At 40.1% G+C, this 256,256-nt stretch overlaps 10 protein-coding genes and 1 long non-coding RNA gene across 21 annotated transcripts; 2 read left to right on the top strand and 9 right to left on the bottom strand.

The window, feature by feature from the left end:
- Nucleotides 1-20,624: 20,624 nt before the first annotated feature.
- On the top strand, nt 20,625-40,520 carry LOC134215812 (uncharacterized). The gene is made up of 4 exons (XM_062694922.1): nt 20,625-20,778; nt 22,536-22,823; nt 38,491-38,624; nt 39,194-40,520. The coding sequence occupies exons 2-4, from the start codon at nt 22,579-22,581 to the stop codon at nt 39,451-39,453; spliced, it is 639 nt and encodes a 212-aa protein (XP_062550906.1). The 5' UTR covers nt 20,625-20,778; nt 22,536-22,578; the 3' UTR covers nt 39,454-40,520.
- A 10,558-nt stretch (nt 40,521-51,078) lies between these two features.
- On the bottom strand, nt 51,079-146,039 carry LOC134211553 (uncharacterized protein F09G8.5). 6 transcript variants are annotated; one of them, XM_062688525.1, is made up of 10 exons: nt 145,225-146,039; nt 134,577-134,642; nt 76,893-77,001; nt 76,568-76,837; nt 76,186-76,263; nt 68,348-68,446; nt 61,624-61,713; nt 60,144-60,463; nt 52,982-53,075; nt 51,079-52,530 (listed from the first exon to the last, which is right to left on the bottom strand). In XM_062688525.1, the coding sequence occupies exons 1-10, from the start codon at nt 145,302-145,304 to the stop codon at nt 52,420-52,422; spliced, it is 1,317 nt and encodes a 438-aa protein (XP_062544509.1). In that variant the 5' UTR covers nt 145,305-146,039; the 3' UTR covers nt 51,079-52,419. The 6 variants fall into 6 exon arrangements, with proteins under 6 accessions (XP_062544509.1, XP_062544508.1, XP_062544512.1 ...); XM_062688524.1 differs by having other exon boundaries at nt 76,186-76,317; nt 145,225-146,037; XM_062688528.1 differs by lacking the exon at nt 68,348-68,446 and having other exon boundaries at nt 145,225-146,038.
- On the bottom strand, nt 113,666-114,650 carry LOC134215811 (uncharacterized). The gene is made up of 2 exons (XR_009980318.1): nt 114,313-114,650; nt 113,666-114,248 (listed from the first exon to the last, which is right to left on the bottom strand). It is a non-coding gene; the product is annotated as an uncharacterized LOC134215811 (long non-coding RNA).
- Nucleotides 146,040-153,477: 7,438 nt separating the features above from the next.
- On the bottom strand, nt 153,478-168,444 carry LOC134211552 (lebercilin). 6 transcript variants are annotated; one of them, XM_062688521.1, is made up of 7 exons: nt 168,310-168,444; nt 168,103-168,225; nt 163,527-163,731; nt 163,198-163,454; nt 162,916-163,135; nt 154,566-154,688; nt 153,478-154,507 (listed from the first exon to the last, which is right to left on the bottom strand). In XM_062688521.1, exons 2-7 carry the CDS (start codon nt 168,123-168,125, stop codon nt 153,602-153,604), a joined length of 1,734 nt encoding a protein of 577 aa, XP_062544505.1. In that variant the 5' UTR covers nt 168,126-168,225; nt 168,310-168,444; the 3' UTR covers nt 153,478-153,601. The 6 variants fall into 6 exon arrangements, with proteins under 6 accessions (XP_062544505.1, XP_062544502.1, XP_062544507.1 ...); XM_062688518.1 differs by having other exon boundaries at nt 168,103-168,256; nt 168,310-168,435; XM_062688523.1 differs by adding an exon at nt 167,972-168,037 and having other exon boundaries at nt 168,103-168,382.
- Nucleotides 168,445-175,713: 7,269 nt separating this feature from the next.
- LOC134209521 (uncharacterized) lies at nt 175,714-178,306 on the bottom strand. The gene is made up of 5 exons (XM_062685501.1): nt 178,275-178,306; nt 177,643-178,060; nt 176,612-177,585; nt 175,893-176,149; nt 175,714-175,736 (listed from the first exon to the last, which is right to left on the bottom strand). Exons 1-5 carry the CDS (start codon nt 178,304-178,306, stop codon nt 175,714-175,716), a joined length of 1,704 nt encoding a protein of 567 aa, XP_062541485.1.
- Nucleotides 178,307-178,310: 4 nt separating this feature from the next.
- Nucleotides 178,311-180,443, bottom strand: LOC134209520 (uncharacterized). The gene has a single exon (XM_062685500.1). The coding sequence runs from the start codon at nt 180,441-180,443 to the stop codon at nt 178,311-178,313; it is 2,133 nt and encodes a 710-aa protein (XP_062541484.1).
- A 63-nt stretch (nt 180,444-180,506) lies between these two features.
- LOC134209518 (uncharacterized) lies at nt 180,507-181,655 on the bottom strand. Its single transcript, XM_062685499.1, has one exon. It carries the CDS (start codon nt 181,653-181,655, stop codon nt 180,507-180,509), a length of 1,149 nt encoding a protein of 382 aa, XP_062541483.1.
- Nucleotides 181,656-192,496: 10,841 nt separating this feature from the next.
- On the bottom strand, nt 192,497-197,040 carry LOC134211548 (ribosome biogenesis protein BMS1 homolog). The gene is made up of 5 exons (XM_062688514.1): nt 196,864-197,040; nt 196,240-196,799; nt 195,432-196,031; nt 192,867-194,891; nt 192,497-192,803 (listed from the first exon to the last, which is right to left on the bottom strand). Exons 1-5 carry the CDS (start codon nt 196,919-196,921, stop codon nt 192,576-192,578), a joined length of 3,471 nt encoding a protein of 1,156 aa, XP_062544498.1. The 5' UTR covers nt 196,922-197,040; the 3' UTR covers nt 192,497-192,575.
- Nucleotides 197,041-197,398: 358 nt separating this feature from the next.
- On the bottom strand, nt 197,399-198,689 carry LOC134215810 (uncharacterized). The gene has a single exon (XM_062694920.1). The coding sequence runs from the start codon at nt 198,665-198,667 to the stop codon at nt 197,399-197,401; it is 1,269 nt and encodes a 422-aa protein (XP_062550904.1). The 5' UTR covers nt 198,668-198,689.
- A 12,013-nt stretch (nt 198,690-210,702) lies between these two features.
- LOC134215809 (DNA-directed RNA polymerases I, II, and III subunit RPABC2) lies at nt 210,703-211,619 on the top strand. The gene is made up of 2 exons (XM_062694919.1): nt 210,703-210,892; nt 210,961-211,619. The coding sequence occupies exons 1-2, from the start codon at nt 210,864-210,866 to the stop codon at nt 211,325-211,327; spliced, it is 396 nt and encodes a 131-aa protein (XP_062550903.1). The 5' UTR covers nt 210,703-210,863; the 3' UTR covers nt 211,328-211,619.
- A 10,637-nt stretch (nt 211,620-222,256) lies between these two features.
- Nucleotides 222,257-225,123, bottom strand: LOC134215808 (protein downstream neighbor of son homolog). The gene is made up of 3 exons (XM_062694918.1): nt 224,769-225,123; nt 223,133-223,958; nt 222,257-222,985 (listed from the first exon to the last, which is right to left on the bottom strand). Exons 1-3 carry the CDS (start codon nt 224,939-224,941, stop codon nt 222,302-222,304), a joined length of 1,683 nt encoding a protein of 560 aa, XP_062550902.1. The 5' UTR covers nt 224,942-225,123; the 3' UTR covers nt 222,257-222,301.
- Nucleotides 225,124-256,256: the final 31,133 nt, after the last annotated feature.

The following is a 256,256-nucleotide window of genomic DNA, read 5'->3' as shown; positions in this document are numbered from 1 at the left end:
GTGGTAATGAGGCATCGTTCTAACTCTTACAGCAGACAAGACATGGATGTTGTCTTTAATCAGATAAAAGGTATAGTTTGATTATTTAAAAACTGCTTTACAAAATATTTTAATTATTTACAAATTCGGTGATTTACTAGGAAGACAATTACTTCCATCCTGAGCTACTGACACACTGAATAGTCTTATACATAGTTATGCCTTACAGGCTAATGTAATATTTTCAGGGATGCTCGATATAAAAGCTAGGGTTCAAATTTAAAATACGCTACAAAGCGTAACACTTCGTAAATTGCGTCACGATTGTGTACTGCTTTTCTTCTTTGGTCATTAATGCTCCCATATCATTAGTACCTATGGAAAAGTAGACCTTTTTATCGCTCAAACACGAACTGTAAAACCAAACCGGAATAGCAAAAAAAATCTGAACACGGTATGATCATGATGATCCTGGAGGAATCAATCTTGCTTAACGAGCAGGAAATGATTGTGATTAAATTCTTAAATATTTTATCAAAGTTTAAATTGAGCCATCGATATTGTTACAACTCAAAAAAAAATCGCTACCTAAAATCAAATAAAAGCTTTGCGGCAATATGTTTATAAAGTTTGTATGTCTATATATATATAAAAATGAGTTGACATTTCCTTTGAGGCAATATAACTCAAGAACCGATGGACCGATTTGCAAGATTTCGTCACTAATCGATCCGCCTTAAGATAAGCTGTGTTTATATATACAAAAAGTCGGTGAGTTTGACTGAGAAAGTTGAAAAATTGTCAAAATACAACATTTTTATCAGTTCTCAAGAAAGCCATCTTCTCGAATTATAATCAATCTAGAGTGCCACGTTGCAATCAAACAAACAATTGACAATACAATATGACAAATATGACAATATGGCAATACAATATGAAAAAAAACCCAGCGAGATCGGGCCGGTTCGCCTAGCCGTTTAAAAATGTAAAAATTCACAAAAAACAAAAAACGAAGCTCGTTGTTTGAGATCCAGTTGTGAGGCTACCAGGCACAAATTATGTACCGCAGGTTTCTGTTGATGAACACCTGCAGCCGTTAAGTGTTCTACACTGATACACACCATGTTTCGCTAGCGTATAACAGCACAGATTTCACGTTAGAGTTGAAAATTCGTATTTTGGTGCGTTCACTTATCTGCCTGTTTTTCCAGATATTTCTTAAACTCGCAAAGGCAGCCCTTGCTTTCTTGATCCGTGCGCTTATGTCAATCTTGGTACCACAATTTGGCTACCAAGATATTGGAAGCTTCCAACATTCTCCACTGATTGCTCGGCTACTGTGAAACTGGAAGGGGTCGTCGTGTTTACATTCAACGATTTGGTTTTGTTGACTTTGACTTTGATGCCGATGAAGAGCGCTCGGCATATCAAAGCGCCATTGAGCGAGCAGTGCGATGTCATCAGCCAATTCGAAGTCGTTTAGGTGCTACATGGTTATAGGCAGCCATAGCAGCCCGCGGTTCGGTTCATCGATTATCGCACGTACCAGAATCTGGTCGATTACGATAAAGAACTGCAGCAGTGATAGAATACATTCTTGCCACACACCAGCTACGACCCGGATAGGGTCGAACAAGACCCCATTGTGCAGCACTCTACACGAGCAGTCCTCGTACTGCGTCTCTATGAGGCCGATGATTTTCTTGCGTCTTAGGGCGCTGCACATACTCTTGTGATTGAGTTGATCAAAAGCTTATTCGTAGTCAATGAATACCAAGTGAAGTGACTCTTGGAATTCGTTTTCCTGCTCCAGAATGAGGCGGAGTGTGACAATATGGTTCAACAGGATCTTCCAGCAAGGAATACGGCCTACCGCCTACCGCCGGAGGATCGCATCGATCTTCTAATGAATTATGAAATAAACGATGTAGTAGTTGAACGGATGTCGTGGGGTCAGCTTTGAGAATCTCGGCTAATATGCGATCGACTCCTGCGGCTTTGTTCGAATTCATGCTCTAGATGGCTGTTTGAATCTCTAGCAGTGATGGAGCATCAGTATTGACGCGTGTTATACGTCGGATCCTAAGCAGATCATGTCGTGGAGGTGTTGGCCTGGCTGGCACTTGGAAAAGTTGTTCGAAGTGCTCGAGCCAGCGTTTCAGCTGATCAGTTGGATCGTATCGGGATTGCCATTGGATCATTAGTGTCTCTTACAGGCATCATTGCATTCATCATCGCCACGCTTTAGCATCGTGTAATATCGTAGAGGAGGCGAATGTCCATGGTTGCTGCGGCTGTTTCTCATTTATCGGCCAGAGAGTTTCACTCCCTTCTCCAAAGACGAGTAGAGTAACGGTACCAATAGTGGAGGTATTAGTAGATCCACAAAAGAATTTATTTTTAAATTGGTAATTATGGGAAAATTACAGTTTTAATATCTTAAATTAATGATTTTGTGTGTGTTACTTCTACGTGAAGTTAAACGATTTACAATGATATGGAAATGCTAATATCATCTTCCAAACTTAGACGCACATGTTCATGATAGAATTAGAGGCGAAAGTATAGAATTGATAGTTCCGTTAGGATACGGCAGGCATGAAGAATGTTTTTATAGAAGTCGATTTGAAAGCGAGCGGAGGGCAATATTTGTGATGGCACATATCACATGATCTTCCTTCTGCCAAGCTCCCGTATGAAGGCTTCAGGCTTCTATCATGAACATGTGCGTCTAAGTCTGGAAGATGATATTAGCATTTCCATATCATTTTTAATATCTTAGCCAATAGATAAACTAATAAAATTGCTAATAAAAATAAGATTGATGTCATTTAACATCAACAACGACTAAATAATGATTGCACCACTAATGGGTACACTGTTCCTTTAGTGGCAGTACAAATTAATTTTGGTTCCCATAGTGGTGCTATCCATTGATTTCTTATGGGATTCGCCACGATTGGTACAGTTGCACCACTATAGGTGCAAGGGAGTCAATTTCATTAAGGAAAATCATTGTTTTCAACAGTTTTTCAAGCGAAATTTTAGGATAAGTTGCATGTAACAGGATATTTAAAGTACGACGCATCAACTGGAACCATCGTAAATGGTATATTAATGATAAATCTCATTTAAACCCCACTACCTCCACTATTGGTGCTGCCTCCACTAAGGGTACGGTTACCCTATTGTTGATGGAATAAGGCTTTGGCTTCTCTGTGTTTTGCTCGCTCTATCGCGGTTTGGCTTCTCTTCGCTCTTCTATCTTTCTTCAGGCCTAATCGGATGTCGCCCAGATTATTCTCGCTATTGGCGATGAAGGTGGTCCATTGGTCTTCTAGGTTGTCTTCTGGAATATCCGCAGCACGTATCTCCAGTTCTTCATCCGTTTCACAGTGGCACTTCTTCCAGTTGGCGAGTGTTGAACCGTCGTTTATGTCCCTCCTCCAGCCGACGCATCCGCCCAATGCGCAGGCGTATTTCGCCAAATCACGGTGGCTAAAATTGTGTTTTTAGCGCGTTTATTTAATATTACCTATATTATGTGATTTAGCGTAAAAGCGTCTTCGAAATATTTTATCAGTAAGTCAATGTGCTTCTTTGGAGGTATTCAGTCCACTGATCAATCCCCCTAAAAGTGTGATGAATATTTTTTCTACTTTACAACATGCAAGGTATAAGTTTTCGCGAGAGTAGTAGCAAAAGTTATCCTGAAAAACTTTGTCAAAGACACCAAGTTTGTAATTTCATTACTTTCGGAGATTTATTGCTTTTTATACCAATAAGCTTTGAACATGTTCGACGTATAAGCATACAATCATATGGAAACGCATGGTGCATTGGTTCATCAACTCCTTCGGATGGAAGATTGATTTCTGTTTTGCAGAGTAGGAAATGGTTTTTGATGAAACATTTCTTACATTCGCTTACAACTCTACGGTTCGGGTATAATTTTAAAGTTTATTACTTGTACTTTTTTATGCATATGAGATTGACTGCCACAACTTGCAGTTGCAGTTAAATCAAATATGACTAAAAAATCCAATTAAACTGTTATAACTTTTTTATTTTTCAATTTTTTATGTCGCAATAGCCGCCAAAAGCCGTCCGCTAGACAGGTGCTTTCCATACTAAGCTTAATTGATGTAGCTTAGTAGGGAAAGCTGCTGTTTAGCGTACTAGTTTATGAGATCAAACCTGACCGAAGGAAGTGGTTACTCTCCAATACAATTTTTGAACTAAATCTTTCACATGTTGTGTATATGCATGAATCGAGTTCAGACATAGTAATTAAGGCCAGTTGATTATTCAACCATCAATATTTATCTTACACTAAAAACTGACCCGAACATGTAGAAAATAGTTCTATTTTAATAACAAATACCTGACATGGATACACCGAGATACAAATAAAACCACTTGTAATAGAAAGCTTTGAAGCTTACCTTTTAAATGTACATTAATTTGGCTGCCACTTTTTGCAACCTTGCGAGATAGTTTGGTGTGAAAATGTGTAATTTTGTTCGTAAATCTCGAATTTCCATCTATGTATAAATTGAAATTATTGTTATGATTTTGTAGTTGAATGCTATATTTTTATTTGCGGAATAAGTTTCTAGGACATTGCTGACCTCGAACATTCGACTATGCAAAGTTATTCATTATACATATACCAGTATAGGGTTAAATGACCTATTATCTAAAATTGAGTCATATTTTGTTTGTTTGAATAGATAGACCTGTAGTGTGTTAGAAAAAGTTTCCTGTACAAGAAGAGCGATCTCCCGATCACTATGTCGTTATTATTACAGAATTCTGCGAACAGTTCTCCGTTTTCGCTCATTTCTCCGAGACCATGGCGTCCCACTATGCGCTTATTGTTTGAGCTGTCGGATCCGATCTTCGCATTAAAGTCGCCATCCATACAGATCTTGATAATCACCCTTCGAAATTCTATCTACGACGACATTGAGTTTTCTTTATTTTGCAGACCGGTAGCATCGGTTGGCGCAAAACATTGGATTATAGTGAGGTTTCGGACCCATGTTCTAAATCTGGCAACGATTATTTTTCACTTATAGGTTCCACTTCATAAGCGTAGAGTGTTCCCATGCGCTTAGTAGGAAGCCAACTCCGCCATGCCGGAGAGCGTGTTCACCTCGTAAACCAGAGTATAGCAGAAGTTGTCCCGACGGCATTCTGTGTTTTCCAATGGACTTCACAGAGTCCCAGGAACAAAAGCTTCATGCGACGTGCTTCATTGGCAAGTTGCTGCTGGGCTAGGGCTAAAACGTTTCATGTTCCTATTCGTGTCCGTTTGTTTCGCGCTAAGAGTCGTTGTCGTAAAATCAGTCCATATTCTTTTATTGTCGGATTCTCGAACAAATTGATGTTTCGGGAACAGTAGTGAGTTGGCCCAAGCCCCAAGGAATAGGGCTGCTATCTCAGGCTTCTGGGGAATTGCATTTCATATTCAGTCGCTGGATGCCAGAACAGACGCTGTTGGAGCCGCACCTTCTTGATGACCAGGCGCTTGATCTGTCGGGTCAAATTTGTTTAAAATCCTACCCTAATACCAACATCCAGCGACTGAGTATGAAACGCTATTCCCCGGTGGATAGGAAACCTTGGGCCAACAACCTACTGTTTCCGAAACATCAATTTGTTCGAGAATCCGATAATGAAAGAATACGGACTGATTTTAGGGCGACGACTCTTAGCGCGAAACAACGGACACGAATAGGAACATGGAACGTTTTAACCCGAGCCCAGCAGGGTAAATTGGCACAACTTGTCAATGAGGCACGCCGCATGAAGCTTGAGATCCTGGGACTGAGTGAAGTCCGTTGGCCAAACTTTGGAGAACACAGAACGCCGTCGGGACAAGTTCTGCTATACTCTGGTTTACGAGGTAAACACGCTCCGCGGCATCGCGGAGTTGGCTTCCTACTGAGCACTCAGGCACACTCTGCGCTTATGAAGTGGGGACCTATAAGTGAAAGGATAATCGTTGCCAGATTTAGAACACGGGTCCGAAACTTTACTATAATCCAATGTTATGCGCCAACCAATGCTGCCGATCTGCAAGACAAAGAGAACTTCTACAGTCAACTCAATGCCGTCGTAGATAGAATCCAGAAGGGTGATATCAAGATCTGTTTGGGCGACTTCAATGCGAAGATCGGATCCGACAGCTCGAGCCATGAGCGCATTATGGGACGCCACGGTCTCGGAGAAATGAGCGAAAACGGAGAGCTGTTCGCAGATTTTTGTGGTAATAACGCCATGGTGATCGGGGGATCGCTCTTCCCTCATCGACCGGTTCACAAGGTCACGTGGGTTTCCCGTGACAGCTTTACAGAAAATCAAATCGACCACATCTGCATCAGCCGAAATGGAAACGGAGCCTTCTTGATGTACGGAATAAACGTAGTGCGCGTCACCTCCTCATCGGCGAAATACGCTTGCGCATTGCGCCTCTTCGAAGCACAGTACGAGGCCTTTTCGTGTAGAGTGCTGCACAATGGGGTCCTGTCCGACCCTATCCGGGTCGTAGCTGGTGTGAAGCAAGGATGTATTCTATCACCGTTACTGTTCCTCATCGTAATCGACGAGATTCTGGTAGATGCGATTTACCGTGAACCAAACCGCGGGCTGTTATGGCAGCCTATAATCATGGAGCACCTAAACGACTTCGAATTGGCTGATTTCGTTGCACTTCTCGCGCAACGGCGCTCTGATATGCAGAGTAAGCTCAACGACCTTGCCGAGCGCTCCTCTTCGGCAGGTTTAGTCATCAACGTCAACAAAACCAAATCGTTGGATGTAAACACGGTGACTCCTTCCAGTTTCACAGTAGACGGGCAACCAGTGGAGAATGTTGAAAGCTTCCAATATCTTGGAAGCCAAATGGCGTCAGACGGCGGTACCAAGATCGACATAGGCGCACGGATCAAGAAAGCAAGGGCTGCCTTTGCGAGCTTAAGAAATATCTGCAAAACTGGTGGTGTGTTACGGTGTAAGATCAGCCACGGTCACATTGTCAGCTACAGGCAAATCGTGACCCAACGAATATCTTCCCCAATATCCAACTCCGTGGTACTTATGAGGGTGTCGCTGAGTCGGGGGCCTCTCGTTAGGTAAGTACTACACCAACACTTACTTCCCCTTTCAAGTTACGGTGAAGATGGGCGTGGCCAGGAGTAGTAATCCTCATGCTTTTGTGATTTTTATCCTAGATTTAAATCAAGGACCACACCCACCTTGATTTCTGATAGCAATCTGAATAAGGATTTCAAAGAAAAAACATGAGTATCACTAGTGTCCAATCTACGAAGTATACCGTAACTATGCTATGCTATGCTATGCTTAAGCAATATCTGGAAAACTGGCAGATAAGTGAACGCATCAAAATACGAATTTTCAACTCTAACGTGAAATCTGTGCTGTTATACGCTAGCGAAACATGGTGTGTATCAGTGGAGAACACTCAACGGCTGTAGGTGTTCATTAACAGATGCCTGCGGTATACAATTTGGGCCTGGTGGCCTTACAACTGGATCTCAAACAACGAGCTCTATCGTCGTTGTCACCAGAGGCCGATAGCAACAGAAATTCGGGATCGAAAGTGGGGCTGGGTCGAAATCTGTAAACAAGCATTAGAACTGGAGGCTCATAACGGCGAAGCCTATATAAAGAAATAAAAGAAGTCGACCGAAATCTAACCTGGCAACAGGTTAAAGCAGCCGGGCAACGCTCAGGATGGAGATCTTTCAAGTCGGCCCTTTGCACCACCGGAGGTGTACAGGATCCATAAGTAAGTAAATAAAGCGCATTGGCGAATGGCGAAATGCTTCCACAAAGTACCTACTTGATAAAAACCAGAATTCCAAATTTTGGGTGTTACTTATCGTTTGCCGAAAGATATAAACAGTTTGAACCCAGCCAAGCACAGATCAATAGTCGGTTCAAAGTGCTGGAACGTGCAGGCGCAATGTTTTATTTCCATATTCTTTCTTGAATATTCTGCATTCTAAGAAATTGGCCTTATCGTTTACATATCTATTCATATTTTGTTGCGAAATAATGCTTTCCGACTGATACCATAGTAAATGGTGAAATCCTCTGGAATCTATATATATAGATTACTGCCATTGCTGGAAACATGGTAGGGTATTTTTTAAACCGTGTACCAAGCGAACCAACATCACACTTGCACAAGTTCGAATACGCTTCAATGCAAGACTTTCATCCGTAATAGTAATAGACAGAAAGAAGCAATATTTTGCGATTACATCTATAAAACTGTTGAGTTATCTGATGAAGCTGAAAGCAAGCCGAACGAACATCAAATGAATAAAACTTTTCGAATATAATTTTATGTCAACGCCACAGAATCCTGCTTTTGAAGTATCATATGTATTCTTTAACTTCATGTTGCAAAAAAAAAAAACATTTCGAAACACATTAAACATTGGGTTTACCACCACCACTCATGTATTGTAACCATGTGACGCAAATTGTTCTTCGTTAGCTCTATTGCACTGAAAAAATGGTATATAAAGGTTGAACTGGTTCCAATCAACCGCGCGATGAGCAAGATTTCATGCTTACCACTGCTATGTGGCTCTTGTCAGGAGCCTGAGGTGCGGAACTTTGTTAGATGGTGAGGTGAAATGGTTCCGCACGAGTACGTGAATAAATAGAATGAAAGTTAAACTAGTCACGAAATTTTCTCAATTCAATGCATATTTTAAAAAATCGTGAAGTACCCTTCTTAGGCCATATCACGTTATAATTATCTTTTCAATAACAGTGACGAAATGTCTAATAATGCTGACACGAAAATTTAAATTAAGTAATCAAGGAAACTTTTTACATATAATGTCATATCAACACCGCAAGAAAACATCCGAATAATGTCCCTCAGTATTCCTGTATGTTATTAAGCTGCACATTTTAAATAAAAAAACATTCTCAAACGCCACGCAACATAAGCAAAAAATGCTGCCACCACGTCTATACAGCAAACATGTGACGCAAATATTTCTGGAGCTATTCTGGTAGCTGCTGCTTTCGAGCAAATTTATGTTCATGCCACTATGTAAACAGTATATAAAGGTCGGTTGAAATGGTTCGGGACCCACCCACGCGTTGGGGCAACTTTCATGCCAATCATTCCTGCGGCACTTCTCGGAAACGTGGAGTACGGGCCTTGGTTTTCTGCAAATGAATACATAAACATTGTAACACCAAAATCGATTTTTATCTATTTAGAAACATTTTAAGACGTAGCTTCGAAGCAAAGCATTTTAAATGAACAGCTTGATTAAGAACTGGAATGTGAATGAAATGAATGCAACATTTCAAGTTAAACACTTTGTAGGTGTAAGGTACACTGGGGGAAATGGAAAAGGAAAAATCGATAGTTCATGTTTGAATTATTGTAAAACCAGTTTATATGATTCAAATGCTTATGGGGTAATCAAAAACAGTCAATTTTGTACCAACTGTGTGATAATTCATTCCATTTTGGTCACTTGAAATTTTTTATTTATTTTATTTATTTATTTTTTATTTTATTTATTTATTAAACGGTAATTGCTCTGAGTATCTTTTATTTGCATTAACGGAATAGGTCCAAGGAATCCTTGTAATAGCGCGGGGAGGGCTGGTTTTGCCTTCTCGAACACTGAGTGTACTGAAAGTCTATATGTTTGCCCCGAAGGTGAAACTGGAACGAATAGAACTTACTGTGTTTTAAACTCATTGTCTTAGTTCAACAAATTAAGATGTTGCCTGTGAGTGCGTGTTTGTATGTATGTGTGTGCGCAAAACACGTACAAAATAATCAACTGTTTTTGAGCACATGTCCTCAACAGATTTGTTCGCAAAAAAATGCATTCAACGGCAATACGAATATAAATGAATGTTTATTATGGAATGTATTCACCTATCAGTGGTATTTTTACCTTTCTTATACGTTTAAAAAAACATGTAAAACACCTAAACACCGATAGGTGGATGATTTAGGCGTTTTCTTATTTATATTAGTTCAATCACCACTGAAATCACAATGATAACAAATAAGGGACCTATTAAGATTCACAGTTATCGAAATAAACCCTGAAGGGAAGGAAAACTGTGCATGATCAGAACATTATCCACTTTTCCCGCAGTATTTGACACCAGGGGTAAGTGTAATTTTTTATATTATTTGCTTTCATGGTACAAACCACTACAAATTGAATCTGATTAGTATTATAATGGTCACCTGTGAATCAAATTCACTGCAATAAGTGCCAATTTGTGCAAATAAGAATTGATTTTATTAATGCAAAAATTAACTTTTCTCGAACCTTAAATGACAGCTGCAACATTAACCGTGTTAGTGTATTTGTTACACAGATTTTAACTTAGTATTAGTGTGAACATTAAAGAATATTTTTGCATAATGTTATGGTGTGGTAAAAACTGTAAAGTATGTACAAATCTAATTTTTTGAAGTCGATTTTTACACTTACCCTCTTTTTCCACTTCCCCCAGTGTACCTTACTTGAAATATGTATTCTCTCAAACGCTTAAAGAACAGTATGTCTCAAATTCATTTATTCAGACTAAGGCCGAAGTGGCCTGTGCGTTATGAGTTATGAGAGTCTTCTCCATTCGGCTCGGTCCATGGCTACACATCGCCAACCACGCAGTCTGCGGAGGGTCCGCAAGTCATCTTCCACCTGATCGATCCACCTTGCCCGCTGCGCACCTCGCCTTCTTGTGCCCGTCGGATCGTTGTCGAGAAGCATTTTCACCGGGTTACTGTCCGACATTCTGGCTACGTGCCCGGCCCATCGCAGTCGTCCGATTTTCGCGGTGTGAACGATGGATGGTTCTCCCAGCAGCTGATGCAACTCGTGGTTCATTCGCCTCCTCCACGTACCGTCCGCCATCTGCACCCCACCATAGATGGTACGCAGCACTTTCCTTTCGAAAACTCCCAATGCGCGTTGGTCCTCCACGAGCATCGTCCAGGTCTCGTGTCCGTTGAGGACTACCGGTCTAATGAGCGTTTTGTAGATTGTCAGTTTGGTACGGCGGCGAACTCTATTCGATCGGAGTGTCTTGCGGAGTCCAAAGTATGTACGATTTCCAGCCACTATGTGTCTCCGAATTTCTCTGCTGGTATCATTTTCGACAGTCACCAGTGAGCCCAAGTACACAAATTCTTCTACCACCTCGATTTCGTCACCACCGATGCAAACTCGCGGTGGGTGGCTCACATTGTCTTCTCTTGAACCTCTTCCTATCACGTACTTCGTCTTCGACGTGTTGATGACTAGTCCGATCCGCTTAGCTTCCCTCTTCAGTCTGATGTAGGCTTCCTCCATCTTCTCAAAGTTACGTGCCATAATATCTATGTCGTCGGCGAAGTCAAATAGCTGGACGGACTTATTGAAAATTGTACCACTCGTGTTAATCCCTGCTCTGAGTATTACCCCTACCAAAGCGATGTTGAATAGCAGACACGAAAGACCATCACCTTGCCGTAACCCTCTGCGAGTTTCGAAGGGACGAGAATGCCCCTGAAACTCGAACTACGCACATCACCCGATCCATCGTCGTTTTGATCAACCGTGTCAGTTTATCCGGAAATCCGTGTTCGTACATTAGCTGCCATAGCTGGTCCCGATCGATTGTATCATATGCGGCTTTGAAGTCGATGAATAGATGATATGTGGGTACGTTGTATTCGCGGCATTTCTGCAGTATATGGCGAATGGCAAACACCTGGTCTGTGGTGGAGCGTTCGCCCATAAAACTCGCCTGGTACTGCTCAACGAACTCCCTTGCAATTGGTGCTAGTCGACGGCATAAAATTTGGGAGAGTACCTTGTAGGCGGCGTTCAGCAATGTGATTGCACGGTAGTTGCTACAATCCAGCTTATCGCTTTTTTTGTAGATGGGACACACGACACCTTTCATCCACTCCTGCGGCAAAACTTCCTCCTCCCAAATCTTGGTAATGACCCAGTGCAGCGCTCTAGCCAGTGCCTCACCACCGTGTTTAAATAGCTCTCCTGGTAGTTGGTCAACCCCAGGGGCTTTGTTGTTCTTCAGCCGGCCAATCTCCTCCTGGATTTCTTGGAGATCCGGAGCCAGTAGAATTATGTCCTGTACCCGTTCCTCCAGATCCATCAGCCATCTTCGTCTGCCACATCGCCATTCAGGTGCTCTTCGTAGTGCTATCGCCACCTTTGGATCACCTCACGCTCGTTCATAAGAAGGTTTCTGTTGCGATTGCGGAAGGTGCCGATGAATTCCGATTCTTTCAGCAGACAGGAAGACTCATTTGTTCCTGAGGGTCAGCTACAAAGCTTTAAAAATATATTTATTATACAAACAATCTACAGAAATTGTGCTGGATTTCTCAAAAGTGGACTGTATAGGTGGTTCTCGGATGGTGTGGATTGTGGAAGCAGATCTTTGGATAGGGATTGTTGCTCGCATCTCGCAGTGACGGAGCCGGGTGGGAGCAGGAGTGCTAGATGACTCCTTCCCTGGATGGCCCTCAGGCTGTGAAGTCCCTGTGACTTCACCTCGATGGTGGATGACTGGACCAGTCTCGCTCGACTGGCAGCACCTCAATTTCACTCAAACACTAAACACTTTACGGAAGGGAAATGCTCATCCTAGAGCACCACGGTACTATGTGGGCGGACTTCAGGCTTTGAAACGAAACACCGGATAAATTCACTTTACACTTGTTTTATTGGCATTTTCTCTTTCACTAATTACACTTCATTAGACCGTTTGCCGGGTCTAATAATACTTAAACTCACTTGCCTTTCGCTAGGCTAAACTTCAACACTTATAATTATACTTCACTTGCCTTTCGCCAGGCTTCATAATAATTATACTGACTCTACTGCGCGACGAGCGCACATATTTATATCCCTTTGACGCGCGTTCCAGAAACATCACGCAGCACGTGAAGTATTCCAGGCGTACCGCGTACGTTATCGATGATCGACAATGATGATTGATGATGACGATTGCCCTTGCGCGCCACTGCACGGTGACACATCTCTCGCTTTCAGTGGTACTCACTGCGGCGTCGCGTCGATGATATGCTGACACTCACTCTCTCGCGTCGTCGGCGACGGGTGCTGCTTCGCTAGATGGATAGACGTCGTGTCGGTGCTGCTGTTGTTGTTTATGTTCCCATCGTCGTTCTGAGCGTCGAGTGCATCAATCGATAGCTTGGAGGCGCGTGCTGTTAGTGGTTAAGAATTTCATCTTTCAGTACGCCATGCGGACTGAACAGAAATAAAACACTACTCACTAATTCGGTGACAGAATATAATGAATTATCATTTTCTTCAATGCACGCACCTCCTCACTATCGCAAATCAGTTTTCGTTCTGTCTGGATAATGTGCGATATCATAAAGCAGTATTTTAGTTTGCTTAGGGATGCTAAAGTTACAAAATAATTTATCATTAAATTGATGTTCAAATTGACGCGCATGCTTATGCGCAACAGTTTCCGTTTATGCCCCTAAACATATCATGCTGTGACACGTGGCCCTTACGTTAACGGTTTAACTTCTCATAGAACTTGAATGTTATTAGCGCGGTACAGTTGCTCCGTCTCATCACGATCTCGATCTTCCTGCTGACGCTTTTTCCTCCGGATAATCGAGTTTTGTCTGTTCCGCGCCTGTTTATATCGTGCCTCGTTCGCCCTCGTGTGGTGTTGCAGCAATCTCTCCCATGCTGCATTCTCTTTTCTACTAACTGCTCACATTCGCCGTCATACCAGTCGTTTCTCTGATCCGGGGCCACCGTGCCAAGTGCAGCTGTAGCGGTGCTACCAATGGCGGATCGAATATCTCTTCAGCCATCTTCAAGAGACGCTGCGCCTAGCTGCTCTTCCGTTGGGAGTGCCACTTCCAGCTGCTGCGCGTATTCTTGGGCTAGTCTACCGTCTTGTAGCCGCCCAATGTTAAGCCGCGGCGTCCGACTTCGACGCGTGTTGTACACCGTCGAGAGTTTTGAGCGCAGGCATACTGCAACGAGGTTGTGGTCGGAATCAATATTCGCACTGCGGTAAGTGCGGACGTTCGTGATGTCGGAGAAGAATTTACCGTCGATTAGAACGTGGTCGATTTGGTTTTCCGTTTCTTGGTTAGGTGATCTCCATGTGGCCTTGTGGATATTTTTGCGGGGAAAGAAGGTGCTTCGGACTACCATTCCGCGGGAGGCTGTGAAGTTTATGCATCGTTGGCCGTTGTCATTCGATACGGTGTGCAGACTATCCGGTCCGATGACCGGTCTATACATTTCCTCCTTTCCTACCTGTGCGTTCATGTCACCGATGACGATTTTGACGTCACGCAGTGGGCATCCATCGTATGTCTGCTCCAGCTGTGCGTAGAGCGCTTCTTTCTCGTCGTCGGGTCTTCCTTCGTGTGGGCACGTTGATGATGCTATAGTTGAAGAAACGGCCTTTAATCCTCAGCTTGCACATTCTTGCGTTGATTGGCTGCCACCCAATCACGCGTTGGTGCATCTTACCCAGCACTATGAAGCCGGTTCCCAGCTCGTTGGTGGTGCCACAGCTTTGGTAGAAGATAGCCGCTCTATGCCCGCTTTTCCACACTTTCTATCCTGTCCAGCAAATTTCCTGCAGCGCCACGACGTCGAAGTTGCGGGGATGTAATTCATCTTAGATCATCCTGTCGCAACCTGCGAAACCTAGCGACTTGCAGTTCCATGTTCCAAGCTTCCAATCGTGATCCTTTATTCGTCGCCTAGGTCTTTTCCGATTATTTCGAGTCACGTTATCTCTTATATTGTTCGTAATTATTGGTTTTCCAGGCGGCTTATTGGACCTGCGCAAACCTCCTGTCTCGTCGGAGGGCCATCGTGTCAGGGATGTTTAGCGTCCCACCTAACACCAGGACTTGGGCTTGTGCGCTTTGAGCGGCACACGGTCGCTTTGGTGGGGCCTACTTGCGGATATATGCAGCTTTTTATAGGAATTTAACAGGGCCCACTGTCAAACCCCACCACATCCTAGGCAAGCCCCACAACTCTCAGAAGGCCTGAGGAGGGATCGTCAAGCCCTTGGACATAGTCCCTGCTGCCCGCAAATGTGTCAAAGTTGTCTCAAAGTTGGATCCCATTACCCGTAACGCTGGGTAGACACCTTTATGTGGTGTGTTACGGGGTAAGATCTACCACGGTTACATTGCCAACTACAGGCAAATCCGAACCCAACCTTCCTCATTATCCAACTCCGAGGTGTTGCTAAGTCGGTGGCCTCTCGTTCAGTAAACCACACCAACACTTCTTTTCTCACCCAAGTTATGGTAAAGATGGGCGTGGCCAGGAGTAGTAATCCTCATGCTTTTATCATTTTTGTCTAAGACCGGAATCAAGGACAACTCCCCTACTTGATTTCTGATAGCATTAGTTAAATATGAGTATCACCAGTGTCCAATTTACGAATTACACCGTGTGTGTGCTAATGCTAATGCTTATGTCTCAAAGTTGGAACATAGTTCGAAACCTTTTTGGAAATTAACGAAAATTCTCAAAAAATCTCAAAAGCCAATTCAAGCGCTTAAAGAGGGAAATAAAATTTTAATAACAAATGGCGGAAAGGCTCAAAAACTTGCTCAGCAGTCAAAAGTTAAATATGAGTATCATTAGTGCCCAATTTACGAATTACACCGTAACAATGCTAATGCTAATGCTTATGTCTCAAAGTTGGAACATAGTTGGAAACCTTTTTGGAAATTAACGAAAATTCTCAAAAAATCTAAAAAGCCAATTCAAGCGCTTAAAGAGGGAAATAAAATTTTAATAACAAATGGCGGAAAGGCTCAAAAACTTGCTCAGCAGTCAAAAGTTAAATATGAGTATCATTAGTGCCCAATTTATGAATTACACCGTAACAATGCTAATGCTAATGCTTATGTCTCAAAGTTGGAACATAGTTCGAAACCTTTTTGGAAATTAACGAAAATTCTCAAAAAATCTAAAAAGCCAATTCAAGCGCTTAAAGAGGGAAATAAAATTTTAATAACAAATGGCGGAAAGGCTCAAAAACTTGCTCAGCAGTTTGAGAGTGTCCACAACCCTCCTTCATACCTCAAAAATTTCTTTGAGTATGTTCGATCCTCACGAGTATCAGCACTTATCGTTCAGAGATGTAACTTAAATGATCCTTCCACCACCGAGCTGTAAAACTTTGGAACGATTTACACAGAAATTGCAGGAGTGAATGAGATCTTATTTCCTTTAAGAGAAAAACTGGATGCGTTTTGAATTAGTAGTGTATAGTAGTTAGTTGTACATAAGAGCATATACTCTGAAAACCATTAGGCGGTTATTCATGTAATTATGCTGTATTAAAATTAATAAATAAATAAATGAAAAATCTAGTCCTATTGAGGATCAGGTCACGCGGAGCTTCGAAGACATTCTCAATCAAGAGAATATGTTTGACCCTTCGGTAGGAACTCATTTGGATTAAGTGATATCTATTACTAGAAAAATTAAAAATATGAAAGCCCCGAATGATGATGGTATTTTCTACATAATTATCAAAAAAACTTCCTGAGAGCTCTCTATCCTTTTTGTTTATTTTATCTAACAAATGTTTTTCATTGGCATACTTTCTAGATAAATGGAAAAACGCCACAGTTGTTCCAATTTTGAAGCCGGACAAAAATCCAGCTGAGGCTTCTAGTTACTGCCCAATCAGTTTGCTTTCTTCAATAAGCAAACTGTTTGAAAAGATTATTTTAAATAGAATGATGGTTCCTATTAAAGACAATTCTATTTTTGCTGATGAGCAATTTGGGTTGTTGATTGGGTTATTGAGAGTTACGAATTTAATTCGACTCAACAAATCTGAAAAATATTCGACTGAAGTTGCTCTTCTTGATATAGAGAAAGCTTTTTACAGTTAATTGCATATTATTCGGCAACTCGGCCGTACAAAAACCATTTTTTTTGTTAAATATCTTGGCTGTGCATATGCACAGCACATGTTTCGAAATGGACAAATTTATATGAAATTTGCGAAAACGAATCCACGTGTCGTGGAGGGACTCGAACCCTCAACCTCCTACTCTCTAGATAGGCGTGATAACCCCTCCTCAACAAGACAACTTAAAGGTCACGTTTGCGGAAAAGCCATCAGAATCCGAGTACCAACCTCCACCGCGGTTAGCTCTTTTTTTGCAAATTGAATATCTTTCGGATGCTTGATTTGACAGTGTTTGGCATGAATATTTGACCGTCTAAGACGAATTAAGTACTGTCCATTTAATTCCACCAGTTAATTTTCGTTATCTTTGCAGATACGTATTTCGACCACAACTGTGTGGTCGTCTTCAGTGTCTTGTACTTGACTCGACGACGGACGGAAGTCATCAGGATTCAAAATCTGATAGATTACCTGTAAGAGCTGGTGTTTCCTAAGGCAGCATACTGGGGCCCATATTGTATAACATTTGTTTGCAGATGACATCCCGCCAAAAGACGAAGCCTTCTTGTCATTTGTAGAAGATTGCGAAAAAGTTTGAATATTTTCTCCACTTACTTGCAAAAAAGGGAAAATTTCCCCGGATGCCTCCAAAACTCAACTAATAGTTTTCCCACATAAGCCGATAACTAATTATTTGAAACCTTCTAGCAGACACATTGTTACTTTAAATGGGGTTCCAATTATTTGATCTAGCGAAGCTAAATATTTAGAATTTCTGCTAGATCAAAAATTATTTTTTTGAAATTACATTGTAGGCACTCAAGCCAAATAGAGAAACTGTTCCGTTTTCCATCTCACTGAACATATATTCATTTCAGCGCAAAACAAAGAAAAACAGCACCAAACTCGTCGCTTCTTTTTGCTAACATGCGTGCTCACTGCTGAAAAAAATCACGAAAATAAGAAACAAACCAAATTCCTTCTTGTTGCTTTGTTTTCAATGGGATTAATATAGGAGCTATGGGATGAAGTACCGAACCGTTCCCCTATAACAAATATATTGAGTGTCTATGTCCACTTATAAACAGAAAATCAAAACTTTGTCTTAGTCAAATTTTTTTGATTTACGAACAAATTGTTGGACCAGCCATGTTTGTATATGCTGTGTCAATATGTGCTTGTTGCTGCAATACCAGAAAGAAGGCACTTCAGAGGATTCAAAATAAAATTTGGAAAATGATTCTGAGGTTGCCTCCGTGGTATATTGGTATTTCAAAAATTTCTAATATTGAGACATTGCAACAAATGTCAAATAAAATAATTTCCAATTTTAGACAAAAACCGTTGCAATCTTTTATTGTAAGGTACAAGGACCCTTAGTATAAATTAGGTTGAGTTTAGTGTAAGTCAAAAACAAGTTCACCTGAAGTTCTTTCTGCTTCATAAAGATGCCTAATGATTTTCAAACCGGTTTCTTGTGGCTAAATAATTTTATGGCAGTGTAACCGTGTAAATCTCAAAAACTGTGGGAAAAATTATATTTTTTTAACGAATGCCACTAAAATCAGTTTTTTTTTAAATTCTGGACATTTTCACCTTAAGAAGATTAGAACGTAACGATTAAACGTAGTTAGGTGACCTCCACGTGGATTTGTGAATGTTTTTGCGGAAAGGACGTGCTTTGGACTGCAAAGTTTAAGCATAATTGACCGTTCCATACAGCGTGTAGCCTTTTCGGTCCAAGACAGGTTTGTGCATGCTTAGGGCTAAAAACCTCATGAATAAAAATTATAATAAGGTTTGTGCATTTCTCGCTTAACTTTTCAAAAGGACCTAAGTAACATTTTTTCATGAATCAGTTTGAGTACTGTAATCAAATGAATTTATGTTGGTCTGTTGATTGCCATATTCAAATCAATTCATGAAAAAATGTTACTTAAGTCCTTTTGATAAGTTAAGCGGGATTTCCTCTCTTACTACCTGAGATATAGACGAAAATGATTTATGAAAGGTTATGAGAACAGAAAAAAAGATTAATCCACTTAGCGGTGACGATGCCTTTCTCTATTGAATCGTTTGGTTTCGCCTTAATGTGAAACACGTCATGAATAATTGCCTACATTACGGCTCATGCAAACACTGTATAGCGAATCAACCAACCAAGCTTATATCTCGCGCTTAGTTTCATAGGGGCGTAACTGTATAGATCAATTTCTCTTCGTTGATCCTTTCTTTTGATTATTGTACCGAAATGCGCTAGTTTGTCGATGATGTAATGGTTTGGTGTGATAAGGGATGATTGTATCTTGCACCAGAGTCAATAATCACGGTTGTAGCTTTTGAAACAATTGAGTTATTAACAAAATATAAAATCGATTAAGAAAAATCGATCAATACAGTTACGCTCCTATGAAACTAAGCGCGAGATATGGTTCAACACACCATTTTCTTCATAACTTTTAAACGTAATGATCGATCGTGATTATATTCAATAGTGATCAACAAGGCTATGTTCCCCGTTGAATGCAACTTGTTACGAGAAAATAGAGAAACGCACACAGACTGACAGACATTTGTTCAGTTCGACAAGCTGAGTCGATTGATATATAACATCATGGGTCTTCGAGACTTCTATAAAAGTTCGATTTTGGAGTAAAATGATAGTCTTTCGATACGAGTAAGGCAAAAACATGAAATAGAAAATAACAGCAATTTTAGTAGAAAGGTCCCCACCCCATTCCTATTCACATTCATTTACATTTTCAATACAGTTATTTGATCATTTGGATGCAATAATCGATCTAGCTAGATCTAAATTTCAATTGGACCCGAAACATATATAAACACATACATATATGAGACAGATAACACTACAATTCATTGAGTTTATTCGATTGGTACATACAATTATGAATCCCTGAATCTTTTATGGATAGTTCGGGTTTGGATTGATCCTGAAGCTATTAAGTACACTTAGTTTATGAGAAAGGCCAAAAGACACCAACATACACAGTTGTATTGATCAGATTCTTCATAGCAACTTCCAATCCTTTCATACTTCTGCAACCATTGGATATCGGATACTTCATCAAAGTTTGTATGCTTATAAGCATCGTATTACTTCGTAGCTATGATGTCATACATCATCAGTTTGAATCGATAAATTTGCCTTTTTACACGCAAATCAAAACAAAGCACTTGCTAACGGAACATATGGTGCCTTGATTAAGGGCCGTATACTTACCTACCTGGTATAAATGCTGATTATATCAAACTGCTGATTTTATTACTGCTTCTTTTGTACCTCAAACCATAGCAACTGCAAGCTTTCTAAGACAATTTATTATATATACATTTGTGTACCACATGGTACATCAAATACTTTTAACCCTCTGGAAATCGAGGAAGAATCAAACCCAGTCACCTTCAAAATTGCTTGCTTTTTAGTCGCGCATCTTACCGCAGAGTCATAGACGGTCGCTCTGATTTTACTACGCGTGCCGATTTATCGCACTGGTTTACATATATTGAACCAACTGCTCACTATATCGGTGTAATCCAGTGAGCTTCAGCTTCGAGAGTGCTTGCATTATCGAAACATGTCGCGTTTAACTGGTCGTCCCGACAAGATATGGGCTACTCGTATATCTGCATTTATTGGGCGAAAAATATTACCACTTTTATCTGTTCGGAAAGAGGGAACAAAATCATACCGGTAAAAGGTGCTTTTACTTAGTTCACTTTTATTCGAGGTCGGTTCGAGATCGATTTCTGGCGTTGTACTGAATAAATAAGTTTCAGGTAAGTGGAGAATTGGCAGTGTTCATGAAAAGTTGCAACTAATTATTGTAACAAGTATCCGTATATTCCTACATTTTTCTTATTTGCTGGAATCTGAATGAAACCCAAGACCAATCTGAGATGCTCATTTCAATATGATATTTTTTTTACAATATTGAAAAAATAAATATATTTGTATGATATATATTACTACTTATATTTTTTTGGGAATATTTTAAGAAAGGCATGTGAAAATCATACCCAGTCACCATATTATATATGGAGTTACTTTTTGAATCTAAATTGTATATATATAAATATACACTTCAACAGTAATTCGTTCGGAATTCGTTCTAAGCTATGCGTAGACCATAAGTTTCAATAGTTTTATAACTGAATGAATATTTTTTCGGATTTATTCACTTGACGATGATGGTGCTTTTCTTGGGAAGAAGAATAATAGGACATTATGTTTACCCTTTTTTTGCCTGCAAGGAAGTTGGTCAAAAGCAATATTTTTGGGAAAGCAATTTTATGCTTACATTGAAACATTGTTTGCTAAAATTAAAATTGCGCTGCATATTATCTTGAAATTGAGTTTGCCCCAAGCTTGGTTTCGAATAGATGAATTTTATTCTCCTTATAGTTTGTTAAGGTTTGACAACACCCAGATTTTCATCTTCAGGAGTTCCTTCTAGAACACCTCCAGGATTTACATCAAGAATTATATTCTGGGACACCCTCAGAAGTAAAACATGAGATGCCTTAAGGTGTTCTTTCAGCAAAATAACTCCAAGTAAAATATCAGAACTCCTGGTGGAGTGGATTGATTTTCAGACATTTTCTTTTTACTGGACAGTTATTAGAATTTTCACCGGGAGTTTTTTCTTTAATTTTCACTGGAAATTCCTTTGAATCTCAGTCGGAAATTTCTATAAAAAAATTATTGGCGTTCGTAGTGACCATGGTGATTAGCTAAGTATCGAGAGGGCAGTCACTGTCTATATTTGAATACAAATTGTAACCGCCATGTTTTACAAATTGAACATTTTCAATAAAAGAGAACTGCATTGAAAGTGAACTCGCCACCTCCGGATTGGCAATCCTACACCTTTCCTCACAAGGCTAACTGGGGACGGATCAATATTCTGTGAAAGAAATATGTGTAAGAATTCAATGAACAGCTTCCATTTTTTTAAAGCAATTGAAGAGGCCAATTTCTCTAGAATATTTGGTTTATAAAAAAATATCAATGAACAAAAGGTTTATAACAATTCTCAGGCTTTCGGATTATCTTTGATAAAAGCTCCTGCTAATTTGCTGTTTTCGAATGGGATGTATTCTGTCGCTGCAAGCATAACTACTGTCTCATATTTGCTATGTTTTTATGAACAGTCTTGGAAATGATGAAAGGGGTCAAATTTTCTCACTGGATGGGGTACAATCAACGTGCAGATTTTTTGCAAAAAATGAATGACAACACGAACGCTGATTTCTTATAGAACACGTGACATCATTTTATATTGCTGATGATTGATTAAATAAGTGACCATTCTATTTTCAGTTTTAATGACATCAATTTCTAATGCAAAACAAAAAATCGATACGATTTCAAACTTGATTTAAAATTCAACACTTTACCTTTTCGTTCAAAAACCATGTTTATCTCAATCAATTCCCTTCTCGTTGACTTTCTAACGGAAAGTCACCACCACTGCCAGCGTTTCACATAATATGTTTTAATTAAATTGAATTATCCACGCCTTCTCATTTCCCAGGGTTATTTACCTCAGCGATATTCAGCTGTCAGCACACGTACATATGTTTCGCAGGTTATCCCCATCCCCCCGAACGCCGACCATGCTGTGGAAGGTCCTTTCGCTGTTGATTGCGCATGTCCTGTCGTCGGAGGCTGCCTTCGCGAGCCTGACACCAACACAGGAAAGCCCAGCATCATCGCCGTCTCAATCATCGATAGGAGCGGTGGCCCCGACCGGTAAAAGTGATGATTCGCCTGGAAAAAGCGTAGTCGTGAACTGGAAGCTGACCTGCCAACATCTGTGCGGGTAAGTTCAAACTATTGCTTGGTAGGAGTCCGATTGGGATATATTAGAGTGAAAAATGTTGTGGGGGACTTTGCATACATTGCTGGAATCTAGAACGGTGTCCGCTCCAGACGTGGGTGATTGTGGCCGCCTGAAAATGATTAATGACTCGCCATCAACTAAGTGATATCTAAATAGGAAAAGTTGGCTTCCGAAAAGTGTTCTACCCATTTAGTGGTAAAGTGTTTTTTATGTGCGTGATAATGACATCAAGATGGGTCTGAACCTGATAAATTATAGTTTCTGATTCGTTCTTTTAGGCTTGTGACATTTTGGATTTTTTTCATTCAAAGTTGTACGGAAAGGCCATCGTTTTCCATAACTATGGTTTTCATAGAATATCCGGTGACCCATAGTGTAATATACCAATAAACCCGATATATGTCTGTGTGTCCGTATCCATGGGTGTGTGCATATGTATGTATCCACTGATGATACATACAGGGTCCAATAGTGCCCCTTTAACCAGCAAATGTAAAACTACACCATTCCCAATGACAGCATTGTCCTCTCATGTAAATATCGGAGCAAAGTCAACTCACAACAAGCGTTTGTCCCAAACTGCAACAGAATAGGACTATCATCGCCTATGGCGTATTTAGAAAAGTAGTCGGATTTCAATGATGTTTTTGGTTAAAAAGTATCAGTTATTAATGATTAGACATAAATATGGCCATCTATTGACATGATTTGTGTTTTACTTCTGAAATATACAAATTATCGCAGTTCTAAAGGTTCACAACAATTATCTAATCATATTTATGCCTTTCTCGTACAACAAAGTTGTACCGAAAAACTATATGATTGCCCCAAAAAAGCTCTTTTGACAGAAGGCCCGGAGACCCATAGTGTTATATACCGTTCGACTCAGCTAGTCGAACTGAGGTGATGTCTGTATGTGTGTGTGTACAAATCTTGTTGATACACTTTTTGGAATATAGCATTATCCGATTTACTCGCAACAAGTTGCATTCGACCATTGTTTGCTATTGAAAATTGGCCCGATCGGATATTGCATTTCGAAGTTATTTAAAAATTGTTGTTTTTCCCAAAGGACCTTCAAAGCCGATTTTTCTTTTCAAAAATGGCGGCAATGCATTTTAATCAATGTCTAAACATGCAAAATAATCGAAAAAAGTGATCTATTCCCCTAAAGATCTTTTTTGACTTTTCTAATGTTATTTTTTCAGTATATTTTTATAATGCACGAGAAAGGCATCTCCACTGCTAGGTGGACTAATCTGAGTTTTGTAGATAAAATGGAACGCAACATTATCTTTATCCTTTACAGATGAGGACAAATATTAATCGCTATTCTCTTTCGTTGCTTGTATTTTTGGATTTTTATGCGATAATTACACTCTTTGACCTTAACCAATAGTGATCTCTCTCTAGATTATTATATTGAAGCGAAATATGTGCGAACATGTTTTTTCCTATTATAGACACCAGGGGGTTTACTATTGGACAAATTCAGTCAGCTGAAGTCCGACGTCAGACTTTGAAATGTTGATTTCTACCAATGAAACGTGCAGGGTGACATAGAACTTATTATTAGATACTACACCCAGGTTTTTTTACACGGTTTGGTTTTAGTCGTTTAAGACCTTCAGCATCAATGAAACAATGAGTTAACCCCACGAAAAAAATTACAAAAAATCAAAGAAAATTCAGGGGGTATTTAAAAAGCTGTGAAAAATCAGGTTACCCGAGAAATTAATGAATTCCAACCTGGGTGTACTTTGAAAAATTTCTCACCTTATAGCAGTAAGCGCAAAAATCCACCATTTCACTATTAGTGTCATTTTACCTTGGTATTTCTTGAAATTGACTTTCATCTTTCGTTCAAATGTAATGAAGAAAATTATGCACCAAACTACAAAGGCTGGTGTCTTAGTTAATTATGAGAAATACATATCACTACTAGATGAATAATTATTACGTTTTTGCCTTTCTCGTACCAATTGAAGTGATGTCTCTGTGTTTATTTCTGTACGCAAAATACTTGAATCTCAGAAATTAAAACTCGCAACAGGTTGCATTCGACGGGGAATCCTGTCGTATTGTTTCCTATTGAAATTGTTCAGATCGGACTATGGGATCAAAAGTTATGGTTGTTTAAGCAAAATTATGGATCGTTTGAGGGGGTTATAAGCAGAGGGGTGTAAGTGACATTTCGGCCAGAATTGAGCAGACTACAGCAAAAAAAATTTTTGATTCTTCTGCTTTGCGGCAATATGTTTATATAGTTTGTATAATGTTTATAAAAAATGTGAAAATTCACAGACAATTTGTATTTTTTGAACTTTCATATGATTTGTATGAAGCAATTATCGAAATCTAATGTTTATAAAAAATGTGAAAATTCACAGACAATTTGTTTTTTTTGAACTTTTATATGATTTGTATGAAGCAATTATCGAAAAACTTTGCACTCATCTCATCAAAACTAACTTTTTGTCACTTACACCCCTTTGCGTTTGACCCTCTCATTTGGAAATATTGCTATCTGTTGGCTTTTCCCTGCTCCAAATAAAGAAATAAAGAAATAAAGAAATTCTCGAGTTATGATGAAATTGGTGTTCCATTCGTATGGGAGCCCCCCTCTCCAAAGAGGGGAGGGATCTCGAACCATCTTAAGAACCATCCCCGGTCCCAAAACCTCTGCATACAACCTCTAAACCTCTCACACCGATGTGTTCAGTAGTTTCCGAGTCTATAAGGTTCAGACAGACAGAAATTCATTTTTATGTATATAGATTAACAGAAGCGTAAATAAACAATAAATCAAAGAAATAGTTTCCAAAGTTTTCAATATTTTTTTCCAAAAAAATGCCCATCTTTATAAAAATCACCACACAAATTTCTAGTAATTAAAGCCATAAGCCACTGAAGCCATAACATATGATGCCAATATCGTTGCACTCTATTTACACTGAAATTGGAATAGGACTTATACACCGCCGAGCCATTGGTTGATCTTTTCGGCGTACATTTGTTAAAATTTAAATATTTCTCGCATTATTCTCACTACCTTAGATAAACAACTCTAATAAAAAAAACTCTTATGCCTCGTTTTGACAGGGCAAGTGAATTAAATTAAGGTGTTTACACGTTTAGTTCAAGCGACTTGCTCAATTCACTTGCCTTGTCTAAACGTAGCATTAGTGAAAATTAGTTAAACATTTTTGTCATCTAAAAATCCCTATTTGTTACACATTCACATCTAGGTATGACATTCCAATTCTACAAGCAACGCCTCGCCCGAGCAAAGCTTGAAATTGAATCGATAACTTTTTTGAAGTTGAATAATAGCCAAATTTGATTACTCAGGTTGATATTTTTTTGGTCGTTTTATCGATTAAAACCAATAGTAGAAAAAAAAAATACTATGTGTATTTGTGTATGTTCAATCTAATCCCCACTGTCCCGCAGTGGTATTATGGAAGAAAGCTATCAGTACTACAGTTAGCATTAGATCCGTATTTACCCTTTTAGGAATGCATAACAAAATTAGAACTCAAATAAAACTCAAAAGGCTATAGGACTACTCCAAAAAACAACTTTTGATAGAAGGCCCGGAGACCCATAGTGTTTTATACCGATCGACTGGTGATGGCTGGACTGGACTGGTGAGGTGATGTCTGTATGTGCGTATTTTTTGTTTCTTCCTAAGCAATGGAGGGGGAATCTGCTCAACAGACATCTTGGGTTGTCCAGGAAGGGCGGGGTTAGGGACCACCTCCAACAGCAAACGAGGGAGGCAGGACTACAACCCCGACCCGCTAAACCGTTTACATTGCCGCCAAGCCCATAGTCTCTTCGGTACAACCAGAAAGTAATGTTTCAAAGGGTGCCAGTGCACAACGCACCCTCGAGGTTAGCTGCGTGTCCTTGCAGCACCGAACATCGTGACTCGCTTTTTTAGAACAACACCATGGTATCGTGCCAGCGCATTGCCGGCTTTCCAGATGGCCTTTCCAGACGCCCTATGTCCTCGGAAGGTGGGAAGGGTCGACTTTGTGCCTGCTTCCCTCTGCACGACTGGTATCAAGAATGATGATGCCGCGTGCACCCCAAATTGACCTCTCTGCGACAAGGTCTATTCGCCAACACACAGAGGGACTTGTCGACGCGGTGAACTAGCCATCCTTGAGTCCACGCGCCACTTTCTGTATAGCTTCGAGACGATTTGGGCGATAGCCGATGAAACGACGTAACAGCCAACTTCATCTTTACACATCCTCCGAACTAAGTTGTCCGGGGTAGTGTCCAGACCACATGTGGCAAGCATGTGGTCACGCATTGCGCGAAAACGTGAGCACACGAACAACACGTGTTCCACCGTTTCCTCTAAACCTGCGCACACCAAACACTCGGGCGAGGCCGAGCAAGCCAGCTGCATTACCTGCACTGTGATTTTGCAGCACGCTTAAACGCCGGGAACATCGAACTCCCCATGGGGTGCTTGCTGTTCACAGCTTTTCTGGAACAAATCAAACAATTGGGAGGGTTCGTGCAGCATTGTGCCTTATGTCCCTCTAATCCGCAGCGTCGGCAGAGATTGCTTCTGTCAGGGCCTTTGCAGTCCCATTGCTTGTGCCCCGGTTCCAAGCACTTGAAGCAAACTTAGGGTTGCTCGTATATGCCCACAGGGCATACCGACCATCCCACCTTGACGCTCCCTAACTTGACTACCTTGGAGGCGTCCACTGCAGATAGCAGAACCAATGCTACCTGCGTCCCTGCCGGACCTTTCCGTAGCCGAACGGCTGCGGTGGGCGTCTTCACTTCACACTGTCGCCGCAGTGCCGTGATGAGCTCTTCGACTTCGGTGATCTCGTCCAGGTCAGCTTGACCGTCTCGCCTAGGACTTCCTCCGCCAACTTCTTGTAGGCGGCGCCCTTTTACGAGACGCCCCGCTTCAGTTCGAGGATCATCTCACCCATCCGGGTACGTCTTATTAGACGTACGTCGGCGCCGAGTTCACCGAGCTTGACGTCACTCCTCATCGCCTTCAAAACGTCCGAGTACTTAGCCTCGTCCGTTTTGATGAATAGGGCATCGCCCCTGGAGCGATTGGCGCCTACTCTAGACTTCTTGCTACCCTCATTCGCCTGGGCCTTCTTTTCGGCCCTTGACGTCTTCGGTTTCCTCTTGTTCTTGACCAGGGTCCAGGAGGTGTCATCCCCCTCTATTTCCCTGGTCTGGGGCGGCTAAGAGCTCTCAGCCTGCCGTAACCCCTTACCACCGTCTTTCCTGGGTGGACGGACCTTTCCAGTTCCTCCCTCCCCTCCGGTTTTGGAGGTACCTGGCCGGGGTTCAGCTTCCCAGCCCCACTACCCTTGTTCGGGGCAGTAACACTCCGCGTTTTGGAGCGGCCCTCAGGGAGCTGATCCCCTGGAGACTGTCTCCCCCGTTTTTGTGTCTGCTCCGTTGGAGCAGTCACCCTCGACGTGCTCGCGAATACTTGAGCCTCAGTCTGGGTAGACTTTGGAACCACCGTCTTCGCTGGCACGCCCTCGGTCGATTCGACCTTCCCCAATTCCGCGAATTCTTGGGCCTCAGTCTGGGTAGACTTCGACTCCACAGATTTCACGGGTTCGCACTTGACCGTCCCGACCGTTTTCAGCTTGGCGTCCAACATCGACTTTCGAAGTTTCAGCAAGCTCCTCTTGAGATCCTTGCTGATATTATGCTTCGATGACGCAAAGTCGATGATGGCGTCCAGCGGTTCCGTCGCCACTTCGAAGGCCGAAAGCCCATCGCTTTTGCGGTTCATCGCTTCACAAGCCATGGGCCGTCTATAACCTCTACCGGCGAAGCCTGGGAGGTGGTTAAGTGACCCACGCTGGCGCTGCGCACTGAGCTGCCGACTATTGCCTCTGGCCTCCTAGGCGGAGACCTGAACAACCCACCTCTTGCGAAGGGGTTGTCGCCTGCACTACTACCACTAGTTGAAGAATTGACTTGGTTTTCCATTTTGGTCCCACGAGTTGCTCGGGAAAAGTGGTCCACCACGCCAGAGCCCAGCATGACGCGGTAAGGGACAATTACTGTGGAGGGTGCCCAGGTACCCCACAGGCTCCGTTGAAGGCCTAGCTTATTATTTCACCCCCTGGCCATGCATCCTCTCGGTACGGGTCGCTTAACGCCTTGGGATTAGGGGTTAGGGACGATGGTCCCGTTATAGGGATGGTCCCGGATAGGGTCGGACAAGCCCCATTGTGCAGCACTCTACACGAAAAGGCCTCGTACTGTGCCTCGATGAGGCCGATGATTTTCTCAGGAACCCCCTTGCGTATCATGGCGCCCCACATATTCTCGTAATTGAGACGGTCGAAAGCTTTTTCGCAGTCATCTTCTTCTTCTTCTTATTGGCATTACATCCCCACACTGGGACAGAGCCGTCTCGCAGCTTAGTGTTCATTAAGCACTTCCACAGTTATTAACTGCAAGGTTTCTAAGCCATGTTACCATTTTTGCATTCGTATATTATGAGGCTAACACGATGATACTTTTATGCCCAGAGAAGTCGAGACAATTTCCAATCCGAAAATTGCCTAGACCGGCACCGGGAATCGAACCCAGCCACCCTCAGCATGGTCTTGCTTTGTAACCGCGCGTCTTACCGCACGGCTAAGGAGGGCCCCATAATGAATACCAAAGTCAATGAATACCAAATAAAGGGACTTTTGGAATTCGTTGACCTGCTCCAGAATGATACGGAGCGTGACAATATGGTCCACACACTTAATCTTATTCACCGAGGCCGGCAAAATAAATTGCCGAGAATCCAACAGCTGAGATTTCGGTAAAAATCTCGGTAAAAGATCAAAATGCCGAATGGTCGTAAAATGTGAGATACCACTCAGCTGTCAAAATTTACCGTACCGTTCGGTAGTACATTGCCGGAATGATCGGTAAAGTGCTTTGCAGAGATTCAGTAAATGGTTATTGGTTTTATTTGTTTTCAGTTAATTCAAAATAAAAATGAGATTGTCAATCAACATGAATTTAGAATATATTTAAGTGATTTATTAGCAATTGTACATTAGATAATACATACGAAAGAAAAACTTATGGAGTTCGTGGTAACACCAAACAGTCAATACGATCTTCACACTCCGGAAGCCATGTTCTGCGATTTCTTATATTTATCTGTTCTCATATATGATTTTGCAAAAAAAAATATATAGATTGGCCACAGGGAAGGCGATTTCCGTCGACATTACTGCGTCTGTAACGTGGTGTGAAAATTGAATCGCTCCATTTGTATACGCTATAGCGAATCCGCTGAAATTAATTACGTATAGAAATTTGAATATATGTTCAATGATCTTCAAGTCAACGTAAAATTGAATTAAAAAAGATTAGTATAAGTAAAAAATTAAATCAGAATAAATGCTCACCGATAAAAAATAAAGATAATGATTTTTTTCCATTTTTAGTTAACGCGTGTTTTCTTTTTCAATTGCGAGGTTAAACGTTTGACAAACGAGTTTGCCGAAACTCGGGTAAATTTCAAATCACCGATTATTGTGGCAAACTTGATTGCCGGGTTTCAGTAACTTTTGTAAACGTCATACCTTTTAACGAGATATCAGTTAAAATTAACTTTAACGATCATTCTCGTCAATATGTTTTACCGAGAAGAAAATTGACGATTAAGTGTGCACACATGATCTTCCGGCACGGAATCCGTCCTGCTGCCGCCGGAGAGTCATATCGGTCTTCTCCTGAATCCGGGCTAGGATAACTTTGCGTAGAACTTTTAGAACGGTACACAACAACATAATGCCTCGCCAGTTATTGCATACAGTCACGTAACCCTTTTGGATACCTTCACTAAGATACTTTGCATCCAGTCGACCGGGAGAGTTGCGGCGACCCAGATATTACGAAATAAACGATGCAGTAGTTGAGCGGATGTCATGGGGTCAGCTTTGAACATCTTGGGTGATATACGATCGACCCCTGGTGATTTATTCGATTTCATGCTTTGGATGGCTGTTTGAATCTCTAGCAGTGATGGAGCTCCGGTATTAACGCGTGTTATACGTCGGATCCTAGGCAGATCATGCCGAGGTGGTGATGGCCTGGCTGGCACTTGAAACAAGTAATCGATTTCAAGAAACGAAACGAAACAAAATACAGATTTACTTCTGTGACTTCGAAACGAAACGAAATCAAGGCTCATTTGATACGAAATTTCGATTTTTTTCGCCGAATTTTTATTGAATTATTTTAATTTTTATTTGTCATAAGACGAGTTTGTACAATCCCATTTAGTTCCACCACTTAATTGTACCTTGACAGATACGTATTTCGATCTCAACAGTAAGGTCGTCTTCAGTGTCTCATACATGACTCGAGACACTGAAGACGACCTTACTGTTGAGGTCGAAATACGTATCGTTCAAGGTACAATTAAGTGGTGGAATTAAATGGGATTGTACAAACTCGTCTTATGACAAGTGAAAACATTCAACTAAAATGCTCAAAATTATTTTCGTAATTTTCATGTTCACAATTGCAATTCAATATTTGTAAAGTAAAAAATTGTTTGTGACCAACGGTATTTTAGTATTTAAAGAAGCAGGCCATAACGAAACGATGCGATTTTTGTATAAGGTACACTGGGGGAAGTGGAAAAGGAAAAATCGATAGTGCATGTTTGAATTAGTGTAAAACCAGTTTAAATGATTTAAATGCGTTCAATCAAAATGGGCTATCAAAAACAGTCAATTTTGCACCAACTGTGCGGTAATTCATATAATTTTGGTAGCTTGAAATTTATGGAAATAGATTTTAAAATTAAGAGATGTTTTTCCACTTACCCTAGTGGGATGGGCTAAGTGGAAAACCCATGTTGCCTTGACCTCCAATAGTGATGAGTAGTTATATATAACTAAAATCAATACGATAATTGATCTGAGTATCTTTTGTGGAATAATTTCATTACCTTAACGGAATAGATCCTCAGGGAATTCTCGTAATAGCTAGGGGAGGGCTGGTTTTGCCTTCTCGGACACTAAGTGTACGTAAAGTATACATGTTCGCCCCAAAGATGAACATTTTGAAGGAAAAATGGGACTTACAGGGTTATAAACTAATCAACTTAGTTTAACGAATTGAGATGATGTCTGTATGTGCGTATTTGTATGTATGTGTATGCGCAAAGCACGTACAAAATTATCAGCTATTCTTAAGCACTTGTCCTTAACCAATTTGTTCGCAAAAAAATTGCATTCAACGGCAAAACTTGTTAGGAATAAAAATTAATATGAATTATACAATATATTAACCTATAAGTGCTATTTTTAACTTTCTTATATATTTTTTTCATATGTAAAACATGTGAAAGGCATTAGTAACGATAGGTGGATTAATCAGGCATTTTCTCATTTATATGAGTACAATCACTACTGGAATCACAATGATAACAAAGAAGGAACATATTAAGATTCACAGCTATCGAAATAAACTCTGGAGGGAAGAAAAAAATTGCGTAATTAGAACATTATCCACTTCCACCGCAGTGTTTGATACCTGGGGTGAGTGTAAAATCTTTGAATTATTTGCTTTCTTGGTACAAACCACTACCAATTGAATGGGATTAGTTTAATTGTATTATAATGGTCACCTGTGATATAAATTCACTTGAAAAAAGAACAATTGGTGCAAATAAGAATTAATTTTATGAATGCAAATATCAATTTTTCGCGAAACCTAAAATTACAGTTCAAGCGTTAACCGTGTTAGTGTATGTGTTATACAAATTTCAACATAGTATTAGTGTGAGCATCAAAGTATAACATTGCATAATGCAATGATGTGGTAAAAACTGTAAAGTATGTACAATTCCAATTTTTCGAGTCGATTTTTACACTTACCCCCTTTTCCACTTACCCCAGTGTACCTTACCTTTAGGGATAATACAATTTCCTTTGAACATTGATAAAAATCTTATTTCATTTAATAAATGATATGTCTAAAGAATAATACAGTTCACTATTGCAAAGAAAAACAGGCGAACTCAAAAACAGCGCTCGAACGCATGGCGGTCGAATTACATATAAACACAGGCAATAAGTGAAGACGCATGGTTGCTTCCTAAAAGTTATGGAAATGAAATGCAAAGATTTAAACTGTTTGATTTCAATTACATGTGTATTTAACTTCCTGACTGCACACACTTTACACTTTTTTTCAGTGTGAACGTTGACACGTACCAAATTATCGCAAAATTAGCGTTTTGTAGTAACAAACATAATATTTTGTCTTATTTTGTAGAAGAGCTATGTATATAGTCCTAATAGCTAATGCACCCGTCCAGAAAAGATTATCGATATCCTTAAAGTTTGAAAGTGTCATTTGATACGATAAGATTTGACTTCAATTGCCATATCCATAGGGGTAATTTGTAAACCACGTAGACCATTTTTCGGTGATACACCCGCCAGTCCCCCCTCGTAGACCTAAGTAGATCTTGCAAGAACCTCCCACCTTCAGAAGTCTACGTAGACCATCGAAAATATTAAATAGTATAGTAATCAATATGGTACATCAATAATATCCTTTAAATAATGTTGCCAACAAGCCCAACCAAAATTTTAGAAACAATTTTTGATTTTTCATAACCATGCATTCTGAAAAAAAAAAAAAACAATTTAACCACCTTCAGCATGATCTTCCTTTTTCTCCTATCTTACCGCTGCAAGACTCCTAGAATAATATTCTTCTTCTTATTGGCATTACATCCCCACACTGGGACAGAGCCACCTCGCAGCTTAGGTTTGTGAGGTTTCTAAGCCAAGTTACCATTTTTGCATTCGTATATCATGAGGCTAGCACGATGATACTTTTATGACCAAGAAAGTCGAGACAATTTCCAATCCGAAAATTGCCTAGACCGGCACCGAGAATCGAACCCAGCCACCCTCAGCATGGTCTTGCTTTGTAGCCGCGCGTCTTACCGCACGGCTAAGGAGGGCCCCAGAATAATATTAGTAACCACAAATAAAGTAGGACAATCGCTAATAGCCCCTTATGGAAGCAGTGTCATCAATGTCAATGGTATGATTTCAAATTCACCTTGTTTTATGGTTCTTCATCCCAACTGGAACTTGGCCTGCTTTTCAACTTAGTATTCTACTACTGGGGCCTCTAGTAGCCTTGCGAGCAAAGGCATAGGATTGCCCTGGAAATGGCGGGTTGGAAACATTCTCGACTCTTTGCCACACAAGATACATACCTACTAAGGCAATGGCCGGCACAGAAAAGCTTTCAATTGATTACTGAGGAAATGCTAATAGAATAATAAGTTGAAAAGCAGGCCAAGTTCCAGTTGAAATGTAGAGCCATTGAAGAAGAAGATTTTATAGCAAGTCATAGCGGAAAAGCTACGAACAAATGAATTTGTGATCTCAACATTTTTAATTTTTTTTGTTCCCTGCGCTTACCTTTAGAACAATTGCTATGGAAATATTCACACAACAAAGTAGTGTAAGCTATATTATTGGGTTATTTTCTCCCAAGTACATTAAAGACCATTCTCAGTTGTGTGTGTGTGTGTTTGTCATCCTCTATCCCTCACTCACCTGGGAGTGTTGGTCAAATAGTACTACGAATAATTTGATCAGATCTCATGCTCCGTTATTAGGTTCTGCAGCATGACGTCACGAATGAATTCGGTCCTCGTCGAATGAACTTTTTTGACAGTTCAGTAGTACTTTCCACTGACTCCGACAAGGGTCGAGTTCGTGATTGGTTGGCTGACTCTGACTCCAACAAGAAGTACTACTAATCTGTCACCAGATTGAGGTTACGTACAGACGCTGCAGAACCTAATGGTGCCCTTTTTGTTATGAAGACTAGTACTGCAAAAAGGATTCACTTCTGAAGCAAGAAAAGTTCCTTCAAAGAGTGTAGGGAATGGGATGTACTAGTTGTTCATAACAGGTACAGCAAAACTTCACAAGGACACCCTTATTCGTACTAACTATTCAGGGAATAGAAGGTCGAGAAGAGCCACCGTTGCTAACTAAAGCGTGAACCGGATACCTGGGACTCCCACAATATCCGCGGCAATAGCAGCAAACGATGCCCTGTACGTATTTAGTGGTATTTTTTTTAAGAATCTATTTGTTTTTATAAACAATGCAATAAACATTGAAAGTAAAGAATTGGAACGTGCTCACCGGTTTAGTTTTCCTCTTCTATCGAAATAGCTTCTGTTTTGAACTGCACCACGAATCTTCAACGTAAGTTTCATGCATTTCGCATTTCTCATCCTACTTTGCTCCCATCGGAATTGTGGCTGCAATGCTCAACTGCGGACGATTCGGCGACTGCGAAGGTGCTCGTCAGTTTTGAAGCTGTAGAAGTTCCGTTGCCTTTTAATGCCCAGGGTATTGCTGTCGCTGCTAAATTCGAACTGGTTCAGCTCAGCAAATTTAGCAGCTGAATAACGCTTTCTACAAGAGAATGAAAATGGAGTATCAGTGTTTTTAAATCATATATGAATGATCATGTTACTATCTAAGTCGATTGGTATTTAACACAATGGGCCTCCGAGACCTATATAAAAAGTTCGTATTCGGAGTGAAATGATATAGCCTTTCGGTACAACTTTGTTGTACGAGAATGGCAAAAATGTGTTTGTTCATATTTTAGTTGCTAATAAGCATTTGGGCAGCAAAGGCAAAATCAATCAAAAAACTAAAATGTACACGTTCATGGACTCCATCACGATTATGGTGGGGAGCAGGGAATGTTTATACGATTTCGTTGTAACTAGAACCCAAAAATACGATGCATATAACGAAATCGGATTAATACGTATTAAAAATATAGAAAAAATCATTAAGTATTCAAATAAATGGACCCATTATTCGCATCAATTTCTCAATGGATTGAGATAACTACTGCAGAATATTCTCAGCGACATTAGCTCTGTTTTCTAAACGGACAAAAAAGTGGAAAAGTATACTGCCAGCTATCCTATATTGAAATGGATTTCATATAATAAAGCTAGACTTGACTACAAAATTTGTCAAATATTAGAGAATATGTAGTTTATTTGACAATGCTAATAAATTCTGTATGATACATACCAATTAGTTTGGATCACCTCGTTTCATAACAAACATACTGCTCATAATCACATGTTTGTTCCTATTGAATAGGAAATTCAGCAAAGATGGGGCTATTATGTGTTTACAGGGGCTGTATGCTTTAATAAAATCACAACATTTTTTGGGGGAACAAAATACAACATTTATATAAATTTGTAAATCAAATTTTGCTTTGCGTACAAAGATGGAATATTTAAAGATTTTCCAATAACTGTATACCTTTAATTAATTTCTCGAAAGCAAAAGCAACGTCAAGAATCTATATACCCACTCAGAACGTTTATTTTTTAGGATTCGAATTCACCCTTATTCGTTAGAGTCGAGCTAAAATACCGCCTACCCCATATCAAAATTAACCAATCTTTCAATCAATTAAAATTATTTGTGAGCATTCCGATTTCGGGAGCCTGTTTCAGTTTGAAATAATTATAAAGCCACGCCACTTGTATAACGCTCTAGAAATAAGTGCTGGAAGAAGTGTACACTTATTGCATTAGAAAAATCCGAATCTCGATTGTGTATTTTAAAAAACACACCAGCACCACTTTTAAATGTAGAACCTATTGGATGGCATAGTACATTCTATTAAAACTTCGCTTTTGAGTTTACAAAATAATTACGCTATTAACTAATAATTTACGGTCGCTAGTTTTACCGACTGCTCGTATCTGAAAACAAGAGCAGTCAGGCATCGTTGCTTAACAGATTAATTTTCTCCTTTCAGAATGAATAGGTGTATAGGATATTAATACATTTTCATTTACAATAACAAGGCGCCATAATCTCACGCAGAAACTCCACAAAAATCGTACAAATCCAGGTACAAACAAAACTGTAAAATTCCTACTTCTTCGTCAGCAAATAGAATTATTAGATTTGTATACAGTACTTGTAAAGAATCATGAAACCCTCAATGCTAAAATTATAAATTTCTTTAAAAATCATTCGAATGAAGCTTAAAACAAAAGATCTGTTGAACCAGTACATGTCAAGAGCTTATCTGCGAAAAAGGTGTAATCATTGATGCAATTATGTCAATGTGTTATGTTTTGTCAGTTTTAAAAGGTTATCGAAAGTTTTCATTATCTATAATTGTAAAAATATAATAAAAGCAGTAAGTTGTAAATTTAGAGTTTGAGCACTGGTACTGAGTGGATGAAGAAGCGTAAATGAATGCACGTAAAGTATACTTATTGGATTCCCATATGAAAGTATTTCCAACGTTAATCAGCAAAAATCCATAGCTCGTTGTACAAGCAGCCGTCACAAGAAATCTGGGAGTAGTTTCATTTGCCAATTCCAACGATCTCAGAAATCTTCACCCATCATTTAAACAAAAACACCACATTAAAGACCATTCTCAGTTACAAGAAAAATATTTGTGTTGGTAGGGCCCTTAACAACCACGAAGATTGATACGTATATTTGTATCATTGGAAAAAAATATGTATGGCCACATTGCTCAGAACCGGTTTCATGGACTTCGCGAAAATAGCCATAAATAGTGGAAAATAAAAATGCCCAAAAATAGCATTTTTGGCATGTTTCCAACTAATCCGGATTGCTTCGGTATTCGATGCATTTGAACTAGTTTTCAAAAACTAGATAAATGTTTCCATCGAATGCTGGCAGAAAGAAATCGGTTGATATTTTACGGAGTAATTGTAATTTTGACACAATTTTGCCTATCCCAATCATTTTAGCCAATCCACATATCTTATAATCATGAATATTACCTTTACGATTCGATTCAGCTGTGTAGTAGAATTTTTTCAAAAGAAAATTATGTTTAGTATGAGTTGAAATTTCTTTCGAATTTCCGCGGAATTCCTTTTCACTTTGTTAAAAGCTTGGTTTTGCTGTCGAAATTTTTAGAGTTTAACGAAATGAAATTTAAAAAAAATATTAGATTGCGCCATGCTGAAATTTCGCGGAATTCCACGAAACTTCATTTCGAATCACTTGTAACGATATCGCATAAGCTTACTAGGAGGTAAGCAATGGTAATCACATTCACCCCATCTATATACTGCTTATGATCGCATATCAGTCACATTTTTGCTGGATTTTCGAACATCAAGAATATTTTTTGTTGAAACTCAACCAGAAATGGTTTGGTTGGCAACTAATGAATGATTTCGAAATCATTATGATAGAGAAGACACGGAAGTTAGAGTCAATTCTCAGTTCCCACCTGAATGCATAACTACAATAAACTCTCTCTTATTCGATATCCAAAAGACCATCGAGTAGGGGGAAGATATCCATTTGGAAAGGTCAAGTATAATAAAAAAATAAGGGTGAGTTTACTGTATAAAAATATAGAAAAAAAAATCTCTCAACATTTATTTTCATAATTTTTGTTATTATTATTGTCTTTATTAACGAGCCCGGCCCTTGGCTGGCTTATCTAGTATTTTTCTAATTTTAAATTTCTACGGTTCTACACACGTACAATAATACAAATTTTCTCTTATATTATTTTATAGTGAAGGGTACGGTGGACCCACCTGTGGGTTCTCCTGCCTGCACCAGCAGAGCCCTACCGATGAGTCGAAGAAAATCAAACTAAGCAGCAGAGAACACACTGAAGTATGTCCAACACTCTGCAAGAATGGCTTAGGTGAGTTGAATGTAGGGGAGAACGGTCCAAAATGCACCCCTGGGGCAAAATGGCCTCGCTCATAAAATCACTCATATAATCTGTTGTAGTACATTTATGAACGAATATTACCATAACAATGCATAATTAGTTATCCATCATTGAGCTCCATTGGAAAAATTTAGCAAAATCCATTCATATTCACTCAAATTCAACGATTTGCTATTCTTCCACAACATCCGTAAGATTGTAGTTCAATCCATCAAGAAAAACAAACAACCATGCGTTCACCATCATTTTACATGCAATTGAGTCATTTTAGACCAACATTCGGGCGTTTTGCCCCAGGCTTGTTTTTCAAACATTTTTTAAATGCGTTAGAAAGTCATGAAAACCTTATTGTTTTGAATAGAAGATCATTGTAAATGTAGTAGCTGGGTTTGTAAATTTTGCACCTATACGTTGAAATGGTTGGATATTTTTGTTTATATGGGCGAAAACATCGAAAAAGCTTAAGGGGTGCATTTTGGACCGTTCTCCCCTAATACGTTGTCTCTAATACTGTTAACTATACAACAATTTCGTTACAGGTGCTGTTAAATGCCACTGCAAGCCAGTGACATTCTCGAGCTTTGGACAAGATCATGATGATGTGTGTAGTGCTTTCTGCGCGGCAGCTGACATCCAGCTAGAGGGTTGCAGCTCTTGTAAGGGCGAAGCTTTCTCCGGTCCCATGAGCGCATTTGATATGCAAAGCACAACGCCAAACTGGGACGAACTTTGTACTTTATGGTGTAGAATGGGCGAAGGCGGGACACTATGCAATTGCGATTTACCACCATTTGTTTGAAAAGTTGTGGATTCAAAGTTATTGTTTTCATATGCTTCGGTTGGCGTTATTTTCCATAAGTAAATAAATTCTTGTATGAAAAAGTAATCCAGGAGTAAATAGTAGATCATAACATATCGAAGGAAATTATGTAATGATTTCCTCAAACTTGAGATTTTTTTTAGTTTGATTTGTGTTAAAATTGAAGTGAACAAATTAAACAAAAAATAACGTAAAAATCAAAGGGCTTCCAAACAAATATCGCTTCTGAGGAATATCTGATATAGTTGTGTACATCTAAATAAATTTCCTCAATGATCGAACCTCATACAGCTAGGTGGATTAGTTGTATCTAATAGAATTTATTATTTATTGCTTAAACAGCGTCCTTTGCCATTTCATTCTGATGGCGAAGGAGTATGAACTCCATTCCGATAGAGTCATCTCTATCGAACGTCAATTTTTAAGTATAAATTTTTATGATGGAAATCGTTTCAGTTTCCCTATCATGCGTCATCTGTCGCTTTTTTTCATTTGCACACCACATAAAAACTCGCTATCTGTACAATAGGAACGAAATAATAACAGCTAACATCAGCTATATTGACTAATAATCCTAAGCGTTTCAAAACGAATTCTGCTGTGGAGGACAATAAATACTATAAGATCAAGGACTAGAAGCATGATGTAGAGAAAAGTGGAAAACTGTAGCTTACTTATTGAATTAATGTCGTAATTAAAACTGCAATTTGAATAAATTTGAAACCCAAACGACAGCATACGCAACCAAGACCGAAGAAAGTATTTCGCGATAATTTCGATTGTTCTCATCAGACGAATATTAATAACATTAATAAAAACGCGAGTATTCATGTAATGAAGCAGATTGCCGTTGAAAAAGAAAACCTATAACCTAATGCTACTCTAACTGTTCAATTTTAAGATAAAAACAAACAAATGTACACTGTGAGCACAACGCTAAAAATGCAATGACATTGAGACAATAAAATCTGATGTGTAATCGTACTATCATCTTAATTGGAAATAAATATAGCATTACATGTTCTAAGTCACATACCAGGTGACAACATATGTTTTATTAGTTTCTGACAGCAGTCCGTGGCGCCTTCGCATGTGTTAGACATGTTTTTGAAAGCAGTTCCTACATTTCAGGAAATTCATTTTAATTGCCAACGTTTCGATCCGGAAGGTTGGATTATCATCAGGGTTGAATATTTTCGAGCCCTGATGATGATCCAAACTTCCGGATCGAAACGTTGGTAATGATTTAAAATTATCAACATTTTCATGTGACTGAAAGCCGAAAATTCTGATTATAAGTAAAATGACATTACTTTTTCTTTATTTGCTTTCCGCGCGTTGAAATCAGCGCCATATAAGTTGCAGGGTACACAACAGAAAAAAGGAGGTATTTTTTGCCAAAATTATGCATCCTGCAGTAAATGGTGGTATTCATTATAAAAACATAGATAGAAAAGAAAACTATTTTCTTTGAGGCTTTAATGGGGTATGAGACCAATTTTCAGCAAAGTATCGAGTTTTGACATATTCTACAAAACCAACAGAATTTCGTCACTCTTTGGCTTGCGATAAGACTGTTTGATGCTGGATAAAATAAGAATTACAGTATATTCAAGTCACAGACAAATTGACGCAACGCAAATTTTCTAAAATGATCAAAAAAGCACTATTAGCTTCTGGTGTTGAAAATTCACTGAGCAGAACTTCTTCAACTAACAAGGAAAATTAATAGATTCAATAAGCGTCATATTGTGTCATCAACAAAATATCATTTATTTTATAATTCTCTACAATTTCTTTTATAATTATAAAAGGTATTGTGACTAGGAGTTACACCCAATTTTTTTACTAATTTCTTGGATAACCTGAACTTCCACAGCTTTCCACCACAACAAATTTTCTTTGATTTTTTGTGATTTTTTTCGTTTTTCATTGAAGCTGAAGGTCATAATCGATTAAGCCCAACCGTGTAAAAAAAAGAACTGGGTGTATTCAACACACTATTCATCCAACACGTTATGTTTAAATCTATAATTCGCTTCTATTATGTAGTAATGTTAGGGGCCCTCCTTAGCCGTGCGGTAAGACGCGCGGCTACAAAGCAAGACCATGCTGAGGGTGGCTGGGTTCGATTCCCGGTGCCGGTCTAGGCAATTTTCGGCTTGGAAATTGTCTCGACATCCCTGGGCATACAAGTATCATCGTGTTAGCCTCATGATATACGAATGCAAAAATGGTAACTTGGCTTAGAAACCTCGCAGTTAATAACTGTGGAAGTGCTTAATGAACACTAAGCTGCGAGGCGGCTCTGTCCCAGTGTGGGGATGTAATGCCAATAAGAAGAAGAAGAAGAAGATGTAGTAATGTCGAAATTGTAAATTTTGGACCTCTTCCCTTCTCACTGCGTAACGCTTTTTGAATGATAGATATTTTTCCTTGAATTAGGCGAACGTTAAGACATAACCCTCCCCCTCAAAATGTTACTGTGTTCGTCGCCAAATTCAATTTAAGTGGCATTATATTGCGGTTTCTGAACGTCCCATTATTCTTGAATTACTCAGATGAAATTTGAAAAAAAAGTTTACCAAAAAACCTGATTAATCCCTCTAGCGGTAATGTTATCTTTCTCGTGCATTATAAGAAAATGTATTTTGAACGTAACTTTTGAGCCCATGGCCCGATCCAGTCCTTTTTTAATAGGAAACAATGGAACAATATTCTCTGGCGAATGAAACTTGTTGCGAGTAAATCGACTTGGGGAAGTGCCTAAAAAGAGTTAAGATCATTTCTAATTACACACATACAGACATTCACACACACACGTACACACAAAGTCACGGCAACTGCACGGTCACCTCTGAACGCTCCATCAAATTCTTGAGGGTAATGATCAACGATAAGCTCACCTTTGGTAGCCACGTCAATTACGCCTGCAAGCGTGCCTCCACAGCTATAGTGGCATTGTCCCGGATGATGTCCAATAGCTCTGTGGTTTACGCCAGCAAGCGCAAGCTTCTGGCTAGCGTTGCTCTGTCCATACTGAGGTATGGGGGGCCTGCTTGGGGCACGGCCCTGCGTATTAACTGCTACAGAACGAAGTTAGAAAGTACGTATAGGCTCATGTGCCTAAGAGTTGCGAGCGTGTACCGTACCGTGTCATCACCGGTATGATGCCTATTAGACTGGCCCAGCTTAGTATGGGGAGAAAAAAAAGTTGTCGAATTCCACGGGGCACCCCCCAGGATTGTGTGTTTGGGTGAGAAAATCAATCTCTCAAAATTTCAGCTCAATCGCTTGTTGCATAAGCTGGCGCAATTGATTTGAAGTTTGTATGGGAATTTCAGTCAAAATGTATAGGAAAATATACTTCCGTCACTAGCGGGCAGCAGGGACTATGTCCAAGGGCTTGACGATCCCTCCCCAGGCCATCTGCGAGTTGTGGGGCTTGCCTAGGATGTGATGGGGTTTGACAGTGGGCCCTGTTAAACCTCTATAAAAAGCTGCATGTATCCGCAAGTAGGCTCCACCAAAGCGACCGTGTGCCGCTCAAAGCGCACAAGCCCAAGTCCTGGTGTTAGGTGGGACGCTAAACAGCCCTGACACGACGGCCCTCCGACGAGACAGGAGGTTTATTTATTTATTATTTATTCAGACTAAGGCCGAAGTGGCCTGTGCGGTATATAAGAGTCTTCTCCATTCGGCTCGGTCCATGGCTACACGTCGCCAACCACGCAGTCTACGGAGGGTCCGCAAGTCATCTTCCACCTGATCGATCCACCTTGCCCGCTGCGCACCTCGCCTTCTTGTGCCCGTCGGATCGTTGTCGAGAACCATTTTCACCGGGTTACTGTCCGACATTCTGGCTACGTGGCCGGCCCATCGCAGTCGTCCGATTTTCGCGGTGTGAACGATGGATGGTTCTCCCAACAGCTGATGCAATTCGTGGTTCATTCGCCTCCTCCACGTACTGTCCGCCATCTGCACCCCACCATAGATGGTACGCAGCACTTTCCTTTCGAAAACTCCAAGTGCGCGTTGGTCCTCCACGAGCATCGTCCAGGTCTCGTGTCCGTAGAGGACTACCGGTCTAATTAGCGTTTTGTAGATTGTCAGTTTGGTACGGCGGCGAACTCTATTCGATCGGAGCGTCTTGCGGAGTCCAAAGTACGTACGATTTCCAGCCACTATGCGTCTCCGAATTTCTCTGCTGGTGTCATTTTCGGCAGTCACCAGTGAGCCCAAGTACACAAATTCTTCTACCACCTCGATTTCGTCACCACCGATGCAAACTCGCGGTGGGTGGCTCACATTGTCTTCTCTTGAACCTCTTCCTATCATGTACTTCGTCTTCGACGTGTTGATGACTAGTCCGATCCGCTTAGCTTCCCTCTTCAGTCTGATGTAGGCTTCCTCCATCTTCTCAAAGTTACGTGCCATAATATCTATGTCGTCGGCGAAACCAAATAGCTGGACGGACTTATTGAAAATTGTACCACTCGTGTTAATCCCTGCTCTTCGTATTACACCTTCCAAAGCGACGTTGAATAGCAAACACGAAAGACCATCACCTTGCCGTAACCCTCTGCGGGTTTCGAAGGGACTCGAGAATGCCCCTGAAACTCGAACTACGCACATCACCCGATCCATCGTCGCTTTGATCAACCGTGTCTGTTTATCCGGAAAACCGTGTTCGTGCATTAGCTGCCATAGCTGGTCCCGATCGATTGTATCATATGCGGCTTTGAAGTCGATGAATAGATGATGTGTGGGCACGTTGTATTCGCGGCATTTCTGCAGTATTTGGCGAATGGCAAACACCTGGTCCGTGGTGGAGCGTTCGCCCATAAAACCCGCCTGGTACTGCCCCACGAACTCCCTTGCAGTTGGTGCTAGTCGACGGCATAAAATTTGGGAGAGTACCTTGTAGGCGGCGTTCAGCAATGTGATTGCGCGGTAGTTGCTACAATCCAGCTTATCGCCCTTTTTGTAGATGGGACACGACACCTTCCATCCACTCCTGCGGCAAAACTTCCTCCTCCCAAATCTTGGTAATGACCCAGTGCAGCGCTCTAGCCAGTGCCTCACCACCGTGTTTAAATAGCTCTCCTGGTAGTTGGTCAACCCCAGGGCTTTGTTGTTCTTGAGCCGGCCAATCTCCTCCTGGATTTCCTGGAGATCCGGAGCCGGTAGAATTATGTCCTGCGCGCGTTCTCCCAGGTCCATCACCATACCGCCATCTTCGTCTGCCACATCGCCATTCAGGTGTTCTTCGTAGTGCTGCCGCCACCTTTGGATCACCTCACGCTCGTTCGTAAGAAGGTTCCCGTTTATGTCCTTACACATATCGGGCTGTGGCACGTGGCCCTTACGTGAACGGTTTAACTTCTCATAGAACTTTCGTGTGTTATTAGCGCGGTACAGTTGCTCCGTTTCTTCACGGTCTCGATCTTCCTGCTGGCGCTTTTTCCTCCGGAAAATCGAGTTTTGTCTGTTCCGCGCCTGTTTATATCGTGCCTCGTTCGCCCTCGTGCGGTGTTGCAGCAATCTCGCCCATGCTGCATTCTTCTCTTCCACTAACTGCTCACATTCGCCGTCATACCAGTCGTTTCTCTGATCCGGGGGCACCGTGCCAAGTGCAGCGGTTGCGGTGCTACCAATGGCGGATCGAATATCTCTCCAGCCATCTTCAAGAGACGCTGCGCCTAGCTGCTCTTCCGTTGGAAGTGCCACTTCCAGCTGCTGCGCGTATTCTTGGGCTAGTCTACCGTCTTGTAGCCGCCCAATGTTAAGCCGCGGCGTCCGACTTCGGCGCGTGTTGTACACCGTCGAGAGTTTTGAGCGCAGGCATACTGCAACGAGGTAGTGGTCGGATTCAATATTCGCACTGCGGTAAGTGCGGACGTTCGTGATGTCGGAGAAGAATTTACCGTCGATTAGAACGTGGTCGATTTGGTTTTCCGTTTCTTGGTTAGGTGATCTCCATGTGGCCTTGTGGATATTTTTGCGGGGAAAGAAGGTGCTTCGGACTACCATTCCGCGGGAGGCTGCGAAGTTTATGCATCGTTGGCCGTTGTCATTCGATACGGTGTGCAGACTATCCGGTCCGATGACCGGTCTATACATTTCCTCCTTCCTACCTGTGCGTTCATGTCACCGATGACGATTTTAACGTCCCGCAGTGGGCATCCATCGTATGTCTGCTCCAGCTGTGCGTAGAACGCTTCTTTCTCGTCGTCAGGTCTCCCTTCGTGTGGGCAGTGCACGTTGATGATGCTATAGTTGAAGAAACGGCCTTTAATCCTCAGCTTGCACATCCTTGCGTTGATTGGCTGCCACCCAATCACGCGTTGGCGCATCTTACCCAGCACTATGAAGCCGGTTCCCAGCTCGTTGGTGGTGCCACAGCTTTGGTAGAAGGTAGCCGCTCGATGCCCGCTTTTCCACACTTTCTGTCCTGTCCAGCAAATCTCCTGCAGCGCCACGACGTCGAAGTTGCGGGGATGTAATTCATCGTAGATCATCCTGTCGCAACCTGCGAAACCTAGCGACTTGCAATTTCATGTTCCAAGCTTCCAATCGTGATCCTGTATTCGTCGCCTAGGTCTTTGCCGATTATATCGAGTCGCATTATCTCTTATATTGTTCGTAATGATTGGTTTTTAGGCAACTTATTGGGCCTGCGCAAACCTCCTGTCTCGTCGGAGGGCCGTCGTGTCAGGGCTGTTTAACGTCCCACCTAACACCAGGACTTGGGCTTGTGCGCTTTGAGCGGCACACGGTCGCTTTGGTGGAGCCTACTTGCGGATACATGCAGCTTTTTATAGAGGTTTAACAGGGCCCACTGTCAAACCCCACCACATCCTAGGCAAGCCCCACAACTCGCAGATGGCCTGGGGAGGGATCGTCAAGCCCTTGGACATAGTCCCTGCTGCCCACAAGACAGGAGGTTTGCGCAGGCCCAATAAGCCGCCTAGAAAACCAATCATTACGAACAATATAAGAGATAATGCGACTCGACTAGGCGACGAATACAGGATCACGATTGGAAGCTTGGAACATGGAATTGCAAGTCGCTAGGTTTCGCAGGTTGCGATAGGATGATCTACGATGAATTACATCCCCGCAACTTCGACGTCGTGGCGCTGCAGGAGATTTGCTGGACAGGACAGAAAGTGTGGAAAAGCGGGCATCGAGCGGCTACCTTCTACCAAAGCTGTGGCACCACCAACGAGCTGGGAACCGGCTTCATAGTGCTGGGTAAGATGCGCCAACGCGTGATTGGGTGGCAGGGTGAGGATTAAAGGCCGTTTCTTCAACTATAGCATCATCAACGTGCACTGCCCACACGAAGGGAGACCCGACGACGAGAAAGAAGCGTTCTACGCACAGCTGGAGCAGACATACGATGGATGCCCACTGCGGGACGTTAAAATCGTCATCGGTGACATGAACGCACAGGTAGGAAGGGAGGAAATGTATAGACCGGTCATCGGACCGGATAGTCTGCACACCGTATAGAATGACAACGGCCAACGATGCATAAACTTCGCAGCCTCCCGCGGAATGGTAGTCCGAAGCACCTTCTTTCCCCGCAAAAATATCCACAAGGCCACATGGAGATCACCTAACCAAGAAACGGAAAACCAAATCGACCACGTTCTAATCGACGGTAAATTTTTCTCCGACATCACGAACGTCCGCACTTACCGCAGTGCGAATATTGAATCCGACCACTACCTCGTTGCAGTATGCCTGCGCTCAAAACTCTCGACGGTGTACAACACGCGTCGAAGTCGGACGCCGCGGCTTAACATTGGGCGGCTACAAGACGGTAGACTAGCCCAAGAATACGCGCAGCAGCTGGAAGTGGCACTTCCAACGGAAGAGCAGCTAGGCGCAGCATCTCTTGAAGATGGCTGGAGAGATATTCGATCCGCCATTGGTAGCACCGCAACCGCTGCACTTGGCACGGTGCCCCGGATCAGAGAAACGACCCGGTATGACGGCGAATGTGAGCAGTTAGTAGAAGAGAAGAATGCAGCATGGGCAAGATTGCTACAATACCGCACGAGGGCGAACGAGGCACTATATGAGCGCGGGACAGACAAACTCGATTTTCCGGAGGAAAAAGCGCCAGCAGGAAGATCGAGACCGTGAAGAAACGGAGCAACTGTACCGCGCTAATAACACACGAAAGTTCTATGAGAAGTTAAACCGTTCACGTAAGGGCCACGTGCCACAGCCCGATATGTGTAAGGACATAAACGGGAACCTTCTTACGAACGAGCGTGAGGTGATCCAAAGGTGGCGGCAGCACTACGAAGAACACCTGAATGGCGATGTGGCAGACGAAGATGGCGGTATGGTGATGGACCTGGGAGAACGCGCGCAGGACATAATTCTACCGGCTCCGGATCTCCAGGAAATCCAGGAGGAGATTGGCCGGCTCAAGAACAACAAAGCCCTGGGGTTGACCAACTACCAGGAGAGCTATTTAAACACGGTGGTGAGGCACTGGCTAGAGCACTGCACTGGGTCATTACCAAGATTTGGGAGGAGGAAGTTTTGCCGCAGGAGTGGATGGAAGGTGTCGTGTGTCCCATCTACAAAAAGGGCGATAAGCTGGATTGTAGCAACTACCGCGCAATCACATTGCTGAACGCCGCCTACAAGGTACTCTCCCAAATTTTATGCCGTCGACTAGCACCAACTGCAAGGGAGTTCGTGGGGCAGTACCAGGCGGGTTTTATGGGCGAACGCTCCACCACGGACCAGCCGCAAACTATATAAAAGTTAATTTAATCATCATACAATGTTCTGTGAAGTTGTTCTGTAGCATACCAACTGCCGTTTTTGCAATTCTGAGCTCAATCGAGCAATCAGAACCAATTTCCAGATCGAATGAGTGACGGAGGTGTATATTCCTATATATTTTGACTGAAATCCCCATACAAACTTCAAATCAATTGCGCCAGCTTATGCAACAAGCGATTGAGCTGAAAGTTTGAGAGATTGATTTTCTCACCCAAAGACACAATCCTGGGAGGTGCCCCATGGAATTCGACAACTTTTTGTTTCCTGGGCCAGTCTAATGCCTATTGACATCGTTATCGGTGAAGACATAGAGCGCTTCGAAATGCGCGGCACGAGAGGCATCCGTAGGACTGTCAGGTTGGCCTCAATGGTCAAATGGCAGCGTGCGTGGGACAGTTCCACTAAGGCTAGATGGACACATAGGTTGATACCGGGGATAGGTACGTGGGTCAAGAGACGTCATGGGGAAATCACTTTCCACCTGACCCAGGTCCTTACAGGCCATGGTTGCTTCAGACAGTATCTATACCGGTTCGGACACTCGGCCTCGCCCGAGTGTCCGGTGTGCGCAGGTTTAGAGGAAACGGCGGAACACGTGTTGTTCGTGTGCCCGCGTTTTCGCACAATGCGTGACCACATGCTTGCCACATGTGGTCTGGACACTACCCCGGACAACCTTGTCCGGAGGATGTGTAAAGATGAAGTTGACTGGAACGCCGTTTTATCGGCTATCGTCCAAATAGTCTCGGAGCTACACAGAAGGTGGCGCGTGGACTCGAGGAATGGCTAGTTCAGGCGCAAATAAGAGGTGGTCCAAGGGTTTGTAGTCGGCTTCATGGGTCATACCGGTGGTCATGCTCTGTGGTCGAACTCGATCCTTTTATCGAACAAGTGGCCGCGCGAAGAACAACATGGTATCGTCGTTTTCGTGGCGTCGGTCAACCGGGCGGGTTCCGAGCCCAAGGACGGAAAGGGGTCCTTGTCAAGGCTGGGGCAGGCGTAGGCACCGCGTCGGCATGTACCTCTGTGTGCTAGCGAATAGGCCCTATCGCAGAGAGGTCAATTTGGGGTGCACGCGGCATCATCATTCTTGTTACCAGTCGTGCAGAGGGAAACATGCGCGAAGTCGACCCTTCCCACCTTCCGGGGGCGTGGTAAGGCCACCTGGAAAGCCGGCAATGCGCTGGTACGATACCATGGTGTTCTTCTAAAAAGGCGAGTCACGATGTTCGATGCTGCAAGGACACGTAGCTAACCTCGAGGGTGCGTTTTGCACTGGCCCCCCTTTGAAGCATTACTTTCTGGTTGTACCGAAGGGACGATGGGCTTGGCGGCAATGGAAACGGTTTAGCGTCCTGCCTCCCTTGTTGGAGGTGGTCCCTAACCCCGCACTTCCTGGATAACCCAGGATGTCTGTTGAGCAGATTACCCCTCCATTGCTTAGAAAAAAAAACACACATAGACATCACCTCAATTCGTCGAGCTGAGTCGATCGGTATATAACACTATGGGTCTCCGGGCCTTCTATAAAAAGTTTGTTTTTGGAGCGATCATATAGCCTTTACGTATACTTAGTATACGAGAAAGGCAAAAAGGTGAATCTAGCAAAAAAAATTGTGTCTTGGCTGTAGCCATATTAAAATCACTTGAAAAGCGGAATTTTTATTAGGCAAATTAATCGGGATAGTTGCGAAAGATAATTGCAATTATACTTTGACCAGACATCCATAAAAAATGTATTTCGTTACCGTTTTATAACATTTTACAAATTTTTTTCGGAGTAATTTTCTCTCCTTTCCGAAGCATAGAAATCGTACACTTAAGAACTGCTGAAGTGCTTCTTAATGAATACTACGTGGAGCTAATGTTTCATAGGTGGGATGCGAGCCTTCAAAGAATAAAATACATCCTAATATTCATTAGTCTAAATTTGAAGACTAAGGACAACTCTTTATATAAGATACAGGGGTTAGACAAAAAGGTTGAGATAGGTAAAATTATGTCAAAATTCAAATTTGATAAAACCAGAACCATCAGAAGCGGACACTCTTCTAGTATACTGTCCTTTTACAAAACCTGAAATTGGTGTTCTTGGCCACCGGAGATGTTCCGGGTTTTCCCAGGGTATGTTCAAATTGCATGTTTTCCACTGCTTGTCATTTTATGTGACATTTACTTTTATACTGTTTAATGCTTTCTCCAAAAACTATAACTAATATGCCGACCAACGATGGCTGTAGATCGAGAATCCATCAAAACTACGCATAGATATGGTCATTTCCGTAAAAACGGTTCCCGGAACATGATGAAATGATAACAGATTGGAATAATGCAAATATGAGTATCTAACTTCATGGCTTTGCGAGACAATGATTACAGAAACATTTACAGAATGATAGAGTCCACTGTCACCCTTATAGCAGGTTCAAAAATGCATTTAAAATGCATTTTTGACATACCCTCGGAAAACCCGTAACATCTCCGGTGGCCAATTGCCAATCTGAAGTTTTGCATGAGGACAGTATACTAGAAGAGTTTCTACGCAAAGTTATGCTGATTTGAACTTCGACAAAATTTTGCCTACCTTAACCTTTTTATCTAACCCCAGTACATCAGATTGAACTATACTTCTTTGTAGTTTGTTCCCGTACCATTCTTTTCATTCCAATTTTTTAGTTGCCACCCGTTACTTTAGGGTTTTAAAATATGGTTGAATAATACTAATATGTTTTTGTAAAATTCTTTTGATTGATTCGAAACAATGAATGTGATATCGAAGAAAAATGTAAATTTGTTAGTAGTTATTTATTAAATTTCATTTTTTTACATAGCTTTCGCATCTGCAATGCGGATCTACATCATTAGTTAACGTTTAAAACATCCTTATTGCTAGGGAAATTCCGCAATTAAGGATTATTAATATAATTATCATTTGGGAAAAAAAATGGACGAACTGCAAAGGACTGATTTCATTCGAGGAACATATGTCGTTTAAAGCGTTTCAAAGGCTTACCGAAACAAATTTGAACACAAGCCTTCGACATCCCGTAACTATTTCCGCTAAGACCTTAACGACGCATGTTAAAACATTCTTACTATTTGGATGACCCCTTCCGGTCAGTTTATTCGTCGGACACATGTGTGACTAACATATTCCTTTCTATTGTTTTATGATTTTCTCATCTTTGTATTTGTACTGATTATTGGACTGCTTTCTTGCAAAAAATATTTTGCTAAATAAATCGCTAATTTTATTTCACTGCTTATAGAAACTAGTAGACATTCAAAAGTAATCCGAATGGCCGCTCCATAGTTATAGTATATCCAGACTTCGACCTAAATCACTTGATGCAGAGTAACGTGATGTCAAAGATCACACATCTAGGCTGCCGTGAATCGCATATTTGTCCCATATGAATAGGAAACCCAGCAAAGATGGGACAGATATGCGATTCACGGCAGTATAATAGTGTTTACTAGAAACAATGTCTATGGCGTTTCGCATCAAGATATTCTACGCATATCAAGCTACTTAGCTCGTTGTCTGAATACTCTATTATACGCAACGTGAGAAACGCTGTATTAAAATTAATCATACATAATCAACTGTGAGTTTGCGTTTTAACCATGTAATAGAAATAACATCAATGGTTAGTATGTTGGGACAGCTAGCACTATTTCTAAGTTCTATTACAAAGTTGGCAGATTATTGTGTTTCTATCCATTGCTGTTTTCTCTAATGAATAGAATTATCTTGTTTTGTCATCGTTCAACTATTATTTTACCCTTGTTCATACTCATTTATGCTGGCATGTGGTTAAGTCTTTTCTCAATTAATATAAATCACAAATCATTTAAGTTACTCTTTCACTGTCTGAAAACTGTTAATTGCTTCACAAGGCCAGGTTTTATTTCAATTTGATCGCCCTTCCATAACTTTATCATATGAAGTAGTCATATAACATCAGGATCTGAAGTAATGCAATTTAAATAAGCTTGTAGAACAAATGGACAAGTGTTAGAATGCAGTAAGGAGACGTTTTTATATTGTTTTTGAGCTGACATAAGATGAAAGGCGGGAACGATTAGAAGGCTAGCAAGGTAAAACCATATCAACTAATTATAATAGAACTATTCGGCCAACTCATCAATGCGACATCGAACGGCATGCTCGACAACCTCCAAACTCGGATAATCCAGTTCTTTAACCAAGCACAAGGTGGCAGATAACAGATTGGAGTTCTGAAAAAAAAAGTTTATGATTATGAATATGATTCGAGAACCAATCAATGGAATAGAAACAATATCATACTTTGATTGTGTTTGTGATGTTTTATAAAATGGCTAGGTCATAGAGAGAAAAATAGTTTCGACTTGCGAAATTGTATGTTGCAACTCGGGAGCAGCAACTGTCATAGCTGCCTTTAACATATTTTTGGAAGTCGGAAAAATGGTTAGCAAGCTAACGACGCATTGATTTGTCAACGTATACCAAAAATTATATAATTATATAATATTATGCATAACTGAAATAAAAACGGTTTTATGATTCCTCATAATGGCTACATATCCTTCTCTAGATTACTTATTACTGAAAAATATTTCGTTCTGTCGTGGAATCTTACTTCATTTCCTATGCATAACTATTATGAATTAAAGCAAACATGTACCTGTCCATCGCAATATTGCTTACCCTATTGACAGGCCTTCGATGAACACCAGCAAAATGGTTAAGAACTGCATTCGATATCACACTTGCATTGTCGTTGAACCTTGAATCTGATCGCCTAGAATGAAAAAAGTAAGAATTTTAGCATAACGATCACATGAATGTACAATCTTATCAATTCATACTGTCATTACTGCTGTTTTTAGCATATCCCATATTTATAAGCATAAGAATCTTGGCAAATAGGGACAAGTATTAAATGTATAACATGCAGACTCACATATTGTTATGAAGATTGTATTGCCAAGTCCAGATATCGTTAGAATTTATTTGAATGTACATGAATACGCACAACAAGTCGGAAAATCTACGTGTTCTGAAGGAAAAATAGTCGCCGCCGCCGACACTTATTGATGTACGGCCTGGTAGCTGCCATACGCCGGTTAGCTTAGAATTTTGAATTTCACGCCGGTGATTGGCCAACACAAAAATCACAGTAGTGCGTTTGCATCTGCCGAAACAAGGTAACCTATCAGGCATTAATTGAATAGCTATTATACCTTTAGCAGATTCGTTTGCTTTTATCTCTGTCCCTGCACCTAATTGTGTCGCAAATTGTGTTTTCTTTGGTACGCTTTTTAGTTGGGCGTTCGCTAATTGCGGCGATACCCAATTAAAAAGCAGCTAAACGTCAAAATGTGATGTCGCGTCGACATTTAGTTTCCATGTTTGGCGGGATCGATATATCTTGGCAAAAGATATGTTAGTTACTAGATAAAGATTGTCGCTTCGGTTCCCTTTGTTCTGCTGTCCGAAACATGTGTGGTATCAAACTGTCAAATCGTATGTATTTTTCCTTTATTGACATTTAGATCTCCTATCCTCGCCAGCAAAAGATGTTCCAGACAGCGACAATCTTTATCTAGTAACTAAAATATCTTTTATCTTGGCAGAAGAGTCCTTACAGGCCACTTGAACGTCATGGGGTAGGATAAGGATAGGTTGAAGTTAAGTTCGGATTTGGAATCGACTCGACATCAATGCAAAATGTAAGTGAATGCGAAGTAGTCAATGATCAATAATTAAAATAATAATTTAAAATTTCTATTACAACGTTTTAATAAATTTCAATAACTGTTGCAATGTCTTCTTCTTTTGACTCGGATAAAGCTATTTCGATGTATGCAGTTTGAAAAATCATATTAAATTCTACAAGTCACTACAAGTCTACAAGTTATTTAGATTGTCAGCGTTATATGACCAAGTTTAGAAATGTAAAAGCTTATTGCGTATCAGTGTTATATTTTATAACTTTTATTTGTGCGATCCAAGTATGACGCTTCTGAATGGATCGAGAATAATTTACTGCCGTCAAAATTTTCGCTATTTTTCCTAAACGTGAAAAAAGAGCTTCCCGCCTCGAAGGAAATGTGATATGGAAATGTTTTGACGAGATTGTGGAAGTTCTGGATGGTGTTCACATATGTATTAAGGCGTATTGCAGTTTTCGGAAGAAGTGTAACGCAAGAGATGTTTCCAGGTGAGAACTTCAGAGAAAATTCAGTTCTTAGTGGGAGTGTGTGAGAGTCAATTTGAAACAAATAGGGGAAAGGGGCATTTAATATATTTTCTTTCTCGATTCAGAGAGCGATCAATGGCGCTTAAACCTTGGCTAATTAGCCAGGGCAAGTTTAGTATGTTCGCCCCATCACATGGAAATCACAAATGTAGTGACATAAATTTCTTAGCAATGTCACTTTTTTTTAAACTATTGTATTTATTTGGCAGGCTCAGGCGTGTATAACACTTAACGGAGCCGAGACTCTTAATTTTTTTTTTATTTTTTTTATTTCTTTATTATAGAGGTTTGCAGCCCATCGAGACTCTTAATAATATTTACAATCGATATCATCTTATTATCAACTATTAGTAAAAGGGAAAGGGGAAGGGACAAAGACCAAGATACTCGTGGCGACTCAAGGTTAGATTGCGTAATTTGGTGATGGACGGGGTTGGGATTTAGGTTTGAGGTATTTCAGCTGCTCATCCGGGTATTTGACGTCATGTCTGGTTTGGCGTAGCGTCGTGCTCGGATTTTGGTTCTTCAGAGAGCTTCTTCCGGATGGCCAGAGCTTCATGGTACACGAAACAATGAGACAGAGACAAGAAAAAAAAACTGAGAAAGAAAAAATTGAAGTATTAAACTTTGATGTCAGACGAGCAAAGAAAGGCATAGATGGCCTGCAAATACACCACATCGCGATCTCCCAAAACACCTCTTAGTTCCCGGAAGGGTTGTTTACCTCGGGCCACAAGGGTATCCAATAGATGCTCTCTTGAGGCGCCATTTTCCGTGCAATATCAAACTACGTGATCGATGTCATCGTAACCGGCTCCACACCTACAAAGATTCCTATCGACCAGGTTAATTCTATAGAGATGTGCGTTTAGTGAATAGTGATTGGACATAAGCCTCGACATCGTGCGAATGAAGCCTCGGCTTAAGTCCTCACCTCTGAACCACGCTCGCGCAGAAACTTTAGGAACTATGGAAAATAGCCACCGTCCAAGTTCATTGTGTGACCAATTCATTTGCCAATTTTGAAGAGTACTCTGACGGACTAATGGGAAAAACTCGTTGTTCGAGATTTGCCTATCATAAACTTCACCTTCCTGTGCGCCTACCTTTGCTAGCGAGTCCGCCTTCTTATTGCCATAGATTAGGCAATGGGACGGGACCCATACAAAGGTAATCTTGAATGATCTTTCGACCAAATCACGCATCTGCTCTCTTATGATTGTAAGAAAGTAAGATGCGTGCTTAACAGGTTTCATCGACCGGAGTGCCTCGATAGAACTAAGACTATCCGAGAAGATGAAATAATGGTCTACGGGCTGATCGGAAATTATCCCCAAAGCGAAGTTAATTGCTGCCAGGTCAGCAACATAAACCGAACACGGTTCCTGAAGTTTTCGGAAGGTGGTTGAATTTTCATTGAAAACACCGAAGCCAGTGGATCCGTTAATGCGAGAACCATCAGTAAAATATCTGTTGTTGCAATTGACATGTCCATATTTTTCGGAAAAAATAGGGGGAATGGATATGTGTCGACGGTGATCTCGTATTCCTTGAATAGCATGTTTCATGGACAGATCGTATTCAATTGAGGAACTGTCGCTGATGAAGTGGTCTCGGGGTGGATTATAACATGGAAGACAAAGATCTGACGATATGTAGGTGAGGTAGACCCTCAGGAATCTTGACTGAGGAATCAGTTCAAGCATATTATCGAAATTTTCTAAGACAAGTGTGTTAGTTGTTCCACATTTGATCAGTATTCTAAGTGAGAGTTCCCAGAAACGGTGCTTTAAAGGAGTAACTCCAGCAAGTACATCCAGGCTCATGTTATGCGTTGAATGCATACAGCCAAGGGCATACGCAAACAACGATACTGAATTCGTTCCAATTTGATTAAATGGCACTCAGCTGCTGAGAGGAAGCAGAAAGAGCCGTACTCCAAAACAGAGAGAATAGTCGTTCTATAAAGTTTGATGAGATCTTCCGGGTGAGCACCCCGAGCAGCACAAGTCAGACAATAAGGGTTGCAGCAACTTGATTGTGACTAAATCCGGTCGCATATTAGTTGCATTAACCTTAGTGGAACATGTGTGCTACTAGAGACCCCACCATGTTCCGGAGATAGAGCGTAGAAAATGGATCCTTTTCCGGCATTTCTCTATCAAATAATCAATATGGGGTTTCCAGGTACATTTGGAATCAAACCAGACTCCAAGGTATTTAGAAGATAAAGATTGATTGATGTCATCATTCAACAGCTTTAGTTTCAGTTGAGCAGGGTACCGCGTCCTAGTAAACACAACCAACTGTACTGATTACCAACTGATTTTCCGACAGTACTTCTATGGAAACAGAATCAAAAGCGCCCTTAATATCCAAGAATACTGAAGCCAATTGCTCCTTGTGCGCAAAGGCCAGTTGTATATCTGAAGAAAGCAACGCTAGACAATCGTTTGTTCCCTTCCCTTTACGAAATCCAAACTGAGTATTTGAAAGCAATGCATTTTCTTCGACCCAATGGTCTTATCAATGTCACTCCTAACGTATTTTCACAAATTTGATGGTGTCGGTGAGTCGCTGGCCTCTCGTTAAGTAGATGACATATCATATCATCATTTTCTTCCCTTCCCTAGTAACGAAGAAGATGGGCGTGGACCAGGGTAGAAATATTTCACAGTCAATGCAGTGAAAAACATGGATCTCAGTATAATCTGCAGTCGCCTTCATCGCCGCCGTGGTGAGTGCGACTGGATGCAGCCGAAAAATCATTTTCGAAGTAAGGTACACCGGGGCAAGTTGAAATGCGGGGTAAGTTGAAACAGAAGCTGCAATTTGGATCGATTACGAATTTGGATTTTTTACATCAAACTACTCCCCTGAACACACCTTCTGACTGCCATTCCCGGAAGATTGCAGCTACAAAAACGCAATTCCTGCCTATGTTTATTTTTCGCCCTTCGCAAAATTTTAACCAACTTTTAAACGTGCCAATAAAACAGGTCTCAAATGATGTTTGGAAGAGTGTTTTCATCAAATTTTCACGGTAGGTAATCAATAATCATTCAATGTTGAACAAGCCTGATGATTATGAAAAATCGATGGGAGATCCGTTTTGATTTTTGTATTTAGGTCGTTTGAAGTTGCTCCGCAATTCAAACCCATCGGGGCAAATAGAAATGTGTGGTGCGGGGCAAGTTGAAACAACGATTCAAAACGTCTCCCTCGCAATTATTTTTTAAATAAATAAATAAATAAAAATATTTATAATAAGGTCCAAACTGCTGAAAAAAAAATTTAACAAATTTCAGCCCATCCTGTCATGAATGCAACCTACAATCTCGACTAAAAAATTAAAAAAATAAATTTAAAGGGGTTATGTTTAAACCGCATGGTCTAGTTTTGAGATTCTTGATCTACTTTTTCTCGTAGTCAGCACTGGCTCTCAAAAATATTAAACAAAGAGCATGTAAACATTTCACTTATTCAGCCCCCTAATTCTCCAATCGAAGAGTTTATGAGAGATACGCTGGTTAACTAATGTGAAATGTACAGTCAGTCTAAGCTAAGCTAAGATAAGATACGCTGGTTAACTAATGTGAATTTATTAAAAATGAACCATCCTGAAAAGTAATCCGAGTGGTCACCAGTAGGAGGTAATCAATCTGATAAATTTCCAGCGTAGTGCGTTCTCTAGAATTTGGTCCCTGAAAATTACTCTTGTGACTTTGTTGTATACTGCCCTTATTCGCAGAAGAGTCCCATGTCAGTTTTTTCCGACTGGAGTAATTCGCCATTGAATTTTTCAAACATGTTTTGCATGAATAAATACAAAAAAAATCTAAGAAATTGAAAAAAAATGCAATCTTGCCATAAATTTTACATAATATTCATTATTTGTATATTTTGATATGAGACAATGGAATCGATCATATTTAAGTTTATTTTTTGAGTAAAAGAGTATCAATATCTGGAATGTGACTTTTATGCGAGGCAACATAAGGCAACACAATTTAGGATTTGGTTTTCAAATTTTTAGAACAAAGCCTATTATGTTATCAGTTTTTCTTAAACAGGAGACAATTTTAAGCTAATTTCTAGAAAGAAAATCAAAATCGTCAAAAAATTACATGGGACTCTTATGCGAATTTAGTCACCTTTAAAATCTCGTGCATCTTGAATCTCACTGAGTACATATATTGTGATTTTAATATGGAAAAAATAGCTTATGTACGTATGTAGCGCAGTGTTTCAACTTGCCCCGATATGCGGGGCAAGTTGAAACGATGCACATAAAAAGTAATTTCAGTATACAAAATATTTATAAAAAAGTTTGGTGAGGTTGGTTATTTTTTATGTATAATCTTTGGCCCAAACTAGCAAACATCGCAAACCGATTCAAAATTTATCAAAGAGCGATTTTTTTGTAGCACGTCAAAGTTCAACTTTGAAAAAACCGTTTCAACTTGCCCCAGTGTACCTTAAGACATAACAAAACAAGTGTTGGCCACACTCCTAGTTTTGAAAAAAACTTCTACTCGGTGAATCCAGTAATCGACTCCCTACGAATGTCTTGAACACATTGTTTATCAATAATTACCTAGCTAGCTAGTTGTAAGCGCGGTTACGGCTCATCATCTCTGGAAACGTAAAAGAACAGTTTGCAGTCATGCAGAGCTCACACATCATTATCACTGAGGAAAGAGTCCTACCAGATTGCACTACTATTCAAGGCTCCAACAAAAGGACATCCGTTAAATTACATCCGTGAAACCAGTACGTCAATGCCCGATTATATGTGACGCGGCGTCAAACAAAAATAATCAAGATGTGATACCACAACGACAGGATATGTCTTAGGTTGCTAATGGCGTAAACCCATTCATCGCATTAGGATCACATAGCCGACGGCAGGGGAAATGCAATGGTTTGGTATGTTGTGGAGATAACAATCATGCTCTCACTGAAGTCGATCTAGAGTGTGGCGCTGCAATGAGCTAAACTATTGACAGTTTAAACGCAATATCTCTCACGATCCGGTTGATCTATTTGCAAGAGTTTCTCAAAACAAATAAATATGAAAAGTAAAAGTTCCGAACCCGAGCAACGTACGTTCTTCTAGTCACCAATGCAGCGTGACGATGTTGTACGGATCAACTTCATATCTGCACCAGGCAGCATAGTTACGCTGTACTTCGTAGATTGGAAACTAGTGATATTCATTTTTTTCTTTTGAAATCCTTATTCAGATTGCTATCAGAAGCAAAGGTGGGTAAGGTCCTTGATTCCAATCTAGGATAAAAACACAAAAGCATGAGGATTACTATTCCTGGCCACGCCCATCATCATCGTAACTTGGAAGGGGAAGGAAGTGTTGTACTTACTTAATGAGAGGCCCCGACTCAGCGACACCCTCATAAGTACCACGGAGTTGGGCATTGGGGAAGATATTGGTTGGGTAAGGATTTGTCTGTAGCTGACAATGTGACCGTGGTAGATCTTACACCGTAACACACCACGCAAAGTTGTCTACCCAGCGTTACTTAGATAGCTTCAGATCTGGATCGGGCAGACTCAAATTTCAGAATTTTCAAATTTACTTAGACTAACCTATTTTCATTCCTTCGGCGGTCCACATCTTCCCATTCGTCTCGCTGGTCTGGTCCTTTGCTATTTCCATTACGGTACTGATACAGATCTCTTTCACTGTTGGCCCCAATACTTCTTCGATACGATTGGGTATATGGTTGCTGTTGTTGTTGCTGCTGCGGCTGCTGCTGCTGGTTACTGAGGTGATTTGAGGAGTGGCCGTTGTTGTTATTGATTTGATGTGCATTTTGACTACTTTCGTCCCATTCCGTTAGATCCAACTGGCTGTGCCGATAATGCGCGGGTGGATGCTGTCGTTGGTAGTCCGATTGGTAGTATTCCTACAATTAGAAGGGAATATGGCATTAGCTGGAAATGACTAAAATTTCAAGCATAGCTAAGAATGACCCTCAATTTCTCTTTTACAACAATCTGTCCATGTACCATTATTGTTGAATAAGCTTTTATAATTTTAATAATTTCCTACTGTTTTGCTGTTTTTCTTTTTTTTAGTCAAGTCAAGTACGAGACACTGAAGACGGCCTTACTGTTGAGGTCGAAATACGTATCTGTCAACAAGATACAATTAAGTGGTGGAATTCAATGGGATTGTACAAACTCGTCTTATGACAAGTGTTTTTCTGATTGTTGAAATTCATTTCTTCGCTAGGATCAGATAGAAGTTGGGAAAATAGCGTATACTGAACTATAATATCGAACAATATGCATTATGATTACCGTATTCTACTCGTATTGGTCATTTGGCCTCGATGGTTTTCCGGCTTTGGCCTTGAGTTCAAAGGCATCATTTTACATACTACATATATTTGATCCTAAAAAGCATTATCAAACTTTGCACCTTTCAAGTTTCATCGAACTGTTTCAATAACTAAAAGCAATATTCGGAACTTCTTTATAGTTTTATTAGACTTATATAATCAATTTTCTGTTGACTGTTTTAATGTAACTTGTTCGTTTAATGTAGAGTATGCCAAATAACTTTTGTTCTAGAATTTTTATCAAAGGGAAATCTTTCCTGTTGACATGTTTGAAAAAAAATAGTGAAAAGAAAAGGGTTGAAATTGAACAGACTTTACAAACCTATAAGATTCCACAAAAGATTTGACTTAAAGCGTACTTTTTTCCGATTCATTCAAATGTCAAAACATAGTGACTTTATATCTATAATTGTTTGCTCTCGCGTGCTTCTTTTTTGATTATCAAAACTCTCAGGTGAGCGATCTAACCATTACTGATAAGTGGTATAAAACAGATTTGTGATGTTGGGAAAAATCACATTAAACCTTCAGTAAAGCATATTTTAGACTGATCCCCATGCATAATTGAAGCAACGAAAAAACATAAAAACGAAACACATTTGTATCTTCCACTCGATTGTATAAACTTCATAAGTATATGGGGAAATAGTGGGTTTTCAATGAACACAAGCCGTCTGGGTATACTTATATGTTCAATCAATTGAAATAACTTTTTAACTCACCTTCATAGAATGTGTTGACATGCTAGGGGCTATCGGCACACGTTCCCTATAGCCAGACACCGGACTGTCATGGTCTGAACCTGGTGATCTCTGTTTAAAGTATAATGTTTAATAATATTAATTCCATTAACTGCATTTATATTCAAAAGTTAAAATCAAAGTATTTAATGAAACTGAAATAGAACGACTGAAATGAATTGATCCGATCCTATCGAGTTTGTGATACGGCAATTGCCACTAACTACTTTTAAACTATATCAATGGACGAGATCGTCCCCCTTGCTTGGGCCGAGAACAATAGCAATAGTGTATACAAAATTGGAATAAAATGTCACGCAAAAAAGGCGAAAGTACTATTATTGATGAAAGATGGTAATTCTAAAAAATAACATATTTTCTATCATCAAATATTCAACAAGCCAGAAAGTAGAATAAATCAGCCAAAGTTGATAGTCAAATACATAAGCCAGTTCTATATCAAAATAAGAGCGTTTATCAAGCGTGTTTATTAGACTGGCCCAGGAAACAAAAAGTTGTTGAATTCCACGGGGCACCCCCCAGGATTGTGTCTTTTGGTTAGAAAATCTATCTCTCAAAATTTCAGATTGTGTGAAGATTTTAGCCCAAATATATAGAAAACTACACCTCCGGCACTCATTCAATTTGGAAATTGGTTCTGATTGCTCGATTTTTACAGAACAATTTCACAGAACATTATACGATGAATAAATGAACTTTTATATAGTTTTCGGCTGATTCGATTAAATCAATAAATAAAAAATTAGGCGATCCAGCTATCAATAAATCAACCGAAAGCTAAGTAAAAGTTTATTTCAACATCATACAATGTTCTGTGAAATTGTTCTGTAACATACCAGCTGCCCTTTTTGCAATTCTGAGCTCAATCGAGCAATCAGAACCAATTTCCAGATTGAATGAGTGACGGAGGTGTATTTTCCTATGCATTTTGGCTAAAATCCCCATACAAACTTCAAATCAAATGCGCCAGCTTATGCAACAAGCGATTGCACAGTGGTTGAAATCCCGAAAAACGTGATCGTCAGCTTTTTAGGCATGAAATCGTGTTTTAAATGGCATAGTATGTTAAGCAAGTATGCTGCATACATCAAGGGGTATCATTTGAGAAAATTTTATTTTTGATTAATTCACCTAAAAGTGAGATAGGAATTTTATTTTTTTCAAAATTTGTTGAAACAAAATGGCGTCTTTGGGAAAGTTGTCAGAAATAATGTACAGAAAAACTTTGTCAAAGACACTATGGGTCTATCTATTGAAACTAGCAAAATGTGACTCAGTTTTAGATAATAGGTCATTTAACCCTATAAAAACTGTTATACAATGAATAACTTTGCATGGTCGAATTTTTGAGGTTAACAATGTTCTAGAAACTTATTCAGCACATAAAAATACAGCATTCAACTACTAAATCATAACAATATTATCAATTGTTAGAAGGAAATTCGAGATTTACAAACAAAATTACAAATTTTTCAAATCAAAATATCTCGCAAGGTAGCAAAAAGTAGCAGCCAAATCAATGCACATTCGAAAGGTAAGCTTCAAAGCTTTCTATTACAAGTGGTTTCATTTGTATCTCATTGTATCCTCGTCAGATATTTGTTATTGAAAAATAACTATTTTTTAACATGTTCGAGTCATTCTTTGGTATAAGATAAATATTTATAATGAAAAAAATCAACTGGTCCCTATAACTATGTCTGAAACACGATTCATGCATATGCAAAACATGTGATAGATTTAGTTCGAAAATGTATTTGAGGGTAACCACTTCCTTCGGTGGGGTTCCATTCCACGAAACCAGTACGCTAGACAGGTGCTTTCCCTACTAAGCTCCAATACATATTTCGAACTAAAATCTATCACATATGCATATGCACATGCATGAATCGAGTTTCAGACTTAGTAATTAAGACCAGTTGATTTTTTTAATTATAAATATTTATCTTATACCAAATAATGACTCGAACATGTTAAAAAATAGTTATTTTTCAATAACAAATATCTGACCAGGATACAATGAGATACAAATGAAACCACTTGTAATAGAAAGCTTTGAAGCTTACCTTTCGAATGTGCATTGATTTGGCTGCTACTTTTTGCTACCTTGCAAGATATTTTGATTTGAAAAATTTGTAATTTTGTTTGTAAATCTCGAATTTCCTTCTAACAATTGATAATATTGTTATGATTTAGTAATTGGATGCTGTATTTTTATGTGCTGAATAAGTTTCTAGAACATTGTTAACCTCAAAAATTCGACCATGCAAAGTTATTCATTCATCACCAGTTTTTATAGGGTTAACTGACCTATTATCTAAAATTGAGTCACATTTTGTTAGTTTCAATAGATAGACCCATAGTGTCTTCGGCAAAGTTTTTCTGTAAATTATTTCTGACAACTTTCCCAAAGACGCCATTTTGTTTCAACAAATTTTGAAAAAAATAAAATTCTTATCTCACTTTTAGGTGAGTTAATCAAAAATAAAATTGTCTCAAATGATACCCTTGATGTATGCAACACACTTGCTGAACATACTATGACATTTAAAACACGATTTCATACCGAAAAAGCTGACGATGACGTTTTTCGAGATTTCAATCACTGTGGATTGAGCTGAAATTTTGAGAGATGGATTTTCTCACCAAAAGACACAATTCTGGCCGCCCCGTAGAATTCAACAACTTTTTTTTCTCCCCTTACTAAGCTGGGCCAGTCTAGTGTTTATGTTTGAAATGCTCGAGCGCAGGTCAGAAACAGTACCTAAGGTTGAACATGAAAATCGTGTCCCATTGCTTTCTGACGAAAATGGGCCAGATCGGACGATGGGCCCAAAAATATGATCACAATACTATTTTCTACAATGCACGAGAAAGGGAATTATCGCCAGGTGGATGAATTAGATTTTTTTTGTGTATTGTTACATCGGCTCAACAGGCTGACGAGCTCGGTGGTCTAGTGGCTACCGCTTCTGCTTTATAAGCAGGAGGTCGTGGGTCCCTTTCCTACTTTGTATTTCTATCTTAGTTCTTTCTGTGTTTCACGTTCTACCAAAACGATTCGAAGTCGTAGAGTTCTATGCATTTTTCTCAAGTAGGTCTCCAACTGACCATCCTTCCCCTTCCTCAGCATTCGCAAGGACGTGGCCAGGACAGAACTCGACTATTAGAGAGTGCATTGCTTTAATCTAAGAGATAGTGATTAGTCTCAAATCAATATCTATGGTAATATAATTCTAATTCGACACAAGATACTCCAAATTATCTATGATGACTAATTACAAAATGCAGAATGTATGTCGGCGAGTACCGACAAAAATTCAAAAAAAATCGTAAATCTGTCAAATATTTAAAATGATATTGTAGTGATACTATCTATTTAAGATTCCCGTAATACTGGGTAGAATACTTTGACGTAGTGTGTTACGGTGTAAGATCTACCAACCAGAGCCCTAGCTTAATCATTTTTTCGCGCAAGAGCAATAAGTTGTAGTAATTAAGGATTCATCGTATTTAGTTCTCGCTACCAACAGCAGTCTCGGATACTTTTCAGCAATTAGTTTTAAAAACTTCAGTGCCCATATGCTGAACTGACCGCTGCTGGAAAAAAAATAGTTAGGCGTCTTGAGAAAACAAAACAAAAACAGTCGAAACCAATACTGCATTGCTTCTCAATAGTATTAATTCGACATGCAATTATACACTTAGGTTGTGAACCGGTGGATTCGTTTAACTTCTAGTTAAAATTTGACAGTTCGATGGTTATTTTCCCATCGTGTTAAAATTTTACTCCAAAGCCGACCCATTTGAGTTTTGACATTGATGGTTATTGGGAACAAAATGGATTTGGCGCCAATTTCTCGCGAACAAAGTTTAACTATCGAACTGTCAAATCCTGTCAAATCTCACCATGCTCCGGAGCAGGGTTATTTTTAACCACGGCGAAATGACCATCGAACTGTCAAATTTTAACTAAATTTAAACGAATCGGTGGGAACCATTCCAGCCTAAGGAAACAAGTAACGCTACAATAGATACAATAACTGGTCGCAGTCAGTGGCACATCCGAACAGAGAAAAAAATATAGGGGAACTGTTCCATTTTCCATCTCACTGAACATATATTCATCTCATCGCAAAACAAAGAAATACAGTACCAATCTCTTCGCTTTTTTTGCTAACAAGCGTGCTCACGTGAAAAAAATCACAAAAATAAGAAACAAACCAAACTCCTTTTGATTGCTTTGTTTTTGATGGGATGGAAATTGGAGCTATGGGATGAAGTGCCGAATCGTTCCCCTATTTAAAATTGAAAAAGCAAATTTTTTATTCCATTCAGACAGTATATCAATTGAATTGCCAAACGTACCTGTAGTGCTCAACGAGTTGTTATTAACCCTTTATAAGGCAGTGGCAACTATATTGCCACCAACAAATAATATGTTTTTCTATTTATTAACAAGAGCTCTACTTATTATTTCACATGTAGTGACTTTATTTGCTACTAGGAAACACCCCAGATGAATTTGAGCCATAAAAAAAAATTGAAATGTCAATTGGAGAACAGTTTTTTTAAGAACAGATCGTAAGTTTCGAGTGGAAGAAGGATTTTCAGTTATAATTCGTTAAAAAACGACAAAGATATATTTTTTCCCGTTGGTATCAATTATTTTGAATCTCCTGTGATAGATTACTACGTTATTAGCGTGAAAAAAGCTTTGCCTTTCTGTAAATTTGGTTTTTGGATTTTTGACGAAATTGTGTTTTTTTTCCCAAGGGTCCCCCCTTGGGAGAAAAAACGCGAAATTTTTTTTTTCACTTGTAATGCGTTTTCTGACTAGGACTCTTCACCAAAAAATGTAACGTACCTTGATTTGACTGGTTCTACGTAAAACCAAATTTTTAAAAATCTTTTTATATTTTTGTTGTTGCCTGTTTTCCCGCTTGCCGGGCAGTGGCAACTATATTGCCACTAATGTTGTCCCGCGTCGCGGGCAGTGGCAACTATATTGCCACCAATGTTTTACCGCTTGGCGGGCAGTGGCAACTATATTGCCACCAATTTTTCAATGTTTCTGAACTGTTTAATGTATAACAAACATACATTTGAGTTTAATACCATGTCAACATTATGTCCTATTGTTGTTTTTGTTAATTTATTGCTTAGATTCGTCTGTCTTATAAAGGGTTAAAAAAAACAAAACTATTGGAAACAATTATGTGTAAGCAAATTAGGGAACATTCATAAAGTACGTATCGCTTAAAAAGGGACGGTGGTTGCTTATAGTTTGACGACCCATATACAATTTTCTGATGCTTCAGGGGCGAAAAATATGACAAATATGACGTCCACTACACAATGGTCTAATCTAGCAAGACAAAAATATTTGCGACCAAACTATTAGTTTTAGATAGTGTCTTTGGAAGTTCTCATAACGTTTTAAACTTACTCAGTCAAAATTTGTTGCGTTCAAACTTCTAAGAAATGCTCGTTTTTTCTATTACTTGATTTCCGTAACCTTTCGAGCTTTAAAGCAATTCACTGAGATTTTCACACCAAATGGAGATTCATTTTTAACGTAATAGTAATAAAAACATTTCAGTCACTTACCACCGGTCATCTTCGCTTTCTCCTACTGGCGATACCGAAATAATGTAATCAAAACAAGGTAGGCTTGTCACAAAGGTTATAATGCAAAAGTGATGAATTTTTAATGCTATATATCAAACAGAAAACCAGGCTACTACCATTAATATGCATAGTAGTCTGATTTTGTGTTTGATGTTTAGCATGGCATACACAAGTTTCAGTTTGAATTTAACATATAGCGTCACTACTATCCTGTAGCGTCACTACTATCCTGTAGCGTTAAAAAACTATACGCTATATCGGCCAGCCTACTTTGATCGACCTAACGTTTCTTTCCTTACAAAAAACTGTTTTATTTGAATATATTTTTATATATTGATTTCTGAGGTATACTTTGTATGGGTCACAAAGACACATTTTTTTGTTAAAGACCCATGGACCTATCTCGTTTATTTATAAAACTATAGTCGTTTTTCGAAAAAACATCATTTTTCAAAATCAAATTAAACGCTTCAAACGAAAAAAGCTCTTTCAGCTTTTCCACCATAAACGAAAAAAAGGGCAAGCTTTCGAATAGAATCAAAGCTCATATCTTGTGAACCATAAGTGATAGAAAAATGGTTTCTTCGGCAAAGTTTCTCAAAATTAATTGTTCTACAACTTTGTGGAACATTGCACAAACCTATAAAGAAAAATTAAAAAGTTGATATTGTGAGCTTCTGAAATATAGGAATCACCATAATTTTACTACATAGAAAAAAAAACGTCGAAAAATATGATTTTTTTCCCAAAGACACTATATATCTAAAACTAATAGTTTGGCCGCAAATATTTTGTCTTGCTAGATTCGACTCTAGGACCACTGTGCACTGCTTTTCAAGATTTCTAGACCTCCCTCCCTCCTCTGCCGCGCTTTTTTGTACACCTATTATATGGACTGTCACAAAACCTTAGACCCCCTGAAACCTGTGAAGTCAATTTTGAACGACCCCTCATACAAATAGTGTAACATAGTGCTAGAGTGGGGAGGGGTGGTGAAAATGGTTACATTTGCGTTACGTAATTAATGGATCTTCCATTACTGCTGTGCTCTTACATCGTACTGGTGATAGGAACCGCGGTGATTGCTGGAGTAGTGTGATGTGTGCTGGGTCTGTGGCGCAGGGGAATAACTATCCCGGTTGGGGGGACTTCGCTGTGGGAGGAAATGTATCATAAAATAGGGAAAAAATGATGAAAGATGATCAAACATAAATTTAGGATTACGGGAAAGTGTTATCAATATTGCATAACATTTGTTTTGCGGTTCGATTACTGCCAAAGACTGTGCCTCTAGGCAAGTGGAGCAGCACTCTGGTGAGCGGTCAAGCGGTAAGCGTGGGTTTTATTTTTCTTTATATTATGCAAGCCGGCTGGCAATGGCTGGAAAACCAAAGGTAGACAGAAAAAAAATGATTCGATTCACTACTTGTCACAGTCACCTCATTTTTCTCTGACAAAAGTTGAACAGTTGCAACAAACTGTAACAGAAACTAATTGAATAATAGTTTACGTCCTCCATGTCAATGCACTTCAAAATTATCATTTCAGGTAACTGGAAACAACATGTTGTAATTAAGTATAAATGTATAAATTATACACTAAGCGATTGTAATCTTCTTCTTCTCTTATGTAAAAATGAATTGGTTTTTGTTCGTATCCACAATCCGCATAATGCAAAAACGGCTGGATCCTGCATTCCTTCAACAATTTTGTTCATTTTATTTTCCGGCAGGTACCTATACTGCCGTGAATCGCAGGTCAGTCCCATCAGTATATGGCATCCATATACAGATGGAACTGACTTGCGATTCACGGCAGTATATAGATAAATCTGTATATATAAAAATATCCGTATCCGTATAGCTCAAAAACGACTCCATGATTTTTTTTTATTTTTCAGCAGAAAACCACAAGTAAAGTTTACTGGCCTTGTTGATTTCTTATTTCTTTGCAGCGAGAAAGAGACTGAGCAGCCCGTGCAGTGCCCTATTAGATATTGCATTGTGTGTCAGGATTATTGTAATAAAAATCATTGATATTTTTCCAATCTATATAATAAAAATGAAATGGTCTGTGTTTGTATCCGCATAACTCGAAAACGGCCGGATGGATTTTCTCCATTCCTTCAGCAAATATGATCATTATCATTTCCGACGGGTTTATATGATATTTTCTTATGCGAAAATCACGAGTAAGGTTGAGTAAATCGTGAAAAACTAAAATTAAGGATCGTATGGAAACTTCGCATGGGTAGTTCAGAACGCGCATTTTCGCCTACTTTGCAGGACAACGTTTTCCGGGTCAACTAGTCTATATAATAAAAATGAAATGGTCTGTGTTCGAATCCTCATAACTCGAAAACGGCTGGATGGATTTTCTTCATTCCTTCAGCATATTGTATTGTTATTTATTGTCAACAGGTGAAATGGTCACCCCAATGACCGTTTACTTAAAACTAAATACATTAGTATTGTCAAGATTAACATAAAACACGTCTGAAATTGCACTTATTAGTTTCTCGTGACACATTAAAATTAAACACAGAATAACATCTATTGAATAGGCGAGACATGCTTCGTATGGGCTCGTGTAGCCCATAGTTAGTTCTGGATGCAGGAAGATTGAAGAACGAGTGCGTTCGGAGGTTACGGCGGCGTGTATTGATGTCCATCCAGCATGCTAAGAAGCGTTTGGCAGTCGATGTCTGCTTGTAAAAGTCACCGATGAAGCAAGCTTTAGCCACATTACGTCTTGCCTCAAGCGAATCGAGATTGATGAGCATGCAACGGTTACTATAGCTGGGAAGGTTGACTGGATCTCTCCATCTCAAATGTCGTAGAGCAAAGCGGACAAATTTGCGTTGGATAGTTTCGATGCGCTGAATTTCGTTCTGATAATACGGGGACCAGACGACCGAGGAATATTCTAATATTGGTCGAACAGTGGCGCAAAACAATGATTTTAGGCAGTACACATCCCGGAATTTCTTAGCAAATCGGAAAAGGAAACCTAGCTGTGAAGATGCCTTCGAAACAATATATGCTACGTGGTCCTTGAATGTCATTTTCGTATCGACCAAAACACCTAGGTCTTTGACTGTTGATTCTCGTTGAAGCTTTTTATCTGTCAAAGCGTATTCATGCTGGAGAAGAGAGTGTTTGCGTCCAAAAGATATGACCGAGCATTTAGCAACATTGAGCGTCATTCGGTTGATACGGCACCATTCTGCAAAGGATTCAAACTGTTGTTGCAGAAACATTGCGTCTTGAGTTTGCTTGATACAATAATACAGTTTCAAGTCGTCGGCGTACGATAACTTTAGACATTTCAAAATAAAGTTGACGTCATTCATATAAAGCAGAAACAGAAACGGTCCAAGATGACTACCCTGTGGAACGCCGGATCGGACTACAAACGGTGAGGAAATGTGGTCTCCAATTTTCACCGCCATACTGCGACCTGATAAATAGGATTGAAGCCAGCTGAGCAGAGCGTTATTTATGCCTAATTTGTCAAATTTTGCTACGGCAATCTGGTGATTCATTTTGTCGAATGCAGCAGAAAGATCTGTATAGATTGCATCCACCTGATGGCCATTCTCTATTTGTCTTATTACAAAGGAAGTGAAGCACGCTAGGTTAGTGGTCGTTGAACGTTTGGGCATAAACCCGTGTTGGTCGTTTGAAATGTAATGGGCGTAGCTTGAAGTCAATTCGCCAAGAACAATCAACTCAAATAGCTTGGAAACGGCGCACAGCGCAGCTATTCCCCGGTAGTTTGATACGGTCCTCTTGCAGCCCTTTTTGAAAACGGCGCACAGCGCAGCTATTCCCCGGTAGTTTGATACGGTCCTCTTGCAAACCTTTTTGAAAAATACATATGACTGCTTCCAGCACACCGGAAACACCCCGGAAGTCAGCGAGAGGTTGAATACTGCAGTAAGAGGTCTGACAAGCGACTCTGCGCAACGTTTAATAACAACCGATGGGATACCGTCTGGGCCGCATCCCGTGGAGGATTTCAACTTCTTACTGGCAGCTATTATTGAATCGTTTGTGATAACCAATGGCTGTCTAGCGGCAGGAAGACTGGGAACATTCCTAGTGGCAATAACTACATCTTGCGGGTCGAGATACTCATTAGTAAATACACTACTGAATTGAGTACGGAACAAATTAGCAATGTCGTTGGTAGTTTGGGCTTCAGATGAACCGTCAGTCATCGTTGAGGGCAATCCAGATTCCTTCCGTTGTTCGTTGACGTACCGCCAAAAGCTTTTGGGATTATTCCTGAGACGACTTTGCAAACGATTTTGAAAGGCGTTATAGAGGTGATCGTTGAGTTGCTGGTATTCGGAGTTGGCCTTGATATAGCTAGCTTTTGTAGAGTCCGTACGATACTTGCAGTGTTGTCTGAGGGCCGCGCGTTTGACTCTTTTCAGATTTTTGAGATGAGCGTTAGACCAGGCTGGTTTGACCGGTTCTGGTGTGGATCTCACGGGAACAAACTGGTCGATGGCGTAAAGCAGTATGTTTGACATGGTCGAAGCAGCTAGGTTGACGTCAGAATCTCGAAGAGCCGTATCCCAGTCAACTTGAGCAAGAAAGGCATTCATCCCGTTAAAATTGGCCTTGTAAAAGTCATATGAAATGCTTTCAGACGGCTCGTGGAAGTTATGGAGCGGTTTTATCTTGAGTTGCATCTGGACGGGAGGATGATGTCTGACAATCTTGACGAGCGGTGATGGGGCCTGCATAACCGAACAGCTCCCGTGGAGTTCGTTGCTGATGAAAAGCAGCCCAGACAACCACACATCGCATAAGAATGCACGATCAAAATCGTTTACCGATCCAAGTTTCATCAGATTCGCATTGTTGTGCAAAGCTCATCAGTTTATTTATAAATTTTCCCGCACAGTAGGCTATTTTACGAGTTTCTTCCAGCTTCATTTGTTGACATCGCATATTCCTGCAATCAAACTCACATGAAATCGGATTATCTGTCAAACAGAGTTTGTTATCACAAACTACATCGCAATGCATAACGAACAAACTCGCATAAAAATCGTGCACATCGCATACACTTCCGTGCAACGTCGGATAAGAAATACACTTATATCGCCTCCACTTTTGTACGTAAAAAGTGTTTTCGCGACTGGTAAGCGATGAAATTTGTGCGCATAGGCATCGCATAACAGAAAAAAATTTTTATTGTGCATGCATTCTGGTTGTCTGGGAGGTCAAGTATTCGGTTGTTTTCATTTTCCACATCATTCATCTGGTTCAGTCCAGCTGTGCTGTACGCGTCAAGCAGCAAACGAGACGTCTGGCCGATCAGGGATCTCGATGCAATCGGGAAGAGAAATCCCGATTTATGGCGCTGCCAATTGATTGTGCTCAAGTCACCGAGGATAATCATTTTGTCCCTTGGTCCTAATTGCGAGACCACCCAGTTAAGCGAAGCGAGGTGACTGTCGATCAACTCCGCATCATTGATTCGATCGGGAGGGATGTAAAGAACGCAGATGAAGAGAGCGGCATCAGCAGTAGTTACAGCGACCCACAATTGCTCAACCGACGAGTTTCCAGGAGGACTCACTAAGCAAGATTTGAAGCAGGAGCGAACGGCTAACAGAACACCCCCTCCAGTGCTTTTGTTACTGTTAGAAGATGACCTATCTTGCCGATAAACGCAGTATGATTCGTCGAAGAGTTGATTTACGGTGGTATTATTGTTGAGCCAGGTTTCAGTTTCATATATGTTCGTTATCGTTTCCGACGGGTTTATATGATAGGGACACGGCAGGTATTTTCGTCTGTTCGTCATAGTCTCGAAAACCAATAAAAAAGACGCTTTTTTGTAAAACTTATATACGTACCAAATCGTAAGCTCAGGAGAAACGTTCTACTATAGTGGAGTTCTTGCAAATGTACGTTGCTTTCGTTGGTTTTAGCCCCTACGACGAAGGACGGAAATACCTGCCGTGTCCCTATTTCCTCATGCGAAATTCACAAGCTAGGTTGAGTAAATCGTGAAAAACTAAAATTAAGATTCGTATGGAAATTTTGCATAGGCAGCACACCGCGCGTTTTCGCCTACTATGCAGGACAACGTCTGCCGGGTCAACTAGTATTAAATAGATATCGGGCCCGATTTGCAATTATGGTGTAACTTATTTAGTAAACAAACATTGTTTTATGGATTCCGTAGAATGTTGAGTTTTTCTCCAAATCTAATTAATTTGCCTGATGGAGAAAATTCTGTCAGAGACATGCCGTGGTTTCCTCAGACAATGCTTGCTTTAACAGGAATTCGCCTTACAATATTTGTTTACATAACCATGTACGCCCAAATCAAAAATCGGTCCCGATATCTCTCTTCTTCTTCTTCTTCTTCTAGATAGAAGATAGAGTCTTTTTCTTTTTTATCTATATATAAAAATGAGTTTGCATTTTCCTTGAGGCAATATAACTCACGAACGGATGGACTGATTTGCAAAATTTTATCACTAATTGATTCGTCTTTAGCTGTGTTTATATATAATCGAAAAGATGAGACATTTTACCGGGAAAGTTAAAAAATTGTCAACATGCAACGATTTTGATAGTTTTTAAGAAAGTCATCAAATTCGAACTGAAATCAATCTGGAAAGCTGACGCTGACGCTGCAATCAACTGAAGTATTGACAATATGGTCGAAAACAAACCTCTGGGCGAGATTGGGCAGGTTCGACTTGTCTAAATACCTATAAAAATGAGTTTGCTTTCATTTAGGCATTATAACTCACGAACGGGATGACCGAGGAGCAAGATTTCCCCACCAATTGATTGGTCTTGGGCTCTTCTGTGTTTCTATATATGCAAAATAATATGAACCCGAGCAAGATCAGGTGCGTTCAACTAGTATGAAATAAAAGTTAAAGAGCACCAGCGACTTCATAAATACTATGCAGCCAAAATCGAACCTAGGGATAGTACCTTGTAGTTCAGCAAAGTGATTGTGTGATAGTGGTTACCAGGGTTTCGACTTTTCGTTTCAACGAGATCAAAGCAAGCGTTTTTCGGGAAAAGGGATACTCTTTTTTCGTTTTTTATGTTGAGGATCATATTTCACCCATCAATCTTTTCTCTAGAATTAGTCTTGGAAGATAAACGAAAATCTTGCCTATTAGATGAAAATCCTTTTTCTTTTCATCACTTTTATCTCTCACTTACTTTTCGCGAGAATTATCGCAGAACAATTACAAAATTGTATGGCCGCGCCGGGATACGAACCTAGAATAGTAACAATAATAGCCGTAGCTTACTCTAGCCACATCACCACGCTATCTGTATGAAAGCATTAAGTTATTTGTTCCACATAAGCAACTACAATTTGCATTGATGATGCCACGAAAAGACTCGAATATGAAAAAAAAGAGCAAACCAACGATTGGCGGCAATCGAAGTGAGCGAAAAATGGTTATCACTCTCCAGGCTGTTTATCTTTCCCGAAAAGCGATTTCTCCCCGAAAATTTTCGTGAGGGAGCATCCTGTGCACCTGAGATTGAGTGAGCATTACGAACCCTGGTGGTTACCAACCAGCTTGCCGCCCTTTTGTAGACATAACAACATCCATCCACTCCTGCAGTAGAACTTCTCTCTTCCAGTTCTCGGTTGAATAATTACCGAATTAGGCGCCCAGTGCCTCACCACGTTGTTTAAGTAGCTCTTCTGGTAGTTGGTCAACCCTATATGTCCTGCACGCGTGCTCCCAGGATCGTCACCAATCACTTTACCGCTATCGTTGTCTGCTATGTCTCCATTCAGATGCTCTGCATAATGATGTCGCTATCTCTGAATCACGTCATACTCACACTCGTTCGTAAGAAGGTTTCTATTTATGACCCGACGTTCTACATGTTTACATATGTCGCGTGCCCCTTACGTGAAAGGTTTAACTTCTCATGGAACTTGCGTGCACTATTAGCGCGGTACAGTTTCTTCACGGTCTCGATCTTCCTGTTGGCTTCATTCCGGAAAATGAGGTTCTGTCGATTTCACGCCCGTTTATGAAAATCCCCATACAAATTTCGAATTAAATCTGTGCTAATAATATAACTTTAATCCAAAGTATCAGCAAAGAAAATTACAAATTTATGATAAATGACAGCTTTAGTACATTAATGTTAGCCTCATGATATATGAATGCAAAAATGGGAACTTGGTTTAGACACCTCGAAGTTAATAACCGTGGATGTGCTGAACACTAAGTTGCGAGGCGGCAATGTTCCAGTAATGAAAATAAGACAGTTTTAACAGACATATTGAGCTTCATTTTGGCCTAAGTGGTCATGTTCCAGAAAGAATGTAAAAACATCTTAATGATAACCAAAAACCTATCTTTTTCTTTATTATTCGTAAGTTACAATTATTACTGAATTTTTTACACTAAAGAACTCAGAGAATAGTTAAATACACAACTTTTTGAATGGTGAGATCAGCAAACGAGATATCATGTGGGTTAATAATATTTCCCAGCAACAGCTTTCAAGCTACATAACTTATTCATCTGCAAATGCATGGCATGAACGTAAACTTCTATTTATTTAGCCGCTGCTCCACTGCCATTTAGACACCAGTAGTATTTTGAGCCAAACAAAGTGTACCTACTCGAATAGTGGAAGACGAAAGCGACATAAAACATAAAAAAGCTTCTTCATGCCAGCCAACACATAAAACGCTATGGTTTAGTGAGGGTGTATGTTCGCCCGTGCATGGGATGCTGTTTAGCTATAGATAGTAGTTGCAACTACTCGTACTAGATTCCATGGTAATATACGAGGGACAGGTGGATAGGAAGGTAATAAAAGAAGTGGACGTGACTTTTACGGTTAAGAAAAATCGAATTACCTGAAGCGGCGACGATGGTAGAGATCCACGATCAGCCGGGTCGCTGATGCACTCCGACTCCGTGTTTTCCGGGCTCATCTGTTGTGGGGGTAACATGGGCGCAGATGATGATGGAGTGGTGGATTGTGATTGCTGGATATGACCACAACGAGGAAATGTGTTTCGGGGTTGGGCATGTGTTTGTTAGTTGAGACCAGACATTGTTGTTTTAGTATCGACATTTAATTAGCAACATGGAAGTAAGTTGAAAAGACAGGAACAAACTATTACATATGTTGATAAATGAAATCGTGTTTTAGCTATCACTATGTGGTTAAACAGTATCAATCAGAAATGTAGAGAAACTTATGAGATCTGTACCAAATGACTGTATTTTACTTACTTCGATAACTGGGCTCTGATTCCGATATTGTTGTTGTTGCTGCTGATGGCTATACGTCGTAGAAGGGGGATCTTCATATACCTCGTGTTTTGGTTGATGCTGAGCGACCGGCGCCCGCATAGCCTCTGATACCTCTTCCGGAGTTACATCTACGTTGTCTAATTTTTTAAGATTTGGCAAAGCTCGGAGTACAATTTGTCGGTATCCTGGACCAGCGCTTTCAACTACAGGATTTTCTTCTAGCCATAGATATTTTAATTTTGGTAGATTCTGATAAATATTGCATTAGGAATAACTGGAAAACGATAATGAATAGTGAAAATACCTGAAGATATACCAGCTCATCGATGTCTGTAATATTATTCTTCCTGAGGTACAGCTCCTGTAGATTTAAGCAATTCTCGAAGTCTGCTAACGTACTGATTCGATTGACACTGTAGAAAGATTGAGAATTGAAAGGAAATTGCATTAAACATTTGACATTCATCATTTGTGTATTCATCGATTGTGTTTAAGCTTTAATATATTTTTATTATTACATTGTTATATATCGACGTAAGCATCACAGCCTGTACTCGTCAATGATCATTTCCAGTAAATTTTACACAAACCGCATAAATCCCTGATAAAGTGTTATTAGCAGTGAATTCGGATAGCTGGGCTGCCATAATCCTAAAGTTCTTCCGGAGTTTCTTGGATAACCAAATCATTTGTACAGGGATTTCATGGGTGTACCATTAGACTGGCCCAGGAAACAAAAAGTTGCCGAGTTCTTCCGGGAAATTGATCTTTAACATATCGGTGGAATTGATCTTTAACATATCAGCTGCCTTTGTTTAAATTCTGAGCTCAAGCGGGCATACCTAACCAATTTCCAGAACGAAAGAGTGACGGAGGTGCATTTCCCCAATTTGTTGGGTAGTCAAGTTCTTACTCCGAAGAGTTCTTGGATGACTAGAACATATGATTTGAACACTTTATAGTCAGAGCGTGTACTAGGTATATAGGATCAGATCATGTATGAGGTGAGGACCCTATGACCTTTCTCCAGTGATTTCTCGGATAGCTGGATTTTTTTATAACCTGGCATATATACTGTGAACACATTCTATTCTAAGAATCACATAAAGCATATACCATATTCGAAATTAGTCAATAGACCATTGGTTACTTCAGGTATTTCTTAGATAACCGAGGATAAAAAAATGCACGCCACATGCTTTGATACAAATCTAGTGGTCGGGATCCGCACGTCACGATCTACTCAACTGGTCCCAGCGGTGGATCTCGCCTACTCCGATTAATTGAATTTCTAATCTCTTATATAAATCTGTTACCATCTACTGGCCGGGTAACTTATTCCATTCAATCGATTTCCCATGCCCTCGAACCAATCAACTTAACCGTTGAGTCATTTAGCTCCCGCATTGATCGCGGACTACTCGAATAGCCCCCAGCGGTGGATCAATTCTACTCCGACCGGGAGTTTCCCGACGTAGGAAGCTCCTCCATATCCGACGATCCACCTCAACGGTTGACCGGACGAATGCCGAGATCGGATCAAAGATTCTACGTTAAAAGCTTCCTGTTCAACGATGCCCCTCCGACCCAAAGCCGATGCTTTTGCACGACACGATCAACTCAACTAATCCTCAGCGGTGGACTTAGCATACTCCGATTAATTGAATTCCGATGCCCTTGAGCCCTTCGGCGTCATGCCTAACCGTTAAGCCATTCAGCTTCCGCCTTGGTCGCGGACTACTTGGATAGTCCTCGGCGGTGGATCAATGCTACTTCGACGGGGAGTTCTCCGATATCGGAAGCTCCTCCATAAACGACGGACGACAGTTTCAATGTTGGTAACTGGTGCTTGCGTTTATCGACATCTACTTTTTGCGGAGGTGTACTGACGAGCTCGGTGGTCTAGTGGCTACCGCTTCTGCCTTATAAGTAGGAGGTCGTGGGTTCAATTCCAGGCTCGTCCCTTTCCTACTTTGTATTTCTATCATAGTTCTTTCTGTGTTTCACGTTCTATCAACACGATTCCTACTGTTATAACCTTCCACACTAACAATTCCAAAACCTCCCGTGGCACCTATGAGAGGTCGTAGAGTTCTCTGCATCTTTCTTAAGTAGGTGTCCGACTAACCATCCTACCCCTTCCCCAGCATTCGCAAGGACGTGGCCAGGACAGATTTGGACTATTGGAGAGTGCATTGCTTCCATCTAAGAGATAGTGATTAGTCCCAAATCAATATCTGTGGTAACGGATGAAAGTAATGCTACTCTCATACAATAATCCAGGCTTGTACCACCTACGAATTTGTGCGAATTGCTCAATGCTAATGCTAATGCTAATCTACTTTTTGCGGAGGTGTACTCTGATGCTCATGATCCGCCATCCGCAGTGACGACCTGCTGCTGCTACCCTCCACACCAAACTACTAAACTGATTTACTACTGATCTTAATAATAAAAAACGGGCTATTCAAAGTTTTGGAAATTTGTTGTTTCACGAAATCAGCATTTCACTGAAGTAGTATATTTTACATGAATGTTGAGTAGTTCCGTTTTTAATGGAAATGAGTCGGATTTTTACTAAATTTTGAGTAGTTCATTTTTAGCGTGTCGTTGTAGGGTGTCGGCTATTCTGATCATCATTCTTGCGACATCATTCCACTTTTCTACGTTTTGCACATCTTCCGATGATGTTATAGGTGGTATTCACTTAAATCATTTGTAAGCCTCTCGGCTGCTCAGAAGGAATTGAGTGTGGGAAATTGTCGAGCACTGGGTCGTTTAATTGTCGAGCACCGTTTTACCCACTGCCCCACTCTTCACTTACCTTAAGCAGGAGCGATAAAAGTTGAAAACCTTGCGGAGAAGTGTCAGCCAACCGGTTCTATCGACCAAGGTGGACCAAAATCGAGGTAACGGAGTCTTATCCAGGTGAACTACCAAGACCAAGGCTTGAATACCATTCAGGTACGGAACGGAACAATACCATGCATATGCAATGAGGAGTGCTGCTCATAAATGACCTGACTCAATACTTTGTCTTAACATTATGATTTTATTCGCCCCTTGGGCATATTATATAGAGCGAGAAAGAGAAATGGTGTACTTGCGCTTTTACGGGGGTTGTCAGGCAGCGATGGTCTCGTCGGCTAGCATTGGGTCGATGGCGATGGATGACCTCCAGCGGTATGCGAGGATTTCGTGAGCCTGATTGCTTCGGATCGTCTTGGAAGTTCGTAGATGGCTGGGCGGTGGAGAGTGTGCGACGTGGTGAGCACCGGCGGCGGGTTCTAGAGATGGCCAGACGGTTTACAGTTGGATACCCGGGTCCACTTCCCCTTCGCGTGCTGGAGGGGGGGGGGGGCTATTCGCCACTCGTTCTGTTGGCCTGTGTCCCAAATGGAGCGATGGCGATTGCTGAAGGTCGAGAGTTATTCGTCGTCGGTCGAAAGCTGATTTCCGGCGACCAGGCAGGCAAGATGGCGGTTTCTGATGGCTGTGGCCAATCGATGTCAGTCGAAAGATGATCGCTGGCGACCAGGCATGCGAGATGGCGGTTTCAGGTGGCTGCGGCCAATCGATGTCGGCTGGAAGATGCTTGCCGGCGACCAGGCAAGCGAGATGGCGGTTTCAGATGGCTGCGGCCAATCGATGTCGGTCGGAAGATGATTGCCGGCGACCAGGCAGGCGCGATGGCGACTTGAACAGAATAGCGTTCCAAAGGGGTGCAATGGCGGCTAGGACGGTGATTGATTCCGTTCCCTGATGCACTTTGCCTCACCGAAAACTGGCACAAGCCACGTCAACTAGTTTCTTCCAGCTTTTGAGATCGCGAACTAACTTCTGGATGGCATTGCGGAATAGAATGTCCTCCGGGGTCACACCCGTGGGCACAAAAGAAAAGAAAAGGCCCGGAAGCAGAATCAGGCCTGCCCTGTAGCGATTAGCACACCATATTATCACTCTCTCTAGCGCATTTAACACCACTCTCCCATATCAATTAAGCACATTGTACAATATGATTTACCTTTTCTTCTATACAAATTAACACCTATTGAAGGTGAGCTGGCTTCTAAAGAGATGCTATTATCTTTTTCACTAGTAACAAAAGATACAATTTTTACAATTAGCTTTAGAATTACACCGTACTATCACTTGTAACTAACCGTACTATTAGCTTTTAAGTCTCTCACAGGAACTTTTTAGCATCTGTTTTTTTGTTTAGCACTAATTCACTTCATATGCATGCAAGTTTTCTTAAGTTTTATCCTTTTAACAAAGTTTTAAATGATCACAGCGGCGCGCACTACAACTGCCTTCGTAGTTCGACAGAAAAGAAACCCCGACTCCCTCTCGACGGTCTATTTACCTGAGTTTTTTAATCTTTCTTTTGGTCTTATTTCGTTTTCTTCTATGCCTCTTACGAAAAACTGAAGAGTCATTCTTCACATCTTCGTAAATGTTGGCAGCACTTCCGCGCAGGGTATTGATTAGGTCAACACCGTTACGGGTGGTTGTCCAGACTCAAACCGCAGAAAGTACAGTGTGGGTGGGGATGAATGAAACAAGGACTATGCCTTTCATGATAATGCCGAATCTTTTTATTTCGGACAGCTGGGATCGCCACCAGTAAGGCTGTCCTACTACTTTCATTAGGGACGGACTGGGCGTTTGGTTCTTACTGGCGTGGGGGACGAGACATGGGGATGCTTGTGGAGGAGCCAACAAGCTACAAAATTGGGACCAACGGTTACACATTTCAAATAAATAAATTAATAAATTAGTGATGAACTTTGTCCTACTTGAAAATCACTTTAATAAAGAAAAAAAATCAAATAAATTATTAATTATTAATAATTTGGTTACGTCTGGAGAATGCGGACAGTGAGGGGAAGCCGCTTACCCGAACCTGTGCAGGTACCACCTGAAGCATCGTGGTCTACTAAGAACTGGAGCAAGCCAAAGTTTAGCTCTCCTTGTGATCTGCTAAACCAAGCAGACACACTTAGGACCTGCTTGTAGTCGAGTTGTTTCACTCCATCTGCCACTTGGCTATCATTACTGCGTTGATGTTCCTTCGGATATTACTAGTTCTCCTCAGGGGCAAGAGCTTCAACCTCAGCACACCATCATACATCACGTTCCACAGCAGTGCACCCAGAATTAATCCCTGCGTGACACCTGCCGTGGTGTGGACGTTTGTCAAGCCTTCAACTTCAGAATATTGAACAGGTCTACCAGTACTTCCGAAGCAACGAGTTCGCGATAGCCATCCAGCAGACACTGTTGGACGTATTCCGCAGGTCGAGAATTATCACTGCGCAGTCATGGATACAGCGCCGCTTGCATTCGATGCCAACTTCTGCAGTGCCAACCACCGATTTAATGGCACCCAGAGTAGACTGTCCTCTCCGAAAGTCAAAAAGCTCGCTCGAGAACCTCCCACCTCATCTACGTACGGTGACAGCCTGTTCAGGATTAACTTATCCAGTAGCTTCCCTACAGAATCTATTAGACAGATTGGTTTGCACGCTGAGGGGTCTCCTCATGACTTGCCAGGTTTCGATAACAGAGACAAACGCTGTTGTTTGCCATATATCCGGAAATGTTTGCTCGTCCAGGCACCTCTGCATGGCTGACCTGAACATGTCTGGATTTGCCATTTTGTCGTCACTTTGCCACCGTCAGTAGCTCCTCTTCCGCCAACCACCTTCACTATCTCTTCGTCGGCTGCTCCTACACTCGCTGCTAGCAGTCACCCCTCCGTAACGCTGGGTAGACACCTTTACGTAGTATGTTACGGTGTAAGATCTGCCATGGTCACATAGTCAGCTATAGACAAATCCTGACCCAACGAATACCTTCCTCAATATCCAACTCCGTGGTACTTATGAGGATGTCGCTGAGTCGGGGGCCTTTCGTTAAGTAAGTACAACACCAACACTTCCTTCCCCTCCCAAGTTACGGTGAAGATGGGCGTGGCCAGGAGTAGTAATCCTCATACTTTTGTGATTTTTTATCCTAAATTGAAATCATGGACCACACCCACCTTGACTTCTGATAGCAATCTGAATAAGGATTTCAAAAGAAAAACATGAGTATCACTAGTATCCAATCCACGAAGTACACCGTAACTATGCTATGCTATGCCTACACTCGCTGCTAGCAGTCAATGAAACGGGTCGTGGCGTGGTAGCACTTCAACTACCGTCTTCAGCCTCTGTGGAGATCATCCATCATAACCCCAAAACATGTTTTTATGCCATGACAAATGTGTTATTCGGGTACTTTGTCATTATTATAATAAGGACAAGTATCGAATTTTCAAGCGAATTTTCGTAGTGACTGCCGTTATAACACCAAATGAAAACCAGCTGATTCATAAAACTGTGAAACTTTTAAATGTTTCTATTATCTGTTGCTCTCTGTTTTACCGTTCGTTGTGTTTAAGTATGCCGTCATTCAGTTGATTGTTCCCTAACAGTAATTCCCATTAATATGCAAGAGAGCAACGATGCGAACATATGCAGTTCCCCAAGACAATAACCGACCCCTAATGGTTGGTCAAACATAAGACACTAAGCCAGATATTCTGAGCTTTTATATGGGGTATTCATATCATAGGAGTAAGGGTATGCGATAACACACTTTTTCCTAACGAAACGAAACGAAACGAAATTTAAAATGTCTATGTTGATTCGGATCGAAACGAAACGAAATATAGATTTTTTTTCAAGACTTCGAAACGATACGAAATCGAGGTTCATTTAATTCGAAATTTTTCGAAACGAAACGAAATTTTGATTTTTTTTCCGCGGAATTTTATTGAATTGGTTTTACATTACGTCAGTGTTGCATTTTGAACTGAACGCGAGCTAAGAACAGCATGTGCGTTCTTAAAAACAGAACCTGATCACAGCAATCTTAGATCATCGTTCAAAATTTCCATTTGGCTCTTGAACTCCGCGTTCTGATCTAAAATTTGAACGCGTTCAAAATTATGCCAAAGTAAAATTTCCGGATAACAAGATAGTGCAACGATGAGACTGTTCCTGAAAGGGAAAAACGGCATAAAATACTCTCAAACGTAACGCATATCAGCAAGCGAGCAAGCCAACTTGGAAAGCCGAATAAAGTGAAAAGTCTGTATTGAGATTTTCTATGTCATTTTTTGGCTGTCAGCAATACGGTTGAAGCAGTTGATCAAATAAGCGATGATGAATTGAATTCAATTATGTTCAATTTGTCAAACAAATTCCTCGAAATGTCTAGCAGCCAAAGCAGCAGCAATGAATTTCTATAACGTGGCAAATTGATTGAGGACTTCAAATTGTAGCTGTCGGTAAAATAACTATTTGAGTAGTACCTTCTCCTCTATGTATAAGTCACTAACAATTCAATCGAAAACTTAAAATAGTTTCAATCTATAGAAAACCGTGTAAAAAACGGGAATTCAAAAATGGAAATTGAGTGGCCACCCTGAACAAGATAGAGCTTTCTTTATGTTTGAGTGGAGCAAATTTGCGATTCATTTAGTATTTTGAAGCCATATCCTTTCCTTGAATATGCATCATTATTATTCGGCTTCCATGCTCAAATTGTTGATTGTTAGGGTTTAACTGCTCATAACTTGAATTTCGATCTGCAAATTTCCGCTTTTTGAACTATTCAATAAAAAACATGAATATAATTATTATGTTTACCAGATAGGTACCTATTCGAAGTCCTCGAATGAATACTCATTTATGCGGATTCAACTTAAAAAATTGAGTTTGCTTGCAAAAAGGCGGCCAGACAATACCACTCCAAGCAGGTGTTAACATTGACAAGCTGCTGAGCGAATGACAGAGTTCATACTACGTTCGTGCAAAGCCTCCTTCGAGTTCAGTTTTTCGATCTGAACGCGTGATTTTCTCATAAGCTCACAGGTTCAGTTCATTTTTTGTGAACGCAAATTGAACGCGTTCAAATGCACCACTGCATTACGTACGCAATTCTGATTTCACTTTTTCGAAGTCGAATAATTGTTTTGCGACCAAAAGAGTTATAATAACTTACGAGGCAATCTGTGATAAATCGCCACATTCTCGCTGCATATACCATCGGCGATAAGGTAATACCCCAGCATTTGTGCCGCTTTCATAAGAATTCATCGTATATAAAGTATATAAAAATAAAGAAATTGTGGGATTTTTCATATACGGATTCAAATTTCGTTTAAAACCTTAGTTCACTTAAGAATTATGTAATTATGCTGAAACATGGCTCATACATGTATTATGTACATGTACATGTATTATCTTGTCAGCGTGGTTTTACAGTGTTGACTTAGTCAAAATTTGAAAACGAATGCTTAGATTTATTTTTTTATTTAGTGGGATACTTAACTATGTATCCACATCTGTCAGGCGTATACGCAGATATAGAATTAATATTACTAGATCAACATTTGAAAAGGGTGTGTCTGCCAAAATTTATTCCTTCTTATTCCTCGTCTACATATATAGCATACATTTGATCCCTAGAAGAATCATGTGCATTTCACAGACCGATAGTCTTATATACAATCAGCTCGACAAACTGATCTATTGTGTGTGTGTGTCCTTGGCAGATGAGAACAGCTGTCGTTGTCAGTATGTGCTAAAAGCAATCATAAGTAAAGAATTTTCAGCAGTTTCAATGATCTTTCAATCCGTTCTGGATTTTTTTTTTTGCAAATTCCATGCGTAGATCTAGAAATGCCAACAAATCTGCAATGTTCCTCAGATATTGTGCAAATAGTCGAAGAAGAGCTTAATAACGTTTCTGACCTGTACACGTCGTAGTTGCTAATCATGATTGGTCGAGAAACAGCAAATATGCATAGCTCACCAATTAAATAATATTCTTGGGATACAAAAAAGTTATTCTTATTGTATACTTGCTTCGGAGTTTTCAATTCATGAACAATAACGATACTGGTCAATAACGGTGCTTATAGTCAATTTAGTATTAGGAGAGGAAAATAAGTGTAACACTCATTGTTTTAAGAGACCGAGGTATGCTCTGTATCTCCGTGAGCGCTACGGAAAAGGAATCGTTGGTTAGTTGAGAAGGTAATTCATGTGAAACCCCTTGGTAAGCGACAAAATATTTATTGTAAATGAAGTTATTTTGTAAACAAGAAGATGAAAACTGTGTCCAACGCAAGATCAATGTGCTTCGTTTAATAATCTTCTACAACAGGATCAATTCCGCACTACATAATTTCGTGCTCTTTGATGCAGACATTAGTTTTATCCATTGGCGTAACTACAGGAGGGCTAGGGGAGGGCCCAACTAGGATCCAAGTAGCCCCCCTAGAATTTTTGCTACTTCGCATAAGTATTGCACATATCTAGCTGTCTGAGCTTAACTACAGATAATGAATTTTATTCATCTTCTCTCTTTTCAAATCTGTTGAATCTGTTTTTGGTTTCAGGTTTTTGAATTTCGAATAATTCAGGACCAAAAAACATTTTTTTTTGGTTTTTGAAAACCACAGGGTTTAAATCCAAAGGAGAAAGACAAAAATTTTCACTTTTATGTATGTATACTCTCTAGATAGGTGGCATACCGTGAGAGACGTTATTCGAAATCTGTTGCGATAATGAACTGATTCGGGGGCTATGCCTCATGATAAAGGCCATATCAAAATTATATCAACATACGTTAATATGTTTTAAATTTCTTCAATAAAATTTGTTACAAATTTGATGCAGGATGTTGTTAAAAGATCTAAATTTATATAAAAAATAACACTACTTTAAACAAAAAGATTTCAAATTAAGCTACAGTTTTATCACAAAGATAACATATTCTGTTAGAAATTTATAACAGAATCAGATACATAATAAATTGTTTACTGTGTAGTTGAAAACTTTTACAGGACGTTATAGGTCTCAGGATTGTGATCAGAATCAGAATCATCAGACAGAATTTTTTGTATTTGTCTGAACATGATTATTTGTCAAGAACATGAAACTAAGCCTTTGCCAATTTGGCAATCTTTTTAAATTATTTTAACGTATGATGATCTATTTGGCTTGAAGACTTTAGCATGCTTAGATGACCGAAGAATTTCAAACAAATCCTGATTTTATCAATCAAATTTCTCAGCAAATGAGTAATATTTGAAAAATTTTCAAGTTTTCTTGAAGTTTTGTGGAAAACAATTATGATCTCATGCTTTCTAAAATAGACCTACCGTGGGGCATCGGAATCCGTACTAAGTGTACCTAAGCACCTTAGTATATGAAAAAGTCATTAGAAAATAGGAATCGAATGTAAATAAAACGTTTGCCATTGATACAGGCGAATGAAGGCTTCTACTTTTAAGTGTTTCACATTTACTCATTTAAAACTAAGAACAACATGATAAAATAATGAATTAAATCAACTGCTTCTGACTCGAAATTCGTCCACCGTGGACGGATTTCGAATCAAATGATCAAAATCCGTACAGCTTATTCTTAACTAAATATTTAAATTGAAACAGTCTGATTGACTAAACTACCACTGTAAATAGTTCGATATGCACCTTGAGAAGTGATCCCTTCGATTTGTAATCCGCTTATCTTATGTAATGATTTGCAAAAAGCAATTAAAACACAGTTACTTTTGGTGCAATTATGCTCTACCAGAAAACAAAATGGCGGCACAAACTCCGCGTTTGGTAGGTGGAGATTTGTTTTTGATTTTTGTGGTTTTAATTTCAAAGCCTTCTTTCCAATTCTATGCCCTAAAAGCTTGCTGTCAAGTATCTGAACTGGATAAGATTAATTATTCCTACATTATTTACCTTTAACGTCCTTTAATTAATTGATATCTTATGAGGTGGACGGATTTCGGTGCTGTACGGATTTCGTTCCCGCACGGTATAAGGCGCAGAATCGAAAATGTGATACAATATTTCAATACCAAATTTTCAAAATGACTTATCTGCCTTTGTAAACAAAGATTCAAACGTCGATTTGGCGATTCTGATAGCACTCCCACGCAAATCAACCCTATCAACACGTAGGCGAAGGCTCCTGCTACGCGTTGATGCTGTTGGTTTGCTTGGGAGTGCTATCAAAATCGCCAAATCGTCGTTTGAATCTTTGTTTACAAAAGCAGAATAGTCGTTTTGAAAATTTGGTATTGATTTCATATGCATCTATCCAATTCAGGCATTTCCGATTTGTCTGGTAAAGTGTTTTAGGGATTTCGTAATGCTGCTATTTCTTGAAAATTTTAAATTTTCAGTAAACAATTTAGGCTTCTTTATTTTCGACAAAGTTTTGGTAAATCTCTCAGATTTTAAAGAGAGTAATTTAAATTTTGATGAGAAAGAACTTGGAATTGTTGGATGGATTATAAAAATCCACAAATCCAATTTCCAATCCAATCCAATTTTGCTTTGCTAAGGCTCGTATGATTTTTTCACGACTTTTCTTTTTTTTATAGGCTGAGTGTCGTGGACCATAATTTGTAATGTTCATGTCGTCAATGGATGTGTTGTATGTAAATAGGTCAATGTTTGTTTGGTCGGCCAACTTGCGAACAATATATACTAGTTATTTTGAGCATTGAGCGAAAACGATTTGAGTGAAAAAGAAGAAATAATTTAAAAAAAAGTTAGACCCCCCTAGAACTTTCCATTAGTTACGCCAATGGTTTTATCACTTCGCGTTCTCCCACACTAGCTGGCGTGATCAGCATCAACACGATTGATTGTACACTGGTTAAACAAATTTCTGCTACGCGATCATTCCGCATTCATATTGTGCAAATAGTAAAAAAATATCACAAAATTTTAATCATGGAAACATTGGAGACGTTTTATAGAAGAAAACTACTTACGTATTTGTCGACTAAGAATGGGGAGTTAGCGTTAATCGAAAAATTTGTATAACCTAAAGTTTTGAAAACAACTTAACGATTTTGTTCAGCGGCGCAGCCAAAATTTTTTATGATATGAAGTATGGATTAGTTTAAATTCGTTTCGAAATTCCGCGGAATTCCGTTAAATTTCGTTAGAAGCTAGTTTTTTCTAGCGAAATTTTTGTAATTTTTCGAAACGAAACGAAATCAAGAAATCATATTTCGCCATGCTCAAATTCCGCGAAATTCCGCGGAATTTCGTTTCGATCCACCTGAAACGAAATTTTTCGAAATACCGCATATGCTTACATAGGAGGACTATGGTATTGCCAATAGTGAGAGGTAGATACGATGCTTCTTAACGAGGCAGTGAGCTGTAATTGCGTTATATATTTTAACTTCACTAAAATGTCTAGAAGATGGAAGGTCAATTTTAAACCAATTTACTTTACGTAAAATGATGCTTATTCTAGAAGTTTAAAATCCGATCCTTCAGAGGGGCAACTTTTTGTGAGGTTTTGTTTAGCGTAGCGAGTGAAAGTGAATTTTAAATGCCCCCCACCGACTGTGACATACTAGCGTAAAATTTAGAAGTACCTACCTATACAGTTATTTTTATTTGCATTTGCTTTTTTTTTGCAAAAATGCATTTACCTTTCACCTATATTTTCTACGTCCATTCACAAATCGCTCCCGTTTTTGATGGTGGTTGAATTGTTTGTAAAATGCATACACAACGCTGATTAAGTCAAACAAAGCAGGACCATGGTTAGTATGCAGGCAAAAAAACATCGAATGAAATATCTTTGACTGCCAACCGTCACCGGAACCAGTGGCCACACAACAGTCGCTTATCGCTTGTTGACATGCAACGTTATTTGATGAAGTGTAGAAACGACGCTAGCGACCGACAATAATCGCCAAACGTGGCATTTTTGAAATTCGTGTTGGCTTTACCGTTTCTTCAAGCTACTGCTTCTAAATTGCTTGTAAAGAATATGGAGGCAAAACCAAGGTCATAGATCTAAAGCGACATCAATGTCGGCTCCTAGTAGTGGGACGTGGGAATATTCATTCAAGTTTTCTAGTTTCTTTCTGACTCGTTTCCTAGTACAATCATGTCGTGGGTTGGTACTATGAAGCAGACTGGCCCACGTTTGTATTAGACAAATTTCAAAACGAATTGCAACCTGGTAGACTTCCGAGAACGGACCAGAAAAAAAGTAATTTTAAAGCATGTTAGCTCAAATTGGTAAATCGCATCTTTAAAATATAGGTAAATGCATTACTTTTTCTATAATCAAGGAACATCATATCTCTGGGAAAGTGAAAAATAGCAACAAACGTTTCTTCTTTATATCTGAGCAAAATTTTAGCTTAAAAATACTCTTCCTTAGCTTAGCGGCAAGATGTTTAAAAAGATGTGCTGCTACGATTAATGGCTGTGTATGATTCCCTGATTAGTTTAGAAGAATTGAAAAAGTACAGGGGAATCCCAAAGGAGTTCTTCTGTGAATTTCAGTAACGTTTCGAATTCCACAAGCACTTTTATGAGTATTCGTTCTGAACTTATACTTATCCTCTATCTATTTGCAAAGTATTTTAATCCTTTAATCACTTATTTGTAGTTTGAGGCAATATTTACTTAAACCTGAGATGAGCCAGCCACGAGCTGAAAATCTCAAAAATAAAGAAAATAAAAAACCTAATGAATAGGACACCGCATAACTTAATGTTCTGAAATATGTAAAGGAAAAGCGGCAAAATGAAATTTCCATTAAGAATTTGATATTTTTGCCTTTCTCGTACAACAAAGTTGTACCGAAAGGCTATCATTTCACTCCAAAATCGAACTTTTTAAAGAAGTCTCGGAGACCCATGATGTTATATACCAATCGACTCAGCTCGTCGAGCTGAACAAATGTCTGTCTGTCCGTGTGTATGTGTGTGTGTGTGTGTGCACACGAAAACCGAAAAACATTAGCCACTTTTTCATATAGTAATTCTTAATCGATTTTCTCGCAACAAGTTGCATTCGACGGGGGACAAACCCTAGTTGATCACTATTGAATTTGATAACGATCGACCATTGCGTTTAAAAGTTATTGAAAAAATGGAATAGAACTATGTAAGCGCCATATAAGGTTGGTGTCTTGGCTAAATGCGAGAAAGGCAGTGTCACCACTCGGTGAATTAAGTTGGGTTTTTTCATAAAAAAAGCATTTTCAACACCCGGGGCAGGTTTGATACCCGCAATATTCTAGTTATTTCAATCATTTTTTTATTATTATCAATGTAACGAACTCTAAAACTCTTTCATAAACAACTAATTTATAGCTAAGAGGTCATTGTTTTATTTTCCTAAAGCTTTAATTTGGCAAATAAGTTAAAACGTTTTTAAAATGATTGAAAATTATAAGTTTCACCTCCCATAAAATAATCTTTACTTTGCCTTAGATGATTTCTCAACCAGTGATCATCCCATAGCATAATTCTATTAGTTCTTGTGATTTTTACAATATTTCAAACAGCTTAAAAAAGTTCAGCTGATGGGGTGAATTGTACACCCTGTTTGGAGATAGAGCTAACACCTTCAAAGTTTGAAACATAACATCATCGAACCTGGATACAAACGCTTCCATATTTTGTCGTTTTCTTGTTATCATGGTACGGGATTCTAGATCGCTATAAAAACGCCAGAAGATAACAAAAATGCCATAGAAGCAATAGTGAACAAATAGTACAAAAAAAAGGAAGCATTTTGTTCTCTGATTAATAAAGTTGGTCGGTACGGCCCATTGGAGGGATTGGCGTTGCCAGTAAAATGGATACGATTACGTAACGCTTAAAATATAGGATCGCCGTCATCGATCACAGGTCGCACAGACTGAACACTTAACCCTCTACAACCCAAATTTTTGTTTTCGCTCAAAATCACTATTTTGCTTTATAAATTCGATCTAAACACGGTTTGGGCATTGACAACTTTTAATTCACGATTTTATAATTTCACACTCTGTTTCTTTAGAATTTTGTTTTTCAAGTTTTTTAAATATCCAATCAAATATTTTTTAAATCTATTAATCTTTTTTGATTTTTCAACACAATTAGAGTTTGAAAATTCCTATTCAATGTTGACTTATTGCAATTTTCAAATTTTCAGGGTCAATTTTTGTATTTTCCGTGTAAAGAGTTGGGCAAATATTTTAGACGTGACTCACGTAAAAGAATAACAATTATTATCAATGAGCTGTCAAATTGCACTGGTCGCGTCGCACGTCACGACGCTTGCCCAATGGACAGGACATTTACACACCAAGCAAGCCATACAACAACATGACAGGATGATGAATAATTTTCCTCCTCCTTTCTTCCTTCTTTCTTTTTTTCCCCTCCTTTTTCCTTCTTTCTTTTTTAATTTTTCCTTCTTTTTTCCCTCTTTCTTCTTTCTTTCTTCCTTCTTTATTTATTCTTTCTTCTTTTTTTCTTGCTTCTTTTTTCCTTCTTTCTTCCTTCTTTTTCTCCTCCTTTTTTCTTCCTTCCCTTCTTTCCCCTTCTTTCTTTTTTCTTCCTTCTTTCTACTTTTTTTTCTTCCTTCTTTCTTTCTCCTTTATTCCTTCTTTTTTCCTTCTTTCTTACTTCTTTCTTCCTTAGTTCTTTCTTCTTTCTTTCTACCTTCTTTCTTCCTTTTTTCTTCCATCTTTCTTCCTTTTTTCTTTCTTCTTTCTTTTTTTTCCTTCTTATTTTTCGTCTTTCTTTCTTCCCTTTTTCTTCCTTCTTTCTTATTTCTTTCTTCCTGCTTTATTCATTCTTTCTTGCTTCTTTTTTTCCTGATTCCTTCCTGCTTTCTTCCTTCTTTCTACCTTCTTTCTTACTTCTCACTTCTCACTTCTTTCTTCATTCTTCCTTTTTCCTTCTTTTTTTCCTTTCTACCTTCTTTCTTCATTTTACCTTTTTTCCTTCACTCTTTTTTCTTCCTTCTCTCTTCTTTCTTTCTTCCATCTCTTTTTCTTCTTTTCTCATCTTTCTTCCTTCTTTCTTCTCATTACTCACTTCTTACTTATTACTTCACACTTCTCACTTCTCACCTCTCACTTCTCACTTGTTACTTTTTACTTCTTACTTCTCACCTCTCACTTCTCACTTCTCACTTCTCATCTCTCACTTCTCAAGTCTCACTTTTCACTGTTCACTTTTCACTTCTCACTTCTTACTTCTTACTTTTCACTTCTCACTTCGTACTTCTCACTTCTTTTTACTTTTCATTTTTCACATCTCACTACTCCCTTCTCACGTCTCACTTGTCATTTCTCACATATTACCTCGTACTTCTAATTCGGCCTAATTACCGTTCGGTCTAATGACAATTCGACCTAATGGGCTTCGGCCTAATGACCCAGCATAAAAAATTACTACACTCTAACTTTCATCTACTCAGTGACTGAGTAAAATTGTATCCGACAATCTAAATCAGTTCATATCGATTAAAACTTTAGGATGTCCATAGTGCCCCTTGTCCTAAGTTCCCAATAAAGAAAATCAGGGTAGAAGCAATAAATAAAAATTATTTTTTTCCTACATAATACAAAATTTCCATAAAAATAAGAGAATTTTCTAAAAGCTAAAAAAGATATAAGCAATTTCAGCAAAACTTTTAATTATAAAAGAAGAGCTTTCCATAAATAAAATTAAAAAATTCCGATGAAAAAATACAAAATTTATCTAAGTAAATCAATATCAGCAATAAACAATTACAAAAATTCCCAAAAAAATATATATATTTTGTCCATAATAAATTAAAAGGTTCCACAAAAAAACAATAAAGAAGAAAAAAAAAACAAAAAAGAAATAAAAAAAGAAAAGGCAAAAAAATGAGCAAATTTTCCATGAACAATAAACGCTTTTGAAGAAGAGGTCATCTATTGAAAAAAAATGCTCCGATTATTGTTTTATTATGCGTTAGGGTCACTTGGCCGAATGTCGTTTGGCCAAATAGTTGAAATTTGTTTCCTTATTAAGTGAGTACCGAGAAATGATAAGTGAGTACTGAGTAACGAGATGAAAGCAGTATAAAGTGAGAAATGAGAAATTAAATGTTAGTAGTAATTATAGAAAAGTGAGAAATGAGACGTGAGAAGTGAGTGGTGAAGAGTGAGATATGATAAGTGGGAACCTGAAGTAAGTAGAGAGAGAAACAAAAGCAAAAGGCGAGAAGTGAGAGAAGAGAATGAAAAGCGAAAAGCGAGATATTGAAAAATGAGAAATGTGTGGTAAGATATGAGACTGAAGGAATAAGAAAGAAGGAATAAAAAGAGAGAAGCAAGTAGGAAGAAGGAAGAAGGACGAAGAAAGAAGAAAGAACACATTTTTAACACATTTCATTCTTACTTCACATTGGGTCGCATGTAAGTGCTCACCGAGACCTAGCTTGACTAGAGGATTAATTCCATTTAATTGTTTGTTAACGGCAGCCCTTACTTTGCACGGTTCAATGTGCAAAAGCGATCCATAAAAAATGAAAAACGATCCGTAAATAACATCTGAATGTACCATAAATTCATAAAATAGTAAATGCTCCACAAAAATTATATTCCGGTCCATAAAACTTCAAATTTGCGCATTTTTTATCCTGACGGTGATTCATAATTTCAGTAATATGATCCATAATTTTGTTTATATGATCCATAATGCTTGGAAAGAAGGCCAATGAAACTATGTTAATTGATCTACACATTTTTTAAAATCTATGTATCATTTAGCAAAATTTATGGATCATATCACCAAAACTATGTTATGGATCAAATGGCCAGAATTATGGATCATATGACTAAAATTATAGATCATCATCACGATAAAAAATGCGCAAATTTGAAGTTTTATGGATAAAAATATAGTTTTTATGGATCATTTTCCAAAGATTAATAGATCATTTGTCATACGTTCATGGGAAAATAGCAAGAATTGTATTGTTTTTCTTGACCATGTTAATGGAACATATTTCCCTAATTATTGCTAAATTTTAGCTTAGTTATGGATCGAAAAATTATTCTTTATGGAATCTCCTAAACTATTTTATGGATTTATTGTAGCGTTTTATGGAACATTCAGATGTTATTTATGGTTTTTCATTTTTTATGGATCCGTCTTTATGCGTCTATAGGCAAAAGCATGTTTTGCCGTTCGATAACTCCTTCAGTGCGTACAGAGTCAATCGAAACAGTTCAAAAATCAATCGCTCACTCAGCATCGTCCTGATAATTGTTTCCAACGCGCATGCTTTTTGTCAAATTGCCGTCGGTCGATTTAATTCTGCAAATTTTGTTATGGTAATAAGATATATTCGCTTAAGAGTTGTCTTCATATTTCACACATAGAAACAGGGTTTTGAATAATTGTGTATTTCGTTAAGTCATCCTAATATTTGAGTTCTAAGTAACGTCCGATGCTAAAGTTATATGAGTTAAATAAATAGTCAGTAGTTTTTTCAATATAATCTGTTGTTGGAGAACGTATCATAATACAGTCAAACCTCCATGAGTCGATGTTCCATGACTCGATATCGACTCATGAAAGCAAATTATGCCATATAAAAAAATATTTTCTGGGCTACTGTGATGGTCCCTCTAAACAGCTTCCCAAGGATTTCCTATTCCACATCTCGATATTTCCATGAGTCGATGGTCCCTTCAATATCGACTCATGGAGGTTTGACTGTATAAAAAAGCAATTTTGGGAATTGCGTCGTCGAGCCATATGAGTTCAACCTATTGTAGCAAAGCCAGGGGATACAAGTGTTAGTAGGTTCGAAAAGTTCATTTCCCAATAAGTCAAACGTTTCACACGATGTCACTTCATCTCACCCTGTTCAATTCACCCATCACCTATCTGTCTCAGTCATTTTCTGTACCTCACGTTATTCAGTTTAAGTCTATAATATTTGCAAATCATGTTGCGTCAACTGTTAGTTCACTAAACTTCCATTCTTCCCCTCTAATACGGTAGGTATTATACCAATCTCCGAAGAGTTACCTACGCTGTACCTTGCCTTCGGAAATAAAAGTCCAACTTTAACTTTTCATACACAACAGAATACATAAACACATTTTTGGCTCAATAAATAGTTCAATGATAATATAAATATAAACAATGTTATTTCAAGTTACCTAGAGTTTAAAATTTTTATTAATTTTGAAGTGTTTGTAGAATGAATTTAAAAATCTCAACGATAATACACTCTACTAAAAGAAATCGGCCTGAGATCATTACGCTAATAGAGGCAGCGAATCTACTTAGTTTTTTACTACAAGTTACTGGTAATACTAATACAGCTACTGCTATTACTACGAAAAATATATTAACTATTAAGACAACTATCACTACTCCTAAGAGCTACAGCGGATGATAGTTATAAGTTATAAGGTTAGTAAAGGTTAGTTATAAGGTTAGTAAAGACTCGTACGGGGCCCAATCCGGCTCCTCTAATCTTACGCATAGTCTGCTGACGATAAAGGATGTGCCATTGTTCAATGCGCATATTAGGGGCGTGGAGCGTCAAGTTTCAAACGATTTTGTTTAGGTAATTAAGAATTGTTAATTAGTCAGCAATTGTATGTATGATTCACAATATAAAAATATGCATGTAATTGGAAAATTTTTATGGATCTAAAAAATATTAAATAATGCGAACGCAATACAAAGAACAAAATTTATTGTGAGTGAATTTAGTTTAACTCCATTAATTCGCGTTAGGGTAAATGATATATTTTGGACATGTACATATTTTGGACAAGCCTGTGCTTCTTCGATCAATTTTGGATAATGTGTAGGAACATTTTTATCGAAAGTATGATCATTGCATACTTTTACCTCAACTCTAGCGGCTCCTGATGAGAATTCACAAATCAACTATTATTTATCTTTAAAATTATCTAAAATGTAAAGCTATCTACCAAAGTGCCTGCTGGACGCCAGTATGCAGGAGAACATGCATTATAGGACTCTTCGTAACATGCACCTGAAACACGTTTAAATTGGTTCAAACGGCAATCTTGAGGTCCTGCGGCCAAAGTTTGATTGTAATTCAGATACTAACATATTCCAATCGCTTAATATGAACTTGAGACGGATGAAAAAGGAGTGACCAAAATGAAGTTATGTTTTTATTCATCAGACATTTATTGGTCACCCCATGTACAGTACATGGATGCACCATTAATTGCCAACTTTCAGGCTGTTTTCAATGATATCGATAAGATTGCGAAACAATGTTAATTTCTGGTTTAATATATGTAAGTTAAGCAAATCAATGCATTTAAATGAATGTGGATACGTGTAGGTAAGTCATACCATTGAGATCTGTAGGTGGCCATTTTTAAATTAGAAGAAAATGACTCTGTCCAAAATATATGCATTTTCCATGTCGAAATTAAATATTTGATGTCCAAAAAGAAAATATTTCAGTTCGCAGTATATCACAGTTTACACCTAGTAAACGTAATTTACTCAAAAATTGGGCAATGGAGACACAAACCTAATCATAGGTTATGAATTTGGATGAACCTAGTGGTTTTCAATTGTTTTATACTATTCAATCTCGATATATTTTCTAATGAATGTCCTGCGCTTGTCCAAGATACATCATTTACCCTATACCGATATATTTGACGAACCACCGTCGATCCCATCATCCATGGACAGGGGTAGTCAAAACACAATATGGACTAAAAACACGGAACTACACGAAAATGGAAGATAGCAGTCTATATGTCCAAATTATTAGTGCTGTAGTAGCGTTCAATTGACAATAGAGACTTATTCGCCGACAGCACTATCTGTGGGAAACACCGTGAGTTGGTTTGGGAACCATCTCCCCTATAATTATTCCAGAAAATTAAAAAAAAAAGTTCTACTATTCAAGTCGTTTAGTGAACGTTGGGCAAAACAACCACGATTTCAATTCATGTTATTCTTCTGTACCAAGTAATAAGTAGACTTAGCTTGTTAAGGTGAAAACTATCCCCTTTTTGCGAATAATCAATAAGCTATGAATAACTATCTTCAATTGAAGACATGCTACACGGCATTCGTAAAATCATTATGAGTACCCACAATCGTTCATACACCAGTTAGAATCAACTTCCTACAGCTCACGCGATGCAATTATAGAATTATATTTAGTTTGATTTCAATTGACCCAGATACAGGTAGAATGCGATCTATTGTTGATCGAAAAATTATGATTGGTAAGAAAACAATTTGCCAGTGCTTCTAAAATTATAATTTGTAAATTCACCTTCCTACTGGAACTTGGCCTGAATTCCATCTAACAAGCGTTTTTGAAGTGGTTATTTGAAAACTTTCAATGCCTGCCGTTGAACGATTTTTAGTTCTTTGTAGCAAGTGCAAAGGTATACTATGTATGTCCTAAAAGATAATATCTTTTAAAAAAATCTGACTTTGCAAAAAATGGAAAAAATGGACAATATTTAACCATGGCATAAAAAACGTGGGAACTCACAAAAATTCAACGATTCAAGTCCTTCGATGGCGCAGTACGTTTCCCTACGAATTTAGACTATATCAATGCACAGATCACGTCAGTTGTAAATTTGCGTAAAAGAAGTTGCAAACATCGTTTTTTTTTGTTATGAAAATATCAAGTGGTGGTTGCCTCCCATTTTCTGTAACACACAGTCAAGTGTCTTTTATGTCTAGTCTCTCGTATATGTACCTAGCCTTTCAGTGTAACTTTTAATCACAAAGCATGCAAAAATGCATTTCAAATTGTAAATTCAGTTACCTGGCAAGCCCATGGTGTCCTGATATACCAACCGTTCCTGGCTGTCTGTAGAATTTCATTACACAGGTACAACGCCACCCTTCGGTATCTATCTACCCATTCGTTTTCTAAGTTATTGACCTCACGTCAATGCTACTAGCCACAATATGACAGCAACAGCAGCAGCAGCTAACTAATGGTGTGAGAACGAAGCTAGAATAAAAGTAAGCAAAGGTGTAAACACAATTATTATGCCGAAGGTCGCCGCACACGTTTGCTCTATTTAGTTTCTAAGTGAAGTCCAAAACCAACACGAAAAGGGTAACGAAGGCAGCCAGACTTAGCAGTAGCATAGCTACTATAATAATAACTGGCCCAAAGTCAAACAACCGACTGGACTGACTGATGCGATGAATGACTTCCATCGCGATTGTGGGTCAATCGTATGCTGGGCTTGGCCGTTGGTATTGAATTTTGGGTTACTTGCGATAGATTTTCCTATCGACGGTGTGATTAACGGACGGAAAAGTAGTGCAAGTTCAATCGTTGTTGCTCACACAACTGCAGTCACTGTAGGCCAATCTATATCGATCTTTTGCTTAATGAATAGTAAATAAGCTAGTAAGCCTTTTCTATTTGTGGAATATGAATGGTTGAGTTGTGAATTTTGTCAGATTAGAACATTGCAAAACTGCAATACATAACCAAACAATTCATGTAATCGTTTAATGATTTCAGCTATAATTTTCGAAAAAAAAGGTAAGCCACTATACCACTGAGTTAGAGGTGTGCGCCGCCGCCAGGCCTACTGTGCAGCGTTGTTTTAATATTTTTGTGGAAATCAATGCTTAACTTGATTCCACATTAAAACCATAGAACGTGGACATCTCGTACCAACCGCTCCGTTTACAGTATTAATGAAAATATGATAATTTGTTGCGAGTGGCTGAGAGGATTAATCCATGGATCCACGACATCTTGGGATGGGGTTCAGTTTTAGTCTAGTACCCTGGCTTGTACACTGATGGACAAAAATATTCGTATGAATTTTTATATAAATGTTGTCCTTGTAAATTCCATACAATTTCTCATTGAAATTTTGAAAAGCATTCTGTAAGAACTTCATTCAAAATTGCGAAAACAATCTGAAACCTCGAGTAAATTTTGGCGAAAATCGGAAAAATTGTCCGTGCATATTCCGGAAAATTCCCCGAGGGAAATCTAAAGAACTTCCCATAAAAGTTTAAAAAATATATTACGAACATCTTCTTGGTGACATTTTCTGTAGAAGTTCTCAGGCATTTCAATTTGAAACCAATAAGGACTGTATCGAAAATAAGTTATCCACACTATTTTATTCAAATACAATCGGATGATTTTTTAAAAATAAAATTTGTCTAGCACTATATGTTCATGATGTTTGTTAAGTTTTATAAAAAAAAATATAATATTGAATAAATATTGCAGTCTTCCAACATTTATTAAAGCATTTTTCGTGCTGGTCACAAATTGCCTCGTTTTATAACATGATTACTTTCTGGTACAAATTCTGGTAACTTGATTTTGTTTTTCTTCCTTTTTCGACAGGTTAGCGAACGTGTAGTATTCCCCAAGCTTGTTGACCATGAATTTTTACCTTTGAGGTGGATAGCGTAACGCTTGGAAAAATTATCCATCTCGATGCCCTTCTTACGGAGCCATGTGTCCGAAACTCGAATTTCAATATCACTTTCAATTTGCGATACATCGGAAAAAACAAATTTTCAACAAACAAACAAACTCTGATTTGAAACTTAACATATGAATACATTAAATGCAGGGTAAATCAAACCAATACCTTCATAACTGCCGTAATCTGAAAAAGTGACGTATACGCCATTTTCCAAAAATGGTTTTAACGAGTACTACTCATCGAGCTCTTTAACAGAAAAATGAAAAACATGCATGTTGTAAAATGGCGGTTACGTCACTTTTCCAGATTACGGCAGATAAGCTTCTGAGTAGTAACACTGTGAAAGTGGATAACTTATTTTCGATACAGTCCTTAGAATATCTCGTTGACAGTTTTAACAGATAAGAGCTGTTTGACCGAAAGACACAAAGCCGAAAGTTGTTTGGCCGAGTACATATGTCATTTAACCGATCAAACCATTAGGACGTAACCCATATGGCCAAAAGTCAATTGGTCAAAAAAGACATACACAGGGGTCGATTTTTACGCGGTTCATTTTTGGTTATTTCTGTCCTTTCGATTTATTAAAACATTGAACTGACCTCACGAAAATAATTACAAAAAATTAAGAAAAATCATGTGGAATTCGGAAGGCTGTAGATATTGAGGTAGACCAAGAAATTAAAAAAATCTACCGGGGAAAAGCGTCCCCAAATGACTTTTTCAGTCAATCTCATAAGATGATCACGCAACAATTTCAATTATGACTTCGGCGCATATGATTTCCTTCAGTTAAACTGGTTGGCATTCTCTATCGCGTTTCGCAACAACTGACGTAGCTGTATCCTCATTCTACGACAAACTGCACTCGATTTGCAACGATTTCGTGCCACGATCAAGACAAAAAAAAATGGCTCAAACTCCAACAATCCTTGGTGGACGCCTTAGCTGCAACATCTTTGCTATCCCGACATCGTTTCTTTCTAACAAAAACTGAAGGTTTCTCCTTCCCTGAGTGGAAAGTCGGTTCTCTTGTCTACATATGAAAACTACATAACCACAATACAAGCAAGTGTTAAACTTAATCCATGATGTTTCTGGGATTTTGTGAGGAAAGAAAAATCTTCTGTTCGCATTCCACACAATGTTAGCTATAAAGAGAATCAAGCTCGATCAAACGTGGAAACTGCTAACTTGTTTGCGACGTTCTTTGAAAGCGTATTCAGTATAGATAGTAGAATCTATAGATGAGCGAAAGCATGGCTGAGTCGATTTTTTTGCCCGTGCACACGCGCATATGACGTCACAGCCCTTAACGTTTCCATTGAAATCATGACGTCATGCTCGTTTGGAGACACGTTTGACAGTTCGTTTGGAGACAGTGGATTTATCTTCGCTCATCTATATATTCCACTATCTATAGTATTCAGCAATGCGTCGGCGATACCACGTACCGTGGTTAATCAAATTTCGGACACACTCAAACTTCGGACGCTTCCATTCGTATGGGAAATTTCCTGAAATATTTCATCGAAATGTTTCGTCAAGCTGGATCGGAAGGACTAATAGTTTTAGCTTGTTTTAGTATAGTAACATTATAATAAGACATGTTAAAACAATATGATGAAATGATCAAAAGACAGTCTGAGCTGTCAGTGAGAATTGTTTTCAATTTTGCTTCCCGGTACTGAGTAATCAGGTGTCCGAAGTTTGAATCTTTGTGTCCGAAATATGAATTCAACCCCGCCGGTGGCTATTCGAAAAAGCTATTCATCATCGGTTACTTGAGTCTGCCGAAAATCTCAACATCTTGCTCGAGGAACAGTTTGGTTTCCGACGCGGTCGGTCAACTGTACACCAACTGACCCGAGTTACCAAAGTCCTCAGACGGAACAAGTTTGTCTCGAAAACATCCGCCATGGCCTTACTCGATGTCGAGAAGGCATTTGACAATGTATGGCATGATGGTCTGGTGTACAAACTACAACGCTACAATCTTCCCAGCTATCTGGTGAAAATCATCAACAATTACCTGTCGGCAAGGACATTCCGGGTCTCAATCAGCGGAGCGAGTTCCAATGCGCACAACATCGTCGCAGGCGTTCCCCAGGGCAGTATCCTCGGGCCCCTGCTTTTCAATCTGTTCACCTCCGACATGCCAGAACCTCCAGAAGGCGGCATTCTGTCTCTGTTCGCAGATGACACATCCATCGTCTACAACGGTAGAGTGATCAGAGCGCCAGTGGCAAAACTCCAACGAGGCCTGGATGCCCTGACAGAGTACCTCACCAGCTGGAAGATCTGTATCAACGCGGCGAAGACCCAGGTCATCATTTTCCCCACTCCAAATCCCTAAACTTGTTCCGCCTGGGGACTGTAAAATCATCCTCAATGGCACGACTGTGGAATGGGCCAATGAGGCCGGCTACCTTGGCTTGACCCTCGACAGCAAGCTTATTTTCAGGCAACAGGTTGACAAAACGGTGACAAAGTGTAACGTCTTGTTGAAACTACTGTACCCTTTGATCAACCGCCGGTCGTCATTGTCCCTGAAAAATAAGCTTGCTGTCTACAAGCAAATCATCCTCCTGTGATCGAATATGGCATGCCGGTCTGGGAGAGCTGCGCTAAAACCCACCACCTCAAACTTCAACGGGTCCAAAACAAATTCCTGAGGATGATCCTCAACACCCCTCCCAGGACAAGAACATCCGAGGTCCACCGTCTGGCCGGAATAAAAACCTTACATGAACGCTTTGGTGAGTGTAAAGAAAAGTTTAGGGTCCGTTGCTTGCATTCGGATCAGGCTCCAATTAGGGCGCTAGTTCCAATCTAGGTTATCAAATTTTTTTATTGTAAATATTAGTGTACATAGTAGTTAGGTTATCAAATTTAAAAAAAAACACACCAGCGCCTCCTAAAGGCCGTCATTATATATCATATTAACACTTAAATAACAATGTAAACATAAAAATTTAAAATTGAAGTTGGAGGGCCAAGCCGGCCGAGCACTGTACATGTAGAAAAATAATAATTGTAGAACAGAAAATGATTAAATAAAGAAGAATTTTACTACTACTACCCCGCCTGTTAGAGAAACTTAGCTGGGGACTTTTCGTCTGCCCCTTTTCGTGACCTCAGGGTCGTTTTTCTTAAAGCTATTGGGAGAAATTGGAGGGGTGATGGCGGAAATGCTTCCCTAAACAAGCCGAAGTGAATGAAACGATAGCAAGTAGAAAGGAATAGTCTATATAAAATAAATTTAATCACTAGGATAGTTAGTTTTTCAAAGATTCATTTTAATTCGGATTAGCTTCCGTTGTAGGTTTTTATATAATTTTAGTGTTGGATAAGGAGATTTAAATTTGCACTTTACCGTAACATTGCTGACAGGTGGTATCCGTGCGACGGGTCAGCGGCCAACGATAGGTAACGTCGGAGACCAGCTGATCGATGGTCAGATCCTCTAGACGGAACAGCAGGTGGTCGTTTCCCTTAACTTTTCGCTTTCTCCGACAAGCGGGCCGGCGTTCATGCTGGAGCTCGGGGTCTCCATCGCTGTGTACCGCATGGTTGATGGGCCAGCCGCCGAATGTCGTTTTCCCTCTGAGATGTCGGTAGTGGAAAAAGGCGTACCGCCGGGGTCTAACTAATTTCGGCTGGCTTCACGAACGTCCTCGGAAAGCTGGTGCTTGGTATTAACCGGATCAAAAGCCACACGATTTTCTTCGAAGGTTTCACTTCCGCGGCAAAATGGCGTACGAGCCGGGAGACAGCTGGATCTCGATGACTTGTCACACGTCCTCGTGGAAACTAATGATCGGTATTAACCGATAGCGTCACACAATTCACCACAAAGTTACAGGGTTTTACAGACGGGGACTTTCCGGAACTCACAGAACTTGCCACCGGCACAATGGCCACCCGAGAAAATCCGCGCACTGGGGAAGAAATCTACTTTTAGCGGTTAGCTAATAACACGTCAGGTGCTGTTGGCTTTCACCTTGCAAAAGATTGATCTTCCTCCTCTCCGTTGGTTTTTTTTCGTCTTCTTTCGACCCTTCGCAGCTACAGAGCGAGCGTGTTGACAGCTGTCAGCTGTCAGGTGCGGTTGATGGTGGTAGTGCGTTACAGTGCGTTACGAAAGGAGTGGGTAAAACGGGACTAGGGTTGTTTATTGTTTGGACAGGATAAGTTTTCGATATGTTTATTTTTCAGTTCTTTTCTGTTCCATCAAATTCATTAGTGTTCTAAATTCAGATTCATTGAACTATCCTTAAAAAATAGAAGAAATATGAATCAAATATGTACAAACTATTTACAACGAAATGAAACCTTTTTAGCAGGTTACATTCATCCCCCACTTCGGATAAAAAAAAAACTTGTTTTTTTTTTTTTGGAAGCAAGAGGTGGTTCTGTTCCGATGGCTCTCTTTTGATTGAGTGGTGAAATGATTTTGCGGAATGATTTGTCCGTTCTAATGAGAGGAGCTCTTTTCCGCGAAATCACCTACCACTTATTCATAGAGTCTGGCCACCCAACCAGAAAGGACGTACTTGGACATGGTAGCTCTCTTTTTACTGAATGGTAAATAGATTTGGCGGAATGATTTGTCCGTTCTTATGAGAGGAACTCTTTTCCGCGAAATCACAAACCATTCAGCAATAGGGTTTCACCACCAGAATGGATTACGTAGTCGGGAGGCGGTAACTCTCTTTTACCGAAGGGGGATCAGATTTCGCGGAATGATTTGTCCGTTCTTATGAGAGGAACTCTTTTCCGCGAAATTCCACACCATTCCGTAATAGAGTCTGGCCACCCAACCAGAAAGGACGTACTTGGACATGGTAGCTCTCTTTTTACTGAATGGTAAATAGATTTGGCGGAATGATTTGTCCGTTCTTATGAGAGGAACTCTTTCCGCGAAATCACAAACCATTCAGCAATAGGGTTTCACCACCAGAATGGATTACGTAGTCGGGAGGCGGTAACTCTCTTTACCGAAGGGGATCAGATTTCGCGGAATGATTTGTCCGTTCTTCTGAGAGGAACTCTTTTCCGCGAAATTCCACACCATTCCGTAATAGAGTCTAGTTACCTGGCTGGAAGGGATATTGGTTCTACGAAAAGAATAGCTCTCTTTTAATTTAGCGGTGGACTGATTTGGTGCAATGATTTGTCCGTTCTGATGAGAGGAGCTCTGTTACACCAAACCACAAACCGTTTAATTATAGAGTCTGGCTACGAAAGGAATAGGTCTTGGTCAGGAGTTCTCGCTATTGCAGCTCTCTTTTGGTTACGAGTCGACTAGATCTGGTGGAATGATTTGTCCGTTCTAATGAGAGGAACTCTTTTCCACCAGATCACTTAACTCTCAACCATAGAGTCTGGCTACTCAGCTAGTGAACGAAATGAATCAAAATAATATGCATCACCGGGGATCATGGCCTTCCGGTATAAGGGTTCGTCAGAAAAAAGCAGGTCCAACCTCTCGAAATCAAATCTTTAGAAATATTAAGCTTTTATGTACCTAATTGATACTTTTATTGTAAATTTAACTTAAGCTAGGAAGAGAAAAATAAGTATTCTAGAAACCTCTTCATTATATTTAATCATCACCGAAGTGAAATTCGGGATTTAAAAAAAAACTCTCACACTTTCATTCATTCCCCCACCTTTCAGACAATTTTCATTCACACCTTCCATTCACATGGTTGTCTGGCTAAAAACTATCCTACCAAGAACAACACATTCGCACCCACCAGTTATCGACTATTGTATTAATTCTATTGCCCTTATAATAAATTTAAGAAGGTCTAGCGTTCTCGCTAGACTCATTCGATCGTAGGTATCATTCGATCGACGAAATTTACCACCTGGGAGGCGTTACTATTTTAGTAAACAATCGCCTTAAATGTGACACTGGCAACGCCAGCGGTTGTCACTAAAGAAGAAAACGAGATGAATGAGAGGAAGAGGCATCATATGATGTGTATCAGGAGGAAACAACCATTGAAACTCTGACGACGACGAGAACCGAGAAGCATGAATGACGTACATTTTTTTTTTAATTTGTTTTATTTGTTTTTCTCCGGTGAGAGGCAATTTACCGAATTTTCAATAGTCCTTCTAGGGGAATTGAGTTGGGAAGAGAAAGGAAACAGATGTTCCTACCGGCAGATTCTACACTACCCTGGTTTCAGGTGAACGGCTGGCCAGATTCCTAAGTTTTTCCCGCTTAGGTCCTCCAGCTCATAGGAGGATGAGCCGATTTTAGCTTTCACCCGGCAGGGTAGATATTGCCGGCCAAGTTTGGCATTGTAATTTTCGACGGCCGAAGACTGCTTCATGTTCTTCCGGTAGACTAACTGTCCTACCGCAAAGGACTTGGCGAACGTACGGTTACGCAGATTGTAACGGCTTCGGGAAACGTCGTGAGATTTTTCGAGATTTTTCCGAACGATCTCGTGAATGTTCGTGAACATCTGTTTGCGTCTTTCCACTTTCTCTTCCGCGGATAATTCGTCTCCGTGACGAGATAGACGGTGGTCGGACCCCTGCTCCGATAGCTCTTGTCCGTGGGTAATGAAATATGGAGTGAACCCGGTCGAGGCGTGGATACTGGTGTTGAGCATAAGCTCAATTTCGGGCACTTTCGTATCCCATACACGCTGGTCTTCCTGGACATAAGTGCGTATGGCCGCGTTTATTGTCCGGTTGACGCGCTCGACCGGATTCGATTGTGAATGGTAGCGGGAGTTCAGCCAGTGTGTGATTTTGAAGTGGTCTAATAATTCTTTGAAGTCCTTTGAAGTGAAAGTACTGCCATTGTCGGTGATAATGGTTTCAGGGACAGAATTCCGGTAGAACCACTGATTCTTCGAAACCACACAAGGCTGAACTATCCAGCTTTTTCATCGGGTGAATCATTACCCACTTCGAGAAATAGTCACAAATCACTAAAATGTGCTGATTTCCCTTCCGGCTCCGTGGCAACGGACCAACAAAATCCATCGAAATGATTTGCCACGGCCGGGACGCACAGCGCATTTTCCCCATTTCCGGGGTTGTTTGGACGTAAGACGGCTTGACCTCCTTGCAGGTGGAACAAGCGTGAATATATGCCCTGACGTCCTTGGCCATCTTGGGCCAATAATAGCGCTGTTGGACACGAGCTATTGTTTTGTCAAACCCAGGATGGAAGTGCTCATCGTGAGCTTGCCTCAAAACCTCGGCGACATCATCGGCTGGAACTACTTGCTTCCATTCGAATCGCGAGTCGAAAGGTACATTCCGGGCAGTGACGAACTTGTACAGCCTGCCGTCTTCGACCTTGAAGTCGACGAAGTCGTCAGGGCGGCTGCTGACCTTATCCATCAAGGAGGCGTACCACGGGGAAGTCGGTGAATCTTGGACTAACGCTATGCTTCTCGACAATGCATCCGGGACGACATTTTCCTTGCCTTTCCGGTGCACTACGGTCATGTCGAACTGCTGAAAGTCCAAGCTCCACCGACTACACCGGGACCCAACCTTCCACTTCGTCTTTAGGATGTGGGTCAACGCCGACGAATCCGTCACTAAGGTGAAGTGGTAACCTTCAATGTACCCCCGAAACGCTTCGATGGAGAGCAAGGCGGCTAGAGCTTCCTTCTCGGCAGCGTGGTAGTTCTTTTGAGGAGTGGTGAGCTTCCTAGAAAAATAGGAAATTACCCGCTCACCCTCCTCCTGCTGCTGGGTAAGCACTCCCGCAACAGCGACATCGCTGGCATCCGTCTGGATGACGAACTCCCGAGAGAAGTCGGGACTTCCCAGAATCGGAGCGGCGATCAGCTGCTCTTTCATCTGGCAGAAAGCTCTCTCCGCGGCTGGATTCCAGCCGATGACCTTGGATTTGGACTTGAGGAGGTCCGACAGGGGCCCGCAAGTCTCACTGAAGTTCGGGATGAACCGGCGGTAGTAATTTGCCATTCCTAGGAATCTCCTGAGCTTGGTGATCGTGGTCGGTCTCTCGTACTCGACGATTGGACGGATCTTGTCCGGATTTCCACGCAGACCTTCCGAGCTCAAGAGATATCCTAGGAAGGAAATCTCCGGCACCTGAACTGAGACTTCTCAAGTTAATCATAAGGTTGGCTCTGTTCAGTCGACGCGCAATTTCACGAAGCAACTGAACGTGATGCTCAAATGTCTCCGTTACCACGACGATATCGTCGAGGTAGACGAAGATAGGGTTCCAGCACACCGTGGCCCAAAACTCGGTCCATCAGTCTTGCCAGCGTAGCAGGACTGTTGACAAGACCAAAGGGCATCCGGGTGTACTGGAACAACCCCTTACCTTGCACACTGAAGGCCGTATACTTCCTCGAGGACTTCTCCAGCGGAACTTGCAGGAAGGCCTCCGACAAGTCTATGGTGGATAGGTATTTCGCCCTCGGAAGTTGGCCTAGGATTCGACAGGGGTGCGGCAAGTGGTAAGCATCACGAACAGTACGTTCGTTAATCTTACGCGCGTCCAAACAGAGCCGAACCTTATGAGGCTTGACGACTGGTACGCAGTTCAGCGACCAATCAGAGTTGCTGGGTTCAATTATGCCAGCGTCCAACAATCTCTGTAGTTCTACAGCCACCAGACCTTGTGTCTTGGGGGACATGACGTATGGGAACTGTCGAACGGGCGGTTTTCTCCGCCACTCTTCACTGAGTTCGATTTTGTGTTCCGCCAACGGAGTGGTTGACAATCGTCCGGGGCGGGCTGCTATAAACAGCGTTTTGGTCTGCTCTATGGTCTGCTGCTCGGTAGCAGTCAGAACAGTCGGAGACGGTGGTGACTCGCGGCTCATTTCTTCCTCTGAGTTCTCCAGCATGGCGCAATCAGTGATTGTGGGCTGGATACTGAAGGTCTTCCAGAAATCCATGCCACAGATGCAGCTGATGGCCAGGTTAGGAACTACCAGAGTTGGAACAACCTTGACCGTACCGTTCCATGAAAAAGGTAAATAAATTCGTCCGCGGACATTGAGCGCTTCTCCGCTTGCTGTGCGTAGGCGGACGGGATCCCGAAGTGGAAATAACCGCTTCGGTTTGAGTGAATTGAAGACGCTATCATTGATCAGGGTAAGATTACTACCGCTGTCAAGAAGAGCGCGAAAGTTTACACCGTAAACTTGTACAGAAGTGTATGGACGATTATCGTTGGGGAATGGATATGAAATGGTGAACGAAGCCGGAGATACCTGGTACAGATCATCCGAAGCCGGCTCGAAACAAGCGGGAGGTTTTACGCCTAGAAGTTTTGGTTCAGCGGCCGGCGGTTTTGGCTCGCTGCGATGGCGTTTTTTACGCAGTACGGACAATTGTTGGACGGATAGCCTCGGAATCCACAGTTCTCGCACAGTACTCCTTTCGGAAGTCGGCATTGGTCCATCCGATGCCCAAACTTGCCGCAATTGAAGCAGTGGCGACTGGAGAGAGGCTGATGGGACTCGATCATGTCTTCGAGTGTCGCGTGCGACCGAGTTGGCCCACGGGGACCAGCGGTTCCACCTTGGGAACCCTTTTGTTGCTGGTTCGATTGCGAAAAGGAGTGGCCGGATTGGGACGCCGGCTGAGACGAGCGTTGCTTGCTCGCTTGCTTCTCCTTTTTCGGTTTAGGGCTCTCAGAATATTCTACCGCATTCACCGACTTCTCCGGTCCAAAGACCTTATTGTACACGGAGAAGTTAACAGCGTCTATCTTCTGACCGGCAGACACCAATGTCTGAAGGTCGGCGATAGGAAGGAAATTCAGCTGTTTTTTATAATCGATCCGGACATTCTGCATCAGAATTTGAATCTTTTCATGTTCCGGAATGGGAACACTCATAGTTCCGAACAGTTCCTCCATACTGTGGTAGTACTGGAGAAACGTCTCGTTCCGCAACTGGTGACGCTGATAAACCTTCATTTTTATCATGGTATCTAGATCGGGGTGCATGAATGTCCTCCTGAGCTCTAGAACCAGGTGCTGCCAATTCAACAGGCGACCGGCAGCCCGCATGGTCATATACCACTGCAAGGCCGGTCCCTTGAAAAGGTGAATCGCTGAATCGAATAGCTCGACTTCTGAGGCATGCTCAGATACGGCCATGGCATGGACCATTCCAAGGAACTGGTTCAACTTCAACCCTTGATCCTCGCCATCGTATTTGGAAATTGTCCACTTGGACACAGGTAAGCTGTGACGCCCCTGATTACCCGACAGCCTTGCACTGTAGGGAGTGAAAGATGGGTTGGCGTAAGGAAATGAAGTTGAGGGAGCAGTTCCCGTCCATGGATTGGTCGATTGAGTATTTCTCAAAGTCGGATTCTGAGACCACGAAGGGTTCGTACAGGCACTGCTCAGTGCCGGATTTCCGAGCCAGGATTGAAACTCGGCGTGCTATTCACAGCCGAATGGACTGACCACGGCATTGAAACCGACGCCGCACCTATGGCTGGATTTCCGAGCCACGAACTAGTAGCGGAGGAGCTACTGAAAGGCTGAATACTCGAAGCCTTCTGAAGGTGGTCCTGCCACGAGGTAGAACACTGAGGCAGTGCTGACGAATAGCTCTGAGGAAGCGAGAATGTGACACTAGTACCCGGTCTTGAGTGAGAAGCCACCGTATGGGCTTGTGGAATTCGTAGAATAGGCGGAACTGTAAGCATAATGCTCGGTAGATGGCACCGATTTACCGGAACGCGAAACGTTGGTATTGTTCAAGTCCTCAGAGACTTGAAGATGAGCTGAATAGGGAGTGAACGGAGGTTTAATCATCGGAATACTAGGTACCTGGCTGTACCTTCGATATATTCGGCTGGGTTCCAGTCGGAACGCCGGATATATACAATACAGAACTCTCATCCCGTTGCTTATCTCGTCTATCCAGCTCTGCTTCAAGCTCTTTAATCCTCGCCATCAACGAGTTCACACATACGGCACGTTCAAGTTGGGAACTCGCAGAATTACTTTCTGCCGGCACGGTTCCCTTAGGAATAGCCCCGGTACCAGTCACTGGAGTGGGTAAAACAGGAGGTGCAGCATAGCCCTCTGCACTGAACAGATCCACCAAAGAATGGTCCTCCGGATCCTCTCTGTTTTCCCCTCTTGGTTCCTCAGAACCCCCATAAAAGTTATTCAATAAAAGTTTCACCACGTCTATCAACATTGCTTTTAAAAAGTTTTCCGCTTCTCCCAATTCCCTAGCATTGTTAACTAGAAGGACAATTCGGTGGCCAAAATGCAGCAACCTTGCTTGCCCTCTCACCTTGAGAATCTTATCATTCTCCTTCAGACCTTCTACGATCTCGTCAAAATTCCGTCGGCAAAACTGAATTGTTTCCTCCCAATCCACATCAAGTGCTACCTCGATCGTTTTCTGATTTTCTTTCTCGTTTTTTAAATGATCTCGAAGGCTTCTCCGCCTTCGAGAATAGGTGGGATCGTCGCGGATCACTATCGATCGAATATTGAGCTCAAATTCGAGCTCATAGGGCATTAAATGGTCCACCCTTAAGGAGTGGTACCATTCTAGAATTTTGTCGACTGCCTGGGAATAATCCATCAGTGCTTCGGCCATTTTCGAAACCGAAAATGCTTTAAAAATATATTAAATGCGTAAAATATATACAATAAATTCTACCAAATAATCTAAACCTACAAAATTTACCCCTAATTAGCGATTATTCTCAAAAAATGTGAGAAAAAGAAGCTAAAATAAAAAAGAAGGCTAAATTCAAGCCTATGCTGTCGCATAAATTATGCGACCAAGGAGAAATTAGCATAAACCTATGCTATTTCCCTAAGCTAAACCCTATACGAAATTATAGAAATAGAAATTTACCAATTTTGAAGCACTGTGTAATGAAAATTAGTAGCTAAGAATCACTTATTATAAGCTTAATTATTTACAATGTATCAATGTATAATAGATTAAATTTCTAAAGTCGATTGAAAGGCGACAATTATAAAGATTTCTCATCATCCGAACCCATACCAGAAAATGAACATTTGATGAATGCAATAATTATAATGAATACAAACCTTTTCACTTTATAAGAACAATTGGAATAAAGGATTCCAATTCCTCCCGGAGCTTACTTGAAAAGGGTTCCACTTTAGGGTTAAAGTGGAAACCTTTTCTTTTAATTTTCTTTTGCGTTGAGCGCCAATTGTTAGAGAAACTTAGCTGGGGACTTTTCGTCTGCCCCTTTTCGTGACCTCAGGGTCGTTTTTCTTAAAGCTATTGGGAGAAATTGGAGGGGTGATGGCGGAAATGCTTCCCTAAACAAGCCGAAGTGAATGAAACGATAGCAAGTAGAAAGGAATAGTCTATATAAAATAAATTTAATCACTAGGATAGTTAGTTTTTCAAAGATTCATTTTAATTCGGATTAGCTTCCGTTGTAGGTTTTTATATAATTTTAGTGTTGGATAAGGAGATTTAAATTTGCACTTTACTGTAAGATTGCTGACAGGTGGTATCCGTGCGACGGGGCAGCGGCCAATGATAGGTATCGTCGGAGACCAGCTGATCGATGGTTAGATCCTCTAGACGGAACAGCAGGTGGTCGTTTCTTAACTTTTCGCTTTCTCCGACAAGCGTGCCGGCGTTCTTGCTGTTGCTCGGGGTCGCCATCGCGGTGTACCGCATGGTTGATGGGCCAGCCGCCGAATGTCGTTTTCCCTCTGAGATGTCGGTAGTGGAAAAGGCGTACCGCCGGGGTCTAACTAATTTCGGCTGGCTTCACGAACGTCCTCGGAAAGCTGGTGCTTGGTATTAACCGGATCAAAAGCCACACGATTTTCTTCGAAGGTTTCACTTCCGCGGCAAAATGGCGTACGAGCCGGGAGACAGCTGGATCTCGATGACTTGTCACACGTCCTCGTGGAAACTAATGATCGGTATTAACCGATAGCGTCACACAATTCACCACAAAGTTACAGGGTTTTACAGACGGGGATTTTCCGGAACTCACTGAACTTGCCACCGGCACAATGGCCACCCGAGAAAATCCGCGCACTGGGGAAGAAAAATACTTTTAGCGGTTAGCTAAAAAACACGTCAGGTGCTGTTGGCTGTCACCTTGCAAGAGATCGATCTTCCTCCTGTCTGTTGGTTTTTTTCGTCTTCTTTCGACCCTTCGCAGCTACAGAGCGAGCGTGCTGACAGCTGTCAGCTGTCAGGTGCGGTTGATGGTGGTAGTGCGTTACAATGCGTTACGAAAGGAGTGGGTAAAACGGGACTAGGGTTGTTTATTGTTTGGACAGGATAAGTTTTCGATATGTTTATTTTTCAGTTCTTTTCTGTTCCATCAAATTCATTAGTGTTCTAAATTCAGATTCATTGAACTATCCTTAAAAAATAGAAGAAATATGAATCAAATATGTACAAACTATTTACAACGAAATGAAACCTTTTTAGCAGGTTACATTCGCCCCACGTTGGGCGCCAATTGTTAGAGAAACTTAGCTGGGGACTTTTCGTCTGCCCCTTTTCGTGACCTCAGGGTCGTTTTTCTTAAAGCTATTGGGAGAAATTGGAGGGGTGATGGCGGAAATGCTTCCCTAAACAAGCCGAAGTGAATGAAACGATAGCAAGTAGAAAGGAATAGTCTATATAAAATAAATTTAATCACTAGGATAGTTAGTTTTTCAAAGATTCATTTTAATTCGGATTAGCTTCCGTTGTAGGTTTTTATATAATTTTAGTGTTGGATAAGGAGATTTAAATTTGCACTTTACCGTAACATTGCTGACAGGTGGTATCCGTGCGACGGGTCAGCGGCCAACGATAGGTAACGTCGGAGACCAGCTGATCGATGGTCAGATCCTCTAGACGGAACAGCAGGTGGTCGTTTCCCTTAACTTTTCGCTTTCTCCGACAAGCGGGCCGGCGTTCATGCTGGAGCTCGGGGTCTCCATCGCTGTGTACCGCATGGTTGATGGGCCAGCCGCCGAATGTCGTTTTCCCTCTGAGATGTCGGTAGTGGAAAAAGGCGTACCGCCGGGGTCTAACTAATTTCGGCTGGCTTCACGAACGTCCTCGGAAAGCTGGTGCTTGGTATTAACCGGATCAAAAGCCACACGATTTTCTTCGAAGGTTTCACTTCCGCGGCAAAATGGCGTACGAGCCGGGAGACAGCTGGATCTCGATGACTTGTCACACGTCCTCGTGGAAACTAATGATCGGTATTAACCGATAGCGTCACACAATTCACCACAAAGTTACAGGGTTTTACAGACGGGGACTTTCCGGAACTCACAGAACTTGCCACCGGCACAATGGCCACCCGAGAAAATCCGCGCACTGGGGAAGAAAAGTACTTTTTGCGGTTAACTAAAAAAACACGTCAGGTGCTGTTGGCTGTCACCTTGCAAGAGATCGATCTTCCTCCCGTCCGTTGGTTTTTTTTTCGTCTTCTTTCGACCCTTCGCAGCTACAGAGCGAGTGTGTTGACAGCTGTCAGCTGTCAGGTGCGGTTAATGGTGGTAGTGCGTTACAGTGCGTTACGAAAGGAGTGGGTAAAACGGGACTAGGGTTGTTTATTGTTTGGACAGGATAAGTTTTCGATATGTTTATTTTTCAGTTCTTTTCTGTTCCATCAAATTCATTAGTGTTCTAAATTCAGATTCATTGAACTATCCTTAAAAAATAGAAGAAATATGAATCAAATATGTACAAACTATTTACAACGAAATGAAACCTTTTTAGCAGGTTACACGCCGGTGTCCGAGGTTTGAATCGAACACAAGCCGGACATTTTCATAAAATGCAAACATTCTTCGCAATATCTTGCACATATTAAATACATAATTCAAAGATGCGTTCTATACTTAGTGATTGCAATGGTGATTTGAACGTTGTAAATTGAAATGTGAGTAAACAGGATGATTGTATATCAGAAAGTGCTTAAGCGTCCGAAGTTTGAGTTTGCACGGTACACACTAAGTTTTTCTTTTTCGAGCTCGGCAAAATCGCGAACCGCTGTAACTCAGCAAATTTTGAAACTGAATTTCGGCAGAAATTTTCGTTTATTACTGATTCTCAGTTAAATGTTTACTGTATCTCAGTAGTCATTTCCACTGAAATCTCGGCAAGAATCATGTTTGCTGAAACTCGGCGGTACCCATCTCGGGAAAATAAACAAAAAGTGCTGAGATCTCGGCAGAAAAAAAATAAGTGTGTAGCGAGCTTCATCGAACACGTTGGAATAACATGGACATGCTTCAAAATTCATGATGTAATTGAAGGAACTAACCCTGCCTTACTCAAACAGGTTCTTTTGAATACCCCCCCTCGGAGGCTTAGAAATTCATAACTACTAGTTATTACATATCATCGGACGGATTACAACTATAACAATCCGCTGGACGTTTGCCTCAGATCATTCAACGTCATAAGCAATTAATTTAATTTCAACGAATCCAAAGATGCCTTTAAAAACCAAATCAGTAAAATGGAGTAAATAAGAAATAATATTATAGTTAAGTTCAGCCTGTATGATTTGGTCTTTCAAAGACAATGTAAACAAATAAATAAATAAGCTGTTAAATGATCTTTTGGTGAAAACTACTTTATCGACCAAATTACCAGTATGTCCTTTTTGGTCGTATGTCGCTTTCAGTCAAATAACATTTCCAACAACTATTTTTGACCTGTTAATCGGGGTCCGCCTTAGCCATGCGGTGAGATGCGCGGCTACAAAGCAAAACCATGCTGCCGGTGGCTGGGTTCGACTATCGATCCGGTCTAGGGCATTTTCGAGTTGTAAATTTTCTCGACTTCTCTGGGCATAACAGTATCATCGTGTTAGCCTAATGATATACAAATGCAAAAATGGTAACTTGGCTTAGAAACCTCGCAGTTAATAACCGTAAAGATACTTAATAAACACCAAGTTGCGAGGTGGCAATGTCCTAGTGGGGGATGTAATGCCAATGAAGAAGATGACGAAGAAGAAGCGTTTCGGTTGAATCAAATTCAGCTAGATGATTTTCAGCTTATCGTGTTCAAGTGGCTCTCGTACAAATAGCTTTCCACCAAAAGACTGTCGGCCAAACGGCGGGAAGAGCCGCTTGGCCGAAATCCATTTGTTAGAATATGTAATTTGGCCGAACAACACTTTAGGCCAAAACCCATCTGGCTGAAAATATCATTTGATGATGATGATGATACTACCATCTATTGTAGCAAGGCACCTGCCGATAGCACTGGCCATATCTGACAAACGATTCGATCATGATTATACTACTGTTTGTATTTCATCAGACTCCTGTATGAAGGGCCAAAAATGGGTGGGGTGGTTCCATAAGCAGAGACACTTATGCGAATCCACGGGATGAATAGAGAATCTCCTTCCAGAAGAAAGTTCGTACATACAATATTATAATCTAGCCCTCGTTTCCCAGATTGACCCAATAGATGGGGAGAAGAGCCCGCCCTTTATCCACGAGATGTTAACAGTAGGAAGTTGGCGATTCCACTCTTCCTACCCAAATCGCTTCAATCGGGTGCCCTGATGGTTTTTTTATGGCATATAATCATATAGTTTCAACAAAATTTGGTAAATATATATAATGGAATTCTCTCACCAAGTTTCAATTCCATGTCTGGCTGAAAATATCATTTGGCCGAAAAAGTCGCTTGGCAGAATTGATTATTTGGTAAAAACGATCAATTGCCTGAAAATATCATTTGGTTAAAATCGACATACGAACAAAAATGTCGTTTTGACAAACCGGGTTTTTGGCCGAAAAAGTAATTTAGTCGGATAGGTCATTTGGTCGAAATGGTCGTTTGGCAGAGAGTGACATGTGGCCGAAAATGTCATGACCCGTTTGGCCAAAACACATTATCAGTAAAACGGCCTTTTCTGCCAAATCAAACTGTTCGACCATTTAGGTCAAACGACCTTTTAACGCTATTTCAGCCAAATTACCAGGTCGGGTCCATGTCGCTTTCGCTCAAACATTTTCTGTCAAATCGCTTTCGACCTAATAGTCATTCCAGCCAAGGTTAAATTAGGCCAGCTGACTTTCGGTTAAACGTGTTGTCAAGTAGTATTTGATAAATGGCTTCCGCCAAATGACTTTCGGTCAAACGACTCTTTTTGAGATAATTTCTCATGGAATTTTTCGTAGATATCCAAATAAATTCTTTCAAAATTCCCAAAAGTTTCCAGTTTAAATTCCGTACACTAAACATTGAACTATACCCCGCGGAACTTCGGAAAAACTTCGTGTGGAATTCCCATAGAATTTTTCTATGAAATTCCAACGAATATCCTTTGCCCCTTGGAAAGTCCGACGAATTTCTCGTTGAAATTCCAGAGTTTTAGTGAACACAATGGAAATTCCGTAGATTGATTTGTGATTTCAAACATTTTAATTGGAATTTCTGAACAATTTTCTTTGCGAATTCCAAAGAGCTTCCCTTGCAAATTCTTAAGAATTTCCCGTAAAACCTTCAGAGTTTCTCCGGAAATAGAAAAAATTAAATGAATATTTTGAGAAAAAATGTAAACATTTGCTGTCAGGCGGAATTCAGGATGATATGGAAATGCTAATATCATCTTCCAAACATAGACGTACATGTAGAGGCGAAAGTATAGATTTGATACGGCAGACATGAATAATGTTTTATAGAATTCTATTTTTGAAAGCGAGCAGAGGGCAATATTTGTGATGGTATAAATCGCACGACCTTCCTTCTGCCAAACTCCCGTATGAAGACGGAGGGAAGAATATCAGTGTGAAAGCTGATATATCTTCGCTCTTTTCTAATTCGAACAGTTACCTGCTAGAACTAATCAAGTCTATCTATCTAGGTGTATGATAGAAGATTGTAAAGGTATGAAATCAAATTTCCAGTTCTAGCGATTGGTAGAACATGAGAAATATTTGGAAAAATACACGACCTTCTGCATATGAGGCAGAAGTAGTAACCAAATGTGGTCATTTCGTTTAACGTTTCCGTTTAACAAGTCCGTTTAACTGAAGCCAACAGAAATTCAACATTACAAAATAGCAAAGACGAAATATGAAAGCAAGCACTGGACTGGAATCCGGCAGAATATCGCAGCAGAGGAAGACCCACGGCTCGTGGTGACGAAGACACAACAGGAAGTCAATTGGAATCTCTCATGAGCCCAGGTCAAGGCTATAGCGAGCAGCCGCCTAGATGTTATGTAGCCTTTTTCGGATGTTATCGATATACGGACATTCAGAGATCCGAACAATGACACTGAAAACTATCTCGTTGTCAGTAAAATTCTACATACATAATGTGACCAGACGTCTGACGCTGAATTTTTCAACTTCGTTTTACACATTTATTTTAATTTTTACAGCCTTACAAATATTTTTATAATTTTTTATGAGCCAAAATCTATGCAAAATGTACTTTTGGAAGATTCATTTTCCAGCCAGTGACGCAATCGAGATAGGCGTCCCGCGTTTCGCAGGACGCTTGCTGGTCACATTATACATACAACATACGCACTGAGACAAATCATTGATGAACACCGGGAGTACAACTTGTAGACACATTTATTGGTTTCAAATCAGCAGCAGTGAATCGGAACGAATTATGGCAGATTATGCTAGAACATGGTTTTCCGGAGAAACTAATTCGGTTGATTTGTGAAATGTTGGACAGATTGAAATCAAATGTAAGGGTTACGGATGTGATTTCGATATCATTTGGAACTTCAGATGGATTGAAGGTAGAGGATGTATTGTCGAATTTACTGTTCAATATAGCGTTCGAGGGAGCGATTTGGAGAGCTGTTGTGCAAAGAAGTGGTTCAATACCATAATATCGTTTATGTCCATGGGCTTTGCGAACAAGAGGCTTCTGTGCCTTTTAAGAGGGAGACAGATAGTAAGGTGACTTTACCCAAGATGTGTAGAACTATTACACAGATGACATGACAAGTTCAGTTTGTAAACAAATGTACTTAACCCTCCAGCCTGTTTTATCAATAAATAAAGTACCGCCATCGGAGGTGACAATGGGTCTGCAGGTCGTAGAGCAAAATCGTTCAAAAAGGTCTCTTATATTTTAGTCTTCTTGCCTTCAGATACGACGGTAGTTTTATTCTGGCTTTTTTTTATTAAGCTTCTAAACAAAAAATCTTTACGCCTTGACTTATTTTTTGGTTCGTCAAACGTATGAAATTTACAGAGCAGCTCGTATGTTTTAAGTAGTGTTGTCCTACACTCAGTGCGAAAAATTCTGCACTTTGATTTTACTCCATCTAAACGATTTTACAGTCCTAACTAAGTAAGTGCAACTAATAGAGGGATATTTGAATTTTCTAAATGTCATGTCAAACTATTGAAAAAATGCACACCAGAGCCACAGGAACGCGTGCGCTGAAAATACACTCCAGTGAAAACACTGGTTTTAAGTCCTCTGAAAACATTTTTAGTGGTTATGAAACACCTGAGTGAATTTTCGTAGCTTTAATCAAATACAATAATTTTCCCATAGCACACAAATGTAAAATGTTACCATGGATTTCTAGATATAGGAGGATTTAAAAAAACCCAGATTAATCCACCTAGCGGTAATGGTGCCTTTCTCGTGCATTAAATGTGCATAAAAATAGTATTTTGACCATTACTCTTGAGCCCATAGTCCGATCTGGCCAATTTTCAATAGGAAACAATGGTAGAGTATCCTGCATCGAATGCAACTTATTGCGAGTAAATCGGTTAAGGATATGTGCCTGAAAAATGAGTGACATTTTTTTTACTCAATTTTTCTATAAAAAAGTGGTATTTTGGCCATGGCTTCCAAGCCCATAGTCCGATCTGACCAATTTTCAATAGGAAACAATGGCAGAGTATCCTGCGTCGAATGCAACTTGTTGCGAGTAAATCGGTTAAGGATAAGTGCATGAAAAATGAGTGACATTTTTTTCTGTAAAAAAGTGGTATTTTGGCCATAACTTCCGAGCCCATAGTCCGATCTGACCAATTTTCAATAGGAAACAATGGCAGAGTGTCCTGCGTCGAATGCAACTTGTTGCGAGTAAATCGGTTAAGGATAAGTACCTGAAAAATGAGTGACATTTTTTTTTGGCTGGGTGCGCACAGTCACACACACATACACACACACACACACACACACACATACACACAGACATCACCTCAATTCGTCGAGCTGAGTCGATCGGTATATAACACTATGGGTCTCCGGGCCTTCTATAAAAAGTTTGTTTTTGGAGCGATCATATAGCCTTTACGTATACTTAGTATACGAGAAAGGCAAAAATACCCGGGTATAAATGAGGGAACAATTAAAAATAAACATAAATTGGTTCTCAAATGTATAATCTTTTGTAGATTTGAAAAGGTTAAAAAAAGTTATTGACTGTATATTATTCTATGACTGTATGCATTGTCGAATTTGACTACAACACACATTCATGGATATGCATAACAACTTGCTGTCAGCAAGTCTGAAAAATTTGATGTAAAAATATACCACAAATAATTGATCACCTTTTCAACATTTATCCAGAAAGTTCGTGAGAAGAAATCAATTAACCTCAAATTTTTTTAACAACTTTTTTGAAAATTCGGCTGTGCATCAATGTTAACAAAAATATACAGACTATCGCGCTATATTAAACTAAAATTCTAGATATACTGCGCAAAAATTTACAATTTATCAAGTCTTCCCTGTAACAAGTTTATTTAACATAAAATTACATCCAGCCGCAATGACATCGAAAATGATAAATGAATTTCACATGCTACAGATCCAACTGGCTATAATAAAACCCGTGGTAGTCAACTTTCGCAAATTCAACACACTGCTGCAGTGACATCATGATCCAACTTAAACAAGCAGATGAGCTCAATTTCCCACATAGGAGCAATGATTCTCCCCACAACATCGCTGAAGAAATGAACTGCGCTGAATGTCACCATAATCACTTCCTATCAGGCCTGTCGTCGAGCCAATGCAAACCTACGGAATTGAGAAGTTGCTTGAACTTTATTGCAAAACTAGACGCCCATTGTTACAGCGCAGACAGGGAGTGTACGCGTCATCAATGCAGCCAGACGACGACATGAGTTCCGTAATCATAAAGTATAAAGCCATCTTCACTGCATGATGCCAGCACTATGCAATATGGCATTGCATTCTTTGCCTTTCTCGGCATCAATCCTTTGGGAGCGAACTCTGCATGTTTCTTATTAATTCCTATTCCTTACAAGGGCAGTAATAACGATGGGAAATAAACCTCAAGAAAGCGCGATTCAACTATTAATAAGAAACCATAAATTGATGGTCGTATCTGATTATGCTAATTTTTAGGCTTTAGGAAGAACAAAATCACTGTTTCTTGAAGCACGTATTATGATCAGTGCATTTATGCACTTCGTTTTTAAGTCTATCAACTACTCATTAATATGAATTTTTCAGAATCAATTCAAATGTCGATACCTACATAATCAAACGAAAGAAAAAACAATCACTAAAAACATGTGTGTTGAAGATTTACTGCATCTTTTATGTCATTGTTGCACAAATATAGAAATTGTGCCAACAGCTGTTAAGAGGTAGGTACGCGAAAAGAAAATCGATGCAATATAATTGATCTAATAGAGTTCAAAGCCATCGGTGCAGTGAAGATATGAAACAAAATTTATAAATGTTTCATTTCGCTTATATATAATGCAGTGCAACGCACACCAAAATATCCAGCAAAAATGGTTACGGAGCCGTGATGTTTGAAATTGTTAGATGCGAAGTTACAGGGAGTAGCTTTGGTAACAATTATTGGACTAATGAATAATGTTACTAAAGCCGATGAAAATTATTTGAGGACAACAATATGTTGTATGGCATGGAAGATTGAAACTTGGAAGTAAACTGATTTCTGCACCAAGGTTGAAACAATTCTTTTTCTTTTATTTATTTATTTTCAGAAATAAATTTAAATTTCAGGTACCTTCCATAATAAACAAATTTCTCACTAGAGCAAATTTTACTCTAATAACTATTCAAAACCATTTCTTTAAGGTAATATCAGGATCAATAATCAATAATAGCCAGCCATTTATATTTGATGCACCACTTAGTGCAAGAACGCTGCTATTCTAAACAATAGCATGCATGCAACGAGTGGTGCCCCACCTCTGGCTCCACCAGTAGGGGAAAAGGCCCCAAAACGCCGCCCCCTCCTATGCAAAACGACTTCTGCGTGTTCCCTCATATTTACTCTGTTTGATATGTTCGGGACAAAACTAGACCTAAAATTATGTAGGTTACACGAAAAAAATTATTGTCGAAATAATCGATAGGAACATAGCAAAGCCGAAATTTTCCACATTTTGATGAAACATCTAACATTTTAGCGAGGAAAAATACCCTACAACACTAGACTAAAATGTACTACGCTACGCGTCTCTACACACTTTCCATACCAGACTTCTGATTCGCTTACGCGTGATGCTTTGTTCCTTAAAAGCTATCAGCTAAAAGGTGTGTTGCATCATATGTTTTTCGGCCGTAGAATATCGCCATTTTTTGTACAATTTTAGGATGACATTAGCTAATAGTTAGTTAATAGTTGTTTAACTCTTACAGAAGGCAAAAAAAACCGTCAAAATCTTTACAGATGAGACATAAAAGCAGTCTTTGCTTAGCTAGGGCATGTTGCCCCCTCTTCCCCTAGTGGGCATCACTTCAGTTCGTCGAGCTGAGTCGATTGGTATACGGTCGAGGTGCTGCAAAACCCCACCAAGCGCCTTTTTTTTAACTAATTTATGATATTGTATTTATTCTACGAAGAAAAACAGAAACTAATTGATATTAATGCAAGCGTATATTTGTTCAATATCCTATTCAAGATGGTGTTGAGGAATATTCGGTACGATTTGTAATCAATTTGCTACACAAAAACTAGGGCAAAAATAGGTATTTCTTTACAGGTGCTTGATTTGGTTTAGAAGACCTTGCGGTCTTAATTTTTGTGTGATTCTATAGTACATACTTTTAGTGCACGGGGGAGCAAAATCAAACTTATTTTCAAACCTATTATCAAAACTTAAAAACCATAATAAATCATCAATCTCGTATTGTCAAAGATAACCCAAATCAAAATTTAATGTTTCATTCTTACATAATAGCTTGAAGCGCCGTTTCATAGACCGTAATGAAAAAGCAACGTTATCATATTTAACAATTGATGGCCTGGGTGAATTGTATCGCACTGAAGCGCATCAATATCGTGAGTGAGGGCCGCAGCCAACCTGACGATGCTTTGCGATTAGATACAAATTCTTCCAAGTGAGACCAATGTCTCGGGGTACTTCGTTTACAAGTTGTTATTTGTGTTGTTTAATTATGATGCCCGCTTTAGATTGATGCCTTTCCAGTCGTGTGTAGAGCTTTACGAATTCATATGCTCAGCAAAACGCCGTAGTGCAGACAGTAGTGCTCCATGGAATAGAGTGAAAGTAAATCTTTCATTAACGCACTCTCTGCCGAATAAGTTTAGCATAATTATACTGTTTCTATAAATAACAAGCGTCAAAATCACACAATTCGCTTCCTTTTGCAAACACAATAAAAATGCCTCAATTTGGATTGCATTTTAAATTATTAGGTACGTAAATTAAATGAGCATACGGAAATTGTAAAAGGGACAAATTGCACATCTTGGAATTGAAGAATTTTCTACGTCAGCTTGACAAGATGTGCAATGCACATCCCCCCCATAACAATTATTTGCCAGCCCCTGGGTCCTCTTTTAGACTTAATCTAGCCCTAGATCTAGATCTAGCCCCAGAAAAAAAATATAGCTTATTTACTCGAATTAAAGTGTGAACATAAAAATGTTCATCAGGTTGATGGATGGAAAAAATCAATCAAGTTGACCTACACGTTAGGAAGTTAGGTAGCTGGATAAGCCAAGTTTCGTGGAATTTAGGGCTTCCCAAAATCGAAAAAATATGTAAAACTTATTTCATATTTGATAGAATTCTCAAAAATAATTTCATGTTTTGCAAGCAAAGATTGCCATGATCTTGGTTGAAAATGTTTGCTGCTGGCAATTGAGTTAGTTTCTTCCTAGTTCATGGGTATGGTAAAATTCCGATAGTCGTGGGTGTTCCTATATTTGCGATAGTGTTGATTTTACACAATCTACGTTTTAAACGCAGCAACCCATATGGTCTATCAGTTTGTTGACCTGTCATTGCACGAAATAACAGAAACCAAGTCAGGAATTGCATCAAAATCGGTAAAGTATCATTAAAATACCTTATATTTTTCTCTGCTTTGCACCAATAGTTACGGTAGTGTTCCTATAGTTGCGAGTCCCATATGAAAACAATGAAAATCGCAACTACATAAGTATTGGAACACGAATTAAAAAATACCGCGACTATTGGAACACTGCACCAATAATTGGAGGTTTCATTTTAAGTAATAGTTACAGATTCTGTTGGGATTTAATCACCTTCAGTGTGAAATATGATTGATGAGCCTTCGGATGCATACTTGAGGTAAGCGAAATGAATTACGGACTTGGTGTGAGTGAACAAATAGTGGTCGAACTTGCTTAGTTCCTTAGTTCCTTAGTTCCATATCGCTCGAAATTTTGCCTGTTTTCATTGTAATAAATTTTCTTTTCCCGGAAAAGACGAGCCAGAATCGGGGTAATAGAAGAGATATTTTTAGATATTTAAAAAAATCTTCGGACATTAATTTAGAAATTCTTTTCAAAAAAATTCCTTCAAAAATTCATTCGTAAATTCGCCTGAAATTCATTTGGAAGTTTCTTCGATAATTTCTTAGAAAAACTTTCCAGAAATTTTGGGATTTCCTCCAGGAATTCGATCCGAGAAGATTAAAAAAACGCCAGACCCTTAGGAAATTGCTTGAGTAAAATCATACAAAATTCCTTAAGAGATTCTTTACAAAATGCATGCAGAAATTATTCCGGAAATTCATTGAAGCACGAAATAGTTTGCGATGGACCGGGACAAAACTAGACCTAAAATTATGTAGGTTACACGAAAAAAATTATTGTCGAAATAATCGATAGGAACATAGCAAAGCCGAAATTTTCCACATTTTGATGAAACATCTAACATTTTAGCGAGGAAAAATACCCTACAACACTAGACTAAAATGTACTACGCTACGCGTCTCTACACACTTTCCATACCAGACTTCTGATTCGCTTACACGTGATGCTTTGTTCCTTAAAAGCTATCAGCTAAAAGGTGTGTTGCATCATATGTTTTTCGGCAGTAGAATATCGCCATTTTTTGTACAATTTTAGGATGACATTAGCTAATGGTTAGTTAATAGTTGTTTAACTCTTACAGAAGGCAAAAAAACCGTCAAAATCTTTACAGATGAGACATAAAAGCAGTCTTTGCTTAGCTAGGGCATGTTGCCCCCTCTTCCCCTAGTGGGCATCACTTCAGTTCGTCGAGCTGAGTCGATTGGTATACGGTCGAGGTGCTGCAAAACCCCACCAACCGCCTTTTTTTAAAACTAATTTATGATATTGTCCTTATTCTACGAAGAAAAACAGAAACTAATTGATATTAATGCAAATGTATATTTGTTTAATATCCTATTCAAGATGGGGTTGAGGAATATTCGGTACGATTTGTAATCAATTTGCTACACAAATGTGCTTGATTTGGTTTAGAAGACCTTGCGGTCTTAATTTTTGTGTGATTCTATAGTACATACTTTTAGTGCACGGGGGAGCAAAATCAAACTTAATTTCAAACCTATTATCAAAACTTAAAAACCATAATAAATCATCAATCTCATATTGTCAAAGATAACCCAAATCAAAATTTAATGTTTCATTCTTATATAATAGCTTGCAGCGCCGTTTCATAGACCGTAATGAAAAAGCAACGTTATCATATTTAACAATTGATGGCCTGGGTGAATTGTATCGCACTGAAGCGCATCAATATCGTGAGTGAGGGCCGCAGCCAACCTGACGATGCTTTGCGATTAGATACAAATTCTTCCAAGTGAGACCAATGTCTCGGGGTACTTCGTTTACAAGTTGTTATTTGTGTTGTTTAATTATGATGCCCGCTTTAGATTGATGCCTTTCGTGTCGTGTGTAGAGCTTTACGAATTCATATGCTCAGCAAAACGCCGTAGTGCAGACAGTAGTGCTCCATGGAATAGAGTGAAAGTAAATCTTTCATTAACGCACTCTCTGCCGAATAAGTTTAGCATAATTATACTGTTTCTATAAATAACAAGCGTCAAAATCAGACAATTTGCTTCCTTTTTGCAAACACAATAAAAATACCTCAATTTGGATTGCGTTTTAAATTATTAGGTACGTAAATTAAATGAGCATACGGAAATTGTAAAAGGGACAAATTGCACATCGTGGAATTGAAGAACTTTCTACGTCAGCTTGACAAAATGTGCAATGCACCACCCCCCCCCCATAACAATGATTTGCCAGTCCCTGGGTCCTCTTTTAGACTTAATCTAGCCCTAGATCTAGATCTGGCCCCAGAAAAAAAATATAGCTTATTTACTCGAATTAAAGTGTGAACATAAAAATGTTCATCAGGTTGATGGATGGAAAAAATAAATCAAGTTGACCTACTCGTTAGGATGTTAGGTAGCTGGATAAGCCAAGTTTCGTGGAATTTAGGGCTTCCCAAAATCGAAAAATATGTAAAACTTATTTCATATTTGATAGAATTCTCAAAAATAATTTCATGTTTTGCCAGCAAGAATGTCATGATCTTGGTTGAAAATGTTTGCTGCTGGCAATAGAGTTAGTTTCTTCCTAGTTCATGGGTATGGTAAAATTCCGATAGTTGTGGGTGTTCCTATAGTTGCGGTAGTGTTGTTTTTACACAATCTACGTATTAAACGCAGCAACCCATATGTTCTATCAGTTTGTTGACCTGTCATTACACGAAATAACAGAAAACAAGTTAGGAATTGCATCAAAATCGGTAAAGTATCACTAAAATACCTTATATTTTTCTCTGCTTTGCACCAATAGTTGCGGTAGTGTTCCTATAGTTGCGAGTCCCATATGAAAACAATGGGATTCGCAACTATAGGAACACGAATTAAAAAATACCGCGACTATTGGAACACTGCACCAATAATTGGAGGTTTCATTTTAAGTAATAGTTACAGATTCTGTTGGGATTTAATCACCTTCAGTGTGAAATATGATTGATGAGCCTTCGGATGCATACTTGAGGTAAGCGAAATGAATTACGGACTTGGTGTGAGTGAACAAATAGTGGTCGAACTTGCTTAGTTCCTTAGTTCCTTAGTTCCATATCGCTCGAAATTTTGCCTGTTTTCATTGTAATAAATTTTCTTTTCCCGGAAAAAGACGAGCCAGAATCGGGGTAATAGTAGAGATACTTTTAGATATTTAAAAAAATCTTCGGACATTAATTTAGAAATTCTTTTCAAAAAAATTCCTTCAAAAATTCATTCGTAAATTCGCCTGAAATTCATTTGGAAGTTTCTTCGATAATTTCTTAGAAAAACTTTCCAGAAATTTTGGGATTTCCTCCAGGAATTCGATCCGAGAAGATTAAAAAAACGCCAGACCCTTAGGAAATTGCTTGAGTAAAATCATACAAAATTCCTTAAGAGATTCTTTACAAAATGCATGCCGAAATTATTCCGGAAATTCATTGAAGCACGAAATAGTTTGCGATGGACCGGGCGTGACAATGAAGACACAATACTCACCTGATAATTATATAATTAAGCCTACAAAATAGGCGTAAGTGATATTAGACTTATATTAGGAAAAAGACAAGCCATGGATTCAACCCAAGACTTTTTGTAGCTCATTTATTATTTTTTACTAAAACCGCATTAATAGCGATAAAAACACAAAATATAATGTAGAATTTTGATGAATTGGTTTGACGTTCCCGAAATCGATCCGTAATGCGATGATAATCGTTAATTGTATGATATTTTCAAAAATCGACAAAGGATATAAGCGCACACTCCGTTTGTGATTGGCAAAACATACTTTTGCATATAAACAATAAAGAAGGATCCATAAAAAAATGAATAACATCTGAATGTTCAATAAAACGCTACCATAAATCCATAAAATAGTTCAGGAGATTCTATAAAGAATAATTTTTCGAACCATAACTAAACTAAAATTTAGCAATTAATAGGGAAATATGTTCCATTAACATGGCCAAGAAAAGCAATACAATTCTTGCTATTTTCCCATGAACGTATGACAAATGATACATAAAACCTATATTTTGATCCATAAAACTTCAAATTTGCGATTTTTTTTATCGTGATGATGATCCATAGTTTCACTAATATAATCCATAATTTTAGTCATTCATTTTCATTTATTCAGACTAAGGCCGAAGTGGCCTGTGCGGTATATAAGAGTCTTCTCCATTCGGCTCGGTCCATGGCTACACGTCGCCAACCACGCAGTCTACGGAGGGTCCGCAAGTCATCTTCCACCTGATCGATCCATCTTGCCCGCTGCGCACCTCGCCTTCTTGTGCCCGTCGGATCGTTGTCGAGAACCATTTTCACCGGGTTATTTTTCGACATTCTGGCTATGTGCCCGGCCCACCGCAGTCGTCCGATTTTCGCGGTGTGAACGATGGATGGTTCTCACAACAGCTGATGCAACTCGTGGTTCATTCGCCTCCTCCACGTACCGCCCGCCATCTGCACCCTACCATAGATGGTACGCAGCACTTTCCTTTCGAAAACTTCAAGTGTGCGTTGGTCCTCCACGAGCATCGTCCAGGTCTCGTGTCCGTAGAGGACTACCGGTCTAATGAGCGTTTTGTAGATTGTCAGTTTGGTACGGCGGCGAACTCTATTCGATCGGAGCGTCTTGCGGAGTTCAAAGTATGTACGATTTCCAGCCACTATGTGCCTCCGAATTTCTCTGCTAGTATCATTTTCGGCAGTCACCAGTGAGCCCAAGTACACAAATTCTTAACTACCTCGATTTCATCACCATTGATGCAAACTCGCGGTGGGTGGCTCATATTGTCTTCTCTTGAACCTCTTCCTATCATGTACTTCGTCTTCGATGTGTTGATGACTAGTCCTATCCGATTGGCTTCCTTCTTCAGTCTGATGTAGGTTTCCTCCATCTTCTCAAAGTAACGTGCCATAATATCTATGTCGTCGGCTAAGCCAAATAGCTGGACGGACATATTAAAAATTGTACCACTCGTGTTAATCCTTGATCTTCGTATTACCCCTTCCAAAGCGATGTTGAATAGCAGACACGAAAGACCATCACCTTGCCGTAACCCTCTGCGGGTTTCGAAGGGACTCGAGAATGTCCCTGAAACTCGAACTACGCACATCACCCGATCCATCGTCGCTTTGATCAACCATGTCAGTTTATCCGGAAATCCGTGTTCGTGCATTAGCTGCCATAGCTGGTCCCGATCGATTGTATCATATGCGGCTTTGAAGTCGATGAATAGATGATGTGTGGGCACGTTGTACTCGCGGCATTTCTGCAGTACTTGGGGAATGGCGAACACCTGGTCCGTGGTGGAGCTTTCGCCCATAAAACCCGCCTGGTACTGCCCCACGAACTCCCTTGCAATTGGTGCTAGTCGACGGCATAAAATTTGGGAGAGTACCTTGTAGGTGGCGTTCAGCAATGTGATTGTGCGGTAGTTGCTACAATCCAACAATCGCCCTTTTTGTAGAAGGGACACACGACACCTTCCATCCACTCCTGTGGCAAAACTTCCTCCTCCCAAATCTTGGTAATGACCCAGTGCAGCGCTCTAGCCAGTGCCTCACCACCGTGTTTAAATAGCTCTCCTGGTAGTTGGTCAACCCCAGGGCTTTGTTGTTCTTCAGCCGGCCACTCTCCTCATGGATTTCCTGGAGAACCGGAGCCGGTAGAATTATGTCCTGCGCGCGTTCCCCCAGGTCCATCACCATACCGCCATCTTCGTCTGCCACATCGCCATTCAGGAGCTCTTCGTAGTGCTGCCGCCACCTTTGGATCACCTCATAGTTTTAGTCATATGATCCATAATTCTGGCCATTTAATCCATAACTTTGTTCCAATAATTTTGCTAAATGATCCATAGATTTTAAAAAATGTGTGTATCAATTAATATAGTATCATTGGCCTTCTTTCCAAGCATTATGGATCACATTATCAGAATTATGGATCATATAAACAAAATTATGGATCATATTACTGAAATTATGGATCATCAAATTGCGCAAATTTGAAATTTTATGGATCAAGATACAGTTTTATGGATCATTTTTCTCCCGAACTATTTTATGGATTTATGGTAGCGTTTTATGGAACATTCGAATGTTATTTACGGATCGTTTTTCATTTGTTTATGGATCGTTTTTGCACATTGAACGGTGCAAAGTAAGGGCGGTTTGTGGTCGTTGTTACATCTAAACATCCCAGGCGAAAATTTAAAAAAGCCTGCTAGCATGGTACCACGGACATGATTGAAGTCTCCAACCCATCAGCCGAAACGAAAATTCAGAATACAGCGCGATTCAATGTAGTATTCAGTTTTGAATTGAATCATCACAATCACTCTTCAATCCTCGTATAGTATAATTATTATTTCACAATGATTATAAAATGGAAACGAGAATATTGACAACAATTTTTTTTACGTCTGGGGTATAAGATTTACTTTGAGTTGATCGAAAACTAAACAGTGCCCCTCCTCTTGACGCCACTCCTTCTCTTCTAATTACCCTCCCACCATCACTATACTGCCGCTAACCGCAAGTCGAGCACATCTGTATATGGGCCTCCATATACAGATGTGCTCTACTTACGGTTAGCGGCAGTATAGTTGTCTTTCCATATTTGGTTGCAATCGACCAAATGATTCAGGAGTTACACTGAGTTGCTCGAAGACTCAACATTACCCCTCCCCTCCACACCATCCCCCTTTTCCAAATACTTCTCCACCATCCCTTTATTTGCCTCTTTGGGACAACGAATATGTGTTCCAAATTCGGTACCCCCACACCCTCCCCCTTTCCAAAGATCATCCCACCGCTTCATTGTCGTCCTTAACCCTCTTCCGACCAAGACCGCATTTAGACGGGGAACTTGGATTATTTTTCGTAATTTTCAACTGTTCAGAATTCGAAATGTTTTTGATGTAGATCAATAATATCAACTTTAATTCATGTTTAAATGGCCGGGGCTCTGCCAATTTGCACCAATTTCCAATTTTTCTGCCCAATGTTTCGTTTAATAGATTTAATTAAACACAAATCGTGATTTAAACACGAGCCGGAGAAATTAAATCAATAATACTTCATTCTGTTATTGATGCCCTACTCTGTTATGAACTAGTCTTGCATAAGAGGTAAAATACTTAAACATAATACCAAAAATTAATATGCAGAATACCTCGAATTATTTTTTTTTGTATTTAACCACTTATGCAAGGCTAGTTAATACCAATTTCTGTTATTGAGGTCGTCGCTCTTTCTCGGGAACTCGGTGAACGATACACTCTAAAATATTTATCCAACCATTTACACGGAAAATGAAAAATTAACCTTGAAAATAAAAGTAAAAAATAATGTTTAAATTGCAATCAGTCAGCTTTGAATGAAAATTTTCGAACTCTAAAGAAGCTGAAAAATCAGAAAAGAGGAATAGATCTAAGTATTTATATTATTGGATGAAAACTTGAAAAAACAAAAATTTCAAAAAATCAAAATGTGAAATTGATGAAAACTCGTATTTTTATTGCCTAAAACGTATTCAAATTGATTTAAGAAAGCAAAATAGTGATATTGAGCGAAATCAAAAATTTGGGTTGTAAAAGGTTAATATAGAGAATGTGTGTTCCAAATTTGGTTGAAATCGGTAAATGGGTTCAGAAGTTATGTTGGAACATATATACATACAAACATACATACAAACAGTTAACTTGCATCAAAGGGAAACGCAAACACATTTTGATATATAGAAGAAGAAGATAAACAAAGGAGATTGTTTTGTACATCAGAGGAGATTCAAACTTCCTCAGAGGGGACCAAAAAGGACATGTTAGTATTCTAAGCAAAATAAGTATGAACTCACTGATCACAAACAATGCTGACTAGATAAGGAGAAGATACAAATTTCATCTGTCAGAAGGAAACATTAATAAATTACGTGACGCTTGGAGAGGGAGGGGGTTGCCCGAAGTGTGACGACCCATACAAAATTTGCAGATGCTTCATACAAAAAGTGTGACATATGGGGGAGGGGAGTTGGAAATGCTCAATTTTTGCATTACGTAATTAATGGATCTTCCCTAAGACGAGTTTGGTGCTATTCCATTTAATTTTACCACGTTGTAATTTTTAAAGATACGCATTTCTACCTCAACTGTACTGCCCACAATTGCATATATTTTGTCTTATACGAATAGGAAATCCAGCAAATACGGGACTGATAAGCGGTCATAGGTTTCAGTACCTCGTACTTGACATGACTTTCAACAATTCGAGTCAAGTACGAGACACTGAAGACGACCTTACAGTTGAGTTCGAAATAGGTATCTGTAAAGATTACAACGTAGTGGAATTAAATGGAATCTTGTTAAACTCGTCTTATGACAGGTGATTGCACTAACAGAGACTAATATTTTTCTCAAATCTTATCGTTGTTTTGATGTAGTTAATCATGAGCAAAGTAAATTATTTGGACAAATGATGGACCAAATCTTCGCTCATGATTAAGTACTGAACCTAGCTGATTATTCTGGAATGCTCTAAATTGTGCTTACACTTTGAAGCAACTATACGACTAAGCTCGTTTGGAAATGTGATCAAACACTCCAAACCTAATCAAACGTAACCAAGTGAACCTGTATTGGATTCCTGATCATTGTTGCATTGAAGGCGATGGACAAGTTGATATGTTGACAAGACTTGGATCATCTCGACAACGTATACCAAACCATTTTGTAGTATATCTGCGTGTTCTCTTAGAATGGAATCAGGCTTGACAGTCTAAACGTTTCGTTACACCCAACGTATTTATTATTCGCAAACTTCTAGATCTTTCAAAAAATGATATTAGCACATATCCAATATTTGTTTCGCAGCTGTTATGAAAACAAGTCCCAATGCGGCGGCAGTAGAACCATAAAGGTTCCCCCAAACACACGCGACACGACAATCACGACGCGATTCTATCGCATGGCGACTGCGATTCTGTCGCCGTTGGTATGGAAGCGTAAATGGAACATTGCCTGCAGCGACCCAACGATAGAATCGCGGCGACTAGTTGTCGCCATCGCGGCGATGAAATCGCTTAGGTTTGGGGGATCCTTAATACCGCATTAGTAAAACGTTGCTAGTCAAGGCGTTGTGTTTGCTCTATATAGTAACGATGCGTCAGCTTGAAAAAGCTACATCAAGTTGGACATATGTCAAAATAGATCTAACAAATGGTCCCAGTGATTGAAATACAACCTGACTTTTCTTTGATTTTTTATGAATTTTTCATGGGGTCAACTTAATGTTTAGTTAAATCAAAAGGCCAGAAACAAGCAAAAACCAATAGCTTAAAAAGCGACCCAGTGTACACACTACACTTGGATTATCTAATTTTCATTAATTTTTAATAAACTTCAATAATTCGGAACTAGGAACTATGGTCCTGGATCACTCATCCATTCACTGTTTTGAACGATAAGCGTACTGTTTTCGAAGCTACTTTCTACTACGGTGAGAGTATCCTAAAGATAATTCTACACTACTCTGTTGATTCAAATATAAACTGGAATTTATCAATGACCGACTGAATCAAATTTGTTAGACTTTAAAGGAAATTGTTACCGAATATTCGTTAATATTAGAAGAATAGAATATTCGTTAAAATTATTTGCTGGTGTTCTTATGTATAAGTCAAAAGCCAAATACCTTGAAATACCGTTATACCTCCCTACTCACAACGGTATTATATAATTATTAAATATAAACAACAAAAAGTGTAAGAAAACAAAACGTCGCAAAACGCTCCACTCTTATTTACAAAATCCGCTTACTCGGTCTTAAAAATTTGCTCCACACAACAGAGAATTTAAATCAGATTTTGGCGCGATGACTCAAAGATCAGCGAGACTCAATTCAACTAATGAACCAAATTAGATCCGCACTAGATTGTTGACTAAGCCTGTGTGGGCACAACTTGCTTTATTAAGTGCAGCGATTTAATCCTCTAAAGAGGCTCCGTCATCTAGGCATTTTGGCTCCAGATGATCATACGGAAATTTGCTTCAATTAGTGACAAGTGATTGGGGGAAAAATGTGGCACTTTTATTTATAAAGGCTTTAACGACTTTTTGATGACTTTGCACCTTATGGGTGCTGCGAGTCAAATCACATTTCCAACGCGTATGAATGGGGGATAAACATTGAATGGCTGACTGTACGAAATATCGGAAATTGAGGTGATTAGGGCCACTGGTGTAGTGACAAACGCTACATATTTATGATACGTTCATATATAGTGGCAAGGTTAGGTCCATAATGAAATTAGGTGACATTAGGAAACTACAATGAATGATGTATACGTTAATGAACCTTAGAACACTGACTGTGACATACCTGAATGCTAATACCTCCACGCCCCGCATGCGTCGAATGATGGAAACATCGCTTAGTTCGCTTCCCCTGTGGAGTAGAGAAAAGAGTAAAAACCTTGATTAATTCACCTAGTGGTAATGATGTCTTTCTCGTGTATTATAAAAAATGTATGTTGACCCAATTTGATCCCATAGTCCGATCCGGAAAATTTTCAAATTATGGAACAAGATTTTCCGTCGAATGCAATTTGTTGCGAGCAAATCAATCTGTAAATGCCAAAAAATGAGTTTTTTGCGCACATATATACATACGTACATACACATATACATACACACGCTCACACAGACATCCCATCAGTTCGTCAAGCTGAGTCGATTGGTGTATAACACTATTGGCATCCGGTCCATGCATCGAAAGTTTGATTTTAGAGTGATACTATAGCCATTCGGTGCAACTTTGTTGTAGGAGAAAGGCAAAAAGGATTTCAATGATTAAACTGGAATACTCTTCGTCTCATTAATAATAAAAACTTTAATTAATCTACCTGAAGCTATTACATTCTTTCTTGTTTATCGAAAAAAAAATTAAATAATAATTATAAATTCAAAGAAGGAATATGTCAATTAAACAGATTATCATCACCTATCTCTACGTAACCCAGCAGTACATCAAATGAAAAACCGAAGTCAATGAATATCAAATGTCGTGGTCATTCAGGTTTCGTGATTCCACCCAGCTTTTAGTAGCACCACCAACGTTCCAAGCCTTTCAAGTTCAAGAATGGAAACTAACTCGTGGGAGTGTTCTCACATATTTATATGCCGATACCGGTCCCCCGTGTATGAAAAAGAACACATCAAGGCTCACGTCGATGACGCTTTCCGTAGGTGATGTACTCAACAGCGATTCCAAATAAGAGCTTGCTACGTATTAATCATAACAACTCGTATACCTGCTTGTCAGGGATGGAATAATACGGTTTTGTTGATGCCAAAGAAAAAAAAACACAATAAACACTTGCCGACCACGCTTTCTAGTTTAGTTGATGTTTTTTTTCCGTAATGATGGGAGTATTTCGTCTATTTATTCTCTGGTTCTTTGAATTTGAATTCCGCTCAGGAGTTTTGCGATTTTATAATTCATGATATTAGGGTGATTTTAATTTAAGACATTAACTGAATTGTAATTTGTAACAAAAAAACATCCTTGTCAATGAAATGCAACACAACACCTTAGGACATTTTGTTTTAAACTTGCAGCAAATGATCCAAGAATTATTTCTATAACCTATCCAGAAATACACAAAGTAGGGGAAGTGGGGGTAGCACGCCCATAGGGGTTAAAACGCGCCACCCCTGAATAAGGTTAAATATCCCCATTTTGATTATTTTCAATAGTCTATACGATAGAGCAATGAAAAATATTGCCATTATATACATATATTTCATGATTTTTCTCTAGTTATACATGAAAAACTCGAAAAAACGATTTTTGCGTGTTTTGATGCAATTCTAGCTCGGTGGAATTTAGTCTTTCTGTCGCTGTTATACATTGATAAATTAATAATTGAGCCACGAGCCATGCTGCTTACTCGTGTTCTTTATGTTCCACACGAAATCGTCGTCAAAAATGGTTTTAAAACGATTTTATGGGCCTTCAAACTTCTGAGGTCGGTGTGGGGCATTACGCCCATGCTCATTTCGTATGACCGAAACAGCTGAAACATTCGGTTAATTGCCTTAATGTAGGCAATTAAAATGAAAATCAGTACGATAAGCACATGCGCGTTTTAACCCATCCACTGGCGCATCTCACCCCGCATGGTTTCAAAATCATTTTTTCGGGTGCTTTTAAAAATCAAATTTCTGTGCAATAAAATGGACAATTAGATATCTGTTATCGGTAGTCAGTCGCAGATATGCTGTTCTTCAGTATGCGCTGATGAAAACTGGCTGAAATGGTGGTTTTCATTGATAAAAATGGCATTTTCCTTAACGTGGGCGTCCTACCCCCAGTTCACCTATGTCCTTCGGTTATTTTTGTTGTAATTTCTCTAACAATTGCTGCGGAAATTGCTTCGGGAATTTCTGCAAATATTTTTTGGATAATACCTTTGTTAAATTTTCAAATTCTTGTGCTGTAATTCTTATGGTAATAATTCGGGATTTTTTTCCACGGATGTCCCAGGAGTTTATGACTGTAAGGTTGCTAGGCAAAGTTATTATTTTTGCTTGCATTTCCTATTTACTTATTGAACTACAATTGACATTTATCTCCAAAATTGAAAGGGATTAACTATAAAATCCTAACTCGTAACTATCAAGTATATTTAGAAAAGAATTTCACAAATCTCACCCTAATGGGATACGTTTACGCAAACCGGTTTCGCAAAATACCGCACCTGTAAAAAAAAGAGCTTTTGATGCGAGACATGTTTTACGTTGTAGCCGTTTGCCAAACATTTGTGCTAATGTACAAATGATAATTGGCAGCGTCCTTAAAACGTAACATATAGAAGCATTCTGCAGCTCAGTGGTTCTAATCCCGATTCAGTGTTTGCCATTTAATACATAAATTGGAAGGAAATATAAAAAGTTTTTTTTTGTTGGATCTAACGTTTTGCGTGAATTCAAGCTTATGAATGTATGCATTACATTGTTGTCTATGCGCGTCATCATAAAAGCGATGCGCCACGCAGAGAAAAATCTACATACAATATGTTGAAGTCTGTTTTGTATGCATGCATTCGGAGCTTCCACAGCAATTTGAAACAATAACACATTTCTTCATCAGTCCCATTTTCCCTGATGAGTACTGTAAAGTGCCCAACACAATGAACCACACCGCCGTCAATGCTAGGCAGGTATCTAAGCAGTGTTGCTCCGAAAAAGCGTGTTTTTATGCTGCACCGAATCGTATACCGCAAATGAACGCAATCACATGCTCACTCGGAATGGCTCTTCGTAGATAGGTTTTCTAAAATTTTGATTAGACACCATTTCAACAGTGAAACGGTACCGCTAGTTGCAGACTCCTCCCGTGAGTTCCAGTTTAGCGCACCTCTACTCGGAACGGCGCGGTAGCGTGCTTGGAAGCAAGAAAGTTGAAATCACTGTGGAAGACCGTCGTCGTCAACATTGAACAGAAAGAACACACGGTCCCGCTTACATTGAATGGCATGAGGCACTTCGTTGGGATCCCGTTTCGTTGTTCAGTTTTGTTTGTTTTCCTATATGTAGTTATCCGCACAAGTCGAGCAAGTTTAAAATCGTTTACCCGTTACTATCAACTTTCACGATCATTATGTTAGTTTATTATGATTTCAGCGTATCAAATTATCAATTCACATTTTGCTGCTACACACTGGAGTGAGTAATGATGAACAATAAAGTTATTTATTACTTAGTTCAAAGTTCGTTATTTTTTAAATTAAGATTTATCTTTTTTTTTTTAAAAAAAAAGATGTTTAATTTTGATAGTTACACATAGTTAAGTTTGCCATTTTAGGGTGTTTTTATGAGATATTGCGAAAAAAGATTCGGCTGCCGGTGGGACTTGAACCCACACTATTCCATTTAGTACACGGACGTATTACCAATTATACAACAGCTGCCCTTGCGAGAAGTTGTTCCATAACCAGCTAATAACGATGGGATATCAGTAAATTCCCCGTATCTATTGAATCTGCTTTGGCGACATTTCACACCCTGTTCTCTCTACCCAACTATGTGTATCAGTTTAGATTTATCGCTACTCTCGTATATACATATACATATGTATCAGATAGTGCCAATATGTATTTAAATAGTAGTTTATGCAACAAGTTGCAAAAGGATGATTTTTTCAGCACGAGTTGTTAATTTATCCTACGAGGCTTGCCGAGTTGGATAAATACTACGAGTGCTGATAAAATCGAGTTTTGCAACGAGTTGCACACGCTATTTTGTGCAATGACGAAAAATGGACTTAAATTTGATAGATCTGTACCAAAATTGTACTGTCTACTTTACTCCACATGATCATTCTTGCCAATAAATTATGCTGCAGAGAACAATCAGATTCCATGTTACCGTGCCAAATTACATAGGTTGATAAGCCGTGAAGTGATAGATACACTCGCCTATGGAAATTTTGGATGTCATGTCATCAAACTATTTCATTTATAACGCGACGGAGAGAATAGACTATTTGAACACTTACCCAAGCTAATTCAGTTGAATGCAGGCATGCAACATTGCTGAACGCCGCCTACAAGGTACTCTCCCAAATTTTATGCCGCCGACTAACACCAATTGCAAGAGAGTTCGTGGGGCAGTACCAGGCGGGATTTATGGGTGAACGCTGTACCACAGACCAGGTGTTCGCCATACGTCAGGTATTGCAGAAATGCCGCGAATACAACGTGCCCACACATCATCTATTTATCGACTTCAAAGCCGCATATGATACAATCGATCAGGACCAGCTATGGCAGCTAATGCATGAAAACGGATTTCCAGATAAACTGATACGGTTGATCAAGGCGACGATGGATCGGGTGATGTGCGTAGTTCGAGTTTCAGGGGCATTCTCGAGTCCCTTCGAAACGCTTAGAGGGTTCCGGCAAGGTGATGGTCTCTCGTGTCTGCTATTCAACATCGCTTTGGAGGGAGTAATACGAAGGGCAGGAATTGACACGAGTGGTACGATTTTCACGAAGTCCGTCCAGTTATTTGGTTTCGCTGACGACATTGATATCATGGCACGTAACTTTGAGAGGATGGAGGAAGCCTACATCAGACTGAAAAGCGAAGCTAAACGGATTGGACTAGTCATCAACACGTCGAAGACGAAGTACATGGTAGGAAGAGGCTCAAGAGAGGTCAATGTAAGCCACCTACCACGAGTTTCTATCGGTGGTGACGAAATCGAGGTGGTTGAAGAATTCGTGTACTTGGGCTCACTGGTGATCGCCGATAACGATACCAGCAGAGAAATTCGGAGGCGCATAGTGGCTGGAAATCGTACGTACTTTGGACTCCGTAAGACGCTTCGATCGAATAGAGTTCGCCGCCGTACCAAACTGACTATCTACAAAACGCTTATAAGACCGGTAGTTCTCTACGGACACGAGACCTGGACGATGCTCGTAGAGGACCAACGCGCACTGGGAGTTTTTGAAAGGAAAGTGTTGCGTACCATCTATGGTGGGGTGCAGATGGCGGACGGTACGTGGAGGAGGCGAATGAACCACGAGTTGCATCAGCTGTTGGGAGAACCATCCATCGTTCACACCGCGAAAATCGGAAGACTGCGGTGGGCTGGGCACGTAGCCAGAATGTCGGACAGTAATCCGGTGAAAATGGTTCTCGACAACGATCCGACGAGAACAAGAAGGCGAGGTGCACAACGGGCAAGGTGGATCGATCAGGTGGAGGACGATTTGCGGACCCTCCGCAGACTGCGTGGTTGGCGAAGTGCAGCTTTGGACCAAGCTGAATGGAGAAGACTTTTATGTGCAGCACAGGCCACTCCGGCCTTAGTCTGATAATAAATAAATAAAAAGGCATGTAACTACTGTTGTGATGTAGGTTTTTCATTATAGAACCCAAATGAGTGCTATAATGAATATTATGCAACCCATTTGAGTTGCATAATGTTCATTAAAGCACCCATTTCGTTGGTATGGAAAAGTAGGCTGTTTTACCACTCAAAGACGAACTGTAAACCAGATATTATGACCAGGAATTGCAAAAAAAAACCCTTATCTATCTATTTATTGATGCCACCTTTGTAAAAAAAAATTACAACTTTTTTGTGTTACTATCGCCTCTAATTTTTTCATGAACATGTACGTCTAAGTTTGGAAGATGATATTAGCATTTCCATATCACGACAGGAATGATTTTGCTAGTTACGTAACTTAACATGACATTGCAAAATGTTCGCTCCAATCCAATCCAATCCAATCCAATCCAATCCAATCCAATCCAATCCAATCCAATCCAATCCAATCCAATCCAATCCAATCCAATCCAATCCAATCCAATCCAATCCAATCCAATCCAATCCAATCCAATCCAATCCAATCCAATCCAATCCAATCCAATCCAATCCAATCCAATCCAATCCAATCAAATCCAATCAATCAATCCAATCCAATCAATCCAATCAATCAATCCAATCCAATCCAATCCAATCCCAATCCAATCCAATCCAATCCAATCCAATCCAATCCAATCCCAATCCAATCCAATCCAGTCCAACCAATCCAATCCAATCCAACCAATCCAGTCCAATCCAACCAGTCCAATCCAATCCAACCAATCCAATCAGTCCAATCCAATCCAATCCAACCAGTCAGTCCAGTCCAACCAATCCAATCCAACCAACCAATCCAGTCCAGTCCAGTCCAACCAGTCCAGTCCAGTCCAGTCAGTCCAACCAATCCAGTCAACCAATCCAATCCAGTCCAGTCAGTCCAATCCAACCAATCCAGTCCAATCCAGTCCAACCAACCAATCCAATCCAGTCCAGTCCAATCCAGTCAGTCCAATCCAATCCAATCCAATCCAGTCCAATCCAGTCCAACCAATCCAGTCCAATCCAATCAGTCCAGTCAGTCCAATCCAGTCCAGTCCAATCCCAATCCAGTCCAGTCAGTCCCAGTCCAGTCCAATCAGTCCAATCCAGTCCAATCCAATCCAACCAATCCAGTCAGTCCAGTCCAATCCAGTCAGTCCAGTCCAGTCCCAATCCAATCCAATCCAAGTCCAGTCCAATCCAGTCCAATCCAGTCAGTCCAACCAGTCCCAATCCAGTCAGTCCAGTCCAACCAATCAGTCCCAATCCCAATCCAGTCCAGTCCAGTCCAATCCAATCCAACCAACCAGTCCAACCAGTCAGTCCAACCAATCCAATCCAACCAATCCAACCAACCAGTCCAACCAACCAACCAACCAATCCAGTCAGTCCAATCCAACCAATCCAACCAGTCAATCCAACCAGTCCAATCCAGTCCAATCCAATCCAATCCAATCAGTCCAATCCAGTCCAGTCCAATCCAACCAACCAACCAATCCAACCAATCCAATCCAATCCAATCCAATCAATCCAGTCAGTCAGTCAATCCAATCCAATCAATCCAATCCAATCAATCAATCCAATCAATCAATCCAATCCAATCCAATCCAATCCAATCCAATCCAATCCAATCCAATCCAATCCAATCCAATCCAATCCAATCCAATCCAATCCAATCCAATCCAATCCAATCCAATCCAATCCAATCCAATCCAATCCAATCCAATCCAAATTTTTGTCAAATTATCAAATATTAAAATAATAAAAATCAAATGTCTCAGCCGTCAAAACTCCCCCTCCATCATGTGGTTTATTGAGGCTATTTCATTTTCCAAACCCATTCCGCGGAATTTAATCATGGCGTTTCATTTCGTTAAAATTCAAAAATTTTGTCAGCTTAAACTAGCTTTTAACGAAACGGAATATCAAAAAGAATTTTGATCAATACCAAGCATCAATTATTAAAAAAAAATCTCCTGCGCCGCTTAATAACCAAAATACAAATACAATTCAAGATAATATTGTGTAGTGGAATTAAAACTAACAAGAAAACAATAAATCTTATAAAAATGCTCTAATTATTAATAAAGAAGAAAAGCGGCTCGAGAACATGAAACGGACATCATAGCATTTTTTTTTCTTAATCTCCCGTTCGCTAGGTCCCACTTGCTTCAGCAAAAATGTTCATCAGGATGTTGGCTTCACAGGAAAAACATCGGAGGTTAAGTTTGACTATGCATTGAAGTCCCAGATTTTGCTTCTGAGATCATGCAGATGAATCTGGCTATGCCACACTGTTTGATAATTCTAAACACTCAACCAAGTATTGCCATCCTGATCAATTTTCAGGAATACGACTCAAGGTTCTCAAGGTTCTCCAAAACGTTCTCAAGCTTAGCTCACGGTATCTGCCAGATCAACCAAAACATTTGCAATGTTCTCGCCGTCGGTATATACCCAAACTGGTCCAATAAGCATATCTGCATCATGTAAACCCGATTTTCTTGAATACGAGATGTTTAAGGTACTCCAAAACATTCTCGAGCTCAGCTCGAGGTATGTACTAGATCAATCAAGGCTTTTGCAATGGTTTTATCTTTGGAATATACCCGATCCGGTCCAATAGGCATATGCGCATGATGTTAACTAAATGTTCTTGAATACGAGCTGTTCAAAGTACTCCAAAGCGTTCTCGAGTTCAATCCCAAATTATCTACCAGATCAATCATGACTTTTGCAATATCCTCTTCGTCAGTATGTAACGAATTTAGTTTAAAAAGCAAATGATCCTAGCTTACCTTGAACATAAAATGTCCAAGGTCCTCCAAAATGATCTTCAATTAAGATCAAGATATATAGATATATAAGGAGGTACTTGTGTCGAGCAATGTCCATTCTAATGTGGCTGCAGAGTTTTTTCTTGTTTGGGCGTCGAACCTCTGCGTCCACGGACTTAACATGATGATTACATTACAAACAACACGATGTCCAAAATATTTTAGCGAACAATAAAACCTGTGATGGCTAGTACAAGTGATGACTGAAGTCATATAAGCTCAATGGACATTCGGTGGTATTATATTTTACGTCATTTATAATTTGGATCATTGAATAGCTTATATACTTATATATTATACTGCGAAAATATGCGCAGAAAATGCTGGAGAAGCAGCACAGACTACACTCCCGAAAAAGGGAATTTCTAAACTGTTTCTGTGAAAAATCCATCCAGTTTCGAGGAAATTTATTTTCAGAAGAATTTACCGTTCAAACTGCAAAGAGTTTTACATGAGAATTCAGAAGATCTTTCCAATGATCAAAAGGCTACTTCATTTGGGAGGATCGCCAAACGCCTTCATACATGGATAGATAGACCAACTAAAGACATATCCTGTCGTGGTGATATCACATGTTGACTATTTTTATTTAATACCGCGTCACAATCTGGCACGCACTGATTTTACATCGTGTCATCGTGGACATCGTGTCTTGGAACCTTGAACGGTAGTGCAGTTAAGCTGGCCTCTTTACTCAATGATGCAATACTTTTCTGAACGTTCCCTGATAGTGATGAGTCGTAGCCACGCTTAATACTAGCTAGAATAGGTTTATTATAATTGAAACTGTGATCAAGTATATCGACATCAATAGAGAATTGTCTGTTAGATTCACTGAGTAGTAGTTTTATCAAAACTAGGAACGTTGCGCCTGTGTTATTTTATTATGTCTCACTCAAAGATTCCTAAAAGAGTCATAATTGAAAATATCACCAATTATAAAAATGGTATGCATACAATTTTTCATTCTCGATATTTTTTTTAATAGTTAGGGATTAGGCGTGATGAAGCTTTATTTTGCCACCGAGAAGTGAATCTTATAACTGACCACGACCCATACAATTATAGTTATGCTATGCCTTTAAGGCTTCAAGACGATTTAGGGACCATTTTATCATTTTCGCTCAACTCTTAAACTTGCTTACTTACGCTTACTTTAGCGAATTTTAGACAAATAAATGAACATAATGAACTGACAGCTAAACGCAACATAATCTGAAATGAGTAATAGACTTAAACTGAATAACGTAGGAAACATTAAATAACTAAGACAGACAAAGAACACTAAGAGAGACGAATTGACACTTTACAAAACATCTGACATAATTAAGACTGATGAAATGCTAATATTAACCTAGGTTCTACTACAGACGTAAAGATCGACCATAAGACTTCCCAAGCCCATTATAAAACTGAAGCTCATGTAATGTTTTGAAACTTATTTTACCTATTGAATCTTGTTTGAAGACGATTCCGATGCTGTTGAGACCATTATAGGCACATAATGATAGTGTTCGGCGTTTTCTTGAAACGAGCTTCAGAATATGTAGCGGCTTAAACTGTAAGTTAAAAATTTTTGATGACTGTTTGGTGAACGGTTTTGAACTCGCTTTGGCCTCCTGATTCAGCTTCAGATGCTTTCACTAAATAATCTTCAAAGTTTGAACTGATTGATATCTAAATTTAATGCGATATTATAGTTCAAAATACGTTTTCATTAGAGTTTTCTACTCCATCAGCAGTATAATTATATTAAGACTGACTCTTGCGAATTGACCAGTTTAATTTTTGAACGAACTTTTGGAGCTTCTTTTATTTATGGTATTGGGAATATAATTCAAACACTACTAATGGGGAAACTATAAATTAAAAAAAAAACTACTCCGGCACAAGACCTAACTACTGCACACAATGTTCAAGTGGCCATCATAGGCTAGTCCATCGTGGGTCTGTGTCCAAGTAGGGGGAACGTATGGAAGGGTTCACCCTTGCCAAACTAAGCTACCAGATAGCTACAACTGAACACCCTAAAACAAACAAAAAATAGAGAATTGTTCTAAAAACTGTACTTTGAAGTTATAATCCCCTTTTTCTTTTTTCTATATATTCTCATGTTCGAATATGTAGTATCAAAATTTTTCAATGTTTATCTATCATTTAAAAAACATCAGTCAATGATGTGACTAATCTTCATTTACAAATGCTGATATTACGTGGGAGTAACGAACCTCGGATGAATAAAAATCTCACAATTGCAAGCTTCAACTTACCAGCAATTCAGCTTTTTAATTGCTGCCAGATCGGACTGTTTGGATCTGGCAATCACCATCTCCTCCGTTAGCCGGGCCATTGTTTTGCACCGGATACGCGGCAATCGGCTGCTATATCCGGTATTCGTGAAACCAACACTCCACTTACACCACCAGTTTGGCCACAGTAGCGACCTTCAAAAAGCTCCCAAATCGCTCTACGTTTTATTCTTTACACACTCTGGTTTCGGTTTGGATAGACCGAATTTGATTATCGCAATTATACCTTTCCCTCAAAACACATACCGCACTGGCTATTTATCAAGAATTTTGGCATTTGTAATCGACTATTACACACTTGATTTTCACTTCACTAGCATTTTCTCGACAGCACCCTTTTTCTTTCTGTATGCAACCAACAATGCAGCGAACTAATAAAATATTTGTTCACTCCCATTCGGCCTGCTGCCTGTCTCACTGCTTGCTTAGTCGATAATTCGAACTCCACTTCAGAGCACTTTTACACCAAAATTGTGACTTGTTGATAGACCAGACCCAGTACGATTTTTTCGTAGAAAATTTAAGAGAAAAATTCTTTGCCTACAAAGAAAAATCTCTACTTTTCATTGCACAGGCCAGACTTTGCACTATACAAAGCGAACGTAGATAGAGAAATCTTGTCTTGAAGTAAAGTTGTTGTTCAAGTTTTTTTTGCCTTCTATCCAAACTACTGATCGAGAGCACGACGAAAACACCCGTCTACTTACACACGACCGACACGTTCGACGATGAAAAGTATAATATGTTTGTGAGATTACCTCGTAGAGTAGAGCTATGAATGAATCATATGGCAATCGCTTATAGTGTACCCAATAAGCACATATAGAAGGAGGAAAAGCGAAACTACCACCGAATGACAGGAGAACACAGCAGAGAATGCAAAGATTATAGCATTCAACTGGCACTCATGCAGGGCTGGTCAAGTTATGGAGCGCGTGCGCCTAAAAGCAAACACGTGGTTGCGTCTGGAATGGCAATGAAAACGTTTGAAGCGACTGTTATTTCTAGTTTCTTATCATACTTACATCGGACACTCTACTCTCGGACAACTTATTCTACTGTTATTTGGCAAATTGACGTAAACGCCATTTTGGCATATTAGTGTTAACAGTTGATTCATAAGTATGAGATTGCTAGTGTCGCTCCTATTCGCGTGACCAACATCTAGTTTGCATCGACCTAGCAGCCAAAGTACTGGTGCTATAAATGTCAAACCGATGTTGTTGATCAAACGAAACATTCCCTACAACATGGTGCCTCATAAACAGCTGAATTCAGCTTATTGAAGTCAAATTCGATAACACATAAAAAAATACTACAGCGCCACTAACGGCACATGGCACAAAATTATAAAAGGTGACCAAATAGGATGTGAATCCTACTCCAAATAGAGCTATGTATTTAACGACTTGGCTGTTGTAGACAAAATACAAAACGCAATGAAAACACATTTGCGGGATTTAACTGATGGACCAACACCTTTAATGAAACCTAGTCATATTTCGCAATGGTCAACACATTCGACATTTCTCTCAGGGCACACAAAAATCGTCAGTTATTTTAATTTGTTAAATGTGTTGTTAACTGTTTATTTTGTATATTTGTAAAGTTTATATTGTAATACGTTCTAGTACTTATGCTTCTACTGTGTTAACGAAGGCTACTCATCGTAATCTTTATCAGAAAATTGTAAAACCTTATTCTGTAGTACCATTCGTCACTTTTCAAGAATTAGGTGATATTAAATGTTAGGATATGTTCTCATAGTTATGTAAAGAACTTATTGTAATTATAAAAAAATTACTAAAATAGAGATTAAAAAAATATGTTCGCATATCAATTAATCATTCATATAATTAGTATTTGATTATAAACCAACTTAGGTACAAGTCCTCGAACATGACCAATAATTTTCTAAGTGAAATTGTAATTGTGTGAATGCCATTTTTCGAAAGAAATTCAGATCTCAGGCCAGAATCCTATATACGCGTCGGCGAATCAGCATTCTAGTATGGATAGTGCGTGGAGACGCGTAGTACATTGTAGGTTACTCCTTCTAGGGCATTTTGCCCCGCCGCAATATTAGACGTTTCATCAAAATGTGGAAAATTTCTGTTTTTCCAACCTTCCTATCTTTTATTATGACACTACATAATTTTTGGTCTAGTTCCGTTACGGCCATACCAAATACGGTATATATGATGAAATACCAAAAAGGCGTTTTGCCCAAGGGGGCGTTTTGGGGCCTCTTCCCCTGCAGTTCACGCCGAATCGAAGCAGCAGCCAACGGGTATAAGGCTCGAAGCCCACGTAACGTCTTTTCAACGCTGCGCGCATGTGGCGTTGAAAATTTGTAGATTTACACCGGGAAAAAGCGGTAACGCAGCAACGCATGGGCTGATCACATTGAGATGTCTCATTGCGACTCACCAATGTTAATGTGAGGTACAAAAGCTTCGTGAGACTCGCGCACGCCAAAGTTTATGTGCGATCTATGTCCAATCTCATCCTCAGAATACGATGGACCATCCCAACTCAGCAAAGGACTTCCAGTTTCACAAACAAAATGAAGTGATTAGAGAGGTGTACTTACTTTATTATTACTTACTTATCCTACTTAGCCTAGGGTTCTTTTGGTGTGGTAGTCGTGTTGGCGTGTATCCCTCGGCGTCAGCACAAGAAGAAAAGCTGTCCGGACAGCCTGGGGCCAGAAACTACCAGCGCCATGCTGGCCGACCCGCTGCTTCGCACGCCCTTGACGAAAACACCAAAACATAACCAACCAACCAGGAAGATGCACCACGGCAACACCTGCTGGTGAACAGAAAGGCCTGAAGCCAATAGGAGAAAAGGCCCCAAAACGCCCCACCGAGGCAAAACGCCTTTTGGTATTCCTTCATATTTACCGTATTTGTCATGGCCGTAGCAAAACTAAACCTAAAGGTAAGTAAATTAGGCGAAACAAGTGTCAAAATAAAAGAAAGGAAGGTTGGAAAAATCGAAATTTTCCACATTTTGGTAAAACAACTAACATTTCGGCGAGGCGAAACGTCCTAGGAGGCATAACTTACAAGGCACTATGCGTCTCCACGCAATGTCTATACCAGAATGCTGATTCGCCGACGCGTGGTGCGTTGTTCCCTAATAGGTGCTGACTAGAAGGTGTTTTGCCTCATGAGTTTTCCGGCAGCGAAATATCACCACTTTTTTTAAATGTGACTATCATCAATATGATTGAGATTTTTTCAGATTGAGATGTCATCAGTTAGCTATATTGTATAACTGTAGCATGAGCAGGGAATCAATATTCGAGCAACGCCTAACAATATACTCTTTGTCATCAACAGTGTTTGTTACTGACAAACGCACCTAGCGACAAACCTTTATCAGAACCCGAACACAATATGACAAGAATCATTTGCCTTGCATGCTCTGATATTTCCCAAAATACGATGCTGATTTTGTAATCATTGTTCGATTCTCGAATATATCTATAAAACCAGAAACTGTGATAGCATAAAACCGAAATTTGCTCTAGAAATAATGCAAAATAACGGTATGAAAAGTTAGCAACAAGATTGTCTTCTTTTTTGTTGCTGACAACAATTTTCGGATCTTTGTCATTATTATCTCCGACAAAAACAAAGCTTTGTCGTTGGTTCTCTTTTGTCGCTTGTTTCGCAAGCGCATTTCAGAAAAATTGATTCCCTGAGCATGAGGTAAAAATATCCATGAAAATCGCCATATGCCATAGCTAAGCAAACACTGCTCTATTGTCTTATTTGTAACGCTATTCATGGGTATTTTTTACATTATGCATAAGTTAAACAAGATAACCAGTTGATGCCATTCAAACATTGTCAAAAATCTCAATCATATTGATAATATTCACATTTTAAAAAAGTGGTGATATTTTGTTGCCGGAAAACTCATGAGGTAAAACGCCTTTCAGCTGGCGGCTCCTAGGGAACAAAGTACCACGCGTCGGCGAATCAGCATTCTAGTATGGATAGTCCGTGGAGACGCAAGTACTTTGTAGGTTATTGCCACTAGGGCGTTTTGCCTCCCAAAATGTTAGATGTTTCTTCAAAATGTGGAAATTTTCGGTTTTTCCGACCTTCCCATGGACTATTTTGAAACTTTCTTCGCCTATCCTACATAATGTTAGATCTAGTTTTGTTACGGACATATTAATGACGGTAAATATGAGGGAAACCACAAAAGGCGTTTTGCATCGGGGGGGGCGTTTTGGGGCCTCTTCCCCTATTGTCCCTCCTTCCCCTATCATAAATTAAATATCACTGCATTTTTTGGAATCATGTGGGATTTTATGTTCGGCTACTCTTACCGATCTCAAAGTGATGTTTTCATTCCCGTCGAGCCATTCCTATCAGGAGCGGCAGGAACGCTTAAAGGTTCCCCCAAACACACGCGATGCGACAATCGCGACGCGATTCTATCGCTTGGCGACTGCGATTCTGCCGCCGTTGGTATGGAAGCGTAAATGGAACATTGCCGGCAGCGACCCGACGATAGAATCGCGGCGACTAGTTGTCACCGTCGCGGCGATGCAATCACCTAGGTCTGGGGGAGCCTTAATTAGGGTAACAATGAAACCGAATTAAAATCACATTTCCCATCTTCGCACTGTTGTCTCTGGCCTTTCTCTATATATTGCCACTATCAGCAAACGGCTATTATTAGTCCACTTTACCGCTTGCGAATTAACGGGATGTCGAGGATTGATTCCCACGATTCGGTAACTAAACTCGCCTTCCGACGATAAGGTGGGTTTTATTGGTTGGGATCATGGCATGATGTGGATGAGTGATGTATTAGGCCACACATGTTAACGGGAGCGTCGTGGCGGTTGATCACTCGAACTCTTATCAATTATCGAGTGTGAGTGGTGATAAGGGACTTCGGCTTATCTGGTTGTAGTCTTTATGGTAAGGGTGGAGAGTGGTATGGTGAGACGGCGTGTTGAGTGACATCGGCCGAATAAAACGAACGATCTGAGAAGCAGCTTGCGCCCAGCGGAGCATGCTGTCAGGTATCCAGCGCGGTCGATCTACAACGATCAATTGGGTTTAGTGTAGTGGTTGACATGGGTTGGGTACTGCACATGACTGAAACTTCTCTATCGGTTCGCGAGGCTGTGGGCGCAAACAGATGCGAAGCACGCGAAGGCAAAGATTGCCTGTCACAGCCGCCAAGCAGAGAGAGCAGGTTATAAGGTCTTTCGGATATTTAGGGCGTTGGTGTCAGGCCCCGCAAGTTAGCTTAACAAAACCAAGCAACGAATAATGAACAAGAGAATACGGACCGAAACAATCTCTTCTCCGATTGCAGCGATGAAAAGGGACAAGCAATTCAAGCTCGGTTCGTGGAGCTGTAAATCTCCTAATTTCGTCGGGAGCACCCGCATACTCGGCGATGTGCTGAATGACCGCGATTTATGGTTTAATAAGCACTCTATCAGCTTCCAATGTTTGTTGGGTAAACGATAAAAGGTAAAATATATTGGGCAAAAATTGACCAGCTGATATTTGATATTGTACTCAAAAGTCAAGTTGAAGCAAGGGGTTAATTGCGGGGGCTTATTTTTTATTCAGCAATGGCTGCTTTTATTCGAGCATTATACTGTCTAAGGCTAGACCAGGGTTCTTATATCAGGGTTCACTCACTTCGACAGTAGATGGGAGAGACTAGCGCGGGGGTGAAAAATTCATTTTCTGTGCAAAACATAAACAAACTCGGTAGCTGCCTCATATAAAAATCCAATATAGCTGAATCATGAAATTGGCATACTGCTACACCTGTTTGTATTCACCTTGGGCTAGACGATGAAGCTCATAGCACCAACATTGTTAGTTAGGTACGTCAGGTCAAGGGACGATGGAATCCAGCCAGCCCTCGCCTTGAGGAAAATTAGGAATGCCATCCAACAGCTAAAGACCAATTAAGGGCAATCTTAAATATTTAGTTCTAAACGACATAATCACTTCAGTCACGTGAACAGTTTACTTTTATAGATGAAGCATGGAGAGACATATGTCAATCACAGTGGTCATTTACGAAATCATGCACTGAGCGGGACTATAATGCGTAGAAATCACCAAACAAGTGTAGCCCTGGGCTGCCTCACCTCTAAAACAAGTTCAGTATTAATCGGCATAACTGTCCCGCCAAACTATTTTCATGACCAATTCTATTTGTGGGTGAAAAGTTAGAATGATTTCAATAAAATAAAGTTTTTGAAATAGTAGTCTTGTGATGTAATATTCCCAAGCTTCCTACCGGTTGAATGTCAGTAATGAAAATTAGGGTTAAATTGGAAATGCCATTTTCCATGGTAGTGAATGCTTCGAAGTCAAAGTGCATGCTAGTGGGCGGCACCGAGTGCAACAGAGCCAACCTGGGAAGCAGTTTTACGATAAACGGGAATCGAAGAGATCGTCTGCCTTGGATCCTTGTTAACGGCTGATAATAAAGTTAGTCGTGAAATACGAAGGCGCATCATCTATGGAAGTCGGCTCTACTACGGGTTCCAAATAAACTGACGTCAAAAAAGGTTCACATTCGCACCAAGTGTATCATGTGCAAAAAAAACGCTAACAATACCGATATGGTGGTCCTCTATGGACTTGAGACTTGAACCATGGTTGAGAAGGACTTGCAAGCAATCGGAGTATTTGAAAGACAGGTACTTATGACCACATTTTTCCGCAAAAAGACGATGTTTGACGGTGAAGGATGAACTACGAGGTCGCTCAACTCTACGTTGAACCCAGTACCCAGAAGGTAGCTGAAGCTGGAAGGGTACGATGGGCAGACATGTTGCAAGAATGTCAGACTGCAACCCTGCAAATATGAATTTGAGAGGCTTCAGTAAGCTACCTTACCGGGGTCGTGTTACCTACATCGCTCTGCATCTACATCTACAAAACGCTTATTAGACCGGTAGTTCTCTACGGACACGAGACCTGGACGATGCTCGTGGAGGACCAATGCGCACTGGGAGTTTTCGAAAGGAAAGTGCTGCGTACCATCTATGGTGTGGTGCAGATGGCGGACGGTACGTAGAGGAGGCGAATGAACCACGAGTTGCATCAGCTCTTGGGAGAACCATCCATCGTTCACACCTCGAAAATCGGAAGACTGCGGTGGGCCTGGCACGTAGTAGCCAGAATGTCGGACAGTAATCCGGTGAAAATGGTTCTCGACAACGATCCGATGGGAACAAGAAGGCGAGGTGCACAGCAGGCAAGGTGGATCGATCAGGTGGAGGACGATTTTCGGACCCTCCGCAGACTGCGTGGTTGGCGAAGTGCAGCCATGGACTGAGCTGAATGGAGAAGACTGGCCTTAGCATGGTAATAAATAAATAAACCTTCTCCGATCGACTTTGTATGCGAATTTGTTGGATGGAGCGTTTCACCTCGGGGGAGTAATTTGTTTTTTTCTTCTAGGTAGGTATAACTTTTTGATTTTTTGACAAAATCAATCGCTGTTTTCGGGCTTCTTCGTAATAATGTAAAGATAGTAAATGTCACTAATAAGCGGGATTGAATGACAACAGCGCCTATGCTCGTATCCGTATAATTCGCAAACAGTTGGACGGATTTTCTTCATTCCTCAGGCAGATATCGCGCGCTTTTCTACCTACTATGCACGATAACGTCTGCCGGGTCCGACTAGTAGAAGAAGTTTACCGGTTTCAGCCACCTTAGTGCCTAATTTGGCCAACACTGTAATATGCATATTTTCCATAAACAATCGATAATTTTCCACAGCAAAGAAGCGTAAGCGATATACCTATCTCTTGTTACAGCTAATAAAACCATCGGAAATTGCTTTATTTTCGGAGTTATGCGAGAAACTGGCCTAATTAGGAACATGGCCAAACTGGTACATTTACCCTATTGAATAATAGTAAGGGTAATAATTTTGAAACGACATGCATGGTCCCATGTGTCATAAAAAATTAAGCAAACTTATCATTTAATCGCACGCCATTTTTAAGAGCAAGTGTGGAAGACAAACGAAAACTATTCCTATTAAATATTTTCTTATGTGCCACTTTTCGTAGATTCGAACTTTGACCAACAAATTTGAACCTTGACCGTTTTCACATCCCAAAGTGTAAAAACACAAAACGAAAAGTTGAGAAACAGCCCAAAATACAGTAGAAAATATAATTTATTTCCAGTAATTCCAGTCATAAAAAATATATACATACTACCGCATCTATTAAAAACGTGATACATTGTGATCCATAATTATCATGTGATTATTAGCACTGTTACAGTCAGGATCAAGTAGCGTAATACACAACTCATTTATCGAAACTATCACCATCAATGGCCTTCAATGCTTCAAGCAGATTCTTTTTCTTCTTTGGGTCAATCTGGGCCTTTCTGTGGAACTCCTTTGAACGACCATTGTGCAGTTTGCTCTGCCCTTCCTTCCCGTTGACTTCGTCACAAAATGTATCCAACAGACATTCTTTCTTCATGATACTCTCCCTAATTTCCCGCTTCATTGACTCAAACTCCTTGGACGACGAGTCTCTGCTCACGTTGGTGCTTGTGCTTGAATCAACGTCTGTGTCACCGGAAGAAGAATCTCTTTTGCCGTTTAGAAATGGCTTATTCCTGGTCAATCCGCCGCCATTCAACAAAGGACCGCCCATATTACGAATTTGATCTTCCAGCTCACTTATGTGCACCTTGTGCTCAAAGAGATCGTTAGTTTTTCCTCGGTGTTTTTCCGGTGAAGAGTCAGGTTCGTAATCATCTTCATATGAGACTTCTGTGGTGACAAAATGTTGTTTCTTACGGCGCAGCAGATTATCAGTGGAGCCATTAATTTCGATTTCATTTTTCAATTTGGACAGCTCGTTTTCGATGGCCTCGTCAAACTCTGCTTCAGTCTGCAAAGCGTACTGGTTGAACTCCTTACAGAAGGATTCGTCGAAGTGATGTTCTTCGTCCTTCCCGTTGTTGTCATCATCTCCGTTCTCCTGAACTTCCCGAACTCTTGGAATGGAATGTCTTTTCTTCGATTTGTTGATTTTTGCCGGGGTTACAGCCGGTGTTGGATCCTCGATTGTTCCCAGTGGTTTGAGCATTTTTGGGCTCGGGTTGAGGGATTTGTGATCACCATCACCGAACTCTTCGGGCAGCTTTTTCGGGGCGATTTCCATGATCGTTACCGGAGCAGGTTCTGCTAGATTCTGAAGCTGAATATACAAAAGTGATAAACACATAGTGTAGTGAGTAGTAGAATATTAATCTTACAGGGAAAGATGGTTTCACTGGTGAGCCGTTCGGTAGTCGTATAATGGTTCCTGAAGTTGGTTTTGGAGGTTTCATTAGATAGCTGTTTTTCAATAATGTAGAAGGAGTTCTCTTTTCATAGATCTATATTTAGAAAACGAAAATGGAAAAAATGAATTTATTTATAGATATGTGTTTATAATAGTTTTTTAGAGGTCATTGAAAATCTCTGAGTAATTACTTCCGAATCAAATAAATTTTGCAGGCCTAAACATATACAGTTTATAACAAGACATTCAAGAGAATGCTTTTTCGATCGGAAATACAAGGGTTTGGGAGAAAATGTGGAACAGGTTGTCTAATGATTACCAGTTCTGCATCACACGCAGAAGATCGCGGGTGTTTATTCTCATATACGGCTACTGCTTTTGGACTTCATCTCATAGCTCCAATATTCATTCCATGAAAAGAATGCAATGAAATAGAATTTGTTTTTATTCTTATTTTTGTGATTTTTCCAGCAGTAAGCACGCATGTTAGCGAAAACAAGCGACAGAATTTTCATTTTCATTTTGCAGCGTTTGGTGGGGCAAAGAGAGCGCAAGTCAATCCTAGGCCGATAGTAGAGAGGGTAATGGTAGAAGAGTCCTTGCAGACCAGTTGAACACCATAGGGTAGGATAAGGATGGGAAGTGCGGTTCAGATTTGGAGTCGACTCGACACTAATGCAAAATATATATAAAAATGAAATGGTCTGTGTTCGTATCCGCATAACTCGAAAACGGCTGGATGGATTTTTTTCATATCTTCAGCAGATATGTTTATTATCGTTTCCGACGGGTTTATATGATATTTCCTCATGCGAAAATTACGAATAAGGTTGAGCAAATCGTGAAATACTAAAATTAGGATTCGTATAGAAATTTCGCATGGACATTTACGCCTACTATGCAGGACAACGTCTGCCGGGTCGACTAGTGCAAAATATAAGTGAATGCAAACTAGTCAATGATCAATGGTTAAAATGATAATTTCAAAAATTCTAGTACACCGTTTTTCTAGTTTTTAAAAGCAATTTTTAAAATGCAATGTCTTCTTCTTTTGCCCTGGAAGGAGCTATTAAGTGATTTAGTTTGTAAGCTTTATTTGACCATTTTGAAAATATAAAAATTAATTAATTCTCGGGTACTTATTCAAAAGGACGTTTGTGATTTTGTAAACAAAGATTGAAACGTCGATTTGTGCAATCTGACGGCATTCTCAAGCAAACCAACAACACCAACAGGTAGCCGAAGGCTTCTTCTATATGTCTGTTGTGATGGTTTGCGTGGGAGTGCTATCAGATTTGACAAATCGACGTTTGAATCTTTGTTTACAAAATCACATACGTCCTTTTGAATAAGTACCCGAGAATTGTGTTTGTTCCGGGTGTATTGTTTGCCTAAGTCATTGATTCGAGCAATGTTCTTAAGCTGTGTCAACACTATCAAACTCAGACTAGTTTTGAAAAAACTTCTACGTCAATGCCAGATATGTGACGCGACACTAAACAAAAATAGTCAACATGTGTTTCTTTATTTCGCGATAAGATAAATTCAGTGAAATGGAAAACGGAACAGTTCCCCTATTTTTAATGTTCTAGCAATCGCTAGAAACAAGTAGAGAAGTACTTATTTTTTTCGTACCTGGCTTCTGTTTTAAGAGTTTCAAATATTAAAACTGCAGTAACAACCCCATTTCTTGAACGATTCCTTCGCTACAACTTGCATTCCATCCGGATAGATCCCAATTTGTGACACCTCAAACTTCAACATACCACAAAGCAATGCTGGGAATGATATTTTTAGAATTCTTGGGCCGCTTGGCTCCAACCCGAGCAGCACACATGTTGCACAAAAGTTTCTGTGACCCAATTGCAACCGGATTTAGTCACATTTAAGTTGTTGCAACTAAATCGGTCTGGATTGTGCTGCTAGGGAAGCTAATTTATATCGGCCACATTTCTATTTTCGTGGTTCCTTGACTAATTAACTAACTTGACTAACCGTGTTCACATTGGCCGCGATCCGGAGAAACTTAGCTTAGTTTAGCTTAGACTTAGACTGACTGTACATATCAATGGTTGCTACTCCGTGATTGATTGGTGCAAATTGCACTACGATCCAAGTGAATAGTGGTTGGGATTTACCAACTATTCTCGAAGTGCACGTTTCAGCAGCTCGAAAATGTTGATCAATAACGGCGCCGGCCAAGTCCTTACAGTCAGTTGGGAAAGGGAGGGAATGTGAGTGTGTGGTAATTGTTGCTAATAGAGACCGAGAATACCTCTGCATCTCCACAATTACCACGGGAAAGAAGTAGTGTTAGTTGGGTGGGTAATCAGTAACATAGATCGGGATTCACCATGGAAAGTGATGTGACCTATGCAACCTACACAGCAGTATTAGCATTTCCTTAACTTGTTCAATTGTTCATTCTTCGCGAGAATAAACAATCAATCGCTCAAAGTGAGCGATTGTTAATTTGAATTTTGGATTAGGCGCCCGCGTCATCATTTCTTTAACGTAAAAAGTAAAAAATAAACGGGATTAAAATTGAATATAATTGATAGTAATCGGAAAGCTAATGTCATTCAGCAACCCTTATTTTATCTCTATCAGAGGTACAATAAGAATGTAAATTTAAGTTCATTTTACATGCCGTTTATTTTGCATTACTTTCGCGCACGTGTGTGTGTGTCGCTTGCCGCGACCAGTATACCATAATCATGATCTCACTGGTGTTAATCCTGATGTGCCGGTTGGCACTCGTGTTGGGCTTGTGCGCTTTGAGCGGCACACGGTCGCTTCCCAGACTACATAAAATCGCACATGGCATGGACTGATGTCAAACGTCAAAAAATCTCCGGAAATTTTTAGGAAGTACCTCAACAAATTCGTCAGGATTTTTTTTCGCGAGTTCAATATTTCTTCGGAAGCATCTGCAAAATTTCTACCAGGAGTTCCTCCAGGATTTCGTCTTTGTGGTGACCACCCTAACGACAGCTACTGGCTGCTGGTCCAGCCAGGCCAATAAGAAGAATAAAGTTTTAGTTTATTGCTGACTGTAAACGCGCGCGTACCTCATAGTAAACTTGTATATCACACACCCGTCTATTGTGTTTAGATATGCGTGCATGTCTGTCTGGTTGTTACAACTAATGCCAGACATAACAGTCTTGAAGTGCCTCCAGGATTTCGTACGAAAGTTATTCCAAAATATCGCCAGGAAGTCGTCCGGAAGTTCATCCAGGAAGTCGTCCGGAAGTTCATCCAGGGTGTTGTTTGAAAATTTCTCCAGGATGTCGTTCATGATGTCGTACGAAAGTTCCTCCAGGATATCGTCCCGAAGTTCCTCCCGGATGTCGTCCGGAAGTCCCTCCTGGAAATGGATGTCCGGATGTCGACCGAAAGTTCCTCCAGGATTTCATCCGGAAGTTTCTCCAGGATTTCGCCCCGAAGTTCCTGCAGGATTTCGTCCGAAAGTTCCTCCAGGATTTCGTTCAGAAGTTTCTCCAGGATTTCGTTCGGAAGTTCCTCCAGGATGTCGTCCGAAAGTTCCTCCAGGATTTCATCCGGAATTTCCCTCCAGATATTGTCCCGAAGTTTCTCCAGAATTTCGTACGGAAGTTAATCCGGGATTTCGTCCGGAAGTTCCTGCAGGATTTCTCCCGAAAGTTCCTCCGGGATTTCGTTCTAAAGTTTCTCCAGGATGTCGTCCGAAAGTTCCTCCAGGATTTCATCTGGAAGTTCTTCCAGGATTTCGTTCGAAAGATCCTACAGGATTTCGTTCGGAAGTTCCTGCAGGATTTCGCCCGAAAGTTCCTCCAGGATTTCGTCCAGAAGTTTCTCCAGGATGTCGTCCGAAAGTTCCTCCAGGATTTCATCTGAAAGTTCCTCCAGGATTTCGTTCGAAAGATCCTATAGGATGTACTCCGGAAGTTCCTCCAGGATCTCGTCCGGAACTTCCTCCTGGATTTTGTCCTGAAGTTCCTCTATGACGTCATACGAAAGTTACTCCGAGATTTCAATTAATTGCATATTATTCGGCAACTCGGCCGTACGAAAACCATTTTTTGTTAAATATCTTGAATGTGCATAAGCACCGCACATGTTTCGAAATGGACAAATTGATATGAAATTTGCGAAAAAGAATCCACGTGTTTTGGAGAGACTCGAACCCTCAACCTCCTACTCTCTAGATAGGCGTGATAACCCCTACACAACAAGACCACTTAAAGGTCACGTTTGCGGAAAAGCCATCAGAATCCGAGTACCAACCTCCACCGCGGTTAGCTCTCTCTCTTAGAAATCTCTCCGAGATTTCGTTCAAAGGTTCCTCTAGGATGTCGTCCGAAAGATCCTCCAGGATTTCATTCAGAAGTTCCTCAAGGATGTCGTCCCGAAGTTTCTCCACAATGTCGTCTGGAAGTTCCTCCAGGATTTCGTCCGGTAGTTCCTCCAGAAATTCGTCCGGAAGTTCCTCCAGGATTTTATCTGGAAGTTCCTTCAGGATTTCGTCTGGAAGTTCTTCCAGGATTCCGTCCGGAAGTTATGTCGTGCGGAAGTTACTTCAGGATTTTGTACGTGAGTTCCTCCCAGATTTCACCTGGAAGTTCCTCCAGGATGTCATCCTGAAGTTTCTCCAGGGTTTAGTCCGGAAGTTCTTCCAGGATTTCGTCCGAGAGTTCCTCCAAAATGTCGTCCGGAAGTTCCTTCAGGATGTCGTCCGGAATTTCCTCAAGGATGTCGTCCGGAAGTTCCTCGAGGATTTCGACCGACAGATCCTCCAGAATGTCGTCCGGAAGTTCCTTAAGGATTTCGTTCGAGTGTTCCTAAAGGATGTTGCCGGAAGTTCCTCCAGGATTTCGTTTAGAAGTTCCTCTAGGATGTCGTCCGGAAGTACCTCCTGGATTTCGTCTGGAAATTCCTCCAGGATTTCTTCCAGAAGTTTCTCCAGGATTCCGTCCGGAAGTTCTTCCAGGATGTCGTCCGGGAGTTTCTCCAGGATTTCGTTCAGAACCCGAGCAGCACAAGTCAGACAAAACTGGTTGCATCAACTTGATTGTGAATAAATCTGGTCACATATGAGTTGCAGTAACCTGTGTGGAATTTGTGTGCTGCTAGGGAAGTGCTCCAGGATGTCCTCCCAAAGTTCCTCCAGGATTTCGTCCAGAAGTTTCTCCAGGATTCCGTCCGGAAGTTCTTCCAGGATGTCGTCCGGGAGTTTCTCCAGGATTTCGTTCAGAACCCGAGCAGCACAAGTCAGACAAAACTGGTTGCATCAACTTGATTGTGAATAAATCTGGTCACATATGAGTTGCAGTAACCTGTGTGGAATTTGTGTGCTGCTAGGGAAGTGCTCCAGGATGTCCTCCCAAAGTTCCTCCAGGATTTCGTCTGGAAGTTTCTCCAGGATGTCGTCCGGAAGTTCCTCCAGGATGTTGTTCGGAAGTTTCTATATTATTTCGTCCTAAAGTGATTTCAAGATTTCATCTGGAAGTTTCTTCAGGATTCCATCCGAAAGTTCCTCCAGAATTTCGTCCGGAAGTTCCTCCAGAAATTCGTCCGGAAGTTCCTCTAGGATTTCTTCCATGTCATCCGAAAGTTCCTCCAGGATGTCATCCGGAAGTTCTTCCAGGATTTCGTCCGTAAGTTCCTCCAGGGTTTCGTCCGCAAGTTCCTTCAGCATTTTGTTCTAAAGTTCCACCCGGATTTCATCCGGAAGTTCCTGCATGATGTCGTCCGGAAGTTTCTCCAGGATTCCGTCCGGAAGTTTCTCCAAGATTTCGTCTGAAATGGCCTCCAAGAGTTCGTCCAGAAGCTCCTCCAGTATTTCGTCCGGCAGTTGCTCCAGGATTTTATCCGAAAGTTCCTCCAGGATTCCGTCCAGAAGTTCCTCCAGGATTTTTTTCCGAAAGATCTTCTAAGATTTCTTTCTTGAATTCCTACAAAATTTCCATCAAAAGAAATCTTGTTGTGTGAGTAGTGTTATTCAGAATTTATTCAACTGTCGCTTTTAAATTTAATTTGAGTTTAATTCGGAAAATGAGCAAAATCAACAACAGTTGTGGGTAGGTCGACGTCCAATAATTTCTGCATACGTCTAAGTAAATAAATGTAAAATATGCATTGCCGAGTGGTTGATCTGGCCAGTAAAAATACACAAAATGCAACCTTGAACTGGTTGATTTAATAATCTTTCAATAGCCATCAGCGGCGGCGGCGTGAGAAAATCACCGGCGGCGGTAACTTGGTGCGGTGGCGCCCAGGTCTAGTTCTAAGCCCATTCGGGATAAACAATAAACGGGACCACTTTGCCCACAATCTGGAGAACCCACGGAATGGAAATTTGCTATTATGAGTCAGACCAAGTCTTGGAAAGTATAAAAATTTATGATATCAGCAATAACAGAAATCTCGCTTAACTTTTCAAAAGGACCTAAGTAACACTTTTTTCATGAATTAATTTGAATAACGCAATCAACAGAACAACATGAAAGCTATTGATTGCAGTATTCAAATTAATTCATGAAAAAAATGTTACTTAGGTCCTTTTGAAAAGTTAAGCGAGAAATGTGATTCAATGGTTCCTAGGGTACTTGGAATCAATCCAGTCACTCTGCATACTGACACAAATCGCTTTTTTCGTTGAACAAAATTTCTAGTACTCTTGAAATAAGTTCTAGAATTTCGATATCTGCAACAAATTATCTCATGTAAAACTAGGCCTCATTATGTTGATTATTATTTTTCCTGTATAAGTTTTGATAAAAGTGACTTAGAGGAAAACTAACTTCTACAAAGTTGTTTGTTTTAACATTTTAGACATATCCTTCAAAGACAACTAACCGCAAGTCAAGCACATCTGTATATGCGGATGGACTATAAATGCGGCAATATAGTCTATAAGCATTCTAAATGGCGCTGAACGATATTTTCTTGACAAACAGTTAAAACAGTGAAATTGTATTATTTTTTCTATTTTTACACGAGAAGAGTCAGCCATGGACTGAAAGTCTCGCAAATAAAAACATTAATAATAACAATTATATTATTTTGTTGTTTTTAATAATAGAGTATGATAATAGAGCAAATCGCAAAAGGCAGCGAACATCTTGGAAAGATATAATAGGTGTCTTCTTGAAAGACTTGCTACTCCATTATGATCAGCTGTTCTTGCACAAAGAACTAACAGATGTTTGCTTGGGACTAGCACTCATCTTCAATGTACACAAGTACTGGTGATCTCACTTGTTAGGTCATGTAGGGAAATGTAGAGAAAAGGGAGGAACTGATGATGCAATTACTCGCCCACTGCAAACCGAATATACCTCTGCACTTGCCACGAGCTCTTGCGGAATTTGTTGGAATTTTTGGGTTAAGTTCGAGAGGCAGAGGTTAGTCTTGGTTAACGAGCTGATAGATAGATAGGACAGATAGGAGAAAGCAATTGATAAAATTTCTTATTGGATAGGAAACGAGCTTTTTCGTTCATTTCTAATTCTAGCAGCTACTACTAGAATAGTCAAGTTGAAGGTATAGAATTGAAATGGAAACGGTATGGAAGTCCATTTCCAGTTCTAGCGAATGCTAGAACAATAGAAAAAATGAAAAAGATACAAAGTAGAAGAATGGAACATACCTGGGAATGAAACCATGTCCTCCTGCGTATGAGGCAGAAGCCGTATGACTACCAAGCCCGTTCAAAATTTGTTGTCCATATGCATGAAACATTTACATTTTACAGCAATTCCATAAAAAATGTGACGCTGCGTTACCTCTTTTTCCCCATGCACACTTGCGTCTATTTAAGGCCGTGTGCACGTAGAGTTGAAACCACGCCACGTGGGCATCGAGCCTTAATAGAAAAGTAGTAAAAATATATAGGAGAAATGAATGTTTATAGAAAAGAGCAATATTCTCCATTCAACAATCAGTTAAGAATTACTTATGAAAAGTAAAGACAGCCATTTACTCAATTGAAGCCGTTGAGTGTCTACGAACCTCCCATTAATAGTGAAATGAGTGAAATAATAGTACTTCGGCATATTTTGGTGTATGAGTAAGCCAAAAAATGTAGCTGACATTACATGCCGACTTACAATACTAGAAAGCTTCAGGGCACAATATGCAATCAGTGCTTCCTACACTGTGCCCTGTAATCAGCTACTGACAGACGTATCTCGCTACCATCGTTTATCATATTGCATACTGATTCTGCATACTGATTGCATTCTAATTTTACTAATAACAAAGCGCTCGGCTAGAATACATTTATGCAATTCAATCTCCATGTGATCTGTGCATCATTTGATTGGTATCAAACATACCTCAATCACTGAATTCAGCCGCTGTATTTCGTGATGCGCCCGTTCCATCTTCTGTGCGAATTCCCTCTGTTTCAACACTTCCTGTTGAAGTTGTCCCTTGAAGTTCTTTGATTCTAGCTGCAAACGTCTAACTAGCAGTTTGTTATCGTTATCCTTCTCGATAAGCCTAGCTTCCAGGTCACGGACTCTCTCGGCAAGCCTCTCGCGTTCTTCAAGATGTCTGTTGAAAGAATACAAAATAATGATTGTCGTACAATAGTGAAATCAAGCGAAAGTACTGACTTATCTTTGTTCAATTGTATCAAATGCTTATTTTGATCGCTTATCGTTAGTATGTGTGCATCTTTTTGTTTCAGTTTGTTGAGCAACTCTTTATTCTGGTTTAGAAGATTACGATACTTGGTTTGATGAGTCCGAATTTCCTCTGCATGTGAATGCAGTAATTTTGGCAATTCTGCGTTTGAGTTTTCATATTTGGATAGGGCCGAATCCTGACGTTTTTGCAATGCTCTCAGCAATCGGTTATCCTTAGTCAATTCCTGTTGGTAGCCAATAATTTTTTGTTTAAAATATTTAAAAAAAAAAGCAACGCCTAACTCCGTTCCACTCACAGCAATTTGATGATGTGCCACTTCCAACTGGTTTTGCAATTGTTTGAAGCGCAACATACGCGCTGACATCACCCGGTGCCGGACATCGCTACTGGAAGCTATCACAATCGCCGGTTGCCTGGCAGCGGCCGCTTTCCGCCGGTGGAGAGCCGAAAAGTTTGAACTCTTATTAGAGTACAAACTCTCCATACTTCGCATAGATATTCTGAAATTGAACATTATGGTATTTATTTCGTTCAATGAAATTTAAATTAATAACTAATTGTTTATAGTTCAAACTGCCCAACAAACAATTTAAGCTGTATAAGTTAGTTTTTCAGCCGAAGTAGCATATTTTCAACAGAATAAGTCTTCCAATGATTGTTGGGTGAATTTGATCATACATAATAAAATATCTAAAATCATGGCCGAATTATGAATTGTACATACCTCATTTTAGATACACTGAAGCATTAAATATTTAGTTTTCGTCAGCGAAAAGAACTAATGAGCAGCTTGAACAATAATAATTTTCTAAATTGTCAAACTGCTTGTACAATCCTTGCTAAATTATTCACGACCTATCATGCCGGTGCCTGATTGTCTTCTAACTTAGAAGGTTGAAGCAGCATATATGTTGATAGATACATACAACCTTGTGTGGTAATCGCATCGACATTCATAAATACACAATTTCCCCCTTCAGCTAATGGGCCCGTTACCACGAGGAATTTTTCGTTACTATGTAGATTGCCTAAGGGTGTGATGTTGGAAATGTATCCCTTGCATAGCGACAAACATTTATAGCATTTAAAAGGTTATTTTTAACATTCGATTAGCAGTAGCGTTTTACAGAGTCTATTATATAGAGTTGCGCAAAGAGGATCTTCTTACACTTATTCTGAATAATCTTCTTGTTATTGTGTTTGCAACTTTCATTTTTGTTCAACCCTTAGAGTGACTTCACGGGAGTGTTAACTGCTAAAGCTTTTTAATTCGATAGCCAATTCACCCACAGAGTGCAAACACGTGAGTTTCTTGTTGCTACTTTATTGGGGGGTGTATTGAAGTTTTTTGAAGCTGTTTCTAGAACAAATCTAATACATTTCAATTCATGCGTTTTCATTCGCCATAATAATCATTAGGCGATAACAATACTTCCGCCATACCAACAAGCATTTGTTTACTTTGCTCGATAGGTAGACGGTTTGACAGTTCAATAGGTAGATTTGGCTTCACTCTTTGCGTAACTCTATATATAATAGACTCTGGCGTTTTAGGCATTATTTTATAATGATACATAAGATCATATTTCTGGACAATAAAAACGATCAGTAAGCTTATAATGCCCTTGTTTTAACTTAATTGAACATTACTAATTAATAACATTGAAAACTAGATGCAAAAATTGGGGCACAATTGCAAAAAAAAAAACTATCTTTATCTACCCAGCGCCTCGAACCGTAGACCTCTTGATCTGCAGGCCCTGGCACTACCATACATAGCCCACTCTAGATCTTTACCAGTGGGTTGGGCATACTTGATGATATTGCTCATACATCATAGTCAACTTTGTTTTAGTATGCGGGAATGGTCTTGCTTGACTACCCTATTCAAATGTTCAGTATTTCATGAAAACTGCATTATTACATGCCGAAGATTATTTTTCAGAATAAAGTGGTGTATGGACGAAACTTTTGCAACACTTGAACGAAATCTACGGAAAGAATGAATTGGGCACATATTGAAAATGTATACTACCCCCAAAAGCACCTCAAATTATTTTTCTGGTTTTTAGGCGATTGGTCAGAATACTACATTTAAGAAACTCCTTCAAATTGAGGGTTGGCACTTCGAATCTGGAATACTTTTGAAAATGATGAAGAGGGTTTATATTCATGTAATTGGCGGGCATGGAAATGCCATCAATTAGGGTAACGGCTGTATTTTGGACCGGGCTCTTATTTTGGACCACCTAGCTGAATTTTGTATTTATATCACACAAAACTAAATAAAACGTGCAATATTTAAATTTTATTGCACAAAGAAACTATCCATAAAATTATTTCCTACATTTGTTTCTTATAAAATATTGCAATTATTAAGAATATTTTCACGTATTTACCCATGCCGGCTGGATTAGACCAAAAATAAGACGACATTGTAAAATTGAAGTCAACTTTCAAAAGCTGTAAGTTTATTTGTACATAGATTTAAACCACGTGAATGATGTTGTTGACTCATTAAAACCTAATTGGAGCAGTTTCATATCTCGAACGAAACATTGTAAGTTTAAAAACAGTATTCTGAGGCATGTCCAAAATAGGTTCATTTTTTATTGAACCGAACATATTTTCGACATATCTTCTTTTTAAGTTCTAGATCTCTTAAACTTTTGTTTTTAGCAACCATTTGTTTCTCTAATATCAATCCATTCATAAATTACTGTTCATACCGCATTTATAAATTACCGTTTATTGATGTAAGCCCTAGAAAAATGTCTATTAACCCAACATGTAACTGCTTTTATTATTTCCGTACGAAAATACTGCCTATGATCGCATATCAGTCCCACCTTTGCTGTAATTCCTATCCATATTTGTCCCATAATATGCGATTGTGAGCAGAATAGTTGAGAAATCTCTACGACAAGAACCAATCTTTGCTATAGCTCTCCGTCCGTGCTGTTTGCCAATGCAACAGAGTTCCGCGTTCTACGATTATGTTTCGTTTTGAAAAAGAATATGCAATGAGCAAGGAAGAACCAGGCAACCCACTACTATCAATGGCGCAAATGGAACAGATCTAACAAACTACATAAAAAATATGCAGGGTATGTATGCAGGTTTATACATCACGGCAATGGGCCACAAGTTTGTTTTGCTTTGATGATGCTGTACCGAGTGGTACTGACATTGAAATTAGTTTCAATACCCTAAGCTTGTAGATATTGTTCTAAGCTTTGAATGCCTATAAAAATGTATTGCTTCACAAGGACTTTCAGGATGAAAACGCCGAAAATGCTGGAGATCACTAATTTAATCCAATAGTAACATAACTTTGCAAGCAATACAAAATTGTTCGAGTGGTCCAAAATATGTTCAACAGGTGGTCCAAAATAAAAACAGGTGGTCCAAAATTAAATCTTACATATCTTCAGAATTTATGGTAGTTTGGTTCTTTCAGTGGGATTTACAACATTTTTACCTACAAATCCTACTTAGCATTCACCACTTTTTAGTTGCATAGGGAATTGATCAAGTATTATTACAAAATCTAACTTTTATTCGACAAAATTGTTCGGCCACCTCCTAAAGTGGTCCAAAATACCTCCCTTACCCTAATAACTGTGGAATTGCTAAATAGAATACTAAGTTGAAAAGCAGGCCAAGTTCCAGTTGGAATGTAGAGCCATTGAAGCAGAAAAAGGAGAGGAAGGATAAGGGCCGTTCACATTTAAGGAAGGTGTAGAAATCTTAACATCCGCTCAAGTCTTAACGTATTTGATCATTTGAGTAAGCACCGCTTATCAGCTAGGATAGGATGTGCCAATTAGTCATTAAAAATCGTACCGATTTTCTGTCAAAATCGTACCGGTTGCTGATTGGGTGAAAATGACAATCGATTACTTCGATCGGCGGTATCACATTTTCAAAAGGGCAGTTTGTTGTTACCTTGGCCGTGTTGCTGGATAATTAAATTGAAATTAATGACACAATTTTGAAAGTTTTTTTTTGATTTTTTGGGCAAAATGAATTTATGCTAGACTGCAAAATATGTATGCATGATTATCAAGGGTTATGCTAATTTAAAACACTTGATTTGAAGCATTATTAACCAAATTTTTACCCATTTCACTGTAAAACTCATCTAATTCCATGTGAAAACTTTTTGCTGATAGTGCGTAGCATCTTTTATTACAAAATATGGGAGAAATGAATGAGAATACAAAAATTTTATACATATATTATTCGGCGGATTTCGCATAAAAAATATTCGGAAGCACTGGACACCACCTCGTCGAAGCAATCGACTGAGGGAACAACAAGGCAGTCGCAATTCAATTGTCACATCCTATCCTAGCTTATCAGTTAAGAAAAAGTGGATAAATTGTAACAAGTTCAACAACGCAGTGAAAAACATTGTCGAACGCTTATTGTTGTAAACTCATCTTCCAAACAGCTTCAAATACGGTGTACAGTGTGTACAATGAAATAATGGTTTAAAACTAACCTTTTGTCTATGATTAATATTTATTGAACTAGTCCCTGCAGTAATCAATGATAATCGACAAATGCCCCAATTTATAGATTATTATGCCTTTCACTATTTCACTATTCACGCTAATTCGGAATTCTCCAAGGTAACGAAGCCGAGTGCATGATAAATAAACAAAACTCGCTTTCTATAAAATCTCATGTGCATCAACGATACAGGAAAATTGTGCGTCTTCTAGAAATATTTACCAAATATTATTGCTAACAAATTGCAGATCTGCACGCGTCATGATTGCTACGGAAATGTTGACTTATCTGCAACCATTGGATATTCACTCTGCTGTCGTACAATTTTGTGAAGACTCCTCATTGATACTCACGATGACCGCATACTGGATGACATTTTTGGTTCAATCGGTTCGACTTGTTAGGGCAGCAACGTTCAATCAATTTTCCGAAACATTTAGTGGCGACCATGTGCTCAATATCTCACACCGTACCTTCTATCCAACGGATACAATCAATAATCAGCAGCTGACAAAATGATTACATTGATTATTTGAAACAATTCAACTTAAAATACAAACCGATTTTTCACACCAGCTGATCAGTAAGTTATTCGTTATTTGTTTTTTGTGTATCGTTGCCACCGGTAACCAAACCCGATACCGATTCGCGTACGACTACTGTGGAAATTTATTCCTGTTTTTCATGTTGCTTGCCAGCTTTTACTACACATGTATATTGGTAGCAGCTTGGTAGCATGATTTTCCACACTACCGCTCTAGGATGCTATGAATTAGGTAATCCATAGTGGGCCCAAAGCTTTTATTAAACTGAATTAGATGGTTCTAGCGAAAAAAGTTGGTGTGAATTAGAAATAGATAGATTTCAAATGAGTAAATTTTCATAGTGATATATTCGTTGAAACATTAGTTTATTCAATTTACCATATTCAATTAATGCCTCAATATAGTTTGTTTGATCGTTTTTACAATAAATCCAAGAATAAATCAACACTAAAACATTCCGCACAAAATGAATAAATGAGTTTTTTTTTGTTCGCGATGATCCACTGCGTCCATTTCATTAAACTTTTGTAGTATACCCGCGTGTCATTTGTTTAGTGCATGTCTTTCTGCTCCATTTCTATTGAGAAGGAATTCAGATATTTCTCCAGCTTAATGTAAGGCCTCTTTAGATTAAGGTACCGCTATTTATACCCTTCGAGAAATGGCTTACACCAACTTTTAAAGGCGCGCCCCTCAATCAGTTTCGGCTCAATAATAAGTGGGATAATACTGATTTTGACCATGCATCGGTACTAAAGCTCAAACATATTTTTGCTTCTTCTTATGAGTTCCGAATTAGTTTTTGTATAGAGATCTGATTCCATTGCGTTTGGCATTTCTGAATCTGACACATTCCAGCGTGACGTTACAACGTTTTAACGTACTTTAAAGTGTTTTTTGAAGAAAACTTGCATAAAACATCAGTAAACATTTCATTCATTTTATTTTCATTTATTTAGTTTACATCAAAACAGATAACACTGAATCAACAATTTGACGCCACAATACACGGCTCTCCATCCTCGGATACGCCCCCCATACGCTCGCCAAGTCGTTTTGCACCTGGTCTGCCCATCTCGCTCGCTGCGCTCCACGCTGTCTCGTACCTGCCGGATCGGAAGCGAACACCATCTTTGCAGGGTTGCTGTCCGGCATTCTTGCAACATGTCCTGCCCATCGTACCCTTCCGGCTTTAGCTACCTTCTGGATACTGGGTTCGCCGAAGAGTTGAGCGAGCTCATGGTTCATTCTTCGCCGCCACACACCGTCTTCTTGTACACCGCCAAAGATGGTCCTACGCACCCGTCTCTCGAATACTCCGAGTGCTTGCAAGTCCTCCTCGAGCATTGTCCATATTTCATGTCCGTAGAGGACAACCGGTCTTATAAGCGTCTTGTACATGACACATTTGGTGCGGTGGCGAATTTTTTTCGACCGCTGTTTCTTCTGGAGCCCGTAGTAGGCCCGACTTCCACAGATGACGCGCCTTCGTATTTCACGACTAACGTTGTTGTCAGCCGTTAGCAAGGATCCGAGGTAGACGAATTCCTCGACCACCTCGAAGGTATCCCCGTCTATCGTAACACTGCTTCCCAGGCGGGCCCTGTCGCGCTCGGTTCCGCCCACAAGCATGTACTTTGTCTTTGACGCATTCACCACCAGTCCAACTTTTGTTGCTTCACGTTTCAGGCGAGTGTACAGTTCTGACACCTTTGCAAATGTTCGGCCGACAATGTCCATGTCATCCGCGAAACAAATAAATTGACTGGATCTGTTGAAAATCGTACCCCGGCTGTTACACCCGGCTCTCCGCATGACACCTTCTAGCGCAATGTTGAACAACCGGCGTGATTCGAACGAACTATAGAGTTCGCCCGAAATCTTCACAAAGGGTTTGCACACCATCCACCGTTGCTTTGATCAGTCTGGTAAGCTTCCCAGGAAAGCTATTTTCGTCGCTAATATTTTATAGCTCTACGCGGTCTATACTGTCGTATGCCGCCTTGAAATCAACGAACAGATGGTTCGTTGGGACCTGGTATTCACGGCATTTTTGAAGGATTTGGCGTACAGTAAAGATCTGGTCCGTTGTCGAGCGGCCGTCAATGAAGCCGGCTTGATAACTTCCCACGAACTCGTTCACTAATGGTGACAGACGACGGAAGATGATCTGGGATATCACTTTGTAGGCGGCATTAAGGATGATGATCGCTCGAAAGTTCTCACACTCCAGTTTGTCGCCTTTCTTGTAGATGGGGCATATAACCCCTTCCTTCCACTCCTCCGGTAGCTGTTCGGTTTCCCAGATTCTGACTATCAGCTTGTGCAGGCAAGTGGCCAGCTTTTCCGGGGCCATCTTGATGAGCTCAGCTCCGATACCATCCTTACCAGCTGCTTTATTGGTCTTTAGCTGATGAATGGCATCCTTAACTTCCCTCAAGGTGGGGGCTGGTTGGCTTCCATCGTCCGCTGAACTGACGTAGTCACACGGTGTAAAAAAATGGATTATTATCGAAGTTTCATGTACCTCTGATTTTTTTTCACAGAAAGTTAGGCAAGCTCGTCAGAAATGAGGTACGGGGTGTTTTAAAATATTTCATCGGCGATTTTTTGAAAAAAAGTGATTTTTATTCTATTTTCTCTAATATCCATCCATCCATCCATATATACACGTAAAAAAATTTAATGTTATTTATTATTAATATTTCTAATACTTTTTTGCCAAAGCAGGCGCTTAATGATATGTATAAGAAAAAACTTATACATCGCATTAGTCACATACATTCCGAAACTTATACTTTTCATTAACTTATGAATGTTATTAGCTTTTTGGTATGGGTTCATTCATTAGGTGGCATAATGAAAAGTATGAGTATTTTCGAATGGTTTTTTGCCATAACATATAAGGTTATTTTTTTACGTGTATAAAACTCGATGTTTGTATGTTTGTATGTATGTTTGTATGTGTGTTCCAGCATAACTTCGGAACGCATTGACCGATTTTAACCAAATTTGGAACACACATTCTTTATCTTAAGGAAACGACGATAGGGGGTTTATAATTGCTGTTCGGAAAAGGGGGAGGGCGTGAGAGAGGGGGGGTATTGCTTAGTCATCGATCAACTCAGTGTACCTTCTGAACCCCTTGCCCGATCTCAACCAAATTTGGGACACACATTCTTTATCTTAAGGAGACAATGATAGGGGGGTTATGGATGCTGTTCGAAAAAGGGGAGGGTGTGGGGGGAGGGGTATTGCTTAGTCATCCATCAACTCAGTGTACCTTCTGAACCCCTTGACCGATATCAACCAAATTTGGGACACACATTCTTTATCTTAAGGAGACAACGCTGGTGGGGTTATGGATGCTGTTCGGAAAAGGGGGAGGGTGTGGGGGGAGGGGTATTGCTTAGTCGTCCATTAACTCAGTGTACCTTCTGAACCCCTTGACCGATTTCAACCAAATTTGGGACACACATTCTTTATCTTAAGGAGACAACGATAGGGGGGTTATGGATGCTGTTGGGAAAGGGGGGGGGGTGTGGGGGGAGGGGTATTGCTTAGTCATCCATCAACTCAGTGTACCTTCTGAACCCCTTGGCCGATCTCAACCAAATTTGGAACACTCATTCTTCATCTTATTGAGACGATGATAGGGGGGTTATGGATGCTGTTCGGAAAAGGGGGAAGGTGTGGGGGAGGGGGGGTATTGCTTAGTCATCGATCAACTCAGTGTACCTTCTGAACCCCTTGACCGATTTCAACCAAATTTGGGACACACATTCTTTATCTTAAGGAGACGACGATAGGGGGGTTATGGATGCTGTTTGGAAAAGGGGGAGGGTGTGACGGGAGAGGTATTGTAGTCAGCCATCAACTCAGTGTTTTTTCTGAACCCCTTGGCTGATCTCAACCAAATTTGGAACACTCATTCTTTATCTTAAGGAGACGATGATAGGGGGATTATGGATACTGTTCGGAAAAGGGGGAGGGTGTGGGGGGAGGGGTATTGCTTAGTCATCCATCAACTCAGTGTACCTTCTGAACCCCTTGGCCGATCTCAACTAAATTTGGGACACACATTCTTTATCTTAAGCAGACGACGATAGGGGGGTTAGGGATGCTTTTTGGAAAAGGGGGAGGGTAAGGAGGGAGGGCAATTGCTAAGTTATCGATCAACTCAGTGTAACTTCTAAACCCCTCAGCCGATATTAACCAAATTTGGAACACACATTCTTTATCTTAAGGAGACCACGGAAGGGAGGTTAAGCATGCTCTTGGGAAATAAGAGATGGTATGTGGGAAGGGGTATTGTTTAGCAATCGATCAACTCAATGTAAGTCTTGAGCCCCATGACCGATTTGAACCAAATTTGTATCAAATATTGTCTGTCCTAAGGAAACGATTTTAGTGGATATTGGTAGGTCCGTTTAAAATGGGGAGGTTGTGAGAGAGAGGTATTGTTTAGTTGGCGATCTATTCAGCATAACTTCTGAACCCATTTCCGATGTTCACCAAATTTGGAACCCATATTCTCTGTCTATGAAAGACTACATCAGACTGGGTAGGACTGTCATAGCTGAACGAGAGAGAATATATTTATTAAACGAACAGTTTAGTATACCTTTTTATCGCATGGGTGAATTCAAACCAAATATTTAAACACGTATTGTTTACCCAAAGGAAACTATTTTAGAGAGGCTTGGAGGAGTTTTTGAAATGCGGGAGGATGTTGGGGTTGGATATTGTTTAGAGAACGACTTAATTTTAAATCCTTCTTCTTTAGTTCATCTGAGGTTCTTTGACATTGTACAATGCTCCGAAAACAATTCCTCAAAAATAGAAAATCCTCGACAATAACATTTCCCTGAAAATGACGTATCCCTGAATGAAGCAGGTCATCAACATAACACTATTTGGCCTAAGGTCATTCGACATGAAGTGAATTTGGGATAATACTGAACAGCATCAGAAAAATCTTTCATAGAAAGCATGCATTTGCTGGGTATAAACCAATGATAATTGTTACCCTTCATCGGAATCATAGTTTGCCCAGTGAAAAGCAATGAATAATGTGTTTTCTTCTGGATGGTGGATGTGATTTCTCCTTTAAAAGTAGGCATTTTCCCGGAATAAGGCAATGGTGGGTGTGATCCCTTCTTTAAAAATATGCGTTTGCCCGGAATAAGACATCGGTGGATGTTTTCCCTTCTTTAGAAATAGAAGTTTGCCCGGAATAAGGCTATTCAAACCCCCTTCTTCAAAATCAGTCAATATTTCCAAAAGCCTTCTTTTACTCAAATGATGAAGTATCAACAAGTAAACACAATTACCCTGTTAATCAATTGGTTTTATTATTTTTCGATTGTGAAAAAAAAACTGTGAACCAAACTGGCAACTCCGAGCAAGGCCGGGTACATAAAGCTAGTACCGTATAAAAAGTCAATTGATAACCCAACAAAGAATCAATCATTGTAATTAATCCTCAAAATTGAAAATGTACAGATTTGTAGACTTTTTTGTGTAGAAAACCTATCATGAAATAGATATAAATATTTGAAAAATATCAATTTCTGTAATTCAAGCCTTCCTAAACTATGTTTTTATTTTTTTTGCAGTCATCTTTTTCCAGTCCAAATATGGTTCTCTATTGAATGTTGTATTCACATTTCTTTCTTCCTACATTCGCACTATGAGACCAGCCCATTGCCAGTCTGCCATATTTTCAAGGATTCAAATTTTCCTCTAGATACAGTGTCTCATCATTTGTGGGGTACATACCACGTACAATAACCTTACCGAATATTGTTCGCAGCACATTGAAATAGGCTATTGGATGGAGTTATACACAGCAAATTCCATTTCCGGTTGCATGTTACAATATAATTGCTACAAGTACAAGTGTCTCACATTTGATTGATTCCATATTTGTGTGGGTCATTCATACTTTTATGAGCAGTAATCTGGTAAGCTGTAAAAACCGCTTTTGCAGCCGAGTAATAATTATGATTTTATTTTGAAGATAGCGATTTACTCATCAGGTGTGCTATTAAACCATTAAACATAAGTACAACGATGTTACTAGGGATCATTATCCCATTTCACAAGCATTCCAATGTGAACTATTTCTTCAACACCTCCAATTATCTCCTGTACATCCCCTCACGGTGCTCCCCTGACCGTTATTAACAAAAAAAATTCTCCATCAAAACTTATACCTGGAGCTGAATTCTGGGGCTATACTGCATCTCTGGACGAAGTTTTAAAAAAATCGTAGGGTCCGTTTTGGAGTTACGCCCTTTTTAAGCCGTAACTGACATTTATCGAAGAAATGCACAGGATTCTGTTTCAACACGATTTACATTTTTTCAGTTTCGCCCCCATCTAAAATGTTTATCGTATATGAATAACCATCTGATTTTTCTCTGGATTATTTTGGGGTTTTAGGAACATGTTGCATGGATTTTGGTCGTAAATTCAAGCTACACGATTAAAAATACAACCGAAACAAAATCGTGTAAAACAGAATTCTGTGTATAACATCTCGTCAAATTCATATTTCTCAACTTCCAAGGTGTCGTTAGCGAAAACATTTTTTTTTTACGACCAATAGAATTCTCTACAAAAATGTTGACCACGACGATAAGTAAAATGAGATATTTCAAAGAACATTTAAAAAATAAGATTAGTTTCATTTTATTCGACATTCAATTCTATAGCCCACTAATTATGGTGTCAACGTCTTCGATCTAAGGTCACTGGATTTGGATTTTAATTGTGATAAAAAATACGGAAACTGTTCTTCGGTTACACCGATACTTGGTGGCTCTTTCACTGCACAGATCGAGTTAAAAACCGAGTTTATAGAGACACAACCGATACGGACGATAGTTTATTTGATACTACTTTACGTTACATTCAGGCAAATCTAGATTCGATTGTAGTGTATGCAAGGTACCTATACTATTAATACGGAGAGAGCAAATCTAGTAGTCTCGCTATCATCATTTGGGATGATGATTGTTGTAGAGTGGGCTTGGAATCGACAATACTCATAATAATACTAATTAATATACATAACCGGCCGCCTTGAAATATGCGGGATTTCAAAACCAAATCATGGAGTTACTGTATCAACACATAAAGTTTTTAACCAAGTAGTTTATAGCATAATGGTTTAGAAACTAAGGTAAGCACAACATAAATGGATCATCGTTGTAATACTATGAATACGGAACGTTCAACTTGAATCAATGGTCCTCAACACCGGCCGTTTTGATGTTCTAGGTCGTTCTGCGCAAGCCTTCGTTCTCACCCACGATGTGATGATACCTTCCTCTCGATCAGCATCGTCATCGTGAATCCCCTACCACCGAATGCAGTGTGTCGCCACCTTAGATGATCCCCAAGCAGCACGTTTTACTGCGAGCGGGATTGTACAACTGGAACAAATGAGAGACGATTTTTTACCAATAAAAAACAAGCTAATAATGACTTCCCTGTCGCGGAGGCTTGCGCGCCTCCGCGGACGCTCCTGCGCCGATGCCGGTGCGTTCACCGGGTTGAACGTGAAATCGTATCTTGAGAATGGCACCTACGTATCTGCTGTGACATGGCTTGGACGATATATGACTTGGCCGGCACTGATGAATAGTACGGGATAACTTCAGACAGACTGCTCTGGGTAACCATCGACTTAGGTACCGAAGAGTACCTGATTCCATGAGCCGATCCATGGAACCGATCCAGATATTGTCCGGGTAAGAGAGAGTAGTTGAGCGAGTAGAGCCAGTCTTCTGAGTATGCTCCGAGGTCCAACATCGATGCGACGTGGTCTCGCTGGAAGGCCAGCGGCCTTTGGACGAAATGGCTATGAGGACGAAACATTCCTTGAGTTTTTTGAAAATTTTATACAACACAACACTTAACTGGTGTGCGGGAGCCGGATGACTCCCGCAGGCACTCCTGCGCCTCATTGGTGGAGGCCTAGTTCTCATCTGATGTATGGGGATGCTCGTTGTCGCTGATGGGCAAGATACAGATCTTTGAAATCGCCCGAACAAGGCTCCCGTTTGTTGTCCGAATTGTGACCACTCTGACCTTCCCGTCCGCCCCTGGGTGAATGTGAGTTACACGCCCCAAAAGCCACTTCAGCGGTGGAAGGTTGTCCTCCCTGATTAATACCATCGCTCCAACAAACAAATTATTCCTCTGCCGAGTCCACTTGGTTCTGTTGTGGAGATCTGACAGATATTGCTTTGACCACCTAGACCAAATGCGTTGAACGTACTCTTGAGCCCTTTGCCACCTGGATAACCTGTTCTCAGGAACTTCTTGCAAACAAGGCTCGACCACCGCCGTCAGTGGACGTTGGATTAGGAAGTGTCCAGGAGTTAGCACGTTGAGATCATTCGGGTCGCTGCTCATCTGAGTGAGTGGCCTGGAATTCAAGCAAGCTTCGATTTGCGTGAACACCGTATTCAACTCCTCGGAAGTAACAGTTTTCAAGCCAATCGTTTTGCGCAAGTGTTGTTTCATCGCTTTCACTGCCGCCTCCCACAGACCTCCGAAATTTGGGGATTTGGCGGGAATGAATTTGAATTCTATTCCGATGTCCGCCGCGCTTGCCGCGATGGATTGTTGGGATTGTTGACCTTTGAATAAGGCAGCAAGCTCATCGAGCTGCCGTCTCGCGCCCACGAAATTGGACCCATTGTCGCACATGATAACAGATGGCTTTCCGCGTCTGGCCACAAACCTTTTAAGAGCGGCCAGAAATCCTTGTGTGGTGAGGTCGGCCACCATTTCGATGTGGATCGCCTTGGTAACCAAACAGACAAAAATTGCAGCGTAGTGCTTCACGGGGACTCTTCGTCGATTAGGATAGCATACTTGAAATGGTCCACAGTAGTCGACCCCAACTCGTAGGAATGGTGGAGCTGGTGTGACACGCTCTGCTGGTAGATCAGCCATCAGTTGATCCTGTACCACAGGCTTATTGCGGAAGCAGGCAGTGCATCTGTGAACAATTTTCCTAGCGAGGCTACGCGCACTAAGAGGCCAAAATCGTTCTCGGACACTGGCAACTAGAAGTTGCGGACCAGCATGTAAATGCTCATAGTGGTATTGACGCATAACCAAGGTTGTTAAAGGGTGATTTTTATCTAACAGTATTGGATGTTTACGGTCGATCGAGATGTTGGCATTTTCTAGCCGGCCGCCAACACGCAATATGCCTCCGGACAACTGTGGATGTAGCGTTCTAATGCGGGAGGTGGCACTGACATCCCCCTATCGTTAAAGGTCAATTATTTCTTGAGCAAAACATTCGTGTTGCGATAATTTCACCAACTTGAGTAATGCTTCTTCTCGTTCCTTGAGAGTTACGGGACCCGTTCTCTTTCCGTTTTCACCACGATTCCGAAGAGCATTGTGCTTGAACCGCAGTAGCCACGCCACCAGCTTTTCTAGATGACGCAAGGTTGCCCGAAGGTTGAAGACTTCGCTCGGCGGAGATACTGTAGCTATGGTAACTACTACTGATCCTTCTTCGAGGTGTGATTTGTCCAAATCCTCCAGCTTCACTTCTTGGGTTTCGGGCCAACAACTCTTTTCTTCAGTTAGCCAAGCAGGCCCATGCCACCACAGCGAATTCTGTACAAGATCTACAGGCGGAATACCACGAGATAGCGCATCTGCCGGGTTCTCCGTTCCGGCAACATGTCTCCACGTTCCGGCTCTTGTAAGTTCTGTTTGCCACGAACATCTGATAGCGTGACGGTACTGAAGAGAGCCAATATCGCACGATCATGGAATCGGTATGGAAATATGACTGAGTGCATGATTAAATGCTGCTGGACGTGGTTTCGTACAGGTGCGCTAGTAAGAGGACAGAAGACAGCTCCAGCCGAGGGATGGTTAGTTTCTTTCTCTTCTTCCTTAATCTAGCTAACGAAGCTACTCTTGATTTAGCTACTAACATGATGGACGTGATAGTGCCGTCAAAGTGCATGTATCTATATGCACGCTCCATAGGCTTTTGTAGATGCATAGCAAAAGCCGTGGAACTCCATTGACAGGCAATCCTTTCGGAAGGCGATCCATCTCGGAATCTGCAGGTTCTCTAGGTAGGATAGGCTTGTTCTGAATTCCAACCATTGCGCTTGAAGCTTTTCTTGCAGTGGTTCGTCCCATGTAACCTTATGTCTCCAAAGATTCTGGACGAATATTTTTGCAGAAACGATCACTACTCCGATCAATCCTACAGGATCAAATATTCGGGCAAGATCAGAAATGACCGTACGCTTACAGATCCGCGAAGTATTCCACTCCGGTACTTTGAACCGGAAGACGTCCAATCTAGGTTCCCAGATGAGACCCAGCGTTTTTATAGTGGCACTAGAGTCGTCCAACTCGAACGATGAACGATCGTCATGAAGTTCCTCAGGGATATTCTTCAAAACAGATGAGCAATTACTGCTCCATTTCCGGAGATTGAACCCCCCTCCTCTCAGGAGTTCTTGAATGTCGCTACATAATTGTTTGCTCTCTTCTACATCGTCAACACCGGACATCATGCCATCGACGTAGAAGTCTTTTCTGAGTACCTTGGCTGCCTCGGGGTACTTGTTGCCATCGAGTTCTGCAAGTCGGTTGAGACACTTGGTGGCCAAATACGGCGCTGAGGCCGTCCCGTACGTAACGGTGTTCAGTTGGAAAACACGAATGGACTCGTTCGGATTGTCCCGCCACAAGATTTTGTGCAGCCTTCTATCCGCCGGTTGTTGTTGTACCATCCGGTACATCTTCTCTGCATCCGCAACTATAGCGATTGCGTGGAAACGAAATCGAAGGACAATCGATATAATATCGTCCTGAACCGTGGGTCCAACCATTAGAGCATTATTTAACGAGATGCCACTTGACGTTGGACAAGACGCGTCGAATACAACTCGCAATTTAGTGGTCGTGCTGTCAGGCTTGATGACGCAATGGTGCGGAATGAAATATTCCGGTAGGGTATCATTGACATCGTTCCCAAGTACTTCCTCCATATGTCCCAGCTGAAGGTACTCGTGAATAAAACCTGTGTATGTCCGCTTCAGCTCTGGATCAGCAGACAACCGACGTTCGAGAGACAGGAACCGCTTCATCGCGGTTGCCCTCGAATCGCCTAATTGTTGGATGAGGTAGTCCTTCTTGGGGAGCGTCACGACGAATCTCCCGGATGCATCTCGTACCGTTGTACGATCGAAGAACTTCTCGCATGCATATTCCTCCAACGAGAAAACACTATTCGATTTGCACGCTTCTAACTCCCAGAAGCGTGTCAGGAGTTCATCCAACTTCTCAGTGCACGCGTTCGCAACGTGCGGCCTTCGTATATCCGAATGATCCGGTAGATTTCCACAAATTATCCAACCGAGGGTGGTGTTCTGCGCAACAGGTCCATTTTCTCCTAGCTTGATTTTCTCGTTGCGTAGCAGATCGAAGAATAGGCTTGCTCCGATGATCATGTCAACGTGGCTTGGCTCCGTGAAGTACGGATCTGCAAGAGCGATGTCTTCGGGAAGCTTCCACCCAGTTGAGTCTACCTTTCGGATCGGTAAATTTAGCGTAACGCGAGGGAGCACGTGGAATACCTCATCACCAGAGAAGGTTGAGACGCGAGATCGGACCCGTGCGAAAATAGACTGCTTGCATTGCTTTACAGCTTGGCCGATGCCGCTAATCGATAGTGCTTCGCGTGAACGCTTGAATTTCAAACGCTGTGACGCATGCTCCGAAATGAAGCACAGCTGAGAGCCACTATCCAAAAGTGCCCTAGCTTGCGTAGTATTCCCAAATTGGTCTTCAAGAACCACGATCGCAGTTGCTAATAAAACCGACCGTGGAAGCTTGGATGCATTGACAGAAAGTACCACATTAGGAATGTCTGTGGCCAGTGGCGAAAAACCTTGCGGATTTGGAATGACGTGTTTGGAGATTAAGGATGGGAGGCTTGAGGAATGCTGGGGAGTATTATGGGCTTGCATATTAACTGATAAGGTTGTGGAAGTCTGTGTCGCGTGTGGGTTCTGTAGAAAACGCTTGTTCGATTGTGGAGTTGACTGATTGTCAGACGATTCATTAGCCTTCAAATGCAACATAGAGTGATGTCGCTGTCCACAGATACGACAAGTTCCTCGAATGCAGGCCCTTGCGATGTGGCCTCATGATAGACAGTTAAAGCAAAGCTGAGATGACTTCACTGTGCTTCTTCTGTCATCCACCTTCATGGATCTGAACCGCTTACACTGGAACAACGGGTGCTGTCCCTCTCCACACAACAAACACGAAGACTGCACGCCGGCGTAGCTAGTGCTTACCCTTGTTGCCTTCTTCTGTTCCGGCTGGCCGAACGATTCTCCGATGAGTGAGCGCAAAACCGTGCAATGATTTTTCAGGAAATCCATCAGCTTGTCGAATTTAGGAACCTCCTTTGAACGGTGCTCCGTTTCCCACAAACGAAGCGTTGTTGTGCCCAGCTTACTTGAAAGTATGTGAACGAGTATCGTACTCCATTCAGATGTCTTTTCTCCCAGTTTGTCCAGCATTTGCAAATGTTTATCGAACTCATTGATGACATGGTTGAGTGATTCAAAAGTCTCCTTTTTCATGGATTGCACTGCAAATAAAGCTTCGAGGTGGGACTTCACCAGAAGCTTTTTATTGTCGTAGCGTGATTCCAACGAATTCCACGCTATCGAATAATTGTTAGCCGTCAGATCAATGGAAGCAATCTGTTGCAGTGCTTCTCCTGCCAAAGAGGACCGCAGGTACGTGAACCTATCGATGTCCGAAAGATGGGTATTGTCCACAATCAGATTGTGAAACGTATCTCTGAATGTGACCCACTCCATCAACGAACCACGGAAAATCGGCAACTTGAGTTCTGGCAATTTTACTCGCATAGTTTGGATGGGAACCTGCTGCATTACTGTAGCGGATGCAGAACTAGAGCCCACACCGGGACATGACAAAAACGTTTGAAGAAGGTTCGTAATGGTAAAGTACTGGTTCGCAAAATCCTTCATAATCTTCCTGTTTGATTCTTCCACCTTTTGTTGTAGTGCTTTCCGCTTCCGTTTATCCTCGTCTTTCTCGTCCGTTTCGGTGATATCTTCATCGTCCTCTAGTAGTAATTCAATATTCACTCTCACTTCACAGAATTCATTGTACACCTCGTCAAGCTTTTTCAGTCTAGCATCCACCGAAGTCTTGTCACGACTTGAATCATAGTTCTTCACAAATTCACTAATCGAATCCACTACGTCACGTAGCAGTCGTTCCTTCTTGGTCCATCTCCGCAGATCTGACATTCTGTACAATATGCACTAGAAAACTCACACTCCACAAGTAATCGAACGCGCTATGGTACGGATCGCGATTGACAGAACCCGCGGACAACAGACAGAAGCAATATAAATCGATCGGAATTGGCCAATCAACCTTAAAGTAAACTCAACCCAGCAGATAAATCAACCTCGTTTTCCAAACAAACGCAAAGCATGCAATCGATCATTTATTTATTCTCGTTTGAGCCACATGCAACTGGCTTTGTGTCGATCGCCGACAACTGACCATGCATTCAGATGCCACTACAGACAAACCTTTGGGAATACTTATCTCGCTATCCTTTCCGGAGGTTGCGCATACGGTGGGCGCTCATTAATTAGTTGAATTCACGTTTCGATCCAATTTGTACTCCTTTCGCCGTAGAGGCTGATGCTTCTCCTGCACCGTCGATGGTGTTCGATCGAACGAAGATAGTGTGATGAACAGATAGATGCCGGTCAGTAGTGGGAAATCGAACAATAGCACATCCAATGTGATAGACAATCATCTATCTGCTTGTTATAAGGCACTACACAATGATGCGGACAATGTACATACGCCGGCGTCCAAAATGGTTTGGCCACGCCGTCGCTCGCGCACTTTATGGAACCGTAAATTGATCACCCCGATTGATATCCGTTTCGACGGACCAAAACTATGTCAACGTCTTCGATCTAAGGTCACTGGATTTGGATTTTAATTGTGATAAAAGATACGGAAACTGTTCTTCGGTTACACCGATACTTGGTGGCTCTTTCACTGCACAGATCGAGTTAAAAACCGAGTTTATAGAGACACAACCGATACGGACGATAGTTTATTTGATACTACTTTACGTTACATTCAGGCAAATCTAGATTCGATTGTAGTGTATGCAAGGTACCTATACTATTAATACGGAGAGAGCAAATCTAGTATTCTCGCTATCATCATTTGGGATGATGATTGTTGTAGAGTGGGCTTGGAATCGACAATACTCATAATAATACTAACTAATATACATATGGTTATCCCTTTATGTTTAAATAATAAATGGGCAATATTAAATGCACACATGTCCTTTTTTTTGCAATAAATTTCAGCTTGCAAGAGTTGGATGTTCTAAGTTATGGTTCTACATGTGGCGTTAAAGTTGATGTGGACGGAAACCGATATATGCTCATTGTGCCATCCCTGCCGAATGTATTAAAAAACCCTTTCATATGAAATTTTGTGATCTGATATTTAGATGTCTTCGGAAGATCCTAACTTTCCCAAGGGACAACGAGCTTATCAATTGAGACATAGAATCCAGGTGAAACTTCATATGAAAAGCAAAAATTGAAAAACATTTTGAAAATGCTTCAAAACCGTTAAACAAAAACGACAGATGTTATTCACATAGGGGATTTGATCCATTATTCATAACATGCTCCAAAAATGCCGCCAATTTTAGATTTAGAGAAATGACATATTAGAAAAAGTTTTAAGGTCCTTTGAGGGATACATGTTCAAATGAAAACACAATTGTACATATACCATGAGGAAAAAGTTATTAACAAATTAGTCTCATGACATCGAAATGACATTTCCCGTCACTGCTCATATACCAATAACTTTCGCAAAATGAATGATTTCGACTTGATCTGTGTCTGTGTCTGTGTGTTTTTTAATGCTCTCGTGCATGCTTACTGTTACTTGCAAAAATGAGAAACAACGCAATTTCAATTATTTGTTTTTGATTGATATTGATATGAATTCAAGCTCCTTGAGCTAATTTGTTCTTTACTAAAGCTCCATCCATACTTACTTCAACAAAATTGATCAAATCCGACATTTTTCAAAAATGTACCCAGCATCAAGAAGATCGTGTTATGCCCAGTGAAGCTGTTTGTACCCTTTAGGCACCTTTAAGGTGTCAGACATACCCTTACTCCATAAATCCTTAAATCTGCCCAGCTCGTTTTTACACTGTGAAGTGAAAGAGGAGGACAGTTCATCAATATTAAATCACTGTCCTTGCCGGGAATAAGATGTATTTTTATGTAGCATGACCGAATTTTCCGATTTTTTATTAGAACCTTTATCGCGGCCGCAGATATCATTTTTTTTTCTATATAATAAAAACGAAATGGGCATAACTCGAAAACGGCTGGATGGATTCTCTTCATTCCTTCAGCAGTTACGTTCGTTATAGTTTTCGACGGGTTACTATGATATTTTATCATTCGAAAACCATGAATTAGGTTGAGTAAATCGTAAAAAACTAAAATTGAGATTCGTATGGAAATTTTGCATCGGCAGTTCACTACGCGCTACGCGCTACTATGCAGGACAACGTTTGCCGGGTCAACTAGTCACGGATATTTCCAATTCTCCTGGGAATGCCGCTCTCGAGTTTTTTGCCTCACAATGTAGGCAGGAATTTATTTAGGAATAGGTTATTATTCATATTATCAGGTTTATAATCTTGAGGGCACCTGTAATAATGTACTCCAAATCATTCAATTTTAACAAGCTGTTCCATATCAACAATGTTCGAAGTTTCCATGCAAGTGTGGATCCAAAGACAGCACTCGTAGCCGATTGTCACCACTAGCCTTAAATGTACGAGTTTCAGATTTTGAAACTTTAGATTTGATCTGGAATTTTTGAAACCATGGAGAGCTTAATTTTGATAATCTATCTCCGTTATCGATACCAATTTTAATAAACACATTTTCTACGAGGATATGCCTACTGTTTTTAATGCATTGAATAAAAGCAAGTACATCATTATAATACACCCAGGTTTTTTTTTTTATGCGGTTGGAATTCATTAATTACTCGGTTAACCTGAACTTTTACAGCTTTTCAAATACCCCCTGAATTTTCTTTGATTTTTTGTGAATTTTTTGGTGGGGTTAACACATTGCTTCATTGACCCTGAAGGTCTTAAACGACCAAAACCAAACCGTGTAAAAAAAACCTGGGTGTATACAACTGGTTTATCAACATACTACTTTTATTGCTGACGACTCATTGGAAGTTGAAAAATATGCATTTGACGAGATATTATATTGATTTTCTTCAAAATCATGCAGATACGTCTTAAAAAGGGCGTAACTCCAAAACGGGCCCTACGATTTTTTTTAAAACTTCGTCCAGAGACGCAGTATAGCTCCAGAATTCAGCTCCAGGTATAAGTTTTGATGGAGATTTTTTTGTTAATAACGGTCAGGGGAGCACCGTGCCCCTTATTTCTATTCCTTTCTCACCATCTCAATCTTCAGTGATACAAAAGTCTCCACCACTACTCTGCGATTGTTTCCTGAGGAGCTTAAATTTATCTACAAAACCTAGGAGCATATGCATAAGCTCTGCCAAGATGAAGTACATAATTACATGCAGATACAGAGATAAGCTTAGTGTTGTTTGTGCTAAGAAAGTAAAGGGGATATGTTTGAAGATGTATGAACAAAATTTACCTTTGAAATGCTGACAAACACTGGCAACGACGTTTCTTATGAAGATTGTCTACTTTAAATAGGGTTACCTCTGGCCAGTGGCATAGCCACGGGGGTAGTTTTGGGCATGAGCCCCCCCCAGGGACAAAATCTTTGAAAGATTTTTTTTTCTTTCTTTCTGAAGATAAATAACTAAGATGGAAATTAAATTCGCTTTTTATAATTCCTCAATTCTTCGGGTGGACAATTACGGACATGAAACGTTAAAAGCAGCATAGGATACTTTCAGATTTCTCTAGCGGAAGATGCTGCGTACAATTCTCAGTGAGAGGCCTAAAAAAAGACATGTGGCTCATACGCATGAATTACAAGCAAAATCCATCATCAAAGGAGAAAACATTCTGAATCTCATAGAATACGGCACACTTCTGTGGGCAGGTCAGCTAGTAAAAATGTCAGAAGACAGATTTGCAAAAACAATATTTATCAGAGAACATTATATATGCCAGAGATAGATTATTGTTTTTGCAAAGATTTCAAAACATAAAAAAACATTAAAAATACTTTAGGAACGCTTGAACTTCACAAATGTTTTTCAAAATTTTATTCCCGTGTCAAGATAGATTATCTATATAGATACGAGAGAGGCAAAAAGGCTAAAAATGTGTATATAATCAATTTTGAGGGGTAAATTACAATGATTGATCCTTTGTTGGGTTATCTATTGAGAGCGATTTCTGCAAACCCTGCATATGAGTTTTCATAACATTGTAAATTAACGTCCAAGTCGGGTGGTTCAATCCCCGGAAATAGGCAATTAACTTTAATTGAATTAAAAAAGCTGGGGTCGTGGGATCAAAGCCCACCGAGGGGGCGGTTACCCTCCAATACCTTTTCCGAACTAAATCTATCACATGTTGTACATAGACCTGTGCGCCGAAGTATTTGTGAACGGCGGCGGCGTAAGGCCATTTTTATACCGGCGGCGGCGGCGTCGGCGGCGTCACGCCGTAAGCAATGTTCGGCGGCGGCGGCGGCGGCGTGAATCGGCGTGAATGATTTTAAGCTGAGAAAAAAAATCACGCAGTAAGGCCTATCATGCTTTTATTGTATTTTAGGTTTTTGTACAATTGCTAGCTACAGATAGACTGATAAGGTGAACATGCTAATAGCTATAGCTTGTATCTCCACAGCAAAAGTTTACATAACATCTTCCATTAGGATATTGCCGTATCACAGCACATAAATTCAGTGGAAAGTACTTCAGAAAAAAATCCAGAAATTCGTTTGGAAATTCCTCAAGATATTCCTCAGAAAATTCGAAAAAGGAATTCAGTGAACTAATTTATAATTTCTTTATGAATTCCTTCAGAACTTACTCTCAGAATTCCCTTGAAAATTTATTTGTCTATTGCTTCGGAAATTCTTTCCAAAATTTCTTCAAAAGTTCCTTCAGGAAATTCCTTGGAAATTACTTTAGGGATTGCTTCGGAAATTCCTTTACGGAGTCTTTTGGGATTTTTTGCGGAAATTCATTTGAAAACTTTTTTGCTTCGGAAATTCCTTCAAGAATTCTTTAGAAAATACCCATGGAAACTCCTTCATGAATTTCCATCGGAATACCTATGGACACTGTTTGAGGAATACATCCAGAAATCCCTTTAGGAGAACGCCTTCGGAATTCGATTTCGTTTTTTTTAATTCCTTCAAGAATTTCTTTTAGGGATTTCAAATAGAAACTCTTCCAGTAATTCCTTAAAAATTTCTTCGGAAACTCTGAGAAGATATTTTTGGTATTCTTTCGAAATATTCCTCTGGAATTTATTTAGAACTTTTTCCAGGAATTCTTTCTGAATTTCCTATAGGAATTTCTTCAAACATTCCTCAGAAAATTCCTTTAGCAGAAATTCCAGAAATTCCTGTAGCACTTCGAAAATTTCTTTTAAAATTCCTTTAAGAATTCTTTCGAGAATATCTTCAGACATTCTTTTGGGAAATCTTCTAAAATTTCGTTTGTAAATTCCTTTCATTTTTTTGAACCTTTGTGTTTTTTTTTTAATTGAAAATAAGTTTAACACTCAAATATCTTTGGAAATTTCTTCGAAAATTCCATTATAAATTCCTCCAAATAAGAATTCTCTCCGGAATTATTCTTGTATGAATTTTGTATAGTTTATTGAAGGAATTTCCTAAGGACCTCCTGGAGGAATTTCCGACCCAATTCTTGAAGGAATAACCGAAAGAGAACCTGAAAAGATTTTCTAACAGAACTTTTAAATGTATTTCAAAGAGGTGAACCAGGGCTGAAAACCTCTATAATAAATTTTGTTTAACTATTATCGGATCTTTCAGTCATATAAATATCACGAAAGTATCACATCAACTCTATAATAAAGAATAAAAAAAATAGAATTTCTGAAAGAATATCCGAAAGAATTCTGAAAGTAATTTACGAAGAAATGTTTAATGGATTTACAGAACAAATAGCTATTGGCTTCGAGTTAGTTGGCGTATCCGAATATGCAGATCCTTGCCGTATCCTTTCTTTCCCGTCCACTTCAATTCCTTCCAATTCACCAATCCACTAATCCTTCCTTTTAATACACTAATCCACCATACATCACCCACATATCCTTTTTAACAGTCCTTTCTTCCTTCAGTTATGCAAACTAGATACGATTTACATTAGCAGAACAAACTTATATGCATACACTTTATTGAGAACAGCGAATTTGGTGGTAGATATAATTGCACTTTATATTACTTTAAGTTTTATGATGTTTTATGACCTTTATTGAGGGCTATCGAGTGGCTACTGACTAGCCGGTAGGTTTATAATTTTGTTCTCCTGTCTATTGCTAGGTATATATATAATCGTGATTCGGTCAACTTCGTGTTATCACTATGTGTTATCAATGTATGTGCAGTACAACGTTTAGGGGTGTCTATTTTGTTTTAGTGTTGTGTATAACAGTTTTGTATGGATTAAGTGTTTAAAGTTTAGAAGATAAATTTAGTTTTTTTAAGCTTCATATATCAGGGAGAAACAGTATGTACACAGAAATTTCTTCGAAAGTCCGGACAGTAGTAGAGCAAACTCAGTTTTGGCTTTAGAATCAAGACTGCATGCCAAGAAAAACTCCCAAAATATCGAGATTGCAGATATTCGGATATTCTTGCACGAGTTCCTTCGAAAATTTCTACAGATTTTTTTTTATAAATACCTCCCTAGGAAAAATATTCAGGAATTAATTCGGTAAGTCATCAAGAAACTCATCCTAAAATACCTTCTAAAACTCCGACAGCAATCCGATCAAGAATTTCTTCAAAAACTTTCCACAAATGAGGCTTTTCTTTTAAATTCCCCCTAGGAATTGCTTCGGAACTTCTTGGGAGACTCAAGCCAGGGTGATGGATAACCACATACATACAAACATACTTTTAAAAATTTCTACAAAATTCCTTCGGAAATTATTTTAACAATTCCACTGGAATTTTTCCAGGTATTTCATAAGACATTCCATTCCCTCGGAAATTATTCTAATAATTCTTTCGGAATTTCCAACACCATTTCCTTCCAAAACTGTAGGACGAATTTTAAGATACCGATACGAATTCCTAGAGCAATTTCCAAAGGACCTCCTAAAGGAATTACTGACATACTTAAATTTCTTAAACAATTTCTTTGGACATTTATCGTAGAATTCCTTCATGATTTTCTCCAGAGATACCATTAGAAAATCCTCTAGAAATTACAACGGAGATAAATTCAGAAATTCTTCAAGGCTCTAAGAATTTTCTTCAGATATTCCTTCAGAACTTCCTCCAGGACTTCATGGAAATTATTTCAAGAAAATCAAGAAATTGTTTATCGAAATAAATCGAAACCAATTCTTTTAAAAACAATTCTAGCAATTATAAGGAAGATGAATGAAATGTTCAATTTGTTGGGTCACGTGCCCAATCGAGCTCCAGCTCCAGAAGCCAAAAGATCAGTTTTGCATTCGGATATCATGAGGCTAACACAATACTCCATGCCCATGGAAGCTAAAAAAATCATACCAGACTGGGAATCCAAATCCAACATTAATTATGGTGTTGATTTGTAGTTGTATTTTTTCCGGGATCTCAGCAATTTGTTAAACTTTTACCGAGATTCGCACAGCCAAGCCCGAACAAACGTGTTTTTTGCCAAGATTTCTGTCAAAATTGCTGAAAATAAGCAAATTATTTGCCGAAAACCAGCTAACAAACGTTATTTTTGCCGGGATATTAGTTTTTATTTTGCTGGGCCAACGGCTGTGTGGAATTTGCCGAGCTGTATAAATAAAAACTGAGGGCATCTTTAGAAATGTTACAGTTATAGTTATATTAATTTCCCGAGTTTTATATTTTATAACTGTCAAAGATATAGCCTAAGAAATGCATCTTCAGTAGCAGTTATAAGCTGCACATGTTTTATACTGGAAAACGAAAAAATAATCATCCGAGGCCAATTCAAATGTCAAACTGTTATGATGTCGATGAAATAGTATTTTTTGTAGCTGATGACGTCATCTTCTATTGTTTTGAACGAAATAAAACTCGAGTAAATTCTGTTGCAAATTCGTACAAAAATACAACTGAGCAGTATTCCAGTTATAAATTTCCCGACGAAACTGTTCGAATTTTTAAAACTATAACGTCTGTTGAAGATGGCATTTTTACAGTTTCAATTTCATTTCCTAACTCCCATACGATTTATAACTCTACTAAAGATGCCCTGAGTGTGTAAGCACTGGACCAATTAAGATATGTAACATTCCAACCATTAGAAAGATGATGAACCACCCAATGCGACCAGAATGAGGTTATTCCACATGAAGTTACATATGAGATTAGAAGTTAATCGCCACGCTCATTGATTTGTAGATCTGTAGCCAAGAAGTTTTTGGATGACCTAACATTTAACACGCCAAAGCGTGTTTAAGTGACAGGGATAAAATTGAACAAATCTGCTAAAGGTATAATAGCTATTTAATTAATGCTTGATAGGTTGCCTTGGTTCGGCAGATGCAAACGCACTGCATAATGGGATTTTTGTGTTGGCCAAACATCGGCGTGAAATACGAAATTCGGCGGCGTGGAGCCAGCCGGCGTATGGCGCGCCGCCGACACCTTGACCGGCGTCGGCGTACGTCAATAAGTGTCGGCGGCGGCGGCGTGGCGCGGCGGCGCACAGGTCTAGTTGTACATACGCCTAATCAAGTTTCAGACATAGTAATTTAAAAAGGTGTTAAAGAGCTGAAAAACAATAAGGCTGCGGGGAAGGACCAGCTCCCGGCTGAACTTCTCAAACATGGCAGTGAGCAGCTTTATGAAGTTCTGCACCATATTATGTCGAAAATATGGGAAGACGAGGAAATGCCTGCTAGCTGGTTGGACGGCCTCGTTTGCCCTCCCTTTAAGAAAGGGCACAGACTGGAGTGCGTCAATTACCGAGGAATAACCCTCCTTAATTCGGCGTACAAAATTATGTCCCGTATTCTGTTCAACAGATTGAGACCGCTTGAAGAGTCCTTCGTCGGCGAATACCAAGCAGGTTTTCATGAGGGCCGATCAACGACGGATCAAATGTTTACCCTGAGACAAATCCTTGATAAATTCCGGGAGTACAACTTGCAGACACACCATCTGTTTATTGATTTCAATGCGGCGTACGATTCAGTGAAACGGAATGAATTATGGCAAACTATGCTTGAACATGGTTTTCCGGCGAAATTGATACGGCTGATTCGTATAACGTTGGACGGATCGAAATCAAGTGTAAGGGTTGCGGATGAAATATCGACGTCAATTGTTACCTTAGATGGATTAAAGCAGGGTGATGCACTCTCGAACCTACTGTTCAATATAGCGCTCGAGGGAGCGATTAGGAGATCTGGTGTGCAAAGAAGCGGTACCATTATCACAAAATCGCATATGCTCCTGGGATTTGCGGACGATATAGATATTATCGGGATTGATCGCCGTGCCGTGGAAGAGGCTGTTGTGTCTTTTAAGAGGGAGACAGCGAGGATTGGACTCACGATCAATACCAGCAAAACGAAGGACATGGTGAAAAATTTTGAGTGGTGGAAGAATTTGTGTATCTTGGAACATTAGTGACGTGCGATAATGATGTTACCCGCGAGGTGAAAAGGCGTATTGCAGCTGCAAATAGGGCTTATTACGAACTTCGTAACCAGCTTAAGTCTCGTAGTCTGGAAACGAAAACCAAACTCGCGCTGTATACTACTCTGATTCTTCCCGGTGGCTTTATACGGCCGTGAGACATGAACGTTTATTTATTTATTATCAGACTAAGGCCGGAGTGGCCTGTGCTGCACATAAAAGTCTTCTCCATTCAGCTCGGTCCATGGCTGCACTTCGCCAACCACGCAGTCTGCGGAGGGTCCGCAAATCGTCCTCCACCTGATCGATCCACCTTGCCCGCTGTGCACCTCGCCTTCTTGTTCCCGTCGGATCGTTGTCGAGAACCATTTTCACCGGATTATTGTCCGACATTCTGGCTACGTACCCGGCCCACCGCAGTCTTCCGATTTTCGTGCTGAGCGTAAGGTGCTGCGGACAATACTCGGCGGTAAACAGGAGAACGGTATCTGGCGGCGTCGCATGAATCACGAATTGTACCAGGTGTATAAAGGGCTGGATATTATTAGGCTTATACAACACGGCAGACTACGGTGGGCTGGTCACGTTTTTCGTATACCGGAAGAACGTCAAGCGAAGATAATATTTAGTAGAGAACCAGGAAGAGGCCGCAGGCTTCGTGGAAGGCCGCGTACACGATGGCTTTTTGCAGTTGAAGAGGACCTGAGGGCGCTCAATGTTCAGGGCGACTGTAAGCGATTGGCCCAGGAACGAGTCCAGTGGAGAAGGATACCCCATTCGGCGTAGGTTCATCGAAGAGCTGTAGCCCATCAAGTATCAAGTAAGTATCCAGAAAGGACATTATCCCGTCCGAGATAAGCTGGACATTGCTCAGGATGGAGATCTTTCATGTCGGCCCTTTGCACCACCGAAGGTGTACAGGAACCATAAGTAAGTAAGCCCTCCTGGTGTCTGGTCATAGCCTCGTTAATGTCCTTGGTCAGAGTGGCGCCATCCATTTTGATCTTGACTGACGCTCCCTCTACCCTTATAAAAGTCGACCTTCCGAGCTTTATATCATAAAATCGTTTAGCCTTTTTAGGTATAACACTTGATGTACAAAATCGAAACAAAACCAGAATTGTCTTTTTTCTTGATTTATATAACAAAATATGTCCACCACTTATTTAACAAAGAAAGCAATTCTCTGCTACCACTAATCAATTTTCTCAAATGGGAGTTCTTTCTAATTATTAAAATCGACATGCTTGAAAAATGTATTCATGACTTTTGTATTTAAGTTATAAACAACCTTTTATAGATAGCAACTTTGAAATTACATGTAAGTCACTTATTTCGGGTTTCACCTTTGGCGGCACCATTCTGATGTTTAGCTTCCATCTTGCTGATCGCTTTGAAGACTTTTTTCTTCAGTTCCTTCTGGCGTTGTAGCTTTTTGAAATCAGTGTCGATTTTCTGCTTCTTGTACTTTTGCGATTTTTGTTTGGATAGTTGTTTTTGTTTCTGTTCCTTATTTTTAAAATTTGTTTTAATCATTTTCATCATTTTGGAAACCTGAAACGACACGAATATTGGTTTACACATTTGCACTTCTACAAGCTGTGCCATTTAACTTACCTTTTGCTCGTGAGGTGAGTAAACAACAGCAACGCGGCCGCTTGTCAATGGTTTCTTCGGATTGATCGGTCCGAGTTTAGGTTTATCCTTGTAAGGCAGTGCCTTCTGCAAACTCTTGGGAATTACCAACGGGCGGAACTTCAATTCTTCTCTCTCGATTGGCTTGTACGAACTATCCTCCTTGGCTTCGAACTGGATATTATTATCTCGTTTTAACTGCGACAACGTTTTCATGCCAATCCATTTGATCTTCTTCTCCGGTGGCAACAAAAGATTCGTAACAGGTGCATAAAAGTTCGGCACGTTAACTTTGAACCAGGTACGGCAAAAGACTATATCACTTAACACTATCCTATCTTCGAATGTGGCACGGTAGCTGCCTTCTGGTGGAACTGCCTTCTTAATTTGACCCCGGATTCCGGATACGGTTTTGATTTTTGCCCCTTCGAATTTGGCAACTTCCAGAGTTGAGTTGAACATTCCTTTAATAAACGCTGTTTTCTGGTAAATTTTGTATGGTGTTCCAATAAGTTTAAGCTTTTTCATTATTTGGGCAGACTTATCGCTTTCGCTAACTGCCCCGGTGGCGGCTACTCTGAATCCGAGTTTCTTTGTTTCTTGCTGATCGTAGGCAATTGATTGAATCGCAAGAAGACCCGTGTTTTGGGGAGTAATTGGTCCCCAAAAAGTTGCGCTACAGGTTACATGGTTTGGAGTGTACTTCAAGTACCGATGTTTAAGGTCGTCTTCAACCTTGGCAAACATCGGTATAGTCTGGAAACGTCGCCAACCGAGTGAGATTATCAATGGATCCCCCGCTTTCAGGATTTTCTTATACCATCGATGTTTCTTCACTTTACAGGTGACGTAACCCACATTTTCCTCAGCCATGTTTAGCCCACCTATCAGTACTGGATACTGAGCATCGAAATATTCTACAAACTCACTGGGGACGTTCTTGAAGTTGAGTCTAACATACAGACCCGCTCTGTATCCTTCAATATTCAATCGTATCTCGTCATCCAGATTCGAGAATTCCTTTTTATTCAATTCGGATTGTCGTAATGCATCCGCTTTCAATTTTTCATAATACTGATGATCTCCTTCTATATGCTGGTCATCTTTCTCTGGATTATCATATTCAGAATCAAACTTTGCTTTGAGTTTCATCTTTTTAGCCATCAGTTCAGTTCTGGACATGTTCTTTTCTTCAATTCTCGATAATTTCCTTTTCAAAGGATTTTGATCTTCCGCCTCGTTTGCCGTCTTTTCTTCAACATCACCAGTTTCATTTTTACTACGTTGACCAACATGTTTCTCACCCGTTTCCAAATCTTCAAAGTCTCCGTAAACTTCGGTATCTCCGTCACTCATATCATCCAATTTTAGAAGTTCTTCTGCATCCTCAGATCCTTTCCACTTTCCGGTTACGAAGCAGTTTCTTATCAACTTTTTGTTATCTTCCTCAGTCCAATCCCTAACTCCATCGGCATATTCTTCGAAGAAGCAGCCCTCATCCACATCTTGAATGGTTTTCTTCTTTAGTATTTCGGCCTGTTTCTGCGCCATACTCTTAAACAGTCCACCAAGTAGATCGTCATCATCGTTCTCTTCTAATTCCTCTTGCTCCTGATTTTTCTTGAACTTACTGAAAACTCCATAAACAATTTTCATCAAATTTTTACTAGTGGCCTGTCGCTCCAAATAATCATTTCTAGCTTTGGATGCCAGCCCTGCTTTCCATGCCATTGAATTTGACGCCACCTCACTTTCACCTTCCTCATCCGACGAAAGGAATCCACTGGACCTTTTTGTTACAAAATCATCTTCCGCATCGTCGTCTTCATCGTCATCCTCATCATCTTCGTCGTTTTCATCCTCCGATTGATAACTATCGTCTGGAGTCCAACCAGTTCTTGCCACTCGAGAAGGACCGCCAGTTTCAGCATCAGAATCTTCGACACCAGAGTCTTGTTCACTGTCGTCATCCTCATTGTCGCTAGCATCTTCGTTTTGATCATCGACCTAAAATAAAAAATTATAATTGATTCATCGATTGAATTACTTATGTATGTGATATATGTGTTAAAGTTAATAACTTTGGAATAAATGTTTATGCTTTATTCACAATAGTTTAATTAAACAAAAAAGGGTTAAGAATAATTGAACAAACCCTTTGTATTGTTGGACACTATCTGAAAGACGTTTCATTTGCGTTATTGACCCCACCACCAACAAAAATGGTGAAGTGTTTATTTAGGTATAAAGTACTAAGTAAAAGAAAAAAATTGAAGCATACAACTTTTATATTTTCAATTTTAAATCACTTTAATCAGTTTCCTAGTACTGAACGATCCCTAGTTATGACATAAGGGACCGGGCACTTGTTAAAAAGAGGCTTATGGAGAGAAGGGAGTTTATCATTTCCTTATGGTTCATATTAAAAATAATTTTCATGAGAAAAAATCATACCTCGGGCAGGGGAGATGTTGAAAGAAAAAGCAGAAAAATACTTTACGTTGCGCCCCTAAGTTATCAAGATACCATATCAAACAATGAACTCACTTGAAATTCCCTCGACTTGATGACATCACCATCGCTGAACAGCCTGAACTCTTGGTTATCGATCTGCATATCCAACGTTTCCTTCTTTTCAATAACCGATTTGACCAGCTCTTGTTGCTCACTGTTTTCAACCGCTTTCTTATGGCTATGCGATCCTTGCAACTCGATGTAGACTGCATCCTTGTCGTACACAATTCCACCCACGCCGGACATTGGAGCATACAGAAGTCGCTCCTTTTCTAGTAGATTACGTTTCTTCTCGGTTGACGGTAACGGACACGGATCCGGTAGGGAATTTAATTCTTCAATTTTCATATCACCCAGACCAGCAACGTGAACCATGTTCTCCTTCTTCAAAGGAACGCCTCGCACGTAGCCGTACAAGACTACATCGCGGTCGCACTTTGGGTTCAACCGAATTTGCTCGGAATTCGTTATATCCTCCAAGCGATCGGCCAAGATGTAGCTGTGAGCTCCTCTCCATGAAAGTGGACGGAATTTCATCACTGATATGAACCTTCCTAGGTTTTTGATTTCATTCCGTACATACTCTCCATGGATCAAACCGGATAAATAGAACAGTTTTGCCCCGTCGTATACCTGCAGATGAAAATATATTATGCGGATTAGAAATTTAAATCTTTAAACGCTGTAGATAGATAGATCAAAATAAAAAATACGTGGCAAACGAGTTTAAAAAAACTTAGTGTCTATGATCAATAAACAGAAAAACATACAATTTGTTGGTGGCAATATAGTTGCTACTGTCGTATAAAGGGTTAAACAGTTTATGCTGGTAAAAACTTACCTCCGTCCAGAACCGATGTTTCAGAACTTTCTTCTGCATCTTAACGGCCTTTGCCGTTTTTATCGTATCCAAATGAGTCAAGATGCCCATAATTTTCGGCATCCCGTGCACTTGACAGATGTTCAAAAACTCGAAAATCTCCATCTCGAACCCGAAACTGGCATCCACCATCAGCAGAACCAAATCGGCACATTTCGCAATGTCGATCATACTATTGATATCATTGTTGCATTCGATCAATGTGATCCTCCGCTTCTTCGAGGTAATGATCGTGATCGGCCCATTGATGTTGGTTACGTTCGTCCGGGTGAAATTTTTGATCAAATTGTTAATCAGCGTAGACTTCCCGACCTTGGGAGGACCGACCACGGCTATCAGAACTGGCGGAGGTTCTTCCGGTGTTTTATCCACCAAGGGAATGTGATGCTTCTTTGTTAAAACATCCTCTTTTCTGCGGAAACGTTTCTCCGCACTACGGGCTTTTGTAATAGCGAATGCCTTCACATTTTTCCCCTTATCTGTCGGTTTATTTTTTGCCTTTTTCTTATCGGCTTTCACTCCTGCAATTTTCAAAAAAAATGCATGTCACCATGTGGTTCACGATTTAAAAATTTTCTTCCTTACCTGCCAGTCGTTTCTTATGGGGTTTTTGCTTCTCTTTGATATTACTATCGTCTGCCATTTCAATGAAGAGTTCTCAATTTGGGAAGCAAATAAATTAAAGGAATTAACCAAAAAATCTAGAAGAAAAATGTAAAATATAAAATTCACAGCACATGCGATCTGAGACGTGAAAGATTTTTTTTTTTTTTTTCTTTGTTTTTGTCTTTCCGACTGGCTAAGACCACCGTAGGTCCATCTTGCCTCCGCCTTGTAGTAGTAGGTTTTATTCTGTTCTTTTTGTAGTTTTGTGGTGGGTTTGTTGCATGGTGTTCAATACTTCTCACTATAGATAGTAGAATCTATAGATGAGCGAAAGCATGGCTGAGTCGATTTTTTTGCCCGTGCACACGCGCATATGACGTCACAGCCCTTAACGTTTCCATTGAAATCGTGACATCATGCTCGTTTGGAGACACGTTTGACAGTTCGTTTGGAGACAGTGGATTTATCTTCGCTCATCTATATATTCCACTATCTATACTTCTCACTCTATTGTTCAGATGTGTATCTTGTTGGAGTTTAGAAACTGTACAATCTGTTTCAGATCTTCTTCATTTTTTTCCCGTAGAATATCTTGGAGGGGCTTCATGTATTCCAACGCTGGGTAGTCTACTCTGCTATGGTTGTACTTTGGGCACACGTACAGAATGTGTTGTAGGTCTTCCGTGGTGTCGCACCATTCACACTGATCATCAATCTCCCACCCCCACTTAAATCTTTTGTCTTTAGTTAGGCAGTGGCCGGTTCTAATTCTGTTTAGGGTTTTTAGTTGTTCTGGGTTGAGTGCAAGGTTTTTGTTCCATATGGTTTTGGTGGGTTGTTCGAGAAGTTGATAGTGCCAGCTTCCTTTCTCTTCCGAAAGTGTCTTGTACTTCCTAGTCCATTCTTCCCATACTTCATCTTTGCTTACTATCAGGGCATCGTTCATCGTTATTCCGTTGAAATAGGTTTGGGGTTCTCTTGATTTGGCTACGGCCTCTGCGTCGGCTATTTCGTTTCCGTTTATTCCGTTGTGACTTGGGACCCATTGGATTCGAATTGTGTTGCCACGGGTGCCATAGAATTCTTTGTAGATTTCTGCTGCGATGTAGTTTTCTTCCAATGTTTGCTGGTTGAGTAGCATGTCACATGCACTTCTAGAGTCCGTGAGGATCACTGCCTTTTTGTAGCCTTTTTCCTTTATCAACTCCACTGCTTTAAGGATCCCTAGTAGCTCGGCATTCGTGATGGTGAAATTCTTGTTAATACCTTCACTGATTACTGTTCCGTCGGTTTCGTCGAAGACTGCAAATGCAGTACCCGTAGCTGTTTTGGATGCATCGGTATAGATTTTGTTGTGTTGCTGGTATGTTGACTGCATTTTTTCTCGGAAAAGCGCTTGCCACAGTGCTGTATTTCCATGATTCTTCTTTGGTTGGTCTTCCGATAGTTTTGTCCTGATGATCCTATCAAACTCCACTCGCTCAAAGTAACGCATTCTTTTGAAATAGGGTATTTCTCGGTCAGATGGGTGGATTTGATATAACAAGTCTGCGTGTTTGTCTGCTGTTTCTGTCAGATATGATTCGTTTCCAATTTCTCTGTCTAAAGTTTTACTTATGAATTCCACTAGTGGAGTTTGGTACCACATGGTTCTGATGAGTTCTCTTTTGGTCAGGGCTTCGATGCGTTGTTCGATCGGCAGTTGCCCTGCTTCCGTTAGCATTACGTGAATGGGGGTGCTGTTAAGGTGGTTCATTGCCTTCCGTGTGTAAGCGTTTTGCATAACTTGTAGTTTGTTAAGGTTGGTTTTTGCTGCACTCCCGTAGACTGATGCTCCGTATTCCATTCTACTCCGGATTAGGGCATTTCCTATTTTCACGAGCGTTTCGGGATTGGCCCCACTGGACTTCCTTGATAGCATCTTCATTAGACCTATTTTTTTCCCAGCTTTCTCGACTACTGACTCAATATGTTTTCTGTGCGACAAGTTACGATCTAACACATACCCTAGGTACGCATGCGTATTTGCTAATTCGACATTTGCTCCTCTCATCTTAATCCTTATATGGTCGACATGTTTCCTGGTAAACGGGATTACAGCTGATTTGTGCGGGCTTACTTCCAAGTTGAGGGACGTCAGTTTGTCGGAGATTTTTTGTAGAAAGATATTGCAGTTTTCCGCAACTTCCTCGACCGTGTCTGCTACTACAATCGTTGCGAAGTCATCCGCAAATTGAACCAATACCTCATTTTCCGTGGAGAGCTCATGCAGAGAAGATGTGTAAAAGTTGAAGAGCAAGGAGGACAGGGGGCAGCCCTGCGGTAAGCCCTCTGAGATCTCGGTTTCGATGATATTTGACTCCGTCCTTAATCGCATTTTGCGACTTCTCAAGTATTCGAACAGCTTGGAAATTAGTTTTTCTGGTATTTTTGCCTTAGTCAGGATTTCCAACAAGGTACTGGTGTTCACCGAGTCGTACGCTTTACTAACATCCAGAAAAACAACAAAGACCTCCTTTTTCGATTCTTTCGCAGTATGAATCGCATTTACCACGTAGTTTACACACGTCGATGCAGACACATGTTTTCTAAATCCGAAAGAAAGCTTTGGAATTAGCTGTTTAATGGCCGCAATTTCTGTCAGACGATCCTTGATGACGGAATTTATTAGTTTGATTTCGATGTTCATCAGGGCTATAGGTCGCATGTTGTTTATTTGTATGGCTTCTCCTGGCTTCTTTGGGATCGGTCTTACCTCCGTAGTTCGCCATGATTCTGGTATTTCTTCGGTAACAAAGACTCGACTTAACATTTCGCAGATTTTACGTTGCATTTCCGGATTTAGTTGTTTGAACACGGCGTATGAAAATCCGTTTGGTCCCAGCGCAGAATTGTTTTCTCTTAATTGTAAGACTCGGAGGATCTCTTCATCTTTTAATATCATCTCGTATCCCTCTAGGTCTTTCTCAGTATTGGTCCTCGGTAAGTGTAGGTGACGGAATTTGTTCCCAAAATACAGCTCCATGAAGTTCAAACCTTCATCGTCCGTCAGATCCACCAGTTTCTTATATTTCCCTGTCAGTGCAGTGTCCACTCCTTTGACCAGATTCCATAGCTGCCTAGCAGGTGTGGATTCGTCGATTTTCTCAGTTAGTCCTCTCACATACGTTCGTTTCGTCTTCCTTACTTCTTTCTTGAAACGAGCGCGTTCATGCTTTAGAAAGATGAAGTTGGATTCCGTTTTGTTCCGGTTGTAGTTTCGGAGTGCATCTCTCTTTGCAGCATACAATTCTCCGATGTTTTTCGTCCACCAAGGTTTGAGAAAGTTGATTTTTTTGTTCTTGAAGGTGTAGGAAGAGGCTTTGACTGCTGCTTCGATCGTTGTAACCATTTCTTCAGGGTTATACAAGAACTGCGGTCTGATGCTGTTTAATTCCTCGATCAATTTATTTTTATTGATTTTGGTGAAGGTTTTTTCGTTTTTCGGGATTTCATGACTAATTTCTAGGCGGATGGTCATATGTGTGCTACCAAATTCCTCTTCTTGTACTGTCCAGTTAGTTTTTCTCGCCAGACCCGTAGTTGTGAGTGTGAGGTCGATTGCTGAATCTCTACCACCTGGTGCGTTGATCATAGTTGGTGTTCCGTCGTTGAGTAGGACCAGACTCGATTGGTCGATCAAGCTACGGAGAAGTTTACCGCGGTTGCATGCTGGGAATTCTGGGCTCCATGAAGGATGATGCGCGTTGAAATCTGCACCTATAATCACCTCGCCATTCAGTTCGTTAACCAATTCTAAAAAGGTTTCAAGTTCTGTCTTGTAGTTGTTCGATGGTCCTCTTGTGGGTGGTAGGTAGACCGATATTAGAAAGACGGGGTCGAAACCTCTCGTTATTTTTACACCAACTACTTCGAGTGAATTAAACTCTGGGAAGGGTAGGATTTCGAATCCGATGTCTTCGCTAATTAGTATTCCCACACCGCCGTATCCTTCCAGACGTCTGCGGGAGATAAGTTGATAATGTTTGAAGTAGAAAGGCTCTTTGTCCTTTAGCCAAATTTCTTGTAGCAAAGCTGCTTTAATGTTGTTCGAGGTCATGCATGTATAGAGTTCTTCTTTTTTCTCGGTTGCTCGTATGCTTTGAATGTTGTGTTGGATGATTTTGAAAGTTTTACGGTCCATTGGTTCGATTGAGTGAATTATTCTGTTGTTCCGTGTCTTGTGTTCCCTCTTGGATTAGTCTTTGTAGCTCCATGCTGACCTCGATTAGCAGCTCATCCGTCTCGATTTCTGTTCGGGGTTGTTGGATCCTATGACTCAACTTCCTCTGTATTTCAATTATTGCTTCCAGTCCTAGTTGGGGTTGACACAGACGTAGGACATCTTGCCTCAATCGTGCCAGGAACTTCTCGATTTCTGTGACCCTATGGGGATTTCCTCTCACAACAGCACTGTAGCTTTCCCTGGGGTTCAACTGAGTAGACTGGGTGGATTTCTCCGGTGTGTCGTTTCTCGGCCCATTTGTACCTCCTCCTCTCATTAATCTTTTTGGGCGCGTGCCAAAGAGTATGTGTTGTGTTTGAGTCAGAGCGCCTACTTCGGGGAAGTCTGATTCGTCTACCAATCCTTCGAAACGGTTTTGCGTCTTTGGGTACAACTTTTCAGCCTCACCATACGGCACCCGGTTTGTTTGCATTTCCTTCACGATCTTCTTTCTTCTTTCCTTTTCTGGACATGTATTGCTATTTGATGCGTGTTCCTGTTTACAGTTGACGCAGAAGGGGGGGGTCTCGCATTCACCGTCAGGATGGTGCTCCTGCCCACAGATCCTACATTTTGGTTTCCCGGCACATTTTTTTTGAGTGTGTCCGAATTTCCAGCATGCCGAACACTGTTTTACCGGAAAAATGTACATTTCCGCCCGGAAATTTACGCCAAAAATGTTCACCGACCTTGGTATCTCAGTACCTTGAACGGTAACTTTTATGTTTCGGGTAGGTTTCAGCTGTCCTTGTTCGTCTTTCCTCAGCACCCGTTCGACTTTGTGCACCGCGAACTCCGTGGCAATTTCGTTTGTCAGTTCCTCGTCAGAGAAATCCAAAGGAACATTGGGAACGAAACAGATGGTTTGGTTTTGAACTTTTGGAGTGTAGAGAGTGAGGTTTCTTGCCGCCAAATTTATTTTCGACAGTTGGGTGGGATCAACTCTACCATCCAGTTGCAATTTGAACCGGAACTTTCCAATTTTTGTTATTTCCTTGCACTTCCGGAATCCAGAGTCCACCAAAAATTTTCCTACTGAAGCTGGGTGTTGTGGGATCGGTTCCTCGTACTTCAACGGCTCCAGGAAGAATACATCTGTGGGTGGCACCGGCTGTTCACTCGCTTGTCCTGTCATTTTTGTTCTTGGATTCTTCGACCTTGTGATTTCCTTTGATTTTGGGTTCGTTGTGGCGCTCACTGTTTGCCTCGTCATCATTCTTTTACTATACATTTTTCCTTAACTACTCTCAACAGATTCTTATGCTAATATTTACACTTATCCGACTATTTGCACTTTTTATTTAGTTTCTTTTTATTTAAAACTACTATTTACACTTTACTAACTACTAGTTATACTATTTACACTTCACTTAATTGCTAATTTACTATTTACACTCCTCTTAACTGCTTCTATACTATTTACACGATTTTGTTCTCTGTTTCTTTCGAGATTTCTTTACAGCTTTCTCACTAATTTCTTAATTTCTAAGATTGTTATCCTATAGGATTTTTTCCACTCGCGTTTGGAGGTTAGGTCGAATAAAACCGAGAGAAAAACTTAGCTTCTCGCGTCTAAAACACGACAAATCCTTCGGGAAAAACGGTACGGTCCAACGATTTATAATTTTCTAGCTGGATTTTCGCGACGAAAAACAAAATTTCACCGTAAAACGCACAAAAAATGGGTTTTTCTTCCGGCACGTGACTTTTCTCGCGACCGACCGATCAACGCCAGGCGTGTAGTATCGTCCTTTCACTTCTCCTCAATCACCGACGTGAAAGATTTAAATCGAAAACAATCTGAGCTCAAAATCCACAGCACGCGTTGTTTATTTTGAAGTTAAAGTGCACAGAAAGTAGCTCAGTACCCGATGCTGAAAAATTTGTCTATAGATATAGAGATGTCGCAAATTAATCGATTACTTCCATTAATCGATTCATCGTTGTGATCTATCAATTTTTATTTCTAACTAGTCGACCCGGCAGACGTTGTCCTGCATAGTAGGCGAGAATGCGCGATGTAAATATCCGTACCAAACTTTATTTCAGTTTTTCACGATTTACTCAACCTTACTCGTGATTTTCGCATCTGGAAATATCATATAAACCCGTCGGAAACGATAACGGACATATTTGCTGTAGGAGTGGAGAAAATCAAACCAGCCGTTTTCGAGTTATGCGGATACGAACACAGACCATTTCATTTTTATTATATAGAAGACTAGTCGACCCGGCAGACCTTGTCCTGCATAGTAGGCGAAAACGCGCGTTGTGAACTTCCTATGCGAAATTTTCATACGATTCTTAATTTTAGTTTTTCACGATTTACTCCATCTTACACACTTAAAATAAAAAAAAACTGATTTTCGGTGATTTTGACAGTTGAGCAATGGAAAAAATTACAAAAAATCTGTAAAATATTATAAATTCAGTAGAAAACCGAATTATAGCCGCTATCGAAATTGGATTTTTCTCACAATCCATACGTTAAACCTAATTTCGGAAGTAGTGCGCTGTATAGCAGATCACCAAATGAAAACAGCGCACCACTTCCGAAGTTAGGTTTAACGTATGGATTGTGAGAAAAATCCAACTTTGTTAGCGGCTATAATTCGGTTTTGCACCGAATTGATAATAAATTACCGAACAGTTCTGCTGTTGAGATTTCGGTAAAACTTACCGAATACGGTGAAGTGTGTACCCGTGATTTTCGCATAAGGAAATATCATATAAACCCGTCGGAAACGAAAACGAATGTGTCTGCTGAAGAAATGAAAAAAATCCATCCAGCCGTTTTCGAGTTATGCAGACTAAAGAGGCTGCACTCATAACAAAGAGATGAAGTGTCAAAATTGGAACAGCGCATTTGCTGTCAAATCGGTTGTTCCAATCGAGCACAAGGTTGTTAAAGGTAGGAGTATTGCGTCTCTTTGTTTTTAATCCAGGCTCGTTAATGCAGACCATTTCATTTTTATATATAAGATTTAATTTTTTTTTATATTCTACGCTACCAAAAATGCCAAGGGGTGTCTCACATAGATTTATTTAAATTTATTCGCTGAAATTAACAAAGTAACCAAAGCGACTTCATTTCGATGTGAATCGAGATTTATTAAAAGTGCATTTGCTGATTTTATCAACGCACCGAATGAACCATCTGTCAAATCAAACGATGACAGCGGTAATGAACACATTTCGTGAAACATCAATTGAAAGCAATTAGCAAGAAAAAAAATCCTTCCTCGCATGAATAAAGCAACGGATTTATTTCCCCTTTCTGGCAAAATACATACTTGCAAAGGTGCTGTAACATACCTACTCGGTAATATATGGATGATTATGACGATGGATCTATGCATTGCGAAGAAGTGAAGTTAGTTGATAGTTCAATATAATTACATCATAACGAAAATATTTCCTAGTTTGCGTTAATTTACTTGTGCTATTTCCGAGGCTATTTATTATCAGTACGCAACAAAAGTTTGAAACTATCGACAATACGGCAAATCATTTTAAACATACATTGTACATAATCGTTCAATATAAGCTCTGGTGACCGTGTTTTGGCCAGGCCTCTAAACCATTAAGTTTCGCGCGAAGACATTGAGTAGGGCGCAAGATTCTTCTCTACTTCACGGAAGAATTTGCGGACACGGACATTTGCAGTATCGTATTATAAATCTTTCCAAATTGAAAGCAAATTTCAATTGATGGTTATATATTACAATGAATCTAAAACGCCAGACAGAGAACTAAAATTGTGCAAGCAGATGCCTTAAATAGGAGTCCGAAGATGGACACGATTACGAATATAGAAGTCGTTCGGAATTGCTCAACTCAAAGGTGGAAAAAGGGTTGCAACACTTTAATTTTTGTTGATATTGTTGAATGCTATGTTCAAAACTTGTTTCTGCCGATTTCCCTTGTAAATCATCTTGGCAAAGGATGGTTTGGAATTCTGAAATAAGAAAATCTATTAATAAATTTTATACAAAGCAATTGTAAAATCAGAAATCATGTTTAAGTTTCTTTGTTGATGTTAAAATAAACAAACTACTCGATGTCATTGGTAACGTACAAAATCTACGCTTGCTTAGACAAAAATTACAGTTCAGTGTCTTAGATGATGTGTTGCAAAAATGATCAAACAGTGTCTATCAATTGCATTCACTTCAAATCGACTTTATTTCGATTGAAATTTGCTGCGATTGATAACAGTGAGACACCCCTTGAAAAATGCACACATTTTTATTGGCAAAAATCTAAAGAAATTTACAAATAAATTTGATATGTGCGTTAATAACCTCCCGCCATAGGAGAATCCAAACAAAGGTTATTAGTTAATAAGGGTTATGTGTGTTTCCACATATATGCTGTGCAAATTTTCATAGCTGTTATGTGGGAAATGCTATAGTCAAAATTTATGTGTGCCACACATAAAGAATCCAGCTTTTTAAGCAGGCCTTGCTATAAAATTTGAATCACCCCTTTTGACATTTACCTTGTACACTATAATTTTTATAATTGGATCAAAGTAGGCTCAAGTAGAAGTTGCAAAAATATTGTTTACAATTTACATAACAACATGCATGACAACGTATATTGAATAACAACAAGGTTTTATATGAGAAGTTTTCATAATCCAATACAGTAATATCCCGATTTTATCACCTCCCTGGTGAATTTTGGGGTGATAAAACAGGGTATGTGACAAAATTGGAAAAAAAATATTTCCAATTTTTTCATTCATTCCACAAATATGAATCATTTTATGCCTTGGAAAGGCCAAATGCGTGAACGGTACCCGTTATTTCTTGTCGAAATTGCTTACAGAATATTTCCCAGGTACTCAGAAGTCGTTCGTAATAAACTACAGGCGGTGAAAGGTATTTCATGAAAATCAATGTTGTTTGTGGTATTATTTACGAAAATAAAAAGAATGACAACAATTTTTGGGGTGACAAAATCGGGTCGAAAACGTGATAAAATCGGGTCGAAAACGTGATAAAATCGGGGGTAGACAAAATCGGGGAGTGACAAAATCGGGTCAACACTGTATTTCAATTTATCTACACATTTTCCCATTTGTTTAACTATATTGAAAGTTGCTGATTGCTGATTCTTCGAAGGAATTAATGCAGATATCCTAAATTCAGATTCTATTCTCTAATGTGAAGAATTTAACGTCAGGAAAATGAGACGTACGGCGATATTTAGTCTATTGCAGCTCATTAAAATCGTGCAAACTCTCAATAGAATGAAATTAGCAGATATTCATTATATTTATATATAAAGATTTTTCAGAGGGTGCAAAGGGGTCTGTTAATGTGTTACGGCCCATTTGAATTTTAGAAACCTTCCAAACAAAAAAACTTCGTTTTGGGGGGACTTGATAATTCATGCATAGAATTCATAGGAAAAGGTCAAATCAAGTTTTGAACAAGTTTTCCAGCATCCACTGTGACATTACATTGATTTCATCTATGGTCAAAAAATGATGGAGCTCCCATCTGGTTTTTATTATTATAAAAGATGAAAATTTTGCAGATACCTAAAGTTGTAGCTCGTGAGATATAGTTCTTCGCTATTACACACTGTATCGTTTGATGACGTATAACCACAGAAAACCCTGAGTTTTTGGTATTAGGAGGGCTCTTCACGTCACCAGTTGATCGGAATTTAAAGTTAATGGGACAAACACCCATGAAACATACATGTACTTCAGTGTACGCCATGGAGTGACTTCAGCAAATCTGAAATAAAGAATTGTTATTTAGTATTCTCTTACAGTGATTTCAAAAATGTATTGAAGGTATTCTGACAGGTTGCAAAATAAAATTCAGAAGCTGAGGCTACTATGATGTTGACATAAAAATGTACATAGCACATGTCATAGTTGAATCACCCCTTTACCAGATTTATGGGTAGAGTAAAAAGCTGGATATGATTGGATTTTTGTCAGTGTACATAAAAGATATTTTAGTTACTAGATAAAGATTGTCGCTTCGGTTCCCTTTGTTCTGCTGTCCGAAACATGTGTGGTACATACCTGTCAAATCGTATGGATTTTCCTTCTTTGACAATTAGCTCCCCTATCCTCGCCAGCAAAAGATTTTCCGGACAGCGACGACAGCGACAATCTTTATCTAGTAACTAAAATATCTTTTGTGTACATATTTGATATTTAAAATCCATTTTAAAGATTTTTTGGAAATTTGACTGCTTGGCAGTTAGCTCACAGGTTGACAGCTCCCCGCATGGAAGAATATCTAAAAGCGAACAGGAATCTACCTCGAAAAGACTTGGGCCCGTATAATAGTACTTTCGGCTATTTACAATTGTGTGTGTATCTACCGGTGCACTCGTCGAAACGGTTCAAATGCTACGCGCCGCGCCATCTTTTTTACTCTATCATTCGCATCGCACGCGCACCGTACACTGTACCCCTCCCATCCGTTCACGGCAACTTGCCGTAAAATTCGAGCGGAAAATACCACCCGTGAAAACAGATGCGCAGATTCGTGGGCGGAAATGATAGTGACTAAGCGACAGTGCAGTGGACATCGGCTTAAAATCGTCGGCATTTTAACCCATTGGTATAGTTTAATTCGCGAATCGGACCGAAGCCTAAGCGTTCACATTTCAGACACGCTACGTCTGAATATTCTGCCGCAACCTCGGGAGAAAAATACCAGCCATCAACACCGATGCGAACACTCATAGGAAGGATCGTGACCCAAGCGACAATGCAATGGAGAGCACCACATCGGCGGGACAACAACCCGCTCGGAAAGTTCTTCTAGAAATCTCCCGTGATATCTCTGAGACAAAAAAAATAGTCTCCTAGATATCCCGCATGGAAGAATATCTAAAAGCGAACAGGAATCTACCTCGAAAAGACTTGGGCCCGTATAATAGTACTTTCGGCTATTTACAATTGTGTGTGTATCTACCGGTGCACTCGTCGAAACGGTTCAAATGCTACGCGCCGCGCCATCTTTTTTACTCTATCATTCGCATCGCACGCGCATCGTACACTGTACCCCTCCCATCCGTTCACGGCAACTTGCCGTAAAATTCGAGCGGAAAATACCACCCGTGAAAACAGATGCGCAGATTCGTGGGCGGAAATGATAGTGACTAAGCGACAGTGCCGTGGACATCGGCTTAAAATCGTCGGCATTTTAACCCATTGGTATAGTTTAATTCGCGAATCGGACCGAAGCCTAAGCGTTCACATTTCAGACACGCTACGTCTGAATATTCTGCCGCAACCTCGGGAGAAAAATACCGCAGCCATCAACACCGATGCGAACACTCATAGGAAGGATCGTGACCCAAGCGACAATGCAATGGAGAGCACCACATCGGCGGGACAACAAGACTCATCATCCAAGGCCTCTTCAGCTGACTCAGGCGGTATCACTATGATCGTTCTATGGGTACACTGTATACCGTGGGGTACACCAAGTCAGCCGTTGAGAAAAAGAAACCGATTCTCCGACGATAAGGACCGGGTTGACTGCGCCCTGCGTGATAGCGCATTAGTAGAAAATGGACATTCCGTGTATTGATGCACATGTATCCGATTACCCACTATGTACCGTAGTTAGTTGTCCCCAATTTATATTTTTGTTATAATTATCACCCTTACAAAAATAAAGAGATGCTTTATATCTTCCTAAAGAAGCTGTGTTTCATGAAATTTCATGTAAATATCAACAGAGAAAAGAAAAAGAAGAAGCAACATGGTACCCACATCTAGGAGAAGTCTAGAAGACCCGTGGTATTCGAGTCTAGAAGATATCGAGGTAATATCTAAGAGACCACTCCTGTCATATCCCTATCGGTTCAAACGGTCTACTCGTCTAAAATTTGAGGTAGACACCGGTTTAAACGGTTGTTGCATTTGAGGCGGATTTGAGGTCTGACAGGTTCTAGAAATCGACCAAAAATATCTAGGAGACTAATTTTTTTGTCTCAGAGATATCACGGGAGATTTCTAGAAGAACTTTCCGAGCGGGATTTTTGGTCGATTTCTAGAACCTGTCAGACCTCAAATCCGCCTCAAATGCAACAACCGTTTAAACCGGTGTCTACCTCAAATTTTAGACGAGTAGACCGTTTGAACCGATAGGGATATGACAGGAGTGGTCTCTTAGATATTACCTCGATATCTTCTAGACTCGAATACCACGGGTCTTCTAGACTTCTCCTAGATGTGGGTACCATGTTGCTCATCAACTCATCATCCAAGGCCTCTTCAGCTGACTCAGGCGGTATCACTATGATCGTTCTATGGGTACACTGTATACCGTGGGGTACACCAAGTCAGCCGTTGAGAAAAAGAAACCGATTCTCCGACGATAAGGACCGGGTTGACTGCGCCCTGCGTGATAGCGCATTAGTAGAAAATGGACATTCCGTGTATTGATGCACATGTATCCGATTACCCACTATGTACCGTAGTTAGTTGTCCCCAATTTATATTTTTGTTATAATTATCACCCTTACAAAAATAAAGAGATGTTTTATATCTTCCTAAAAAAGCTGTGTTTCATGAAATTTTATGTAAATATCAACAGAGAAAAGAAAAAGAAGAAGCAACATGGTACCCACATCTAGGAGAAGTCTAGAAGACCCGTGGTATTCGAGTCTAGAAGATATCGAGGTAATATCTAAGAGACCACTCCTGTCATATCCCTATCGGTTCAAACGGTCTACTCGTCTAAAATTTGAGGTAGACACCGGTTTAAACAGTTGTTGCATTTGAGGCGGATTTGAGGTCTGACAGGTTCTAGAAATCGACCAAAAATATCTAGGAGACTAATTTTTTTGTCTCAGAGATATCACGGGAGATTTCTAGAAGAACTTTCCGAGCGGGAAAGGGAGATCATTTTAAAATGCTTATAATAAATTCTAGACAATATGTAATTAAAATCTGATTGATGTACAGTACGGAAAAAGTTCTGAATTACATATCTGGAAGCTTATCTCAATTTTTTGAATATTCTCCAAAAATGTATCTATCATACAGTTCGGAACTTTTTCCGTACCATACATCAATCAGATTTTAATAAAATTTTGTCTAGAATTTATTAGCATTTTAAAATGATCTCCCTATGCTGTCTTGTAGGATCTGTCAAAGTTAACACCGTCGTTTGTCTTCTTATTTTTACTTGGATTCGTCTATATATGCGCATCCAAGAAAAATTGATTCCCTGGTCGAGAGTAATAAAAGATATTTTAGTTACTAGATAAAGATTGTCGCTGTCGTCGCTGTCCGAAACATCTTTTGCTGGCGAGGATAGGGGAGCTAAATGTCAAAGAAGGAAAATCCATACGATTTGACAGGTATGTACCACACATGTTTCGGACAGCAGAACAAAGGGAACCGAAGCGACAATCTTTATCTAGTAACTAAAATATCTTTTAGAGTAATCGATTAGTTAATCGAATTATTGGGATTTTACGACATCTGCAGATTCGAAAATACATGTATTTTCAAATTGACAAGTGCTGACATCCCTAGTGGCAGTGTGTTGTCGCGAGTTTTAAAATCTGACGTTTCCATTCAGTGCACGCCAAACTCGTTTCATGTGGATGCGAGCGAGCGTTTTCGTGCTTCGTCTAATTGTTTCCTCAAAATATATTTAAAGGAATTGATTTAATTCTGGTGTAGAAGTACAATTCCAGATCAAACAATCTTTTTGCAATGGATGATGGTGATTACGATAACGACGAGTAAGTATTTATCATCGTTCTCATTTTACAAAAGCATCGCAACTAACCTTTCAAATTCTGCCTTGTAGTGTCGGTGGGGACGAATTCGACGACGTAGAAGAGGACGATAACATTGATGAGCTGAACCAGGAGGAAGATGGGGATAATATCGAACTGATTACACCAGGCCAGGCAGGGGGCGGAGTGCCCAAGTCCAAACGGATCACCACTAAATATATGACGAAGTACGAACGAGCTCGAGTTTTGGGCACCCGGGCGCTGCAGATTGCGATGTGCGCGCCAATTATGGTTGAACTGGAGGGCGAAACGGACCCTCTGCAGATTGCCATGAAGGAGCTGAAGCAGCGAAAGATTCCCATCATCATACGACGATTCCTGCCTGATGCTTCGTATGAGGATTGGAGCATTGACGAATTGATTATCATCGATCATTAGGAACGATGGTTCGATGAATGTTTGTGTGAGTGTATGAGCAAAAGATATTTTAGTTACTAGATAAAGATTGTCGCTGTCGTCGCTGTCCGGAACATCTTTTGCTGGCGAGGATAGGGGAGCTAAATGTCAAAGAAGGAAAATGCATACGATTTGACAGGTATGTACCACACATGTTTCGGACAGCAGAACAAAGGGAACAGTAGCGACAATCTTTATCTAGTAACTAAAATATCTTTTGTATGAGCAAATCTGGATTAATATATTTTTAAGGAATCTATGACCTCGGAACGGATACTATACTTCGAAATTCTTTGCAATATCATTAATTTACTGTTGATTTTTTTCATCTTTTCGGAAATCGGTACAATTGTTTATCTTCCACTCCTGACGGAATCCAAGATTAAAAGTGCTCGCGTTTTCGGGGGCACACCACTTGATTCAGAAGCGGCGCACAACTGTCATTTTTGTTGATTTAGCTTTGCTGCGTCGCAGCATGCGTGAAATAATAAAAATGACAGTTAAGCGTTGCTTCCGTATCGAGTGGTCTGCCCCCGAAAAAGCGAGCACTTTTAATATAATATGATGTAGAACTTCATGAAGCTGCTCACTGCCATATTTGAGATGTTCAGCCGGGAGCTAGTCATTTATTACAGCCTTATAGTTTTTTTTGCTTTTGCTACGCACATGGCCTGTGCCACACGGCGTCGAACATGTAAAGTCTCAAGCCCAAGAAGCCGACAGCTGTTTTCATAAGGAGTTAAAAGTTGGTCATCACGCCGAGGAAGATTGGGCAAACCGCACGAATTTCTTTTGCACAGATTCGGTCCTCGAGATCCAACAGGTTTGATAAGGGAACCAGACAATTCCATAATTGACCATACAAGAGCATAGTAAAGCGATCATAGGCAGAATGGGTCACGAAAACCATTAACAATTTTTATAAAGCTCAGTTGTCGGTTTGCCTTAGGCTGATGCCATACTGGGAGAGAAGAGAAGCGATTAGAAGAGTTGAGAGGGAAGCGAAGCGTCCGCGTGAAAGCTACTTCAATGAGCGATATATGGAAATCGCTTATACCTGTCATAGTGGAAGCGATGAGAAGAGGCGAGAAGCGGTAGCCAAAGAGGCGAAGCAGTTCGTAGAGTGCTTTGCCGCGCGAGATCGCAAAGGATCACTTCTGTATGTTTGTTGATTTGAGTTTACCCTCGTTCGCAGTTGTGTAAAATGGCTGTGGGTGAAAAGTATTGCGGGAGAGGAAAGCAACATAGTTTATTTTGTTAATTTGGTTAATGAAAACATTAAAAAATGTATGGTTTTAGCTACATGTATATAATGTATTTCATAGTAGCGGTACTCATTAAAATTGGGAATATTCTGGTGCAGTCCATACATTTAGAAACACTTTGAAACAAAAAACACGTAATTTGCTGTTACCACAGACAAATGGATGTTGAACTTGTTATTTTTATATCGTTCTCGTATTTAGGATTAGTGATTCAAGTGATAGATTTTTCACGCATCTGTAATGCGCGATTGAACCGAATGAAATTGTTGTGTTCAATCGCTTTGATATTTGATTTTACACTGGAGTCGGTTTTTACGCTGGAGATACGTACCGTGTATCTTGAAAATCCCTTCAACTTCAACGAAAATCGGGTTTGCGCAATTTTTGCTTATGTCCGCATATTAAAACTTCGGGAACAATCCGATAGATAAGGAAATTGTTGTCCCAATTTTTTTGCCGGCCATTGGTGGGAAATGGTTTCTCTTGTTTACGCCGTTTTTTCAAAAAATTTGCCAAGACAAAACGATTTTTGTGGAAATTGTTTTCATGATGTGCGTATCTCCCGAGAAATCAACTTCAGTGTAGAGAAATGTTGTAAGAAGAACATCCATAAATTACGTAACGCTTGAAGGGGGAGGGGTGTTGTCGGCGAAGTGTGACGATCCATGCAAAATTTTCAGATGTTTCATACGTGTCGTGTCGTGGGTCGTGTTGAAAATTTCCCGTTGCGTAATTAATGGATCTTCCATAGGAGCAAACGTAAAATAGGAGAAAAACATGGCCCAAAAAGTTTTACCATAGCTACGCCCTACGTCTGTTTGTATGTGGTGATAATCTATCGCTCACATCATAAAATCGGTTTTCAATTGCGACATTCTATAAATCTCCCCAACACTCTTCTCTTTGTGCTAAATATGCTTGGAGAAGCAAAATATTCTACATCTGAGGAAATCCATGTTTTTACACTTGTATTTGTTGCGAGATCAACACTCCGAAAAACGCTTTCAGTATGTCATAGCTCCGCTTCACTTCGCTTTGCTTATCACCAACCTCTTCGCTTCGCTTCTCTTCGCTTCTCTTCGCTCCCAGTATGTCATCAGCCTTAGAAATAACGTTATCGTAATAGAACCGGAAAGTTAGTAGGTATACAGCATTTACTTGTGGCAAGACAGCTTGAATACGAGTTGATGTATAGATGTACTGCCTACAGCAGGCAAAGAGCGTGTCATTCACTCATTTTGAAAGCTTTCAAACAAGCAAAGAGAAAGTGGTTATTCCACGATAGTTGTAACGTCGCATTTGTTTCCTTTCTTATGTACCGGGAAAAGGGGGAAAAGGTATAACGATTTCCAGCGCAGGGAAAACGTTCTGTTTCGAAGAGAGAGATTGAATAATTTTGCTAACGATTCAATTAGAGCACTTGAACACCGGCACAGCAAAGCATAGGGTATCCAGTTCGGCCCAGCATAAAACAAAAACTTTATTTTTCGAATCGCTCGACACATATCCTCATCACTGCTGGGAAACATGTCTAAATCTAAAACATTACAAGGGGTGTCACGAGAAGTCGTTGAAGGATGTCTTGAACTGTGTAGCAAATAGTCGCATTTGTCAGCTGAAACACCATCCAGTTGCATCGACGTGGGAAGACCATCTTCGTTCCGTTTGGACCTAACAAATCCTTGGAATTCAGACGTAGATTTCGTTGTGTGCGGAAGATGTGTTGCGAATACAAAAACTGATTATAGATTCTGTACCTACGCACTACTAGCAATATTGAACTTGTTATAAGTGGAACGATAATTGCAATACCTACGAAGTGCAGAGGAACGATGGCGTGCTCGTAATCTGTTGTTGGACCATTAAGGGCAAATTCTTCAAATACAGCTTGAATGATCAATGCAGTTGTATTCCCAGAATTTATCAATGATACCATTTGGGCTTATTCTTGGAATATCGGTTATCGTATCGATAATTTCAACCCGATATTTATCGGTGGTGGCTGGCCCAATTATTACTTCCGGTCTTTTACTATACTTAGTATAGTAATAGTCAAGCATTCGTTCTACATATTACTAATATGGGGGTAAGCGTGGTGAATTGTTATAGAATTTAAAAAGAAAACGAATGCTAAGACCAAGTGCCACTGGATGACTCCAAACGGGCCAGTATAATGTGGGGTAGTCAGGGTTTAACTAAATTAGCTAATAGTATAACTTATTTTGCCACGCACCAATTTCAGTATAATTTGTTCCTACGAATCAAATTTCTAGAAGTTAGGTTTTCAGCATTACTTAGCGCAAGAGAGGGTTTAAACTCTGCGTTAAACTGAATTTTATTCGCCGATTCGGGGCGTTATCATGAGTGATCAGCACTCATGGAACACATTGTTTAACGCGAATGTCAGCCGGGTTCGATCAAAAGTGTAAGATTTAGTGTAATTAGTTTAATTATTTTTATTTTTGGGCATCAAACGTTAGGAGCATGTTTTCAGCGTCGCACAGCCCAGGAGAGGGTGTAAGCTCACAACGGTATAGTGTAGGCCGTCCTCGATTGGGGTCCTGTGGGTCGCATGTAGTGGCTGTGCTCGGGGCAGTTATGTGTTGAAAGCGGTAAAGGGGCAGTTAGGATTGAGTTTTAATATAAACAGATGTAGGATTGAACAAAATTATAACCTTTAAGGTTCATATTGTGGAGACTATTGACAGCCAAAGCGTTGAGGATAAGCTTTTAGTTAGCAACTGAATTAATTTATCCGATTTTGAATCCTAGATTGAATAGTAGGTATATATGGACAATAATAGAAACTATATACAGTTATCATTTTATTAAGTATTGAGGATATGTTTTTGGTTAAGTTGAGTATCAGATGGGCATGTGTGATATCCATTAATAAGACAGAATTATTAGAACTGTATTTTTGTCTTTGTAGTAAGATTAATTACTTACTAATGTTTTGCGGGCCGGCGAGTGAAAGCGGCCCAATTCTTTATCTACCTCTTTCCAGACGACCAGTGATGAAGAAAATCTTATTGTTCCGGTATCAGCAGTGGTATTCATATTCATAACAACCACCGTCAATACAGGAAGTCTGTGTTCACAACGTGATTACTTCAAGGACAATCCCAACATCTTCTGTGAATTGCAGATAAGTATTGCGTTTATATTTTAATTGCACTGAGCTCGTTCTAATCTGATCGATGAATGAATTTACTTGTCACTAATCAATATCATTAGTAAATTTAAATATTCCCGTAGATTAGAAAAGCAAGTGCATATATTTCTATTTTATGGCAACATATCACAACGAAACGGACCCTTGGGAGCCTTAAGTAAGATCTCGGTCCGGTTGCATCTAAGGAGATCTTAGTGCAGTGCACACCGGACGTGTTGCCCAGTAGACGTATCGCTCAGTGGTATTTAAATACAACGCAGATAGGCTATGGTCAGAGGGTGCGTTGATATTACAAGATTACAAGATTACAAGATACCATTTGGGCTTATTCTACGAGTCGAGTGACGTGAGGTGAGTCGATTTTAGCAATTCTCACGTGAGGTGACCATGTTATTCAAATGGGGCTATACGACTCTTCTCACGTTATTCGAGCAATCTCACGTCACTCCACTCGTAGAATAAGCCCGATTATTGGGGCTGTATCAAGTCTGTTGATGTAATAAGAATAAATAATAACTGCGTTGAAATAAATAAATAAATTTGATTTGTCGCAGAGTAAACATCTGATCCGTCGTTAATCGCCCTTCTCGAAAACCACTTTGATTTTTGCAGACAAAGGCCTCCGCAATCGGGCACAGTTTTCTGAAATTGATTTCGGGTGTGTACCGTGCAGGCGGTATTGAGGAGTGTTATACAGCATCCATTCGCTAACTGGGCTAAAACATCAGTCCAGTTAACGAGCGCCGCTTTTTAACTGGGCTGTCGAGGGGATTTACGATGCATTGTTATGATCAATGTTTTACATGGAACGACAACAATATACCATTTAGACTCCCCTCGCAGCCTAGTGTTTGTTTTTGTTTTTTGACGGATAACTGCTTTTTAACTGGGCTTTGGCCCAGTTAGCGAACGCCCAGTTAAAAAGCAGTCCAGTTAAAAAGCGCCCAGTTAGCGAACTGTTGCTGTACCTCGATAGTTTGCACAATCTAGTCTGGACCAGGGTTTGCAGAAATCGCTCTCAATAGATAACGAACAACGATAAAGGAGAGGCAAAAACTGTTCCGAATCATAACAAGCCATGATAACAAATTTATCAAGCTTGTATACAAGTGCGAAAAAACAGAATCGGATAGGCAGCCCAAAAATGGTGATTCTCGCTTTGTTTTCGATCCTTTCGTGTTGGTTACTGCACAGCTGTGTAGAACATGTTGAAATGCATCATCAGAGCCAGTGCTCCCCGCATTTGGAACTTTCTTCAAAGTGCAAAACTCAATCGTAACTAACAAATTTGATAGCGCATCGGAGGGAGATGATGCAGTAAATTTGAATGGATGGAATCACTAACAGCAACCAAGCTACCACGCCAAACCCGATCCCACCGAAACAATTCATTTTCGCAATAACCTCTTTCTTATCATAAAATGTTGGTCCTCAGAAGAACCATTTTTCATTTCCCAATGCGACTTTCTAATAGCTAACTGCATCCAAACGCTTGCCGGCACCTTGCGTTGAAACTGTCCGACCGCCACCTGATGATTTTTCGCTCAGCCTCCAAAATTTGGAATAAATTTTCCGCATTGCCACTGCCACCCCACGCCTTCGTGCTGCTGTGTCCGCTCCGCTGCATTAAATGTCAAACCGCTCTTTGTGGAATCCCGATCAAAATGGCTCGCGCGCGCCGAACAGCAGCTTTCTTGTATTTAAAAAATTAAGCCCGTAAGCCCCGCCTCTTTATGATCTGATATGGGTGTTAATGTAATGTGCACTCATAACGATTAATGAAGGGGCGGGGCTAACGGAATTACTTCATTAGATATAAGAAAACTGCTTTTTCGGCGCGCGCGAGCCATTTCGATCGGGATTCCACAGACAACGGACTTCGGAGAATGACAAATTCTAAGAATTCTATTAAATTGTCTCGCAAGATTCTTAATTTGGTTATGAGATCAATCGTAAATAGTGAATTTGATAGCGCGTCGGAGGGAGATGATGTAGTGAATTTTAATGAATGGGATCACTAACAGCAACCAAGCTACCACGCCAAACCCAATGCCACCGAAACACCCAACTAACATTTAATGTCAATGTAAATGTTATTTCAACTCGTCTATACGGCTTCAAGCTGAATATGTGTGCTATACATATGATCAAGAACTTCTATTCAATGCTTTTACCAGCAAATCTGGCGAATCTATTCAGCTGTTTTTGACGTGCCTGCACAACTACTTTACAGCATGTTACACAATTTTTTCTCAATCTTTATTAAACCATTTATCAATATAATTCGCTTCAATGGCGCTTATTCAGATTTTTTAAATCTGTTAAATAAGTTTTATACAGCCACTGAATTCATTTTGATTAAATATTATTTGAGAGGAGAGTAAATTTCGGAGTTTATTTAATGTTTTTTTTTTGTGAAAACTCAAATATCAATTTTGTTGCTACTAGATTCGAACTCCTGATCTCCTGATTCAATGGCCGCTGCTCTGTCATCACCGTCACTTTGACATATGTAAATAACAAAGATAATTATGGATGTGCTTCTTCGCATACCCTATAGGTTGTTTTACTAACGCAATTTTCAGATTCATGCTGTATAAACGTTAGAAAGAGGCCTACATGCTACTTTCGGCACATAAGCTTAAAAAGTATGCTTTTAGCATTATTTTAACCATTATTCAAACATTTGTCAGCATGTTCTGTGGGCTAACTTTCATGCATCATCAATCGCTGAAATTGTTTTTTGACAACATTTTCTCGATCTGTATAGATGCTACCCAAGTAACCGTAAGCATTATAATGCTGCTTTAATTTAGCTACATAACTGCACGTAATGCTACCCATTTAATGTTTATTAGCTTTGAGTGCAGATACAATGCTGATATAATGCCGGAAAAGGCGAATTAGCATGCTGTTATAATGCACAGACGAAAGCTCAATTGCTGCATTAGTGATGCTAATATAGGGTTAGGAATGAAACGTCAGATTTTTTCGCTCACTATTTATTTCGAGCGAATTTTTCGCGCACTTTTGAAGAGCTTTTGCGAGCAGCTGATCAGCTGCCTATATTTAATAAACAACTGCCGAATCACCACGAATTGGAGAAATTGAGGCAAAACAAAAATTATCTTTTCCACCATTATTTGTTGGTGATTCAAGTTATTTATATATAATGTTTATACTTAGCAAGTTAGACCGATGATATTGTGTTTTGCCAATTTTTCGTCGTAGAATGTGCTCATATGGGTCTCGAACCTGGAAGCATGACACGCGGCTCTCACAAAGTTGTCCTCCCTTGCTCTTTCGGCCACGGATGCGATGTCATATCTTCTGCTGAAAGGCATATTTAAACCATTTGTCTCTTTTATTAGCAGAAATTATAATAGTGGTTGTGATACATTCACCCGAGGAAGTTCTCACTACTACTTACAGAAATTCCAATCGGTTTTTCTACCAAAATATTCGACTGCATTAAACACTGCTTTTATTACGCATATAACGCTAATGTAATGCTAATTTAATGTTAATAAACATTTGATCTTGCAGCATTAACGATGCAGATATAATGCTATATGAGAACTTTGATGCATTTGCAGGGCTGTTATAAAGCTTTGTAGCATCTTTCATGCTGATTTAAAGCCTAAAATTAATGCTTACGGTTACTTGGGTACTCTGCTGCTAATCGTTTAACAGTAGCCGTCAACAGCAATATCGCATCTAAATGGCTTGTTTTCTTACACTATCTGCTAGCATTAATGACAGCGCTTTGTCAGTTGCTATAAGAGCAGGTGAATTCCCTTGTAGCTGCATTACAGAAATCAATAGCTCATACACAGCTCTGGCAACAAAAATCAAATGTAAACATTGCGGTTTTGACGTTCCATACTGATAAGCTATTAAAAGAAGCAGTATAAGGTTTACTTAAACGTTGTGTAATGTTCAAAGATACAGAAGTTGCCTAAAAGCTTCGTTAGTTTATTTATAGCGCCATTACGCTATATGTTAGTGCTATAACAACAGCGAAAACATTTTCATTGTGAATGCTACTCACCGTAATATAGGAAGTTGCTAACAAGCAACTTAATTACATACATGAGCTCTTAACCAATAAGCTTTGTTGCTAATTCAGACAGAGCTGTTTTATGACTATATGAAAGCTGCATAAACGATAAAAGATGAAATATATTCGGCACAAACTGATGATTTGGGTAATAGTCGAGTTGAAATTTAAGGGATTATTTGCGGAGGCTTTTCTTTTATTCAGCATTGGCTGCTTTTATTCAAATATTATACAGCCAAAGGCTAGAAGTTGAAGCTTTTAGCACCAAAATTGTTAGTTGGGCAGCCCATTTTCGCAATTAACTCTTCCTTTTCGTAAAATGTTGTCCCTGAGAAGAACCTGTAGGAATAATAACAAGCGGTTCAATTTTCCGCTAAATTCAAATATTTCACGAAGGAAATGAAACATTTCGCATAGTTAAAATCGAATATGATTTCACTGTCTCCCCAATACTATATGAGCACGGTAAATTGTTTATACATAAACGTACGTCTGATTACTGCTACTTACGTCCAACAGTTTCGAGTACACGCTTACGTATGTCTGACTATTGCGACAACGTTTGCATATCGCTACCAGACAATGTTCCTAATGGGCATAAATAGCCGTGCATGGACCGAAAACGAATCCAGTTTATAAACGGATGCAGACGGATAAGAACGCCAGAGGAAGAAGGACCATTCAGCAGCAGCAGCCGGGCGAGGATGATGGCCAAGTGGGAATCTAGCGAGCAGCAGCTGGTTGAGGTGTGGAAAAGACCTCTTCAATAGCACATCCTGGCCGTTGGCATCCGCAGCGAGGTTTTTCCAGAGTTTCCCTCGCTGCTGCCAAAAGGATGATGCTATTCCTTTGCAGCTGCTGGAATCGGATCGACTATTCTCCTGCCTGTTCTCATGACAGCAGCAAGCAGTCAAATAGGGTCGGTCGCGACAGAACCAATTTTCTTTTCCCAATTCATATTCCAATCACTAACTGCATCCAATCGCTTGTGTAAATTTGCAGCATTGCCAAACTGCCACCCACTTCGTGCTGCTGTGTCCACTTCGCTGCATCGAATGTCGCACCGCCTTCCCGATCGAAATGGCTCGCGCGCGCCAAACAGCAGCTTTCTTGTATTTAATAAATCAAAACCGTAAGCCCCGCCCCTTTGTGAGCTGATATGGTGTAAATATAATGTGCACTCATAACGATTTATGAAGGGGCGGGGCTAATGGAATTACTTCATTAGATATAAGAAAGCTGCTTTTCGGCGCGCGCGAGCCATTTCGATCGGGTTTCCACAGACAACGGACCGTTCGGAGAATTATGAATTCAAAGAATCCAATGAAACTTTCTTGAATGATTCTGAATTTGGTTATGAGATGTTGTTTATCTAAGATGCGTATTGTTGCGCGGAATAACAACAGAAATTTGACTCAGGACGAAGTTTCTTCATATTTCCAAACATTATCTCTTGACATCTGTCTGTCCAAGCGACGTTCACTAATGGGTAGTTGCTGTAGGAGATAATTTTCACTGAGGTGGCGTCTTCATTGATTTTATACAAAAGAAAGTTGATCAGACTATCAGAAATAAACTTTCTTCAAAGTTCAAAACTCAATCGTAAATAGCGAATTTGATAGCGCGTCGGAGGGAGATGATGTAGAAAATTTTAATGGATGGAATCACTAACAGCAACCAAGCTACCACGCCAAACCCGATGCCACCGAAACAGTCCATTTTCGCAATAAACTCTTTCTTTTTATTAAATGTTGGTCCTGAGAAGAACCAATTTTCTTTTCCCAATGTTCCTTTCCAACTAACTGACACCACAATTTGTAATAAATTTTTCAGCATCGGCACTGGCGGTGGTCAACCTTTTCTTCATATGAAATTCTGGTTCGTTGAGGTTGAATATCTGCAGCAACACATCGAGCACCACAACCAATGCGATGGATTTTCTTTGAAAATGTTATTAGCGCCTCCGTGATGCTGTGTCCGCTCCGCTACGATCGCTTTGATGCGTCTGCTATGCGTAAAATCTTGTTCAAACTGAGGATTAGATCCAAACCCGCAAGTGATTGATTTTTGATGTCTGTGCTAGTGATGCATGTACGTAATTGGTTAGTTTACCTATTTCCAAACTTTTTATTAATTCTCGATAATAAATAGTTAAAAATCAGTATTTTCAAATAAATACAAAGAAGCGTTGACTCTTCCTTGATCGAATGGTCCAAAAAAATTGAAAATCCATCGAGAAACGGCTTAGATATTAAAGTTTAAAGTCTATCATATTTTCGTGACGGTCCCCGATTTTCGCAATCGTAAAGCGTACCCCAATATAGAAAACACAGACGTAGTCCTACGTCAAAAAAAAGAAATGCACCCTCACCGCTAGGTCTGCACTTTTCTTTCCTCGAATGATAAGCAGATTTTGATTGGGTTGGCTATTGGCTTGTATTTAAAATAGAATTTTGTTAGCTCCATGTGTAGCCTCCTGCTTCTTTGCAATAAACTAATCGTTCCAAATCATTCACTGAATCCTTACTGGCCCGGCACATTGCTTCCAGGATGTGCTCCGAAAGTCCACTGTCGGAAAGATTTTCTTTCCACAGCACCTGATCGCCGATAGCAGTGGCTTCGTTTTCTTTATCAGTATCGTCAATCATCTTTTGAGACACCCGACTGAATACCGTAGTACTTGGGATACTGACCAACGTTGTGCTGAAATTGTCCTTCGTTTCTGCCAGCAGACCACATAGGTAGGGCAGCACATGTGGCAGAATAACTCCCTGCAATTCCGTGCTGTGATAGTCTTCGCCGTCCATTCTGATTTTGCTTGAGCGAGTTGTGAGCGTTCGCAAAGTAGCGCCTACGAATGCTACCGGGGCCAACAAAGTAGGAGGCACACCTGCTAAGCGTCCGACCTTCGTCGTTGTACTTTTCGCGTTCAGCAAAAAGTTGAAAAATGCTTGGCACTCAACACCTTCGATGAGAACCGTCGACTGGTCACTGTAATCGTCTTCACATTCTCGGTTCTGTTGCTTTTTCGTTTGATAGTAGTTTATTTTTTTGATTTCCTCTGCTTCGACTCCCAAGCTCTCCAACCACTTCTCCTCTTCCATGTCATCGTCATCTTCGTCTTCATCCGGTACCGTATTCTGTAAAGTGGAATATTATATCGTGGTTGAACACGGTGGAAAAACCAAGCAGCTACATTTAATATTAATTCAAGCAATTCACACAGTCGTTGGTATATGAAATAGTTTAGTTTTTAAAGAATGCATATAAATAAAACCAATACTTACTGCGGTTTGATCTTCGGATGAGTTGGAAAAGCTTCCATTGTTGACGCTTATGCCCGATTCGCCCGACCGATTCATCTCTTGTTTTTCTTGCGTTTTCTTCAGGGGCATCGTGAATTCAATGTCCTCCTGTTTCAGGGCCGCTCGCATACCACGCGAAGTTGGTGCGAGCAGGGCATGAGTTTCCACCCGTCCGCCGATCCCAGCTGCCCTGAACAGCACAGTGAAGCTGTTGGCACATACATAAAAGTAAGGACACTGCCTGGCTCGGACAAGTTGGAACAGATTTTGAAAGCTAATCGCCCACTCTTTCCCCAGGGCACTACGCTCCGCTTCTCCCAGCACAGTTCCGTGGTTAGATTTGGCGTTTCTGGGGAACAGTGTCAGCCAAGGCAGATGGGGGTGCTGCCAGTATAAAGTGCTTTGATAAAATCTTGCCCCAGGGGAGATGTCCAATCCGACGGACGAATCTTTTATACCGATGCACCGAACGAAAGACGTTAGACCGCTTGCTTCCTGATTGGTGCGGAGGTTATTGCCGGGAAGTGAAGATTTGCAAACAATTCTTAATCTATTTTTGATGCCCCAGTGAATTGGAATGTGTTTGCATGGTTTATTTAGTTCTTCTGGGGTTTCATGAGGATCAGCTTGGTTGATTACTAATTGGTGATGTGAATCCAGGAAACGAGTTTCGAGAGGTTTTGTAGCGGGTAAGTCAATCACGGGAATTTCTTTTGGGGTAGCTTTGTTCAGTAGTTCAAAAATGCTCTCATCGTTTGTGACGTCCGGATCAAACTGCTTTTGTTTTTTAGTGACATTGTTTTCGTTCCTGAAAAATGGGTTTTCTTTAAGGTGATTATAGAATGAAGCCCGTGGTGAATTTCAAATTCACCACACGTTTATCTACATACATTTCCAAAAGCCCAAATCTGGCGTAATAGTTTTCGTACAGTGCCGAAACTCAAATTATGATTGTTCAGCATAACTAAGCAAACGATCTACCATTATTTCAGCCCCATACGCGTTTTGGTTCTTTCATCTCGTGCTCTTGAAAAAATATTGGAAAAGCACGTGGTTTACAAAATGGCCGATTTCTGGCTTCATTCTATAATCACCTTAAACATTTGTTCATAATAAATTTTAGCCAGGAGGAGATAGGATGTTTTTTTTAACTAAGCGGAACTAGAAAATAAGATTTGCAGTGCTTATACATCGGTACTGACTTTTAAGGTCCCCCCAAACACACGTGGCGCGACTCCTGTAACATAGAAAAACATGCTTGCTGAGAACGCATTAAGTATCATTCTTAGAGTCCTCATCTTGCCCCGTCATACCCTATGGAAGCAAAAATGAAACATTGCATGTAGTAATGGAGTCGTGGCAACTAGTTGTCCCCGTCGCGGTGAAATTGCTTATGTTTGGGGAAGCCTTTATCAGGAAATATATTTTTTAACGGATTGCCCCTGGATGACTTCTTAAGAGAGCTTGCTGACGTTTAATCATCTTTCTATTTCAATTTAACGACCTTTGTTTAATAAAGCAACCCTTATAGCAGTATTTTTGTTAAAGTTTCCAACTGCTAGGAACACCGTGTGCAACTTTGTATATTATGACCAATGACTTAATAAACTAAACTTACTTTGCGAAGGGGTTTTTCCTCTTCTGGCTACCAGAAAATGGATCCGATTCCTGTACGCTGGAAGCCGCAACGCCTATGCCAGATGGCCTTTGAATACGGGCCTGGAGTGCTTTCTGCTTCTGCTTCAGACGCTGCAGGCGAAGAATTTCGTCTGGTTTCTTCCATTGACTCATAACTGTTTGGATCGATGTTTCACTATAGACAATATAATAAACTGCTTTCTTAGTAATCACAATATAATTCACTTAACTATTAAGTTTGTCGAATAAAAGTTTACAAGATATTTCCTTCCCATGCGTTGGTCCTTGAAGAAAAATTGCGCATTTTTATTTGTTTACGCTTACGAAGTGACAGATGGTCGCATCAAGCTATAGATAGTAGAATCTATAGATGAGCGAAAGCATGGCTGAGTCGATTTTTTTGCCCGTGCACACGCGCATATGACGTCACAGCCCTTAACGTTTCCATTGAAATCGTGACATCATGCTCGTTTGGAGACACGTTTGACAGTTCGTTTGGAGACAGTGGATTTATCTTCGCTCATCTATATATTCCACTATCTATACATCAAGCCAGCTGTTTCCAATGTGTTTCTTGTGCTGAACTGTTACACTGTTAAAATAAGCAGCTATTTCTTACATGTTACAGAGAAGCATACAAATAAGTAATTGAAGGGGCAAAAAATTCGATTATGATATGGGGCCGTTCAAAAATTACGTCCAAGGTTTGAGGGGGGGAGGGGGGTCAGAGTTTTGTGACAGTTTGTGACAGGAGGAGGGAGGGGGGTTCGTCTTATGTGACGTCCGTCCACAAGAAAAAAATATTGTCTGATTTTCTCAAAATTGCACGCGGCGAACCCTTCATGAAAGGTATCACCGCGCTTTCTGCACCCCGTTTACTTGATTCTTATGGGTGAATAGCATTGCGGTGTATCGTTTGGCGCGGCTGTACCTTTCGACAGTCATTCGCCGCGTGAAGTTTTGTGCAAGTGCCCATTTGGGAATATTACAAACGCTGCGCAGTGTATCATATCCAGAAAATCTGACAATACTGAAAGCATTTTAGAAACAACTTGCATTTTAAAAACATTCAAACTGTTAGTAAGGGACATAACTCACTATGTTATTGTGAAAATAGTGTAAATAGTGTAGATAAACCACAGTAATCGCTAAAATATAAATGAGACATGTACGTACAGGGGGAGGGGGGGGTCAATTATTTGTGACAGTTTGTGACAGGAGGGGGGGAGGGGGGTTGAAAATGCCGAAAAACGATGGACGTAATTTTTGAACGATCCCTATAGGGGAAATTACGTCTTTGGCAGGTTTTGTTCTATTATTGTCAGGGGGGTTTTCTATAACTAAATATGCTCAAATTTGGCCTAAACATTATTTGCATATCAAAGAATATTATGGCCAAATTTCATAAAATTTGGTCAACAAAAACCCCCCTGACAATAATAGAACAAAACCTGCCAAAGCCGTCATTTCCCCTATATCCGTATACGGAATATAAAAATTTTTAGATTTTTTTTTTGTCAAATTATAATTTAAAAAGTGAAATGACAAAAAGTTAACAAAAAAATAAATGAAAAATTAAAGCGAGTCAAACTGTTTAATTTTTCACTGTGTTCACGTTCAGCTTCGTTACAGCAGCATCTAGCGGCAATTTGATATTTCTATTTTCGTTTCGATCTGGTTTCGATGCATTCCATGCGATTTCAAACTTGTTCGTCACAGGCATAAACCTGCTGTCGGTTCGGTTGATAGCTATGCTGCAATAAAATGGTTGTCCCCACAGATGGCGCAGTATGTACACGTTGAAATGTAAATGCTTGAAATTTAAAAGAATTTGCCCAGCAACGTAGTTTTGAAACTGCAAATTGTGTTGATAAACGAGAACAAAATGATAATGTTACAAAAAATTCTATCCAACTAGCGATATTAATTTGTGCTTACTCCGCGTCTCGCCTGAGGTAAGGCGTTAATTCGAATTAAGTGAGAATATGAGGTACCGACTGTTTACTATAGATAGTGGAATATATAGATGAGCGAAGATAAATCCTCTGTCTCCAAACGAACTGTTAAACGTGTCTCCAAACGAGCATGACGTCACAGCCCTTAACATTTCCATTGAAATCGTGACGTCATGCTCGTTTGGAGACACGGTAAAAAAAATCGACTCAGCCATGCTTTCGCTCATCTATAGATTCTACTATCTATACTGTTTACTTACATCGATGAAATTCACTTCCAGTTGGCAGCAGCAATGAAAAGTGCATTCGAGCACTTTGGGAAGATCCATTAATTACGTAACGCAAAAATTGCCATTTTTAACCCCCCCCCCCTATGTAACACTTTTTTTATAAATCATTTAAATTTTTTGTATGGATTGTCACACTTCAGGCAACCCCCCCACTTACTCTCTAAGCGTTACTTAATTTATGGGTGATAAACCTGCTACCACCTGCTCCTCTTTGGTTTGAAATTTTCTCTACGAGCTAATGGAAGAATGGTAGTTGTATAGGAAAACCATTCATGGAAAATGGCGTAGTTTGAAAGGAAAGTGGTGATAAGAAATCAAGACAAAATTTTCAAAACGACTTATCTGCTTTTGTAAACAAAGATTCAAACGACGATTTAACGAATCTGATAGCTCTCCCACGCAAACCAACACCATCAACAGGTAGCGGACTCCTTCACCTACCTATTGATGGTGTTGGTTTGCGTGGGAGAGCTATCAGATTCGTCAAATCGTCGTTTGAATCTTTGTTTACAAAAGCAGATAAGTCGTTTTGAAAATTTTGTCTTGAAATACAGTCGCCTCTCAAAACCTCGATATTGAAGGGACCATCGAGATAAGGAGAGATCGAGGAATGGAAATAAAATTGAAATGGGTACTAGATCCAAAAAAGCTTGTTGCTATGAAAAACGACAACAAAACAAATGTCATTCCTTGTTGTTGGTATGTTTGTTATTGTTCAAAGATGGTCTAGTAGCCTAAAAATTTGAACATATCGACATAAGGAGAGTGAATCCAGAACAAAACATGATCAGAACTCATCGAGATAGAGAGATATCGAGATAGGGAGGTTATCGAGATGTAGAATCACCGACGAACCGACGTGTCACCCCATGGAAAATAATTCAAATTTGCTGCCTACGACGCCATGATGAAAAATCATCAAATACTTGTGACACATATATGATACCAATATCACTGTACGGCATAAAATCATATGTCTGTCACCCAGAATCACGCTGGTATCACGATAGCACGATGATTTCTGTACCCTGCCCTTCGACCGTTGTATTGTACGAAACAGAACATAATTTGTTGTTTTGAAATGTCAAATACGGCGTTTGACATATGAAATAAAAACAAACATTTGCAAGCTGACTGAGTAAAATTCGTTTTTCTGCAATTCCGGGTGATATTTTTCACAACATTGGCAAAATAATTATTCGTAAGACCTTCATTTGCTATTTACAATTACGCTCTGAAGATGTCTTTGTCAGTTGGGTTGTTTCCGGGAGGATCTGCCGTCACTTTTGCATGATATTCAATGGTTTGAGTTCTGTATCGTGTGATTTCGAACATTTTGTGCAAGAATCCCATGGGTTTAATTGGAATGAGGTCTGGGGATTGGGAAGGATGCGGGATTTTTGATTTGCCATTAGTCAGCATCTACTTTTTTAGATGGAAAGAATGTTTTGTACCGTTGTTTTGGACAAATTCGAAATTGGATATATGATCCAATTGAACGGTGCTGGTTTTATCCTTCAAAATGTCCAAATGAATTAGACGATCAGTGCCGTTTGCACTGAAATCACCCCAAACCATAGAATAGAGTGATTAACGTCCGCAGAAATAATTGCCCTGAACAAGAAGCAAGAACTCGCATATTTCTGCGAGCAAGAACTCGCATATTTCTGCTAAAATACCTATATGAAGAATTGAAAAACTGTGACGTTTTCATATCGGTGAATGAACTGCTGATGCGAATTCACAATTTATTCAAAAAACATGGGTAAATATTGTCACGGTGGGTCTATGGAGGAAACATTATTTTTCAAAAATCAATATCTCTGAAACACCAACAAAACAAAGTTCTTTTTATTCAACCTTAGTTACCTCTACTTGAAATCTAAAAGTTTTACCGAACCTTTCTCAAGAAGCCTACAGTGATAATTTAAATGCGCTGCAGCTTTAAGGATTGGTATTAGTTAGGAAGGCTAAGATCATACGCTGGATTTAACAATTACTCACAAAACCCTGGAAAAACTTGAAAATCTCAAGTAATTGTCCATTATCTATTAAATACTTGTAATACTAATAAATAATATATTTTTTGATTCACTTGTTGATGAGGTATTTCCTTTGGTATTTCATAAGTTATAACGTGTTTTGAGGGGTCCAGATTTTGTCGTGAGCTAAGCCTTATAACAATTGCTTGAAGTTCAAAGACTGGAGCGAATAGATTCAACTTGTTGTAGTGTTTCGAAGAGAGGGATTAGATAATTAAGACAAACCTTTCTCTGCATTTACCCCCGTATATAATCAGTGGATTAGATATTTGCAATACTTATACAAAGTAACACATTTTCTAGGGGGGGGGGCTAGCCAGATCCTAGGTGGGGCTATAGCCCTAGCCCCCTCTAGTTACGCCAATGAGTAACAGTTTATGATTTCTATACATTTTGATGAAAAATATAGTTTTGGAAAGCGGTTTTAAAACAAGCTGTCAAATAGATACAACGATGTAAAGAAAAGATGTGTGTCATCTTGTCACTATACGCGTACAGTGTGATACGAAAATCATTGTGCGGAAATCATATGTCTGTCGATAGTAAAACACTACCGCCACCCCTATAATGGCGCGCGAAGTTTTCGTAGCTCAGCCAACAACCTACGTGTATTAACATTGCAGCGGATTTGTGTCTTAGCTCATTTGACAGGAGCGATCGCTCGCAAAAGCGATTGACCGTTAAAAAGTGTGGGACAATCAGAGAGCGCCAGTGACACGTCGGTTCGTCGGTGGTAGAATGCCCAAATATATCAAGCTCTATCTGGTAAAAGGGCGAATGTCGCAAGAGAGAATTCTCTTCGTCGACTTCCCCTCTTTTAAATAAAAGTGACAAGCAGAAGATTTCTTTGCAGTTTATCACCTCAGAATGCAAGTTCACATTGTTTTCTATCGTGCTGAGGTGATAAACCACAAGGAAAACCGCTGCTTGTCACTTTTATTAAAAAGTCGAGGAAGTCGACGAAGAGAATCCTCTCTTGCGACATTCGCCCTTATTCCAGATAGAGCTTGATATGTAGATTGAAGGGACCTAGGAAACCATCAAGATAGGGAGAGATATCGAGATACAGAACATCGAGATGTGGTAACTCTCGCACTGGTTGCTAACGCAGTTACCGATACTTGTTATTTTTTCCTAACATTTATTCCGTTTCACAATTTCAACCTGTTAACACGTTATTAAATAATAAAATCTCCACAAGTTCGTTTGTTACTCAACGTGTTTGTGTCTTCACTAGAAATATCAGTCTCTCAAGAGGTTATGGGCGACCAACGCAAAGAAGCTGTGATAAACGGAATTCAGCAATTCGCTGGCGTAGGAAAGCCAAAGAGTTATTGGTGGGTTTCGTGTCTGACGAGTATCTTGGATGTGTCCGGGATAAGGCCACTTCAAAAGCAATGCGGAAGAGTCTCGAAGATACGTTTGCGAAGAAATCAGCTGGAAGGCAGACGCTGATCCGGAAGCAAATTGCAAGATTGCATCTAAAGGATGGTAGCTCAATTCGATCTCATTTGCTGGAATTTGAAGACCTAATTCGTCAGTTGCGAATGGCGGGATCAAAGCTAGAAGAAAGTGATATTTGTTCATCTCTGGCGTTGACACTTCCGGAATCATACGACGCACTGGTAACTGCTCTAGAAAACTTACCTGAAAACGAGCTAACGTACACGGAAGAAAAAAAGTACCCAGCGTTGAGTTTTTTAAAACTTATTTTAAAACTTTCTTCTGTTGTCAAAAACAAGAGAGCCAAACAATCGAACGACACCAGTTCAATGCGGTAAGGAAAGGTAAAGCAAATGCAAATGTGACGAATTCTTCCAACGCAGTGGCATTCATGATAGATCGAGGGAATTTCAAGCGAGAAAGCGTCGGGAAGATCGTTTTTAAATTAGACTCTGGATCGAGTGACCATCTCGTTAATACGGAAGCCTACTTCACATCCCTGAAACATGTTCCCCAGCCGGTGATTATAAACGTCGCGAAGAATGGTCAGTTTTTGGAGTGGGTGTTATTATTTGAAAAAGTAACTGTGGAATTCCACTCCATGTGAAAGATGTCCTATACACAGAAAGAAAATTCATTATTGAAATTAAAAAAACCATTGGTAAAAATAAAAAGTTGCGTTGGTTCTTTTTCGTAGAGAGTTGCAAATGTTCAGAATAAAAGTACGTTAACTTTTGCAACAACCATGTTTCGAAAGTTGCATTCCATTCTAAAATTAAAAGTTTGAACTTTTAAAATAACATTATAGAACTGTCAAAAAGAAATTATCAAATCGTAAATAAAAGAGTGGAATAGAGAGAGTTTCATCCGCCGGATAAAAAATATCATTAAAATATCATAAATTTTATTGTTATAACACCATTTAAAACATAATTTTTACCATTTAATATAATGGAATTTTGACAATAAAATCACATGAGAAACCCAAGTAACCGTAAGCATTATAATGCTGCTTTAATTTAGCTACATAACTGCACGTAATGCTACCCATTTAATGTTTATTAGCTTTGAGTGCAGATACAATGCTGATATAATGCCGGAAAAGGCGAATTAGCATGCTGTTATAATGCACAGACGAAAGCTCAATTGCTGCATTAGTGATGCTAATATAGGGTTAGGAATGAAACGTCAGATTTTTTCGCTCACTATTTATTTCGAGCGAATTTTTCGCGCACTTTTGAAGAGCTTTTGCGAGCAGCTGATCAGCTGCCTATATTTAATAAACAACTGCCGAATCACCACGAATTGGAGAAATTGAGGCAAAACAAAAATTATCTTTTCCACCATTATTTGTTGGTGATTCAAGTTATTTATATATAATGTTTATACTTAGCAAGTTAGACCGATGATATTGTGTTTTGCCAATTTTTCGTCGTAGAATGTGCTCATATGGGTCTCGAACCTGGAAGCATGACACGCGGCTCTCACAAAGTTGTCCTCCCTTGCTCTTTCGGCCACGGATGCGATGTCATATCTTCTGCTGAAAGGCATATTTAAACCATTTGTCTCTTTTTATTAGCAGAAATTATAATAGTGGTTGTGATACATTCACCCGAGGAAGTTCTCACTACTACTTACAGAAATTCCAATCGGTTTTTCTACCAAAATATTCGACTGCATTAAACACTGCTTTTATTACGCATATAACGCTAATGTAATGCTAATTTAATGTTAATAAACATTTGATCTTGCAGCATTAACGATGCAGATATAATGCTATATGAGAACTTTGATGCATTTGCAGGGCTGTTATAAAGCTTTGTAGCATCTTTCATGCTGATTTAAAGCCTAAAATTAATGCTTACGGTTACTTGGGAATAATGGTTTTCCACGATAAAATGAATGGTAAATGGGACTTTTACAATTAAAAAGGGGGGTTGTTATGTATCTTTACAATAAAAAAATCGAAAATTTTCCATACAAAATTCGGAGCAAAACAATTGATTTTACGGTTCTTCAATGGGATGATTTCGAGCGACAAAACAATAGAAAACATTGTGTTTTAAATGTTTTCAATTACTGCTTCTATTGTTTTACAATAGAAATACAACAGGATTTAGAATACATTATACTCCAATATTACAATAAAAATACAATACAATTAATTGTTTTACATATCATTTTATTTTCCTCCGGTTGTTTAGCATATCTTTAGACGAATCCAGCGCACTACTTCCAAAGTTAAGTGGGTTGCCTGTATCTGGAGAAAAATCCAACATCGGTTTAAAAAGTGTACTAACTTTGTTCCGAATAGATATAAACCTGTGAAAAATGTAAATTATAAAAGAATGTCAGTTTTATTAGAAAAAATACGTCGAGAAGAAAAGAAAAAAATACCTGCATCAGTTCTTATTATATCCCGTTGGTGAGATTGGCCAATGGTAGCCACTGAACGATCTTCAATCAGGGACCAGTAAGCAGCAGTATTTTATTTATCATAAGCTTCATTTCTGTAAAGGAACAAGGATACATGTTACCAGGCATGTTATCAGGTACTACGGTGATAAAATTTTCATTTATTTTTTGTTCGGGATGAACCACTGCGTTCATTATGAACATTGAACTTTTGTAGTATAAGATTACGATTACCGGTGGTGAATATAAGCCGTTTGTCAGCGCAGTATCATTACTTGACACTTTACCGGTCGCTACTAAACGCGCTGCTAAAACAGTAGCGCAGCTGACAGGTGACCAAATTGACCAAATAACAGCGCTACTATTTGATGAACTATCAAACGTCGAACGTCACCGATACGGAATGCAGCCACCGAAATGATATCCGAAAATACCGAAAATAGTGACCGATGCGAAAAAGAGTGACTAATCTAAAATGACAGTACAGTGAGAGTGATCAAAATACTCGCGCCCAGTAATGATGCTCTAACGCGCTTCAACACTTTAGATACTCACCACGGTACAGAAGCCATAGTGATCTACAGCTTTCCCAGCAGCAGAAACTGCAATGAAAAAAACACTTTCTGCACCATACAGTTTCATTATTTTCATCTCTTCACTAATTATAAACAAAACTCTCCGAGTAAAATTATAAGCAAAAGTTTTTGTTCCCTTTCATTTTTTTGAAAAAAAAAATTTATAGCAAAACATTTCTAGACCTGCAACAAGACCTGCAATATGAAAATATATACTTGAGAACCGGTATAACATTTTATTTATTTAACAAAAAAGCTATTGTAATTTTATTGTTTTCAATTGTTATTTCATCAATATAATAAATCCATGAAATATTCCAAAATTATATTAATTCAATAACATTAGACGGATTTCCAGATCATCCAAACCGAATACTTTTAAAAACTGTTTAGTTTTTGGATGAGCAATACTAAACATAAGCGAACAAAAAAAATATAATAGAATATATCGGAAACATTTAAATATATTGTGATTTTAATGTACTTACAATAAAGATCTTCTACAACCGTGAACATTTTACAATAAGCATACAATAGTTTGTATTGTTTGCCACACAATCTATTGTATTTCAATGGGTTATGTCATACAAGTTACTGTAAATTTTTATCCGGGCCGCCCAAAAAAAAAGTCTCCCACCCATTGCTTACCCATTCAAATCTTCTTTCTCATTTTTGCTGCATTAATAATAGATTTTGTTTATTTTATTTCATAGTTTTATTCAACATGTAGGTATAAATGTGTAGCAGCTCCAGAAATCTGCAAAGTTGCTCGTTGGATGTGCATTGCAGACATTAAGATGTTTTGCCGTTCAGCAATTTGAGAAAAACTGTAAAAAAGAAATTTTTGCCTTCCATTAAATGTTTGCATTCCGCAAAATCACGCAGTCCACTGCGCAATACAGTGAAACTTCCGACGGAAACGGCGAGATTGGACAGATACATTTCCAGTCAAATCCTACTGCTTCCGTAGCCGTTTCGTTCCATTGCGTTAGTGAGTTAGGTGTTTTTGACTGAAATTTTCATGTCTTTACACACTAATATTATGACCTACCTTCCAATCCCATGAGATATTCACTGCTCCTAGCACCGCTTTTCCCGAGGCTTTTCCGGAGCTCATGATCGAGAAAATAAAATAAATCGTTTACCGCGACTTGTTGGAACTGTTCGAGAAGTTTCGCGGTGAAAAACATAGAGGCAACAACGACGATGCACTGATGCACACGGAGAGATACCTACTACGGGAGTTTTTCTATAAATAAATGGACAAAAAATAATTCTATTCACAGTGGGAAAAAAGTTTTATATTAAACACATGTAATGTTGTACGGAAGTGTTAGTCATATAAGAAATAGACAAATTTAACCAAGGGATCGTTCAAAAATTACGTCCATCGTTTTTCGGCATTTTCAACCCCCCTCCCCCCCTACTGTCACAATCTGTCACAAATCACTGACCCCCCTCCCCCCTGTACGTACTACTGTAAAATATATTATGGTTCGTCTTCTTCGTACACTACTTTTATATGGAAGTTAGCAAAAATTAACTCCCTTAATAGCAAATTAAAATATTTTTCAGCTTATAAAATTAATTCTAAAATGTAATTAGGTACTTTTATTTGTTGGACGTAACACAAGATGAGACCCCCCCTCTCCCCCTGTCACAAACTGTCACAAATTCTAGACCCCCCTCCCCCCCTCAAACCTTGGACGTAATTTTTGAACGACCCCCAATCACTTATATGACAATCCAAATAAATATATGTACATCTCGATAAATTTTGTGGTAATTTTTACCATCTGATAGTCCATAGTGGAACTATGTAAACAGAAGTAAACGATGTTCTGTTCTCTCTTCCTGTTTTGAAATTCAGTAGTTTTGACAGATCTACAGTTTTCTAGTTGACTGGATGAACTTTTAATTTTACAATGGGAACAGGAAAGAAAAACTTTTGAAATAAGAAAATAACATTGAAATGGATCAATTTCATTTTTATTTTTGAAAAAACGGATCACTTTTCAAATGTAAAGTGCAAAATATTCTGTGAAACAATGTTTGTTTTTTGTGTGTATGTGTCAAGCCTTCGTGATAACCTAATGTCAGTCAAGAAATTGGCTACAGCAGGAATTGAAGTTGTGTTCAATGAAAAGTCAGCAATACTGAAGTTGAATGGCAGATTAATTGCTACAGCGTACTTACGAGGAAACTTATACGAGATTGAAATAGACGTGCCAAAGAAGAAAGCGAATATATATGACATTGAAGCTGGAAAACTGTGGCATCGGCGCTTGGGCCACATTAGTCAACAAGGACTGGATACGATGGCTAGGCATGGCGTACTTAAAGGAGTTAACAAAGCACCAAACATTGGAATTTGTGAACCATGTATTCAAGGTAAGCAATGCAGGGAACCTTTCAATGGTACTAGACAACGTGCGACTCGCCCTCTCGAGAGAATACACTCAGATGTCTGTGGTCCCATTGATCCATCGGCGTGGGACGGATCCCGATATTTTGCAAATACTATATATTATATATATATAATATTTGCTGCAGCTTGCAGAAAATTCTGGCGCGCCGAGCAGCAGTCGACAAGCATGACTAACTTGTGATTGATTAGTTACAGCCAAAAACAGTGCAACCTTGAGGCACAGACAAACAGACGTAACACTAGAGAAATTATCATCGACCATGACTTCAACGATCAATTTGAATTTGATTGCTTGTGTGTTTCACAACTAGAGGCGCTAGCGTCGTAATTCTTCTGGTGACAATGTCATACGAAACTTTGTTTCGTGTAACATGGTCGCGAGATGGTGGAAGAGGAATTGAGCGATGGATTTTTCAGAAAATGTTCAAGTTGTTATCGCTATAGACATCTCGAGGCATGGCAGAGGAGAGTAAATAGAGTGAGCACCCAAGTCAGACTCACATGGTATGTTAAGGGCGAACACCCGAGTCAGCCTCGCATGGCATGTCAGAAGTGAGAGCCTAAGTAAGTCCCACACGATGTGTCAGGAGGAGGAGTGGCAGGGTGTGCTAGAGTGAACACCCAAATAAGTTTCAAATTGGTGTGCTAGAGCGTGAATCAGGTGGCAGGGTGAGCATCCAAATTAGTCTCACATGGTGCGTAAAGGGTGAGCAACCAAGTTAGACTCACATGGTATGTTAGTGGTGAGCATCCAACTCATGGTGCGTCGGAGAGAGTGTCAGGGTGTGTGTTAGAGAGAGCACAACAGGAAAGCATCATACGCACTGCCTGTGTGAGCGTTGATTGGATTTGGATTGGAAACACGTGGATTCTTTTTCGCAAATTTCATATCAATTTGTCCATGTCGAAACATGTGCTATGCATATGTACAGCCAAGATATTTAACAAAAAACAATAATTAATTTTCCAAAATTAGGCCTCCATGAGGCGAAATACATATTATTATTGAATGCTTATGAATTTCATTCAGAACAAGGACCGATTTAGCTAGTTCTGGGTCTTAGAAAATTACGATTATGTTACTAGCGTTACAAAAGTTACTTACTATGTTAAAATAGCAAAAGTTACTAACCGTGTTAAAATCGGACGAGCGACTGAAGATAGGCACCTTAACCACCTTAACCTTAACCAGAATCATTTGTTTGAGAAACTGAATACATATATCCATTTGACACAATTTCGAGAAAACAATAAAAAACTGTTTTTGAACAAATTGTCACCGAATCTTTCGATTTCTTCGATACATATCAATAGTTTTTGGCAAAACTCAACACCCTGGGGAACTTACAGCGCTAAGACTGTAAGCATTACTCCACAATTGCTCTTCAAAGTGCGTGGACATATGTAGTTTCTCAAATAAACGAAAAAAAATTCATACATTCCAGAGCAAAAACAAATTTTTGTATTTTTTGCCATAATATTGTCGGCGTAGCACCAAGTTAGAATTCGGAAGCCGAGACTTCCGAGCCGAACTTTCTTCCGAAGTTTTATTTGTCAAACTAATTGATGCGTTGTTTAGCGCATCTTTAGGCGAATCCAGCGCACTACTTCCGAAGTTGGGAAAGTTGCCTGTATCTGGAGAAAAAACCAACTTCGGTATAAAAAGCGTTATAAATTTATTCCGGATAGACAATACGTATTTCTGGACGAGGATTCAGAACATATAGAAATCTCATTTTGGCCAAAAATGTCACATATGCAGTTTGTTAAACAAACGGTTCATTTGTTTTATGATGACTCAACCTTTGCAGTCCGCCTATTGTGAGGCAATGTTTTTTTTTAACTTTACATACTCAATCGCCGTGGGAAGTTGAGTAGTTTTATCTCGTTTTAAATACTGAAGTCTGCAAATATTTCCATATGATTAAGGAAGGGTCAAAATCTCAATGTATGTGGATTAATCTTGGGCTTAGTGTAAAAACACATGGTTCAGCCACCAAATCCTCACCCCATGTGGTTTGTCGTGGTAATTGTCTAATACCCCTCCCCTTCCTATATGACCACGTGGCTTATGGATGGTTCCTCTCATAGATCATTTAAATTACTGCAATTAGAAAATTTATCATCAACGTACTTATTTGTTCTTCTATTCAGCTCTTGAAGCGTAACTAATGTAAGCAGACGCGTCGTATAAAAAAGCAACAAATACGTCATCACCATCAAACAATCTTTCCGGATAAGCATCAATGAACTGAACTGATGCTCTAGCAGTAGCACCAAATCGTCGTCACCGGAAGCAAACGACGACAAGATGGGAGTCAGATAATGACGCACCAAACGGAAACTTTCTGTTCCTGATGGTACCGATAAAAAAAATCACGAGCTAACTTTGTGGTACCTACTCGATTGTATCTACTGCTGTCTGCTGTAGTGCAGAATGTATGACAGAGTGAGATGTACTTCGATGTGCTCCAATAACGATTTCGTTCCTCCCCGTTTCCCGAGACGAAACGTGAAACATCAATTTCGTACAAACAATTTATTTTGAATCTCTGCTGTGCACTACGACCCGCCCGCCCGGAAGGACACTCTTAAGCTCCGGATAATGTCGGCTCAATATCCCCGGCTTTGGATGGTTGGATCTATAGCCGCGTCGTTATTCGTGCTTTGGCTTGAAGTGACCGACCATGCAGCGTCAACGATGACAGGAAAGAAAGTTTTTCGAGATGGGGTGAAAATGAGTTTTGATTTATTTTCCATTGACCGATACATTAATGTCATAAAAATACAATCTATCGGTTCGGACTTTTTTTTTATCTTGGGCTTATTACGATTTGGCTGCTTCTTCGGTTTATTTTATGGGATGCTGGGGTCATATTAACAATAGGATTCGTTCGTTCAGCTATATCTCAGTGGTTTTCCAATCGATTTTCTCACCCATCTATAAGCCATCTCTTCTAGTTTCTGGACATTACAAGTATTGTGTCTTGGGGTGATCAATTTTCCGCTACACGGAGAAAAAATGTGGTAGAATCAACATGATTCTGCCTCAAATCAACAAAACTTTGCATTGATTTATGAATAACAATATTTATTCTTGATACAACTAAAAATAAAGTTGAATCGACCATACGCGATAGTTGATTCAACTCTTGTATATATTTGTTTCAACCATGCTTTCCAGCTGTCACTGTCAAATAATACCTCAGAAAACAACAATATCCATTTTTGTTTTTACTTTAGGAAATGTTGCGAAACTATTTTATCGGCAATGCGATGACATAACAAAATAGGAGGGACAGCAGGGGCTATGTCCAAGGGCTTGACGACCCCTCCCTATAGTCACTGCGAGTTAGGGGGCCTGCCCAGGATGTGGGCTCTGTTAAACCTCAACAAAAAGCTGCATGTGTCTATAAGGAAACCCTATCAAACCTAGTCAACACATGAACGTATATGGTGTCGTGTAGGATGCTGAAGTGAAGGCGATAGAGGTGCTTCTCCATACAAATATGTATATCATGTATGTATATTGTCTCCAATTTAGCATTTTGTATTGCACCATGTAAGATTTTATGTTGACTGGGAAGCGACCATGTGCCGCTCAAAGCGCAAAAGCTAACCGGCACATCAGGATTGACAACAGTGATTTATTTATTTATTACTAGCAGACCCGACGAATTTAGTTTCGCCTAAAATTATGCTGAAATTTTTCTTTCATTTGTATGGGAGCCCCACTTTCCAAAGGAGGGAGGGGTCTCAAACCATCTTAAGAACCATCCCCGGCCCCAAAAACCTCTGCATATAAATTTTCACGCCGAACGGTCCAGTAGTTTCGGAGCTTATAGACAGACAGATATAAATTCATTTTTATGTATTTAGAATATACATCAACAGGCTTGTTGCTGCTCCAATGATGTTATGGGTGAAATACAATATAATACAATAGTCATAATAAAAACATACAGATAGTCAAGCCAAGGCAACAGGTGGTACTAAACACGGGTGAATAACAGTCTTCTAAAGTAACCATTAGTTTCTGATCCGTAAGATAGGAACGGAACCAGCTGAGAAGATCGCCGTTGATTCCAATTCTCTCAAGCTTAGCGATTGCAACCTCATGGTTCACCTCATCGAAAGCAGGAGATAGATCGGTGTAAATAACATCCGTTTGAGCTCGTTCTAGTAAGCTGTCGGTAACATACGAAGTTAGGCACAGTAGATTTGTCGTGGTGGATCGACCGATAATGAACCCAATGAACAATGAACAATGATCATCGCTCAGGTACTACTTACTGCATTGGATCCATGACAACCAGCTCAAATAATTTTGAAACAGCGCTCGTAGTTAGTGACGTCACGCTTGCTGCCTTTTTTGTAGACTGGGGATATTTGCGCCTTTTTTCAGCATGACGGGAACAAACCGTTGACAGAGAAAGCTGGGAAATGCATTGAAGTCGAAGTGGAGAAAGCAGGGAGACGATGTGTTTTTTGAGTAATGAGGACGGAATTCCTGGATGGAATGAGGATTTCAGTCTTGTTGCGGCTTTGGTAATCGTCGTGTCTGAAACATCCACGCTGCTTAGCGTCTGATTTGTGCCCGGAATATTCTCTGCGGAAGGGAGCTCTTCATTTGAAAAACGCTGGCAAACTTAGCAGAGAACAGGCTACAGATATCTTGTTGCGTCGATACGTCGTCCAATACCATAGATGAAGGCAATCCTTTCTCCTTGCGTTGCTTAATTACTTAATTCCAAAAGTATTTTGGATGTGATCGGAGCCAAGATTGAATTCCCTGCTCGTATCGGTGATAAGAAATCTCACTCAAGCGTTTGAATTCGTAGTTGAGTCTGACATAGTGTTGTTTCAGCGGGAGTGTACAATATTTGGTAAGTCTTTTGAGTGCTTCATTCTTTTTAGCAAACGTAATTCATTTGTCATCCAAGGAACGCGGAGCCATCGCGAACAATCTTCTTCGGGACATGCCGATCTATAACATAAGCCAAGACGTGCGAGAAAGTGTGTGCAGCGAGATTGACGTCGTTTGAATCCAGAATATTCTCCCAATCCAAATTAGACAACACAGCTTCTATACTACGATGGTCTGCCTTCCGAAAGTCGTACGAAACTGCCGTTGAAGTGACGGAGAATTCAAGAGAACCATAATTCTTGACCGCGATAACTAATGCGGGATGATGTGGAACGAGCTTTACTAATGGTGCGGGTGCAGTTGAAATGAAAGAGCAGTGTCGAAGCCGTTAACAAAGCAAAGATCCAAAATGCGATTGTTGTCATTAGTCACGTTGTTCAAACATATATGCAGAACTATAGCTGTCAATAAACGTGATGGTCCAGGATGAAAAGTGGAGAGTTCATGATCTGGACAGAGGAAACCACTATGAATCGGAATCAAAACGACGCCCGAAAGGTTGAAGTCCCCCAATATCACAATTTCGTCACAAGGGGCCGCGTTGCTCAACACAGTACTAACTGACCGGCAATGTGCATCGATGAGATGAAGATCTCGAGTACGATCTGGAGGAATGTAGGCAGTACAGAGTAACAGGTGATGGTTTTTGAGTGCGATGGATACCCAAACCTGCTCAACGGAATTCCAATCCACGATGGCTTTCGCCTTAAGTCTCGTCCTAACAGCGACAAGCACTCCTCTTCCTATAGCTTTCGCGCTGTTGTTTGAGTTGCGGTCACATCGGAATACCTCGTACCCGTCCCTGAAAACGTAACCAGAAAGCGTTCTATAACCTATCCATGTCTCAACAAGCACGATAATGTCGTAGCATTAGTCCAGAGCGGCTAGATAATAGTCTTCAATACGACTATTCATCCCTCCAATATTACCTTTTTTGTTTTAGATTTCTTGGAAAAGTCGTCTTCGGGTGATTTTTAGAGTTTAAAAAATGCAACTTTTGGTGGGTCAATATGCTTAATATCTTTTTCCGATCAAAAGTTATAATCGTTTTTCTGTCAAAATAACATTTTTTTTCAAAAGTTGATTTCTCCGGTTAGGGCAGACCAAAAAATAGGTTTCTACGGCATTTGAAAGAGCAATTCATATTCTTTATTATGTCAAAAAATTGGAGATACTTAATTTTTTTGTTTCAAGTTTTATTAATATTAAGAAAAACGATTATAACTTTTGATCGGAAAAAGATATTGAGCATATTGACCCACCAAAAGTTGAATTTTTTTGAGCTCTAAAAGTCACCCAAAGATGACTTTTTCGAGAAATCTAAAACAAAAAAAGTAGATCAAAAATACTGTTTTTTTAGGTGCACCCTAATCCAATTAGGTAAAATTGCTCTAAATCAACCAACTTAAGAGCTACAGAAAACGCTTTTTGGAATAAGCTGGAATTTTGTAGAACATAACATGTCAGCATCCCGAAAAATAAAAAATATATTTTCTATTGTTTTTTTTATATGATGGGCCACCCTACTTTTTGGTAGAACCATAATGATGGTTTTACTATTTCGAACAATTTTTTAGAACAACAGTTTTTTCTAAAAAATATAGTTTTCTATAAAATGCATCTTTCCGCGTAAATCTGTATCCTGGACCATAGTGCACTGGAAATCGAAGCACTATCAGGAGGGTAACGATTACACGCTCGTTATACTTGCCTGTCGATGGAGTTCGGAAGACCTCATCTCCCAACTCAGACGCAGGACCGGGACGACTGTTGGTCGTTGGCAGGAAAGGCTCGACTGCGCTGAGAGGGATAGAGGCTTCCTCAGAGCTAGCGGCAAGATTGCGTCGCGATGTCCGACTTGAAATTTCCAAGTGGGGTTGGCTGAACGAATGACTGAGGGCGAGAAATGGATCAGAGAGCGGATTGTTCCGTGGTGCTGTGTACTTGCCTGTAGACGGAGTTCGGAAGACCTCGTCCTCGCGTGCACTCCAAATTGACCTCTCTGCGATAGGGCAAATTCGCCAACACACAGAGGGACTTGCCGACGCGGTGCCTGCGCCTGCCCAAGCCTTGACGAGGACCCCTTTCCGTCCTCGGGCTTGGAACCCGCCCGGTTGACCGACGCCGCGAAAGCGACAATACCATGTTATTCTTCGCGCGGCCACTTGTTCGATAAAAGGATCGAGTTCGACCACAGGGCACCGCTATGACCCATGAAGCCGACTCCGAACCCTTGGACCACCTCTTATTTGCGCCTGAACTAGCCATTTCTCAAGTCTACGCGCCACCTTCTGTGTAGCTCCGAGACGATTTGGACGATAGCCGATAAAACGGCGTTCTAGGTTGTCTAGGTTCTAGGTAGTGTCCAGACCACATGTGGCAAGCATGTGGTCATGCATTGTGCGAAAACGTGGGCACACGAACAAAGCGTGTTCCGCCGTTTCCTCTAAACCTGTGCACACCGGATACTCGGGCGAGGCCGAGAGTCCAAACCGGTGTAGATACTGTCTGAAGCAACCATGGCCTGTAAGGACCTGGGTCAGGTGGAAAGTGATTTCCCCATGGAGTCTCTTGACCCACGCACCTATCTCCGGTATCAACCTATGTGTCCATCTACCCTTAGTGGAACAGTCCCACGCACGCTGCCATTTGACCATTGAGGCCAACCTGACAGTCCTACGGATGCCTATTGTGCCGCGCATTTCGAAACACTCTATGTCTTCACCGATAACGATGTCAATAGGCATCATACCGGTGATGACCCTAAGTGCATCGTGCGACACGGTACGGTACGCGCTCGCAACATTTGGCACATGAACCTATACGTACTTTCTAACTTCGTTTTGTAGCAGTTAATACGCAGGGCCGTGCCCCAAGCACTTATCTTTAACCGATTTGCTTAAAGCTTTCCTATTGAAAACTGGGCTGACGGGATTAGAAGCTATGGTCAAAATACATTTTTACTCAAAAAAGGCGTGGATAGACTTCGCATACCCGAAGGAATAAAATATACCCCATCTTGCGGCCCTTAGCCTCTTACCCAGCAACTCCTATCCCTACCTCCTCGTGATGCTGGCCGGGATACCTTAGGGAAGATCGGATAACCAACCCCGGTGGGAACTATGGTCGTATGCTGACAGGGAAGGGGGGGGGTTTGCTCCTCTCCGGAGGTGCAAATTTTACTGAGTGTCTGTTCTCCATGTCAGGATCGGCTCACAACAGCGGCTGTTCTCCATGTTAGGGGCGACTGATCATCGTCTGAGTGCCAGCTAGGCATTCTAAGTGAAACTGTAATAAGGAGGAATGGTCCTCCGGAAATTTAGGGGGTTTGATGTCAGGCCCTGCAAGCTAGCCTTTACAAAAATATACACAACGAACAATCAACAAGAGAGTACGGACCGGAACCATCGGCGAAGACCACCGCGACGAAATGGGACTAGCGAACCGAGTTTCCGGTTCGTAGAACTGCACATCTCTCAACTTCATCGTGGATTCGGCATCGTAGCGCTGCAGGAGGTTTGTTGGAAGGGATCAATGGTAAGAATGTTAAAAGGTAATCACACCATCTGCCAGAACTGCGGCAACACACACGAGCTGGGAACAGCTTTAATAGTGATGGGCGATATGCAAAGGCGCGTGATCGGGTGGTGGCCGATCAATGAAAGAATGTGCAGGTTGAGGATCAACGGCCGGTTCTTCAACTTCAGCATAATCAACGTCCATAGCCTACACTCCGGAAGCACTGATGATGATAAGGACGCATTTTACGCGCAGATGGAACGTGAGTACTGCCCAGCCAACACAAAGTCGAATATGCTAGCGAATAAGTATACATGGTGGAGGCGATATAGGCGCATTCCTCCATTTGACTGCATGCAATATGTGCGTATATGGCCTCCACTTTGTACACTTATTCGCTATGATATACGATCTTGTGTTTGCTGGGTGCAGCTGCCCAAGCCACGACGTCAAAATCATCATAGGAGATTTGAACACTCAGGTTGGCCTCACTCTGAGGAGTTTAGACCGACTATTGGGAAGTTCAGCGCTCACCGGCTGACGAACGAAAACGGCCTACGACTTATTGATTTCGCCGCCTCCAAGAATATGGCCATTCGCAGCACCTACTTCCAACACAGCCTCCCGTATCGGTACACCTGGAAATCAGCACTGCAGACAGAATCACAAATCGACCACGTTCTGATTGATGGACGGCACTTCTCCGACATTATCGACGTCAGGACATATCGTGGCGCTAACATCGACTCTGACCACTATCTGGTGATGGTTAAACTGCATCCAAAACTATCCGTCATCAACAATGTTCGGTACCGACGACCGCCACGGTACGACCTAGAGCGACTGAAGCAACCTGATGTCGCCACTGCATACGCGCAGCATCTCGAGGCAGCGTTGCCGGAAGAGGGTGAGCTCGATGGGGCCCCTCTTGAGGACTGCTGGAATACAGTCAAAGCAGCCATTAACGACGCAGCGGAGAACAACGTCGGGTATATGGGTCGAAGTCGACGGAACGATTGCAGACAGGTACCCGGCAGAATGTGGAACGGTATAGACGGAAGCGGAGACAGCGAGGAACATTTGAATGGCGCTGAGAGTACAGGCAGTGAAAATCAAGGCAGTGGAGGAGAGGACTACGCCATACACGGTCAAAAAACGTTTTTACTTTTTCAAGGTTTTTGTTCTTCATTTTTTTGTTCATCATTTTGTAATTTAATTCACTTTTTAGTGGAAGCCTTAGGCCGGGGCCGTTTGCCTGAACATCCCCTATTGGTGATACAACAAAGTTACATAGTGTGCTTCTGATGAAGCATTTGTGCTTCGTTTATGACAACGACAGCTCATCTCAATGATAAAGATCAGACAGTGAGCAATCTTTTCGTATCGCAGCGAGGAAAAAACTCCCATAAAAAACACCCGTCTTGAAGTGCGAGTGTCCGTTCGGGAAAGGGAAGAAAGGCTACCTTTAGATACAGGGGAGAAGCTGGCAAAGGAAAATGTCTTATGAAGCCTTGGAAAAATGAAACGCCATATGAAGTGTCATCTTGTTTTATTGACATCATCTATAATCGGTCTGGTCCCAGAATGGCAGCGGGTGGTAGCTTAGTGCCTAAAGCCAACCTCGTCTAGGCGCTTGAGTTTCGCTTGGATTACTACTTTTTTATTGTAATGATTTAAGAGCGGAAAGGATTTTCAACTGGCGTTCAATATCAATTTTCGGTTGCTTCAGGGTGGATTTTCGCATAATCCACGAACATGAACGAAAATCATGAGGAACTATTGAATAGCAGTTTTTGATGTATATCATAGCTAGCATAGAACTCTGTTTATAAACATAACAGTCGAACGTACATTACACACATGTTTCGCCCCCGAAAAATTCATATTTTAACGAACGATGGCAAAATATTATCTCTTCCAATGATACGCTTCGATGACGGGTATTTGTGCCAATTTTATCGAAAACGATCCGGAGCGCCCGGTGATCTCTATGAGTTTGGAAGGCTTTGCGTAAAATGCGCGAATGATGATGAATCATTTACGCACGGTTTCAGCTTCATGTTGCTATTCAAAACATTCCAAATGCGCCTTCGGGGCATGGTCTTTCAACAGCGGCGGAACACATCAGATATGGTCGCTCCAGTACAGGATGAATATTTTTCACATCATCAGTCATTTATCGGGGTTACACGAAGCCCAAAGTTTACATTGCATTATCAATTCATCGCGGAAAACGGGAATCACAACATGTTGCATCGCACATACGGAAAACGTGGCAAATAAAATATTTGCTAGGAAAGTCAACTTTTTAGAGCGACGTTTTTCTACCCTGCGCTTTACATGGGAAGCTACACGTGCCGCTGGTTTCCAGTTGATTACATCGTGCTCGAGATAAAGATTCGCAGGGCTATGAATTTCATTCCGGTGCATATCAAAATAATCGAACAAATTTCCCAAAATAATTTATTCGCTACCACAAAAGATCAAAAGAGTTTCAACTGTGTTTTCCTCTTGCAAAAAAAGCAACAATTTGAAAACGAAAAATGAAGAAATGCTTCATCCTTGCACGACCTCATCTCATATGCTATGCCGCTGACGACTCCGACGGTTCTAATGAAAAGAAAATTGATCCGGCCAAGTATGGGATAAAAAGCGTATTCAAACCAATCAATCTCTATAACGAAAGTGTGCGGCAAGATGGATTTCATTGGTTCTCTGCAGCATATCGCAGTCAGGTACGGATCATTTTCTCATTCTGGGAAAATGGATTGATATAAATTGGATTTCGTGGTGAGGTGGAATTTCCCATGTAGTATAGCAATAGTATAATGTGCTGACGCGTGCTTTGGCGAAAAAAAGTGATTGGTAGGATCATTCTTGATTAAAATATATTGAAAGAGGAAATTGTATGAAAAGGAGATATTGTAAAGTAAACTAATCGAAAGTTCTAGAAATGGGCTTGGAATTATTAGTAGGTTTTTGCTGGTCAGTTAGTTATGGTCTTTAGTGAGCCTTGCGGGCAAAGGCGTGGGATTGCCAATCCGGAGATGGCGAGTTCGTTTTTCGGTCAGGTCTAGGATGTTTTCGGATGGAAAAAATCGTGACTCCCTGGGCATAGTGTATATATTGTGCTTGCGATACAAGATTCATACTCATGCAATGGGGGTATAGAACAGCTTTCAAGTGCTAATGCAATGCTAATAGAATACTAGGTTGAATAGCAGACCAAGTTCCAGAGGGAATGTACAGCCATAGAAGCAGAAGAAAAAGAAAAAGGAGAAGAAGAAGAAGAAAAAGGAGAAGAAGAAGAAGAAAAAGAAGAAGAAGGAGATGCTGGTCATCTTTGATATACCAACCAGTTTTCAACTTCTGTGCGATCGTGTTGATTGTTCTTTAACAATTGAGCAGTTGCAAATTTCAATTTTCAATCTAAAAAAATCAATTCTTGCTGCGTTCCCGAATGTTTTTCTTTCTTCTATTTACTATAGAATCAAACTTTACTGTAAGTGTAGATAAGTATTGACCAAAATGCTGGTAATAGTTTAATGGAAGTCTTGAAGAGGTTGATTCACAAAGTCCTGTACTAAGTGATTCTACCTAAATTCTTTGTATAAAAGCATTTTTCTAAAGTTTTTTTTTAATCAACTTCATGGATACAACAAGTTAATATTTTATACGTGCACTTCCCAGTGAAGCTTTTTATATTCTATAATCTGAGCAATATGAGAGTACCTAACTGGGCAAAAACCTTATGATAAAATTAAAAAAAAAACCTTGTGATAAAATTCAAGGGCTGTGGAAATTAAAAAAAAAATATGGGCCTGATTTTCGTTTTTCGTGTAAGAAATCAGAAATATTTTAAAGTGAATCATTCACCACCATAACCTTCTATTGTATTAAGTTAGTTGTGTAAAAATACTAAACTACAAATATTTCACTCTTCAAAGAAACGCGGACAAAACCACGAAGGAACAGAAAATAATCATCGAGTCAAGCACGAGACACTGAATACGACCCTACTGTTGAGGTCGAAATACGTATCTGTCAAGGTACAATTAAGTGGTGGAATTAAATTAGATTGTACAAACTCGTCTTATGACAAGTGAAGACATTCCACTAAAAAGCTCAAAATAATTTTCTTAATAAGAAAATAATGCATCTTTCAAAAATTCAATAATTCATCTTTTTCCAAAAATGGTGTTAACGAGTACTTAAGTGGGAAAAATCTGCGGATAAGAATAACAAGAATCTCAAAAAGGAAAGAACATAAATAAAATGTAATTTTAATTATTTCCATGAATATGGTTGGCGCACGAGAATAAATGGCAAACCTAATCAATTTACAGTCCTTTTAGATCGAAATTGATTTAAATGACTCTAAAAGTAGCCTCAGGAATCTTGTCCATTGATTTTGTTTCCATGTGCTCCCAAAAAAAGCGGAACTCATGCAATTTCGTCGCGAAAAGGAAAAAAAATCCTGGCCATTTTATAGTCTGGTTTACAGCTCGGACTCTTGGAGACTAGGAGGAGGTTGAGCGAAATTTGCAGACAAGCTCCTGCTGTGTAAACTAGCCTTAAAGTACGTGAGGACCTTCAATCTAGTGTTTAATCCGACCAAAATTTCCCTCGGTTTGAAACTGCCATAAACTCGATTTTGTTCAGTTTATAAATTATTTTTTCGTTTGATGTCGTTTTTTAATTATTGAAAATATGTGGTAAAGCAGATTTGAAAAAAATTACCTGTTTCGGAAGATTCAAAAAGAATAATCGAAAGTGAATTTAATCTAATTCCGCTCAATCCTTTGATGAAATTGGCCAAATTTTAATGCCTTCGGAATAATCATTGAAATGAAACTGCTTGAAAAAATCTCCCGGAAAAGCACCCGTTGTCTTTTTTTATGTTAAATATCATGGCTGTGCATATGCACTGCACAGCACATGTTTCGAAATGGACAAATTGATATGAAACTTGGGAGAAAGAATCCACGTGAATCCCTCCTACTATGAGGGGGTTGAGGGTTCGAGTCCCTCCAAGACGCGTACTATGCCAAGATAGCCAAGATATTTAACAAAAAAAAAAGATTTGCGTACGGCCGAGTTGCCGAATAATATGCAATTAATTTACCTGTTGTCAGTCGATATGACGAAATAACAGCTTCGGCAGGTTTTGTTCTATGATTGTCAGGGAGGTTTTTGTTGACCAAATTGTATAGATATTGGCCACAATATTCTTTGATATGCAAAGGCCAAATTTGAGCATAATTAGTTATAGAAACCCCCTGACAATAATAGAACAAAACCTGCCGAAGCTGTTATTTCCCCTATTTGATTCCTGCCTAAAATATTGATTTTGTTTGAATAATATTTTGGAGCTCTTTTGAAGAATCAATGAAAAAACGGGACAAACTAAGGATTTTTCAGATTACGACGGGTTAGCACAAAAAAGTCTATCCGCATAACGCTTCGCTGAATGAAAATAGTAAAAACTTGAAGTACATAATGCAGTATAATCTATTAAATAACCATGATTCAACTACTACTAATAAAAATGACGAGCTCGGTGGGCTAGTGGCTACTGCTTCTGCCTTATAAGCAGGAGGTCGTGGGTTTAATTCCAGGCGTGTGCCCAGCAATATATAAGACTGATATCCCGTCAAAAATGAGGTTTGTCAGCTGGGTTTCGGTAAATTATTTGGTGGTTTTTAGCAACTTTGACAGATATCTTGGCAAAAAACATGTTTACTGGGGCATTGCTGTGCGAATCTCGGTAAAAGTTGAACAAATTGCTGAGTATCTAAGTAAGTAAAAAAAAGTAAGTAAAACAAATTAAGTGTGTATCTTAGTTCTTTCTGTGTTTCACGTTCTAGCAAAACGATTCCTACTGTTAATAACCTTCCACACTAACAATTCCAGAAAAAAAACCTCCCGCGGCACCTATGAGAGGTCGTAGAGTTCTCTGCATCTTTCTTAAGTAGCTGTCCAACTAACCATCCTTTACCTTCCTCAGCATTCGCAAGGACGTGGCCAGGACAGATCTTGACTATTGGAGATCACTTTGCTTCCATCTAAAAGATAGTGATTAGTCCCAAATCAATATCTGTATTAACGGATGGAAGGAATGCTACTCTCATACAATAGCCCAGGCTTGTACCATCTACGAATTTTTGTGCGAATTGCTCAATGCTAATGATTCAACTAACTACTAATAAAAATTGTGTTACTAAAAAAATAGTTTCGAACGAGCTTCGCGTCAATTTGTCAATTGCTAGACTCTCCTCATGAATAGGCTGGGATTTGCCATAATGGGACCCAAAATAAGAATAAAGTGCCACAACTGGCACATGCGTTCCTAATATGGTTAAGAAATTTTGAGTACTATCACAAATTTTTATGCGGTTTTCACTTTTGTGCTAAGAAGCAGGAAGCGAAATCTTCCGCATGATATATCAACACCACCCACATGCCTTTTATTTATATTAAAAAAAATAGCTGTACTTAACTATGGCGACGATCGGTACACCCACCCTATCCGAAAATGACATTAAAATGTTTGTTGTTTGCGCGTGGTACAACTTTGGTATACGGGAAAGGCAAAAGTATTAAAAAAATCTTGGAGAAATATAAAAAACAATAAAATTCAACATTTTTCCATAGATGACCCCTTATTTAAAAGCGATAACATGGAAAATTTAATCAATTTTATTCACGACCTCTTGCATATGAGGCAGAAGCGGTAGCCATATGACAACCACCCGTTTTTAAAGTTTCTCCAGAAGCATTTTTTTAGTATCTTCCGGAGGAATTCATACGACCTGTTTAACAGAATTTAAAAAAAATCTATACGCACTTTGAATAAAGAGTTGGTCAGATTTTCGGGTGAAAACTTCCCTACCTTAATGGATGGTCCCTTCAATAACAAGTGAGGGATAGTTCACTGTACCTATGTAGTCAAACTACTTTTCTATAAAAGTCGAGCCTTTATTGAACCAATTGAGTCAATGAGTAATACTTGCATTGATAATAATCTGACATTGCAAACACAAACGGTTTAGAACAGCGGTATAAAATGCGTAATGGCGGATGAATTACATAATAATTGTCTTGTCATAATATGCATGGTAATCAGTAAATCATGGCAGTACAATTGATGAAGGGCTGTGGTACAAAAGATCAAAAGAGCAAAACCTCGAATGGACCAATTTTAAAAATCTTCTATGCAATCTACCTGATCAAAACATAATTTGAATAAATATGTTAAGAATATGATTCTTAACTAAAATCTAGAGTCTACATATTCGGAAGCCTCAGAAGTCTCATTTTAAGTGGCTCGAAAGCCTGCTTTCGAGAAGCTCAGAAACCTCTTTTAAAGTGGTTCAAAAGAATCCTTTCATCTAAAAGGCTCGAAAGGCTCTCTTAAAAAAGCTCGGAAGGCTTCTTCCAAGATGCTCGGAAGCCTTCTTCCGAGTAGTTTGGAAGGCTAATTTTGAAAAACTCGAAGCCTTTCTTTAATAGGCTCAGAATTCTTTTTTCAATAAGATTGGACGCGTCCATTCAAGATACTCCGAAGTATCCTTTCAAATGGCTTGGACGCCTTCTTTTAAAAGCACGGAAGACTCCCTAGCAGCACAAATCTTACTGCTTTGGTTGCAGCAACACTTATGTGACTCGATTTGGTCGTATATGAGTTACAGAAACTCGTGTATAACAAGTGTGATATTCGGACTCTTTTGAAAAGCTCGAAATCCTCCTTTCAACAGGCTTGGAAGCCTTCTTTTAAATGGCTCGGAAGGCTCCTTTCAAGAGGCTGGGAAGCCTACTTTCGAGTGGTTCGGATGCCTTCTTTCAAAATGCTTGAAGCCTTCCTTTAGGAGGCTCGAATTTTTCTTCAAGAGGCTTGGAAGCGTCTATTCAGGATACTAAAATGCCTCCTTTTAAGTGGATCAAAGACTGCCATTCAATAGGCTCGGAAGACTATTTTCAAGAGGTTTGGAAGCCTCCTTTCAAGAGCTCGAAAACCTCCCATCAAGATGCTCGGAATTCTTTTTTTAAGATGCTTGGATGGGTATTTTCAAGAGACTCAGACTCAGAGGCTTCGAAAGACTTCTTTCAAGAGGCTCGGAAGCCTTCCATAAAATGGCTCGTAAGGTCTTTCAAGAGGCTCGGAAGCCTCCTTTCAAGAGGCTCGGAAGCCTCCTTTCAAGAGGCTCGGAAGCCTCCTTTCAAGAGGCTCGGAAGCCTCCTTTCAAGAGGCTCGGAAGCCTCCTTTCAAGAGGCTCGGAAGCCTCCTTTCAAGAGGCTCGGAAGCCTCCTTTCAAGAGGCTCGGAAGCCTCCTTTCAGAGGCTCATTTCAGGAGACTCGAAAGCCTCATTTCAAGAGGCTCGAAGGCCTCATTCCAGAGGCTCGAAAGCCTCCTTTCATGAGGCTTTTTTTTGGAGGAACTTCCGGAAGAATGACTTGATGACCTTTCGTAGGAATTCCTGGATGAACTTCCAAATGGCTTTTCCAAACGATTTTCGAAGGGATGAATATCGCAGTATTGCCGAAGTTCTTTTCAAACTGGATTAGGATCGCATTTTGGATCCGATTGATGTCAACACAGCTGCAGAAACTTTTTCTCATGTCTTGGAATCAGAGCCGTAGCGTGGACTCTCAGCGCCCTTGGCGAAACCTTCATTAGGCGCCCCTTACTCAGATATTAAAAAAACGTGCTATGCGCAGGGAGATTTTTTTTTTTTTTTCGGGGAGAGTCTAATGAATTTTTGCTTTATGAATTCCTAAAGCCTCTATAACCTGCATATGTTCCTTAAGGTAGAAAGTAAGGGTCATTAAAAGCCCAGAACATTTCTAGAAATCCGCTGAAAATTAACGATTTTCTGAAAGATTTAGTAAACTAACCCAAGTAAAAAAAATAGATCCAGTAGTGTGTGGATTCACGACAAAAAAAGGATTTAATTAGGAAAATAAAATAGCTCTCAATTTTTGCTTGCTATTCGATTTTGATTGCTATCGAACCTAGTCACATCAAGAAGAACCCTTATTGGCACGATACGTGAGAAAAGCTGGGACGAACAATAGCTGTCGTTATCAGGAATCCGTATGACAAAATGGCGTTCGTTGCGTGGTACCGCCCGTCGGTCCGGGCGAGAAAGTTCCTTCAGGAATACGAGAAGTCCCCCGGCACCTCTGGGCAGAATGTTAGCAACCTCCGTGATTCTCACTTGGCAGGTCTTGCCAAACTCGGGGACGATCGGCTTCTTCACTACGCACCGCTCACTGGAAGTCGTCTGCCGACCGGATAGCTTTGGTCCACGGAAGTCGTCTCACAGAACTGGAGCCAACAGTTGTCAACCCCGGAAACGAATAACCAAACGTTGGCCAGCCAAATGGTAATTCCTCGCTCCGGAGTTGCACTTAGGCACGCGGAAAACTACCAGCAACAGGACGCCGATTTGCAAGATGGCGTTCTCGTGTTAATAACACCTACAGTTGGTGAGAGGCGTCGAAAAGGCGCAATCACCACATACAAACGTAGCTGGATTCCCACTTAGTTCGCTCCCGAACGTCAAACTATCGGACTGACTATTTGGGCTGATTTACCACTTATCATCAAATTCCGAGTTTCACGAGGAATGGAATAAACTTCAAAGATGTGAGTTGGCTGTAGGTTCTTAGTATCTCGTACCTGGACTGATCGCTTTATTCCTTTCTTCATCGAAGAATCTGGAGCACATATTTTTGATAACCGTATTCATTTGCCACCCACTTTGCCCGTTTTAAAATTACGATTAGACACTAACTTGACAAATGATTTCCCTGCATTCCAACACCATACACAAAGTGATACCATTCGGTAACAACCTGTATCAGTTATTGACGGAACAGGGCCTTCCGAAAATACGTCAAATGATTGATTATGTATGTAGTCCCCGAGAGAATCGTAATAAAAGGTTAAATTTGTATCATTTTGAACAAGTGAATTTTTTAATAATTTGTCATCATTTCCTATAGCACAATTCTTGATTTTGGCGCCCCCCTAAGGCCAGGCGCCCTTGGCGGGGGCCAACCCGGCCAACCAGACGCTACGGCGCTGCTTGGAATACATCATCGATGCATGCTTCGAAAATAATTGTCCGGTCCGACAGTCGCATTCCTTGGATGACTAACGAAACACGCTCGATGAGCTGGTGGATACCAACGTTAAGCAAAATTTAAAAAGATAGATGCACTTGACTGATCTAAAAATAAATTCCATAAAACCTACAAAGGCTGCAAACCACAAAATATACCATTCAATCTATACTTAGATCACATTTTTACCACTCTTCCGAAAGATTTATACTGTGGAGTGCCGACAACCCCTTTTTATTTTCCCGCGAAGACTATCCCAAATAGCAAAAATGTTTTATTCCATTCATACCACATGGAAAATTTATAGCGCCCAACATCTTCCCATTGGATGGCCACTTTCTTCTATCCGATCATGGCGAACAAAAAAACCAATGAACAACAAGTCCCTCAGTGTGGAAAAAATAGGTGGAGAAGTGAAACATAATGAAATTAGAAAATTGTAAATAACTATGTTTGCGAACATAAATATTTTCCGTTTTCGCCCCGGATAAAAAAAAAACTCTGGCGCTGGCCATGTCCCCGGTGCCAAGCCAGTGGCGATAAAGCTGCCAACTCGGGAAAACAAATCCACACCACTTTATCACCACGTGTGTGAGCGCGCCTGCAAGGAAATTCCGCTGAACCGAGAATGGCTTTCCTATGCTGATTTGAATTCGTCCAGTACACTATACAGTTAATTTGAAAATGGTTTATCCAATTTGCTCCTTTGTCGGTTACTTCCAGCCAGCCTCAGCTGGAAGGTAGGTAGAGCTTTTCCCCTTTCTAACCAAAAGACTGCCAGAGATTGCTTAAACTGTTGCGAATGTTAGCATTTCAAATTAGCTTGCCTCTTCCGTAGTTTTCCTTACCCGGTTTTCCCTCCGGAGAAAAGTGGTTTTCCTTTTTCAATTTTCGCCTTGAAGTAACTGCGACCCGATTTGCTTCTACGAGTCTTCCGAAGTGAAAAACGTGCTATATATGTACGGAGGGGCAATCAATCGACCGGTCAAGTGATGGCTATCAATTGCTCTATTAGCATAAGGGAATTTCGTTCTGGTCACCAAAAGTTGACCCAGGAAGTAAGAAACCAACTGGCCGGATTGCTTGATGGGACTGTTTATCTTGATGGAAGGAATTAGCATTTGATTTATCGGAATCCTTTAAATGGAATCGACATTTCAGAAAGCACTACAACACTAGCCCACTATTGCATTGATTTTTGGATATTACACTGTAAGGTTATGATGCAATTAAATAGTCCTGGTTTGTAAATGGAAAAACTACGCAAGATTTCCCAACATTGATTAGATATGGTAGTCCAAATGTACTTAAAACTGATAATGGTCGCAATTAAACAAAACAGAGACAAAACCGGTTGAATTGCTAGATTTGAATTATCATACAATCTTCGGGTAGGAGAAACTGGGGTAATATGCACCCCCAAGGGCAAATGACCCTTTGGCATGTTTTAGTACAGTACGGCAGTTTTTCCAGAGTATTTACTACTGCGCATGTAGTTCGGATCTCTAACTACCAATCTAATCTAGTATTAAACATATTCCTGGAACATCGCTAAAATGTCAAAAGGTCGTTACGCACCGGGGGTGCATATTACCCCAGTTACCCCTACCTAAAGGAATAAAATCGTATAAAATAAAAATCGTGTTAGAAATGAGTATTAGAAGTAGGGTGGACCACACTTCTATGTAACAATTCAAAAATTTGTTTTGGGGCAAATATCCTCTGAAAATAAAGTATTTTTGCTC

This window comes from Armigeres subalbatus, chromosome 2 (genome assembly GCF_024139115.2).
Source record: "Armigeres subalbatus isolate Guangzhou_Male chromosome 2, GZ_Asu_2, whole genome shotgun sequence".
NCBI lineage: Eukaryota > Metazoa > Arthropoda > Insecta > Diptera > Culicidae > Armigeres > Armigeres subalbatus.
This window is presented reverse-complemented; position numbering and strand designations above follow the sequence as displayed.

What these genes read in the sequence shown, in the direction of transcription:
- LOC134215812 (XM_062694922.1), top strand. Translation starts at nt 22,579, where the DNA reads ATGTTTCGCAGGTTATCCCCATCCCCCCGAACGCCGACCATGCTGTGG. An exon ending in ACCTGCCAACATCTGTGCGG is followed by an intron (nt 22,824 to 38,490) that starts GTAAGTTCAAAC and finishes ATTATTTTATAG; the next exon opens with TGAAGGGTACGGTGGACCCA. An exon ending in ACTCTGCAAGAATGGCTTAG is followed by an intron (nt 38,625 to 39,193) that starts GTGAGTTGAATG and finishes ATTTCGTTACAG; the next exon opens with GTGCTGTTAAATGCCACTGC.
- LOC134211553 (XM_062688524.1), bottom strand. Translation starts at nt 145,304, where the DNA reads ATGGCCCGGCTAACGGAGGAGATGGTGATTGCCAGATCCAAACAGTCC. An exon ending in ATTAAAAAGCTGAATTGCTG is followed by an intron (nt 134,643 to 145,224) that starts GTAAGTTGAAGC and finishes TCTACTCCACAG; the next exon opens with GGGAAGCGAACTAAGCGATG. An exon ending in TACCATCGTCGCCGCTTCAG is followed by an intron (nt 68,447 to 76,185) that starts GTAATTCGATTT and finishes TTCCTCCCACAG; the next exon opens with CGAAGTCCCCCCAACCGGGA.
- LOC134211552 (XM_062688521.1), bottom strand. Translation starts at nt 168,125, where the DNA reads ATGTCATCCAGTATGCGGTCATC. An exon ending in TCATCCAGTATGCGGTCATC is followed by an intron (nt 163,732 to 168,102) that starts GTGAGTATCAAT and finishes GTTCAATTTCAG; the next exon opens with AATATCTATGCGAAGTATGG. An exon ending in CAGTGAAACCATCTTTCCCT is followed by an intron (nt 154,508 to 154,565) that starts GTAAGATTAATA and finishes TTGTATATTCAG; the next exon opens with CTTCAGAATCTAGCAGAACC.
- LOC134209521 (XM_062685501.1), bottom strand. Translation starts at nt 178,306, where the DNA reads ATGCACTTTGACGGCACTATCACGTCCATCAT. An exon ending in GGCACTATCACGTCCATCAT is followed by an intron (nt 178,061 to 178,274) that starts GTTAGTAGCTAA and finishes TCACGCTATCAG; the next exon opens with ATGTTCGTGGCAAACAGAAC. An exon ending in CAAGAAGTTCCTGAGAACAG is followed by an intron (nt 176,150 to 176,611) that starts GTTATCCAGGTG and finishes TTTCGTCCAAAG; the next exon opens with GCCGCTGGCCTTCCAGCGAG.
- LOC134209520 (XM_062685500.1), bottom strand. Translation starts at nt 180,443, where the DNA reads ATGTTGCATTTGAAGGCTAATGAATCGTCTGACAATCAGTCAACTCCA.
- LOC134209518 (XM_062685499.1), bottom strand. Translation starts at nt 181,655, where the DNA reads ATGTCAGATCTGCGGAGATGGACCAAGAAGGAACGACTGCTACGTGAC.
- LOC134211548 (XM_062688514.1), bottom strand. Translation starts at nt 196,921, where the DNA reads ATGGCAGACGATAGTAATATCAAAGAGAAGCAAAAACCCCATAAGAAA. An exon ending in TCAAGTCGAGGGAATTTCAA is followed by an intron (nt 194,892 to 195,431) that starts GTGAGTTCATTG and finishes TTTTTATTTTAG; the next exon opens with GTCGATGATCAAAACGAAGA. An exon ending in ACTCACCTCACGAGCAAAAG is followed by an intron (nt 192,804 to 192,866) that starts GTAAGTTAAATG and finishes GTGTCGTTTCAG; the next exon opens with GTTTCCAAAATGATGAAAAT.
- LOC134215810 (XM_062694920.1), bottom strand. Translation starts at nt 198,667, where the DNA reads ATGCAAAACGCTTACACACGGAAGGCAATGAACCACCTTAACAGCACC.
- LOC134215809 (XM_062694919.1), top strand. Translation starts at nt 210,864, where the DNA reads ATGGATGATGGTGATTACGATAACGACGA. An exon ending in GGTGATTACGATAACGACGA is followed by an intron (nt 210,893 to 210,960) that starts GTAAGTATTTAT and finishes TCTGCCTTGTAG; the next exon opens with TGTCGGTGGGGACGAATTCG.
- LOC134215808 (XM_062694918.1), bottom strand. Translation starts at nt 224,941, where the DNA reads ATGAGTCAATGGAAGAAACCAGACGAAATTCTTCGCCTGCAGCGTCTG. An exon ending in AGGAAAAACCCCTTCGCAAA is followed by an intron (nt 223,959 to 224,768) that starts GTAAGTTTAGTT and finishes CCCATTTTTCAG; the next exon opens with GAACGAAAACAATGTCACTA. An exon ending in CATCCGAAGATCAAACCGCA is followed by an intron (nt 222,986 to 223,132) that starts GTAAGTATTGGT and finishes TCCACTTTACAG; the next exon opens with AATACGGTACCGGATGAAGA.